Source organism: Mus musculus, chromosome 2, assembly GCF_000001635.26.
Source record: "Mus musculus strain C57BL/6J chromosome 2, GRCm38.p6 C57BL/6J".
Taxonomy (NCBI): domain Eukaryota; kingdom Metazoa; phylum Chordata; class Mammalia; order Rodentia; family Muridae; genus Mus; species Mus musculus.
Genome location: NC_000068.7, coordinates 156,594,281 through 156,822,089, shown reverse-complemented (window position 1 = coordinate 156,822,089; position 227,809 = coordinate 156,594,281). Strand labels below are relative to the sequence as shown.

The following is a 227,809-nucleotide window of genomic DNA, read 5'->3' as shown; positions in this document are numbered from 1 at the left end:
CAAGTGGAATCCCAGACACTGAAACAAGCAGCTATAACATTGAAATTGCCTTGGAGACTCAAAGATGTTAAAGATGCCAGAGCTATGGGGTACATGCTGAGGAAAGCTGCTAATAGGGTGTGGAACCAGCCCAGGAGAAATCAGTTTGTTGAGGTCAACAGAAATGAAAAAGGAGTGGAGATCTGAAGACTGCTTTGACATCATCCATGGAGATGCAGAGTTTGGAGTTTGCCCAACTGGTTTCCTGCCTTGCTTTGGCGATTATAGTTAATTAGTTGGATGAATCTCCGAAGAGACCTTGAACTTTGGACTTTTAACATTGTTGAGACTGCTATAGACTATGAGGACTTTGAAAGTTGGACTAAATACATTTTGCACTATGCTATGTTTAAGTATGGCCCCCATAGACTCATTTTTTTAAAAAGATTTATTTATTTGTTATATGTATGTACTCTGTAGCTGTCTTCAGACACACCAGAAGAGGGCATCAGATCTCGTTACGGATGGTTGTGAGCCACCATGTGGTTGCTGGGATTTGAACTCTGGACCTTTGGGAGAGCAGTCGGGTACTCTTGCCCACTGAGCCATCTCACCAGCCCTAGACTCATTTTTTTGAACAAGTCTATGAGGTCCAGGGAGTGGAATGTGATGGTTTGTATATTCTCAGACCAGGGAGTGGCACCATCTAGAGGTGTGGCCTGGTTGGATTAGGTGTATCACTGTGGGTGTGGGCTTAAGATCCACTCATTTATTGTTATTCCTGAATGCCCCTAGCCCCTGTTGGGGAGAGATCTCCTTGCACGGATCCATTTTCTCCCTGAGAGACCACAGGTCAAGGGCCGGTAGGGAGAGCCCATCCAGGTGTTGACCATGAAATTAGAAGATGAATATCAATTATTTGAAGACGAGAGTCAAGAGGTTAAAAGATAAGGACTGGTGGTTGCAGAATTACCCACAGGCATGGGCAGAAACTGCAAGCATGGGGAGGGCCAAAAATTGGCTCCCTGTCCATGTAGACCTAAAAGCCCAATCCAACCCATTAACAGTCCTGCAGTATTCTATTTGTAAGGAGGCTCGAGATGGGATCTGACCCCACAACCCTGTCTCAAAAACAACAACAAACAAACAAAACAAAACAAAAAGAACTCCCTCACTATCTTTGACGAGGCTCTCCATCCAGATCTGGCCACATTTCGGGCAGCCAACCCCCAGGTAACTCTATTACAGTATGGAGACAACCTACTTTCGGCCCCTTCTAGCAGAGAATTGTGCTTAGAAGTAACAAAACGCCTTCTCACTGAACTAGGAGAACTGAACTACATGCCTTGACCAAGAAGGCCCTAATCTGCAGACAGCAGGTTAATTACCTGGGGTATGTGCTTAAAGAGGGAAAGAGGTGGCTGTCGGAGGCTAGAAAAGAGACTCTGTTCCACATACCGCCACCCACTTCTCAAAAGCAAGTCAGAGTTCTTGGGCACAACAGGTTTCTGCCACCTGTGGATACCTAGATTTGCTGAAATAGTGACTCGATTGTATCCACTTACCAAAAATAAACAGCCCTTTGTCTGAGGAGAAAAAGAACAACGGGTCTTTAATGCCATCAAGACAGCCCTCATGTCAGCCCCTGCCCTGGGTCTTCCAGATGTGACCAAGCCCTTCTACTTGTTTGTGGCATAGCAAAGGGGGTTTTGACCCAGAAGCTGAGACCATGGAAAAGGCCAGTGGAGTGCCATACCTGTCAAAAAAAATTAGACCCAGTGGCAGCAGGGTGGCCCGCCTGCCTGCATATCATGGCTGAGGTGGCTGTGTTGGTCAAAGACGTAAACAAATTAACCATGGGACAGGACCTGGTTTCTGCTCCACACGCTCTAGAGAGTGTGGTTCACAAGCCACCCAACCAGTGGCTCACCAGTGCACATATGACCCACTACCAGACTCTGCTGCTTAACTCTGACAGAATCACGTTCACACCCCCATGGGCCTGAACCCGGCCACCCTGCTCCCAGATCCTGACCTTGAGCCACCTATCCATAACTGTCAGCAAGTGCATGCTGAAGCACATGGCTGACGCAAAGATTTGTCTGATCAGCCCCTGTCAGATGTGGAGGCTACTTGGTTCACTGATGGGAGCAGTTTCTTGAAAGGAGGAAAGCGGAGAGCGGGGGCTGCCTTTGTAGACGGGCAACAAACCGTGTGGGCACAGGCTCTACCTGAAGGAACCTCTGCCCAAAAGGCTGAGCTCATCGCCCTCACCAAGGCCCTTGAACTGGGGGAAGGCAAGAAGATCAATCAACATCTATATGGACAGCAGGTATGCCTTCGCCACAGCACATGTTCATGGTGCCATCTGCCAGCAGCGAGGGCTGCTAACTTCTGGAGGAAAAGAATTCAATCACAAGTCTAATATTCTTGCTAAAAACCCTGCAAGAGCAAGCAAAAGTAAGTATCATACATTGTCCAGGCCACCAGAGGGGTGACTCCTCTGTAGCCAGAGGAAATAGCCTGGCAGACCAAGAGGCCAGGGCAGTAGCCTCGAGAGGTGCCCCAGTGATGGTGGTCTGAGACCCAAGACGACCAGGACCGAAGCTCCGGTATTCTGCCGAAGATCTGGTGATCATCTCGAAAGATCCCAACAACCACTTTGATCGGGAAAGGGAACTCTGGTATGTGCCATCAGGAAAAAGGATTCTACCACAAGAACAAGCACGGACAATGATGAGACAAATGCATCAATGGACTCATCTGGGGGTAAGCAAGCTAACTCAATCTGCCTTGAGACCTAAGTATTACATTCCAGGGCTGAAACACCTGGTGGAACAAATCATTCACAGCTGTGTGCCCTGTCAGAAGGTGAACGCTTGCAGAAATAAGGCTGACCCCAGTAAGAGACTCTGAGGCGATAAGCCAGCAGCCTACTGGGAAGGAGGCTTCACCAAGGTAAAACCAGGCAAGTATGGCTACAAATATCTTCTAGTCTTTATAGACACCTTCTCAGGATGGGTAGAAGCCTTCCCTACCAAGCAAGAGACTGCCACAGTGGTCATTAAGAAGATTCTAGAAGAAATTTTCCCCCGATTTGGAGTACCCAAGGTAATCGGATCTGACAATGGCCCTGCCTTCATTGCCAAGGTAAGCCAGGGAGTGACCAGGTACCTAGAGGTCGATTGGAAACTTCACTGTATTTACAGACCTCAAAGCTCAGGGCAGGTAGAGAGGATGAACAGAACTCTAAAAGAGACCTTGACTAAATTGACCATTGATTGCTAATCCTGATGTTGCTTTTGACTTTTGGTCCCTGTATTCTAAACTGCTTGCTAGCTTTTACTAGGGAATGCATAAGCACGGTTCAGATTATGATACTGAGACAACAGGATCAAGAATTGAACCAGAGTGAACTATGATTTCAAGATTGAAATAGTCACAAGAAAAAGGGGGTAATGTAAGACCCTAAGAAAACATAAAATGGCCACTAGACAAGTCTTACCAGAAATAAGACCTTGACGACTTTCCAAAGAAGGGTTATGACACCCCCTTCCCAGAATGTCCTGAATGTGCCAGAAAAACAGGAAGGCCCTAAGCACAGAGCAGGGTATGTCAGGTGCAGACAATGCAGTTTCTCCTCTAGAGATGAGGTGGACCTCACCCCATCTAAGACGACCAATGCTGAGAAAGGTCACCGTGGACTACCAGTGAGCTTTTACCAACTCTTGCTGTTACCAAAGTATGTCCCCCCAAACTGTATAAAAGATGTGTGCTTAGAATGTTTGGAGTCAGCCGGGTGTGGTGGCGCATGCCTTTGATCCCAGCACTCAGGAGGCAGAGGCAGGTGGATTTCTGAGTTCAAGGCCATACTGGTCTACAGAGTGAATTCCAGGACAGCCAGGACTACACAGAGAAATCCTGTCTTGAAAAAAACAAAACAAACAAACAAACAAAAAAACGTGTTTGGGAGTCACCTCTGCCCTGATTGCAGGATGACCCCAGTGCGCTGGATCAATAAACCTCTTGCTTGTTACATCGATCTCCGTCTCTGTGTTTCTGTGAGGAGGACATCCTGGATGTACGGCTCTTCGAGTCTTACGACCCAAGGAGTGTCCTCATCCAAAGCGTGTGTACATAGATGTTAAGGGGGTGGAAAGCCACTGATTGTCAATGGTGGTGACAGACTCTCTCCCATGAACCCAGTGACCTTTGAATTGTAAGGACACTGGTGATCCAAGTGTCTGTAAAGGCCTTGGGAGAAGGTGGTAGTTTCTTTCTTCCTTCCTTCCTTTCTTCCTTCCTTTCTTTCTTCTTTCTTTCTTCCTTCCTTCCTTCCTTCCTTCCTTCCTTTCTTTCTTTCTTTCTTTCTTTCTTTCTTTCTTTCTTTCTTTCTTTCTTAAACCAGAACATTATTTTATGACTGAAATCCTCAAGATGAATTGGGATGTTGCAAGTGGCTGCCCTGTTGGCCGATGCTCCATCACAGAATCCGAGTCTGAATCTGAGACAGACAAATCTAGGTTCCTGACCACCCAGTCCCAGTAGTGTTTGGTCTCTTAGCCAGTTATACTTTCTTTTGGCCTTGGTAGGGCATTTGCATTCATCACAGGTCGACTTCTGAAGGTAGTAGGCCTTAGAGACACAGAGATAGCACCGAGGTATGTCTTAGTGTGATGCCTTACAAAGGATAATGTTCCCTTTGCTTCTGAGGGAGAGGCCAAAGAGACGGAAAAAGAAGAGAGTGGTATGATTTTCTGTCTCGGAAGTTTTCACTGTAACTATGTCACATCATTATCCTGGCCTGCTGGGATTCCTCTCTGGGTGTTCCTTTCTGTCTGGGGGCTTTTAGCCCCGGTCATTTTTGCTGATCTAGCCAAAGGTTGAGTTAGAAACGTGTTTAGCTGGGATCATTGTGGAATCTGCAGTTACTTTCATAGACAGTTCAGAAATGACTGTCCTAACTATGTGACAAGCTGTTCTGGTGGAGTTTCAGGAATAGAGTAAGAGTATACCATACCAAGGGACTATAAAAGAAGATTTTTTTCTAAAGATTTATTTATTTTATGAATGTGAGTACACTGTAGTTGTCTCCAGACACACCAGAAGAGGGCATCGGCTCTCAATGCAGATGTTTGTGAGCCATCATGTGGTTGCTGAGAATTGAACTAGGAGAAGTTCTCATTCTTGGCTGTGCCTCTCTTGTTGAAGCAAAGACCAGCAAAGACGAGAGACTAAGAAGCTTTGAGCTGTGCAAGCAAGTCAGGCCTCACCTCTGTCACTGCCCATTTAGTACTGTTTATACTCCCACCAAACATCAGGTATCCCCCACGGGTCTTCCCTCAGCACGTGAGTCTGTCTCAGCTGACATCACTCTGCTGATCAGCCCGAGTCCATGGAAGTGCACACACCACCAGAAGTTTTCTCTCTCTGGAGTCCCGACAAATGTTGCTCAGCAATGTACGTAAGGTAGACTGGTGCATGCGTGTCATTAGGGAAGAATCCTTCCTCATGGGTCCTTTCACATGCTCACATTAGTGAAACATCCTTTCGCCTGTGTCTGCTTGAGGAAAACACCCCTTCGTGTGTCTGCCCCAGCAAAACACCACCCAACACAACTGACTTTCCAAAGAACCCTTAAGTTTCCATTCAGACAGGTTCTAAGTTGTTCAGGCTGGCCTGGCCCTTTTTCTGTAGCCTGGGCAGTCTTCTTGCTGATCTTTCTGACTGTTGGATTAGTGAGTGTTTGTTTGGTGAAACAGGTTTCATTGTGTAGCCTGGCTGTCCTGGAACTCAGAAGCCCACATAACTCTACCTCCTAAGTGTTGGTATTAAGTGCCTGTGCCGCCACCCCTGGCAGGTGTGCATTAACCCTTTCATCATGAATGTCTCTACAAAGTGAGGAACAATGGAATTTTCAGTGAGACCTCTCAGTGGGTAAAGACACCTACCTGCCTAGCCTGACAGTTTGATCTCAGGGCCCACATGGTGGAAGGAAGAATTGTTTTCTGACCTCTGCAGGTGCCTCATGACCCTAATACAACATATGCACACACATAATAAAAATACATTAAAAAATATGTAAATGGAGACTGGCTTTCAGGCCCAAGCTCCTGTCTGCCCTGACTGCTCAGCCTCTGCGGTGTTCACTGAGGTCTTGCTCCAATGCCTTCACTCTCAGCCCTACTAGGCTCCCTCCCCCAACCTAAGGGGTGCCCTCCTGTCCTGGCTCTCCACATTTACTTCTGTACTGTGGGCTAACCCCCTCCTTTTCAGGAGACCATTCCCTTGTCACATTGGGCTTTGGGGCTGCTTGCTCCTAGTGTCCTCTCAGGTCCCATTCTTACCACATTTTGCTAACTCTGGCCTCAGAAGAATGAGAGAAATTTGTTCTGCAGGAACTGCGCGTTCTCTCCTCTCTCTACCTTCTCCATCCTGGTGTCCTACCTCTGGGAAGCCAGTCTTAGTCTGAAGGTATTTGGGCCCCTCCCTCTCCTTGTCCAGGCCCCTCCTCCTCTCCTTGCTCAGGCTCCTGCCGCCCTACAACAGACACAAATTGCACTCTGCCCCCTGAATAACCATTTAAGGTTTTTGTCAATGTTGTTCCTTTGGGCCCCCAAGGTTCAGGCTCTAGTGTCTTCCTTGGCTATGCTCTTAGTAATTTAAGGGGGCACTCAGGGGAGTAACTTAAGACATGGGTTGGTTGCAGCAGTGGGGTGGGTAGGAAAGATCCCTCTGGCTATCCCACGTGGGGTCCTTTTGGTTTTCGTGTTTTGTGTTTTTATTGCTTTTCAAAAGGTCAGTTTGAAAGTATGCTCACACCATCTTCCTGCACAGTTCCCATGCAGGGGGCTTTGCCTGTCTGCTGTGGTGGGGTGACAGAATGGCATTTCTTGGTCGTCTGGATTATTTGAGGGAGTAGACTCCTTGAAGTCAGACTGAATGCTGAGTGAGCCTTCCTTCAGGCTCGGGGAAGGTTTCAGCCGGTTAGTGGTGGAGCCAGTTCCTCAAGTCTTTGTCCCAGGCTTTACCTGGGCTCTGGTGGACCCTGAGGATGTAAACCTCGGGTCCTTTCCTTCCCACCCAGCTCAGTTTCCCAGCCAGGAAGTGGGAATAACAATGCTGTTTCCTCCCAAGGCTGTCCTGACAGATAATTTGCTTCTCCTGTGAACTCAGGGGGAAAATACAGGGGTCGGGATGAAGCCCAGTTGGTGGAGTGCTTGCCTGGCCTAAGTGGGTTCCCCAAACAAACAAGGCATAGTGGTCCATACTTGGAATCTTAGAATGTTGGAGGTGGGCGCAGGAAGATGAGATGTTTGACATCCCCAGCCACATGAGACCTGTTTTTAAAAATCATTTGGATAAAATAAAAAGAAGGCTTAGGTCATACCCCATTGAACGTTGGCAGACAGTCAGGGAAAGTTACAGGGAAAAGCTCCACTGGTCACATTTTACAGCTTCCTGCAGTGACTGCAGTCATGTTTTACAGAGCACTGTGTGCGTGCCTCAGACGGAAGCATGCCCTTCTGCAGTAAGTCACTCTGACAGCAGAGAGCCGGTTCTTTTGTATGGAATGGCAGGAAGCCCCATAGACAGATGTGTCGGTTTTTTCAGTAAATGGCAAAGCGTAAGCCCACACAAGCATTTGTCTGTCAGTGCTCCCAGAAGCCCTGGTCAGAAGAAACCCCAGGGTGTAAGCAACCCAAGTAGTTACTCCCCTCGAGGGGCAGACGGTGTGTTCTGTGCATACAGGAGAGAAAATATCCTGCAAATGTGTGCAGTGTCATGGGTGATTAAATACAGGCCAGACGAAAGAAGCTGGTGACAAAATACTAATTATATGACCGTCCCAAATAAAACTCCAGAAAAAAAAAAAAGCAAAGAAATCTGAAAATGCAGATCAGTGGTTGTGTGCGTTGAAGAGTTTAACTAAAAAGGACATAAAAAACTTGTCATTGTGCAATACTGGTGGGAAATCTCGTTGTTTAAGGACAGGCACTGCCAGCTCAGGACACTGAGGCAGGAATGTTGGTTACATAATGAAACCTTGCCTCAAAAAGCAAGCAACCAAAGAAAAACAAGCAGGAGCTAAAGATGTAGGCGTTAGTAGTTTTGAAGAACTATTCTACTCATAGTATAAAACACCAGTAATCCAGTAAAGTTTAGCTGCTGGAGGGAGGAGGAGCCAGTTAGGGTCCTCTTCACAAATTTCCAAACAAAAGAAAACCACTCAGCTTCTCCAGGACAAAGACAAAGTGATGACAAAGAGATGTCTGTCAGCTGTGAGTGACTGGGAACTCGGGGTGTCACAGTTACAGGACACTCTTGGCTTGCCGGCTAATGAGTTTGTGTTCTTCTCCCAGGTGGAGACATCATACAGATTTGCATCTCATTTAAGGTACCTTGTGCCTCATAGTTGACTTTAACTCTGTTGAACACCCCCTCTGGTATTCCTAGACTTAGTTTAGTCTATTAGACTATTTACTTAGTTTGAGACAAGGTCTCACTATATAGACCAGGCTGCTGTTGCCCTCACAGAATTGCCTGTCTCTGCCCTGAGAGAACTGGGATCAAAGGCCTCCTGTGCCATCACTCCCCGCTGCATTGTGTTGTTATGTTTTTTTTGTTTTGTTTTTGTTTTGTTTTTAATTTATGTGTACTTGTATGCTTGTATGACATGGGTGTGTTGGTACCTGAAGGGGCCACAAGAGAGTATTGGATTCCTTGGAGCTGGAATTCTAGGCACATAGGAGCCTTGTGATGCAGACACTGGCAATAAAACCCAGTTCCTCTGCGAGAGCAGAGAGCAGCCGGCACTCCTAACTTCTGAGCCAGCTCTCCATCCCTGAAGGCCAGTTTTGACCTTGAATTTTGTTTTTCCCCCCAAAGATAGATAGGGAGGGGAGGCAGAGAGAGAGAGAGAGAGAGAAAGAGAGAGAGAGAGAGAGAGCGAGAGAGAGAGAATGTGTGAGTGCCTACATGGCATGTATGTGGGCATGTGTGTGAGGGTACTTAAGTAAACTGCTATGTAGGAGCTGGGAATTGAACCCATGTCCTCTGGAAGAGTAGCCAGTGCTGTTGATCACTGAGCCGTCTGTCTATTGTCTAATCTCAGCGTGTTTCCTCCTTAAAGGTAAAGAACACTTACTATGTTTCCATAGTCTGTGCTTAGAGCAAGAGCCTGCTGGAAGGTCTTGGTCAGGGTGGTGTCATGGCTGGAGGAACTTGACAACCAGTTACCTGACGTTTCTTGTGGTAGGTGTGAGGCTTGGCTGGGGAATACCAGGAATCCTGCTCAGGGGGCTTTGTTCATCCTCTTGTGTGCTTCAGATACCCTAGTTTTTCTATCTGCAGATTTTTTTTTTTTTAAAGATTTATTTATTATATGTAAGTACACTGTCTTCAGACACACCAGAAGAGGGCATCAGATCTCGTTACGGATGGTTGTGAGCCACCATGTGGTTGCTGGGATTTGAACTCTGGACCTTTGGAAGAGCAGTCAGGTGCTCTTACCCACTGAGCCATCTTACCAGCCCCTATCTGCAGATTTTAAAGGAAGACTGATATTGGTGGTTCACATAAAGCCCAGGATGTTAGGGGTGAAAGCTCTGGTTCCAATTGGGTACCAGCCCCAGGACAGCATTCAGACCTCAAGACCAGAGCCCACCTAAAGAGTCAGATGTGCACACATCTGGAATCCTACTACTCCTGTGGTGAGACAGCAGAACTGCTCAGACGCTTATGAGATAGCTGGCCTGTATACTTTGTGAAGTGAGGAGTTAAAAAAAAAAAAAAGGAGATCCCACCTCAACAAGGTGGAAAGTGGGAACTGCCTTTAATCCCAGCACTCAGGAGGCAGAGACGACAACTCTGAGAGTTCTGGCCTTGCCTGGTCCATATAGCAGGTTCAGGCCCATCAGGACTACACAGTAAGATTGACTCAAAAACAAAACAAAACACGGTGGTGGTGGTGGTGGTGGTGGTGGTGGTGGTGGGGAGATCTCTCAGGAGGTGAGAGTGCTGGTTTGGCTGCTCTTCCAGGGACCCAGATTATATTCTCAGCACCCACGTGGTGGCTCACAACCTATAGCTATTTCAAGGGGTCTGAAGCTCCCATCTGGCCTCCTCAATTACCATGCACCCATGGGGTACACAGTCATAGAGACAGGCAAAGCACCTACACACACACAGTAATAAAAAACAACAAAGATTAAAAAAAAAAAAAAAAGAAGTAAGAAAACTCCTTAGGGAAAACATTAAGCCTTGCAGTTCCAGCCCTGGCTTCCAGGGTTCAGGAATTCACACTGCATACCCCAGGGTTTTCCATGTCCAGTATCCGACTTCCTTTTGAGTCAGCACTGCTTGCTGCTTGCAGCTTGTCCTGCAACACTGCTCACTCCCGGCCAGTATTGCCTTCCTGGGCTCCCGTTGCATCTTTAGCTGCACTCATACTTTGCTCTCTTTGTGGCCGCTGGCAGTAATTGGGCCATCTTGGAGCACAGCCTCGCTGTCCTCTGTGTACCCAGGTAGCTGACTAAGCTTGGGGACAGGACTCCTGCCACCTGTGTAAGTGCCCCTGGGCAGAGGTCTTTCTTCTCAAGGGACAGTCAAATGTGCTTCCTCTTTGCATGGCTTTGAGCCTGCCTTGATTGGGCTTTTGCCAGTTCCTGAGATGCCCTCAAGGCATCCTTTTCTCATTTTTATTAGCATTTATTAATTGTACAAAGTAATGGGTCTCATTATGACATTTTATACATGTGTATAATAGTCTGTGGTCATCTTCCATCCCTTATTATCATATTCTGGTCCCCCAAGGCATCTTTTCTATTGCCTTGGTGCAAAGCACTTGACTTTTTTTTTTTTTTTTTAATGGCAGGGTTTCTCTGTGTATCCCTGGCTGTCTTGGAACTCACTCTGAAGACCATGCTAGCCTCAAACTCAGAGATCCACCAGTTTCTGCCTACTGAGTGCTAGGATTAAAGGTGCGTGCCACCACGGCCCAACATACGTGATCTCTTTTTACAATAAAATATGTATTATTACTTTATTAGTATGAGTGTTTTGCTTGTGTGTATGTCTGTGTACTACAGTTCTGCCTGGTGCCTGTGGAGGCCAGAAGAGAGCACTGGAGTCTCTCTTCACTGAAGTGAAGTCACTGAAGTGGTTGTGAGCTGGGGATTGGACTTGAGTCCTCTGGAGAGCAGCCAGTGCTCTTAGCTGGAACCATCTCTTCAAACTTGGCTTCCTTGTAACACTCCACCATCAGTCAGTCCTTGCCCCAACTTACACAGGTGTTTCTGACTAAATGACGTGTGTGTGTGTGTGTGTGTGTGTGTGTGTGTGTGTGCGCGCGCGCGCGCGCACCTGTTCTGCTCTTTTTGTTCCTTTTTTTTTTTTATGTATATGAGTACACCATTACTCTCTGTAGGCACACCAGGAGAGGGCATCAGATCCCATTACAGATGGTTGTGAGCCACCATGTTGTTGCTGGGAATTGAAGTCAGGACCTCTGGAAGAGCAGTCGGTGCTCTTAACCGCTGAGCCATCTCTCTAGCTCCTTTGTTCCTTATTCTTACTGTAGACCTGGGTGACAACAGCTAACAGTGCTGCTACAGCCAGAATGCTGGGTTGACTTGAAATATTCATCAGATTCAGCCCCTTACCTTCGAACTCAGCCTCCTACAAAGTCTCAGCGCGGGGACAAATGTCGGACGCCTGCAGCATTGTCTGGCTTCCCTGGCTCTCCACTTCAGCTTTCTCACGTTCTCACCTCAAATCTGTTCGGAAGGTTTCTGGCCCACGTGATCAGATCTTCGAGTAGTGTGTTTGCTGCGTCTTAACGTCTGTCATTCTGTTAGTTACACTTGGTGTCACTTTGCCAAAGTACTTGACGTGAACAGCTCAGGAAGGGAAAGACGCGTTTATGTACAGGATGCCGCAGATCTCAATTCATAGGCCCCAGCTCTGATTCCCCAGCGCCTTGGGGAAAAGGAACTGGTACGTGAGGGTGGGGGCGGGGGGGGGGGGGCATGTGGCAGACTCTCACCTCCTGTCAGACTCTGGGCCAGGAGAATTTCTGATGGGATGCTAGGAGCCCTTGCTAAACGAACTGGGTAGGGGTCCTGGTTAGAAGGAGGGCCAAGTGGAGGCCTCAGACGCCATTCTCAAGCATCTGGGCTGAGTGGGGAAGTTTGGTCAGGCACAAGGGCCTTGGGAGGAAGCCTGACTTCCTCCCTCAACCTCTGCAGATGCCATCTTCTCCCAGAACCCTCAGTGGTTATTGGGTTCTTGAGGGTTCCTTCGGCCTGTGGCCACTGGGGCCTTAGATAGCATCCTGGCTTTTTAGATAGACCACAAGTTCTGAAGAGGAAGCAACATCCCAGCTGGGAATTCTGGGACCTAGGTCTCCAGTTTATGCAGTGTCCTTGGGTGGCCCCTAGTGGCAAGATATGGTAACACTTTGTGTTTTTGAGGCAGGGTCTCATGTAGCCCTGGCTGTCTTTGAACTCTTTCTTGCTCCTCTCAGGTACTGGGATTAAAGGTGTCTTCCTCCACGTCCTGCTTAGCTGAATTGAATGCGTCTCCATTCGCCAGCAAATCCAGTATGTACTTGTGCACCAGATGTCTTAATTAGGTTTTACTGCTGTGAACAGACACCATGACCAAGGCAACTCTTATAAGGACAACATTTAATTGGGACTGCCTTATAGGTTCAGAGGTTCAGTCCAGTATCATCATGGTGGGAATATGGCAGCATCCAGACAGGTGGAGGCAGAGCTGAGAGTTCTACATCTTCATCTGAAGGCAGCTAGTGGAAGATTGACTTCTAGGAAGCTAGGACAAGGGTCTTAAAGCCCAAGCCCACAGTGACACACTTACTCCAACAAGGCCACACCTCTAAATAGTGCCACTCCCTGGGCTAAGCACATACAAACCATCACAGCAGGTTTTGTCGATACCTTTACTTTTTTTTTAATTACTTTATTTTAAATTAAGTGCGCATGTGTGGGTCTGTGCACATGCTGCCAGTGCCTTTGGAGGGTAGAGGAGGCAGCTGCTCCTGGGGCTGGAGTTAGAGGAATTGTGAGTGGCTCAATGTGTATGGGAGATGGGACTCGGATTCTGGTCTCTTCATTCTGGTCCTCTTCAATAGTAGTGTGTTCTCTCAACTGTTGAGCCATCTCTCCAGCCTTCTGATGCATTGCCTTTTATTTATTTTATTTTAATGGGTATGGATGGCTTGTCTGCTTGCACATCTATGCCCCACATGTGTGCCTGCTGCCTCAGAGGCCACAAAGAGGGCATCAGATTTCCCTGGAACTGGAGTTGCAGACAGTCATCAGTGCTACAAATTGAGCTCAGCTCCCGGAGGCACAGCCAGTGCTCTGACCGCTGAACCATCTCTCCAGCCCTGATACATTTACTGTGGATGCAAGCCCTAGATGGATATTCTTTCATGATTGCTTGCTTTGTTTATTTTTGGAGGTGAGGGTCTCACTTTGTAGCCCCAATCTGCCTGCCTCTACCCACTGAGTGCTGGGACCAAAGGTGTGCACCGCGCAGGCCCCGTGCGATGGCTGTTCCTGCCATCAACTTGATGTAACCGGAAAGAATACACCTCAGCTGAGGAAATGGCTCAATCATATGGGTCTGGGCAGACCTGTATGGCATTTTCTTGACGCTTGACTGACGCAGGAGGGTCTAGCCCGGTGTGAGTGTAAGCATGGAATAAGCATGCGTTCCTCCATGGCCTCTGCTTGGGTTCCTGCTCCAGGCTCCTACCTCAGCTTGCCTCTGTGACTGACTGCAACCTGTAAGTCAGATGATGACTCTCCTCTTCCCAAGTTTGCTTTGGTTAGTGTTTTATCCCAGCTCCAGAAAGCACACGAGGACATCTTGGTACTTTGCCTTTACTCCATGAGGTTTATCAGGATTTGCTTTCAACTGTATGCATGTGCATGTCCATGTATACATGTGTGTGTATACACACACACATACATATACACATATACATTTATACACACACATACACATATACATATATACACACACACACGTATATATATATATCTCCATATATACATATATATGGAGAGAAAGAGAGAGAGAGAGAGACTTATTTTGAGATGTGTACTGGATCTCATTGTGTAGCACAGGCTGGCATCCGTTGCTGGGATTACTGTTGTACCCGACCATGCCCAGCTTAATCTCCTAGATTGGATGCAGCTTCGCAGCTTCGGTGGTTTAGAATTATCTGAATTGGGGGCTGGAGAGATGGCTCAGAGGTTAAGAACACTGACTGCTCCTCCAGAGGTCCTGAGTTCAATTCCCAGCAACTACATGGTGGCTCACAACCATCTGTAATGGGATCCAAAGCCCTCTTCTGGTGTGTCTGAGGACAGCTACAGTGTACTCATATACCTAAAATAAATAATTCAAAAAAATAAAAAGAATTGTCTGAATTGAATTAAGCAAACTAATTTCTCTTATAAACCTATGGTCAACACTTTATAAACCCATTTAGTTTTGTTGTGTTTTGAGACAGAGCCTTTTTTTTTAAAGATTTATTTACTATTATACATAAGTACGCTGTAGCTGTCTTCAGAGATACCAGAAGAGGGCATCAGATCTTATTATGGGTGGTTTCGAGCCACCACATGGCTGCTGGGATTTGAATTCAGGTCCTCTGGAAAAAGCAGTCAGTGCTCTTACCCACCAAGCCATCTCGCCAGCCGGCCGAGACAGAGTCTTAACGATTGGCCTAGAACTCAAAGAGACCCACCTGCCTTTGCCTCCTGGGTGCTGGGGTTGAATGTGCACCACCACAGCCGGCTCCTCTCAGTATTGATAACAACTGTTCGAGGTACAGGGTGATATCTTGGGTTTATAGATGAAAGCTGAGCCTCACAAAGGCTAACTAACTTGCCCAAGACCAGTGGAGTGGCTCCGTGGTGGAGCACTTGCCCAGCATGCCCCAGGCCAGGGTGTTGATTGGCCAGTTAAGTTCTGTTAATGGTGGTGTTCCTCTGGCTTCAGGGTTCCATGTGACATCAGGAGGCACCTCGTGTGTTTGTGTAAGACGGCGAGGGTGGACCTGAGTGAAGGAACTGAGCTAGGTTCCTTTTGTCTTTTTCTTGCTTCTTGTTTCAGGACAGGGGATCAGAGAGGTGAGTGCTCTCTCTGGTGCTGAGTTGTACTCTGTGCTGGGTGATGTCCTCTCAGAACTCCCTACGTGCCTGTCCTTTCTTGTGCACTTACTGTGTGCAAGGCTGTCCCTAGGGGATTTAGACAGGACCAAGTTGGTTTTAGTTCTCTCTCTTTTTCTTCAAGGTCTGATTATTTATTTGTTCATTTTTGACTGGATTCAGACTTAGAAGTAGAAACTCTCAGCTCAGACAACCTATATCTCTTGGTCACCTGTTCCTGGCACTTTTCTTAAAAAATTTTCATTAGGTTTATTCACTTTCTTTTATGTAAATGTTTTGGCTGCGTGTACCAAGTGTGTGTCTGTCTGGTGCCTATGGAGGTCAGAAGAGGGCACTGGATCTCTGAACTGGTATTACAGATAAATGGTCTTGACCCACTATGTGGGTGCTGGGTATTAAACCTGGGTCCTCGGCAGGAGCAGCTGCCGTTCCTCAGTGTTGGGCATGTCCCCACTGCCCTGGCATTCTTCTTTGACATCCTTGATTTTCTTGGCCAAATTTAGCATCCTCAACAGCTTCCTCATTTTTTTAGTGTGGCGTTTCTTCAGAGCAATGCATTCACATTTGTGTCACAGGATGCATGGAATAACAAGACAGTGAATCTTGTGTGCTTCAGTCCTGCTTCTGATCTTCCTTAAAGGCTCTATGACAACATTGGCAGACATTATCTCTTTTAGAGAGATAGAGACGTTTGCTGATTCCTTTAGCTCTTTTACTCGCCAGCCACGGAGGACGGGAGCATGCCAGCCCAGGACTGTCCCACTCCCCTTTCTTCACAATAACTAAGTTGAGAATGCTCAGACTGGCACCCACAGTGCACCTATGAATAGGCTTGCACCTCCTCTCTCCAATTTCTCTGGTCCATAACAAGAATGCCCCTAACCCAACAGCAGGCATCCTGTACCGTGGGTCAAGATGCCTTGCTCATGGGAAATCCTTGTTTCTTGTCTCTGTCACTTTATTTTAATGTGTAAATGGGAGCACGTCAGCTTCACACTCTTCACCCAGAGCTCTGCCAGCTACTTCTGAGGCTGTGGCTGTGTGCATCTAAGAGAAAGTACAAGTTTGTGTTCATCGTCCACGCCCAGTGTTTCCCATGGCCAGTGGCTGGGAAGGAGATATTTAGCTTCGTCTCAGCACCATGAAAAAGAGCTCAGGTTAAAAAAAGAATAAAATAAAGACGGTGCCTGATGTGTTGCAGGCCAGCTTTGAACTTGCTACAGCTAAGGATGACCTTGGAGTCCTGATTCTTCTTCCTCCCATGGTCCATCATTATGTTCTTGGTTTTATAATCAGGGAGTCTTTCTCTGTGGTTCTTTTCCAGTTCAGAGGCCTCTTGTCTTTTTATCAGTATTGTTGGGAGCAGGATATTCAATTGCCTGTGTTAGCCTGTGGAGTCCAGATAGGTAAATCCCAGCGGGTGATGCTGCTGCTGCTGCTGCTGCTGCTGGTTTTGGAAATGGTCTCATGAAGCTCAGGTTGGTTCCCAGTTTCCAATGTACCTAATGACCTTGACCTGTCTCCGTCTCTGAAGTGCTGAGGAAGGGGGTTTTGAGCAAGTGAGGGGCCTCAGGACTTGGTCAGCTCACATCCAAGTACATATGGGCTTCCCGGGAGCCAGGCTGACCTGTCTCAGCAATGACACATGCCATTTTGGTGGCTTTCGGAGTTTGATTATTTCAAAGGTTTCCAGAGAACTTTTTTGTTGTGTTTACTTAGATTCTTGGTGTTCCTGATGTGTTTTAGACAGAATGTGGGATGGTGAGATGAAACCAGAGTCAAAGGGGTTGACGGCATCCTTACATGACATGCGGGAGCTAGGACGCATCCTGAGTGCTGACAGCTGCATCATCTGCTTGGCAGAGTCTCAGAAAACGACAGGGTACACCTGGGAAAGCATGGTTCTTCGATGGTTTTTAAAATTTGATTTTATTTTATTGAGATAGGGTGTCACTACATAGTCCCTAGCTGGCCCAGAACTTGTGAGCAGTCCTCCTGTCTCTGTCTCCCTAGGCGTTACGTGGATTCCAGCCGCTGATTCTGCTTCCTTCCGCAGTTGGGTGTAAAGCTGCTAAGTTACTTAAGTGCCTAGCTACTGTTCAGTCTCTCTTCCCATTGGCTACTGTCCAGTCTCTCTCTCTTCCCATTGGCTACTGTGCAGTCTCTCTCTCTCTCTCTCTCTCTCTCCCCATTGGCTACTGTCCAGTTTCTCTTCCCATTGGCTACTGTGCAGCCTCTCTCTCTCTTCCTATTGGCTACTGTCCAGTCTCTCTTCCCATTGGCTACTGTGCAGCCTCTCTCTCTCTTCCTATTGGCTACTGTCCAGTCTCTCTTCCCATTGGCTACTGTCCAGTCTCTCTCTCTTCCCATTGCTCAGCAAAGATGATTCCTTTCCTCTCCGTCTTTGACAGTGTTTAGTTCTGTCTCTTGCTTTAAGTTTGGCAATGTGACAGTATAGTGGCTTTTTACCACCCTTCCAACCCTCAAATACCAGTCAGGTTGAACATATGTTAGCATATTGAGTTTGGGATCCATCACAAAATAACACAAAGATTTAACTTACAACTAGATTGTCAATTGGCCTTTTCCCTCATCTCCTCCCAATTCGAAATGTCTGACTTCCTCTTCTCTCTACATTTTTTAAAGAAAGGGTCTTACATAGTCCAGACTTGCTTTTGTTGTATGAGAAAAAAAGTTTCCTGGCAACACGAAATATCTACTCACCCCAGATGGGGAACCCACAACAGACCAAAGTATGATATCACCAAAGTCCAACACAGTGATCCTGTGAGTTTAACTGGGGTTACTTGCAAGAGTATGTGTGAGGGGAAAGACAGGAGCAGAAATGACTCAAAGACAGCTGCAGGATCAAGGCCTACCCCAGCATGGGTGACAGCTCATGAAAGCTGGGACCCGGGAGCACACTGCACAGCCTGCAGGCAGCTCAGCAGGGCAGAGAGTGTCCCTTCCACGTGGCTCAGATGGTCTAACCCTCTTCTGAGCAGCTCACATGGCTCCTCTTTGTTTCAGGTATCTGGTCTCAGAATCTTCTTGACAGCTTGGTGTCTAAGATCCTTCTGTGTTGCTTATCTTTCTTAAAGGGACTCTCAGCTTCTGTTGCTTACTCTGGCAAGAAGGGGTATAACTGGACTCTCATGGACCTACTGGGTATGTAAATAAAGATAGAAAAACATTTGTATATTTTAAAAGCTTAGGCCTTTAGCTTGAGCTACCCCTCAGCTCCTCTAACCCCACCAATTCTGCCTCCATCCTGTCATGTGGTCAGGTCTGTCTCTCTGCTCATGTTCACATCTGTCCACCTCTGCGTCTGCTGGCTGAATCCTTTACTTCTGATTCCTCTCCCAACATCCCTTTCTCTTTACCAGAGAAGTCCCACCTTCCACTTGCTGCTTAGCTATTCGCCGTCTGCTATTTATTAAAGCCTATCAGAGAATGCCTTAGGCAGGTGAGAAGGACAGAGACATACCTTCGCACAGTATACCCCAATCTCTCCCCCGTTTAGTCCCCAAAATGGCTTTTTCTCTTAACATCAACAACTATATACAGTAAGAACAATTATGAACACTATCGGGTAAGAACGACACTCACCGCGTTCAGTCCGTTTGTATGTGCCAGTCTTGGAGAAAACCCTTCATTACCTTCCTATCTTGGTGAGTCCAAAGCTTTGCACTGACTAAATCACTTTCGGTCACCGTTCAAGCCTTCACATCCTCTGACTCCTACAGCCTGCATTTTTAATCTCTAATAAGGAAAACTATAAGACTATAACTCTCTAGCCTTCAACCTCATCTGAGACCCAAGAAGGACAAATGTTACCTGAGTGAACAGGAAGTGCAGAGCAAGCAGCTCCCAAAGCTGTAGACATGACAGACTGCTGGCTGCCTGGACAGTCCAGTCACCCAAGGTTCCTTCATATTGTTGGGGCATCCATCTTCGGACATCAAGCCAATAAGATCTGATAGATTCATCCGTGACTTTTGAAGGATTAGCCTACCTTGTCTCACCGAAGTTGGACAATCAACTTCTCTGTGTCCTGTGTGTCCACGGTTTGGACAGCATGCTGTCAGTAACTGAGATGAGAGGCATTTGTTCATTTGTTTGTTTGTTTGCTTGCTTTCCCAATGGCATCTTTGCCACAGTGGAGGCAAACTCCAGGTGCAGGTTCTTCAAAGCCCATCATAATCGTTAGAGTAGAATGGGTGCTGCCAGGAACTTGTATGTCTCTGTCAGAAAAGTCCTTTATTATTAAAATATCTTAAATGCCATGTTCTGCAGATCTCTGAAGTGTTTTGAAGACCATCTGCCTACCTAAAGTATATCTCAGTAGATAAACATTGCTTGTTTCTAGCTATTCACTTTATATAGAGACTAAATAAAGCTTGTTTCTGTAATTAACTTAACTAGTGCCTAACATGACTACAATTAAGATTATTTATAGGTGACCAACTATAGTCTCCCCTCCCCCAGCCTGAAACCTGCTTGCTCAGGGGTGGAGCTTCCCACTCAATCGTTCTGCCACGCCCACTGCTGGAACGTGCAGCTTTGCTGTTTGGAGCCATACACGTGGTCACCCTGCTACTGGACTCCGAGATTATTTGGCGGGAATTGGGCCCCCTTCCCCTGCTTTATAATTGCGTGCAAAACAGTAAAATTGAGCTTTGATCAGAATGCCTGTCTTAGCTGCATTTCTTTCTCTCGTCGCCTAGCCCCTCTTCTCTTCCAGGTTTCCAAAATGCCTTTCCAGGCTAGAACCCAGGCTGTGATCTGCTGGCCAGACACAACAACCAACTACTAACTTTTATTTCTTAATTATCCTAATCAGTTTATAATAGCAGCATTCAAAGGGACTAGAAGTTTGTATCAAATTTATAGATGAATTGCATATGAACAATACCTTAAACAAGAGTTGAGAAATATATACACTATGTTTTGGCAAATATAACCTTACGTTTCTGTCAACATACAAAAATCCATACCAATGTAAAATATTTGATACTTCATGTTGCTTTCTAGCCTAAAAGTAGATTCAATAGTCTACTTTTCTTTTCCCTATATCCATATATTCCCCTCATTTCTTTTTGTCTCACTTTCTCCTCCTTCCCCCTAACACTGGATAAGAGAGAAAGAAAGATAGGGGAAGAAAGAGATTCCCTGAGTCTAACATCCCTGACCACGACCATTAGTAACTTGTAACCAACCCCTAAACAACAGCGAACATCCATAACCCAACCAATGACCAAAATCCCTCACCCCTCCTCTCAGAAATGGGGCATCATTTTCTTAAGATTGCTTCCAGGGCTGGAGAGATGGCTCAGTGGTTAAGAACACTGATTGCTCTTTCAGAGGTCCTGAGTTCAATTCCCAGCAACCACATGATGGCTCACAACCATCTGTAATAGGATCTTATGCCTTCTTCTGGTATGTCTGAAGACAGCTACATTATACTCATATACAATAAATATATATATAGAATATTGCTTCCTGCAATGGCATCATTGGAGCATCCTAAAAAAATTGGGACATTGGTGAAGTCCTGGGAGAGCCGGCTGTTTCACTTGTCCAGGCTCTGTGGGATAGGAAAGTGCAGGGCTTAACTGCAGTCCTGGCTGGAACAGTCTGTGAGGCTGGACCATCTGTGCTGGCTGCTTTGAAACTGTCCTAGATGCAGATTTTTGAGGAAACGGACTGAGGCAGTCTGTGAGGCTGGATCACCACGGACCACTTGCTTTGTCCTCACTGGTGCCTCGTCTTTTTCCTCTAAAAACACAAACTTTTAAAGGTAGATTACATGTATGCATTAACACAAATTTTGAATGTGTAGTGTGCACAAATCAGGTAAACATGAGTCTCTGCTGTGCTTGAGTAGGTGAAAGGCATCAAACGTTCTAATTCCGTTTGGACTGCATAACCAAACTGTAATGTAAATCTTCATCCATGTCATGTGAAAGGATGGTGTGTAATAATAAGCCCTGAGGACTAGGGAGCCAACAAGATTTATCGGCTTCTGTAGACATTCCTGTCTCTGAGCTGTTCCTATGTAAGGGTATCGGCATTTGTGTCAGCTGCTGATTGGCTAGTTTTGGGTCAACTTGACACAGCTGGAGTTATCACAGAGAAAGGAGCTTCAGTTGAGGAAATGCCTCCACAAGTTCCAGCTGTAAGGCATTTTCTCAATTAGTGATCAAGGGGGGAAGGCCCCTTGTGGGTGGGACCATCTCTGGGCTGGTAGTCTTGGGTTCTATAAAAGAAAAGGCTGAGCAAGCCAGTGGAAGCAAGCCAGTAAGGAACATCCCTCCATGGCCTCTGCATCAGCTCCTGTTTCCTGACCTGCTTGAGTTCCAGTCCTGACTTCCTTCAGTGATGAACAGCAGTATGGAAGTGTAAGCTGAATAAACCCTTTCCTCCCCAACTGCTTCTTGGTCATGATGTTTTGTGCAGGAATAGAAACCCTGACTAAGACAGCTGCTATGTTGTTCCTCTGGGTCTCTCCTTCCATGTTTACAGCCAAGGTTTTCAGGAGGCCTTCCCTTAACTTAGAAGGAATCCATAACTTTCCACTTCCTGTTGAAACAAGAGCAAATCCTCTCTCCAGAGCATTCCCTGACTTCCATTCTGAAGTTAACACATCCTTATAATATATGGGCTAATTTCATTCTGCAGTCCTTTCTAAAATCCAATGTTTTTCAGCAGCTGTGCTACCTGTCTCATTGGCATTTAAAAAATGTAAAGTCAGTGAGGCATTATTTAATCTATCTCTGGGAAATCTCATACCCTTCTTCTGTTTTATGAGCATTTCCTTTCAAGTATGGTGAGATCTTTTAGACTCTTCTGTATGTTGAGCCTCTAGGTGCCTTGGATCAAGTGGCTGTAACTTTTTAAAATGTAAGGGCCATTGCTCTACCTAAATAGGCTGGTAAGTTAACCATTTTAGTGTAGGGCAGTTGGTACACTATCAGCAGTGGCCCTCCTCATAGATTTGGATTGCCAACCTGTGCTGTGTCTGCTTACAGACAGCTTGAGCAGTCTGCTGCTATCTTTCATAACATTTCTCAGTACCTTTGTCGGGAGCATCTCCTATTTTCTGTGAAGTTGGAGGAATGCTGATCTGTGCTTCCCACTGTTGCAGTAGATCTCATTCCCATATGCTCATGACTGTATCTGCCACACATGGCTTTAATCTTCCTGTCTGACCTAGTGGTTATATGCATTTCATACATTTTGGACTTTGTTTTACCTGAGACAATGTTCCAATCCCTAGAAGGTCTGTAGATACTTTTGAAGTGGCCCGGCTGGATTCCTGGAATCTTATGAAATTGTTGTTACATCTGCTCTTGTATCCACTAAGCCTTCAATCTCAATTCCATCCGACTGTCATTTCAACTTTCATCTCTTATCATTTAAGGCAGCTTGCCAGAATATCTGTTATATTCAGAATCTCATATTCTATTAGTAAGTACTACTTTTTCTCTGGTAAATGCTGTATCTAAGTTTTGAGCAGCGCTGTTTGTCCTGCCGGGCTTTAACTTTTCTAGTCACATTCCAGAGCTGTTTTTCCTTGTCTGACAGGAAACAAATGATTCGTGCTGTTTTCTGATAGGCCCTAAGCAAGGCTCTGTAGTCAGTTGTCCAACAGTAAGGGATTGCCTCAAATGTCTCTGGATGATCTACGTTCATAAGCCCTGGGTCCACTCCTTCCACATCTATATGTCACAGGGAACTTTCTCCCCTGGATTATCATTAGGGAAGAATTTATCCTCAGAACTGTGTATCTGCAGTCCTTGAGGAAATGGACTGATCTTTCACCGCTACAGCAATGAATATTTTTTTTTTTGAGTTTTCCAATCATTTCACATTTTTTTGTCCAACTTCAGCCGAATCGTAAGCATTAGACTCAGTACCCCCAGTACTTTAATCTGTTCGTTAGTAGGTGCAGATCTGGTCCTAAAAGGTCTAATAGCCATTTTGCATTCAGCATTAGCATTCCCAAAGAGAAAGATTTGGTTAAAAATTCCCTAGCATCTGTATCTGATATTGTTCTATTTAGAGCTGAAGTTAATCTTTGTAAAAAAGCAGTGAAAGATTTAATTGAACCCTGGGCTATCTTTGTAAATGATTTATGTCAGGGTTCATGCTTGATATCCAAGGTGGGTGCAGCGTTGGATGAAAGCCAAAAGCTGATGACTTCTGGCTACCTAGTTCTCTCTTGCAATTCTGAGGCCAAAAGCTAATAGCTTCTGGCAATTAACTCTCTCTGACTATTATGGGGGCCAGAGCTGATGGCTCCTGGAAATTTGACTTCCTTCTACTCTCCTAAGGCCAAATGCTGATGGCTTCTGGAAACAGAAAAAAAAAAAAAAAAGAGTTAAAATCAAACATAATTGAGGTATAGAATTGTAAACTCTTTAAGTTAGGCTAGATCATAGAGTACTTTATCTAAATTGATACATATGATGAACTGGATGTTATAAGTGTTACCTTATAATTTGCATAATTGTTATAATTATGTTCAATTAATATCTGAGAGAAAAGAGCCTTTTTAATTGGACAAAAGAGGGGGGAGTGTAGTGGGTTTAGCCTAAGGCTGCTTGTATTTTAATGTTAATTTGGGTCCCCAAAATTGTTTGCATGAGATAGCCTGCACCTAAGACACTGAGGGACCCTGCCTCCAGTTAATTCCGATTGGTGAATAAAGATGCCAGCAGCCAATAGCAAGGGAGAAGCAGCGACATAGGTGGGATTTAGGATTCCTGGGCTTGGGACTGGGAGGAGGAGGAAGGAGAAGGGAGCTCCATGATTCCCTCTATACTTTACAACCAGAGATGCGATAATTGTAAAAGACTCAGCCAGGCAGTTGCCTGGCTTCCTTTGCCGAGGACACGGTGATAAAAGTTCAGAAAGAACTCACCAATCTTCACCAAGGACACCCGAAAGAGAAGAACTCCTCCCAGCTCCTCCCAACTCCTCTCACCCTCCTCCCAATTCCTCAGCTAGCTGTTAAAAGCCCCCTACTGTCACCACTCAGGGTCGAACTCCCCTGTCCTGTGTGGTGCAGGAGTTCATCCTCAGCTAGCTGATAATAAAACCTCTTGCAGTTTGCATCAGGTGTGGTTTTCTCTTGAGTCATTGGGGTGCTGGCCAGCTCATCCCGGGACTTGAGTGGAGGCCCAGCTTCGGGGGTCTTACACAATCAGTGGAACACTGGCAGTGTATCCATAATTTTTAAGTTTCTTTTGCAATATTAGAGCATAACCATAACTTTGGAAAGCAAAACCCAATTTTTAACAGTATAAACAATCTATTCTCTTTGAAAACCAATACCAAAAGCATTAACTTTCACGTTACAAAGTTTTTGGCTGCCAGTTCTTATATATCAATGTATGACAGTATAACATTTTTTTTTGTAAATGTGTTTTGTTTTGTTATTTTATTTATATGAGCACACTCTAGCTGTCTTCAGACACACCAGAAGAGGGCATCAGATCCCACTGTAAATGATTGTGAGCCACCATGTGGTTGCTGGGAATTGAACTCAGGACCTCTGGAAGAGCAGTCAGTGCTCTTAACCGCTGAGCCATCTCTCCAGCTGACAGTCTAACTTTTAATACCTCATCAGAGAGATATTGTTTTAAATCTTATCCCTTCTAAGTCTAGTTTCTAGGATAAGAAGTACATAAAATATGATCCCAATTTAGAAGTATCTTTGGAGAACTGTTTTCCTGGGTTGGCTCATGCCACATGTTTTCTAGAATGACTCCAACCCTGAGTTACCAGTTTTAAGCTAATTTTCTGTTACCAATGTTACAATTTTTTAATAATACCCAATAACTTATAAGCCAATACTCTATAACCAAGACATGCAGAACATATTATTTATACCGTTAAAACCAGTCAGAAACAGAAATGAAGTAGCTACACATATCTTCTATATTTATACCAAACAAAATTTTCTTGCTCTCTCTAGCTGTAATAAATAAATAAATAAATAAATAAGGCACCTTGTTACTTGCTGAACCCAATAAGCACAATTACAGAGAATTTTTAAAAAGAAACAACTATCAGCTCATTTACCATAGAACTTGAGAAGCTGCTGGATACTTTAAGAGCAGTTTTTCTCCAGCTATGCTTGACTCCCAGCTACAGTGCAGGGTAACTAACTTATCAGCTTCTGCTGTGCAAATTGAGACTGCCTTTTTAACTAAATTAAGAGATGGATAGCCAACAGATAAAGTTTTAACAATTTTTTTAAAAATTCTGAACATGAAAATAGAACAACAGTCATTCAAACAATGAAACAAAAGCAGACATAAATTGACACGTGGACGGATTGGTGCACCAAAGACAGCCAATACACAGAGAGGGAAGAGAACGATGTAACCATCGCGAAGGTTGTCTCCAGTAGGAGCCAGAGAGGAAACAGGATGTCTGATTTCCTCCTGTTCCGAGGAGAGCTCTGAAATGCATTTTCCTTTTCTTTTGCTAACTCGTCCCAGACAGGACAACTGCTTTTCTGAAACCTATTCTCTCTTGCTTTCTCTTCTCATATGTATATTTACCATTCCTACTTCTGAGAACTATGCACAGCTAAGTTACTTACTTGAGCTAAGAATTTTTCTAACATTTTTTTTTTTGTTGTTGTTATTTGGTATTTTTTTCTTTCTTGATATCTCTCTGTAGACCAGGCTGACCTCGAACTCAGAGATCCACCTGCCTCTGCCTCCCAAGTGCTGGGATTAAAGGCATGCGCCACCACTGCCTGGCTCTCTCTCATTTTTTAAAACCCTGCTCCTCTCACCTGATGCAGATCTTGGCTGCAGACAAATGCCTGTATGTAATTCCCCTGTCCCAGTGCACTGTCATACCCCTAGGTGAATTCAGCATTGGGTCCACACTGACTCAGTCTAGTTTGTAACCCTTTTGCACCTCCACCAACAGCCTCCAAAAGATGAAATTTATGGCTAGCGATAGTATCAATCAATGCTGTATGTTACTTAATGTGTGTCTGTTGAGCTCTACCAAAGACAGCGTTCCTAAGGTGATTCCCCCCTGCCCTGTCTTCAGACCCCAAATTGGGCACCACCTGCAGTTGTCCAGCAGCCATAGAGAACTTGGTTCACCTGAAAGGGAGGCTGGGAATGAAAAAGGATGGGCAGGCAAGAAGTATGAAGTCAAGACAAAGACTTTTGATCAAGGCTCAAAGTTTAATTTTTAGTTGTTTGTTTATATAAGCAAACCCTACAGACTCATCCTTTGTTTTAGCCTGATTGAGTTGTAAAGCAAACTCAGCTGGTGGTCAACTCCTCAAAGCTCTGGTGGGGAAATGCAAATATGGCAAGGCCAGGCTCTGATTCCCACCAGGTTGTAAAACCATTGGGGTTTGTTTAGACTATTCAAGGCTAGGGGAAGGGCTCAATAGAGCCTCACCTGCTCCCAGGTGCTGAACCCCAAGGTTTTCCACCTCTTGTACCTGGTAGACAAAAATCCATGAAATGCTCTGCTGGTTTTTGCTTGAGTCCCAAAAGCAGAACAATAGACCCTTCCATGGTGAGCTTAATTCCTCTTATAGTGCAAAGCCATTTTTGTTCAAAGTTGTTAGGCAGCCTTTGTATCTGTACAGGAGGCAAAATGTGTACTCCTTCATCTTGTAGGGCATCAGAGGCTATTGGGAACATCTCTAGAAACATTTCCCTGTCTAGAAACTTCTCCCTCATCATAAAGGGTGGCCTTCCTACTGCAGGAATTCCTCCAATGCTGTGATCACTCTTTATTAAGTCTATTAGATCTTTCTATGACCCAGCCAGCCCCCCATGATTAAAACAGAATCCTAAGGATTTATTTAATCATCACAATTATTGGCTAACTATTCCTAACCTATTTTTCTTTTCTTTCTTTTTTTTCTTTAAGATTTATTTATTTTATGTATATGAGCATGCTGTAGCTGTCTTCAGACACACCAGAAGAGGGCATCAAATCCTATTACAGGGTGGTTGTGAGTCACCATGTGGTTGCTGGGAATTGAACTCAGGACCTCTGGAAGAACAGTCCGTTCTCTTAACCACTGAGCCATCTCTTCACCTCAATCTATTTTTCTATAAGGTAGACTAGCTAATTCCCAGCTGGGATCTCCAGTTACTTATTGTTTGAGTCTTGCTCAGGCTGTCTTTTTAGCTCCATCAGCCTGTCCTTAGAATGCATTTCTCCTGGCCACCTGGCCACATGCTCATGGTCACTCTCCTCTCATGGCGGCCTCCTTTTCTTTCCATCTTCCTTCTCCTCCTCCCTTCTCTTCTCTCTCCTCATGGTCCCTTCCTAAGACTCCTAGCCTGGTAACTGAAATCCCAACTACCTCTAGTCTCCCAAGTAATTGGTTGTAGCCATTTATATTTAACCAATAGTTTTAAATTGGGGTACAAGCTTTGTACAGCTTCATTTGGTATGTGAGAATGTGCTTGTCAGGGGGCAACCAGATCTTAGGGTTCAGAATTTAGCATTTGAATACATAACTACAGACCAACCTCCAATATTTTCTTCTTCTTTTTTTTCCTAGAGAAGTTTTTTTTCCTCTTACAATCATGACATACAATAAGAACAAATATGAAACAGTTATTAAAAAACTATTAGGTAGGAGTTATAGTCATGATGTCCAGTCCGTTTATTTTTGGCTATTTTGGATAAAGTACTCTACCACATGTCCTATTTTGGTGAGTTCAGAGTTCTGTACTGCCAGGCAGTGGTGGTGCACGCCTTTAATCCCAGCACTTGGGAGGCAGAGGCAGGTGGATTTCTGAGTTTCAAGGCCAGCCTGGTCTACAGAGTGAGTTCCAGGATAGCCAGGGCTACACAGAGAAACCCTGTCTCGAAAAACCAAACCAAACCAAACCAAACCAAACCAACCAACAAACAAAAGAGTTCTGTACCTAAATCATTTTTTATCATAACCTGTATTACCATCCTAAAATATTTGCTTAGACCTAAAACATCTTCTCAGATCCTGAATAAATTAAGCTTAATTGCTAGATTATAACTGTCTAGTCTTAAATCCCACCAGAGACTTGAGAAGGAATAAGTATTAACTGAGTATGCAGGAAGTGAAGGTGAGCAACTTCTAAAACTATGGAAATGACAGAGGAGCTGTTTGCCTGGACGCCCCCAGATTGGGCATCCACCTGGCCCAGTACATCTGACACTTTTTTTTTTTGTGAAGCAGGAATTATGAAAGGCTAGCCTACCTTGTCCTTGCAAAGCTTGGCAGTTGACTTTCCTGCTTTCATGTTTGTCCTTTTTGGACAGCATTCTGTCTGTAGTTGAAGCTAGGGCAGTTTTTGCCCCGTGGTTGGTTGCCACATTTGAAGCAAACTCCACAAGGAGCTTCTTCAATGTCTCATCCTCTTCTTTGAAGTAGAAATGGGGGTGCTGCCAGGAGCAGACCTGTCTCTGTCCAAAAAAAGGCTTAAGTTGATAAAACATCTTTAAATGCCATATTCTGTAATTTTCTGAGCTTTTTGAAGACCATCTATTTATCCATAGCATATCTCAGTAGACAAATTTTGTTTGTTTTTAGCGATTTACTATCTCTTCAACCTAGAAAGCATATTTTATGATAAACTGGTCTAGTATCTAAAATGACCATGAGTTTGGTTGTCTGACTATTAACTTTCATTTTTAAATTATCCTAAGAAGTTTGAATAGCAGCATTACATGGGACTAGAGTTTTATATTACATTATTAAGAATCATCTAGACATAATAAATCAAGTAAGAGTTGAAAGCATGCAATATATAATATTATAACAAAAATAAACTTAATTTTTGTATCCCTAGACAAAGGACTATATCATTGTAACATTATTATGTAACCTTAATATGCATCAACATGCAAAGATTTGTATCAATATAAGATTATTGGCTATAAAATGTTCCTTGGTTTAAGAGTAGATTCAATAATCTACTTTTTCCTATCATTCCTATAATATTTATATTTTCAACCCCTTTTCAATCCCTGTCCTCCTACATAAGAAAGAAAGAAGGATAAAAGAAGAGAAGAAAAATCCAAATCTAATCCTATACCTTGTTTTTTTTTTTTTTTTTTCCTGGTTAAGATGATTTAATAACTTGTATCTAGGGATGGTGAGATGGCTCAGCGGTTAAAGGCACTGATTGCTCTTCCAGAGGTCCTGAGTTCAATTCCCAGCAACCATCTGGTGGCTCACAAGCATCCATAATGGGATCTAATGCCCTCTTCTGGTGTGTCTGAAGACAGCTACACTAGTATTTTACTAGTATAAATAAAATAAATATTTTTTTAAAAATAGCTTGTATCTAACCCCTTTATAACAACAAGCATCCATCACTCATGACTAAAACCTACCCACCCCACCTTAAGGGAATGGGGCATCACTCTCTTAAAATTGCTTTCTGCTGATTTGGGGTGAGGTATTTATTTTGGAGAGGGGCAAGAAGATTGGGAAAATAGTCTTAAGTTAGCATTTGTTGTCCTAGTCTCTATGGTATGTTCTTACTGTGTGTCATTTATTATTGTTCTTGATTATAACAGCCTGAAAGGCTGGACCAAGTGAGCTAGCTGTTTTGAAGTTGTCCCGGGAGCAAGTTTTTTGAGGAAACAGCATTGAGGTAGTTTGAGGCTGGGATCTGGCAGGGTACTGGAACAATATGCCCCCGCATCTCAGTATCCCCTGAGGGTGGCTCTTGTTAGGGTTGTTTATCACCTTGAAGGTTTGAAGTAAATTATTTAGCTCCTAAGTAGTCAAACCAATTGTAGGCCATAGTCAGTTAATATCTCTCAGTAATTTTTGAAAATTATTTAGAGTTCTTAATTGGTTTCTCCTGATTTATACCTTTTGTGGTCAAATTTCCTGCAGACTTACCTTATATCTTAGGTAATTAATAGAATATCCTCTTTGTATTTTTTTTAGGAGCAACTTGAAATTCCCAATAAGGCAAAAAATAATTTTTTTCTTCCTGAAACACTCTTTCTAAGGTATCTTCATTGTAATCAGCCAGCTGAATGTCATCCATATAGACATAAATTATGACTTGGGGGACTTGCTTATGAATTATTACCAATGGTTGTTGTACAAAGTATTAGCATAAGGTAGGACTGTTCCTTGTTCCCTGTGGCAAGACTTTCATTGGTACCTTTTGGTTGGCATTGAGTGGTTAAATGTGGGCATAGTGAAAGCAAATCCTTTTCTTGTTTTTTAAAAGGAATTGTGAAAAGGCAATCTTTTAAATCAATCACTATGCTAGGCTATTCCTTAGGTAACAAGAAAGGCAATGGGGTTCTAGGCTGTAAAGAGCTCATTGGCTAAGTGATTTTGTTAATTGCCCTCAGATCTGTCAACATCTTCCATTTGTCGGATTTCTTTTTCATGACAAATACAGGAGAGTTCCAAGGGCTGGTGGACTCCTCTGTGTGTTGAGCCTTCAGCTGCTCTTGGGTAGCTATTCTAGTACCTATAATTTTTCCTTTGTTGTAGATCATTGCTCAGTGCAAACAGTCAATCACCTTAGTGGTAAGGCTGTTGGTATTTTGTCAGCAGTGGCTCCTACAAGTAAAGTTGAAGAGCCAGTCTTCATTGTACCTGTGTATGGACAGTCTGTAACTGTCTTTGATAACATTAAAAAAAATTTTTTTTAAAGATTTATTTATTATTATATCTAAGTACACTATTGCTGTCTTCAGACACTCCAGAAGAGGGCATCAGATCTCATTACAGATGGTTGTGAGCCACCATGTGGTTGCTGGGATTTGAACTCAAGACCTTTGGAAGAGCAGTTGATGCTCTTAACCACTGAGCCATCTCGCCAGCCCCCCCAAAATTTTTTTTTTTTTTTTTTTGGTTTTTTGAGACAGGGTTTCTCTGTATAGCCCTGGCTGTCCTGGAACTCATTTTTTAGACCAGGCTGGCCTCGAACTCAGAAATCCGCCTGCCTCTGCTTCCCAAGTGCTGGGATTAAAGGCCTGTGCCACCATGCCTAGCTTAAAGATGTTTTTAATCAGGCTTTTATCACCTATTTTATGGCTTGTTTCTGATACTGGAGGGATGCTGATTGGTGTTTTCCATTGATATAACAGATCTCTTCCCTATAAGTTTATGGCTATATCAGACATGTATTGCTTTAATTTTCCTATTTGACCTTCTAGCCCTATGCATTCAAACCATATACTTTGTTTTATCTGGGATAAAGTTCCAACTCCTCTAAATTGAGTATCTACTGCTTGAAGAGACCAATCTGGAGGCCAATATTTTGTTGAATATAGTTACATCAGCTCCAATATCTACCATTCCTTCAATTTATATATTATTTATAAATACCTTTAGTTTTGACCTCTGATCATCTATAGAAGTTTGCCAAAGTATTCATTTTGTGGCTCCTTCTTTTTTTTTGTTTGTTTGGTTTTTTTTGTTTGTTTGTTTCAGTTATAGAAGTTGCTCTGGCTCTTTGCCCCATCTACTTCGAGGATGAAGACCATTCTCAGCAATCAGACTGTTGACAATCAGACTGTGGACATTCCCGAGAATGTCGAAATCACTCTGAAGGGGTGCACAGTCATTGTGAAGGGCCCCAGGGGGACCCTGCAGAGGGACTTCAATCACATCAACATGGAGCTGAGTCTTCTTGGGAAGAAAAAGAAAAGGCTCCGGGTTGACAAATGGTGGGGTAACAGAAAGGAACTGGCCACCGTCAGGACCATCTGCAGTCATGTTCAGAACATGATCAAGGGTGCCACACTGGGCTTCCAATACAAGATGCGGTCTGTGTACACTCACTTCCCCATTAATGTCATTATTCAGGAGAATGGCTCTTTGGTTGAAATCCGAAATTTCTTGAGTGAAAAATCCATCCGTAGGGTTCGGATGAGGACAGGTGTTGCTTGTTCTGTCTCTCAAGCCCAGAAGGATGAGTTAATTCTTGAAGGAAATGACATTGAACTTGTTTCAAATTCAGCTGCCCTGATTCAGCAAGCCACAACAGTTAAAAACAAGTACATCAGGAAGTTTCTGGACGGCATCTATGTGTCTGAGAAGGGAACCGTGCAGCAGGCTGACAAGTGAGGAGGCCTCGGTTTCCTGGCTCCAGAAATGAGATCCTGATCACAAGAACAATTTGGACTCTTTTGGGAGAATAAAAGACTTATATATTGAAAAAGAAAAAAAAAAGAAAAAGAAGTTGCTCTGACCTTGAAATCTGGGTTTTTAATGTCTCTTTTTTAGAGTGTTGGGGATTGGAGTTGTGCAAATAATGGGGACAGGACCACCAAAGTAGGAAGTAAACGAGAAGCTACTTTACTCACCTCAGGAAGAAGCTCTTCTAGCTGGCTAGGGATGCAGCCGGCCTCAGCAGCTGAAACTGTGGCCTTCTACAAGCAGATGTTCAGGGGATAATTAGGAAGGAATTCATAAATTGAGGGTTTGTCCTTGAGTAATGGCTCAAACTCTGAGTGTCCCAGAAGCTCCTGTAATCTTATTTAGCCAAGGTGTGTTGCTGTGCGGATTTGGTAGATCAGAGACTTGGCCAGATCAGTTGTACCTCCATCCATCTTTTAATCTGTGTATTTGGTGAAGAGGCAAAGTCCTTATTATCTTGGGGAGACTATTCTGGCATCTCAGGCAGTGTAGGTCCTGGCATTGTTATCAGTAAGTTGGTAACAGCTAGGGATCCTCCTTGGCCACTTGGTCTGCTTTTTGTTTTTTTTATTGCCCTGGGCTTCATAGGAATTCTCCTTTTGGTGCCCTGGGCAGTGGATGGACTTCTCTGAGGTCCTGTGCTGGACAATAGTCATTAGTTCTTGGCTTCTTAACGGGCAGCAGGGGAATATTCCAAGGTAACTGACCTGGGACCAGGATCCCATGTCCCCTCACTGGGTTAAGTGTTTTATGATGCCCTTTTTGGCCTCTGGTGTCAGTGGATGATGTTTGACCTAATTGGATAAGGCTGTGGCCCTAAGGGAGACCAAAACTGGAGGCTGTTAGGTGGCCAGTTCAGATGGCTTAATCTCTACCCATTCACTTGGAATAGTTTTAGTTCTGTCAACAGGGGAAATTACCCTGTGGCTGTTTTAGAGAACAAAAAGCCTATATTTTCCCTCTAAGTCTAGGCTCAGGTCACAGACTTTGGGCCTTGGGAGATTGGCATCCCCTTCCCGGTGAAGTGGGTCTGAGCTTTCATTTTGCTCAACAAGTCTCTCCCCAAAAGGGGGTAAGGGCAATCCAGGATTACCACGAAGGAATGAGACTCTTCCTTGGTCCCTAAGTCTATACAGTCTGTTTGGAGGTCCAAGGACACAAGGCTATTTTGGTGGTCCCTTGGACCCAGGTTTCTTTTCCTGATAGAGGCCCTGAAATGGTGGGCCTTGGTATCCACCAAGAAATCAACTGACTATTCCTCCACTTGTTGGGTTACCCAAGTAGGGGCTCTGAGCCCCGTTCCCTTCAGTTATCCAAATTTGCTAGTTCAAGGACCCTTCAACAGTTCTTAGATTCTCTTTGTTCTCAGGACATTCCCCTTTCCAGTGGCCTATTTCTCTATGGTATGCACATTGATCCTTTTTGAGGCAGGAAGGGGTGTGCTCTGAGTATTCATTATTTCCCCGTTCATTAGCCAGTCAGGTTAGTTGGCAGTTTCTGGACTCAGGACCACTATGTCTTTCTGTGGCTAGCAGCACCTTGGTTAAACCCTGGGTTTGCTTATCTTTAGGTGTTTCTCTGTTATTATAAATGTTTGTGGCTATAGCCACTAACTTATATAGGTTTTTAATCTTCAAATCAGTCGAACTGTGGAGAATTTTTATTGTTGTTTTTTTTGTGTGTGTGTCTGGGGCTGTCTGGTTGATGGAAGCCATGTTGACTGCCATCTGATTCTCGGGTGCTTTGGGGTCCAATAGAGTGTAGGTACAGTGGTTGCTCAAGAGTTAGGGTTAGCCTGGTGACTCAGTCTGTTCCTGCAATGCCTGACTTAGACAGATTTGGGGGCCATCTAGTGGCCACTCGAGATACCATCCCCCCCCCAAATAATAATTGGGCTCAATAGATCTTTATCATCTTGTGGGAAAACTGCTCATTAAAGACAAAGTCTACCATTGACCAGATAACCTCCTGAGGCTAATGGAAGACCCCCTTTGTCAGCAGAGTTTCGCCTTCTCTGACCTTGTCTGGGGAGTTCTAAGCCCCCACACCTGAGGAGTGTCATGTAGTTTCAATTAACAGGGTCGATTGCCTTCCCTGGACAAAACCTGCCCAGACAGCACCTGAGATCCCTGAAATGCTTTCCCATGCTAATGAGGCAGTCCAGGTTCTCTAAGGCCCCAGCCAATGTCACTTGCCCATCCTGGATGTCCCTACCTTCAGTCCCCCAAAACTTTAGAAGCCTTTAATCATCCTAAGCAAAGTTGATCTCCCTCCTGACAAGCAGTCCTGGTGTGGTCATTCACTGTTTGTATTCACAGGGCTTCTGACCGTCTTCTTCAACATCTCTGCTCACATGATCCACAAGAGCTGGGAGCCTCACAGCTTCACCCTACCCTCATCCACATTGTAGTCCCATCCTTTTCTGGGCCAGGAGAAGGGGAAGATTTCATAGATGAGTGTTCATTATCCATAGGGTGATCGTCTTACCCCAGGGACCGGTTTCCATCATCCCCACCAGATCCTGTCCCTCTCCTCAGTACTGAAAAGATCCTGAAGGAGCTGTTGACAGTCATCCCAAGTGGGTTGGTGAGAGAAGAAAACAGCAAGAAGAGCAACAAGAGCTTGAGGGATTGTATTAGTTAGGGTTTTACTGCTGTGAACAGACACCACGACCAAGGCAACACTTATAAGGACAACATATAACTGGGGCTGGCTCACAGAAGTTCAGAAGTTCAGTCCATTATCATCATGGCAGGAGCATGGCAGCATCCAGGCAGACATGGTGCAATGCTACATCCACTCCAGTAGTGACATGCATTACAGGCCTGAAAGCCTGGAAGCAGTCCTGAGGCAGGGAGTTTCAAGGAAACTTTGCCTCCTGGAACTTTGGCATTCCCATAGCCTGCATACTCAAAACCTGTCCCCATGTTAGTCTGGTGTTTGGATCCATGTGCTCTCTTTCAGTATTGTTTTATTATAAGTGCCTTTAAGGATTGATTTTGACCTATAGCTAAGCCTCCACCAGTGTTCCAATGGTTCCTAGGAAATCCTTGAAGCTGACCCTGAGCTTGGAATTCAGAAGAAAGTTACCTACTCAGTAACATTCAAATTTGCTTCTAGTAGAGACAGTGAAACTAATTAGGCATTACAAAGGACAGAGCTAGAAAAGCTCAGGGCTAGTCTGCATAGTAATTACTTAGGACAATAGTGAGTCACACCCAAACACAGGAATACACAATGGCCTAGGAAATAGGTGGGTTGTAGTATGAAAGTGTTAGTAGAAGGGAATTCCCCTGGTGCAGGTTTTTTCACTAGGCCCAGAGGAATAGCATAATCAGGTATTTACTAAAGAACTCCTGGTAGGTTTAGCAATAGACTAGCATTGCATCAGAACATTCACCTAGCTCCTGTGTTTAGCTGATCTTTTAAATTAAGGGTTGTTCCTATTCTCAGTGGTAAACACGGCCTGGCTCCCGACATCTTTTTATGTATGTATTCCTTTTTTGTTTTGTGTCAATGTAACTTGGCGGATGTGTTCGCCTGGTTTTCTTGTTTTTCTTCTGTATTAAAAGTCTGGTGTTCGTTTGGACAAAATACATTCAGATTCAGCACTCCCCCTTGAGTCTGCATCTGTCTGTCAATTCTCGCAGACCCTTGTTCACCTACAACCAGAAACCTGTTCCCCACAGATAGGAGACTCAATAGAGGTTAGTCTGTGGCAGTGTAGGAGGAGCTGAGAGTTCTACATCTTCATCCAAAGTCAGACAGGAGAAGACTGGCTCTCAGGCTGCTGCTAGGAGGAGGATCTTAAAGCTCACACCCAAAAATAACACACTTCCAAGGCCACACCTCCTAATAGTGCCACTCCCTGAGCCAAGCATTTATAAACCATCACAGGTATGAGGCAGGCTTGGCCCAAAAGGAGAAGGGTGAGAAGGTGAGAGGAGGAGGAAGAAGAGGAAGAGGATGAAGAGAAAGAAGAGGAGGAGTTACTCTGTGATGGAGTGGAGGGCTGGGGAGGAGAGGTAGGAGTGGAGGGAGAGGTGGAGGATTCAGGTGAATTAATGGGAGTTGGAAGTCTTACCCATCTTTGAGATCAGGGGTTGTAGGGAGTGAGGTGGTCTTCCAATTCAGGATCTGCAATGGGGGTAAACACAGGAGGGGTGGTAAATCAGCTAGATTCCCTTCCTGATTCTTTTGACTGAATGAGAATTGTAGTCTCATTTCCTGAAGGGGGGGATAAGAGATTTTTAACAAGGAAGCAGGTGTCAGTTAGTTAATGCCAAGCCACAGATGTAGGGGACCTGATCTGGGTGACCAGGATGGTTGAAAACAGCATCTTTAATCTTGATGAGTCTAAGTTCAAAGGACCACTCAGGAGGCCAGCTGAACCAGAAGGTTGGCCTTTTCAGTGAACAAAAAGTTTTGAGCTGTCCTGACTCAACATGGGTGGCTGAGGCAGCATCTTTAAAGTCCCAGAAATGAGAAGAACAGGTTCCAGATGGGTCTGAGGGTATGAAGAAGCTTGACACATCTTTAGAACTAGCTCAGTAGTTATGACAACAAAGAGACTGACAGTGGATGCAACAAGAACACACACACAAACAAACACACACACACAAACTCCGCCACAAATGAGAATCAGTGGCCCCAGAAGGGAGAGCACTGAGCATCAGTTAACTAGGAGTTGGTGGGCATGCACCAATCCCAAAGGGTTTCAAAGGAGCAACCTGACAGCCACAGGAAGGGATGAAGCATCCCTCGGACCCTTCTGGCTCTGAGATCAACAGTGCATCCACCTATTTATTCTCCATTGGGCCCTAGTTTGTCAGGACACCATAAAATGAAACCAAAGAGAAACTTATTGATTAGTCAGGACCAAAAAAAAAAAAAAAAGTTGCCAGAGACTTGGGGTTTCTCATCTTCAAATTGCGTGTTTCTAGGCTAATGCCAATGACCAAAATGTTGGAGTCACAGGGTGCACAAATAATGAGGACAGGACTACCGGAGTCAGAAATAAACTAAAAGCACCTTTATTCACAGAGGGAAACACTTCTAGCCAGGTAGGGTCCTGGCCAGACTCGGGAGCTGATCATAGCTCCAAGGGGAAGAAGCTTGCTCCTTTTAAAGCATAAAACCCTAAGCAGATGTTCAGGGGATGGTAAAGAAGTCGGCTAATTGGGGTTCAGTCCTTGAGTAATGTCTGTCCCAGCAGGCCAGGTGTTTTTGCTGTAACTGAAAAGAATGTTGGCATGCAGTAAAAGGGGGGTGGTGGACCAGTGTTTGGAGTTACTCTGTCCTCCGGGCTCTTCAGCAACGACGGCCTTGTTCTGAGGCCAAAATCTGAGGCTTCTAAGTGAGTAGCAGATAGGACATTTTCGGTTTACATCCTCCTGTCTCCTTTCTGGAAAGCCAAGCTGATTTGTTGGCTGAAATGGCCCTCCAGAATCAACGTGGCTTGAATCTATTGTTTTTAAGATAAGGAGGGCTCTGGACAGCCCTGGGGGAGGAATGTTTTTATACTCAGGGGTTGTTAGGGACTCTCTCTCCAAAGTTGAAGAGAATCTCTTACAGAGGAAATGGAATAGGGTGACTGATCAAAACTGGTGTATGTTTCTTTTCAACTGGTTCCCATGGCTGCCCACTCTCGTCATTGGCCTGATGGAGTCTGTAGTTCTGTTTCTCCTGGTTACACTTTGAGCCCCTTGCATGATCAACTCCATGTTTGTTCAAGACAGAATCAATGCTATCAAACTTCCAGTTTTGAGGGCATAATACAAGGAATGGACAGGAGGTGTAACATCAAAGAAACATAAAGACGGGAGAATGTAAGCACACAGTTCTGAGTCCAGCTATCTCAGGGTCTGCTTCTTCCCAGGGTCAAACTAAGCTCCCATTCCCAGGCCCAGGAATCAATTCTTATCCTGTTTTTCTTTGTTCATCTGTTAACCAGTAAATTATAAAAGAGCATAAAGAAAGAAGTTGCCTGTTATCTAAAGTCAGGCACCCACGTCCTACGTGTATGTGACTAGTTGCCTGTCCCGACCTAACTGACTATGGGCCGATTGCCCATTCCTTTGTTCTCTTATCTTTTTGAGTTTTGGACCACATGTCCAGGATGAGGCCCGACTCCCAAAGCTCTTAGTCAAGGACCTTGAAGCCAGGCGGCCCAGATAAGGCCTAATCACCAGTGTTTACTCCCCTCCTATGACTTGCCAGCCCAGAGTCCGGGCAAAACCACAATGAAAACTCCCTTGCTCAACCCCCATATCAAAAATATGATATAGACAATACTATAGCCTACCTGCCCCCCTCAGATCCCGAGCTAGCCTCCTCCCCGAGCACTCAGAGAATAAAGCTTCTACTTTTAAGTTCTTGTCTTTGAAGTGAGTTTTCTCAGCTTTTCCCCAAACCCAACAACAACAGAAATTGGGTGTGCGTCTAATTCTTAAACTCCTGTCATGGTGAGAAGGGAGACAAACAGGTGGCTGGAAGCACTGGGGCCAGCTAGCCTGGGCTGTACTGGGGCCAGCTAGCCTGGGCTACACAGTGCAGCACAGAACTGAGAGGCCCCAGTGCTTTAACAAGATGGAAGGTGAGCACCCATTCTGAAAAGCTGTCTTCTGCCTTCCACATGTGTGCCATAGTGTGTGACACACACACACACACACACACACACACACACACACACACACACACACGAAGTCTTAAAAGAAGATCGGCTGAGTCTGGGGCTGCACGTTGGTAGAGTTCTTGTCTGGCATGCACAATGCCTTGGCTTCCATCCCCAGCATTCTGTAAACCAGACTCAGTAGCCCATGCTGATTCGCCCAGCACGTGGGAGGCAAAGGGCTTTACTTTGCAGTCTAAGCTGATCTCGAACTTGCGATGATCCTTCTGCCTGGGCCTGTGGCATGCAGGGACTGTAGGTATAAGCCACCATGCCTTGCTCCCTGCTGTCATTACACTGATGACACTGAAAGCAGGCCTTTGGTGCTTAGATGGCTTAGCAAGAGGATGTGGTGTCCAGAGAACAGGCCAAGGGCCACTCAGCTCTGCAGGTAGGGCTGGGATTGGGTCTGGAACACTATTTGGGGCTGGTTTGCACCTTACCTGACCTGGTCCCATCCAGAGTAGACACCAAGAACTTGTGGGGCTCATTTTGGAACGGAGAGTGTGTGTATCTGGCTGCTTGCTACATAGGATGTAGTTGAGTGTAGCCTCCAGGCTGGGTTGGTACCCCCTCCCCACGATACACCCACCCCCAATGCTGTATGTGCTATGGCTTTCCTCTCAGGGATCACTTTGGATCCAGAATCTGTCCCCGACCTCTGCCAGGGTCAGATGAGACATGTGAGGCCCCTTTCTCTACCCATAGACTATCAGGAGAGCCCAGGCAGTCCCCACCCTTTTGTAGGAAACATTGTCAATGACCCCATTATTCAAATGTGGTTAGCCTAGCCCAGCCTGCCTACTGGAATAGAGTGTCTGTGTGTATGTTCACACATTCACGTGTGTGAGAGTGTGTGTGTGTGTGTGTGTGTGTGTGTTGTGATGGAGGGTGAACCAGATTGTGCCTACAGTCTTCTGGCTGCCCAGAGCTGGATTGGATAAGGGGAACAGCTGGATTGCTGATCAGTGAGCTACTGGACCCCTACTTCTTCATTGTTCTTAGAGTCTCCCTTAATGTTAAGCGCCCCCTAGTGAAGTGACCTAGAAATCAGGCTTTAGTCCTGAGGCTTGTGACCTTGACCTCTGACACACACCCACCACCATCCCCCAGATTAAAGCCTGTTGTATGGGGTTTGGTGAACCCAAGGGTCTTCCGATTCTGTCCTCTTTCCCCAGAGGCCTGTGTCCCTTCCATTTGCTGATCTGGTCTCAGTAGAGCACAAAGCCAGCACCCAAACTGGGGGCCTCTGAAGCTTCAGTACTGCACATCTGGGAGACGCCCCAGTGCTTCCCCTGGACAATGGCATGGTGCATCAGGGCAGTCACTGGGACGGGAGGAGAGTAAGACAGGGTGGGACACTGTCTGCCCCCCTCCCTGCCCCTCATCACAGACACATAGACCAGAGATGGTGTTCAGCCTTGTATTAAGAGACTGTCCCTCAGGCAGCTTCCCTTCCCTCAATGCATTCTGGGGGTGCTGAGACAACTCCACAAGCCTAAGAGCAGACTGTCATCCTCTGAAGGGACATGGTGAATGGGTGTGTACCTTTGTGGGGATGCTGGGAATTAGTGTCCGACACCAGAACACGGGTGCTTCCTTCCTCAGGCCAGCCCGGGAATGGGAGGGCATGGCTGAGTGCTATCTTCAGTGGCTTTACCTTGGTGCTTGCTGGCCCCACCCTCGGCTCACCTCCCCACTGTGGTCCCTCCTTGTAGGGTCAGAGATCCCTTCTAGTTAGTGCCTGGGCCCATTGTAGAGCACCTGCCTCACCCTGTGGGTCTTACGGTTCAGTTCCGGCCCTGGGAGCTGGGACCCTAATTCGTCACGGGGAGGGTAGAGTGTATGTGTTGGGGAGGTAGGTGACTGGGATGGGGTCTAGGCACTGGGGCAGCTAAGAACAGCTTAGTCGTCCTTGTCCTTGGCGCCGTGTTTGAGGATGCGAGTGAACTCCACGTAGTTGAAGTTGCCCTTCTTATCAATGGGTGCCTCGCGGTACATCTCGTCCACCTCCTCATCCGTGAATCGGTCGCCCATGGTGGTGAGCAGCTCCCTCAGGTGGTCCTCGTGGATGAAGCCTGAGGCACGGCACGACTGGGTTAATGACTGCAGGCTCTGGCCACGCCCACCCACCCTCCCAGCCCTTGGAAACCTCACAGTGGGCGGGGCTAGAAGATCCTCAGGGCTCCCGAGGGAAGAGTTTACAGAAGTTTACAGAGCGTCTGTGGAGACTGTGACACTATGAGGGGGGAAATTATCTGTGACAGAAGCTGGGGTAGAAATGGCAAGATGTGGTTTGATCTCTGGAAGGTTTAAGCAGTGTGTCCTGGGCACTGGGAAGTTGGGGACAGTGATGTCTGGCCCAGCCCCTTTCCTTATAGCCCAGTTCCCCCTACCTAGCCCAGGTCTCCCGTGTACACTGACCTGAGGCCTCCTCATCAAAGCAGGCAAAGGCATTGCGGATCACATCCTCGGGGTCTGTGCCGTTCAGCTTCTCCCCAAACATTGTGAGGAACATGGTGAAGTTGATGGGCCCTGGCGCCTCGTTCATCATGCCCTCCAGATACTCGTCTGTGGGGTTCTTCCCTGTGGTGGGTGGACATTGCGGTTGCTGTCCCCAACTTGGGTGACTCCTTCCCAGTGACGTTTGTAGACTGGGAAGCAGGTGCCAGGCAGCCAATTTCCTGCTTTCTGGGCATCCAGCTCCTATCCCCGCCTGCTTTTGAGGTATGAGGGCATGCCACAAGTTCCTGGCTCCTCCACCATTATGGTGTAAGATCAGCTGCCCCATGTGCCGGGTCACCTGGCGTACCCCCTACCTCCCTTGTGCCAACAGCAGCCTTATTCTTTTCTCACAGGCCAGGAACTGCCGCACAGAGAGGTAGGGCAGCTTATCCAAGGTCACACAGCAAGGGAGGAGCAGGGGTCAGTAGCTAAACTTAGGTAGTCTAACTTAGGGTACCAGATTCCAGAAACGTTTCAGAAGTGCCTACATCAGTGAGCTTTGGTGACATAGAGGCTTGGATTTAAGTCCTGGTCCTGTGGCTCAGCTTCCCATGTTTTTAGAGGAACAGTTACCGTGACAGTAAGCCACTGTTCTAATGGTCTCACTGCAGTCATTGGCACAGCCCTGGGATGCTGCAGTCTGCTAGGTTCAGATCCCATCTATGCTCAGGGCTGCTGTGCCTCCTCGGGCAGATTGTTTGTTCTTTCTGAGTCTTTGCCTGCCACCCCCAAGAGGGGGCTGCATGGAGAATTAGGGTGATGGCTGTAGAGATTACTACTATCTTATCTTATCTTATCTTACTATCTATCTATTTCTTCTATCATGCAGTACATCATGACCACAGTTTCCTCTCCCCCCCACTCCTCCCAGTTCCCTCCTCCAACCTCCCCTCTATGAACCCACCATACACAGGCAAGTGTTTTTCTGGCTACCTAGTTAGACTCAGCCAGTCTAAATACAAGGTGTGGCCTGACCAACGGGGGGGTGGGGGGGAGCTTATGACTGTGTGTCTTTTGAGCCTCAGACCCCTTGCTTTGTTTTTATAAGATGCCCAGAGGAGTTCTTAGCCCATGAGGACCAGCCCTTTGTCCCCTGACACAGTCTTTCTCTTCCGGGATGCTGAGAGGGTCCAGATTGGAGTGCTGGGCTTTCTTCTGGGGAGAGAGAGGCCCCAAGAAAGCCTGGCCAGTAGCTGGAGGGATAGCACCCCCTTTTCTAATCTGTGCTGCTGGCCTCCCACCAGACCTGTGGTCACAGGCAGTCCAGTAGGCATGGAACGATGCCAGGGACTGACAGGGATGGCCAAGCCCAATGGTGTGGCAGCAGTACTAGACTGATCTTATCTGTCATCCCGCCCTGATCCTCTGGCCTCAGGGAAGGCTATGCCAGGAACTGCTGCTGAGGGTGGCTGGCTCTGGCCGGCACATGGGGAGAGGTGCACTCTGGAGGCCTCAGAGTACCCGTCTGAACATTGGCAACTTGGACTTGATCCGTAAGACCCTAACCTTGGAGGTGTCATTGGGGGTATAGAGGAGTGAGTGCTCTGGCCTCCCTTCTAAGCCTCAGTTTTCCCATCCGTACAAACTCAAAATGCTGGCACATTTCTTTAAGATTTACCACACAATCCAATGCACAGATCTGACTTTCCCCGGGAAGTCAGGCTGTCTAGGTTCAAATCCTGAGCTGGTCCTTCTCCTTGCCTCAGTCTTCCTCTCTGTTAAGTGGGCAGACCCGGAGCAGTATAACCTGCCGTGGAGCACTAAGACTCTCATTTCACAGGAAGTGCCCTGTCAGTGCTGAGCACTTCCCTCCCTGAGCACCCGTCCCACTCACCCAGAGAGGCCAGCATGTCGTGCAGGTCCTCCTTATCAATGAAGCCATCTCGGTTCTGATCAATCATGTTGAAGGCCTCCTTAAACTCCTGGATCTGGGACTGGTCAAACATGGCGAAGACATTGGACGTAGCCCTCTGGGGCCTCTTCTTGGTGGTCTTGGCCTTGGCTCTCTTGCTCGACATCTTGCCTTTGGGTGTTGGGGGTTTCCCTACAGGGAGGGGCGGGGGATGATGATGGACAGGGATCATCCCTGCCTTCCCCTGAGGTCTAAAGTTAGGTCTCAGCTTGCTCTTCAGGGCATCCCACAGGTTTGGGCCCCCAGCCACCCAGTTCTTTCTGAGCACAGCCTGTGGGCTGTGATCCTGAGTGCTTCATCTATCTGTCTTCCTCTGGGAAGGGGGGCAACAGAGTAGCCTGCCACAGGAATCAGTTAATTTAGTATCTAGAGAGGCCCTGGAGTGGTGCTGAGCCTAGAAACAATTCATTTTGCTTTGAGTGGGTAAAATAGGATTGGCTTGGTGCCAACCATTAAAGTGCTTTGTCTACTTTATTTCTTCATAGCAATGTGCCCATCTCAATGGCGGGAAGATAGGGCTCTCCTAGGAGGGGTCGGACCCCCCAGCTCTGTACTCTGATAATACCCTCCCCCATCCCTCCCCATCCCTCTCACTCTATGCCCCTGCACCCCTCCCCCATCCCTCTCACTCTATGTCCCTGCACCCCTCCCCCATCCCTCCCCATCCCTCTCACTCCATGCCCCTTCACCCCTCCCCCATCCCTCCCCATCCCTCTCACTCCATGCCCCTTCACCCCTCCCCCATCCCTCCCCACCCCTCTCACTCCATGCCCCTGCACCCCCTATCTCCCCCATCTTCTGCACAGTCTGTGGAACACAGCTGCTCTCCTCAGGGAGCCTGACTGGTCCCTTGTGGTTTCATCCTGTGCCCTCTGTCACTTCCTGTACATCGAAGCTCCCTCAAGTTGAAACTACAGTCCATTTAGACCTGGTGTTTTGGCTTCGGCCGGTCTCTCCCATCCCATTCAAACTCAGACCTTCAGTCGCCTCCTTAAAACCCCTCTCCACATCCCGAGAGTAAACCTCGATGCCCCAGCCTGGCATGAAAGGACCCAGTGTGCTCTCCCAGCTCCTGACTGATCCACTTTGTCTCCTCCTTGACCTCTAGCATTCCACAGCTGTTCCAGGACTTCCTTCCAGCCCCCCCCTTCTGTAGCTGTCCTCAGGCTGAGCTCTAGAGTCCCAGGGGTGCTGTTCTCCACCCTTATCTTGATAACAAACACTTGCGGACTCCCTCATCCTTCACCACTAGGGCAGCCCACAGCAGCAGGCTAGTAGAGGATTCTTCAGTGAAAGGTTTATGAGCTCCACTGTACAGATGGGAAAACTGAGGCCAGGGAAAGAATTCAACCTGATCCCATCATAACTTGTGGGGAAATACATCTCAAAACTTCTGTCTGCTTCCCCTCAGCTAGTCCAGGCCCCAGCACGTCTTCTTCTCTGCCCTGTGCTCTGTAGACCTTGGCCCAGGGCCTATGTCCTTCCTCCTCTATCCCTGCCTCTAATACCCTCTGGGCTGGGGTCATGGTCAGCTCCAGCAAGTCCCAGGGCCACATCTACCTGCAGTCTTGAGACTCTAGCTGTATAAAACCCAGTGAGCCCCACAGCATGCACCAGGCTTTGGGGTTCCTTTGTGTAGTGCTGGGTGGGAATTGGTAAGAACCGGGGGCAGAAATGTTGTCCCTGGAAGCTGTCCCCCATCTCCTGTGGCCCAGGCTGAGATGGCCATCAGCTAGCTTTCTTCCTTTTCCTTTCTTTCTTTCTTTCTTTCTTTCTTTCTTTCTTTCTTTCTTTCTTTCTTTCTTTTCTTTCTTCCTTCCTTCCTTCCTTCCTTCCTTCCTTCCTTCCTTCCTTTCTTTCTTTCTTTCTTTCTTTCTTTCTTTCTTTCCTGTCTGTCTGTCTGTCTGTCTGTTTTGTTTTGTTTTTCTTGTTTTTTCGAGACAGGGTTTCTCTGTATAGCCCTGGCTGTCCTGGAGCTCACTTTGTAGACCAGGCTGGCCTCGAACTCAGAAATCCACCTGCCTCTGCCTCCTGAGTGCTGGGATTAAAGGCGTGCGCCACCATACCCGGCTCTGTTTTGGTTTTTTGAGTCAGGGTTTCTCTGTGTAGCCCTGGTTGTCCTGGAACTCACTCTGTAGACCAGGCTAGCCTCGAACTCAGAAATCCACCTGCCTCTGCCTCCCAAGTGCTGGGATTAAAGGCGTGCACCATCACTGCCCGGTTTGGCCATCAGCTTTCTTAGCCCATCCTGTCTGCAGACCTCTAGGGCAGGCCCAGCTAGGCTCCCCTAGTGTATCCCTGCCCTCTCTACATCCCTGAGAGGCATCCCCCCCACACACACACACACAAAGGGAAGTGAATACCTGTGAGAGGGTTGGGAGCCAGGACACCACGCTAGGCTGGGGCCAGTGGGTGGCAGGTTTGGCTCTTGAAGGGCCAGGCACTTTCTAGACTTGGTTGAGTGACTTAAATTAGGAATAAGCTGTGTCCTTAACTCTGAAGCCATATGCTCCCCTCTCTGGGGTCCTAGACACCAAGGATCAGACAGCTGGAACTTGGCGCGGTCATGGCTAGACCATCCCTCCCTCCTCATTACTAGTCTCCATAGCTGGCTGTGCCAGATACCCTGCTTTCCAACCGGCTCATCAAGCAACCAGGGCGGCTGGAGGGTTGTGAAGAAGCCAAGACCCCCTCATCCCACCGTTCTCTAGTGCACACAGCACTGGAGATAAGGAAGGCATGAGGTGGTTACCATCCCTCCTGGGGTAGGGTTTGCAAAACTGGGTGTGAGCGCTGTGCTTCCGTAGGGCTCAATTTCCTCTGCCACACACAGTTTCTTGGGTCAGGGATGCCCTCAACCCCCTCACTGGCATCTCTACAGGCAGGTAGCCTGGAGTTTCCAGGCTTGGTGTGTTAGGCTCTTTAGCAAAAGGACACTCTGGATCCTTGTTTCCTTGCCCAAAGACCAGTTTTCCGGGGCGCAGAACCACCAGTTGCTCAGTCCCAGGCCAGGGTCCCCTTTAGGACCCAAGCAAGGCAGTAGCCCCAGCCCACACCACTAAGCATGCCACAGCCCTCAGAAGGCCGGGTGAGGTTCAGCCTGACCACCTACTGTAGCTGCCCGGGTGCTGAGTGGGCTCCCACCTGCTGCAGAGAAGAAAAGTCCTCGGCGCTGTTGCGGTGCTTCGAGAGTTGGCTGGCAGCAGCTCCGACCGATGCTCGATGCTCGGAGCTCTGGGGGCGGAGCCGGGGCTGGAGGGTCCGCAGGCCGCCCGGCCTTACAAGGCAGAAGAATGCGCGGGGGTGGGGTGGGGGCGGGGCTGAGGCAGCCAGCCCGGCCTTATTAGGCCTCTGCTTGCAGGCTGAGAAGCTGGGGTGCCCCTGGAATAGCCCCCCTCGACGCAGCCTTTCTCTGGGTCGGCCCAGGCTGGGGCATGGAAGCAGATTGAGGTGTCAAGACTGGCAAGAAGGGCGGAGCCTTCAGCGTTTCCCAGCTCTCCGACCCCCTCTTGTCCCAGAGGCCCCTGCTGTGTCTGGTGGAAGGCTGGCTTTCACCCGGCCAAGTATGGTCCTTTTTTTTCAGGGAGACTCAATCCTCACAACAGCGGCCATCACTCTTTCCCTAGGGCTTTCTGGCATTCAGTTACTTTGTAAATAGCTGCCTGGCTCCGCAATGGGGCAGGCAACTGATCCATCTGCCTAGGGAGCCCTGGGAGCCTGAAACCGCCTACATCCCGGGACAGTTCTGAGCTCGGCTGAAAAGGAGTTAAGGGTGATGCTGGGAAATGGAGCCAGATTGAGAGGAGATGGAGCCAGATGCGGTGGTTCATGCCAGTAATCTCGGCATTTGAGAAGCTGAGGCAGCAGGATTGCCAACATCGAGTATAGTGTAGGTTCCAGGTCAGTCTGAGCTATGGAGCAAGGTTGTCTAAATAAATAGAAGGTAACAGTTTTTATCTGTCCTGGCAACATTAGAGGTAACAGTTGAAACACTTCCGGAACTAGAATTTGGGGAGTAGTTTAGCTTAGCGTAGAGGTCAGAAGTCACAAAGGAAAAGTAATGGATGTCAGTGCAGGAGATTTAGAGAGCGTATGGCACGCTCAAGGACAGGAGAGCAGACAGTAAGTGGGGGAGATGCTGGTTGGGCTTATGGGGCAGTGGGAAACTGGGCGACAAGGGGAGGGGTTCTGGAAACACTTCAGTGCTTCAGCCAATAGGACTTGAAAACGGACCAGACTGGAATGAGAAGAAAGTTGGCTCCAAGAATTCAATTCTTTTAAAAATTCTATTTATTCGTGATGAGAGTTGGTGTGGAAGTCAGTGGACTGTTGCAGGCCTGCCTGGCCACATACGAACAGCAAGTGCCATTACCAAGGAGCCTCTCTCACGCCCCAGCTCAGGATTTCAGTGGGGCAGCTGGAGAGAGTGCTGCCATTTTCTTAGTTGGGCAGCGTGGGCGTAGGCGGAGCAGATTTGGGAGAGATCCATTTTGTCTTGGATTTATTCATTTTTGGAAACTTTCTTTTGAGATAATTTCAAGCATACTAAGGTTCTAAGACTCGTATAGAAAACTGACTTCCTTGAGAGTCTCCAGTTGACCTTTGGCTCCTCACTCTTCCCTGTGGGAATATGCACATTGCCCAACACTTGATAGTGAATAAGATTTTAGTATATCCTAAAAGGAGGACTCTTTTACATATTGATAGTATATTATCAAAATCATAAGATTTAACATTGATTTAGGCTTTTAATTTATGACCTATATTCCAATTGTGCCAGATGTCTCAGTAATATCCTGTATGGAAATTTGTTCTGGTCCAGGTTGTGTGTGATGGGTGAGGTGCAGGTGCCATGGGCATCATTCTATGGAGCTTGAAGATGATGTCATGTAGCTGGAGGGTGATGTCATGGAGCTGGAGAATGTTGCCATGGAGCTGGAAGATGTTGTCATGGAGCTGGTTGTGGTGGATTGAATATGCTTGCTCAGGGAGTAGCACTATTAGGAGGTGTGGTCTTGTTGGAGTAGGTGTGGCCTTGTTAGAGGAAGTGTGTCACTGTGGGGGTGGGTTTTGAGACCCTCATCCTAGCTGCCTGGAAGCCAGTCTTCTGTCTGCCTTTGGATGAAGTTGTAGAACTCTCAATTCTTCCAGCACCATGGCTGCTTCCTGTCATGATGATAAAGGACTGAACCTCAGAACCAGTAAGCCAGGGCCAATGAAATGTTATCCTTTAGCAGAGCAGTAGTGGCACACGCCTTTAATCCCAGCACTCGGGAGGCAGAGGCAGGTAAATTTCTTTTTTTTTCTTTCTTTATTTTTATTTTTATTTTTATTTTTGCAGGTGGATTTCTGAGTTCGAGGCCAGCCTGGTCTACAAAGTGAGTTCCAGGACAGCCGGGGCTACACAGAGAAACCCTATCTTGAAAAACAAAAAAACAAAACAAAAAAATAAATGTTATCCTTTTTAACAGTTGCTGGTCATAGTGTCTTTTTACAGAAATGGAAACTCAAAGACACTGGTCCTCTCTATCTTTATAAGAGCTCTGCTGATAGAACTTGTCACCAGGCCTTTGGCATAAACCCCATTACCCACTGACTCGTCTCACCAGTTGTATAACTTTCCAAGTTTTTTGTTTTAAGTTTATTTACTTTTGCGTGTGTGTATATGTGTGTGTAATGCATATTATAATGATACACACATATACACATATATACATATATTTTTTGAGATGGTCTCATGTAACACAGGCTAATCTCAGACACTGTGCCCTGAGGATGCCCTTGGACTTTTGATCTTGCACTTCTGCATCCCAAGTGCTAAGAATCAACCTATGGCCTCCTACTTGCTAGGCAAACACTCTTACCCAGTGAGCTGCATCTTTAACTTCTTTTACAGATAGATAGACAGACAGACAGACAGACAGACAGACAGACTTGGAATTGGTCCCAGGGACCTACAAAGGTCCTTAAAGCAAGTGTTGAGCTGAATATGATGGCATATGTTTTCTAATCCCAGCACTTGGGAGGTAGAGGGAGGAATTCAAGGCCAGCCTGGTCTACATAGTGACCTCTAGGCTAGCAAGGCCTCCAGAATGAGGTCCTGTCTGACAAAAAGACAAGGGCTGTCCCATGGAATACCCGTATGTCCATTTCCTTACCCTTTAAGGCTGAATATGCCATATTTGCTTACCCACCTCTGGATGGACGTTTAGGTAGTCTTCCTGTTTTGGTTACTGTGCTCAAGCTGGGGGCATAGCTCAGTGATAAAGCGCCTACCTACTTAGCGTGCATGAGGCCTCGCATTGCAAAAGGAAAAGGAAATGAATGAAAGATGCTGCCTTTAAATTTTGTTTAAATTTATTTTACGTGCATGGGTATTTCATCTGCATGTCTGTGTATGGACTGCCTGGTGCCAGAGAGGCTAGTGAATCCACCAGGACTGGAGTTCCAGATGGTTGTGAGCTGTCCTGTGCGTGCCCTGTGGGATTGCAAGGTCTCAGGCAGCTAAAGGTGGACTTGACTTTGATATGAGGCTGAGGATACTCTCTAATTTCTAACCATACTACCTCTGTGTTTGAGTGCTAGGACGACAGGCACGTGCCACCAGTCCTGGTTTCATGATGTGTTTGGGACTGAACCCAGAGCCTTGGGCATGCTAGGCAGGTGCTGTGCCAACCGAACTTCATCTCCCAATGCTGCTTTTTGTTGATTTATTTGCTTATTTGTTTGTTTTTGAGAGAGGGCTTCAACTATGTAGTCCACAGCTGGCCTCAAACTTACAGAGATCTGCCTGCCTCTGCCTCTCGAGTGCTGGGCGAGACATGCTTCACCACACCTGGCTAGTTGCTTTGCTTTAGATACAGGGTCTCCTATGTAGCTGGAGCTGGCTTTGAACTTACAAGCTTTCTGAGTACTTAAGTGACAGGCATGGACCACTATGCCTGGCAATAATGCTACTTAAAACATGGCTGCTCAAATAATCTCAAGTCCCACTTTCAGTTAGTTTGAGTACATGCCCGGAAGTGGAATTGCTGGGTCATAGTGTAAGTTTTTTAATTAAATAGTTTTTCCTTTTACTGAAAATGGACTTTTTGCCCTTGTATAATAATATATCCTGAGTATGGTTTCTCCTCCCTCTACCCGCCCCAATTCCTCCTCCTCCTCCTCTTCCCTCCCATGTGGGTCCCTTCCCTTTCTGTTTCTCCTTAGAAAACAAACAGGCATGGACATGAGGGAGAGGAGAGGAGGGGGAGGGGCTGGGAGGAGAGCAGCGGTGGGGTGGGGCGGGGGAACGATGCTCTGGATATAATATGTGAGAGAAGAATAAATAAAAAATTACCCTTTCTTAGAAATGGGTACAAAACACCCATAGAAGGAGTTACAGAGACAAAATTTGGAGCTGTGACGAAAGGATGGACCATCTAGTGACTGCCATATGCAGGGATCCATCCCATAATCAGCTTCCAAATGCTGACACCATTGCATACACTAGCAAGATTTCGCTGAAAGGACCCAGTTATAGCTCTCTCTTGTGAGACTATGCCGGGGCCTAGCAAACACAGAAGTGGATGATCACAGTCAGCTATTGGATGTGTCACACGGCCCCTAATGGAGGAGCTAGAGAAATTACCCAAGGAGTTATAGAGAACTGCAACCCTATAGGTGGAACAACAATATGAACTAACCAGTACCCGGGAGCTCTTGTCTTTAGCTGCATATGTATCAAAAGATGGCCTAGTCGGCCATCACTGCAAAGAGAGGCCCATTGGACTTGCAAACTTTATATGCCCCAGTACAGGGGAACGCCAGGGCCAAAAAGGGGGAGTGGGTGGGTAGGGGATTGGGGGGGTGGGTGGATATGGGGGACCTTTGGGATAGCATTGAAAATGTAAATGAGGAAAATACCTTAAAAAAAATAACAAGTACTCTTCTGAGTGATAATAAAATATAACAAAAGAAAACATAATAATAATAATAATAATACCGAACACCCTGGAGTTGGACAAGACATACAGAAGGAACAGGGCCCAAGAGAAGGCCCAAGAGTCAGAGATCCGCTCATTCCTGCACTCAGGAATTCCATGAAACCTCTCGACTGGAAGCTAGATAGCCGGCAGAGGACCTGGTGCAGACCTGTGCTTGCTGCCTCCCTCTGAGTTCATATGAGCTTTGAGCATGCTGATCTGCAGGGCCTTGTGTCCTCCACACCCTCTGGCCTTTCTGCTCTTGAAGTCTCTTTTCCACAGGGTTCCCAGGGCCCTGAGGGGAGGGATTTGAGGGAGACCTCCTGTTTGGGGCTGAGTGTTTCAAGGCGTGTTCCACTCTGCCTAATGCCTGGCTGTGGGTCTCTGTGTCTGTTCCCATGTGCTGCAGGAGGAAGCTTCCCGGATGCTGGCTGACCAAGGCACCGGTGGATCCATGAGTATAGCAGAATCACCAGGAGTCATTTTCTTGCTACATGGTTTTTGGGTTTTTGTTTTTGTTTTTGTTTTTGTTTTTTTGTCTTAGTGTTTTTTGTTGTTATTGTTTCCCAGAACAGTGGTAGTTGGTGTCTCTCTAGATCCCTTGCCTATCTAGTCTCATGTTTTGGGCCACCGAAGCAGTGAGAGCTATAGGTTCCATCTAAATGGATTGGGCCTTAAGTCAAGTCAGATATTGGTTGGTGTACTGGCTAGTTTTGTGTCAACTTGACACAGGCTGGAGTTATCACAGAGAAAGGAGCTTCAGTTGGGGAAATGCCTCCACGAGATCCAACTGTAAGGCATTTTCTCAATTAGTGATCAAGGGGGAAAGGCCCCTTGTGGGTGGGACCATCTCTGGGCTGGTAGAATTGGGTTCTATAAGAGAGCAGGCTGAGCAAGCCAGGGGAAGCAAGCCAGTAAAGAACATCTCTCCATGGCCTCTGCATCCGCTCCTGCTTCCTGACCTGCTTGAGTTCCAGTCCTGACTTCCTTGGTGATGAACAGCAGTATGGAAGTGTAAGCTGAATAAACCCTTTCCTCCCCAACGCTTCGTGGTCATGATGTTTGTGCAGGAATAGAAACCCTGACTAAGACAGTTGGTTACTCTCATCGACTTTGCCCTAGCGTATCTTGCAGGCAGGAAACCATTGTAGTTCACAAGATTTGAGCTTGGCTTGGTGTTTACGTTTCTCCTTTGGCAGCGCGCCAAATACCTTCCTGTACCAAAGACCCTGGGACGTAGGGGTCGAAGGCTTCAGTTTGACTTCTCCTTGTTCAGTGCGCTGTATAGGTGTTGTATTCAGCAATGGAGGCTCTGTCGGCGTGTGGAGAACAACCTATAGTTTTGGCAACAGCCTGATTGGGTTAGGGACTCCCATGAGACCCCTTTGGCCAACAAATCAATTAGATGTACCTGATCCCAGAACTGGAAGCTTCATTCGGTAACGACATATGGGGACTCTGCCTCCCCATTATTTGGCAATTTCATTTTTTAAAAAATCTTTATTTATTTTATGTTGTGAGTACACTGTCACTGTCTTGAGACACATCGGAAGAGGGCATCGGATCCCATTACAGATGATTGTGAGCTACCATGTGGTTGCTGGGATTTGAACTCAGGACCTTTGAAAGAGCAGTCAGTGCTCTTACCCGCTGACCCATCTCTCCAGCCCTGCCAGTTGAATTTTAAGTAGCTTCTGTTCTTTCCACCTCTCAAGAGGGCCTTAATGTCAGCTGTCTCTCCCTGTATCCCTCCCTCGCCCTCCTCTCCCCTTCGCACTTGGTCCTCCCATCCCAGTCCCCTCATGCGGCCATAACTACCTGTTCTATTTTCCTTTGTAATTAGATCTATCTGAACTCCCTAGTCCCTTACTCTACACCTCACTTCTGGGTTCTACAGATTGGAGCTTGATTATCATTGAATTAACAGCTTAATATCCACATCTCTGTAGCCTGCACAATACTTCTTATACAGATATTGGGACTTTTCTTCAGGACAACCAATTCTTCAACTTTCTTTTTTCTTTCTTTAAAAGATTTATTTATTTGTTTGTTTATGTATGTATGTATGTATGTATGTATGTATGTATGTATGTATGTATATGAGTACACCATTGCTCTCTTCAGACACACCAGAAGAGGGCATCAGATCTTGTTACAGATGGTTGTGAAGCCACCATGTGATTGCTGGGAATTGAACTCAGGACCTTCAGAAGAGCAGTTGGTGCTCTTAACCACTGAGCCATCTCTCCAGCCAATTCTTTGATTTTTTTTTTTTAGCTTTTTTTTTTTTTTTTTTTTTTTTTTTTTTAAGACAGGGTTTCTCTGTGCAGTCCTGGCTGTCCCGGAACTCACTTTGTAGACCAGGCTGGCCTCAAACTCAGAAATCCGCCTGCTTTTGCCTCCCAAGTGCTGGGATTAAAGGCATGTACCACCACCGCCCGGCCTTTCCTTGCCTTTCTTGACAGCACATGAGATGCTGGGATTTAGCTCCTTAAACCTGTGTGACTGCCCACGTGCCACTGATCAGTTGTGAATATTAGGTCCTGCATTATCTTCTCATCTTTCCAACCATGTTACAAATCAGGGGTTCCTTAAAACATTTCCTTAGATTATTAATTTGCTAGAGTGTCTCACAGAATTTAGGGAACACACCCAAACACTTTGCACCATTCTGTGCATGATATTGTGTGTGTGTGTGGTTCATGTGCCATGGTGTGTGTGCGTAGGTCAGAGGGAGGACAACTTTCTTTCATCCCCTTGGTTTTGGGGCTTGATTTCAGGTCATCTGGCTTGTGCTGAAAGCCCCTTTACCTATTGAGTAATCTTATGTGTGTGTGTGTGTGCATGTGTATGAGAGTGTGTTTGTGTGTATATATGGTTGTGCGCAAGTGTGTGCACACAGGTACCACCACACATATGCAGAGATCAGAGAGCATGATTCTTAGAAATTGTTTCTCTCTTTCTGAGGATCAAGCTCAGGACAGTAAAATTTGTATGTCAAATGCACCCTCCCACCCCTGCTGACATATCCTGCCGGCCAGCACCACCACGGCAGGATGTTGTGCCTCTCAGTGCATCTGGTCAGAAATGCCAAATAGATGCTGCACATACATGCACATGCGTGTGCACACTTGCACACATGGCTGCCTAGTTAAGGCAATGCCTGCCTGGTGTTGTGGTGTTCAGGGAAAGATACGGGCTGTAGATTTAGATATATAGCTGCTTCTAGTCAAAAGGCAGCCGAGGGAACCTATTCTCTGCTGGCACATTAGAGAAAACTGGTGTTGGCTGGAACCGATCCAGAGAGGCTGAAGCCAGGGGGCAGGGTTCTGTGTGGCAGTGTCCCTGTTCTGCTAGAGCAGGTCCTGCTGGAAGCTTTGCACCTTACCTGGCACTCAAGACATTCCCAGCCCAGCATGCCTGAACAGCAGCGTGGGCCTTTGTCTCTGCTGCCTGAGCCCTTCACAGCCTCTGGAGCCTCCTACTTGTCCTTCAAAGCCCGGAATGAAAGTTGCCATCTCTGTAAATACCTGCCTCTTCTCCCCATGTTGGTTATTTAGGAAGTAGCTCTTTGGGGTGGGGACTTGAACCCAGGGCCTTTTGCATACTAGGCAAAATGTTCTCCTGTTGAAAGTATATTCTCTGCCTCATTTTCATTTTTTGAGACAGGTCTCACTGTGTTGCCTGGACTGGCTTCAAACTCCTGAACCCAAGCGGTTCATCTTCCCCAGCTCCCAAGTGGCTGGAGCTGTGCCTAGTATCTCTTACCCACATCCTGGCAGCTCTGGAGACGACACCCCTCGACTAGCACATGCTAGACAAGTGCTTTACCACTGAGCCCTTCAGTGCTTGGGGCTCTGCTCCATGCTAGGTGCTGAGTCACTGGGGAGAGACTGACTCTCTCCCTCCAGAGCCCCCATCTCCTCGGTAGAGGCAGGAAGGCACATCTAATGACACGCAAGTCATCATACCAGTGGTGGCAATGGAAAGCAAGTCTTAGTGCACACACATGGAGCACAGGTTGGCACCAGCCCAACCTGGACTAAGTGCAGGGGAAGTCTTGCCCCGGGCTTTGCCATCCACCTTGGGGGCAGAGGGAGAAAGAGATGCAGGGTACAGTGGGAGAGCCTTGATGCTCTGTGCAAGGGCCAGGAAGGTACAGGGCAGAATGCAGGGACTCTCATTAGTGATGCAACTGAAAGGAGCCTGTTACCTCCTGTCAGTAACTAGAGAGCATCCTTTCTCCTGTAGGCAGAGGGCAGGCTGCCAAGGGCCCAAGTTCCCTCGCCTGTATAGCGGCAGGTTCAGTGGGGCTGGAGTTACTCGAGATCCATGTACGCTTCCCAGTCCACTGTCCTGGTTGTTGGTCTGTCTTTTACTATTCTTACAGGTGTGGGCTCTGCATGGCCTCCAGTAACAACTGCTTTCCTGTCCTGAGGACCCCCTGCTGCACATGACAGAACCTGGCCCTTGCTCTTTGCTCTTAAGTTATTCAGTGAGAACTCTGCAAAACTCTGAGGACTTATAACCCTGGTGGAGCTTGAGGTTCTAAAAGGAAAATATGGGCTCCCTATTGTCAGATCTGTAACTCTTAGTGGTTCTGAGGACTCTAAGGTGCTTAGCCTGTTCTCCTGGGTCTCCCTGCACACTCCTTTCCATAGCTTCCAGGAAGGACCCTTCTTGGCTGTCTCTGAATCACAGAAGCCCAGACTCCTTCTCAGCTTCTTCAGCAGGCCTGCTGTCAGTCTGAGATGTGTCAACCGCTTTCTGACGGGACAGGCTCAAAGGAGGTGGACTATCATCTAAGTACTATTCTTGTCCAGACTGTTTGCTTTAAATCTAGCCAGGGAGGAGTGGGGTGTGGAAGCACCTGCTTGCCATGCCAACATTCGGGAGGCAGGCTCACATTACAGGTCGAGACTGGGCTACGTAATACATCTCATAAAACAAAACCAAGAAACCTTCTGTAAGCTGCTCGGGCACTTTAAAATGATCACTGTCACAAAGAAGAACACAAGGAAGCCTGGGCACCCGTTGTAGTCTTCAGACTAGAAACTTGGTCTAAAAGTCACGAGTGCCCCTAACCAGATGTAACGGACCAGGGGAAGTCATGGGGAACAAGGCTTGAGCTACTACCTGTAGGATGTTGGGTATTTTAGGCTCCAAATGTCTGGATAAAGGAGTGTTGCCTGGAACATTTGTTTTTTTGAGGGTGTTGTGGCCAGGCAGAAACCGTCCTTGTTCTTAGGAGGTGCAGGATAGATTTGGGAAGCGTCCCTTTAGCATGGCACTAGGCTATCTAGGTGTAGAGACCCACGTTCCACACAAGACGCCCATCCTTTTGGCTTGTAATTCCAAGAACCTTCCCAGGCCAGATCAAGACTCTCCCATGCCAAGTTCCTCTCCTTCCAAGTCCCTGAGGCCCATGAGGGTAGTTAGGCCTCTATCTGACCTCCATTCCTCATGTCTGGCTTGCCCTCGCCAGCATTCACTTATACCTTTGAATGGCCGGTTAAGTGCTAGATGCAGAAACAATCTTAATCTGACAAAACAGGAAGCCACTTGCCCTTCAAGTGGGTGAAGGACAGCACTGTTACACAGGCCCGGGATGGCTGCTGCTGCTCAGCCTCCCTGACAGAGGCATGCTGGGATCCAAGCACAGGGCTCTATTTACAGCTGGGATTTCATAAGGGGTCCAGCTGGGGCCAAACTCCTGAAAAGCTGGGTCCCTGGGCCTGGGGTCACCCGTATCCTGACTGGGATGAGCCAGGGGAGGCATACATATGTGGTTCCAGGGCCTGGCCCAAGACCTTTTAAATACAACGTTCTGACTCCACTGGGTGGCATCTTCCTTGCTTCCTGGCTGTCATTCAGTAGCAGGCCTCTTCCACCTGGGTTGGACTCTCTGCAGCTCCTCCCCTTCTTCCACAGACTTACGGCCCTGTCACTGAGACTAATCCACACCACACTGGCTTCCCCCATGCAGCTCTCTCACAGCAGGTCATATTCCCTAAGGCACTGGATCCCTAGGCTGGTGAGGGGGCAGTTGCTGGGGGTCATGGGGCCCTGCCTGCCATGTACAGAGGCCAGGCCTTTGAATGAACGATCTGCTCTCTTTCTTCTGAGATGGTCCCTATGAAGTATGCTGTTCTGATGCCTGGTGGACTGAATGCCACATAGATGCTTCCTCGATTTACTGCCCAGGCTCACAGACCAGGGAGCCTTCCGGGAGGTGGGGTCTAGCTGGGTTTCCTGGGATCGTCTGCTGCCATCCTCCTTACCCAGTCCAGCCCACCACAGTGCAATAACACCATGAGGCCTCGTTACACGTTACCTCATTTATTCTCACAACATGCCTGTGAGGTAGGGAGGGGCAGGGACTGTCCCCATTTTACAGAGGAGGAAGTTGAGGCACACAGAGGTCAAGTGACTTGCCCAAGGTCACAGAGGGGGCGGCCAAGCTGGAACAGGCCCCCAGAGCAGGCCTTTGCTTCACCTGGGGGAAAACCCTGCAGCATGCGCCAGACAAGAGAATGTCCCCAATGCCCTCAAATCATATGCACAGTATAGAACAGCCCGATACGCCAAACTGCTGGGTCCGGCCCCCTCCAGGCGGCCTGACCCAGCCCTGCCCTCCCGTCCTGCTCTGCGGGCCCAGGCCTTTGCAGCTCAGGGCTCAGAACACCTTGGGGATGGGAGTGGGGGACAGGAGAGGATTGGGATGAAAAATCACAACAGAATGAAAAACTCAAGAGGCTGGGCTGACGGGCTAGGGGGACAACCAAAAACGGGACTGCTTACACACAAGGTATATTTTTACACACACTTGTACACACACCTAGATATAGTACATGTAAAAATATATGCTATTCACACACCCGCCTCCTGCAGGGACCCCGAGAGCCGGCGGCGCTGGTGGGCTTTGGGTGAGCAGATGGGCGTTAATTAAATATACACTCTAAGGTCTATGTGCATATGTACACAAACGTACAGAAGCCGCCACCTGCCCCTGGGGGACTGGATAAAGGTGCGGCCAAGGACAGCCAACCCCCTGGAAGCCACTTGGGAGTCCTACATTTTCTTTTGCTGAAGAGGAGGCTGGAGCATGGTAGCCGTGGTTTCCCCACGTGCCCCAAGGACCAGTACTTTCCTATCTGCTCAGAGGCCAGGCCAGTCCAGCCCGACACTGCCTAGGCTGGCGTGTGGCAGCGGAGGGAGGGCGGACCAGCTGTGTGTGAGCACTTAGTGGGGAGGTTGGGGTGGGTGGGTGCTGCCCTTCTCTCTGTCCTCTGGGTCCTCAGCCCCAAAGGGTGTGAACCAGAAAGCCACAATGGTGACCCCTGTGAGTTCTGCAGGAAAACAGAAAAGCTGTGGGCTGTAGGGGAGGGAGGGACATGGCAGGGGCCCAAGGTTGCCTTGGACTGTTGTCGTCGTCTTGTAAACAAGCTAGTTCTCGGCAGACAGAGCAAGTAAAAAGACCGCAATCTGGAGGCTGGGCCGCGGCTGCCCAAGTCGTCATCTGGTCCGCCATGGCAGCCCAAGGGGAAAAGGTTCTAGAGTGTGGTTTTTAATTTTTTTTAATTTTTTTTTTTTTGAGTCAAGTCTTCATAACCTAAAGCTCGGAGGGACCCAGAAAAGCCACATTGTGAGCCCTTGTGTGTGTCAATTGGAAAGTTGGCTCAGGGTCTCTAGAGATAATAACCATACTGAAGGGTGAGAAACGCTGTTCCATTTGCATTGAGTTTTTAATGATTTCAAATTGAGTGCTTTCTCCTTCACGGCCTTAGAGCCTGGTCTGGGCCTCGGGGACATAAATCTCGATGCTGTCCGCACTCTCTGTGGCCGAGTTCTGCCGCACAGACGCTGCTCGCTTGGCGGCCAGGAGTCTCTTTCTGGCCTCCTGACGCTGCTTGTCCCCCGCGTCTGAGGCCTTGTCGCGGCTCACTGCCGCCTTGGATTTGGCTGGCTTCTTCGGGACTGGAGGGGGTGGCTTCTTCTCTTCCTTTATTGAGACAGTGAGGAGGGAACAGAAATAAACTAAAGGTGCCACGTTTTGTGCGGCACTGCCCCTTCCTTACGCAGGCAGCTGGCACCGCCCCACCCCGAGTCTCCACAACAGACTGGCACAAGCAACACACACTAGAATCGGAAAGCCACAGAAGCAATGAGAGTGGGGGTAGCAAAGGACGTAGGAGCAGAAAGCAAGCTCAGGCTCAGAACGTTCTAGAAGTCGATGGACAACCCCAGCTGTCCCCACCCTTGCCTGAGTCTCCCAGCCAGAGCAGTGACTTCAACTGATGGCTTCTATCTCGTATTTCACATGCTGTCTTTGCAGGAGAACTCACCAGGGCCACAGTCCGACACGGCAGGCCCCTGGGCTCCGCTGCTCTACAGGAGGCCACCCACCCAAGCCTCACAGAAGCACAGGTGCCACAGGGAGGCGGAACTGGGGCCAGACCCCAGTGCCCCTGACAGCAAGGCCCCAGAAGAAGGGCCATTCTGCGTCTTCCACCAGCACTGGTGACCCTTTCACTAGACATGCAGAGCACAAGGTCATGCTTTAGGGATAGCCTCCACTACACAGCGAGCAGCATGCTGGACAGGTGCCAGGCATGGACCCCGCAAGGTGATGGACGTGAGCCCCAGCTCAAAGACGGCACAGGGAGAAGGAGCCAAGCAGCACTGACCGATGTGGGCAGCGTTATTGCCGACCAGGAATTTGTCCCTGGACTTCCCCTCCGCACTGCTCCATGCTCACCTTCCTCTTCTCGGGGGTCTCCACCAGCTGCCAGCTGTTGGCCTTGAGGTGGTAGAGCTCATCGAACTTCATGCTGATGTCCTCAATGGACAGCTGCAGCAGGTCCCAGAACCCTGCCAGGTCCTGGGCTGTCGGACGGGGGTTGGCATCAGGGTTCTGTGGGGCAGATGGGGGTCAGTGGGGCAGCAGGGCAGGAGGCCGGCCTCTCTCCTTCACTGCACACATGGGCCTCTGGCTCTGAGCAGGGCCTTGCTTCCTTTCTGTGGCCAGGATCTGTGAGTGAAGCCAGCTCTGGCCATGCCAGTGCCTCTGACCGGGCCCAGTTTTATCATGAGTAGGCCTTGCAATGCAGGTGACTGTGGCCGTTGTTAGGTTTGCTATCACAGGATGGTGGCAAGGAGTCCTTGGTCCTCGTGTAGGGAAGAGGCCCACTCTTTACCAATGTTTTTTAGTGAGGTAGGGAGAAGGCAAACTACACCCTGCCAGGCCAGCTGGGATCCCAGACCCTGCTGTCTCCCTCTCAAGGCCTGGAGACTCTCTTTCCACTGGGCTCACCCTTGGGAACTCATGCTCCCAATTTGTTGGAGAGGACTCTTCTCCCAGGACATTCTGTCTAAGACTTGGCGACTGGCCCAGGGGCAGGTAGACTCTAGAGTGGGCAAGGGAGAAGACAGCCATCTGGCACAGTAGTGGTGTTTCCTTAGGTCTTACTGTAGGAGCCTCTTGGATATAGACTGGACTAAATATATGAGTAAGCCAGGACCAACTGACATAATAATCATATATTTTATACCAGGTTCAATGATCTGCAAGACTGCCCCAGCCCTTCCTGTATGGAGAATGGTGTGCAATGCCACCATCTTTACAGTGCCATGAGGGGGCAGCACCTCCTCTGTGTAGATGTCAGAAGCTACAAGGGGCTCCCTGAGCTCAGGTGAGCGGCCAAGGACTGGCTGGGCCCCTGTGGAGGAGGAAGAGTCACTCACCAAGTTCTGCTCACAGAGGCCGCGGAACTGCTGGAATTTCTGGGACATCAGGAGCTGGGCGCTGCCCACAGCACTGAGAACTTTCCCTAAGACTGAGAGAGAGAGGCAGAGGAAGAGGCTCAGCACACGTACGTGGTGGTGCTGGACAGATGCCAGCATGGACCTGGTCAGGGTGGGACTGGGTTCATAGACGTGTGTGTGTGTGTGTGTGTGTGTGTGTGTGTGTGTGTATGTGTGTGTTACTAAAACGTGGGCTGTGCTGAGGTGGAGGGGAATTGGAGGTCAGGTATACATGTCTCTCTATGTGTGTGACACACACACAAGCTAGTGAGTTTATTTGCATATTAACCCATTATTAAAGAAGACAAACAGAAGAGGGCAGTGCTGGTCATCCTGGGCTATGTAAGACCTTGTCTTCTAAAAAGTCAGAAGCAAGTGGGGCATGGTGGCTCACACCATTAATTCCAGCATTGGAAGGCAGAGACAGGTGGTTAGTTTATCAGCTGTAGCTGGAATCTTATCCCAATTTCTAAGGAAATGTATGGCAGTAAATTAGAAGCAGGGAAGAAACGTAAATTATCATGGACTCAAGAAGAGACAGAGAGGGACAGTTCAGACTGCCAGTGAGTAAACACTTGTCACATAGATGTCTGATAAGTTCCGTCTCTGGAACCTGTGTAAAGACAAGGAGAGCGGACTCCACCAAGTGTCCTCTGACCTCCATGTCCTCCCCCATCATACACATGAATACTAATAAAAACATTTTAAATACTTTTTAGGAAGCAAGAGATAGATAGAAGAGAAAGAAGCTAGCCTGTGGGAGTTGGGGGGGGGGTGCACAGCAACACTGTTAAAACAAATGAATGAATCAGAAGTTAAAAATCTCCCAGCAAAGGAACCTCGCTGGATCTGTGTGGGGTGAAAGTTCCTCAGAGAAGAGCCCACTAACTCACCCTGTGGGGTTCTCAGTTTAAGGAGCAGACGGTACGGGTCCTGATTTTTCATGCTGCTTGGGAGATTAAATAGCTAGGATTTACTTCTAGAGCCTGGCTGCTGGACTCACCCTGCCAAGGTCAGGAGACCTCCTTAACATGTGACTATTTAATACAATGTAAACAAAACCGCACAGCAAAGTATCCAAACCAACCTCGTACCCATGAAGCGCCTGGTCCCGGACTGAGAGTAGACAGACTTGTTTGAAAGTCACAGCAGAAATCAGCAAAAAGCAACACAATGAGTCAGGAAGTGAGCACTGATGCTAGACAATCAAGCTTGAAGCCAGCTGTGCGGTAACTCATACCTGTAAGGCCAGCCTGGGCTTCTGTATAAGACACTCAGTAAAACAAGGCCAAAACCCTGTGGCTTGATGGAAAGTCACTAGGCAGTGACAGATGTTGTAGATCCCAAATGAAGGTGGCAAACTTGAGTTTTCCAAACTGGAACAAGTGTTCTATTTGCCTTTTATTTCAGATAGAAAAGGATGGTGGCTGGAGCACCAGGTGAATGGTGTGGGGACTGTCAACTGTGTTGTTACATGCTGACATGGCTGCCCATGTTACCCCGCAGTGGCCTTCAACCCCCCCCCCCCCCCCCACACACACACACCACTTCTCACTGACCTGGGACAAAGTTTGGCTTTCATAAAGACCTTACAAGAGCTCACCAAGGAATAATGGATCTTACTGAGATGCACAAAGAGGAATCAACATAGGAGCTGTGCCCAAACACACAAACATTTACCAGAAAACCCAAGTCAAGGGGTCTGGGATGTTGTCAGGGGTGGGTGGAGCGCCTGTCTAGCACACAGGGAGGAAGAACACCAAGGGCAAAGTAACTGGGTAGGGTGGCAGTGCTGGAAATCCCAGCACTTGGGAGCTGGAAGATCATGAGTTCAAAGACATCCTTGGTTACATGAGACCCTGTCTCAAAGCAAACAAACCCACAGTAAAACAAGAAGCCACCATGTGGGTGCTAGGAAGTGACCAGGTCCTGTGGTAGAACAGTCAGTGCTCTCAACAACCAAGCACCTCGCTAGTCCGTAGCTGTGATGCTACTTGGGAGACTGAGGTTTCTTTTGGGGATGATTAGAATCCTGCATATCACATAGCGATGGCAATGTTGTGAATCCATAAGCCAAGGCTCCACGGACTTTGTATCATAAAGGGTGAGCTTTGTAGTGTCTAGTATCTCAGGGTTGCAAATACGGCCCAGTGGTGCTGTGAGCTAACAAGCGTAAGATCCTGGGTTCAATTATCAGACGCCTCTGTTAGGTCATGTTATAAATAACAGAGTAGAAAACTAGAAGAAAAAAAACAAAAACAAAAGTCAACCAAAACCTGCTTACCAGCAGTGCAGACAAAGGTGCACACCGCTGAGCAGCCAGGGCAGTGAGCACTGCTGGGTCTGAATAACTATGGCTTTTATATGTGGCCCAGGCTGCTCTTAAGCCCCTTTAGCCTCTACCTCCAAAATCTAGGACTACGGGTGTGCATCACGACCTTCCTCAGGGGCCAGCGAGGTGCTTGGAGAGACATCTGCTCCCCAAGCCTGACGGCCTGAGCTTCATCCCCAGCACCAACTCTGGCAAATCATACCCATGGCACACATGGCCCACACAGACCTTAAAATGAGGAAAGAAAACCCAAGTGAAGAGTAGTGTATAGCGCTAGGGAGGCTGGGTTCAAGGCTAGCCTTAGTGACACAGTAAAATCCTGTGTCAGAAAACAATTGAGACAAAACCCCACACATGTGCTTCTAATACAAACTTCACAATCAGGCCAAATGAAGTGACACGCACATTCCTTAGGGATGCATGTCACAGATATGTAGTAGAAATACTAAGAGCAACAGTGCAAACTCTAACAGCGCGGCCTGCTGTGGCAGAAAGCAGTCTAAAGCTGGACTTCAAACTGATCAGGGGGAAGGAACTCAAGAACACATATGGTAATGGGACTACACTTCCGTAAATCAACCCAGGCACAGTGTGTGCGGATTAAAGGGACAATCAGATCAGGGGAGGACTATAAGACATTACACAGACACAAAGATATTTGTGTGTGTATACACACACATGCATAGCAACACTGAAAACAAAATGCAATACTCCAGCAACACCAAATACACAGCCTGACAAAAACAGCCACCCAGGAGGCACCACCAGGAGTGTTAGGGATCTATAGGATTCCAGCTTCAAGATTCAGCAAAGGTGGGCCCAGGGCAGATGTGCAATCCAAGCTAAGGGAGAGGCTGAGACAGGAGGATCGCAAGCTCAAGATCTGCCTGGGCTCAGACCTGGTCTCCAGACTTAAAAGGCCAGTGGCACATGCCTTTCTTTAATCCTAGCATCTGAGACAGGCGGGAGGATCTCTGTTGAGTCTCTGACTCAAAAACTAAGGACGTAAGGGTAAACCCCATGGCAGTTTCTCTTCACTTACATTCACAAGGCCTGATTCAAGCCTCCCAAGTACAAAAAGTAAAATAAGAAAAGTGGGCTGACAAGATGGCAGGTCAAGTGTATGCTGTCTAAGATCAACTCCACTATGTCCTCTGACCTCTGCTCCTTCAACACACACACAGGGAAGTCAGGATCTTAAGAGGATGTGCTGGGACAAACACTTTATGGACAGCTGTGAGTCAGAAACACTCCAAGGTTTACAGCATTACACTGAATACATCACAGGGCAGCTCTGGATTCACAGGTGCCGTCAGCATGGGTTCCACAGCCAGCGTCTCTGGGCAGTGCTTGGAGAAGCTGGTCTTCCACTCTCACTCACTCCGTGGGCGTGTCAGCACCCACGCCTCACTCAGGGCTTGACGGGCATGTTCCCACCTGCCACTTCTCTCCCAGATGCAGCCTGCTTCTCTCCATGCAGAGCTGTGTGCTGTTGGGCAGCCTTCTGCACCAGCACAATGGCGCTTCGGACTGCCATTCACTGCTGCACGACTTCCCCTTCTCTGACAGGGGTGTCTGGGACAGCATGTACTTGCCTGTGATGCCCTCAGCCTAGATCCCTTCCCTCTGTTCCTCAACAGAGTTGAGTTGGTGGTCTCCCATTACTGGTGTGTGTATGTGTGTCTCTCTGTCTGTCTGTCTGTCTGTCTGTCTGTCTGTCTGTCTCTGTCTCTCTCCAATCAGATTGCTCTGTCTCTGCCCCTCCCCTGCTGTTATCCCTTCACCAAAAAGCTCTTCAAGTTCATGTAAAACTCATGTTAGCCTTACTGTCAACGGACCACAGATAGACCTCACACCACTCTCTGAAACTTTATGGCTACCATGGCTTCAAATTGATGGTAATCATGTAGTGACTGACAGAGCTTGTTCCTGCATTAAACAAATAATACAAATAGAATGAATGGTTTTGAGACAAGGTCTCATTACATGGCCCAAGCTGGCATTGACTCACTCCAGACCCGTCTGCCTCAGCCTCCTAGGTGATAGGATCACAGGGATATGCCATGTCCAGCCTGACAACAGCACATTAGTCCAACTGATTCCTTTTGTAAGTGTAACATTTTAAAACGTATGCATGTGTGCCTGAGTGTTAGCTGTGTACACGTGTAATCAGGAGCCTGTAGAAATCAGGAGAGGCATCAGATCCTTTGGAACTGGAGTTATAGATGTGTGCTGGGAACCTAACCTGGGTCCTGGGACTGGAGAGACAACTCAGCAATGAAGTGCAGTGGCTGCTCTTGCAGAGGACCTGAGTCGGTTCCCAGCACCTATATGGTGGCTCACAACTGTCTGTAACTTCAGTTCCAGGGGATAGAGTAGTCTCTTTCTGACCTGAACAAGGACCTGGAACACAGATGGTACAGGTGCAGACATACAGGCAAAACATCTATGCACACAGAATAAGTTGAGAATAAATAGTGCTGCTGTTAGAGGTGTCTCAATCTCATGGCATAGTCTGTCCCACTGAACTCTCTGCCATCTTCTTACTGCTGGGGTCATTTTCATCCCAATGTTAATTTTTTTTTTATCAAATTAACATATATCCATAGTTTATAAAATGTGGAAGCACAAACAGTACATAAATTAGACTTCATCAAAATTAAAATTGTTGTTCAAAGAATACCATTAAGAAAATGATAACCCAGCCGGGCGGTGGTGGCACACGCCTTTAATCCCAGCACTTGGGAGGCAGAGGCAGGCAGATTTCTGAGTTCGAGGCCAGCCTGGTGTATAAAGTGAGTTCAAGGACAGTCAGGGCTACACAGAGAAACCCTGTCTCAAAAAAAACCAACCAACCAACCAAACAAACAAACAAAAAAAAAAAAAACAAAAAAAGAAAAAAAGAAAATGATAACCCCTCAGAAGGGGTGGGAATACCTATGAATTTTATATAACAACAGATTGGGAAAAGATCTTTACCAATCCTACATCTGATAAAGGGCTAATTAATATCCAGTATATACAAAGAACTCAAGAAGTTAGACTCCAGAGAACCAAATAACCCTATTTAAAAAATGGGGTAAAGAGCTAAACAAAGAATCTTCAACTGAGGAATATCGAATGGCTGAGAAGCACTTAAAGAAATACCAGGGAAATGCAAATCAAAACAACACTGAGATTCTACCTCACATGTCAGAATGGCAAAAAAAAAAAAAACAAAAAAAAAAAAACCCAAAAACAAAAAAAAACCACACCAATTCAGGTGACAGCAGATGCTTGTGAGAATGTGGAGAAAGAGGAACACTCCTCCATTGCTGGTGGGATTGTAAGTTGGTACAACTACTTCGGAAATCAGTCTGGCAGTTCCTCAGAAAATTGGACATAGTACTACCCGAGGACCCAGCTATGCCACTCGTGGGCTTATACCCAGAAGATGCAAGCTGGAAAGAACCCAGATGTCCTTCAACAGAGAAATGAATATAGAAAATGTGGTATATTTACACAATGGAGTACTACTCAGCTATTAAAAACGATGAATTCATGAAATTCCTAGGCAAATGGATGGAACTAGAAAATATCATCCTGAGTGAGGTAACCCAATCACAAAAGACCACACATGGTATGAATTCACTGATAAGTGGATATTAGCCCAAAAGCTCCAAATACTCAAGATAACAATTTGCAGACCACATGAAGCTCAAGAAGAAGGAAGACCAAAGTGTGGGTGCTTCTATCCTTCTTAGAAAGGAAAACAAAATACTCACAGAAGCAAATATGGAGATTAAGTGTTGAGCAGAGACTGGAGGCCACCCAGAGACTGTCCCACCTGGGGATTCATCCCATATACAGTCACCAAACCCAGACACTATTGTGGATGCCAGGAAGTGCTTGCTGACAGGAGCCAGATATAGCTATCTCCTGAGAGGCCCTGCCAGAGCCTTACAAATACAGAGGTGGATGCTCGCAGCCAACCATAGGACTGAGTGGGGGGTTCCCAGTAGAGGAGTTAGAGAAAGGACTGAAGGAGCTGCAGGGGTTTGCAACCCCATAGGATGAACAACAACATCAACCAACCAGAGCTCCCAGGGACTAAGCCATCAACCAAGGAGTACACATGGAGGAACCCATGGCTCCAGCTGCATATGTAGCAGAGGATGGCCTTGCCATGCATCAATGGGAGGAGATGTCCTTGGTCCTATGAAGTCTCAGTGTAGGGGAATTGAGGGTGGGGAGGTGGGAGTGGTTGGGTGAGTGGAGGAACACCATCATAGAAGCAGGGGGAGGGAGGATGGGATAGGGGGTTTCCCGGAGAGGGGGCATGGGGAAAGGGGAGAAATAAATAAGTAAAAATGAAAATGAAAATTAAACAAATAAAAAGAAAATGATAACCCTCAGGAGGGGTGGGAATACCTGTGAGCTGTGCACATAGCAAAGGTTTAGTGCCTGGGACCTTTACAACTCCTCATCCCCTTTCCAACCTGACACAGGTTAGTGTTATCTGAGAAGAAGGAACCAGAACTAAAATTACATCAACAAGACTGGCCCATAGGCAAGCCTGTGGGGCATTTTCTTGATGTAATGACTGATGTGGGGAGGGCCAGGCCAGGCCTTTGTGGGTGGTACCACACCTGGGCAAAAGGCCCTGGGTATGTAAGAAAGCAGGCTGTGCATGCTATAAGCACATTCCTCAGTGGTCTGTGCTTCCAGGTCTCTACCTTGAATTCTTGCCCTGACTTTCTCAGTGATGGAATGGGAGTGGCCAGAGCACGCTGAAATAAACCCTCTCCTCCCTAGGCTGCCTTTGGTTATGGAGTTTTATCACAGTAATGTCTAAATAAGACAACTAAGGATCTCTGTAAAAATGGGCAAATGGATCCAGGAGTGATGGTGCATATCTTTAAACCTAACACTCAAGATGAGAATATAACACCAGCCTGGGCCACGATCAGATCCTGTCTCAAAATGGAATCAGTGAGCTGGTGAGCTGGTTCTGTTGAAGGTGCTTTTCTTCCTAGGCTGATGACCTGAGGTCAGTCCCCAGGTGGGAGGTGAACCTGCTCCTTCAGGTTGTCTTCTGGCACATGTCCCCTCCTCTGCATGAAGTAATGGAGGGAAGGGACACCCAACATCAACCTCTGACCTCAGTGTGTGTACACAGGGTATATGCATCTATCTGCAGTGCCACACACACACACACACACACACACAAAGAGGTGAGCTTTATGTTAAATATTTTGCCACAATAAAATTACGAAAAGGGGCTGGAGAGATGGCTCAGTGGTTAAGAGCACTGACTGTTTGTCCAAGGGATCCTGAGTTCAATTCCCAGCAACCACATGGTGGCTCACAACCATCTGTAATGAGATCTGATGCCCTCTTCTGGTGTGTCTGAAGACAGCTACAGCATATTCATACACACACAGACACACACAGACACACACACACTCACACACACACACACACACACACACAAATAAAATTTTAAAAAATTACGAAAAAAAAGGCTAAGTAGGGAAAAGAAGTCAGCAGTTCTACTCATAGGGATATAGTAAAAAGAACTGAAAATAAATATTCAAAATCTTACATACAAATATTAATAGCGATATTATTCAAAATAGATTTCATTATGTTATTACAGAAGGACTCTGGCACTTGTAATATTTCTTCATCTTTGATATTGCCAACACACCTATTACAAACAGTGAGACGTTTGTTGTTTTTATTGGTGTGTTATTTTCATCCATGCAGTGTGTATGTTAGGGGTGCGGAGCAACTGCTCTACTACTGAGCTGCCCATCACCCCAGCCACTTCCCTTTTCTTTAAATTTCTCGACGGAATTAAATGCTGCTGCTGCTGTCGCCAGGTCACAAGAGCAGCCACTCTTGCTCTCACCACCAAAGTGTCACTTTTAAATAGGAAGAGACAACTAAAGCTCCTGGACACTCCAGGAAAGCTCTAACCCTACAGAGAAACAGGAAAGGAACCCTCATGGCTATGCAGGAACAGTCTGAAAAGATGTGTGACAGACGGAGATGACAGCAGCAGGACACAGATCCTGAAGCCTGTCTCCAGTGTCTGCCATGCAGCGCTGGCTCTGGCAGAAGCACAGTGTGCAGCGCCTGGTGGGACATGTCATGTGAGCATACAAAGCCTATGCCTTGGTCAGACTCTGCACAGCAGAGAGACCCGTGGCCCATGCTGAAGAGCAGAGGAGAACAGCAGCACTCCTTCCTAGAAGAGCCAGGCCCACCCAGAGCAGGGCTGGAAGATGTCTCTCACTGCTGCTCTCCTCTAGCTTCTCAGAAGTCAGGAGATGTCATCTCGTATCTCTTGGCCTTTGGAGTGCAATGTGGTGTATTCACTAATATGTTGTATAGTTAAAATAATAATGTCTTTCTATTGGAATAAATAAACGCTCAAGCCAGTTGTGGTGTACACCTTGAATAACAGCGCCTGGAAGGCAGAGGCAGGCAGATCTACACTAAGTTTCAGGCAAATTAAAAAGTATTGGTGAGGGCTGGAGAGATGGCTCAGGGGTTAAGAGCACTGACTGCTCTTCCAGAGGTCCTGAGTTCAAATCTCAGCAACCACAGGGTGGCTCACAACCATCTGTAATGAGATCCGATGCCCTCTTCTGGAGTGTCTGAAGACAGCTACAGTGTACTTAAATATAACAAAGAAATAAATCTTTAAAAAAAGGATTGGGAGGGGCTGGTGAGATGGCTCAGTGAGTAAGAGCACCCGCCTGCTCTTCCGAAGGTCTGGAGTTCAAATCCCAGCAACCACATGGTGGCTCACAACCATCTGTAACAGGATCTGACGCCCTCTTCTGGAGTGTCTGAAGACGGCTACAATGTACTTACATATAATAAATAAATAAATCTTTAAAAAAAAAAAAAAAAAAAAAAAAAAAAAAAAAAGGATTGGGGAGGCCAAGCAAGAGAAGAGGGCCCCAAGTTCCAGCCACACTATACAGTGGTACTCTGTCTAAATAATTGAGAAAGGTGGGAACGAGAAGGCCTTTCAAAGTATATAGCTGATTCTCAAAACATTGAGCAAATCCATTGTTCACTGCAACGCTAGTTCTAACAGCCCGGCGGTTAGGACAGAAATGACCAGCGCGCTGTCCGGTAAGTAAGACAGGCACACTCGGGAACATGGAACATCACCCAGCAGCACAAAGGAATGGTACACACACACACACACACACACACACACACACACACACACACACACACGATACTATGCAGTATGCAGACAGAGGAAAGGCAAAGTTATGACGGTGCTTTCCTGGAGTCCCAGACTTAGGAGACTAAAGAGAACTTAAGTTTGAGGCCAGCCTTGGCTTCATAATGAGTTCAAAGACAGCTTGGGCTACAAAGCAAGACCTTAAGGGTAGGTAAGAAAAGATGAGAGATCAACCCAGCCAAGTCATGTGAAAGGAATTTCAAAAAACAAAAACAAAAAAAACAAATGTAAGTGAGAAGTTAGTGGTGGTAGTATTATGCTTTGTGTGAGACATGGTCGCACTCTGCAACCCAGGCTAAGTCACAACACCCATGAGTCCCCTGCCTGTGCCTCAGGAGCCGGGATTTATAGACATACTGCTAACAAGTTTCACCAGACGCAGTCAAGTGCCTAAAGTTTTCCAGAATAAAATCCAAGGACAGAGAAGCAGAATGGCTTCGAACTGCTCATCACCAGGAAGCACCCACCACACCGCAGAGCCCTAGGTCAGAGATGGTGATCTCGGACAGCACACTTTCCTCTGCATTGTCCCTTGCACGCCAATGTGTAGGTAGTTACATATGTAAATGCAATTATGAGTTTCAACTTTATGCCTAAATTGTGAGGTCTGAAAGGCATGCTAACTATCCAAAAAGTTCTCTCAGGATAAAGAGAAAAGTGAGTCGAAGATCAAGCAGCCAGCAGGTGAAGTGTCCAGTGGGAAAGGGCCCAGAGCAGTGTCTGAGGAAGAAAGGACAAGGTTTACAGGTGGAAACAGATCCAGAGAGCATGGCCAGGCCCAAGCAAGACAAGGGAACCAGGAAAGATAGGAAGCCCGAAGAAATTAATACTTAGTGACTTAACTCTGAAGAAGAAAGGGAAAGCCATCACACTGCACTGAAGAAGTATGCAGGTGAATACAGAACAGACCACTGGTGTGGCCACAGGAGCACTGGTCGGCATGGCCACGGGAGCACTGGTCGGCACGGCCACGGGAGCACTGGTTGGCTGCCTTCTGTCAGACACTTGGTGCTTTCTGATCTCTGCCACTGGTCTGATTTTTTTTTTTAAATACGTCATAATTAAATCTATTAGGTAGAAACCTCAAGAGTTCCCTGCCCCAAGGTGGGTGTAACATCAAAGCAGGGAAGAGGCTCAGAGGACAGTGAAAACTGACTCTTCCAACACCCTGTAAGTCATCAAAGGTGTCCTCAGAATACATTATCAGGGCCACTGGGATACAAGTCTATCCTACCCGCACCCTGAGGCCTGTCCTTCCTGAACCTTCAGTGGAAGAGGAACCACCTGAGAAGCGGAGCTCTAGTAGAATGTGGTCAGCACAGGGTGATAGCCTCAAGGTTCCCAGCCTCTGGCTGCAGGCCGTGACTCAGGCTCCCTGCACAACATCTGTCCCTTTCCCTGGCCCCTTTGTCTTGGTAGTGCGCAAAGATAAACCCAGGGCTCCTGTGTGCAGGCAGTCCTGGCCGGGCCTAGCTTCTTAGCTTCCTTTTTGTTACGTATCTAGAGTACTGACGGAAACTAGGTAGAAAAGCAGAACTCTTCTCGCCATTTACAGTTCTCTCCTGTGGGGCCATGTCAGATGCCTGTACTTAGGGAACACAAGCACTCAATGAGGAGCTGGGCAGGTATAATTAGGGTGGCAGGTCTGTGTCCAGCACTTCGTCAGGGCCTTTCCACTAATTACCACTCAGTCCTCACAAGGTTCTTATGCGGGCAGAGATGAAGATCAAAAGCAGGTGACTGAGCTGGGATCGTGTGTGAGCAAGCCCACAGCCTGACAACAGGGAGCTACTATCATAATGCTCATCTGGGAAGAGGTCTGGCTAGGCAGACGGAAAGAATGAACACTGAGAGGCAAGCTCACAAAGTGAGTGTAAGAACAGGGCCTATGATCCTCCCCGAGAGGCTCCAGACACACCCAGGGGATCACCCTTGTGACACCCACCTTCTTCAGAGAGGTTGTTCTCTTTGGTCTCCTTGTCCATCTGGCAGCACCAGCCTTCCAGTCTCTCCGTTTCTGCCTGAAGGAGCTTCAGGAACCAGTAGCCATCCCTGCGGCAGGCCCCTGGCTGAGCGGGCTCTGCTGGGGAGCTGGAGGAAGTCTCCAGCCAAGGGTCGGGTGGGGGCAGCGAAGACGCCTCCAGGGCAGGGTCGCTGTTGTCTCCATAGGAGAGGTTGCGCTTGATCTGGGCAATCTTGGGGGCCTGTCGGGGGCCAGCATCAATGCTGATGGAATTGGGGTGTGAGGTACAGTCTGGGAGACTCCTCTCAGATGACTTACAACTGGAGTCGTTGGCATCCTGGGTATCAGAGTCAGTGTCCCGACGGGAGGACATGCTGTGAGAGGGGGCACTGCTTCTGTTGGGGGAGGATGGGGACAGGAAGGAATGAGTCACTAAGAGGGCCAGAAACCAGCAGCCACCTGACCCGGACACACGGGGAGACAGAGAAACGGATGCATCATCTGCTCACCATGCGCCTGAAGCGGGTCCCACAGCCCCCGCTCATTCTCTGCTCAGCCCTTGCCCACCCTGCCCATGCCCACACGCGCGCACACACACACACACACAAGGACAAGGTCATAAGGTTGTCTGTTTACTGCAGTGGGGCCAGGAAGACCACCAGTATCAGGGAGCAGGGGCCACAGCCCAGCCCAGCCCAGCCTCGTTCCCCTTGGGGTGACTGGTCTCAGAGCAAGCGCTCATGTGTCCACCCACCTGCCCCGCCCAGCCCCCACACCTGAGCCACCACCCACACCCACACCCGGCTTGGTTATTAGAAATCCAGCAAGGAGAAGTGGGTTAGGGAGAGCAGGAGAGGTGAGGGCGGAGGGAGGGAGAGGAGAGGGGAGTAGCAGCCACCACACCTCTGTCCAACTTACCGCCAGTCGTCCTCTACCTGAATCCCGATGGACTGGAATTTGGTAGCGGGACTGGGCTCCTCTTTTGGCACTGGCTGAATGCAGTCAACCTTATTGAAGGACAACGACAGCCACGGCACGGAGACAAAGACAAGAATAAAAACAAACACCACACTTGCTGCTGAAATTCACATTAGTGGGACGACGCAAACAGACATGTGGACAGACGGACACGAGGCATGCAGACACTGCACGTAGGCCCAAGTAGGGCCAGGTTAAGCCGGGCACTGCTCATTCGCGAGGAGGCGGGAGGGGATGGAGATGACTGGCTTTCCCTACTCTGAGGAGGGCGCCATCACATCGATCGCTTTTGGTCCGTTGTCCTCCGAGAGGTGGGAACCGCTCCTTCTAGTCCTCTCCTTTACACGATCAGAGAGAAAAAAGGACGACGGGAGAGAACACACACAAAGCCACAGCCGTTATCTGGTGTAGTTGAAGCCGAGGGCTGTCTGGAGGCAAAGATCATTCCCCTAACCCTGTAGTGCAGCCTGAAAGGGGAACAGCGGCACCTGTAGTGAGTGCCAGCCACAGACAGCAATTCTCAGACCCAGAACCCAGAGCCAGCAATGCTATGGGATCCTGCCCCTGGACCTGTCACACTTGCTTTGTAAAGGGGAGCAAATATGGCAGCAGCCATTCCCCGGACCCAACCACAGGGCAGCCAGCTTAAACCCACCCATCATGGTCCCAGCACAGGGGGGAGCTCACATCTGATCTGGGCCTTGAGGTGTCAGGGTGAGAAGAAATGACAGCCTCAGGAGCTGGGATTCTGGGGCAGGGGTCATGGAAGCTTTCTGCTTGGGACAGGAATAAAATCACATTTCCTCCAAGGAGCTATGACGAGGCATGGAGCAGGGTGAAGCCAGGCACTCAGAAGGCACTAAGCCAGAACCCTCTCCCCAGGGCCATGCTCTGAGTAAAAGAACCAAAGCTGGCCCTGACTGACTCGCAGGCCTACTAGGAAGGGAAGAGAATCTGGTTTGGCCAAAAGGAGATGGCCTTCCCAAAGACATGGCAGCGAGGATCCTATGTCTGTAAGAATCCCACCTAGAAAGGCTGTAGGGGCCAAGTGCTAGGCACTCATTAAGAAACTCAGCTAGAGAGAGCCAGAGGAGAATCTGTCCAACTTCCTTCCTGTACACGGAGGACAGACGACCAGAGCCATCTCTGACAAGGCCCTGCCTGGATCCCTGCTCTCCTCCCTGTCGTTATAGTGTTTTGTCATTGCTCTGCTGCTGGAGAGAGGCAATGGATTTCCTGCAGCCCGACACAATGCACCGCACCCTCCGGATTCTCCCCTACCCTTTCTCTGGTTTGGAAGTGCTCCACCACCCCGGACCCCTGCCCTCACCTTTGTCCACTACAGCTGCCTCCTACTGCAGCCTGGAGGTCCAGCCGCGCGCATAGCAGAGGACTTTCTGGGTTTAGACCAATTCTTGAAAACTGTGAGGCTGAGCCCAAGTTTGTCTCCCTCAGCTATCAGAGAACAGACACCTAGCACTGGGAGCTGGAGGGAGTGGAGGAGAAGCCGGGCACCACAGAGATAAATACGCACTGGGCTTTAGCTTCGTGATGGGATGTGGGACTTGGGGCTGTGGGACCTTTTCTATGAAGGGAGGCATAGACTTGCCATCACACTCTGTTAGCCATGGGTCTGGTGCTTCAAGTGACCTACCTGTCCCCAAGGCCTGAGTGGGCTCTGGGTCAAGTTCCCCTTGAAAACCCCATGGCTCAAGGGCCCTGGTCCCAGGCTTCTAGCCCATCAGCGTCTATGCTCCACGATGCTCCCGCTGCCAAGCGGGGCCATGGTTTCCGTACCGAGCTGACCTTGGATTAGAGAACTGTTAAGCCAGCCCCACCTCCCATGAGTTGTCTGGTAGGGCAAAGGATGGAGTGGACAGACAGACAGTAGACAGCAAACAGTGTACAGGAGCTTGCTGGCTGAGTGTAACTACATTCACTGGGACAACCCACTGGAGGATGTCCAGCTATGGACCTGCAGCATGGGTGCTGGACACACGAGTGTGGCTGCAGGAGAATTTGGTTTAGCCACTTGGGGCAGATGCACCAGAATAGACAGACAAAAACATCTCTTCCCGGGAGACCTAGTGGGCCTCCACTAGATGTAATTACACGCAGGCCGGTGCACAGAGTAGACAGAAGACAGTGCAAAAGGGACCCCTACTTGTATTCCTATCGATGACAGTTTCCTTTTGGGGATGGCCTCGGAATGGGACTCAGAGCTCGTCAGTGTCCCTTGTTCACTCTTCAGAGCTGCATGCTTAGGGGGTGGCTCCGGAGCTTCAGGGCCTGGGGTAATTCCACCCCGTGTCACACTGGGTGGCCGGGTACTGCTGTCCAGGCTGTCTGATGAGTTGCTCAAGCCCGACTGGCTCGTCACTTCGCTCTTGTGGTCTTGACTGTCCAGGTAGGTATCCTGAGCAGACTCAGTACTGCTCTGGACGGTGACTGAGATGAACGGTTTCGATGTGGTTCGTGGAGGGACCGGTGGTGGGGTCTTCTTATATGCCACTAGGCATGATGAACCTGTAGATCGGTGAGAGAGCAAAGTGAAGGTGATGCCTCTAACCCTTCAAGGCCTCTCCTGGGCTGCAGCCCTGCCTGACCTCAGCTAGAGGACTATGAAGCAAGAGAACGAGAGTCATACACAGTAATGACCAGTACAGGCACACAGGTCCCGTCCACCCTTGACAAGGCCCGATGTGCTGAGGAGGCCGAGTTAATTACAGATGCTCTCTACAAGGGTGTGGCAAAGCCTGGCCAATGTCAGGAGGAGGCAGTAACAAGAGGAAGAACTTATTGTGGCCTCCCCATGGTCACTCTGCGACCCCTTGGGTCCTATAGCTTTTTACCCTTTTCTTCTTCCTTCTCTCCCCATTTCCTCTGTGTGGACATCCTGCTCCATCCGGCCAACACAATACACTCTTTGCCGTTTTCCACCCATACTCCTCCTACAAAAGACCCCCACCAGCCTGCTGTCCACGACTCCACCAGGCCTGGTCCTTCTCTCTGTGTCTGCTAAGTTTCAGGGAAACAGGCACTGCCACAGCTCTGAGTCACCTGGGCCACACGCAGGAGGACATACATCAGCACAGCGAGTACTTGCTTCTCAGGCTGCACTGTCTGGAAGCAGCAGTTCTCCTAGCAGCGCTGGATCTGAACAAGGACCCTTTCTCAGTCCTGTCTAAGTGTCCTCTCCTATGACGGCCCAGCAAAGCAAGTCCCTCCCCAGGTCTGGGGTGCCCTCTCCTACAGAGACCCAAGCAAGCTCCGACCTGCCAGCGGGAGCTACTACTCGTCATAGGGATGGTACCCACTCAGTGACAGTCCACAAGACAAGGCCCAGTGCCACAGAGGCTGGACAAGGGACATAGCAGAAAGTTCCCTATCTGCTAGTAGAGAGCATCATTACACAACCTGATGGAATGGCTATGAGAAAGTGACATAGTCAGACCACCTTGCAAAAGGATTGACATTGTCTTAAAAAACTAAACATGCAATTATCATAGAACCCAGCAAGAATAATCAGGCAGGTAGCACAGAGACAAACATGCATGTACAGGCAACTCTATCTGCAAAACCGGAGACTGAAATCAAGAAGCTGAGTGGCTGAATGGAGGCACACCTCTACTGTGCAGTGCTACTAGGGAGTGAGAAGAAATGAACGGAGCCACGTGATGACTTGAAAGACTCTCAGGTCATTGTGTCTACTGGGTAAAGCAATTCCCCAGACAGTGAATGAGCCTATTGATATTACATTCTTGAAATGACTGGATTGTTAGAAATGAAAACAGAGCAGTAACCGCCAGGGCTGAGGGTTTGCTTGGGGAGAAGATGAATAGGGAAGGCAGTAAAACAAAAGGGACCTACCGATGAGGTGATGGGACTGCTCTGTGACCATGGCACCATTAGAGGGACTTGCATATAAGAAATCTGCACTTGGGGCTGGAGAGATGGCTCAGCGGTTAAGAGCACTGACTGCCCTTCCAGAGGTCCTGAGTTCAATTCCCAGCAACCACATGGTGGCTCACAACCATCTGTAATGGGATCTGATGCCCTCTTCTGGAGTGTCTGAAGACAGCTACGGTATACTCATATGTAAAATAAATAAATCTGGAGGAGGAGGAGGAGGGGCAGCATGCACTCGCTGACCACACACAAGCATGGCACACAAACAGGGCAGTCCGAATGAGACAGTGGCTTGTGTCTCTGCCAGCATCCCACTGTGATGCTCTTTTACAGTTTGTTAAGATTCCTGGAAACTGGGCAATACAGATTACCTTCTGTGTCAGTTCTTGCCCTGCATATAAACTTGCAACCAAATAAGTCAAACCTGATGACGAGTGATACAGCAGAGGCTGTCAAAGGTCAGTGGCCAGCCTGTGCGGTGGAGGTGATGGGCCTGGGGGTTTCCAGCCAGGAGTTCTCACTCTTACTCCCAAACTTCAGGCCTTTGGAGGAAACAGGGCTTCCTCACACGCACCCATGCAGTCTTTGTCACTAAGTTAAGGGAGAACACTGAGGATGTGGAAGACAGACACATCTCTGGGCTCGAGAAAAGACTATAGGAGGTGGTGAGGGCTCAAGTCATAAAAAAAAAAAAAAAAAAAAAGACCTTCCGATCTCTTCTGCCCTCCCCAGGGTACAAGAAAGGGCAGGCCTTGTTACACAGGCTGAAAGACTAAAGCTGGGTCATACTTGGATACTTGGAGCTGTGCTTAGCAGCTCTGTGGTGCTGTCAGGAGGATGTATCAACCATACCTACTTTACAGATGGGTACATGCAGCTCAGAAAGGCTAGAGTGTGCCTAGAGTTATCAGTGCTCAGTGGCAACCACATTTGCTGGACTGCACCGTGCACTTTCCTGCTTCCCTCCCAGGCCCTGGGGCCCTCCCAGCTGGGCGCAGCTGCAGGTGTTTGAGGCCCCTCTGCTGGGATCTGAGGCCAGAGGCAGATGCACTCCCAAGCCCAGATCCTACTGCTAGGGTGGGAAGGCTCTAGACTGGCGGCAGATACACCTGGCTTTGGGGGCAGGAGTTAGCTTTCTGGGTTTTCCAATGCCCTCATCTATTCAGAGCTTTGATCTGGCAACTGCATACCATTTTCACCAGCCCCTGGCAAATTCAAAGAGCTTCCATCCACACACACTCTCTGGACAGTGTGACTGAGGGTTAAGATCCCTGCTTGGATCTCTACTACTTACATGAAATTATCTTAGTCTGGTAAGGGTCCTGAAGCCAGAGGCAGCATGAACTAGACAAGCGCAAGTTCAAACCTGCTCTGCAGAAAATGATGACATAGGCTGTATCACATAAGCCAGGCTCTGCGTGGTCAGAGCATGGGATTCCTACTAGCATGGAGGAAAGAGGGAGCTAGGCCAGGTCTGTAATCCCCAGATACTCGGTCTGTGACCAGCATGGGGAGAGGGGATTCCACACAAGATGAATACACAGGACAATTAGTAAAGCCAGTACCCCCAGAGCCCAGCAGACAGGGCTGACTTACGGAAGGTTCTGGGAATGGGAATGTCTAGCCTAAAGGAAGCAGGTTTCAGTGGGGATAGGCTGAGGACTGGCACAATGAAGGCAGCTCTGATTTGCTCAAAATGGTAGGAAAGAATCTGCCTCTTAAGGGGTGAGAGCAAGTCAGAACCAGACAAGGTCCTTGTTCTCATCTGTGTGATGGGGCAGATACTGGCTAAGTAATTACAAAGACGTGGTTTCTCCCAGGAGACAAGGTGACTACCATGGCCAGGGTCAGGTTCTGGCTGAAGTACACAGAGGCCTGATCCTGGCCTTAAGAGGGACAATGAATGTCTGGGAGGCTGGCGGAAGGCAGAAAGGACTGAACAGACAGACAACAGGAAGAGGAAGCTTATCTTGGATTCTTTGTCTCTGGAATACAGGTCACAGCTAAATCCAGGCTAAGACTAGCAGGGAGAATCTGGGGCTCCCTAGAGGGAAGGTAAACCTCTGCTGGGCTCTGACCTGACCTTTGCTGCTGCTAGCACCTCACTGGCCACTCCTCCCACCTCAGCTCCTTCCTCTTGTCACCTAGAAACCTGCATTAGAGCACCTTTCCCACCCATAAGGATTCACTTGTCACTTGCAACAGGCAGAGGCAGTAGTGGGGACTTGGTTTTGGCACAGGCTCAGGATAACGAGTCAAGAATTGAAGGCTGCCAATAAACAACTGGTGAGTGAGAAAATGAGCCTCGTTACTGCTGTCCAAAACCTTCAGTTTCCAGAAATCAACATCGTTTGTTTAGGTGCAGTGTATGTACCAGTAATCCCAGAGCCTGCTTCAGTTCAGAGACTCCACAAGTTTCACGGCAGCCTGCTGACACAGTGAGTTCCAGGCCAGTCAGGCTCAGAGTGACACCCTCTCTCTCTGTGGGTACCAGCACGTGCCATGTAAGCATGAAGATCGAATTCAAATCCCCAGCATCCCCATAAAAGCGGGGTGTGCCTATATACTCCTGTTAACTGCAGTGCTGAGGGAGGGAAGAGACAGGAGGATTGAAGGGGCTCACTGACTGAGCCCCCCTACCCAGATCGGCAGTGTGGCACAGTGGGTAAAGGTGCTTACAGCTAATATCTGAGAATTCAATCCCAGGGACCCATGTGGTGGGAGAGAACTAACTCCACAGGCTGCCCTGACTTCCACACGTACATTCCAGTGTGTGTGCACACTAGTAAGTAAGAAACTTAAAGAACAAAAGCAAGGCAGTTTAGCAGCCTGAGAAACCCCACTTTCATAGAAGCAAGGAGAAGAACAGGACAGGATGCCCGATGCCTTCCTCTGCTCTCTACACCTACACACACCCACCACACACACCGAGTTGACTCAACACATTAGCATTAGGTTCTAAGCACCTCCCTGGTTCAGGGCCCATTTTGGTCCACACTAACCTTTCTCTTCAGCTCCCACTCTTCCCACTGCCGCCTCCTCCAAACACAGCACACGTTCCAGTGCTGTTACAAACGTGCTGATTCCGGGTGGAACCTGCCCCTATCCTCCCTCGTACTTGCTGTCCTTGTCCTATCAGCTCCTGTTCTCTCTCCGCCCTCTGCACCGCACCTGGAGCACTCAGGGCTGGAGTTGTGTCCGAGAGTAATCACCATGGTGCTTGTGCGCTGGTGGTCCACTGCCTTGCCTAGATGCGGGGGGCAGAGGGCACCGGTTGTCAAGTCAACTTCAGAGGGAAGCCAACAGCCTGAACACCTACCATGGTAGAACTGAGCAGTGGAGTTCTGCTTTCTTGGGACTGACAGTAGCCTCCCTGCCCTTGGAGACGCTGTAGGCGCCATGGGGTATAGCACCTGTGTCTAACAGCTAACCCTTGGTCCATTACTGGAAAGTTCTGGCTTTCCCTGAGGAGGCTGGGTGTAAGCACTCCTTCATGTAACTGCTCCCGCTAAGCCTGTACACAATTCCAAAGACCTTGAGAGAAGAGTCTGCTAAACCACAGCATAATGACTCATCCGTACACCAAACACATGCTTGCCCACCCACCCACCACTTAGCCATGCAGGCCCCTCATGCCAAGGCAAAAGCCTATTCGCAACACAGTATCGATGTAGGTACAGCTTGGTGGTGCCTGCCTATGACTTACCATATGGGAAGTAGAGGCAAGAGGAACTACATAGGAAGTTCAAAATCAGCTGGGGTTACAATGAGACTCTCAAAAAACCACAACATTAAAAGATTTTTCTCTACTATCAGATCAGATGAATGTCTCTACACTATTCTTTTTAAAAATCCAAGCGTCCACATTAGCTAAACAGAGAATCAGATACTCAGTGGTGGCCGGGACTCTACCTCCTAAGGCTCTGGAGGCCACGGTGGCCCCTAGAAGCTAGCTCCTACAAGTGCCTTTGCTTGGAAGCTGGGCTAGGTGATCCCAAGGCCATTGCTGTCCTCTGGCTGCTGACTCTTGGGGCTTGGTGGGGATAGGGGAAAGGGCCCAGACATATCAAGGACTGGATGCCAAGAGTCACAGACAGGAAGGAAACCTCACAGAAATGTAGGAGGGACCGTCCAGCTTCAGGTTCCACCTGAATAGACAGGCCTGGCCTCAGACAAACTTCCCTTATCCCCCTTCATGGTGCTGCTAGGCCTGAAGATCTCATTCCCTCTTCCACTCAACAAGAAGCTGCCAAACCCAAGCTAGGCAGGGACACTCCTCTCTGTACTATGACCGATGCCACCACTCAATCCTGGGTTTCTCTTCCCTTCCTATCTCCACCTCAGCAGTGGGGAAGCCAGGGAAGAACTGTATGCAGCAAAGCTAAGTTCAGTGACAGAGTGGCCTCTCAGAGCCACTATCCTGAGACAGTGGCTGTGTGGCAGCACCACCTCCCTTGAGTATCTCAAGCCAGCAACACTGGACTGGCAACACCTTTCATGCCAACACTCCCAAGGTGATACCCACTGTAGATTAGGGAGGAGCCAAGGCATGACATGAGATGCTCGTCAGTCACATGGTGCCCAAAAGGGCTGTTCCCATAGTGGAGTGTTCTCAAGTGCTTGTCCCACCTCTGTCTTCTCTTCGTCCACAGCCACCTCACCTCCATCATCCACACAGTGCTGCTCCTTGGACATTTGCCTCCTGTTCTGCACTTCCTGTCCCCCTTCCATCCCGGCCCCGAAAGACTCCAACTCATGCCGCACTGTGAGACCTTTCTACCTCAGAGGTCTAACCTACCCAGTCCCACTCAGGCACTCCAGTATCTGCACCTGCTTTGGGCCTCAATGTCCACAGAAGCCATCAGGTTGCAAAGGTGTCACACAGGCAAAAGCTACAAATCTCAAGAAGCTGGTTCTGTCCGGCAATGAGGGTAACTGAGGCCATGTTTAACAAGAGCTCCAGTTGTCAGCTGACCTTCATGTTCAAGGATTCCCATCAACGCTTAATCAACTCTAACTACAAGCCCTGGAAGCTTTTTACGGTCATTCTGACATATGTATCTAAAGCTCACACTCCCAACACAGGCAGATAAAGGCGACACTGCCTTCTCAAACTGGCTCTCATCAAGTCAGCAGTGCCCTCTTGTGCTCTTTACTGCTTCTCCAGTTTCTTGGTTTGCTGGAGATGTGTTTAATGGATCCCAAGTGTCCTGCATAAGAGCCACCCAATGTCCATGGGAAAACTGTGTTAGATACACACCAGTCACACGAGTCATGCGGCTCTTGGCCATGAGTTCAAAATTAATAAACCAATTCTGTATTAAACAAGAGAATCTTTTGGTGGAAACACACATGAAATAAGATTGTGTACTATCTGGCTGGGAGATATGACAAGAGGAACTCTATATTCCCATGAGTCAGGGTTTGCTATTCAATGATCCTGAGAACATAATTACCATGAGCTATAAGAATTGCTTCTGGGGCTGGTGAGATGGCTCAGTGGGTAAGAGCACCCGACTGCTCTTCCGAAGGTCAGGAGTTCAAATCCCAGCAACCACATGGTGGCTCACAACCATCTGTAACGAGATCTGACTCCCTCTTCTGGAGTGTCTGAGGACAGCTACAGTGTACTTACATATAATAAATAAATAAATCTTAAAAAAAAAAAAAGAATTGCTTCTGCTATGTGGTAGTTGACTGAATCCTCAAACCACAACATAAGACAGGGCATGTTTATTATTGCCCTATTTCACAGAGGGATATACACAGAAAGTGCAGAGCCAGGAGTACCATCCCTTACACTCTACACCATTCTGTGAGGGTCATATAGAGGCCACAGCTCTGACCACCCACAAAAGGGGTGTGATACTCAATGCTCTGAAGAGGAGCTAAGGTAATGACATGGGTGCTCTCCACCACTCATGGGATGAAACCTGGCTTTCCTAACAAACAGAGTGGGCCTACCCCCTGGGAGACAGACCAGGTTCCTTCTGAAAGACACAGGCTTTGGATGGAAGCAAAGCACCACAGGGCAAGGCACGACAAGACAGACGCTGAGCAGGGCAGCTTGGCAAAATATTAGGTGGTGAAGAACTAGGAGAGAGGCCAAGAAAATATAGAGGATAGCCTCCTCTCTGCAAGGGACATCCACTTCCAGGGCACATGGGAACTGCCTGGCTGTCCACAGCTTCCCTCGTGACATCCCCCAGGGCTGGGATGAAGTCAGAGGACTTTACAGCACCTCAGACTACTATCTCAATAGCCCCAGTGCACTTGGCAGCACCACAGGGAAGTCCAAGGCCATCTTAGGTGGCGTGAGCTCCCGAGGAATCTGAATCCTCCCTCCCTCCCATCAGCCTTGCCCTCCCAGAGAAGTCAGCCTACCCACTCTAGAAGCCTGGGGACTTCCCTTCCCCCGCCAGCAAAAACCACTGTCCTGCCGGGCAGTGGTGGCGCACGCCTTTATTCCCAGCATTTGGGAGGCAGACAGAGGCAGGCGGATTTCTGAGTTCGAGGCCAGCCTGGTCTACAGTGAGTTCCAGGACAGCCAGGGCTACACAGAGAAACCCTGTCTCGAAAAAAACTAACAAAAAAACCCCCAAAAAACAAACAAAAAAAAAACATTTTCCTTCTAGGATAAAAGCTCACCTTCTGAGCCCTGCTTCTCTCCCACCACTTACCCAAGTTCTCACCTCCTGCTCTACCCTTGGCCTGTTCATCTCACTCACTCCCAGCCCTTGACCAGGAACTCCCAGCCCTTGACCAGGAACTCCCAGCCCTTGACCAGGGACTCCCAGCAAGTTGTCTTCCAAACCCATTTCCTCCACAGCACTTCCCAGGCAGCACTTCACTCTTGCTCTATCTTTCAGCTCCCCTCAGAGCACGCACTAGCACAGTGACTGCTCTGTGCACCAGGGTATGTTCATCACTGCCCCTTCAGCAGTCCTAAAGCAAGAGCTCTAGTTCCCAAGCTGTAGTAATTAACCATAAATGTCCTACTGTGTACCAAAGCTAGAAACACAAGAAACAGATACCAGTGAGACAGTTACGAGAAATATGTCAACCTTGCTGCTAATTTCCCAGGAGTCCCACTTACAAAGTACTACTTGAAAAGAGTCTCAGAAAACTACCTCACTTGTAGAGTGCTGATGTCAAACTTTGGTGACAGGTCACAAAACCTAGGCTTTTCTTAAACTGTCACAGGCTCTGAAGCCAGTGTGCAAAGACAGACACTGCCAGGCCCTATACACCTCGACTGCTGGGTTCTCTGCATCCTTCTGAATGACCAAGTGCATCCCAGAATAGATGCGGTGTTACCGGGCTCATTCACGGTGCCTGGAGTGACAGGTGGTGTATGAGTAACAGAGCCAGAACCCCGGGCAGCTGGGGGAGGCGAGAGGAATGCAGGGCTGAATGGGCAACACCAGAGTTCACTCCAGGTCAGCAGACAGCACCCAGACAGCCTGGGGATGGAAGAGGAGAGGCCCTCCTCAGAGCCTGCATGGTGAACCTGGCCTTGGAATCCCAAGTGATACAGTTACAGAAGAAAACAGCCACATCTCAGCCTTCACTGCCAAAGGAAGGCCCAGACCGGGGAAAGCTGGAGGTGAGCAGGGAAAGGTACTGACTTCCAAACCTGGTAACTTGAGTTCAATCCCCAGAGTCCAGCTTGTAAGAGGAGAGAACTCCAGGAAGTAATTTGCATAACTCTCTCTCTCTCTCACACACACACACACAATTAAAAGAAAAAGTCATAGTAGCTTCATGTAATGGCTCACACCTGCAATCCCAACATTGGCGAGTCCTGCTGACACTTCTGCTGTGGCCCTGTAGGCCCAGGGACACACGGAGCAGAATCTGAGAGAGGTGCTGTGGAGGGCAGGAGACAGAGGTGAAGGAGCATGTACTGCTTACATGTCTCTCTCTGATGCCCAGAGGGCACACAGTATAAGGTCCCTCACCAGCATAGGAGTCTGTCAGAGAAGAGATGGTATTTCCCCTACCCCTCATGAGGTCTATTCCACCATACAGGGTCATAAGTCAAAACTGCCTGGATGTCAGTTATCCCTGGCCAGGCCCAGTTTACTGTGGAAGATAAATGGTAACTGGGGAACTGTCACTCAAATGCCTCCAGGGGCCCACCCAGCTCTCAGGCCCTGGCTTTCTAGAAATTCTTCTGGCCAAAGGCCAGAGATTTGGCCTGGGGCAGAGGTGAAAGGAGGGTCACATTCTCTGAGGGGCCAGGCTGAGGGTTCAGTCCCTGTCCATGTGCCCAGACATCCACAGCCCACACAGCATGATTGGCACTGTTCTTTGGCATGCCTTCACCTCTCTCCAACATGTCATTTTTGCCAAATCACAATAGTTATGCCTTCAGGTCCTTGGGCAATGCCCTTCTCTGGTGAGGACATTCTCAGAGTTCTCTTAGTCTCCCCAGGTTTCACCCAGGCTCCAATCTGGGCCAGCATCCCTGTCTGGGTGATGACAGGTCTTAGCTGCTTGTAGATGGTCCCTGTGGTTTGCATTCCTCTGGCTCCGTCCCAGACCCCAGGCCCAGAAACACAGGGAAAGCAGAATCTGAGAGAAGTGCATGGTGGGCAGACGGAGGTGCAGGAACAAGTGTCACCTCCACAGTGTTCCCTCACAAATGTCATAGCCTCCCTTGCCCGAGCTCCCTTCCCAGCACCTCTGAAATCACAGCATGGTGACATTTGGGAAGGTAGCTTTCAAAAAATACAGTGTGAAACCCTTAAACTAAATCTCATAATCTGACCCAAGACGGTTTTTACCATTTTCCTTTTATATTGCTAAGGAAACCGAGGCTCAGAGAGGTTGAAGAATTTGTTCAGCATTACACAGTAAATCATATTCTATCTGCTAAGTACAAGGCCCATGGTGTTTGTTTTACAAGACCCAACTTCACGGCATCTGGTCTCATTAGTAGTAAACACACCAGCTTGTCGGCAAAACTGACACATCCCACGGGGTCTAGGTAAGTTTGCCCTCCCCTCGACAGCGAGCTGTTGGCAGAGTGCTTTCACACCCAAGCCGCACCCCAGGGACACGGAGAGAAGGCAGAGGTACCTGGACAGCTTCTACCCGTCTAGGAGGCTCTGCCAGCACTGTCCCTAGGCTTCTGGCTGTCCTGCTGGACTCTCCTACTCTCACAAAGAGACCTGTGACATCACTTGCCTCTTGAACAGTCCCTTCCCCTCCTAGGACTGCCACCTATGTGGAAAAACAGGAGAATGCCCAAATTGGGGATGGCCTAAGTCCCACTGGACATGCTACATGGTGTTTTCATGTGTCAAGAAGGACCCAAAAGCTGTGTCCCTGCACAGTGAGAAGGCCAAGACTGATGCTGCCTGTCTTGGGTCCAATACGAAGAACAACTTCCAAGCATAGGACCTGCCGTCCCTTGAGATGATGATCACTGTGGAAATAATTTCAGATCTACTCCATGACAGTGTCATCGTCCTTGATCTCCTACAGAACCTGTACCCTGCACCCTATCCTCCATCTAACAGCAGATGGAGCTCCGAAGGCAGTAGTTCACAAGCAGTAAAATAGTAAAACAGCTCATTGCTCCTAAGCCCAGGTTTTAAAAAATTGGCCAATAAAAAAAATGCTGGAAAGACAATTCACAGAGCATGCATGGCTGGGTTTCAGCCAAATTTGCAGTTGTATGGTACAAGACTTAGGCAAGTCATGTCATCTTACTTCTTAGTCTCCACCACTTCCATAAAGTAGAAACCAGGAGCCCTGATTACTTTGCATGTAACACATCTGGACACTGAGTTAAATTCTTAAGGATGAAAAGAGAAATCCACTATCTTGTCTCAGTAATTCTGGGAAGTACTGCACCTTCCCAAAGGAAGCCTTGACTAAGATAAAGGGACAGACATGGCTCAGATCCTACTTGCAAGTGACTAAGTGAAGAGTCCCTAACTCCTGATTCTACTTCCACAAGGGGTGGGGTTTGCTGGGCTTCCCATGGACTCTGGGGAGGGCACTCTCACAGGAGAGCAGCAGTCCTTTACCAGTACTGCTGGAGCTCAGCCACACACACAAATAGCTCTGCAGGATACAAGAAGATTTAGTCACCATCATGGGAGCTAATTATTCACAGACTATCTCCCCCAGTGCCCACTTTTCAAATATCTCCATCTTAAAATGGGCTCCTGGATGAGGCACCTAGTTTGGTCAGAGCAGACAAGATGGCAGGGCAGTGGGCTAGGGCAGCAGGAGTGGTTCGCATGCAGTTTCACTTTGGGATGATGAAGCGCTCTGGAGATAGACGTAGGAAGGAGTGTGGAACAATAAAGATACTTAATGTCCTTGGGCTAGGCAGTCAGTTTAATAATTTCTGAGGAATGGGCTAATGGGCAAAACACTGAGGGGTTCGTTCCCAACACCAGCACACTCAGCAGTTACCACATCCACCCCACATCCAAAAGTCAGAGAAATACAGATTTAAAGCTCTAGGCCTGAGTCTGTAATTCAGCTTATTACTTTCATCCTTCCTCTGTTGACTTTTGGGATGGAGGTCTTATTCAGTCCCCCAGCCACCGCCTCCCCGGTGCTGGGCTGAGAGGGATGAATGTCCTCACACATATCTCCACCTGCGTGAGATGCGTTATACACAGGTGTTGGTATGTAATATGCAGTATGCCTCTCTTTCCAGAAATTTAGCAAACAGAAAAATGAATTCAAATAGGAGATAAAGCTTGGAGGTGCACAGGGGTAGTGATGTTTCTATTAGTGTCATGGGACTCTCAGAAGCAGCTAGACAGCAACGTGTATAGAGAGTAAAACAAAACTTCAAAACAGATCTACTTGTGATACAGGAAACAGAAAAAAGTTATCCTGACTACCTCACTTCTGTAACACAATTGCTTTTTAAATAGGCATTTCTTTGTGTGTGGCCATGCCAGGGGAGGTCAGAAACCAACTCTCTGGAGTTAGCTGTCCTTCACTTTTAAGGGGGGTCAAGGAATCAAACCCAGGCCATAAAGCTGGACAGCCCCTTACCCACCGAGCCAGCTTGCCAGCCCCCATAGTTATTCTTTTACCTAAACACTTAATATATTCATTTGGGGATGGCAACTTTGCCAGGAAAAAAAGAAAGGAAGGGAGGAGGGAGGAAGGGAGAGAAGGAGGGAGGAAGGAAGGGAAGGAGGAAAGAAGAAAAGCAGAAGCAAGAAACATTTTGTTTCTTAAACAAAAGCAGTGTGGTTAGACAGAAAGTGCAATGAATCAGGCCTTCAACTCCTGACTGAGCTGTGTGATTTTGAGCAAGCCACATCTGTCCCTTCATCAAGGAAAGCAGCTCCTGCCTCCCTCAGCAATAGGACACTGTAACGTGTGCAGTGCATTAAAGAAAGTTAGCAATCACTCGGGACTACTGAAGAAATGTTAGTGACTGATGAAAAACAGTACGTGAATTTGTCATTTTTTTTTTAAAGGTAGGGTCTCAGTGTGTAACTGTGACTAGCCTAGGGCTTACTATGTAAATCATATTGGCCTTGAACTTGAAAGCTTCTTGCCCCTCTGGCCCCTTTGGAACACAATTCCACTCCTGGGCTAGAAGTTCTCAGACTTACTGTAAAATAAGATAACCCGACTGTTCATTATTGTACTAGTAACACTTCAAAAAAGGTGCACACCCCAGGGCTAACCAGGGTTACTCGCCCATCGAAATGTACCCAGACCTTCTGGAAATTAGCAAATACAGGCCCCAGGGTCTGAATTGGGGCTGCTCCCCATCTGCTCTACTTCCAGTGATGTCCTCCAAGCCTCCCAAGTAGGTCCCTCTCTGCACTTGTCAGTCTCCATCTGCCTCTTCACACAATCACATGGTATCTTGTCTATCTGTTACCTGCTTGGACAGAGTCTCCAAGCTGGAAGTCAGCTGGTTCTTTGTCTCCCCTGCCTCTCTGCTCAGCCTCTGGTACGTAGTACATGACTGTCTGCAAAGTGGAGTGAAGGAAAGAAAGGTTCGGGAGGGGGAGCCAAGGGCTGGCTGACTGACCTCCTCTTGGACTGCTCCCACTCTATCACATGCGCTCTCTGCCCTGAGGAGGCTGTTGGGTAAACTGTAGTTTAATCCTGTTTCTACTGGGTGCTGTCAGACAAGCCCCACCCCTTATCCCTCCTGCCTTGGCACAGGTGGCAGACAACTCCTGACTGTGACCACACCCCTGTGCAGAGCAAGAGCCACGTCATGGAGCGTGGGAAGCTTGGGAAAGCAGAAGGTTCCAGGAGAGTCTGGAACTTCCAATCTGCTTCCAACATATGCATAACAGGCTCTCAGTCACAGCTCACAGAAAACGGCTGTGGAGACAAGGCCCTGCTCTCAATGCCAGGAAAATACCTGTGCAGGGCAGATCTCTCCAGCTCAGCCAATCCTGACCTCTGGAAAGGCTGCCCTTGCCTCTCTCAAAAATCCTGTTTACTTGAGTCTACCAGTTGTGGGGGAACTAAAGGCCTTCTCCTTGAGACCTTTAGATCTCCAACAGAGCCTTGTACTAGTAAACAGGCAGCTAATGGTTGCCCTCTAAATAGCCCACAGTCCAGTTACACCTCTGGGGATTGGGTAGGGTAGGGTGGGGAATGGAGTCAGAGTGCTTTGAGTCTTTCCCCCAGGTAACAGTATAGCCTCTGCACTGGGCCTCCTTCTTAAAGGCCTCTCTTATCTTCAGGGTGAGGCTAAGCAGGTCATAGGAACCACTATACTTCTATACCTGAGAACTCTAGGTGACAGGAACTACTCTGCACTGCAGGTCTGTGTGAACCTAGGGGGTATGGGCTCATCACTGTGCCACTTTTCTATGGTACAGGGGTGTAGCATGGTGATGTGCACTATCAGTGTAGCCCTTCAGAGGGCTTCGTAACGCCTCTGCTCTGCTCAGCAGCTATCCTTAGGGAGTAGCGTTCACTCCAGAAACCTGAGTGTTAAGATATTCTTGCTACAAGCCAGGCGTGGTGGCTCATGCCTTTAATCCCAGCACTCAGGAGGCAGAGGCAGGCGGATTTCTGAGTTCGAGGCCAGCCTGGTCTACAAAGTGAGTGCCAGGACAGCCAGGGCTACACAGAGAAACCCTGTCTCAAAAAAAAAAAAAAAAAAAAGATATTCTTGCTACTTTCCAGAAACCTAAATCCATACCACTGTCCAACAGAGATGGAAGGGCCCACCCCTGCAGAGAAACAGACAGACACCCTGAGCACTTTCTGAGCAGGGGAGATCTAGCCCGAAGCCGAAGCTACCTATCACCCCAAGACTTAAAGAGGTGAGAAGCCACATGCAGATGAACTGAACAGAGCAAAGGGGCTCTCAGGCAAGCTCAGAACTCAGAAGAAACCGCTTCAAGGCAGAGGCCGGTGCTTGGTCTTACCTTTGGGAACGTGAGCAGCTCTGTGAAAGCTGAATTCGGAGGCCCTGGTTTCTTTCACAGACCCAGTTCTGTTCAGCCCAGCCCCGGAAGAATGGGGTGTTTAAAAGGCAGTAGCTTTCCACCTGGGGGGCCTGATGCTGGGACCACACCCGGCTGAACCGACTTCACCAGGGAACCCGTCCTACTGGCCCACTCCCAGACTGCCTAGCCAGGGCGCCACCATCTACTGCCTCGCGCCTCTCCCCACTGGGCCCCACCCACGAACCAGCCCTCTGGAACACGGGTGGGTGGGACCCTTCAGGGATGAGGTGCACCATACCATTCTAGTGAGGTCTGTGGGTCTCCCAGATACCTCCCCAATCAGGCAGGGTTTGAAGCGGCTGCTTCCTGATTTGATGTTTGGGTTTTAAACCCAAAGTGAAACTAAAAAGAACAAGGGAAAGCCCTCCGCTTCCGTCCCTTAAGGGTATAAGATTCTCCAGGTCTGTCTTCCTATCAAATGTGCCAGAAGCTCTACTTCCTCAGATTTGGGGGGGTGGGGCGCAGATTTGGGTAGAGGTGGGGATGGGGTTGAAAAGGAGCTGCAGAGATGACCTATCTGGGGACCCACCTCAGAGGTGGCACAAAGACAGCCTTGTGGTCTCCCTGACTACCTCTCCCTCAACTGTTATCTGAGCTCCTTTGTTCCACTGTACAGTGGAGATCCCAGCAACCTGGGGCAGAATAGATCCAGGAAGCTCTGCATAATCTGGCCCTGTAGCACGGAAGGAAAACACCAGTTCGGGCTGCTCTGAAGCGGTTGGATGGTAGGCTGACCAGCCGTTTGCTGAGCCTGATTGCAGCCCAACCAGGGCTAGCCCCTACTTCAGACCCTCTGACGTCCCCAAAGGCTGGGACTGCTGCACTCTCAGCCATTTTACTGTATTCCCTACTGGCTGTTTTTCCAGATCTTCCCAGTGACCAGGGAGCATGTGAAAAGCAGACACTCAGAGGGGGTAGGGGCGTGGGTACAGTGACCAAGACTGCAAGGGGAAGTGTCCAAAGGAGCTTATGTGCCCTGATGTTGCCAAGCAAGTAGAGGACACAGGAAGACACAAGATTTCTGGTGGGCAAGGGAAAAACTTCTTCCTGGGACCAATGTGACAAACACGTTCCCAAGGAACCCATAACAGAGACCTCCCTCCCTCCCTCCCTCCCTCCCTCCCTCCCTCCCTCCCTCCGTCCCTCCCTCCCTCCAATATTGGTTCTAGCCCTTTGCTGCCCCGCCTCCTAGTTCCTTCATTGTTTCCTTCCTTCTGGCCTAGTGATAGGCAACTCCTTGGGTGAGGACAGCTGAGTGACACTGCCAATTTCTTCCTCTCTCTGGGCTGAACTCCACGGTAAAACTGTGCAGGCCTAGAAGAGTGGAGGTTAGCTGTTTTGCAACATGGTCTCATTATATAACCCTGGCTGTCCTAGAACTCACTATGTAGACCAGGCTGGCCTCCAGAAATCTACCTGCCTCTGCTTCCTGAGTGCTAGGATTAAAGGTATGCACCACTACAGCAAGAGTGGTTTCTTAAAAAACAAAAAAGAAAGAAAAGGAAAGAAAAAGAATGTGTACCGAGTGGAGTACTTTACAAATGTGAACACTGCTAGCCAGGTGTGGTGGTGTATACTTGTAATTTGAGTGCTTGAAAGCCTAACATGGAAGGGTTAAGAGTTCAAGGGCTAGCCTGAGCTGCATTTAGCAAGATTTTATCTACCCCCCCCCAAAAAAAAAGAAAGAAAGAAAAAAATGTGTGTTTACAATGAAAAAGATGGCAATTTGGAAATATCTGGGGAAAAAAAATGTAAGTGTTTAGACTCTCAGAAACAGCTACTTGACTTTTAGGAAGTTTCTATAGTTATAACTGCATGTAGTTACTCGGGGCTCTGGCGTGTGATGGGGTGGTGAGAGAAGTGTGTATCAAGGTAGACTTCAAGAACAAATTTGGCCTGGAGGAACAGGAAGGCTCTGGGAGGGCTCTGGATGCTGAACTTGTGGAGCTAGAAGAGGGCTCCACCCAGGAGGGGTTGGGGAAATGAAGTCTGGCCTGCCAGAGACAGCAGGGCTGTTTCACTCACCATGTGTTTGTTCCTCTCCCCCCAGGGTTGGTCTCTACACATGGGAACTGAGGGGGTGGGCTATAGTGCCTCCTGGACTTGGTACCCTAGGACCAGCCTTTATCTCATCTCATTTAATATTAAAGGAGGCAGGAAGGGTCCCCAGCTCTGCACATGGCCACAGGGCTCCACACCTGTGCAGACTGTAATCAAATATTTGGAGGTTAAAGAAAAGTTAGATCAAGAACTTAGGGAGAGCACTCGGTCTTTGGGTGACTTCCCTCTAATGAGCACTAGCAGATGGCCTTCTGGGAGACACCCTTCCTCACTGTCCCATTAATAATTTAGAAAACCTTTTATCTTTTATTTTCTTTTTTGAAGATTAGTTTGCAGAAACTCGCACCTTGACTGGCTTTACTTTAATGTTGCAGGCTCAGGGTTCACAGGCTGCAACTCTGGATCCCTCGGTTCAAGTCAGAGGGGTCTTCAGTGACAGAGCCTAGGGCAGCAGTTCCGAGGTGGGTCCTGCTGTATTCTGATGCTGCCATACTCCAGAATTTAAGTCTCCGAGGAAGCTCTGCCTGCCAGTGCATCTCTGGGGCCGGCTCACTGCCACACACAGGAACACTCGATAGAAACTTGCTGAATAAATAAATGAGCAGCTCAGAGTCACCTTGGTCAAGTCACTTTCTGTGACTGAGCCTCAGTGTCCTCCTCTGGAATAAACAGATACAACTGTAGGCTCCATAGGGTCACATAAGGGTCTACTGGGGTAGCATAGGGTCATGTAAGGGTCTAATGGGGTAACAGTAGATAAGAGTTTTGCAAAGCAGAACAGGCTAGACAAATGTTAAAGATCCAGAAGCAATGTGTATCACAGAAAGTGGAATGAGCACACATGAGCTCTGAAAGTTTTTGTGACAGCACCTGACAAATGGCAATCTAGTAAACTATGACACCTCAAAGGGTCAGCACAGTCTAAGTGATGTTTCTCAGGCTGTCTCTATCTCAGAGAACTGTGAAAAACCTCTTTAAACAACCTCTGTTAAGATTCTGGGAACGGGGCCTAGCAAACACAGAAGTGGATGCTCACAGTCACCTATTGGATGGATTACAGGGCCCCCAATGGAGGAACTAGAGAAAGTACCCAAGGAGCTAAAGGGAACTGCAACCCTATAGGTGGAACAACAATATGAACTAACCAGTATCCCGGAGCTCTTGTCTCTAGCTGCATATGTATCAAAAGATGGCCTAGTCGGCCATCACTGGAAAGAGAGGCCCATTGGACTTGCAAACTTTATATACCCCAGTACAGGGGAACGCCAGGGTCAAAAAGGGGGAGTGGGTGGGTAGGGGGGTCGGGGGGTGGGTATGGGGGACTTTTGGGATAGCATTGGAAATGCTATCTGGCGGTTCTGTGTGAGTACCTTATGACTACTCTCTTCCTAGCTTCGGAGTGGCTGACTCCTCTGGCTAGGATTTCCAAGGGGCTCAGACATGGAACACACATGTAGCAGAGCTCTGGAGGCTTCTAAATGGTATAAGGATACTCTCTGACTTTAAGGAGATCTAAGCCAGTACCCAACCCTGACATTAAGGAATGGCAGAAAGCAGTTATATGGCAATTCTTTTCTTTTGTTAAATAAAAGGTTTCGCTCTGGCTGACCTGGAAGTTTCTCTGCAAAGCAAGCTGGTCTTTCACAAAACTGAGCTCTGTGACTACTGTGCCCCTTGTTCAAGGGGCAAGAAGCTCAGATCCTTTGGCCCCTTAAGGCACAGATTTCCTTTCTAAGCAGCAGGGCTGAACTGTGGGAAGAGCCAAAGCTTGAAGTCTGCCAAGCTTGAGTTGGAGCCACACTTCCCTTATCTGTAGGACGGGGTTTGATAAGTCCACCTGCCTCTGGCTTGCTGCACAGATTTCATGAGGCTGTCTTTGGAGGTGCTGGCTCAGAGCCTGCCTGAAGCAGGTGCACAAGGAGCATGCTCAGAGCAGCATTTCCTTCTCTAAATCCCAAGCACAGGAACTGAAGTCTCTGCTCAGCTCTCCTCCGGAGCACAGCCTCTGTTATCCTATCCACGGGCCCCACCTAACCTCTCCCAAGGGCCTCTTCCTGGGTACAGCAGAGCCTCCTCCCTGCCGTCATTTTTACCCATTCCTAGTTGATTCCTAGCCCGAATCAACATCTTGAAAGGATCCCCCAGTTGTGTTATCCCAGTCTCCTGGCTCTGTACCACCCAGGACTCCTCGAGGCAGCTGTACTCACTGATGTTCAATGCTACCTACAACTGCCTGGTCCCTCTCAGACTTTCCAGTCAGAGCCCTGAGGCGTCAGCAGATCCAGCAAGCACACTCAGCTTTCCAAATTAACTTCCAACCCCACCCCTCTGCCTTGAGCAAGTCATTCTCTAGAATGCCAGCCCCACCCTCTGCCCCCTCAAAGAGCTCTCGTTGCTCTGGCTTGCACTCACTTCTTCCTCCTCAGACAATGCCTCTCCTCAGCGGCACTTAATTACAGACTGTCACACAGTCGCTCATAATTGTAGGCCTTGTCTCTCATCAGAACCCAAGCTCCCAGGAGCAGAGGACTTGTCTGTCTCTTCTTCCCCTTTCACGCCACGGGAGCCAGCCCAGGCTGAGAGGGCAGGCCCCTGGAAAAGAAGGGTTTCCCAACACCCAAGTCAGCTCCCAGCTCATCCCAGTCAAACCACTTGGGAGCACTTTGCTCATCCTCAAACGAGGCAAGCCATCGAAGGGGTGAAAGAGGTCTGGGGGAGATTAAGCCATGGCTCTGTCAGCCTTGTTCTGGGATCCTAGTCTTTCTTACTCCCCAAGCTTGCTTCTTTACTAAGTTACAACAAACAGCTGTCTTTTAGCTCTAGATTCAGTTTTATTGCCTTTAAAGCAGCCTTGGCTTCCAGAGATGGATGGGGAGGAAAGCAGTGACTTTTGGCCCAGGTCGAGTGAGGGAAGACAGCCTCAGCCAGCACTGGGAGACCTGGGGGCAGCAATGGGAACCTGACTGGCCTTCACACTGCACACCTCTCTCTCATCAAGTTGCTGCTGACTGGAGTCCACTGTTGCTCAGGCGTTCCACCCCACAGCCATTAGCCTAGCCTGGCCTGCCCTGATAGTGCCTGCTGCTAAGGAGGGCTCAGCTGGGAAAGGTGACATGCTGCTACAAATAACCAGGCTTGCCCAAAACAAGGCTGACAGTAGTATATCACTTCTCAAGGGAGCGCCCAACATAGGCAGGCATTTCCATCCTACTCTGGCAGGAAGAAAACCAAAGCACAGAAAACGGTCCAGGATCAGACAATAGGAATAAGTAGTCTATCACTAAGTGTGGGCTTTTCTCAGAGTGCTGCCAACAGGCTTTCAGCTTCAGACTCCTTGACAGGTCTCACTCCTGCCCCAGACCTGACAAAAGAGGATCTTTGGGGACTGAACTCAGGAAACTGAATCTGTAAATATGAAGAATCAATATGAGGAAGCACAGAAGGTGAAGTGACCAGCTAGTCACACTTTAGGCAAGTTTATGAACCTAGAGCTGAGCTTACAGATGGGGCCAGCACTTCATGGACAGTGGCATTTGCCAGTGTAGACAACCTCAGGGAGTAGCGGTTTGTACCACAGAGGGGACAGCAAGACACATGTATCGGCTTAACTAGGCAGGAGCTTCTCGTGTGGAGCTCTGGGGAGTGGCGATTCAGAGACACCACTGCAACCTTCTGCCAAGAGCCAGGAGACAGTTTCCCAAGTCCACCGGAGCTTCTGGGAGGAAAACATTTGGGCATGTGGCATCTCCATCAGGCAGTGGCCCTCAGGGAGTGTCTGGTTGCTACTCTGGATGAAAAGCCAGGGAAGGTGATGACTCAAGTTCCCGCCCCACCTCAAGCCTTTAAATGTGAGATGAGCTCAGAGGCTGGGGAAATGTCAAACAAACCCAACCAGAACAGGTGCCAGAACAGGCACTGAGTGACAGGCTACCAGGCAGAAGCCGCAACCTTTGAAGTAATGCTGTGGGCAAAGGAAGCAGAGGCCTGAGGATGCCCAGACACTGCCATGCTGCCAGACCCAGAGTAGGTGCATGTCCCTCTGCAGGCCCCTGCATCTTACAGTTAACTGAAATCGGAAGAACCTCAATGGCTTCTGACTGTTGTGAGGTGCAATGGTCAGGAAAATGATGGTGAATTACTTGATGCCCCCAAAGGCCCTGGAGACACCACTTCTATTACTACTGCTTACATACAGTTGGGGTACATTCCTACATCTCATTACTTGAACCCCAACCACAAGGGTGAGGGAAGAGGCTGGCGCTGTCTTGTTCCCACAAAGAAAAATCTGACCAGATATTATGAGGAGGGAAAAGCTCACATTTATTAAGGGCCTACTGTGTACAGGTTTTTATTTATATGTACATAATCTTATTTAATTGTCTCCACAATCCTATGGTATAAATGATTTTTCAGAGTCCAGATGAGGAAAGCACAGGCATTGAATGACAAGACTGATCAGAACCAAGTATGAATAGCTTTAAAACCCACAATATTCTGCACCTGTATACAAGCCTGATCATGTCTGGTATGCTGACTCAGCTCAAATACTGTCTCTTCCTGGAAGCCTTCCCAGCCCACACAGGCCCTCTCCCATAAAAGCCCCCAGCTGTCCTGAGTATACAGCTGACAGCACTCAGCACATTACTGCTCCTTACTCTGATCAGGCATACTTTTAAATGGTAGGGCACAGGAATGCACAGGTGGCCCGAGAATCTCAAATGTCAGCTACAAAGACCCAAGACATAGATATATTCAACACCCCCATTCTTCAGAGGGAAAAGCAGAGCTCCACCAGGAGACCAGCTGTCTGAAGTCACATGGCAGTTGAGCACCAGAACTGGGGACAAAACCTTGGCATTTTGCCTTGCAACTTAAAAAATAAAAAGACTATTTTTTTTTTTTAAAGAATCAGTCCTAGGATAAGACTTTTTATTCCAATTTAAGTTAGAAAGATGACAATAAAGGGACAGTCACTGCCTGAGATATAGGGACTAGAGTCCTGACTCCTCCACTTCTGGGTCAGGTAACAAGCCCTTTTACCTTCCCAATGCAGTCTCCATGGATTGTGCCTATCACAAGGCACACACAGAGACTGATTTTACACACCAGGGGCAGGTAGTACCAGCAAGGCAGTGACTTAAGACATGGCCATGAGACAGGCCCTCCTGGCTCTTCTTTTTTTTTTTTTTCTTTTATATATATAAAAAAAGATTTATTTATTTTATGTATATGAGTACACTGTAGCTGTACTGATGGTTGTGAGCCTTAACGTGGTTGCTGGGAACAAGGCTCTTCTTTTTTTCTTTTATACATAAAAAAAGATTTATTTAATGTATATGAGTACACTGTAGCTGTACTGATGGTTGTGAGCCTTAATGTGGTTGCTGGGAACAAAGGTTGCCCACTCCGGTCGGTCCCACTCACTCTGGCCTAAAGATTTATTCATTATTAAATCTAAGTACACTGTAGCTGTCTTCAGACACACCAGAAGAGGGCGTCAGATCTCATTAAGGATGGTTGTGAGCCACCATGTGGTTTCTGGGATTTGAACTCAGGACCTTCAGAAGAGCAGTCAGTGCTCTTAACGGCTGAGCCATTTCTCCAGCCCCCTCCTGGCTTTTCTTGACTTTCACCTTAACTGTAAGATGCAGGGACTATGATATCTAGTCTCACTCCCTGTTCCAAAGTTCTAGAACATCCTAGAGCCCTTGATAGCAGACCCCAGCTCTCAGCAGAACCTTTCAACTAGGACCTTTGTGCTCCACGCAGAGAAAAGCAGCCGTGGCTCACCACATGCTGGCTGACTTTGTTTTCAGGCACCACTAGCAGGGTCCAACCTTAAATAATAAATGGCACACAGAAAATTCAAACGTTCCCCAGCACAAGCACCTCTCTGGGCATACCAACTTATTTTCACACACCGAGGAGAAGCAAGATGGCACTGGGGATTCTGGAGAGGTGGGCACACTTCTTAACCAGATGGGAGTGGACGAGTCCTGGGCACCTGCTCTGTACCCTCTCAGGGAAGCTTTCTCTCTGGGACTCTCAAAAGGCAGGTTGACAGTTTACAAAGCATATGCCTCACTTGATCTTCATGACACCCCTTGGTACCACTACCCCCATTCACCATCCCTTTTACAGATGGAACACCTGAGACTTAAGTGCAAGGGTCACAGGCAAAGTCAAACTTTTTAGAGCTGGTCTAATCAAGATTTCAGAGTCTAAGACAGCCAGATACAATAATCAAGAGTATCATTGTAAGGGCGATTCCTCTCCGATTCATCCTGGTCTCAGTAAGACCAAGTTTTACAGACCTCTGTTCACCTGCCCACTCAGGGTAGCTTGAAAAGTTCTGACCACAACCATATAGCCCAGCTGTCTAAGAAGCCACACCCCCTGCAAAATTTCATTACTCAAGTTGGCAAGAACGCAGCCCCCACCCCCAGCTGGGTCTAAATAAACGCCCAAGTGATATCACATCCTGCTGTCGGCTCCAAAATAGCCCAGGCCTGCCCACAAGCGATCACAAAGTGCCAGGCCATGCAGGGCCAAACCAGCAGGGATACCCAGCCCAGGGCGCACTCCACACACTTAAGCAACTCAAGCAGAAGCCTCAGGGCAGGAAGGCCCTTTCCCCCCAACCCCCTCGCCAGACAGCCTGGCCCCACCATCCTTGTTCCCCTGGTCCAGAGGCCCCACAGCCTCATTACCCCAGCGCCAGCCCCTGCCCCAGCGCCAACCCCATGGAGCCTCTGCCGCGGCCAGCCTGCGGGATGACTCCGCCCGGCCCGACCCGGACACCCCACCACTCACATTGCTTCAAGAGCTCCAGACACAAAGCCATGAGGGCCGGATGGGGGTCAGAGACCCAGAGACCCGGCAGAGACAGAAAAGGGAGAGGGAGTGACAAGGAGCAGAGAAAAGGGGCGACAGGGGATCGGGCAGAGAAGCAAAGGAGCAAGAGCCCCGGGCAGAGAAGGCTGAGGCAGGCGTTAGAGACAGCAATGAGACCACCGACACAGACGCGTGAAAGAAGCAGGGAGAGCAAGGGGGGTGGGGGGGACCGGGTCCAGAGAAGTGGGACGCTCGGAGAACAAGGAGAGACAGTGACAGCGACAGCGGACAAATCCAGGAAAGGCAGAGGTTCTTAAGTTAGGGAGCTGGGGAGACACTGGGGGTTCAAGGAGACCACTAAGGGATGTAAAAGGTTCTGATAGCTATGGGAGGCTCCGGAGAAGTGGGAAACCCTCCGGGAAATGCGGACTAGGTGGAGATAACCCCCAGGAAATCAGGGGCACATGCATCAAGAAGGACCCTCAAGATGTGTGGTAAGCTCAGGAAAGGCCTGGGGGAGTGGAGTGTGTTCTGAAGGAGAGGCCCCAAAAGATCTAGGGAGTCCAGAAGAATGGGGGTGCCAGAACCCGTGGCTGTAAGAGAGGAGAGGAGCGCTGGGAGAGGGGACCCGAGATCCTGGAGCGAGGGAGGGGCCGAGAGCGCGAGAGCAGAGACAAAGAGACAGCGAGCTAGGGAGAGACAAAGCGGGCTCAGCGGAGACACGGGCCCGAGGGCCAGTGGCCCGACAGAAGGACGGAAGCGCGGGCGAGCGGGCGGACGGACAGACGGACAGACGGGAAGACGGGGCAGGGCAGGGCCGGGCGGAGGCGGCGCCCGTCTCCTCGCGGGGCCGCGGCTGCTCCGGGTGGCGCTGGGCGGGCCCCGGGCGTCCGGGCTGAGGAGGCGGCGGCGGCGGCGGCGACGACGTGGGTCGGACAGACGGACGGAGTGACGGATGGACTGGCGGCAGCTGCGGCCAGCGGCGGGCACTCACCCTCCTCCCTCACGCGGCCCGGCCCGAGGCTCCGGTTTTGTACGCCCGAGAGGCGGGGCCTCCGGGTTAAAGCCCCGCGCCGGCCCCGCCCCTCGCGTCAGCCGCGCGCGCGTCGCCCGGGATTCCGGGGCCGCCAGGGGGCGCGCGCAAGCGGGACACAGCGCAAGCGCGCACGCGTACCGCGCGGCCCACGCCCTGGCCGGCCGGTCTTGAAAGGGAGTGCGCGCCCGCGCCAACTCGCGCATGCCCGAGTGAGGGGCTCCGCCCTCTCGAACCGCCCCGCCAAACCGGTTCCAGCTGGAACGCAATGCGTGGTCTGTACGGGAGTTGGAGTGGCCGTCCGTCCCTGCGGGCTCACCCTGGTGGCGACGCCTCGCTGTAGGTAGGGAAACTGAGGCTGAGGAGAGAGCCCACCGTGGGCTTTCTGTCCCGCACGCGGGTCCTAGCTACTCAGCCGCGCAGTTTCTAGTTGCCTCTTTGCCTCATCCCTTGCTGTGCTCCCAAGGGTCCTAAGGACGGGTTCAGTATCCCACTTGTGTGACCTTAGGTTAGATGCTTAACCTTTCTGTGCCTCTGTAAAATGTGACAACCGAGTGAGCCCCCTCCCCGCCCACAGACTGACAGTCCATTTACAGAAGGTTCTGCCAAGCACAGATCTTTGCTGCCTGGCAAGCCCGCTGGTTGCCTGCTTTCTGTACTGGGATCTGACAGAGGACTGTGGGAAATGAAGAAGGTAACACTGTTTCCAGTCTACCTTTTGCATTAAGACACAATAATGGCAAAAGCAACAAACTTACTTGATGCCAGCACTGTGCTAAGCACTCTAAAAGCAGGAGTTGGCTACACCATGCTATTCAGTTTCATTTGCTTTAGGTGAAAATACAAAGTAAATTCTTGAATGGCTATGACACCTCATGTGTTGCTGTGTCCTTTCGATTCAGTAACACTTCTTGCATAACCTTGGGCAAGTCCCCCTTTCTCTTTGGGATTCCCCAGTGCTGAGTATCCCCTGGAGAGAAACCAGGCAGAGACAGAATTTTCACCAGCAAGTCTTTGACCCTTTGATCCAGCTCACTCTCTTGAACAGAAGAACTAACTCACTGGCAGCTTCAATTTGGACTTCACCAAGTCTGAGACCTTGGTCCTAGAGGAATGTCAGCACCCTTCTCTGTTGGTCACCCCCCTCCCAGCCCCCCGCCTCAGGTCCTGTAAGGTGTGTATGGGGACGATTTTGTGACTGACTGAGTCCTTGCCCAAGTCAGGCTAGCATAGAGGAGCAGTTGGCTGACCCAGGCCTGAGGTGTAACACTGGCACATAGGCCTCAGACCCTCCTGCATGAGCCTGGGCTTCTAGGAGAGGGTAAAGGGTCCTTTCCAGATAGACTGGCAGCTGGTTTCCCCTTTGGGTCACCATTTTGGTAAATCCCTTGAAAACTTGAAGCCGGGCGTGGTGGTGCACGCCTTTAATCCCAGCACTTGGGAGGCAGAGGTAGGCGGATTTCTGAGTTCGAGGCCAGCCTGGTCTACAGAGTGAGTGCCAGGACAGCCAGGACTATACAGAGAAACCCTGTCTCGAAAAACCAAAAAAAAAAAAAAAAAAAGAAAGAAAGAAAGAAGGAAAGAAAGAAAAGAAAATTTGAACAGTGAAAAGCTGTGCATTCCTGCTTTTGTGTGTCAACTTGACACAAGCTAGAGTCATCAGAGAGGAAGGAGCCTCAGGTGAGGAAATGCCTCCATGAGATCCAGCTATAAGGCATTTCCCCAATTAGTGATCAGTCGGGGAGGGCCCAGTTCATGGTGGTCCTGGGTTCTATAAGAAAGCAGGCTGAGCAAACCAGGGGAAGCCAGCCAGTAAGCAGCAAGGTCCATGGCCTCTGCACCAGCTCCTGCCTCCGGGTTCCAGCCCTGCTCGAGTTCCTGTCCTGACTTCCTCCAATGATGGTCTGTGATCTGGAAGCCAAATAAACCCTTTCCTCCCACACTTGCTTTTTGGTCATGGTGTTGTCGTCACAGCAACAGAAACCCTCACTAGGACAATCTGGGACGGGGACATGGCGGAATGTAAGGAGGAAGCCTGCCTTGTGCCCAGTGCTCTGAGCAGAGGTGCCTGTTTCAGCAGTAGGAAATGCTGGCAGTTGTCCAAGAAAGGCCTCCTGAATCCTACTCCCTCTGACCCTATGGCCCGGAGAGGACCAGTGTCCCCTGCCTGACCAGTATGACAGCCTCTAATCATCTTGTTCCCACTGCCAGATGATTCTCTGTTCTTTGTCAAGTCCTTGTGTGGCTTCCTTCCTAACCCCACAGGACAATGAAGAACCCAAGGCTCTGAGAAACATCTCCTTGACCTATTTTCTGAATAACCTTGACTGTGACACTTCCTCTAGGCTGTAGTGGCTTTGTGAACCATCCCACCCGCTGCTGTGATTGTGTGTGTGTGTGTGTGTGTGTGTGTGTGTGTGTGTGTGTGTGACTAGGTTAAGTCAGGAATGGCAGGTATGTGTAATTCTGGCCATAGCAGACATCACTAATTGGCAGTGATGCACTTACTCTACTTTAACTTAGATTAAATCTCAAACCTTAGCTTCAGGGGTAAGAAATGACACTCAAATTACAGGATGTTTGCCCCGACACTCTGGGGATTGGATGGGCTGAGCTGACAGGAATCTGCAGTGTGATAACCAGAGATTAGGGTGGACCAGGTTTGGGAGACCAGAACAAGGGATTTTGTCAGACTCCCTTCCTGTGTGTGTGCGTGCAGGGAAAGGAATGAAAGAAACCAGATGAGTTCTAAGGGATGAGAAAAAGGACAAAAAGAGGGGGAAAGCAGCCTGTGACTTGGATGGTCACAGATAAAGACCATTGGTCACAACCAAGATCTAGATAACCAATATGAGGCCCAGGGAGGGACACGTACCTCTTCAGTGCCACAACAGCACTGAAGAAAGTACCCTGGGCCTCTGAGCAGGAGCTGGAATGTTTTCTGGACTGGAACTTGTCCAACTCAGCCTGGAGCTTCCAATATGGGTGGAGAATGACCCTAAGTGTATGTATCTGTGTGTGTGTGTGTGTGTGTGTGTACACGCGCACACACAAGCTCTTGTGTGACCATATCACAATTGAAGATATAGAGAATGTAATTGGTAGGACCAGGGTGCCACACAGTAGTTCCCCCCACCCCCACGCCACTTGCTGAGGTCCCTGTGTGATATCTCAGCTTCTGAATCTGTGTGGTGTGATTCAGAGGGAGTGGGAGAGACACAGAAGGGAGGAGGGGAAAGCCCAAAACTGGGGAAAGGAAGAGAGACAGAGGGCTTTGGGAGAAACAGAAGGCGATGATTGGAGTGGGGGAGCTGAGGGAAGAGACGGCAGGGAGCCTTGTCACTGTTTTTGCTTCCTCTCAGGAGCATAAAGAAAGGAGAGGCAGGATGAGAGGCAGACCAAAGGGTCATATCCCGGCCCTCGTGCCCCCTCCCAGGTGTCCTCTGGCTGGGGAGGGGCGTGTACAAGTGGCAGCTGAGCCACCGCTGACCCGCCTGCCAGTCACCTGCCAGAGCTATTTCTGGAATGTGGAAACTGGGTCAGAAAGGAGGAGGGAGGAAGGCAGTGCTCACAACGGAGCTGGGAAGCTTCGAGTAGTGGGTGGGCAGCTACATGCCCCGCCCCCGCCGTGTCAGAGCAGTTGGTTCTGCTAGGTGCCCACTGCCTTAGGAGCTCCCCTGCACCCCCATCTTCACACCTGCCTGCATCTGGTCTGTGAGCACATGCGCTCCTTGGAGAAACAAAGAGCTCCATGCCTCTCTGCAACTCGGGTTCTGAGTAGGGAGACTGGCTGTGTTGGTGTGTGCCTGCGTAGAGGTGGGTGATTATAAGCAGAACTTCCATGTATGGTTGTACAAGTTTTACACAGATTAAGGATGCGCTCGTATGTGGAGTGCTATTCACAATATAGACATGATGAAATTATGTAATTGCTATGACTCCCCCGCCACCCCCCCCACCCCCCCACCCCACCCCCGGCAGATAGAAAGCAAAGGACCTTATTCTAATAGAAACTGTATCCTGGTGACTTTTCAGCAGATGGTGGCAGAGTGTCATAAGGGGCAGTGTCCTTTTCTTAACTCGGCACAAAAGTACTACATGGACCAGCTGCAGCTCTGGCCAGAAGCCTGGCGATCTGGTGGCTCCGGCTCTCCTAGGTGGCAGGTGAGTGTGCCTGCTGAGCCTGAGAGGAGCAGATATGTGGGGTCACTGTGGGGACCTGCGCTGTTTCTAAGGCATGCTTTCTTCACAGGTGTCTGGGTGTGAGCTTTGATGGAGACACACAGGCATGTGCTTGGTGTGCAGGGGCGTGTTGAGTTAGGTATGCACATGTATATAGGAGAGTATCAGTGTACATCTGTCTTCACATCTTTGGGAGTGTGACACACTTACCCGTGTGTGCACATACACATGTGGATGGGTGTGTCTAAGTTGGGTATCATTTTCGGTCTGTACCTTACTTTTGAGAAACTCACCAATTTGGCTTGGCTGGCCGACTGGTTATGGATCCACTGTTTTTGCCCCCTCAGAGATAGGATTACAGCCTGTGATGGTTTAAATGAGAATGGTCCCCGGAGGCTTATATATTTGTATATTTAGTCCCTAGCTATTGGGCTTTTGAGAAGGATTAGAAGAATTAGGAGGCGTGGCCTTAATAAGGAGGAAGTGTGTCATTGGGGTGGACTTTGAGGTTTCAAAAGTGCATGCCAGACCCAGTGTCTGTCTCCCTGTCTCTGTCTCTATGTCTATCTCTGTCTCTCTTTGTCTCTGTCTCTCCTCCCCCCCCCCCGCCCACTTCCTTAGGATCAAGATGTAAAACTCTCAACTACTTCTGCCACACCATGCCTACCTGCCTGCTGCCACGCTCCCCACCATGATGATCTTGGACTAAGCCTCTGAAACTAAGCCAGCCTCCAGTTCCATGCTTTCCTTTATAAGAGTCACCTTGAGCCAGGTGGGGCCAGTGCTGCACGCCTTTATTCCTAGCACTCAGAGGCAAAGGCAGGTGGACCTCTGTGAGTTTTGAGGCCAAGATGGTTTATAGAGCTAGTTTCAGGACAACCAGGACTACACAAAGAAACCCTGTCTCACCCTCCACCCCCATCAAATAGAGTCAAGTTAGTCATGGTGTCTCTTCATAGCAATAGAACACCAAGAAGGTATATTAATTAGCACACCTGGACCCCTCCCCCTCAACCTCATGATACTAAACCAATGGAGCCATCCTTCCAAAGCCGTTTTCACACTATAGACAGGTCTTTCCGTCTGACTGTGCACGAGCGACTAGGCAGGTATGAGATGCTGTTGCTCAATACGTTCCTGACTGCATTTGTTTGTGCAAAAGCCCCCAAACAGTCTCATGGAAGCCCTATATCCTTACATTTAGTAGCAAATGCTGGTTCATCCAGAATGTGCAGTGTGTGTGTGTGCGTGTTCTGTAATTGCCTAAATTATTACTTTATTGAAGCAAAGTGGGAATTTCTTTCTTTAAAAATGAAGGGGCTGGTATGGGCTCGTCACATAAAAGAGCTTGCCATTGCAAGTCTGGTGGCCTGAGTTGGATCCCTGGAACCCACATGAAGGTGGAGGGAAGGGCTGGAGAGATGGCTCAGCACCCGAGAGGCAGAGGTAGGCAGAGCTCTGTGAGTTCCAGGCGAGTTTAGGCTACATAGTGGTACCCTCTGGGAAAGGAAAAAAAAGTGGGAGCAACCTCCATGCACGGGCCAGTGTTTGCATGTTCATAAACACACACATGCACATACATGCACATAGTAAAGAGAGGTATGTAATGCAAATTGAAGCAGAAATAGATTATAGGTAGATGATCAGTCGATAGATACTGAGGTTGAGATCGAATCAGTGACCTCAGCTCTCAGTTCTTTGTATTCATGCCCCTTGCTATGTCTCACTAAATCTCTGTGGCATCAGCTTTGGACTAGTGACTTGCTTTATCAACTGTTATTATTATTTTTGTTTTGTTTTGTTTGTTATTTTTGCAGATGGGAAACCAAGAGACTTGAGACAAAATGAGGTTGTCCTCCCATCCTTCTGCCACCTCCATGGGGAAAACATGGCCTGGCTGGGACACTGGCTCCTGAACAGCTTTTGGGCCCAGGGTATAGGACACAGTGGGCAAAGGCGGCTGATCGGCAAGCTCATACCTAAGTGTTTGCTGTTGTCCCCCACTGAGATGGTACACAATGTAGAGTGTGACTGCGTAACGACCAAGAGATATCACGTTGGCCCCAGGACCAAGCAGGGAGAGAAAGGATGAGCAAACTCTTAGAGGAGGATTGGAAAAGGAGCCTGGATTCTGCGTGGGTCAGGACTCCCAAGGAAATCCACCTAGAGTGACTTCCCGTGTGCAGATAGACTTGGGCAAGGCCTGCCTCCTTTGGATAAGAGCTTAAAGAGAAAATGCAAAAGAAACAGCCAACCTGTCAGGGACACTCAGGGGAAATAGGAAGGGCCCAGAAATGGCTGAGTTGGAAAATAAATCTGTCAGTTTTAGTCTCGAGCCAGTAGATCATTTTCAAATGAAGATATAGTCTAAGATAAAGATCAAAACAAAGTCGTTGCCTGTTAAATACCACACAGACTGGGGCTTAGGCCTTTAATCTCAGCACTTGGGAGGCAGAAGCAGGCTTATCTCTGTGAGTTTAAGGCCAACCTGCTCTGCATAGGGTCGCAGGCTAGCCAGGGCTACATAGGGAGATCCTATCTGACGGACAGACGGAAGGGAGGGAGGGAGGGAGGGAGGGAGGAAGGAAGGAAGGAAGGAAGGAAGGAAGGAAGGAAGGAAGGAAGGAAGGAAGGAAGGAAGAGGGGGTGGGTGGAGAGATGGCTCAGTGGTTAAGAGCTCTGACTGCTCTTCCAGAGGTCTTGAGTTGAATTCCCAGCACCCACATGATGGCTCACAACCATCTGAAATGGGATCTGATACTCTCTTCTAGTGTCTGAAGACAGCTATGATGTACTCTTATACATAAAATAAGAGATTTATATCTTTTTTTTTTTAAAGGAAGAAAGGAAAGAAGAAAGACAAAAGAAAAACAAAAGCATTTGCTATTCTTGCAGAGGGTGGGGTTTGGCTCACAACTGCCTGTAAGTCCAGTTCTAGGGGATCCACCCCCCTCTCCTGTCACTGTGGTCACCTGCATATGGGTAGTGCATATACAGAAAAGCAGGTACACACGCATACACATAAACAAAAACGACTCAGGTGGTCCAAGGAGCAGTCGGAAAGCTCAATGGTGTGCTCCCGCAGCAGCCCAGCATGCCCAGTATAGGAACAGTGAAGTAAAGGGGGTGGGACTCAAAGTGACTGTGCATGTGACCTTGGCACAAAGAACTACATGAAATTAAATTGAATAATGAAATAAAACGTGTTTGAGCTAGGTCAGTCAGCTTCTGCTAAAGAAGATGAATCTAGCGTTCCTAGGAAGGAAGCAGGCAAGGTCCGAGGTTCGTTTCTCAGGAAATCTCGAGGACTTGTCTCCTATCTCACAGCCGCTTAGGGGGATCTTGGGTAGCTTAGCATTCCCTGTGAGCGAGGCATGAATACATGTGTGGGATGCAGCAGGTTGAATGATTACCACCGATCTCCAGCCGTCTTGTGTACACGCCTTGTGCCACAGGGATACAGTCTCCCCTGCAAGAGTGGGAGAGCCCTCGTCCTTGACTGCGAGCTCAGTCATCCGACTTGCCTTCCCCAGTGGGACATTTGCTTATGTGGGGCCATGACTGTGCTTGTCCTGTTAGTTAGGCCCGCTCTCTTGCCTTCTGCCATCCTCATGAGGGGAAACTTATCCTGGTTAGACTATTTATCTCCGGAGGACCTCTGGTCCCAGGAGAAGCATGAGGCTGACAAACTTGGGGATGTCCATTGCTGTGCTAGGTTTGCAGTGCAGTGTTATTGAAGCAAGAGCTACGGCACGGAGGGACCGCCTGGTCCTGGGTTCTGAGATGAGCAGCTGTGGGTCTATGCACTCATGAGTAATGGGGTTGAAGAAGTCGAGGGTTCATTTGCAGGGAATTTCTGTGGATGTCACGTGGCCTTCTAAGCCCATCTCAATAGCACAGGGGAGGCAGAGGCAGACAAATCTCAGTTTGACGCCAGCCTGGTCTACAGAGCAAGTTCCAGGACAGCCAGAACTACATAGAGAAACCCTGTCTCAGAAAACAACCCCCACCCCCTGCCACCCAAAAGAGACCTCCTCAGGGGCGTGAGAATATGGAGAAGGCGATTGTTACCCGAGATGCCCATTGGTGTGACAGAGCTCTGGGACAGCCTGACAGAGCTCTCTGGATTTGGAAGCCACCAAATGGTAGTCTCCACCCCAGCCTGGAGACTTCTAAATAGAGTAGCTGGTTAGCCTACATGACCACAGGCCTAGAAGGAAGGCACTAGCCAAGCAGAACGGCCTCCAAGAGGCAACTGTGTTGCTTTACAATCAGGTTAAAAAGGCCCACAGGGTAGGGGTGGGGCTGCACATGCTACCCAGCAAAAAGGCTGAGCGAGGACCACCAGATGGAGAAGCCGAGGGGAGCAGGAAGCTTACTGCTCACACTAGGACAACAGGTACCAGGAAGCCCCTTCCCGACGGGATAAGGAACCAGACTGTGGCTTCAGTTGTTCAGTGTCCCAAGACCAGTAGAACCAGAAACAACCGTGAACAAGACCCAGAGAAAAACCAACCAGGACACCTAGCTCCTTACCAGGGTTTTCCAGCCACGCAGGCTCCTGGTGCAGCAGTATGAGATTGCGGCAGACTAGTCTAAGATTAGACTAGACTGGACTCCTAACATCTAAAAGCGAGGCTATTCCTTCAGGTATGAAAGGCGCCAGAGTTTAGGGGTCTGCCCTGGGATCCCAACTAGGGGTGGGATGGGAAGTCTGTAGAGAGTATGGATAGATAAGTGGGACCGCCATTTCCGCTCTGTTCCCTAAGGGACCAGTTCATTTAATCAATGTTGGTCGCCTGTGTACAACATCTGTGGGACTCAGTTTCACTTAGTGACATCTAATACCAGCAGCCATCTCTTCTTACACAGCCCAACCCCGTTGCCCTTGACTGGCATGGAGGATCAGGGTAGAGGCTATGAAGCAGCCATAACAGTAGTACCTGTCACGCCCTAGCAGATGGTGTTTACTTAGGGTCTGTACATGGTGAGAATGTTACAGGTAAGTTTCCTGCATAGTCCGGCAACCCCAGGACTCTCTAAAGGACCGGAAGAGCAGACCCAGTGCACTCTCAACCAGCCCACTCTTGTACTGTGGCCCCCGGTCTGACTTTCTTGTTTTGCCTGGCTTGTGCACACAGTATGGCTCCTTCCTCTGCCCACACAGGGGTCAACTTTAGAGAATTCAGAACAATGTGAGGACACGAAGGCCACCCCTGACTGAACATGAGAAACAAACTCACCCCATCGGGAAAGCTGGGAGCAGGTTTAACCCCTCGTTACACTATTTTTGCCTTCCCTGAAGGTTCCTGCCTTCCCTATAGGTTTGTCTACACTGCTAACCCCAAGTGGGTTAGTAAGCCCTGCCTATCAGCAGGAGGCTGCTCTAAGCAGGAAGCAGCTAGGGATCTCTGGGTTCCCACCCTCTCCATCGCTGCCCACTGGACGTTCTGGTTCTGCTAGCTGTTTAGCCTCACCATTTTTAGCTGTTAGTCTGTGGTAACCTACGGGTTCTTCCCCAGCATCTCTCTAGGCTGCCCACCGGTGTTCCCCTCATGGACAGTACGAATGGAACAGAACCCAACCTCCTGCACGTAGTACTCACTTGGAAGCGTGCGACTGTTGCTGAGGCTGCCAGTGCTGGGCGGTGGGGAGAGGGACTGCAGGGAGACACTGTCCTCCTCTTGCGAGCAGCCTGCCTGGATGGCTCGCAGGTAGCTGTGGCTGCGTGAGCGGAAGTAGCTGGGCAGCGGCAAGTCGAGTGCCTCTGCGGTTGTAGACTCGGCCTCACTGCAGGCCGACTCGCAGGCTGCCTCGTACTGGTCGCTCAGATCTGCCTCCCGGACCTGTCCAGACAGAGGCGGGCATCAGAGGCCGGCTTTGCCAGTCTTTGCTGGTCTAACTCAGCTGCGGGGCTAGAGGCTTTTCTTGGCTGGCCCTTTAGCCTATCTCTCCTCCTCTCACCTCACTCAGGGTACAAATGGGCTCTTAAGGATTAAACAGCCCTCTCACCTCCGTGGGTTTGCGGTTTTCCATCTACAATGAGAAAAATGCTGGAATATGACAGGACATTTTAACAATATTAAATATTACCCTGTTGTCTGTACTAATGTACTGAAGTCAGCAGGAAACAAGCTGACCCATTGGTAATGCCTGCCCTGCTGGGTGACAGGAGGAGGGTTTATTAGATGTGATGGATATTTACCATTTAATAAGTTTTATAAGCCAAAACAAAAACAAAACAACAGACACAAAACAAACCCTGGAGGGACAGTAGGAGGAAGATAGTTGACAAGGGAACCCAGTGAGGAAGGGTCAGAACCAACACCCCAAATACATAAGGAATAGTGACCCAGTGGACGCCGTGGTGTGGGAATAGTGACCCAGTGGACGCCGTGGTGTGGGAATAGTGACCCAGTGGACGCCGTGGTGTGGGAATAGTGACCCAGTGGACGCCGTGGTGTGGGAATAGTGACCCAGTGGACGCCGTGGTGTGGGAATAGTGACCCAGTGGACGCCGTGGTGTGGGAATAGTGACCCAGTGGATGCCGTGGTGTGGGAATAGTGACCCAGTGGACGCCGTGGTGTGGGAATAGTGACCCAGTGGACGCCGTGGTGTGGGAATAGTGGCCCAGTGGACGCCGTGGTGTGGGAATAGTGACCCAGTGGACGCCGTGGTGTGGGAATAGTGGCCCAGTGGACGCCGTGGTGTGGGAATAGTGACCCAGTGGACGCCGTGGTGTGGGAATAGTGACCCAGGGGACGCCGTGGTGTGGGAATAGTGACCCAGTGGACGCTGTGGTGTGGGAATAGTGACCCAGTGGATGCTGTGGTGTGGGAATAGTGACCCAGTGGATGCTGTGGTGTGGGAATAGTGACCCAGTGGATGCTGTGGTATGGGAATAGTGAGGTCTGGAGAGGAGGCAGAGGCTAGATATGAGCGGAGGCAATAGCTTGGTAGATGGTGGTACTGGGGATAATCCATAACTACCAGGGCAATAGGGAGAGCGGTTGTAGGTATATTTGCCATCTCAAATTACACAGTTGCTAAGCATCTCTCCAGGGACCACCATCCAGGATCCTGCAGACAGGAAGCCAGAGGTGTGACACAGAGCAGCCTCGCCACACATACACCCTGAAGATTCTGGTAGGTCTTACTGATTGCCATTTCAGGCTACGTTGGCAGCTAGGGACCATGCGGCAGAAGCCAAAGGGTCAGCTGGCCACTAGGTAGAAGCCTGGGGGTGGGGGTGGGGGTGGGGTCGCTGAGCTAGAGGGAGTGGCACAGCAGACTGAAGGTCCTGTGGAATGACAATGGATCTGGGTCGGCTCTAACCGGGCAGCATGGCCTCGACAGCCCTGGGCTGGCTTAAGTATGCCTTTCCTTGTCTGCATTAGATGGAACAGCCTGGGTGACAAACAGCCTGGGTGTATCCTTTAGGCTAAATGCCTAGATGGTTTCTCACACAGTTGAGAAGGTGTTTGGAAAGGTTTGAGCCTGTGCTGCCATGGTAGCTATGAGACACACATGACCATGCCATTTAGGTTTAAATCAACTAGAATTGAATAAAGTTTGGTAGACATACTAGTCATATTTCACTGGGTCAAAAGCCACATGGGCAGGCATGGGTTGTAGACCATTAGCTATCACTGCAGGGAGTTCCACTGGACAATCTGTTAAGATAAAAATCAGGCCACATAGCATACCCAAAATACATCTACAGAGGACATTAAAGCATAATGTTACCTTTGAAAGCTGAAAACTAAGGAATTTTTGAGTCTCTGTGACTGCCCAGGGCAACAAGGTCTTGCTTTGGGTCCGCACCATAGGAACAGAGCTCTGAAGCAGACCGCCCAGGTTTCAACTGTGGGCCCATTGTCTCCCTTACAGTATGAATGTGGGCAAATCATCTACTCTGTGCCTCAGTTTTCCATCTATAAAATGGGGCTGATAACAGTATTAATTTCAAAGTGCCATCAAAACTAAATGAGGGCTGGGTATAGTTGCCCATCTCGGAGCTTGGGATGTAGAGGCAGGGGGATCAGGATCTTAAGGCTGCATAGGAAGGTTAAGGCCAGTCTGGGATATGAGACCCTGTCTCCAAACAAAACCAAGATCACACAAGTGAACTCATCACCTGGTCACAACGGAGTCCAGGAAAGACTCACTGGTCACACACACCTGATAATGCAGGAAGCTGTGTGCAATGAACAAGTACTTATAAATGTTTGTGCAGACACCTCCCAAACTGATAGGAGGTGTCAGGTAGTCCGTGTGCGTCTCCCTGAGGGCTTCCTATGCACAGGTGCTTCTGTGCTTGTTAATGTCAACATGTTTCCATACACCCATGGGAGCTGCAGGATAGAGATCTGCCTGGCCTACAGGGCACTCCTTACAGAGTAAACGCACCGTTCTGCAACATGGGGAGGGGCACAGCAATACCATGGTGGGAATTAGGAGACAGCCAGCACTAGCTTTGCCACCCTGTGTTCTGTGCCTTGGGAGACATGCCCACCCCTGACCAAGATGAAAGGCTGGGTTCTGGGTACATTTCTGTTGAGGTTTGGTCTGTTGCTGTGTATTGTAACCCCCCAGTAACTGTCGAAGCCAAAGAAAATAACCATGGTCTGAGTCTCATTCATTCCTAAGCTAGACAGGGGATGTGATGGTTTGAGTATGCTTGGTCCAGGGGGTGGCACTATTTGGAGGGGTAGTCTTGTTGGAGGAAGTGTGTCACTGTGGGCATGGGCTTTAAGACCCTCCTCCTAATCATGTGGGAGCCAGTCTTCTCTTTGCAGCCTTCAGATGAAGATGTAGACTCTCAGCTCCTCCTATACCATGCCTGCCTGGATGCTGCCATGATCCTGCCTGGATGATGGACTGAACCTCTGAATCTGTAAGCCAGCCCCAATTAAATGTTGTCTGTATGAGTTGCCTTGGTCATGGTGTCTGTTCACAGCAGTAAAACCCTAACTGAGATCGGGGGGGGGGGGTAAGTTTAAATTGGGTCAACTGCACATTTCCTGCCCCTTTTCTGGCCTTGGAGCTGAGAGGCGAGGGCCCACTCCAGGCACGGGTGTCCAGAAGAAGTATAATTCAGACAGACACAGAGACAGCCACAGCCACACTGGCATCACACTACCAACTTTTATAGAGTTAAAAGCTTCCATATTCACGCCAACACCCCACATCCTTAAAGGGTCACTGGGACTCTGGAAAGAGGAAAACCCAGGGACCTGAACCTGTTAGAGAATGTCTCCAAGCCTCTAACCTGTCTAAACAGAAGCCTTCCTGGTCTCACGCAGGGAGAGAGAGGCAGAGGGTGGGTGGGTGGTTCCTCAGGGAGACAGTCCATCACCATTCTCACTGCAAACCAGCTTGGGTGCGACAGACCAACCAGTTCCCCTGGCCTGACTCGGGGAGGCAGGAGACCTCATGGTTCTCCTCCACTGCCCTGCTTCTGCTCCACTGCCCTGCAGCGACTTCTTGTCCATCCACAGAGCCTCACTGTGCTTTCCAGTTGTAAGAACAAAGTAAGACACAGTGAAGCGATAGCTCAGGTCAGGACATGATGATGTCACCTCACCTCCATCCTCACGCGGGGATGGGGGTGGGCTGCTGGCTAACACAGCTCTGCTTGGACTGAACCCAGGCTGAGTACCTGGACCCCTCCTCTGAAGGCTTAGGACCCAGCCCTGTACTCTGGTTTGGGGATCAACACTGGCGAACATACTGACCTGTTGATCATGGCCAAACAACTGGGGGATCAGGGAAGCCTGTCCAAAAACCTGTAGGAGAGAGAGGGTGCAGTTTACAGGAGGGCCAGGCCTAGTGCAGGCTACTCAGGATGCTTCCTTACCCTGGATGGATTCTGTTTTGAAGGAGTTTTGCCTGGCTTCCTCAGGGACGGAAGCTCCTTCCAGGGCTGGCGGTATGGAGGACATGTCCTCTGCACCCTTCCTGACACACGGGTGCTTTGCCTACTTCTTTTCTCTTGGGCTGGCAGCCCAGTCAGAAACACAGGTCAGAGACGGTACCCAGGACCACCTTTTCCTGGACAGTAGGCAACTTTAGGGTCACCTATGGCAGCTTGAGACAGTCAACCTTTTAGGGGTAAAATTTTGGGGAAAGGAACCCTGGATTAGATGGGAACTTGGGCTGGAAAAGGAACAGTGGGTGAAGTCTGTGGGGGGACCCCCAACACGGCAGATTCCAGATGCCTTTCTGTATAAGGGCAAAGACATTCTGGGTACCTGGGGCAGGCAGGGATGGAGATAGAGTATGTGAAGGACAGCTATGGAGATGGAGGCACACAGAAGACCTGTGGAAAATGTAGTGAACAAGGGGAGAAAAGGGCAGAGAGGGAGCGAGGGAAGAAGGGAGGGTGGGAGAGAGAGAGACAGACAGAGAGAGAGAGAGAGACAGAGAGAGAAAAGAAGGAGGAGGAGGAGGAAGAGGAGGAAGGGAGGGAAGGAGACAGAGACACTGACTGACTGACTGACTGACTGACTGACTGACTGGAGGGGACAGACACAGTAAGACAGGAGAGAGCTGGTGAGATGGGTGAGCCTACACATGACACGTCTACTGAGAAAACACCTAATGAGCCTCTGCCTGCCCAGATGATGAACCTACAGGGAGCACGAGTGTGTAGGGAAACCCTGGCCTCAGGAGGAAGCATGGCACAGGCATCAGTGAGCTAATCTGATTCCAGGGACCAGGGAGTGGTAGGTTAACGGGGGCCTGGGAGCAGCATCAGGGACTGCTGTATGCAGGGTGACCAGGAAACGCCTCTCAGAGGGAACATCTGAGACGTGGAGGCAGCAGCTGAACAGAGCTCTGGACAGACAGCGATGCACCGCACCGATCCCTCTGTCCCCCCCAGTCACCCTCACCTGGCTGATACAGCTGGAGTCATTGAGGCTGTCACTGATGGGGTTGTAGTCGTCTTCCCAGCTGGGGCACTTGGAAGGCAGCAGCATGTCCACTGAATCCAAGCGGTCCAAACTCCTGGCAGGGAAAGGGGTAGACAGGGCTCAGCCTGGGAACCGAGGCCAGGATGGAGAAGACTGTCCAAGACTATTCAACTGCTGAGGGCAAGTGGAAGCGCTGCCAGCCTGGGCAAGGTGGGGGGCTCCAAGCAAAGGGAGAACTTCCACCTTTGGGAGACCTAATAAAATAAATCAGTGGCAGACAGCCTTCGCCTGTCATGCCCACTGTGGCCTCAAGGTGGCAGCATATGCTTGCATTTGCCTGTTTTAAACTGGAGGCCATGCAACCTAGTCAGCCGCTTACAAAACTGAAAATCAGAGGTAATTCCAGAGACTAGACAGAGGTGGGTTGAGGCCAATAGCCTTGGTATTTACTGGAAAATGCCCGAAGGTCCTCAGGGGCCACTGTGACATCCAGATACGGACCTGCTGCTTGCCCTGAGGACCTAGTTTCTCAGTCTTTCTCATATTACCTACCCCTGGACCTCCCCAGCCTTATTCTAGGTCAGTTTGGGCTCCTGATATAGGGCTTGGATTAGCCTCCAGCTTTCTGTAGAGTGCCTAGCGAGTCACCACCTCTTGCTCCCACTTCATGGTCCTTATTTACGGAATGGGGGTGACACATTGCTAGCCCTCGGGTAAGGACTTCAGGCTGCAGATGCAGGCCAAGCACAGTAGCCAGCAAGGCCAGGGTCAACGGACAGCAATCATTACCATTACTCTCACCTGTCATGAAGGGTAACGGACCCTGGGGCAACTCACCTATGCACATGGCTCCTGCGGCAGAATTTAGCTAAACCAGTTCCCCAAATTACCACTATGAGCAGGGCTTAACTGTAAGTGGGCTGTTTGGGAGACAAGTTGTTAGCAGGCAGGGCTAACCTAAGCATGAGAAAACTCTTATAGGGGGATAGTCACTAGGACTTGCATGAGAGCCGAGAAACAGGGTCCATCAGCAGGCCAGGGTTCTGCTAGGGTGGCCAAAGTGAAGGAAGGCGAGGCTCCCGAGACACAGGGCATGCAGTGTGAGGCTCACCTAAGGGACACAGCTGATCTAAGGTTAGGACTGCAAGTTCTGAGACCTTCCTCGGGTGGAAATACTGTCAGGACAGGCTCCCATTAAGTTAAAGTGGTGGCTTTTACAGGGTTCAACTCAAGGGGCGTGACGTACACGAAGGGGTGGGGCTCTAGCGGGGCTGTCATTCTAGACTGGAACTCACCGTCGAGGGTTGCTCTGCTCTCCCAGGGACTGCTGCGTAGCCCTCAGGTAGCTCTGACGCCGCGCTGCAGTCTTGGGTGAAGGTTTGGGGCTACCACCCCCAGACTCATCACTGTCTTCATCGCCCATGGCCTTGATATAGCTGCCACTGCGCATGCGCCGGCACGGGATGGGCCCCTCAGCGGTGCTATCCATGTCTCGAGGGGATAGCAGCGTGGTGCTCCACTCTCCCCCTCCGCCGGGCACCTGGAATATCCGAAGACAGGGATTCAGATGGGACCTAGCAGCCAGCCAGGTTTCCAGCCAGTCACTCAGAGAATAGAGTCTCGCAGACCCCTCCATTTTCACTTTGAGCCTTCTCTGCTGGCTTTTTGTCCTTGATCACCCAGCATCAGCAAGCCCTGGGCCAGGAAGATTACCTGAGTTCTAGAGGCCTCTTTGTCACAGCTTGAGTGCCTGGCCTTACCCAAGTCCATTTCCTTTCAAGCTGGGTTCGTTCCAGCCAAACTCCCCACTCCTGTGATCACTGTGGTTTCTCTGCAGCTACACTTACCCGGCACTCCTTGTGCCCCATCTCCTCTCATGACACTCCAGGGGATGGAACAGGAGCCCATAGTGAGAGGGTTCCAAAGGAAAGAACTCTCCCACAAACAGACCCCAAGATCTGGAACCTGAGCCTGGATCTACAATGGCCATTAGAGGTCCCTGGATGGGGATCAGAGACCCCCCCTAGTACATCAACGTGTTGCCCCAGAATCCACGATCTTTGTTCTAGACCCATCCGTGACAGAGGGGAGTGCTGTGCACAGCTGGTCATCCTGTTCCAAGTGGCTCTTCCACGTCTGTCACTGTCAGCTGCTCTGGGGTAGTAGGATGTGCAGTCTACACTCCCGTCTCTCGACTCACTCTTGGATACATGGTCACGTTGGGCACATCGTGGCATTTACATGCTTCAGAAGCTGGACCCATGTCCTGTGTGCATCTCAGCACACTGGAGCAGGCACACGCCTGGCCTGCTCTCCCATGCTCTTCAGCAGGCACTCCCAGCATGCTTCACACCTTCTCAAGGACACACTAGGGGCCTCATCATACCCTTCCAACAGAGATGACCCACGTGGAATGCCCCTGCGCCGCCACTGCGCCTGGGCACTAACACTACGTCATAAGACTGCCACCACACAGGGGGAAGCTGCTCTCTTCCCAAAGAATGCAGGTCTGCAGGTTTCTGGGCACACAAGCCCTCCATCGGGGATTCAAGCACATACTCCCTGATCAGTATGACGGGATGGTACCACACCCTTCTTGTACCTTTGATACTTGTGGCTACCTCCTGTTGAGGACCTACTCCTCAAACTCAGCCTTCCCTCACACCCCAGCCGACCAGCTAGTCACCAGGACCTATGACTTCTCCCTCCCAGGTCACCAGCTGGTCCATCCCTCAGCGAAGGGGACCCTGAGCATCTCTGCTCAGACCTTGTGGCCAGCCCACTGCTCACTCTATTCAGCAGGCAGCACAAGCCCCCAGAGCCCAGAGTCCTCTCCTGGTGTCTGGAAAGCATTTCCTACATCAGACCCAGCCACACTGAGTGGAGAGAGTGCAGGCCACACACTTCCCTTAAATGTCTAAACTAAGGTAGCAAACAGGCAGCCACAAAACCGCTCAATAGATTTAAAAGGTGGCCTCAATTTCAATTTCCTGCTACTGCAAAAACATGCTCTTCCCCCACGGTGTCACTGTCCCTGGCATTTTATATAGAAGGACAAGAATGTGAGCTTTGTGGCACCTTGGAGTTCATCTTTTCATAATGCATCTGATGTGATTTCTGCACACCAGCCAGGCCCATGCTTGCACACACTGTGGACAAAGTGCTCACTACTTACAAGAGCAACCCCTTCCATGTGTGACCTGTTCCTGTCGTTTCTACCACTGGGCTCCATCTACCCCCCCCCCCTGCCGCCATGGAGAACCCTGCCCTACCTCACTGTGCAGCGGCAATGCTGAAGCCAAGCCTTCAGCTACTCTTGGGTAGCAAAGCTTTACCTTATGAATTCCTCAGGACAAGCCTCCCTCTACCCCCATATACCAGGCCTTGGGACTGGTGGCCTCACACTGACCCCCCGTCTGTTCCTGGCCTGCAAGACTGTGGTGTGCTTATTTCTAGCCGTGGTGACTTCAGTACCCATGTGTCCATCTACCCTTTCTGAGCACTTCCTCCCCGCCAGACCCTGTCCTGGGCATTGGGTGGACATATGGCTGTATCCGCTGTGGTCTGAGTCCTTGAAGAGAATCCAGTCTCATGGGAGTGGCAGGAAGATGACCATTAGAATGTCATGTGTTGGTCCAGTGAGGGGTAGGGATGGCATAGCTTCTAGATCTGTCATCTAAAGGGCAGGGACATAGTTCAGTCTCTCTGGGACTGGGTTCCTGGGGGCCTAATTAATACACCTGCTGATAACATTGTGAGGACAGATATCCTCTTACTAACAGGCCCCCGACCTCTGATTCCACAGTTGAGCAAAGTAACGTTCAACATAAAGCCATCTCACCAGTGAATCTGTGCTCCAGCTGGGACTCCAAACCATAGCCACCCTGTCCTGCCCTCACCCTGCCTACCCCACCCCCACCCTGCCTATCCCACCCCCACCCTGCCTGCCCCACCCTCACCCACCTGCCCCACCCCCACCCTGTCTGCCCCCCCCTGCCTACCCTCCCGCCCCGCCTATCCCCCCCACTGTTTGCCCCCCCTCACCTGCCCCATCCCCACCCTGCCTACCCCTCCCTCACCCTGCCTACCCCACCTATCCCACCCCCACCCTGTCTGCCCCACCCTCACCCTTACCTGCCCCATCCCCACCCTGCCTACCCCACCCTCACCCTACTTGCCCCATCCCCACCCTGCCTGCCCCACTCCCACCCTGTCTGCCCCATCCTCACCCTACCTGCCCCACCCCGACACTGCCTGCCCCACCATCACCCCTACCTGCAGGTAATGGTAGGCCAAACCCTGGTGGCAGGATTTGGACTTGAGCAGGCTCTTATCCAAAGTGGCTGAGGTCTTCTGGCAGACCTCATGGGCATGACTGAGGGTCAGAGTGGACCAGGAACCACGTTTGACATAGTTGGTGTCGGTGCCCACTCCAAGGCTGGGACAGGTAGCAGGGGGAGCAGGCGGGGGCGGCGGGGCAGTCAGCTCGGTGGTAGTGTTCTTGGTGGTTTTGAGCATGTGCCCACTGATGGTGTTGTAGGCGTGCATGAAGTAGCGGGGCTGGGTGCGTTCTTGCTGGCGGCCCAGAGTCATCAGCCCCGAGGCAGGGCCACTGCGGAAGGCACCACCCTCACCGTCCAAGTTGTCATCTGAACTCCACCAGCCTGAGATGTTGGAGCGGCTTCGCCGTTTGGGCTCCCCAGCCTTGGCCCGTTCCTTGCTTTTGGCCCTCCGGCCTTTTCCGTCCTCCAGGCCACCTTTCTTGCTGCCATTGCCACCCACCTTGCCCGCGGTGCCCTCCATGGAGGGTGCCTTAGTGAAGAAGAGACGCTGGACAGAGTGGACCAGGTGGCGAATGCGGCCTGGACTCTCACCCCTGGCCTTGGCCTCCCCCCGGGGGAACTGGAGGGTGCTGAAGCCATCTCGGTGGATAGGCAGTTGTTTCTCAAACTGGTCCAGGAGGTTGGCGGGCAGCCGATTGATCTTAGTGGCTTGGGCGTGGCTGGGGAATGGGCTTTCCTCGGGCACCTCAAAGTGGGAGTTGTAGTGGATTCGGGGGAAGGTGCTGCTTGGTGGGGGCAGCTGGTTGTTGAGTGGGAAGAGCCCATCCCCCGGCAGTGTGTTTTGCCCGGGGAAGCGGGCTTCCCGGGCAAAGGCCTCGGTGGGCGACAGCAGGTAGGGGTTTCGGTCAGGTCCAGCAAAGAGGGGCTCGTGAGGTGGGTCCAGGCTGTCGGAGAGGTGGCGGGGGCGGCTGTCACCGAGGCCTTTCATGATCCTGGCCCGTGGGGCGGGGGCCTTTGCCCTACTGGGGCACTGGGGTCACCTGTCCCAGGCAGCAGCTGTCCTAGGGAGAAAAGACAATGAGTGGTCAGCTGGTTAACAGGACTGGACTGGAGGGCGGGGAACAGGAAGCATGCTGAGAACTGGCTTAAGGCAGGGAGTCTGCCCTTGCCATCATGGGGCCAAGGACAAGAGCAGATGTTGAGGTCTGTGCCCTCCCATCACGGTCCTCTGCGTGACTGCTGCTGTGCATGCGCCAGCACTGGACAGGGGTCCCCTGCTGGAGGGGACAGCAGAGCCATGGTTCTCTGTCCACTGTCTCTGAGCATATGGTCAAAGCTACAGAGGTAGCCAGCCAAGCGTTCAGCATTGGTGTGGCTCAATGGACAGGTATTCATGGGGACCCTGAAAGTCACGTTCTGACTCCGAGTTCCTGGACTCCTCGTGCAGTGGACAGTGGACAGGGAGCTGCCTACTTCCATGTTCTTCCTATCCCGACTGTCTCACTATGAGATGCCATATGCATGCACACCCATCCAAAGCTTTGTGCACCCTGACCCTAACGGCTACCCCTGAGGCCTATGGAGGAGCCAGAGAGACTTCCAAAGTGCAGGGCTGGTCAGGAACTACCTTACCTGTGGCCAAAGACAGTGTTGTCCAGATCTACTTTAGCAGAGAGACCTTCACGCCTCTGTAAACTCTTTGTCTAATGACTGTGATCCCTGGGCTGGGTGCTGGGGCCACGGACATTAAAGATCCTGACAAGCCCACAGGACATCTTTGCCTTCTAGGGTGATACAGTGGTGGCCTGGGACAGAGTACTCAGGGTCAAGGGAGGCCGAGCCTTAGAACAAGGGGGGACAAGACAAAGCCTCACAAGAGAGCAGCCAATGGATGGAGTCACTGTGACTCCCTTTGCCCATCTGTAAAATGGGACAGCTGGTCTAGCAGATTTCTAGGACTAGCCTGAAAGCACCAATCCTTAACTTAGCCTCACTCCTCTTCGTTCCTGAGTCTCTTCTTGGCCGTACCATGGAGACCAACCAGGTTTCTAAGCCCCATGTCCTGCTCAAAGGAGCCTCAAGGCTTGATCTGGGGGTACCCTTGATCTGGGGCTATCCCTGAAGCCAACTATGGTGGGATCCTGATCACACCCAAGTCCTTTGCTGACATGGTGGAGCTAAGGAGAGGATTATGGCAAAACTGGGGCGGGGGGGGACGGGACCTGATCCCGAGGTTCTTGTTGGACGGAAGAACTAACAGAGTCAGTGGAAACAGAGGTCACCCCCATGCTCAAGCGTGAACAGGGGAGAGCACCTCTAGAAGTCAGAATGCCAGACTGTAGCCCAGGTTGGCCTCAGACTCACTATCCTCCTATCCTGAGCTCTTGAGTGCTGGGACCGCAAGCACCCGACACCACCACGCCTGGCTTTGGAGTGGGGCTTTGACCTGCATTTCCCTCATACATAATCATGCTCAGCCTCCTGTCACCGTGGCTCTTGGCCATTCCTACATTTGTCTTTGTCTACTGAAACCCTCTGGCTACTTTCTCACTGAGCTGTTTGTTATTCTAGTTGTGTTCCGCACCTTAAGCCCTGATCAGATATGGCTTGTGTGCCACCCTCCGCTCTGTCCCCGAACAGTTGGCTTGGTTTTTGTTTTCTGTTTTTGTTTTTTTGAGACCTATTCATTTTCATTTTACATATATGTGAGTTTTTGTCTGCATGTTCATCTGTTGTACCATGTGCATGCCTTGTGCGCAGGGAGGCCAGAAGAACGCATTAGAGCCGCAGGAACTGGAGCTACAAGTACTTGGGAGCCACCAAGTAGGTGCTAGGAATCGAACTCGGGTCTTCTATTAGAACAGCCAATGCTATTTTATTTTATTTTATTTTATTTGGGACAGGGTTTTTCTATGTAGCCCTGGCTTTGAACTCACAGAGATCCCTTCTACTTCCACCTCCCAAGTGCCGGAATTAAAGGCATGCGCCACCACCGCCAGACTGTAGCCAGTGCTCTTTACCACCAAACCATCTCCCCCGTTAACTCCCCTCCCCTGGGATTTTGATAAGAGCCGACCATGCCTTGTTAGCACTGGTTAGGCCTTCAGCCACCAGCACTGTGGCTCATTAGTGTCATGACCTGGCAGAGGGCAGGGCAGGTTTTCCCCACCCAAGCTAAGGAATGAGGAGCCCTCCTATCCCAGGCTCTCGAGTGCTGGGATAACAAGCACGCAGCCCCACGCCTGGCTTCGCACTGTGGCCACAGTGTGTTGTGGTGGCCCCAGGTCCTTCCGCACTGACATCTCCGGCTCCAGCTGCCAAGATCACCAGCTGCTGACAGTTCACAGCCAAATTCCCGCTACAAACTGCTCTAAGTCAGACAGAAACACTTGCAGACCTCCACTCTGTCCCCAGGGGCAACCTGCAGCGAACAACTGGTTGCCATTATGATGCCCTTGTCCCTGTCCCAGACACCCCCACAGGGCGTCTTGCTCACAGCTCCCTGTGGGATCAGCAGAGCCTCTGCTGGGACTGTCCTAAGCTCCAGTCCCTCTCTCAACCTGGTTCTGTGTGCTGGCTTCTTCCAGAGTCAACCTAGACACTCCCCCAGAAAACCTCGGTATGCACATCCTCACCGTTGGGCCCAAATCAGTTTCCTGTGAACCCTGAAATAAACTCTGTGCTAGCGTGTCTCTGAGGAGTGCCACCATACCTTGGGGCACTGGCATCGACTAAATCGGCTCCCTGAGCCAGTTTCCTCTTCAGCAGAATCAAAATGAAGAGTACTTTGTGAGATTTTGATGAGGGCTAGCTGTGTTTCCATATCAAGCATCAGCCCCCCTCCCCCTCCCTCTCTTCCCCCACCCCTCCCTCGGGGACAGGCCAAGCCTTGTGGTCTAGGATGCGCCCAGTACAGCAGAGTGTTGGCATACAGCTGGATATAGATTCAAATCCTGCGTCTGCTTTTCCTTTCTGTGACCTCAAATTGGTTTCCTGTCTCTTAGACAGCAGGGGTTTGAGCAAGGATGGTCTATCTGCTCACAGCAAGCCACTCAGGGCTCCAGCGGCATGCCGCATGCTGGTCCCTCAGGAGCCCGGCACCCAGGGGTGGCAGAGTTTCAGTGTAGGGAGTTTTAAAATAGGCACCATGGCCTCGCAGGGGAGGCAGCTGGCTGCCGTGTGCCGCCTTTCTCAATGAGCTATACTTAGGCCCATCCGGGTGTCCATAATTGCCTCTCATTAATATAAGCCTCATTGCCTTCACAGAAACTCAGAGGAGGGAGATACTGCTGCCTTGGGGAGCCCTCTGGGCTCTGTGGTGCTTCTGTGGCTTCAGCCACCACCCACTGCCAGCTACCAGCCACCAACCACAGGACAGGCCCTCCCTACCCTGCCACGCCTCATCTTGGAGCTCGTGAGCACTAAGTCGGGAAGAAGCCAGGGACAGAACCCGATTCCCCAAGAAGCCAAGCTTGCTCGACTCCATCAGTCCTCTAGTCCGGAATGCTCTCTAGATCCCCGTCCCTGCTGAGCTCAGGCTCTCGGTCAGACAAGCCACACCCACACTGACCATCTTCACCATCTTCAGCGGTTCTCTACTCTGCCCATCGAGACCTTCCTTCCTTCAGTCTCCTGTATAAAAAGGATGTATCTGCAGCTCTTAGAAAAGCTGCCTCTAAGGTTGCATTAAGACAGGGAGAGGCCTAACAAGGATAGTCCTACTCAGTGCTGAGTCTCCACGGTAAGGCAGAGAGAGAAGTGGGGTGCACAGCGGGGCTGTGAACTGAATGACAAGAGGCTAGGAGCGAGTGGGGCTGAAAAGCCAAGCACTCCGCACGCTCACCACAGGCCATGGGGCACACAGTCCCCGGCTAGCTCTCTGAGGGGTGATGTGTGGAAGGGAAGATGGGTTCTTCGGGCCGCCCGGGCCTTGATGCTGTTGGAGGTCTCTGGACACCCTCCTTCCTCCTCTTCTGTTGCCACCCCCCAGCCCCCACCCCGAGTCCAGGGACGGAGTGAACGCCACCTCTCTACACGCGCTGTCACTGTTGATGTCCTGGCACACAACGCTACCTACACCTGACACTTCTACACTCAGGTTCCCTACCCAGTGTGCCCCTCAAACTCCAGACTCACCTAACTGCCTCCTTGGTAACTCACTCCTCATGCCTGATAGAGCCCCCCATCTGTTCCTCCCACCAGCTCAAGTCAGAAAGCAGGGCACGCTGCTCTCTGCTCCTTCCAGTGGGCTCAATAGCAACAGTCGTGTCTTCACCACGTCCTCCGACTCCTGTCTCTCAACCTCCACAGCCCTGCCTGGGGCTACCCCACACAGGCAAATCCTGCCCTTAGAACAACAACAAAAACAAAGCAAAACCAGTTAACTGTCATTTGTTATTTATCTTTACTTTATGTGCCTGTGTATTGTGTGCATGCCTGGTACCTGTGGAGGTGAGATAAGGACACAGGATTCCCTGAAACTGGAGTTCACAGACAGTTGTGAGCTTCTAAATGGATGCTGGGAATTGAACCCCGATCCTCTGGAAGAGCAGCCAGTGCTTTTAACTGCTGAGTCATCTCTCCATTTTTGTTTTTGTTTTTCAAAGCCAACGTTTCCTATACAGTCTGGGCTGACCTTAAACTCACAGCACTTTTACCTCAGCCTCTCCAGCACTGGAATGAGAGGCACGAGCCAGCCAGGCATGCTTTAGGCCTTCCCGAGACTCCCTCGGGCCCTGGATGGAACACCAGCTTTCTCTGATGGTTGGCCTCATTTCTGCCTTCACCAAGGGTCTTCATTCTGGTAACTTTATTTCCTCCCCCTTGTTCTGCCTGGTCCTGCCTGAAATGCTCTCTCTGCCTATGGCTTACAGGATTCTGGCTTCCTTTAGGCCCAGATCATCAAGCTAACCTCTACACCCCCAGGGCATCTCCACACACCACCTGGAGCTCTCTCTGCTGTGCCACCAGATACACAGTTCCTGTACTGGGACACCAAGTAGCACTGTCCTTTCTGGGTTCCTAGCCCTCTGCCTAGAGCCGGGAGACAACTAGGAAGAGGGCGTGAGGTGAAGGAGTGACTGTCAGGAAGTCTTGGGGGACCATGAAAGAAATCAGGAAGCCATGCTGAAGCAGTGGAGAATGCCCGCTGTCTCCTCAATGCTGTGTAGCGGACTTCTTCAGCCCCTGACACCACTTCTCTGGTCAAACATACCAGGATAGCTCCACTTCCTGTCATATTCTCCTGGGTGTCACCTACAGAGTATTGTGGCAGTGGCTCTGTCTGTCCTCTTACACCAAGTTGGGAAAGGCAAGGCTGCATCTCTTTCGCCTTCTTTGGAGAGTTGGCTGGCTGCTGAGTCCTGAGTCAGTCTGAGGAACTGAGACCTGCCAAGGCGACATGATATAGCTCGCTGAGGGAGCCAGGCAAGAGCCAGGCTACCAGGCTGCTCCTGACCCCTCAGAATCTGTGTGCCAACATACAGGTTTTCTGTGGTCGCACACACGCTTATGTTAGAAGAGGAAATGCAGCTCTCGTGGCTGAAGTCCCAAAAGCTGGGAGAACAGTGGGGCTCGGTACCTGCATTTGCTACTGCCTACCAAACTGGGACCCAGACTCCAACTCCCCTCTGACAGCTATGTGTGATCCAGAGGAGTGCCAGGTCCCACTTGCTTCCTGCAGAGTCCGTGTCCATAGCAACTGTTTGAAAAGCGTGACATTCAATCAACCAGTTGTTTGGTGGACAAGATTGCAGACTGCTGGGATGCATGGCTCACACTGGCTCCACAGCAGGCCCTGGCCTCTCTGAGATAGTCACAGAGGGACCCCTGGGCCTTCTTGGGAGTGAGCTCTGTCCAGCTGCCCGGGATCTGGATACTGAGTTCCTGGGTAAGACGTTTGATACCAGCAGAGCCGTGGGATGACCGAATCCCATTTAACTTTGCCTGGCCTCAGGTGGGATGTTAGAGGTCATGGGGCTATGCCCAGCCTCCATCTCTTCATCAATAACTAAAAGACAGGAAATAGCAGTAAGAACCGGACATCTCTAAATACATGGAACACAGGCACAGAGGGGCAACGTCAGACATCCTTGGAAAAATTCAAGGTAGAATTCCTTTCCTGGGTTTTCTAACTGGATTTCAGGTCTTTTCTTGATCTCTGACATAACTGCAGCCTCCTCGTGAAGACTCAACCACTGGAATCCCATGAGTTACTCCCCTGGTACCTGTTCACTGTGGCCACAGGACCTTTGTCCGTACAGGTCCAGCCAATTCCCTCCCAGCTCTTCCCATATCTGGCTGCTTATACTGCTGCACGTTTCTGTTCAAGCATCACCTTCTCCCCGACTGACAGCCCGTCCTCTCTCCACGCCTTTCATGGTTTCCTCTAAACCCCACCCCACCCGACCCCACCCCACCCCACCCCAGGTCCCCTGGTTATTCTTCAGAGCTGCTTACATTTTCAGAGTCTTTCTCTTATGCTACAGAAGGGAAGGGAGCACTCGTGTGCCTTTCCCATGTTGTCTCTGGTGCTGTGCACAGCGAGCCCGGGTAGGACAGGAGACAGAGAAAGCAGCTAAGAAAGCACAAGGAAGCCGGGCGTGGTGGCGCAGCACTTGGGAGGCAGAGGCAGGCGGATTTCTGAGTTCGAGGAGAGGTCTGGAGAGAGCTGGGAGAGAGCCCTGGGGTGAGTGTTCCTCAGCCTTTTGGAAGGGCAGGGGTCGAAGGGCAGCTCAGGGGTCACTGGGAGACAGCTCTTAGGGTAAGCAGGGGCTTATCATCTTCCTTTGCCATCAGGGCCTGGCTGGACCTGTCACCTCTGAGTGGCCACAGTGAAGAAGTTATTTGCTGAGCTTGTGGAGGCCATGGTGGCACTGGTGCCGGTTCGCTTGCTGAGCACTGAACGCAGGTCACCTTCCCTACCTTACTTCTCTCTGTTTGACAATGGAGGGAATGACCTCAGCAATGAGGGACCTGTGTGGGCCAAGTGGGGGGAGGGGGTACAGCTAAGGCTAAAGGTGGGCTAGAACAGGTTTGGGCACATTCCTACTGAGGCATGGGTCTCCCCCTCTGCCACAGCACCCAGCCACACACAGTCCTCTTACCTACAAGCGGTGGGCTCTGGCAACATGACAGAGTGTTATTATTCTCCTGCCATCCAAAGAGAGAAAGTCCTGATACTTAGCCACGGTGGGCACAGAGCCTGAGGAAAGTCAGGCACGTGACACAGAAGATTCGCAGAGCAGAGCAAGCATGGAGAACAAAAGGCAGCTTTGTGCTTGCCTGGGGCTGGGAGAGGGCGCTGGGGAGTGACACTTTAATCATGGGGGGGGGGGTGTGAGGTTGGTAGGGGCACAGGAGAAGCCCTGGGAAGGAGGTGTTGATGGTTGGTCTGCGGTTGGCGACGCACTCCATGACATCCAACTGCAGCTTGAAAATGACTGGCCTGGTGCACAAGCAGCCTGAGATGCTGGGGCTGGAAATCTGTGTCTGCCTGGGCTGCATCTAAGTTCAAAGGCAACCTGAGCAACTTGGTGAAACCCTGTCTTAAAACAAGGAAGAGGAAGGCTATAGGGATGGGTGGGGCTGGGGCTGGGGAGATGACTTGATGGTTACAAGTTTCAAGCACTTGCTCTGCAATCATGGGGACCAGAGTTCAGATCCCAGCACCCATGTAACAAGATCGGCATCTTAGAAATGCATAAAACTCCAACTCCAAAGGATTTAACATTCTCTTTTAACCTCCCCAGGCACACACACACACACACACACACACACACACACACACAGAGGTGGAGGTGGGGGCTTGGGTGGTACATTGTATGTGTATCCTAGCTCAGCTTAAAAATATATCTCTCTGGGGATGGAGAGATGGCTCAGCAGTTAAAAGCACTGGCTGCTCTTCCAGAGGACCCAGATTCAATTCCTAGCACCCATGTGGCAGGTTACAACTGTCTGTAACTCCAGTTCCAGGGGGTCTGACACCCTCACACAGACATGCATGCAAGGCTAACATCAATGTACATAAAATGGAAAAAAAATCCATTTATTTAAACAACACCTCAGGAAGAATATGAATGCACAGCACCCTGTAAAGTGTCTGTGGGTGTCTCGTAGAGAGGCGCCGGGTGGCTAAAGGAAACCCCAAAGTTCCGTGGGTCAGTGCTTCTGTGGCTTTGTCTCCTGCCTTTACTTCCTCCTGCATGCCCACAGCCTTTACCATGCACAGCTGGATTCCCACACAGCCCTTTGAGGTCTGTCTCCAGAGTGAGAATCAGGCACAAAAAAAAAAAAAAGATATTTACAAGGCCGCACAAGGCAGGGCTAAGATTTGAACCCAGGCACTCCCCAGCCCACTCTTCATGCTGCCCCTCAGGTTTCTAATTTGCCACCATTTCCCAAAGCCTCTGGTTGGTGCCACGCTCAGGGGACACTATCTCTAACTGCCTGTTCAGCAGGCAAGACGTCACCAGGTTGGCCTGAGGGGTTTGGAGAAGGTGGCACAGGGGGCCTGCTGACCTGCCCTTTGGCTGAGAGCTCTGGCTAAGAGTAGGCAGACCCTGGAGGCTCGTTTCACTCTGCCCTCTGCTGAGGGCGCATCCTGGAAGGTCAGGCTGGCAAACAGCACAACAGAATGGTCAGAACGCAGCCACCGCCAGCACATTTAATTCAATTCCTCCAGCCTTTATGGGGCCTGCTCTGACTCACACAGTCGCTCAAGCCTGTGGTCAAGTCCGAGAGGCAGAAATACACACAGCAATTAGAAAACACATAAACACACATCCCAGGGAGTGTCAAAGCTGGGGCGCAGCCCAGGGTGGGGAGAGATTAGTAGTTACTGGGGCGATGAAAGGGCTCCCTAGAGGAGAGCGCATGCCAGCCAGCCAGGTCTCTGAGGGTCAGTAACATCCAATGTGTATGTGTGTCTGTCTGTCTGTGTACATGTATGCAAATGCTATTCAGCTATATATGTGTGGAGGCCAGCAGTCAAGCTCATGTACGTACCTTAGGTACCGCTCACTTGGTTTTTCTTTCTTTCTTTCTTTCTTTTTTTTTTTTGAGACAGTGTTTCCCATGGACTTGGACCTCACCAAGCACACTAAGCTGGCTCAGCAGCAAGCCCCAGGGATCTATTTGGTCTCTGTCTCCCCGGTGCTGTGATGATAGGTGTGATGATAGGCCTTTTATATGGGCATTGAGGACCAACACACACACACACACACACACACACACACACACACACACTCACACATCTCCCAATCTGATGACCACAGCATAACAGGCACTGAGCCACAAATGTCTAGCTGAACTGCTCTGAAAGTCCAGGACCACAGAAACCACGAGGTAACAAACATTTACTGAATTGGGGGAGGGGGGACAAAGCAATAGATAATCACTGCCTATTTCGGAAAAAGTGTTGATGGGTGGGCGGGCTCAGTACTTCCCTAGCAGTTGCCCCCCCTCCTTGCAACTCAAGCTCTCTGGAGCCCCAGCTTGGCCCTCTGGGGTCACAGAGAACATGGGTTCCCTCCGTCCTGGGCCAGCTACAGCAGAATTGCATCCTGCTGTGGTCTGAGTGTGTCTGTCCTCCAATATCCACTGGAATGTAATGGCCATTGTGATGCTATTGAGAGTAGGTCCTAAGGCTGGACCACCTTTGTGTGAACTCACTTGCTTGCCCTTGCTTGCCCTTGCTCCCTCCTCCTCCCTTCACATTAGCCCTCAAACTCGATCCACTAGTTTAGGTCCTTACCAGGGGTTGCCCTTTGACCCTGAACTTCTTATCTCCTCAGAACAGTGAGCCAACACACTTCTACTTGTTAGAAATGACTTAGACTGGAGTCTGTAAAGGGCTTGCCATGCACAAAGCCCTCCCAGCACTGGAAGTGTGTGGCCCAGCAAGGTGGTGTACACCTTTCACCCCAGCATTCAGGAAGCAGAGACAGGCAGATCTCTGTGAGTTCCTCTGGTCTACAAAGCTAGTTCCAGGACAGCCAGGGCTTGTTACACAGAGAAAGCCTGTCTCGAAAAACTACAACAACAAAAGCAAACAAAAGTAAAACAAAGCGTCGCTATCCCAAGTCTCCCAAAGCGAAGGCAGGAGGCCCTCAGAGTCGTGGCCAACGTCTGTTTCACAGTAAGACCCTGTTTCAAAGGCTGGGGAGAGATCTTGGTGGTAGAGCGCTTGCCTAGCCCTGGCTTCTATACCCAGCACAGAAGAAGAAAACAATCGCCCAGGAACACCTCTGGCTCCTTCTTGGAGCTGTACAACCCTGAGCAGAGCTATCTTCCTAATCCTTCACCGTCCTGTGCTCCCTCCTCAGGCTACTCCGAGCTTCTGCAGGACAGGGCACTCAGTCAGCAGGATGTAAATGAGTTACTGTGTGATGATCCATCCCTGTTACATAGGCCCTCCAGTCACCGGACACATTGGCCCATGTGACAGATCTGCATAGGTTCCATTTTACAGAAGGGGAAACTGAGCCCACAGAGGTGATGGGGCTTGCCTTCGCGTTCATTTTGCAGCTGGGCATAGTTTCTCAGTCTGTAGGACTTTGGTGTAGCAGAAACCCTCACTGTGGCCTTGACTCCAGTCATGCTGAGCTTCCTTGTTCTTTGAGCTCATAAGCACTTTGCTACCTCAGGACCTTTGCATGTGCAGAGCCAGGTTCTTAGGATACTTTGCCCAATTCATAGGCTGGTACAAGCACCACCACTTTGGGGGTACAGAGGCCATTGACCCTGTACCTGCATGGAAGTTCCCTTCTCTTCCCCACATAGCACAGCTCACCTATGTCTGATGTGGTCTTTGTGTCCATTCCTATTCCCATACCTTCTGGGCTATGAGCCCTGAAAGTACGTTTGGATTGTTCTGTACAAGGCTGTGTCCTCAACACCAGTGCCATGCTCAGTGTGGCACAAAGGAGCATGGACTTCCCTGTTCAGCCCAGGTCATGGGGGTGGGGGGACCAGGATGGGAGCTATAGTGATATCTGGGAGGCAAAGAGACTGCCTGAGGACCCACTAGCCTAAGGGGTGCAAACTGGACTACCCCTCCTCTATGGGGACATGTGGCCCCACCTGTTAGGGAGGTGCTGGCTGCCGCTCGCTAGTCTTGCTCCAGCTGCTGACATAGAATGAAATATTCATCCAAGGCCGGAGATTCGCAGAGTATGTTTAAGATGGATCGCATTCGCATGTGCCTATGAAATCTAATTGGATTCATCGTAGGGCATTTGGTTTCTCGGAACAGACACATCATTTTCTCAAGCGTGCAGCCTCTGCCACCCAGGCCTGAGAGGGTGCTGGCTGTGCCCGCACCTATCGCCTATCTGCCAGGCTGGGCGGGGCTGGCTGTGAGAAGAACCTGCCAGGCCTGGCCGACACCCTGGAGGTTAGTCAAGGTAGCTGACTCCGATTCCCCAATAAAGCAGCTCCCTCCCTCCCTCTCTTCCTCCCCCCCCCCCATAATGATGCTGTTCCCCCTTTTCATTCCATCCCCACAGGTCCAACCCTCTGCTTCTCCTTCAGTCTCATGCCTCCCCCCAAGACAAGTCTTCCGATGGGTGCAGATTTTGAGTTCTGCCTCCCACTTTTCATTTGAACAGAGGAGGCAGGTCACAGTAGCTCTCAATCCCCCAAAAAACTGTCTTGTAGGAGCCTCCCTGCAATGTCCCTTTTACACTGACATGCAACTCCTAGTACCGCCTGCGCCGCCAGAATAATAGTGTCTGGCAGCGGCGGCAGCACGAATCCACTTGGCCCCAGCACCTGGAGCCGTGGAGCCCGTGGTAAATTCACTTAACCTCTTGGTGTCTAAGTCCTCACCTATGAACGGCGGGTGATCAGAACACCAACCGCCTAAAGCTTTTGAGGGGACTCATGAATCAAGCCAGAAGGCACAGCGGGGGGCCTGGACTACAGCCAGAGCTTAGCGCTTCTATCTGGCATTAGCATATTAGCCTTAGCTAATCAAAGCTCCTGTCACACCTTTCTTTGTGGCCTGGTTGGGGGCGTGCTTTCTAATAAACACAACTTCTCTGACCCTCAGATTTTCTGCACCTCAGCCAGAAAAAGATGTGTTCTGTTTCCGTTTTACTCTACCGTCATATCTACTTTGACTGTGCAGCTCCTTCTGGGCGGAACGCCCCTCCCAACTTTCCTTCCTGGCTAACATTTACATCTCTGAAAATCACCTCCTGCAGGAGGCCTTCCCTGATTACACAGACTTACCAGCTCCTGACACTTGCCCCCTACTCCCTGAGATGGACTTCTTCCTCAGGCAGCTGCTTCCACGGCCCCTGGATCTTCTCCTGACAGAAGTGTCATTGCATCTTAAGAACACAGAAACTGCTTGATCCCAAAGGAGCAGAGAGGTGTCCTTTTTCAAACAAGTATGGGACATTTATGAAAACTGGCCACATTTTTGAACTATGAAGCAAGTCTCAATAAATACCAAAGACACAACCAACCCAAGCTGGTTGTCTTCATCAGGAGTTCAAGGCCAGCCTGGTCTGCTTAGTAAACTCCAGGCCAGCCAGAGCTACACAGTGTTGGCAATCTGAGTTCAATCCCCAGAACCCACTAGAGAGGAGAAAACTGACTTGCTAACGTTGTCTTCTGACCTCCACATATGTGCTGGGTGTGTGCCCTGCACACATACAAACACACAAAATTTAAAAACCTACAAAAATCAAAAGTAACTCATAGGTCAGGGAATAAGCCAAATAGGGAAAAAAAAATCTTTTAGGCATGAACAATAATGAAAACATGAGCGTTTGTGGGACACGGCTCACATGAACCCAAAGAGCGAGCCACAGCTCAGTGCTGACATTAAGGGGGAAAGTCCTCCAGGCCTCCAGGCCTTCTCCAGATCTATGTCGCTGCAACTAAGAGATTCCTAGAAAGCATGGACCCAGGGCCACCAGCTCCCCTTGAACCACAACCCCAGAGAGGACGGGAGGAGACAGAACACCCTTCTCCAGTAATTCTTGACCCAAATCAGTCTTCCCCTGAGAACAAAGTAGCCTGGCCAGTCCTGCTGCTCTCTGGGTCTGTGTGCTCAGAGGAGGCTTATGTGAGCTGTGCCATCTAAGAGAGCACTGCCACCCCATGCCAGGAAGCTGGCCCATGCTCTACTCCACGGGTGCTGGGATGAGCAATCACACCTGGATGGACAGAGGAATGGCCATCTTTAGTCTCACACAGCAGAGAACTTAGCTAAGGTCTGACTTCAAAGCAGTTTGGATCAGGTTCTGAAAGCATAAATGCAGACAAAGGTCCCTAAGAAGGAGGTGGGTTCCCTTGCCTCGTGGCAGCCTGTGTCTCCAAGATCCGCCACTCAAGAGCTTGTTAGAAAATGTAGCTCGTGGTTTCACCCAGCTTAGATGTGTGGTCAGTTGGGGTGACTTCCCAGGTGTTCAGGGAAGCCAACTTGGAAGTGCCTTAGCTCCTGCCTGCATCCTCTACCCAGAACCTCTTTCATCTTGTGGGCAGCAGTTCCCAGGATATGATACCATCCCAGTAGGGCTCCTGATAGCACAGTGTTTGCAGGTGGTGACCCTCAGGTGGCAGTGGGTACTGGCCTTGGAGGCTGACCTGCTCAGCTGCGGAGACCCTGTGCCTCTGGAAGCCTGCAGTCCCTCTCCAGAAGATGGCAATACTGCCCACTCCACCCAAGTCACAGCACTGAGGGAACACAAGGACGATGGCACTCACCCGTGCTGTGCTTCTGATGGACAGTGGCTGTGACAGGGAAGACAGCTGGTTAGTGCCCTGGGTGCCAAATATCTGCCAAAGCTGTGTACTCACTCAGCTGTTTATCTACTAGTAAGTCACTGGGCGTCTCCTCTGGGCATAGTGAAAGAGAAGTGAGGAAAGGCTTTCAGGAAGTGTCTCTGGATAGGAGTGAGAGGTGTGTCTCTGAAACCCATGGTGAAGAGCATTCCCGGTAGGGAAGTAACTAGAACAGAAGCAAGCATGCTCTGTGCGTGCGTGCGTGCGTGCGTGCGTGCACGCGTGAATGGCCAGTACAGCTGAGCAGTGGAAGAAGGGGAGGACATAGAGATTCGGAGGCCACCATAACCCCCAGCAAAGCATCTTTATCTTTTCTCGGTGAGGGAATCACAACCCAACCCAGGCAGCTGCCCACCAGCACCCACTCTTTCCACATGGCCTCAAGAAGCACTGCTGGAACCTGGAACCGACTCTGAATGAGAAGGTGTGTCTGGGGAGAGGCCCCCAACCCTGAGATTGTAGAAGCCTGAAGCCCGGGCATGTGGGAGTCGAGGCAGGTCGGATCTGGGTCATGGAGGAGCGGGTTGGGGAGGCAGAAGGGTGGCAGAGGCAGCCACCTGGGGCTGGGTGGGCGGGGGCGGCCTCTCCATGGAGACAGCGTTTTAAAGGATCACTGGAATTACTCACGGAGGCCCGTGCACGCACGTGCGTGTGCCCAGAGCCATGTGCGTGCATGCACACACACACATACACACCCAGAGCCCAGGCAAGCCTGGAGGAGCTCACAAGCCACTTAAGGACTGACGTCATCCCTCAGCAGGGCTGAGGACATGAAGTCCATCTCAGGAAGTAGGGGGCAGGCATCTGGAGCCCCAGCAGGCTACAACTTCAGAGACCACAAGGCAGAGGCATAGAATAGTACCTCTCTTTCCTGTGCTTGGCCTAGTAGGGACCCTAAGAACTGAGGCCCGTGATCTCAGGGGTACCCAGCCAGTTTCTTTTTTTTTTTCCCTTGAGACAGGGTTTCTCTGGATAGCCCTGGCTGTCCTGGAACTCACTTTGTAGACCAGGCTGGCCTCGAACTCAGAAATCCACCTGTCTCTGCCTCCCAAGTACTGGGATTAAAGGCGTGCGCCACCACGCCCGGCCCCAGCCAGTTTCTTAAGGAAAAAGATCTTAAACATAGCTACACAGATGGATGAGGCTGGTGGCAGGAGCCAGAGCCTTGGAAAAAGATGGGGGCCAAGAAGGATGAAAAGTCACACAAAGCCATCTGTAGGAGTTATATTTGAACTGACGGCATCTCATGGGTGAGGAGAAATGGACAGGATGGGGATACACGTGAAGGGGGGGTTCTAGGCAGACAGCACAGTATATGCAAAGGGCCTGAGGCTGGGAAAGGACTCAAGGGTTCAGAGAATGAAAAAGAAAGCGAGTGTGGTGTGAAGTAGAGAGTTGGGCCGCCTGAGGTAGACTTCCCTACAGATACAGCAGAGGCTGTGGCTGGAGGAAGACAAATCCCCGGGTTTGCTCCCAGATGCCTCAGGGTTTTCTCAGAGTTCGAATATGCTCTCGTTGTGTGACACTGGGTTGGTCATGTCCCTGTCTGAGCCTCTGTCCTCCCCTGGACAATGGCAGCCCAATCTGTTTAATGCCAGGACAAGGTGTATGAAATGCACGTGGTAACCGCAGGATACACAGAGCCTCCTGCCTCAATTTCTCACACTGCTTATCTGTTTGGAAGGGTTGTGGTCCCATCTTCAGGCTGGGTTGGGGGCAAGTTCAGTCTCTAGAGAATCAGGGTTACGCATGGTTTTGCCCCAGCTGGCTCTCCATCCCATGGTCTCCAGAAGGGTTGGACTCCAGTCAAACAGCATCTCCTTTACTTTGTCCTCAGCCCAAATATTGGTTTCCTGACTCAACAGCCCAAGAAGGGAACCAGCCCCAGGCCATGAGACAAAGGGGAGAATCCAGGGTCCTCCGGCCCCCTCCGTCTCTCAGCCAGATACCCATTCAGTCCTGACACACCTCGTCTGCTCTAAATCAATCATCCATTCTTTCCCAACAACTCTCAGTTCTGTGGTCTCTCTCCATCCTTACCCCTAAGTTCTGAACCAAAATTAACAACTCCTGATGCAGAAGCCATTAAGCCCAGGTCATCCTAAGTACCTTCCATAGCCTCAGCCCACCTGCCCTCCCTGTCCCTCCCTGGACTTGCTGAGCCAGTTATCTGTCTGTCTGTCTGCCTCAGGACCTTTGCACTGGTTGTTTCCCCCACCCCCACCCCCTAGCAGGCACAATGTGCTGCATCACATGGCTGCATCCCTGTTTCATTCAGGGGTTCTCCCAAATGCCGCCTCTTCTTAACCAAGTCTCCCTGGTACCCTCCAGGTCTAGGCAGGTGCCACCCAAACCCGTGTCTCCCTACTTCATTTTCTTCAGAGCAGTCACTCATTGTTTATATCTTGGTCTATATCTTCCATTAGACTATGTGATAGGAGGAATCCTGACAGAAAGACAACGCATGGCCTGCTCCTCCCAGCATGTCCTTCCTGGTAGCCCCTGTCACTTGAGCTAGGCTCTGGTGTTTCCTGTCCCTTCCATTGTTCTGACGGCTCTTTCTCTGGTCTATCAGCTAGGCTGGACATTCCCGACCTGATTGTTGAATCTGGCCTGCTGCTTTGTTCCTATCCTCATTGCCTCTGGCCTCAACCTAGCGCTGTCATCTTCCAGGAGGCTGGCACCGACCCCACCCTCCCATGCATCCCATCTAGCCCCACCTCCAAACCCAGCCCCGTAAGCTGACCACAGGCTGTGGTCCGAGAGTGAGGGTCCCCCAGGGACGGGACTCAGAGCTTCTGGAGTTTCACTGCACTGAAGCCCCCAGCCTTGGATCCCACACAGGAGTCCCACCTGAGGGTAAGCTATCCCCTTTCCCCAGACAGGTGTCTCCTCCAGCCCTGGCCAACCTCAGACTGCATCCTCTACCCAAGCATGGGCATGGCTGTGATTATGTAGCCTTAGAGCCTCTTTGTAGCAACCCACAGGACAGACAAGGCTGGAAATCCCCAACAATTTGCCCAAGGTCACAGCAAAGAAGAAACAGGGGAGCTCTGTAGGCATGATGGTGTGAGCCTTTAGGTCCAGCCGTTGGGACCCGTGGATCTCAGAGCTGGAAGCCAGCTTGCTATACATAGTTCCAGGCAAGTGAGAGCCATGGAGAAAGATCCTGGAAGGGGGGTGGGGGAGGAAGAAAGGAAACTCAAGCCCTACTCTAAAGTCATGGACTGACATCCCTTGATAGCAGGGACAGTCGGGCTGTCCTTCCTCCTCAGCAGAACCTGGTGCACAGTGCTCAGCAGCAAACATTCCAAAGGGAAGCATTTTGATGTCAGGGCAGAAAATACAGGGAGAAAGATGTTGGCATGATCAGAGAACAACCCCAAGAGACAAGGATCTGTTGAAACAGGGAAGGCAGGAACATAAGTAGAGGCAAGGGGGGGGGTTGCCCATAGAATGTGAGGGGGCTTTGCCCTGGAGGAGGGCAGTCTGCTTTAACTCAGAATTCCAGATAATTCAAACAGTGCCCGTCAAACACAGGGACCAGCAGTCCAGGGCTCTTCCTCCAACGACACTGGTTGCGCTGGGTACACGGGTACACATACCACCAGAGTAGCCCTCCCTCCCGCCTACTGCTTCCTACCCACAGCGCTGCAGATTGCGGGGGAGGGCTCCGCTCCACGTGCAGGACAAAGCAGCCAGCACTCAGAGACCACGGTGAGTCACCCTCAAGTTCCCAGGCTGCCCCTGCCACTCAGCTAGGGTTCTGGCTGCCTGAAACAGCTTTGTGAGTCGGAGCAGGTATCAGAGAGGGGGCGGTGCCCATGTGCAGGAGCTGTGACTTCAGTGGATGACAGGTGTACTGTGATGAGGGCCCTCTGTGGCAGATGTGGTTTGAAGTTCTAGGGTTCAGAGGGATGAAACCAGTGGCTCTGAACCAGGTCCCTGAGGCTGGCTTTATCAAGAAGGACACAGATTTTATAAATATCACAGCCCTTGACTTGATCACATGGCTCGGGAATTAGATAGAAGGCCAATTAGGAGAAAGAGGCTTGGCCACTGCTGGCAGCCAGTGAGGGGATATAGAGGAGTTCACAGTCAGGGCAGGTGGGCCGATGGCTTTGTCTCTCATCCATGGCCACTAATGATCCCTGGCCCCTGAGGCCAAAGCCAGAATATGGGGTCATGTCTTATATAAAAACCCTCAGGCACGACTGAAGGCGGGGACCAGTGGCTAGGGGTCGAGCAAGAAAAAAAGATGGGGCAGAGTGGAGGTGCTGAAGAGATGGCTCAGTGGTTAAGAGCGCTTGCTGCTCTTGCTGAGGACCCGGGGCCTAGGGCCCACATGGTGGCTCCCAACCATCCGTCACTCTGGTTGCAGAGGACATGACACCCTCTCCTGAGCTCAGTGGACACGAGGCATGGACAGTGCCCATGCATACATATACGCAAAACATACATACACAAATCATACATATAAGTAAATGAAAATGAAGGATGGAAGGGAAGGAGGGAGGGAGGGACGGAGGGAGGGACGGAGGGAGGGACGGAAGGAGGGGAGAAGGGAGGGAGGGAGGGAGGGAGGAAGGAAGGAAGGAAGGAAGGAAGGAAGGAAGGAAGGAAGGCAGGCAGGCAGGCAGGCAGGCAGGGAGGGAGGGAGGGAGGGAGGGAGGCAGGCAGGCTAGATGGATGGATATATATGGATCAGGGCTCAGGCTAGAGCCAGGGTCAAGGTTCAACCTGGTGAGAGGAGCCACAGCTCAGTCTGGAGCTGAAGTCAGGGCTCAGCGAGAAAAGGGACTGAGGCCTGGTCTGGCTTTGGCGTGGCATGTGGAGGACTTCCTTCCTGTTGTGCTGGTCTCCCTCCCTCAGGGACTGGCCAGTACTCTTTGGGATCCAGACTGCTCTTCCTAGGGTGGGAGCTGGGAGCATGACTTTAGGGAGACTAGAGGGGAGAGCAGAGAGGAGGGCTGCTATTCTAGGCCCCAGTAAATCACAGTGTGGGAGTTAAATATAGGGGGACACCACGTGGCAGGCCGTAGGTGGTTAATGACCCTGCAGGAAGCGAGTCAGAGCCCAGAGCAAGAGTGTGGCAGGGGGCGGGAGGACGAGAGACAAGGCGGCGGTGTGCCCTTGATCCCGAGGGCTCCTGCCCCTCTGCGACTTCAGGGTCATCCCTGTCTTCACTGAACCTCGACTGCCCCATCTCAGGATGTACATACAGCTCAGCGAGGATCTCTAAGCTCCCCTCATCTGCACCAGGAGAGGACTGGCCGATGCTCTTTCTCCAGACTGGGCCCACTGGAGAGCTCATTACCTGACCTACCACCATCATGGGTGGAAGACCCCTCCCCGGACAAGAACTGCCCTCCATAGGCCTTTCCCCGGCTGCACACAGATGTGGTCCCAAGTGTCTCTCCCATCAGACTGGGAGACTAAGTGTTTGGGCTCCATCACTCACCCGCTGTCCTTGCCTTCGGGGATCCAGGAGCTATGGCTCCTCTGAAGCTCAGACCTTCTGGGGCTATGCTGTCGCAGCCGCACTTCGAGTACGGCTGCTCTGTGACAGCTCTGAGGACACAGCCCAGCTACACAACCTGAACAATCAGCTGTTGTGTTTTCCTCTCAAGGGCACTGAGCACTGAGCTATGTGTGTCTCCCCGTTTCCTTGTCTAGGAGCTCGGGAGCTCTGAGTGAGCCTCGCGTCAGCAAAGCACAGCCTTGGGCTGTCACACTTCTGCCCTCACTCGCTCTTTCCCCGTCTCTTCCTGTTTATCCTTCTAATTCAAACGAGGGAACTTTCTAGAAGGAGAGGAAGAAAAGGAATAAAGAAACAAATCTTTCACTGCTAAAATGCTAACTGCTGAAGTTATGTCAGGGCAATCGGCTTTACCTCAGGGCCCGGCATCACCAGCTCCTAGCTTCCCTAGATGTATACACCTGCTGAGCCAAAGAACACAGAGAGGTTAGTTGGGTTTTCCAGAGTCACACAGCTAAGAAGCCTGAACGAGAATCTGAAGCAGCTGTATCTAACTCCAGCTCAGACAATGCCAAGCTGCCTGCCACTGCAGCCGAGGCTTTGATGGACATCAGAGGGAGTTAGGATGACAGAGTTTGAAAGTCTAGAAAGAAAAGGGGAGAAGTGAGGCCGGCGTCTGCCCCTGACAGCAATGAAGGGCAGGTCAAGGAGGAAGGACTGGTGCTTTTCGGGCTTCCAGATTCAGGAGGAAGTGGGTCACAGGAAGTGGAGGTCACAGGAGGAAGTGGATGACCTCCATTTAGCATCAGCCCGCATTTCCTCCCATTGGGAAGGGCTGCATGTATCTGAGGCTCTTGACAGACAGACAGAACATAGGGCAGAAGGAACAGGCAAGAAATGGGGCTCAGCCTGGAGGACACCAAACTACAATGGGCAGAATTGTGCTGTCCTCGCCCAAGGTGGGCTGTCCCCTTGGCTTCCCTGGAAACGCCCAGGAGGGGTGCCAATAACATGGAACACTACGGACAGGTTCAGGGAGGATCAAGAATTGCTCTGCCCACCTGCCAGTGTGTCCCTGTTGAAACTGTGAGACTTAGCACAGATTCCACACAGGACTGGATTAGATGAAGAGCTCAATGAGACAGCAGCACTCCCGAAAATCCATCCATAAACACGCAGCACTGGAGTGTACAACAGAGATGATACTCCGTGAGAGCACGAGGGGCTAACTATTCAATAAACACTGCCGGGACCACAGGCCAGCCCAAGGAAGAGGAAGTCAGATCCCACTCCACACCACATGCAACGACAGAAGACAGATCTAAAAACGGGCTCAGAGACACAGCTCAGTTGGCACAGTCCCTGCCAAGCATGAATGATACCCTGAGCTCTGGCTCCAGCATGGAATAAACTGGGCGTGACGGTGCACGTGTGTAACCCCAGCACCGCAAAGTGGGATCAGGCGCATGGAGATCCAAGGTCATCCCCACTACAAGAGTTAAGGCCGGCATAGGCTACATGATACTCTCTCACAGAATACAGCAAAGCAGACGGCAAAGCAAAACAGCCCCCAGGGACACAAACATAAAACACAAAAAGGAAGCAGAAGCCGCATATCGCTAGGAAGGGACATGCAGTGACCTTGGAGGACAGGAAGTGACCTCAGGAGGAGAAAGCCTCTTAAACAAGATGCAGAGGAGAAAAGTCAACAAAAGGGAAGGGCTCCACACTACTCCACCAGCACATCACACAAAGTTCAATGACAAGTGATGGGGGGGGGGAGCAGGCAGGGAACACCTGTGACAAATGCTAAGATGTGTGTTCATTCAAACCTCTTTTCCAAATTAACAGGAAGAAGAGATGTGACCCATTTAAAAAAAAAAAACCAAAAACAAAAGCAAAAACCCCAAACAACAACAAAACAAAGCAGGCAAGGAGCGTGAGCAGGCGTTCTGCAGAAGTCGTCTGATGACCACTCAACGCCTAATGAGGCATTCGACTTCTCTAATGGCTGACGATGCTAATGAAGAGGAGGTATTTTTCTCCCAACAGATTGGCAAAATTAAGGAGTGTTAAATCAACTGATGGAGAGGAGCTAGGATGTGGGAACTCGGATGTATCACTCACAGGAGTGCAAGGCGGCGTGGTTACCTTGTGGGGCCATTCGGCAGTGTTTATGAACACAGAATTCCCTACTCCCAAAGCATAGCACACACCGCAAGGATCCCAGTGGAGTCAGACTGCCCACCAGAAGGGCGAGCGAGGCGTAAACAGCCAGGGAGCGCTGCCCTTCCAGAAGAGCCCCTGCTTCAGCTGCCCTTCCACTCGGTAGATGGGAACAGTGCAATATGGTGAAATGCAAAGATAACTAATTGATTATGATTGATGCATCCTTGAGCTAGCCAGTCTTGGGCTCAGGAGAGTTCCACGCAGACCACGTGGTTTTCCTCTCTTCCTCCCTGTCTACTTTCTTTCCTTCTGCTGGTCTGTGCTGATGACTCCTGGGAGTGCAGGCAAGGCCCCAGGCTCTATCCTTAACCTGAACAGCACTCCACCCTGAGTCTGGCCCCACACTGAACCTTCCATTAGACCACAAGCCATGTCCTCTCCCAGGGCCGTGCTGCGAACTGCACAGCCAATGGAGGCTCTCACTGTGGATGAAGCAGTTTGGTCCCATAAGTGTCCTCAGTCTTGGGGAACAAGGCTGCCTGCTGTGCTAAGCCTACGCCATCCTTCTCCACCCATTCTCTCCCATTCTCTCTTATTCCACCATCTTTTCCCCTTTTCTTCCTCCCCTTGATATAGCACTAGGCCTTGGGGCCAGAGTCAGGTGTCAGAGGAGGGGATAGCCATTCCTTGGGGTCCAGGAGCTAAGCCAGGGAGTTGGACCTTCTAAGTCATGGGTAAGAGCAGGCAGCTACTTCCACTCAGGACAACCAATGGCTGCCAAGGGCACCAGCTACGGTCATGACCAGGGCCTCAGATGGCCACAACAGGCCCTTGGAGACAGGATGGCCAAGGACAGCCTAATTAGGCTTGACAGCAGCCCACGAGGCTTATTAAGCTTGGAGCCATCGGGGGAACTGAGGAGGCAGGGCAGCCAAAGCTGGCTCGGCCACTGGTCCCCACAGGGACACTTGGCTCTGTGGCTCAGGTCAGCCTGCTCAAAGAGAACCCTGTTAGCTAAGGATGCCAAGTAGCTCCCAGGCCAAAGCTACCAGTCTGTCTGGGAGGAGGAAGTGGTGGCTTGGGGCAGCTATCTTGGGTCTTCATCTGCTTCTCATTCTGACTGTGTCACCTTAGAGGTTTGGTTTTTCTGCTAGCCCTTCCCCATCCACGGTTTCTTCTGACCCGTACACCGTCCTGGGGGCCAGGGATAAGTATGCATCTGCTCTGCCGGAGGTAAGGAAAGAGGACGAGAGAGGACAAGTGACTTGTCTGAGGCCACACGGTTGAGGCGGATCCAGGATTTGAACCATAGGCTCTTTGACACCTCGTTTGTGGCACTACTAATTTCTTTTCTTATCTTGATGGAGCGTAGGTATTGTGAGGAGACCGGCTGTAAGGGGAGAAATGGTACAGGAAGCCAGAGTCAGCCTAGCCGAGCAGGTCACACCCCTCCTTTGATCTGCATTGGGTTGTACCCAGGATCCTTTCTGATCCTGATATTTTGGCTTGTGGCTTTCTGTCACAAGGGCTTCCTAACACCTTCTAGCTACGGAACCTGAGGGAAGCCCCTCACCTCTGCTTCTATGTCTGTGGAAGGGAGCCAGGCACTTTGCCTTAGGGTAGGTATAAAGGAGAGGGCCCTGGATGCTTACGCACCTGGAACAGGGCCCAACACATAGAAATATCCCTAACCCCGCTCCATAAGACTCTACCAGCAACTTCCCTAGTACAGTCAGGGGAACTGAGACTAGAGATAGGGTCTATGGGTCCCTTTGGTTTCTTTAAGCTTCTGTCCCCTCACCTCTGAAGTGAGAATGCCAGCAGCCCTCCCCTGCAGGCTGAAGTTTAGAAGTGAGCGGCATATTACATAAGAAGCTCCTGTGGGGCTCATGAAGACGGAGGAGCCACGAGCACCATCCAAACCCAGTTCTCAGGTTTTGTTCAGTGCCAGGGTCAAAAAGCTGACCTCACAGCTGGGCCCTCAGAAAACCATACTCTGAAAGGATTCTTTAAAAATTCCTGAAGACAGAATCAGGGACAGCACTCACTCCCACCCCTCCTGCCAAAAAAGAAAAAAAAAAAAACTCCAGGGCAGGACGAATCCTCTCTTCAGGACCACGGACAACTCCCCCCGCATGGTCAGCACCCAGGACAAGGCAGAGGGCGTGGCTCTCCACAGAGCCCTGGGTTGAGGTCAAAAATGTCAAAATCTAGTCACCCAAAGCCACCGATCTCTCCAACTGGTCACTGGAGTCACGGTTAGGAAGGCCTCAGAGGAAGAGCTAATTTTCTTTCTTCAAGCCTGCCTCCCAGCCTGTTTTCTGTTTTGTTTTTGTCCTGCCTTTGGTTAGCTTTTGGGTCCCACGTAGCCCAGGCTCCTTTAAACTGGCCATATACCCAATGTAGGGTGTTGGGAGTGCAAACATGTACCAACATGTCTGGCCTCCAGGCTGCTTTGCTTTGACATAGCTCAGAAAGGCCTCTGGGGAGCACTTGACTGAGGACCCTCATCCCCAGGCCAAGAGAAGAGGTCCCTTGGGCTGGAAAGATGGCTCAGCAGGTAAGAGCACTGACTGCTCTTCCGAAGGTCCTGAGTTCAAATCCCAGCAACCACATGGTAGCTCACAACCATCTGTAATGAGATCTGATGCTCTCTTCTGGTGTGTCTGAAGACAGCTACCATGTACTTACATATAATAAATAAATCTTAAAAAAATAAAAAATAAAAAAGAGAAGAGGTCAATGATATGCCCTCTTTTTACACACCTGACCTCACTGAGCTCTTGGCTCTATTCCTTCAGGCACGAAGAAATTTGTCTGAGCCTCCAGCCCCCCGGTCATCACACCAGCGAAGCCTTCTTGAGCTGGCTCCTCAGCCATCTGATGAGTAGTTATCTCTGTCCTGAGCACCCTTTGGGCATCGAAGGCAAACACTCTCTGTGTAGCCCAGGATATCCTCAGACTTGCTCTTATCCTGCAATGGACACCCAGACTTTGGTATGATGTGGAAGTGGAGATCATCTGCTGATTAACTCACCTGTCTCTCCCACATACACTGTGAGCGCCAAAGGTGCTCACTGTCCTGTTGTGGCTTACGGTTCTGTCAGAAACACCGTTCGGGGGGCTGGATGAATGCATGCATGCATGGCAGCTCAGAGGCAAGCCTGCTCTCCCAAGAGAGAGTTATTGTCCCTGGTGCCTAGGCGGCTGTGAACATTAGTACCTCAGGGGGTCTCTGAGGAACACTCCAAAGTGGCTCTCGCCAGTTTTCCTGCTAGCCATTCTCCCCTCTCTCTAACTGGAGCTAGACAATGTTAGAAATGCCCATGGCATTAGTTTCCCTTGCAGGTAGGATGGGCATACAGATATGTTCAGATAGTGGCTAGGCAGGGTCGGGGCTGGAAATATAGGCCCAAGCCCTCCTGGAAGGGGCTTCCAGGAAGGCTATTGTTTTTCTGCTAAAGAAGGCTCAAAAAGCAGTAACCTCAGAAAAACATTTCTCCCCCCTAGAATTCAGACAACCAGTGCAGAGGTGGAACAACAACTTTGTAGCCATGAGAAGGAAAGACACAGCCCAAGCATGGCGGAGGCCTGGACTTCTGGTCACATGACTTGCTGCACTGTCCCAGATTGGCTTGTCTGGATAGTCCCTCCCATCTCCCCTTCCTCCCTCCCCTCTCCTTCCTTCCATTCTTTCCATTCTTTTCCTGCTTTCTGTAGTTCAGGGGATCAAACACAGGGCCTTCGCCAGAGTAGGCAAATGCTTTATTGCTAAGCTGCATCTCTAGCCTTTGAGTTGTTGTTGTCTGGACACAGGGCCTCCCAGTGCAGTTTAGAGTGGCCTTGAACTTGCCACAATTTTGAGGCTGGCCTCAATCAAATTCACAATTGTTCAGCTTTCACCTTCAAAGTGCTAGTCTTACAGATGTGTGCCACCACGCCCGGCTCCATCTGGATTCTTGTCACAACCTCCTGGGTGTTTATATAAATCCTGTTTGTTTTCTTCTTTTCCATGTGACCAAGTGCAGTTTCTAAGAAGCTCAGCCGAAGTTCAGAGAGGTCACATGATTTTCCCCAAAGTGACAAGGCAAGTGAAAGATTTGTCAGTGGCCAGTTTGTGAAATCTGTGCTCAGGAGCTCCCTGCCTACTGCCACCACAGCCTGTGGTCCTAGCAGGGTAGATGTGTCTCCTCACCCACAGCTCCTGCCTTTCCTCTGAGCCTTCCTGGCCCTGGCTCCGTGTCCGCTGCTGTCTCCTTTGCATACCTCACCTCTCCAGAGCTTACCTGCCCAAGCGTCAGGGTTCTGCTCAGACCCTGACCTCCGCTCCTCTCTCTACTCCACGGTCCACTACTGGCCACTTCTACAATTTCCCTGCAGATTCTCACCTCTCCTGCAGAAAGCATCTTGGCTGGCCCTCAACTGCCTTTCAGACTGATCTAGTATTCAAGCCCCCAGGGTCAGGTTCTTGTTCTCTTTTACTCTTGTGACCCCACTCTGCTTCTGTCCTTTGGCCCTACCCCATTCTCCAGGCTACAGAGAGGCCCCCTGACAGTTTGCCTCAAGTGGATGCCCACCCCCAGGAGACTGCCATTCCTACCAGACCCTGGCTGCATCCAGGCAGCTGAGGCTAGCGATTCTGATGGATGATATGTGGAGCTTCCTGAGGGCAGGAGGCCTCCCTATCCTCCCAGCCAGGTCTGGCATGAGGCCCAGCATGGAGCTCCACTGGGAGGCGCTGAATGAAGCTTGGGACTGCTGCCTACGTCTTCCTACCACCCACTTTCTACTCCAGCCAGCCAGAACTACTCACACTTCCGCAGAGCTTCCTACTGTGGCTGCCACTTGGTCTCCCCAGACTAGGACTCCAGGTAGGCCTGGCCTTCCCCTTCCAGTTCCAAGTGGCAGAACCAAGTGATAAGTGTCCCAGACCCAACAGGGTAAGAGACACCAGGCTGGGGGCGTGGGGGTGCATATACACACATGTGTGGTATGGTCATGTGGCACTTCTAGCTCTCTGTTCTTGTGCACACATTGCTGTGACTGGGTCCCTTATCAAAGTGTGAACCCCCTTAGGCCTGCCCACACAGCCACAGCTACAGGGAAGAAGGGAAGCTGATGGTCTCTCCTGAGTCACTAGTCTCTGCCTGCAATGACGGTGACGGCAAGGAGCCATATTTGTGGAGCCCTCTGCACGCAGCATGTGCCAAGCACTCCCCACCCCCAACCCCCACAGCTTTTTCACCAGACAGATCTACCATTGCCCCATTTTACAGATGAACTAAAAGAGTCTCAGAGAAATGGCACCATCTCTGGGAGATGACACAGACAGGAAGTGTCTAGAGCTCTGATCTCTCTAATTCTGACTGTCATCTGCCAAGGTGAGCTGAGCCACACCCAGGTGGCCTGTGGTGTGTGATAGAGAAGTCTCTACTGCCTTCCTGCTACCTCTGAGGAAAAGCTGGAAGCCAACATATCCTGGCCCTCTAGGCACTCTCCTGGGAAGGGTTGAGCTGGGCAGACTTACCCTAATCTGCAACCCCACAGAGGATGAGAGGCCCAGAAGTCTCAGAGTGAACAGAAGTCGGCAAGCCTGGGCTCCAATTCCCCAGCAAGACTCAAGATTTTCCCAACAGCCTGGGCCAAATTTATCTGCCAATCCTCCAAAGAGCTGGTTCCAGCGTCTGTCTGGAAATGTCAGCCCGTGTGGTTGGAGGAACGCGAGGAGAGTTTTCCCCTAAATAGCAGGAAGCATATGGGAGCGGATGGCGCCCGACGCCCCAACCTGCCAGTTCTTGCTCAAGTAGAGCTAAAAGGGGCCCAGAAGGGTCTGGAATTCCTACCACCTCCCAGGGAGGGGGAGCTGGAGATGAGACAGCAGCAACACACGGGGCAGAAAGTGGGTCCTGAGAGTAGTGAGCAAGAGTCTGTGACAAGGACCCCAAAGGCTCCTATCAGCCACAGCAAGTCACCATGCATAGAGCACTGGCCACATCTGTGGGACTTAGGTGGTCTCATCTGAACTTTGCAACCAACTCTGAGATGGGATCCTATTATCCCCATATCACAGATGAGAAAATTGAGGTTTGGAGCAAGCACATGAAACCTAGGCTGGGAAGGACTTCCCACATCCTTAGCTGAGTCTCGGTACTCTACAAACTTGCTTCCAGGTTGACGGTTCAACTGTTGCTGGAATATTCCCAGGGGCAGGGAGCTCACTACCACCCCACTTACTCCATCTGCAAAGAGCTCTTTACATCCCAAAGGTTTCCCTGGCCTAAGTCAGAGTCTCCTTCCTTGGAGCTCTTTCTGTCAGTACCAGAGACAGGCTCCCAGGCCCCTTCCTGCCACCCACTGTGTCCTTACACACTTGCCCACTGAGAGCTGGCTCACCTACCTACCTCTGCCTTGACTATGGTAAATAAGCGAGAGGCCCCAGTCCTAGGGGACTTACTGGGGGTGAGATCTCCAGTCTCAGCTGACCTCTCTGGCCCCTCCTCCCTTCCTCTGCAGCTAACCATTCAGCTGGGGGTTGGTGAAGCCTTGGCACAGCTGCTCTGCCAGGTTCATCCCAGTGACACTTTTCTTCCTAAAGAACTACACTCACCCTCAGGACTTTGCTCAAAGAGACAAGATCAATTGCTTTGGCCATGGAGATTTCCAAGCAAGCATGTCCTCCCTCTGATCTCTCATGTCTGTTTGTCATTACTGACGGAGGGAGACACTGCTCTCCTTAGCTGAGGTGGGCCTTGCCTGGGTGAGACACGAGGCATGGCTGTTCTGTCATCTTTGTACCTGGCGTCTGACACGTGCTGGGTGATCATCAACGTACTGTGTGAGAACTCGTGAGTGAGCGGAGGCTACGGGGCATGGTGGAAACTACAGATGATTTGACCAGAAACAAAGTAGTCGCACAATGTTTAATCAATGAGGATTTAAAAGGGGATCTGAGATGGTCTGGGACTGTTGGGAGTTTGCAGAACAACATTATAAAGGCTGAGTAGAGCAGGTGGCCAGGCTCCACCTAAGGGGGTGGGAGTGGGTAGAAAGGAAGGCAAGAGGGCACAGAGGTGGGAGAGGATGGGTCATGTCCCGCCTCTGATTCTAACTTGCCTTGTGCTGCTGCCCTGTGACTCTCTGAACTTCCATATCCTCGTTTGTAAAGTGCCAAGGGAATATGGGGAACTGGCAGCGTCAGCAGATGTGTGTCTCAGGATCTAAACAGTATGACCTGGTTGGAGTCACATTCTCTCTTCTGTCCTTCATTCAGACACCTAGCAGGGGCCATGGATACTGAGTTCCATCAACTTGAAGCCTTGACCTGGAAGGGCAGGCCTCCACCTCTCCTCTGGCCAGATATTTAGGGGACAGCTCCCAGGTCTTGTCAAGATTTTGGACTTGGTCCTATGACACGGTTTTCTAGCCCATCGTGGAGGAACAAGGAGTGAGCTCCCCATCTCTAAAGGTATGCAAACCATGGCGAAGCATCTTGGTACTTGTGTCCCTGATAGTGATAAATACAGGATTCCTTGACAGGCCTTCGGGTCCCTTCTCTCCTTTTCCACTTGTGGTCTTGACCAACTGAGCCCCCAGCTTAAGGCAGAAAAAGTGCTGCGCCCTTCTCCGCCCTTCTCTCACAGCGTCCTTCCAAGGAGCATGAAATACAAACTCCTACTCAGCATTCAAGGCCCCTGTGGTCTGGCCCTGAAGCTTCTTATCTGAAGGTGTGTACCCAGCACCTGCCCCTGGACCTTTGACATGTGGCTTCTACCCACCCCCCCATCCCACCCCCACGGTGCTCATCCAGCACTCTGGCTGGTGCTTTGACCATCACCTCCTCTAGGAAGTCTTCCTTGCTTCCAAGCTGGCTTTTGTGTTTCCTCTGCCCCCTGTGCATAGTCTCTTAGTTCCTCTCAATTCTAGACAAATCTTCTGTGGGCTCCCAGTCCCCTCCCAAAACCAGGTCTGACGTCTTTGAGAGAGGCAGCTCCTGAATGACTCTGGGGCCCCAAAGCTTCCTATGTCCTAACTCACAGTGTAAGGCGGCCTGATCGGCTCTGACACTGAGGTCGGGTCGTCGGGTTCAGGACTCTATGGGCTGCTGCCTTGTTTTGTCTGATTATAAACATTGCATGTCAGGCTAAGAGGAGTGCCAAGAGGAGTGCCGCAGACCTGCAACCCCAGCACTTAAGAAGCTGAGACAAGTGCCAGATATCATGGCACAGATTGTAATCCCAGCACTTTGGAGGCAATGGCAGGTGGATGTCAGTGAGTTTGAGGCTAGCATGGTCTACATAGTGAGTTCTAAGACAGCCTGGGCTACATAGTGAGATACTGTCTCAAAACAACAAAGATGGATGGATGGATGGACGGATGGACAGACAGACAGACAAGCTGAAACAGAAAGTTTATGAACTTGAAACCAGTTTGATCTACAGTGAGATCCCATCTCAAAAATCCCAAAACCAACAACAAAGTCACACGTCTTGGGGGATTCAGATATTCCCAAAAGAGAACTGTGCTGTTCTGACCACACTGGCCACCTAGGCTACGGCCTACCATTGACTTGGAGGCATCAGCCCCCTACTCCTAGGAGGCAATGCATAGGTCGAGGCTGCTAATCGGAGTACAGAGCACCTCCTTAACAGCAGCAGTTGACTGAGGAGTGGCCACATCCGCGAGTCAAGTCTTGGTTCTGGGAATTGGGTTGAGCTGCCTGGGAAGAAGTGGCTTTGATTCCTCCGATGGGCAACTTGTCACTTACACAGGGCATCTCTGTGAGAGCTGAAGCCACACAGAGGATCCACTGTTGTTCAGTCAGGTCCTGGTGACACTGTCTGAGCCTCTGGATCCAGGGGGGCCTGGATTTCACAGTTGTGAGTCACCCCTCCCCCTACAAGGCAGGTATGGGTTTCTGTCACTTGTACTACAGGGATCCGGAATGAAATAAGTAAAAATTAAATTAGAGCCCACCCCTTGCTTCACATCAGAGGATGTCACCATGAATGACTTAGTGACCATCTCTCCAGACCCAGACATGTCCCTGACCAGGGGAATGAATATACATATTTTTTTTCTACTGAAAAATCAGTGGCTATCTAAGTCCCTTCTCGCCTAGCATTCAGATAAGACTCCAAAGCTAAGGATCTTTCAACAATGCACCATTTAAAAACTTTTTTTTTTCCAGAACAGGGTCTCACTATGTAGCCCTGGCTGTTCCAACTATGTAGACTAGGCTGGCCTCAAACTTACTATGTAAACCAGGCTAATCTCAAACTTACTATATAGACCAGGTTGGCCTTGGTCTTGAACAGAGACCAATGTACCATTTTAAAAACTATATCTGTTTATTGATTTGTGTGTGCTGTGTGTGTGTGTGTGTGTGTGTGTGTGTGTAAGAGGACAATTTTTAGTAGTCAGCTATCTCCACCTACCACATGGATCCTACGGCTTGAATCTAGGTGGTCAGTAGTCTTGGTGGAAAGTGCCTTTGCCCACTTAGCCATCTTGACAGCCCCCATGCTTAACCTCCTATTTTTTACATCTTCTATTTTTCCCTCAACAACCTGCCTCGGACACGTTTCCATGTCAACAAGGACAGATCTACAGTGCTGTCTCCACAGCACAGAGAATGCCGTCAGCCACTGGATGGAATTTATTTAACCATCTCTCACAGACAGATAATTGGGTAGTTTCTAATTTATCACCATCATCAAGGGCAGCGCGGTGAGGCTGCTGGGGAAATAAGTGCCCGTGTCTGCATGTGTCGGATTATTCATGACGGAGAGCCCCGAGCCTCGGAAAGTTTGGCTTCCTCAGCTAGAGTCTCTCCACTTGGGATTTAAGGTTCTGAGCGTCCAGAAGGCACAGCCTGTCTTTCCAGGCAGGGTTAGTGGAGGCTCCAGGGCCAACATGTCCCTAACAGCAGCCTCTCTGGGGACAGTGTTGACTGGTGGGGGAGGTTAGTAGGTCAAGGGGAGTGGCTGAGGTTTGGGGTGGGGGGTGCTGATCTGGGGTTTTGTTGGTCCTGTGCACAGAGCCATGCTGTCCTCCTTGGGTGTCATCTCCGTGACTAAGGAAAGAGGCGACCTGCGGAGGCTGGTAGATGCAGTGGCTGAGGGATGCAGTGGCTGGGGGATGCACAGGCTGGCGGGTGCAGTGGCTGGGGGATGCAGTGTTACACAGTGGCACTGAACACCCGCGGTATCTCCCTGGTGTGATTCTACCTCTGTCCAGGTCAACATTCTCTGATGCTTTCTCTCTCTTTGTTTTGCGCTCCCAGAGAAGGCAAGTGACTTGCCCAAGGTCACACAGCCAAGAAGGAATAGAAATGAGGCACAGCCCAATCTGATTTCCCAACCCCTTAGGTCTGCATGCACCAGGGAAGCTCTGGGAACAGCTCTGTAAACTCACAAGTCTGATGAAAATGGCCTCATGTTACCCATGCTGGCTTATAACCTCTTTTTTTTTTTTTTTTTTTTTTTTTTTAAACTCCACACTATGAAGTTCTTTCTGCAACAGTAAATTTAGATCCCGGCCCCATTTCTAACAGCCGCAGCAGGCGCCACTGTACAGCTGCAGCAAACAGATTTAACTAGTCCCCTAGAGAAGGACAAGTGGCTTGTTCCCAATTGCCCTGCTACTACCAGCAACACTACCCAGCGCACTGATGTGTGTCCTGTTGGCAGTCCTGTGTCATAGTGTGGCCCTGGGCTGTTAATCCACTGCACTTCACTGGTCCCAACTCCTCTCCCTCTGTTTATGTGGGTGGTTGTGTAACATCAGTCCTTCCCCAAGCTTGGACGCTCTGGGAGGAGTATAAACGTGTCTGACTGCTCTCAATAAACCTCCTGGGAATGTATGGATGCCTCTGGGGCTGGTGCCCAGAGAGAAGACTGGGCTGCCAGCTTCAGGCCTCGGAAAGACTTCAGGCCTCGGAAAGACTTCTGCAGGCCATGCTCTAGGGCTGTCCCCAGCACTGGCTGGCACATTGCTCTCCCTGAGTGTGGTTGGTCCTAGCCACGAGCAGCTCAAGCTCTGCCCGGGACCTCAGCACCAGGTCCAGCCTGTTTATCATTCCCAGGAGTAGGTTGCTGTCACTTCACCAACAGAGACTGTGGAGTCTTACCCTAGTCTCTTCTCCAGACTTCAGGCCCATCAGGTGCCCAGCTAATTCCATAGGACCGTTCTGCGCTTGACGAGATGATAGGTTCAATATATAGTAGGCCTGCAGGAAGTGAGTTTGGAGTGGTGGTTCTCAACCTGTGGGTTGAAATCCCTCTTAGGGGGTGGGGGTCACATATCATATAACCTGTCTATTATATTTACATTATGATTTGTAACAGTAACAAAATTACAGTTATGCCATAGCAGTGCAATAGTTTTATGGCTGGGGTCATCACAACATGTGGACCTGTATTAAAGGGTCGCAGCATTAGTAAGGCTGAGAAGCACTGGGCTAGAGACCTGCTTCCTCTGCATGACCTCTTTTTACTTTGAATGAGCTCCGAGTCCTCTGCTGCCCCTCCCCAGCTGTCCCTTTGCAATGCCTTGCTCCTGTGTGGAGCATTTGTTAAGTGAGCCAATGCCCCACACTGGCCCTTGTCAGGGTCCTAGCCCTCATAGCTGCCCATGCCATGATACTTGCTTAGCTTCTCACACCTCAAACACGCAAGAGGCATGACAGACGCAGCAGAGTCAGACAGAGGGCTCCTGACCTTCTGGCTGGCATAGCTCCTAAGCCCCTCGCTGTGCTGGAGGCTTGAGTTCCTGTCTGGTTTCTCGCCTTACCTCTAAGCATATGTCAAAGAGCTTTGCCTTGTAAGCCTGGCTTGCCCCTTCCCTACAAGGAGTAAAATAAAATCTGTGAAGATTTGATGCAATGAAAAAAAAAAAAAAAAGCTAAATGGCAGGCTGGGGTGGTAGTGCGCCTGCCCACCACATATACGCTTCTGGATTCCATCTAGAAAAATTAAATAAATAAGCCAGGTAGGATGATGGCGCATGACTGTAATCCCAGCACCTGGGAGGCAGAGGCAAGAGGATCTTTTGAGTTTCAGGCTGGTCTGGTTTACATAGTGTGTACTAGGTCAGGCTGAAGTATATATAAAGAGATCCTGCCTCAAATAAGTAAATAAATAAAATACATACATATATACATACATACATATGTATGTACATACGTACGTATGTACAACAGGAAACTTCTTAGTAAGGAGCCTGATAATTAATAAATAAATGGTAGCTGTTATTGTTAGAGCTGGATTTTATTTTGGGGGGGTGTCATTTACTGTGACATACACTACTACCACGAGGAACATTCACAAGACAAAAAGTCCAGTGTGCTAAGTGACCAGTAGCCAAGGCTGTGCCCCACCCCCCAGGCCAGCAAACAGAGCTCTGCTGCCCTACAGGCCCCTGCATCTCCCAGCTCACAGGTCCTCTCTGACACAGTGGATTTTTTTTCCCCAGGCTTTCGTGATGCTGTTACTATTGTCAGTAAGTGAACAAGACTCAATCAATCTATTGATCAGTGCTTGTGGCTGGCTCCCCTGACCTCAATTCCCTGGGGACCCTGTCCTCCCAGCCGCCTCTGCCCAGGCACAGAGGCTCCCTCAGAGCTTCCCAGTTCCTTAAATAACCAGCTTGTTAGCAAAATCGCAACAGTAACACCTCCCTCGCGCCACCCCGGCCTCCATCTTTCCACGTGATCCTGACGGCTGCTCCCTGCCAGTGCCAAGGAATCCCTTCTCCGTCACTGGGCCACACACAAGGGGGCTGTGAGCGATGGCAGCTGTGCCTCCAGATCTGCCCTAGGGCGGAGGAGGCCTCAGAGCAGTGCTCATCAGCAGGAGAGGCTAAGCCCTCTGTGAGCCTTGGGGAGTTGAAATGAGATGCGGAATCGTGCCAGGCATTCACCAAATGCCAGACACGTAGTAACTGCTCAAGAAATACCCACTGCCTCACAGGCTGGCCCTGAGACTCACATGCTGTCCTCAGGGAGACCCCAGCCTGCCTTGGGCAAACCCAGCATGTTTGCTGAAGCCCCCCCCCCCCGCCCCCCTGCTATCAGACCACCATGTCCTCATCGATTCTGTGGTGATAGCTTCTCAGCCAAACGCAACAGGTGTCTCTGGTTGCCACAGCAGACCCCGGGGCCAGGCCGGGGGAACCGGGTTGGGGGTGGGTAGTAATTAATGGGGGCCCTTTCACAGTTACTAACAATAAGGCTGGCACCGCACAAGTGTGCAGCGTGTAGTTCTCAAAGACATCCATTATTGACAGTGAACTTCTCGGGTTTTTATATTATCCTCGATATTTGCATATTATGCATATTTACCAGTCTTTTCGTTCTTATGAGCATCTCATCAAGGAAGCTGGCAGCTGTTGGCAGGTGGTAGAGTTGGAAGCAAAGGGGTTGGCACCATGCTGAGGGATACTAGAGCAGCTCCCTGGGACCCCAGAAGGCTGATGAGTTCCTGGGTCCTCATGAGGGATTCCCACATCTTCCACCCTTTTCCATGACTCTGGGAAACGGAGGGCACTCAAGAAGGCAGACCTTCAACCCAGACTGAACCGTGTCTGGGGGACCCTTGGGTTACCTCACGTGTGAACTAGACATGTCACACCAACAGAACCTTGGGGTAGGGGAGACTGTGTGAGAACAGGGAGATAAATGAGCCAGGCGCTGTGGTTGGCACCATGTGGGCCTGAGGTGGCTGTCCCTGCTCTGTGGGAAGGATGACGGAGGAACCAGGCTTTGTGAAGATAGTGTGGGTGTGGAAGGACAGTCAGAGATAAGGCTGAGCCTGGCACCTCATTGTGTGAGTTTAGGCAGGTGGAGCAGGAGGAGTAAGAACGTGTTCTTGTGGGCCCCGTCACGCCACAGCCGGCAGCAAGCTCCCTCCTCCTCCCAAGCCTGTGCTGGGCACCTGCCCCAGCCCTGGGTGTGGCATTTGGAATGTACAGTGCTGGGTTTGCCGACGTCCATCCTCAGCAAGGGCTTTCCCCCACTGGGGCAGTGCCCTGGGAAACAGGCATCTCACCAGGCCCACCTCCAGAGCTGTCGGGAGGATGGGGGTATACCCAGCTGGTTAAACTGTAATTGTGCCCAGACAGGATCACTCTTGTAGAGGTCCCTCTGCCAGCTTGTGGGTGCTGGCAGTGGGAGGGCTGGGCATTTCCCAAAACAGGCAAGCACAGTGGAAGGTGAGATGCTCAGGCCTGTGGCTATACTTACCAAGGAGCCACGTGCACAGGGAGAAAGGTAGCCGGGAAGTCTGCTGCAGATGACACCTCAGAAGCGGGAGTGGGACTGAGGACTGCCACACACATCCCTCCAGCACTCCATCAGAGGTCTGGGTTGGGCCCTGGTCACACAGGGGGGTCACCAGGCTCCAAGCAGAAGGCAGGCGGCACCCGTGTCTGCAGACACAAGAGGAACATTGATTAGCCAGAGATGAGTGCCACACCTTGAGACCTTCAAACTAGCCCCAGGGAGGGGGCAAGTCGGCATAGTTGTCATAGAAACCCAAGTGTTTGTGCAACGCTGTATTTTCCAGAGAACCCTGGCACCCCCAGCTCATGGGAGGCCTACGTTGTTTTTAGAGGTAGATTTGCATGTCATGTATATTTACAATGCCTTTCCCACCACCCACAGAATCCCTGCAGCAGCCAGCAGTGGGGGAAGCTGCAGTTCCCCAGCCCTTCCTCAGCTTGCTCCTCCCTCTTGCCCCTCCCTCTTTTCCACTTCAGGAGGGAAGTCGAGAGAGGAGCCAAAGTCACACAACTGGGAGTTCAGATCTCAGCCTGGCCTCTCATTCATTTCAGATAATGGATAGGTGGTTCCCTCTTTCTGAGTCTCAGTTTCTCTTCTTGTTAAGAATACTCTTCTAGAACCTGCTAGGAGGTCTGAGAAGATGATGCAGGAAGGATGCTGGCAGAAGGTACTGCCTTGGGGAACACCCTGGGAGGTGTTCCCTTCCTGTCCCTGCATCCTGAGTGACTCCCTGGGAGAGCAGAGGGATGCCCGGCATCTCCAGTCCCTTGCCTGAGCAGTGTCTGTTCCCCGAGCCACTCTGCCTGGTCAATGGGAAGTAGACTCTCTGCTGCACACCTACCCAGAAGGCAGCTAGCTGACCCAGAGGCCTCAGAGGATCCCCCTCTGCCCTCCCATCCTACAGGCCACAAAACTGAGACTGAGAAACCAAGGCATCATTGGCATGAGGGTCAGAATCTGAGCAGCTAGGCTAGGGTGTGAACTTAGCCCCTTCACAAAGTCCTGGGAAGAGACACAGGGACCAGTTCACCGCAGGAAGAAGCAGGAAAGGGTGCGCTGAGTTGGGAGGCTCACCGGCTTCATCTGTTATCCCAGGCCTGAGGATACTCTCCCACACTGTCCCCCGAGGTCTCACACTGTCCCCCGGGGTCTGCCCAGAAACGGTACCTCCCACACACCAGCTTCCACACTGTCATGTGTGCAACAGACTTTCCTTCCTTTTCAAAGTAAGAAATTGAGGCACACAGGATGGCAGGGCAGGAGGAAGACTCCTGATGTGGGTGTCCCCAAACCTCCTCAGCCCTGGCACGCCTTTGATCTCTGCTCCCAGGCAGCAGCTTTAACCCTGACCTCTGGTTCTAGGACAACGCAGCCCATCTCCCTGAGGAAGCGTGTCCCCCGTCAAGAAAAACACGCAGGACCAGCAAAGGCTCTGGTAGTAGGAAAGATGGCATGGGACTCATTTTCAGTGGATGGACACACACTCAGACGTGTGCCTGGAAGACCTCTGTGTGCATCGTGGGGTGTAGAAATCCACCACACACTCAGTGCGACAGCTTGGGAAGATGCCGTTCCTACCAACTTATCACTTGGAGCCAAATTCACCCGGCATATGGCTGAAGGGAGAGGCAACAGCAGAGGCAAGCATCCTGACTTGGAGGGCTCTAAGGCCCCTTGAAGTCCCCAAGTTCGCCTGCTGAGGGAAGGCTGTAAGTCCCCCACCACTCATTTTCTCTTCTCTAAGGTGGGTAGTAGGCCCTCGGCCCCTGCTGGTGTAACACTATTTAAGTCTTGGGCTTTCAACACAGACCATCTACATACAATGCAAAGATAAGGAAGTCCCATACAACAGGCCTCATCCTATCCAGTGCTGCAGACACAGACTGTCGCAGGTGGCTTTGACTTTGTAGAGATAGAAAGTAGAGTCAAGTCCAGTGGAGGCTGCCAAGGGCTCTGGCAGGGTGAGAGCTGAGGGGCAGGAGGGAGCAGTTTATGGGGCAATAAAGAGGTTCTGAAATGGACTGTGGTGATAGACACAGCCCTCTGGATATGAGCTAAAAGCCACCTAATAGGACACTTTCATGAGCGAATCACAGGGCACGTGAGTTACGACTCACTTGGTAACTCTGTTAAAGCCATCCTGAGCCTCTGAAAATAACACCACAGAACTTCCTGGTGGCCATCTGTAATCTGGGAGCCTCTGTCTCAGAGGTCTATGTGCTTCTGGAAAGCCACCCGACTCCTAACTGGTTGGGTTCCCACTGGCCCCAGGACCTCTCGGGTGTCTCCTTCCCACTGCTGAACACACTGTCTGACCCAGGCTTCATGTCTAGTTTCACTAATGCTGTTCCTTCTGACTGGGATGCCACCAGATTAGAGCACGCTCACCTCACCCATAGGTACGGCGTTCAGTGTGGCACTTTGCATCTAGTAGGCCCTTTACTAACTGAATGTTAAATGAGAATTACAAACCCTAGTGTGCAGAGTTGGTTCCAGATTGGGGCTGCACGCCCTTCTAACCATGTGATCCTGAGGAGGTCACCTAACTACAGCGAATCTCAATCCCTACCCCGGAGGGAGGGAGCCAGGGATTAGCAGGCATAATGGCAGTGAGCTCTTGATTAAGCATTCCTCCGGAGCTGTTTCCACATAAGCCCATTTTTCCAGCCACCGCTGCCCAAACTCTGGGTTCATTCATGACACCTCTCCCTTCTCATATTCAGGTTAAGTCACTGCTCTGGGCCCGCAGCCATGTGACAATAAGCTGTACTGCCACACACACAGTAACTTCCAGCCCTTACCTGGATTCTCCATGCTGGCCCTGGTCCTCTATTATTATTATTATTATTATTATTATTATTATTATTTAATTCTTTCTCCCAGACACAGAAACCAGAGAGCTGTCAGAGGAGAACTCAAGTCGGATCTTACCTCTCCTCAGCTCTAACATCTCCAGGGTCTCACTTCACCTCAAGTAAGAGCACAGGACCCCGGGCTGATGAGATGGCTCAGTGGGTAAGAGCACCCGACTGCTCTTCCAAAGGTCCAGAGTTCAAATCCCAGCAACCACATGGTGGCTCACAACCATCCGTAACAAGATCTGACTCCCTCTTCTGGTGTGTCTGAAGACAGCTACAGTGTACTTACATATAATAATAAATAAAAATTAAAAAAAAAAAAAAGGTAAAAAAGAGCACAGGACCCTTCGGCACCACAGGCAGCCCTGCGTCACCTTGATGGAAGCACCCACTCCCCTCTGCTCCCTCTGTGCCAGCCCACTGGCCTTCGCTCTTGTTAGACACACCAGGTATGCGCTTGCCTCAAGGCCTTTGCTCTTCCTTTGCCCTGCACGTTGGAGGCCCAGACGTCCTCAAGCCTTCTTCTCTCGCCTCCTTCACACCTTTCTGGCACCGACTGCTTGACTGGGTGAGTGAGCCAGGCGTCCCCACACACTGCTCAATGGCAGGCAGTAGAGCCCCACAGTGAGAAGTGTTAACCAAACAGGTTCTTGGTTGCTGGGTGGCCCTGGGCAACCTTCTTCATATTTTTTTGTTTTGCTTTGACACAAGGTCTCGCTGTGTAACTCTGACTGGCCTGGAACTTGCCATGTAGACCAGTTTGGCCTCGAACTCAAAAAGATCAGATTGTCTCTGCCTCCCTAGTGTTAACAGTGCTGAAAGGTGCGGCCTGCTCGGTCTTCTGGGCAAATTTCTTAACTTCTGTGTGTCCAGTTGCTGATATCTAAGATAGAGGTGACTCGAAGACCCCACCCAGGCACAGCAGAATAAAGGATGCTGTTATTCTCTGGCCGTTCCCCTGAACATCCTTAGTATCTAAGCTTTATCACCCAGGCTGTGGCTTGCCATTCTCTGCAGTGTCATTACCCAAGGGGCCTCGCAGCTTATTGGCCCCTCCTACAAGATGCCCTGCCCCCATCCCAAGTCAGAGATCTCTGAGTTCTCTCTGGGTCCCACACCCAGTGCAGCTGGCTTTTGGAGCTGATCCACAAAGGTTAACTATTAGCAATTATTTCCAAGGGTAAGTAGATATTTACTGACCCCCTGACAGGCTCTGGGTTTCCCCCTGCTCCCCTCTCACAATCGTGGCATTTCTCTCCAGCCGACCTTACCCCTCAGAGGTCCTACAGCAACTGTGGGCTGCCCAGCTTCCATCTCACATCCTGTGACCAGCCCTGGCCCCGGCCCCAGCCCCGGCCCCTAACCCCTTCTGCCATTCTTTAACCTCATCACCTGTTCCTGGGCTAGCACCAAGTGGCCAGGGTTTCTTCTGCCCCTTCTCGTGGTGTCTCATCTTCTACATAAAAACTCCACCCATGCTTTGAAGACACAGCCCCATCCCTAAAGCCATCCTGCTGGTCCAGCACCTCTGCTCCAAGCACTACTCCCTCCTGTGGCCCCACTCCCTCCCACACCCAATTCTGTGGAAGGATCCTTTTAAGATCTGAGTGGAATGAGGCTCATGCCACAGCTAGAAGGTCAAGTCCTCTGCAACTCCAGGTCAGAGGGAGAAGGGCCTTCAGACAGGACTTGGCCAGCCTGCCCAGAGCTGTTGGCCTTCCCATCCCAGGCAGTTAAAGTACTGTTTGTTGTCCAAAAATTCAATTTGCAAAACAGACTTACATGGGAGCTTTCAGCTCAATAAACTTGAAATGGGAACGTGGTTTCTAAAAGCAGCCTAGATAGCTCCTCCTGTCCCAGGCTCTCCTCTGCTGGCCTGGCTCCCTCTGTCCCAGGCCTTCTCCCTCAAGGCCAAGGCCTTCTGGCCTGCACAGCTTAGTGCAATAACACGAACACTGACCTCCCAAATCCCTCCTCACCCCAAAGCCTAGGTTCCTCAGCCTGTTCCATCAAGCCCCTCTCCCCGCTGCCTCCTAGCCTCGCCTCAGGCTCCTCGGGACACATCCAAACACCCAAACGTGCCCCACCCCCTCCTTGCTGTCTACTTCTCCCCATGATGTCACCGGAGTCCCTGAAGCAGAAACATAGGCACCATCCCAACTCCTTCCCGCCCATTCCTTCACAAAGTCTGCTTCCCGCCTCTGGTCCAAGACTCCCAGACTACCACCTCTTCTGTTTCTACTACGTATCTCCCTCAGAGCATTGGAACACAAGCCATTGGGCCAGCGCTCATCACCAAACTACCTGCCCCTAGTCTACTGGTCCATCCCAGCTGTCACTAGATACGCATAGCCCACCTACAAAGCCACCATTATAACGAAAGCCTCCTTCATGGGCCATTACGGTATGAAAACTAACACAGACCCCATCCTTTGTCTCACGATTCTTACTCAAGAGCGGGACTGTGAGAAAGGAAACCTGTGTAGCCACAGGGCTGAACAGGCACAGACATAAAGAAGGAGGCCTGTGGTACAGGGTGGCGGTGGAACCTGACCAGGCAGAGGGCAGGACGGAAGGGTCCACCATGGCGGACTCCAAAGGTACCCAGAGGACCGAGTGAGACATGGGGACTTCTCAAGCATGAGCTCTGGAGGCACACACCCTGTGGTCAGATCCAGCTCCACCTGGTAGCCACTGATGGTGTTCACCTCTGTGAAATGGGAATATCTCTTACTCGGGTCTGATGTGGGAGTCACAGCCCATGTCCCAGCACAGTGGCTGCTCTGGCCTCCTCCCCTTCCAAGGGAGACATCCAGAAACACTCCCCCCCCTAGTAAAGACCCCAAATTTCAGAGAGCACTGATCACACGCTTAGTCCTGTGCACGCGTCTGTGATAAAGCTTCACTTAGAGGTAGGCAGAGCAGAAATTAAAAACAATAACTAATAATAAAGCAGAATTATAACAATGCACTATAATAAAAGATATGCAAATGCACTCTCTCCCTCTCTCAAAATATCTTAGTGCACTGAAGGTCTTGACAGTCTCAGCGCACAAGCAGCGTGGCTAGGATGGTGGCTGAAGAACTGTGAACACCCACCAGGCAGCTGGCAGCCAGCGGGACGTTTTGCCCAGAGGAGGCGCCACTGAGCCTTAGCTGCTAACTCCACATTCAGTGGCAGGTGGGGCTTGGTTGTGTCTGTGTAGGATGCAGCGAACTGGCTAGAGCCCAGGATGAGGAAGAGAAGGCAGCATCGGTTCTAAGCTCTGTCCAATCCTTCCTTGCCTCCTGCCCTGAGCCAGTCTTACCTGCTGGCCATAGTTCCAGCCCCATGTCCAATAGCTGTGAGAACCAACCATCACTCCTGATTTGGAGAAGCAGAAGCAGTTGTTCCGAGCTGGAAATGGGAGCTGGAGCCAGGTCAGGAGGCTCCCCTCTGAGGGTCTGACCTGGACACCTGTCACTTCTCGCAGCTGCAGAACAAGGCCTGTCAGCAGCCACAGCAGATCTTGACCCGTTTTACTGCTCCTGAGGCCCCTGCTTCTTCTCTACAGTGCTGAAGGATACAGGTCACGCATTCTACAGCGGGGGGGCACTGGGTGGCCTCAGGGTTTACATGGCAAGTGAATGCCTGGGCAGGAGCTAACTCCCATGAGTCACACTTGGGCTCAAGGATTCTCCCCCAGAGTTAGAAGTATCCCTTGTGATCAAATTCCACATCCCTTGGATGCACAATTTCCAAGTGTGAAGGACGTTGGATGCAACAGAACTACTCTGACGCAGGCTGTCCACACAGGACCACGGCACGCTGGCCTTGCAGAACCAAATCTATAAAGTCTGACAACAGTACACGGCTTGTCCCGACTCTCCTGCTGGCTCAGGACTGGGTGATCTTTGGCACCACAGCCTCAGACCCCATTTTCAGGACGCTCACAGTGCACTAAACACACTGTCACCTTGCTAGAAAGTCGCATCATGAACCACTGGCTGGCTTTCAAACCCAAGGCTAAGCCACACCCTCTTCTTAGCCCAAGGTCACTCAAGAAACAGCTGGCAGCCTCCTATCCTAGGCCAGGTGTGGACGAGAGCCAGCTTGTCTTTGTTCTCACAGAACAGTGTGGTGGTGGTGGGGTGCGCCTTACACTGGTGTTTAAGACAAGTGTGGGGTCTGGAGGGGCCAAGGCAGGCTGCAGGGAGCAGGACCACTGTGCAGTGCCGTGGCCCTTCATACCTAGCACTCTGATGCATTCTCATCCGGTTTTTGCCTCATGGCCACCCCACCCCTGCGAAGCCTCCTCCAAGTCCTCAGGGCTTTGGCGCAAATACAGAGAACACAGTGCCCTGCACACAAACATTTGGGCTCCTACTCCGAACGTGGCCCCAAACTGGGCCACAATGAGGACAAGATGAGTCAGGCAGGCAGTGTCCCTGGAACACCCAATCCTATGGGGGTGGTGGATACGTAAACAGACATCGCAGTCCACAGTGATGGGTAGTAGACCAGAGCTGTGGGACTAGCAGCCAGCATAGGGGTGGGACTGGGCCCAGGAAGAGCCACAGGAAGGCACTGGGCAGGCAGGTGAGAAACAAGCAGGAAGAAGGTATGCCACATTTGGGATCCTTCTACAAAGTGGGGAGCTAGCCTGTAGACTCCAGGGAAGGAGGGGAACAGGCATGGAAAAACAGGCAGGGGACTCAATGATCTAGAAGGTCCTGTCATGCCAAGCCTTCAGAGACTGGCCTTTTCCCTGTAGGCAGTGGGGACCCAAGCACTTGGTGGGTTTCCTGTGGAAAATAAGCAACTCATGGCTCAGCAGGACAGACTGGAGGTGGTGATGAGAATAGGGAGGATGGAATGAAGGTGCTCTATCTAGGGTCTGAGTCAGGAGACACTGGTCTCTAGAGGCCAGTCAAAGGGCTTGGTGGAGTGACTGCAATGAGCAACGTTCTGAGTCCCCTGGACTCCAGCTCTCAGGCATGGAGCTGTATACTTGCTGGAAGCAGGAGGATCAGAAGTTTAAGGTGATTCTCAGCCTCCCCTCAAAATCAAGGCCCCCTGGGATACTCGAGACTCTGTTTCAAAAACAAAAACAGCTGGGTGATGGTGTCAAATGCAGGGTAGGGGGAAAAATCTCTTGAGTTTGAAGCCAGCCTTGTCTACAGAGTGAGTTCCAGGACAGCCAATGCTACATAGTGAAACAATGTCTCAAAGAAATAAGGAAATAGAAAAAACAATAACAATAACAATAACAACAACAACAACAAAAACTAGGAAGATGACTTATAGTTTAGTCAGTAAAAGGCCATGTAAAAGCTGGGCACTGCAGTGTATGTCTGTAACCTCAGAGCTGTGTGTGTGTGTGTGTGTGTGTGTGTGTGTGTGTGTATCAGAGACTGACACATCAGAGACAGAGACATAGACAGAGGGGGTGTGGTCTGTGTATAGGCACTGGAGTTCACCGGGGAGCTAGTCTAGCCAGTCAGTGATTGAAGGAGACACCTCACTTACATCAAGCCCTGGCCTTCACACATTTCTGTACACACGTGCACACACACATGCACACGCACACACACTCACACTTTAAAAAGACTACAGAAACCACTCAGATTCCAGTTGTAGTGGCCCATAGGGCAAGGATGCGATAGGGAGCAGCCTCTAGCCCTTGATTCTGATGAGAAGGGGGCAAGAGTCATGGAGCCTTTGACTTTCAGCTATAACACAGTCCAACGAACCCTTCTTTAGGGGCCAGTGGCAAACATCCCAGGCTTGCAGGACAAGCAGCTCTCTGTCCATGGCAGACACAGATCTCCTCTTCCACCGCTCAGCTGTGCCATGGCTGGCGTCCCCTGTGACCAGAGAAGCACGGGTCAACGGCACTGCCCATCTTAGCCTCACACTAAAAACGTTCGAGTTCTCCACCCAGGATGGAATGGGATAGTACAGAGCACAGCACTTAAGAGGGATAAGATCCAGTGTGCTCAAAAAGTAGAGATGAAGGCCAAAACTTTCAGCTGAGTGCCAGAAGCTAGACACCAGATTATATCTCGCTCCATGCTTCTATTTATATGACCTTTCGAGAAAAGGCACAATTACAGAGACAGGAAGAAACCAATGGCCTGGAGCAGAGTGGGGATCGGCTGCCATGGGCAACTGTGCTGCAAGGTGTGCATCTGTGAAATCTCAGGAGGAGTACTTAGACAGCCAGCCTGTTGGCCGCACTTTTTGGAGTACCCAGGGAAGGGTGCCTCCAGGGCGCCCTCCAGAGGGTGATGCCATCATGTCCAGGCCAGGGAAGTACCAGGCAGGCCTGTGAGCCAACATGGAAGTCACTAAGGACACACTAAGAAGGTAGGATACTGAATGGAAGATCTCCAGGCAGAGTCCAGGGACTGGACTGGAGGCCTGGGGCCTTGGGGATCCAGAGAGGTTGGTGTCTCCCCTGGGAGCGGCTGGCTCAGCTGCTGGCCAGCACAGAGCTCTGCCCTCCCCAGCCTGCTGCTGGCTTCACACATTGCTCTTCACAACTGTCAAGGGTCAGTAGGGTAAGCATCTCCTGAGGTGGCCCTTCTGGATGCCACTCTATTGCCAGGTGGCCTTAGTTATGTCTGTAGAGACCTCATGGTCACAGGATAAGAAGTCAGCTAGCACAGGATGGCCCTCTCCCTACATCTGTGAGGAAGAAACTCATATGTGGTGCAGAAGCACATTTCCATCTTCCTTAAGCTATTACTTACTTGGGAGCCTGTCACTTGGAGGCAGAGACTCACAGCTTTTCCATGAAAATCTCCACTTCACATTCTGACCATGAAGCCTATTCCAGAGAAGACCACATCTGACTTTTTCTCCACAGCTCCCAGGGCCAGCACTTACCGTGGGCTAAGTGCTCACCACACACATGCTGAATACATGCAAATGAACAGGAGAATACAGATCCTATTGGCCATGCTCAGTACCCCTGCCCTGTCTGGTCCATACTCTCATGCCTGCTCTGCAGACTGCAGAGTTCATCTTCCTTTCCCCGCTATAGCCGCTCTCTCACCCAGCACCACCGGGGAGCTTCATGTAGTGAGCAGGCCAGGGCCTTGCCTCTTCTAGCAGCCTTGGTCTTGGGCTGGGGGCGGACGGGGGCAGGCAGTATTGCCCACAGGCTGCTCAGTTCTCCCAAGCGCTTGTCCCAACATTCCCGAGTGCTACCCACACATCTGGCTGCTACACGGAGCCCAGTGAGAACAAGAAAGGGTGGCCTAGACCTGCTCAGGGAGGACTTAAGAGAAGAAGAAAGGCTGGGGCAAAGGTCCACACACATCGTGGTTTCAGGGCTGGGGTGTCCTCTCAGGGTTCCCTGATGATAGCCTATTTCTCCCCCAGAGTCTCCAGCAGCAGCATCAAAGATCCCATTAGAAGAAGCCTCGTTGCATCCCATAATCAACCTGCCTTTGCCCACTGCGGGATTCATTTCAGTGAAACAGACTTCAAGGTCAGAGTATGACTCAGTTTCTATAGCAGAGAGGTGGGTGGCTAGGGACTGGGGCTGGCAGGCATGAGCTGGGGTCAGGGTGGGGTCTAGAGGTCTGGAACTCCTTGAGCTACGCCAGGGAAGCAAGCAAGAAAACAAAGGGGCTTGTGTAAGACTCAGCACTGCAGATGAGCCACCTCCTCTGCAGCTCCTCAGCCCACTCCACACTCCAGGCACAACCTGTTTCTCCTGCCTGCACCATGCCGTGGGCTCTGCTCCTCCATCCACAGCACCATCTGCCAATCTCAGCTGTGAACATCCTCCTCACTCTGCATGCCCTCCGTGGGATGCCACGGCCTGCCAGAGGCCTTCCCTACGGCTCTGCTTGGGTCAGGGTGCTGGTGCCAAGCTACTGGTGCCTGCCCACTGAGGACTGTGCAGAGCTGCCTCATCAACCCACCAGGCCTGGGGATGCAAGCAGCTCTTCCTGAGCCTCCCAGGCAGCTGTCCTGGTCTCCCCATTATCCAATGTGGGGTCACAGCCCTGCACATATCTTGAGCTCTGCCCAGAGAATGCCAATGCAGGATAAATTGCAAGGCAGGCCCTCGGCCATACAGGCGGGGAGCAAACATCTGCAGAATGAAGAACGGAACAGACTGGGAAGCTGTCCTGAGCGCCTGGAGAAAGCTCCTATAGTTGCCTGGAAGGTGATTCTGCTGTTCACTGGTGCAGCTATTCACACACATTTGCCAAGGTGCTGACAACAGGTGACGCTAACTGCTGCTGACATGGGTGCTCCCACCACGGGTGCTCCCACCACCGGTGCTCCCACCAGCAAAGCTCAGGCCTGTCCTGTCTAAGCCCATTCTCCTACTCACCCTGTCCTGGCTTCTCCTATTTCACAGACAAGCAGCCAAGTCTCATAGCTGGAGAGTGCAGGGCTCGGTCTCAACCCAGTCCAACTATATCCATATCTTCAAGATGTACTGTGACCATGAGCCTTGTCCTGGACCTCAGTGCCTACCCACGGTGGATAGAGTGGGTGTCCTGAGACAAACCCCATACACTCGTCACACATCCAGCCAGGAGAAAGCCAGGTTCTTCCAGAATCAGGTTTCCAGGCGGCTAGTGCAGGTCCCTAAGGCTGCTCACCTCACGTTAACACTTCCATCTACCTAATGGAGCGCTAAGGTCAGCCTTGCCTTACTGGAGAGGCAATTCAAGAACCTAGCCTTCCCTTCCCTGTGGCCTTGATTTCCCTATTTGTAGAGCGACTGGGAGCAGAGTCAATCCCATCAGATCCAACACTGGGGCTTCCCAAGGCCACATGAGCCTGGGGTTTGGGAGTGCTTTCCTGCACTCCACGGTGATCTCCATGGTGATGCTAAAGGCCTAGAGAGGGGCTGGCAGTGTCTGGGCCTGGAGGTGGCTCCAGGAGGAGCTCCGAAGGGGGCTCACTATGCCCAGTAAACTCTATGCCAGGGCAAAGTGGCCCTTTGGCTTTGGGGCCACTCCCAGAGCCTGCTGTCTCCATCACAGGGCAGGTAAGGACCAGCAGTTAAACAGCGCAATCGTCTGGCCGCTGGCCATGGTGCTGAAACCACGCACATCTAAGAGCAGGCTCTGCCCTGCGGCCGGCCTGGCCTGTCAGCTGGGGAGGAGGAAGGCTGAATGATGCAGAGGGGCATAGAGGAAAGCATGGTTGACTGTGAGATGATCTTGCACAAGGTCATCCGTTGGGGGCTCAGTGCCCTCAAAATGGGAACACAGAGGCAGTCTCAACAGATAGAGACGCCCAGGGTGCTAGCTCTCACTGTGAGGTGGGTAGCTGTCCAGCGTTGGGAAGGTGACACGAACAGGGTACTGACTCTTTTGTCCCCCAAGGGTTTGTCTATCCCTGGGAAATAATGTTCACGTAAAGATAAAGCTAGCTACGCAAGGTCACACAGCTGAAGTAAAGAGCAGGAATCAACCCAGTTAACCTTCAAAATCATCAAATCTATCCCCTCTCCATTGTATCTTGCTGGAGAGTTCAAGTTAGAAAGGGCCCGACTTACCACGATTCATCCAGAAAGCTTCCCAGAATAGGCCTCTTCAATCCACTCCAAGCCCTGCTCCCTGGCACTGTGAGCAAGAATCCCCACCTATGCTGCTGGAGACACAGGCTGGCAGCTCTCTTCATGAGATTCTCTCTACCCTGCTGGAAGGTCCTCTGTCAAGGCAGACATGAACGGCCCAGAGACAGCACATACCAGTTGTGGGCCAAGGGCTGGTGGCCACATGGTCCCTGTTAGTGCCCTTGCCAGAAGGCATCTGAGGACCAGCAGAGCGGAGCACATTTGGGCCCCTGCAGACCCAGGTATGCTCCTGGTCTGATCCTGTCCCTGGTTTCTGAACAGTGGAGTATATGCTCACACACATGCATATGGTTCAGATCCACGAGACTGAGAGGTGGGGACTCCTGGCAACCCCAAGCATCCAATTCTCACCTAGAGGATCTGAAAGGGATGAGACCTGGGGAGGCGATTGAAGTGGGTGGGACCTAAAGTCAGCTCCTTCCCAGCCGAGTGGCCATGAGTGACAGGAGGGCATCTGACTCATGTGATATAACTTTTATAAAACAGGACTCCTGCCCTGTGTGAGGAGCATGGCAGCATAGGACTGGGCCATTTCAATCAGTGCTGCCCAGTGGAAGCCCGAAAGTGGCTTCAATACGGAACGCCACTCTAGATCCCAGCCCTCACGGTTGTGCTCTCTCCTACCACACCCAAGCCACAGAGGATATCCGCAACTGCTCTCTCCAGAATACATTTCCCCAAGTGCATCCCCCAATTCATTCTCCAGAGTGGGCAGGATGGGTCTGCGTGAACTGGAGAGGGGCTGCTGCCTCCCTCCCAAGAAGGAGATCTAAACTTCTGACAGAGTCAGGAGGCTCTTCAGGGTTCTTCTCTCCACCCTTGCTCAATTCCTAGCACCATGTCCCTCATGCTCTCTCAACACCTCACCGCCACCTGCCTCCCCACTCTCCCTTCTCTGAATAGGCCAGTTGAGGTAAGCCCCTGGTGCCGCCACCACAGGCTCACTTTTCCCAGCCCTCACACAACTGGCCCCTCATCCCTTGGTTTCACCTGTGTCACCCGCCAAAGAGGCTTTCCCTGGCCTCCTGGAGTCTAAGCCACATACTAGCTCTGGCTTAGGTCTCTACAGTCAGCCAGGGGAGAAAACACCCCTGCCAGTCATTGAGACAACTGTGCCTATGAGGCTATAAACACTGTCACAAGTCCCTCTGCCACAGGGTCCTAGGCTTGCCACCTGACCGCTGTGACAGAGATGACAGTCGGCTGCTGCCATCCAGGCCCCACCCAGCGCTGACCCACTTTTAGAGCTTCTCTGAGATCAGATGGCTACTCCCCGAGGGACCCAATCCCATAGATCATAGCTGATTCCGCTGAGGGGGAGGGGGCAGGGCTGGCTGCTGGCGCCCATGTACTCTGTGGCCATTAATCAACATCACTAGAGTGGAAGATGTCACAGTGCCTTTGGTGGGAGCTGGGCCTGGCCTCAAAGGCTTGGGAAGCTGCTGGGTTGAGGCCTCCAGCCTCTTTTCCTGGACAGGTTCCTAGCCTGACACCGGGTCTGTGCCTCGCATCCCCCCCGGATGTGCCCATTCCTTCCCCCCTGCAGACATACCGCACAGTGTCTCCCAGTATACAGCCACACCGCACGCCACTCTATCAAAGAAGAAACTGAGGCCCAGAGAGGAGCCACTTGCTCAAAACACAGCAAGACTGTGGGGCCCCTGGCCCAAAGGCTTCTGACCTCTGCCTTCTTGGTGAGGAGACCCCACTTCAGGCAGAGGGCAGGGAGCACTCCTGAGCCCAGGAGCACTCTCCTGGCTGCCTGGTGGGTGTTCCCACCCACTCCCTGGACCTCAGAGGTCTTTCCCAGTCAGACTCCTAGGAAAGTTGCCCTCTTGGCCCTGATGCTCTGACACAAACGCTATGTCTCTGCCTGCTCTCCATGAAAGAAACTAGAAGACCGGATGGGAGGTGTCTACAGGGAGCTGAGCCTGTATTGCCAGCTGATGGAAGGTGGGCTGCCATGGTGCCCACTGAGTTCTGAGAACAACGTACCCGTAGCTCCGGGAAACACTGGGAGGTCAGTGGAGGAGGATGGGGAAGGGCCTCAGTGGCTCTCAGAAATGTGTTTTCCCATCTCTGCCAACCTAGTATTTACTAAGTGCCTATTGTATGCACCAGAGTAGACTACCCGGAGTACAGGCTCTGCCTCAGATCATACCCACCTCCTCCTGCAGGAACAGAGTAACCTTTGAGTTAAGGGCCCTCTCGGGATTATTTCCTCATAACCAACCTATGAGCAGAGGGAAGGGTACCACACTCAAAGGGTGACAGTGGGGTCAGAGTCCTGTGCAATAGGGCCACCATGCCTGCACACAATGTGTTCCTGACAAGAGCCAGGGCTGGTCAATCATTGAGACACACAACTCTGAGCTCCTAGCCTGGGGTAGACAAAGCTGGTAAAAGGATCATGTTGTGATTTGTGTCCCAAGGGCCTGGGACAGAGGAAACCCCAGGTCACACAAGATTCCTCTGATAGGGACAAGGGGTGAGGAGCTTGAAGGATAAGAACTGGCAGCAGAGTCTGCTGAGGAGGGATGGCTGAGCAATAGCCCTGTGACTGGGCACGCCGTGAGAAGTGTCAAGGACCTGATACCTGCAGCCAGGAAACAGTGAACTGGGCCTCAAACTCCTGTCTCTTCGTCAGGTTAAAGGCAGTTCTCTCTCTTCAGCAGAAGGCAGCGGTGAAGCTGGCTGTCTACTCTGGGGGCAGGGAGGGTTGTAGGGAGGTGAGAGGTGCTCAAGACCCAACCTGCTGGAAACTGACCTTGGCTGTCATCTCTTCCCCTCATCCCCTGGAGCTGACTCAATACCACCAGTGGTGCCTGACTCACCCCTTCAGTGACAGCCACTTATGCCACCCCCTCCGCCTCCCAGTCCCAGTAACAGAGCTCTTCGGCTCACACCCAACCCCTTTCTCGCCAGCCTCCAGACAGCCACCAAGGGGCCTGGACTCCCAGAAGTCTGGGTCCCTCTTGAGAGGCTAGAGGGAGGGTCCCTTCTGAGAAGCAACCCCTCCTCTTTCTACTCAGCCCTGTCCCAGCGGCTCACTTTTGGATAGCCAAGGCGCAAGCCAGCCAGCAGTGAGCCCTGGCCTAGGCCGCTTGCTGTGCGTCCTGGGACACGGGTATGGCAGCTTATAAGCCTCCAGTGGCTTTTTCCATAAGCCATCCTGTTCCCACCACCCAGGCTCCGGGGATGGTGAATCACACAGCCCCTATACCCTGGGAACAGCCACGTGAGGTGAATCACAAGACAGAGCTGGGTAGCCCTGGCCCAGATCTCGAGTGTGTGTGGGGATGCTCCAGGGATACCCCATTTTCATCCTGTCCTCACTTCCCGAGGCAGGGGCAGCATGCACAGGCTTGTGAGTAGCACAGATTTGTGGGTAACCAGAAGGGAGGGGGTGACATCAGGGCCCCCATTTGAGGATGTTTCCTGGAGAATGTTGGCAACTTGGTCTCCCAGTGTTTGGAGGGGGGTATACTCACAATGGCAGTCAACCCACAAATAAGTTAAATGGGACAGCCTTGGCTATTCCTGATTCTTGCCTCCCTTCCTCCCTCTGCCTCCTCCACTCAGCCTGCAATCCACATCTTTCACGGATCTGGGACACTAGTTTCTCAGGGCTGTGGACAGAGGCGAAAGCCATTTCTGGGGATCCAGCTCTCTCGGGTACCACACGGTTCCGAACTGCTGATGTGTCCAACTGGAGCTGGTGCTCGTCGCGCCCTGTCTGCTAACCCAGCGGCCAGACAGAGCGCATCAAAACCGCACACCTCAAGCCCCTGCGCAGCTCTCTGAGGCGGTCGGCAGAACCTCCAGAGGCTGCAGAGTCCCCACCCTTTCAGCACAATCCTCCCTCCTCGGGCTCCCCTACGAAGAGTGTGGTCCTGCCACACACAAGACATTCCCTGTGCCTCTTTACCATGCTATCGCCCTGCCCGGGATGGGCTCCCCGCCTTTACACCTGGGCGGCTGTTACCCGCTTTCCAGAGATAAGCTCAAATGTCACTTTCCAAGGATAAGCCCCCCCACCTCTGCCTAAGCGTGGGTCCTCTGTTTGCCTGGTTCCATTTAATTATTTGACAGCACCACCTGGGCTGGTGGAGGGCAGAGGCCAGACTGCCGGGGCCTTGCACACAGCTGACACTCAGTATATAATGTTTACTAAATGAATGACTGGTGGCTTCTCACTATCCTTCTAGCAGCTTCCAGATGGGCCTCCCTGCCACCCCCTGTTACTCATGGCTGGGTCCCCGCCAGCACCCAGCTCTCCACAGACAAGGCTCCCCACACATGTCCAGCTCCAGTGTGTCACACAGCCTGAAGAGCTTCCTTCACAGCCCCCGCCCCATCCCACAGCATCCTGGACAGCCAGGGTCCCTGAGGTTCAGGGACAGAAGCTGATGGTCCTACACCTCTTCGGACCACCAAGACCCCAACCCTGTTCTCCCCTCCCTCCCCATCCCCTCTCAAGGCCTCAGCATCCTCTTTGGACAGGCCAAGTATCATTCTGTCTTGATATAATGGTGAAAATAAAGGAAGAAAGAACAGGAATCCATTGAGGGGAATCACAACATCCCGTAAAGCCTAGCCCAGGTGGCAGGCAACAGCCATCCTGAGCCTTCTTCACCAGGAGAGGTAGCAGGGCCTAGGGACCCCTCCCCAGTAACACATGCTAAGTCTGAGTTTAAAACATCTTGAGAGGGGCTCCCCTGCTAACATACAGTTCCTAGAGCTGCTATATCCTGGAACCCAAGTGCCCAGCATGGTGGGGGCAAAGACCCAAGTGGAGGGACCCATTTTGGCTGTTGTCACTTTGGAGCTGCCTCCTTTTTTTTTTTTTTTTTTTTTGGTTTTTCAAGACAGGGTTTCTCTGTGTAGCCCTGGCTGTCCTGGAACTCGCTCTGTAGACCAGGCTGGCCTCGAACTCAGAAATCCACCTGCCTCTGCCTCCCAAGTTTACCTGATCCTCTGTCCTTCCTCCTGAGCTTCTTGGTAACCCGCTCCAGCAATCCCTGCCCCCACCACAGCTTCCCTCCTCTGCAGTGTGGCCACAGGGTGGTCATGCCATTTGAAGGTCTTTCTGGATGGGTCGGTGCTATTTGAAGGTCTTTCTGGATGGGTCGGTGCTGCCAGGAACCTCTGTCATCTCAGACTCTGCCTCAGGGTTAGATCAAGTCTTGCCTCCAGGGGTCTAGTGAGTCAGCCTGGGGTTCAGTCTGCGCTTTCTCTCTTGCACGAGTAACTAACTTAGTGCTAAGCATTAGCTTCTAGCTTGTGAAATGGATTGGGTGTCCCCCGTCAGCCTCTCTAGCCCCTAGAGTGAATCTTTCTCCTCCAACCCCCAGAAATGTATGCATGTGTAGATGAGAGGGGGAGGGCAGAGCTAGAGACAATCTTGGCTGTCATCCTCAGGAATGCCACCCACCTCCTTTGAGAGTCTTCTACTGGCCTAGAACTCACCAATTAGGCAAGACTAGTTGTCCAGTAAGCATCAGGGATCCTCCTGTCTACACATTTCCAGCACTTGGGTAACGAGTATGTACCACTACACCCACCATCTTTAAGTGGGTTCTGGGGAATCAAACTCGGGTTCTTGTACTTAGAAGGCAAGCTCTTACCAACTGAGCCATCTTTCCGATTCCTCTTTCTCCCTTTTCTCTCTGAGTTTAGAAGCTCCCAGTAGCTGTGCTACCAGGAGAAGACAAGAGTGTGCTCAGAGACAGATACTGGGTGCAATAGGGGGCCCATGCAAGGCTGCTGCGCTCGGGGGTCCCCAGGGAGAACAGAAGTGTTGCTGCTACAGCAGCAGCAGTAAGGAGGGGCAGGCAAGGCTGGCTTTTGTGGGACACAAAGCATTGGTGACCTTACGGAACATTGGGAGCCAGAGCAACTGGGCAGGGTGATGGGGGACCTCCCTTGAAGAGGATCCCTTTGTTCTCCTTCCCCAAGGACAATGGGATCAAACTCTATTCTAATCCTACCCACATGCCACATGCTAGAAGTCACTTGTCCCCAGACACTAGCATAGTAGACGCTATTCTACTTATTGCAGAAAAAAAAAAAGCAGAATACACATGAGTGACATTTGAACGCTATGAGGGGAGATCCCAGTGGGTGTGGAGGACAGTGAGTCCAGGGCAGAGGGACAAGCCAGTGCAAATATCCTGGAAGGTGGAAGCTTCTAGAACGGAGAGTTAAGAGTTGTCAGTTGGGTGACCTTGGTGGCCAGAAAGTTGTCTGCATTAACATTCAATGGGCATAGAAAGACATCTATGAGGGCTGGAAGGACAGAAAAAGAATGTGGCAGCAGGAGTACCGTGAAGCTCAGGGAGACACACACAAGTTGTTCTATAGATACAGAGGGAACTCAGGGTCTTAAGTCTTAAGTATTAAAGTCTTAAAACACTTGGTTCCCTAGAGGAGGCGAACGGCCTTGGCCATAGGACAGGAGCTGCTCTTCCACACAAGAGCTTGCAGAGGGGGTACCCCCTTTTCTCCCACATTCCCTCTGATCTCATCTGTCAGATCCTGTAAGCCTTGAGGTTTTTTGATTTTTTGTTTTGTTTTGTTTTGGTCCCACCCCAAATCAGCCAGTTTCTCAGGTCCTATGAAGGAATTTACTTCATCTGGGAAAGCAGGTCCTGGAAAGAATCTGGGAAGGCTTCCCAGAGGAGGCAGCTCAAAGGTGGGGAGGAAGGGATCCTATGTGCTCTGGGCTAGAAGAAGAGGGAAGCCGGCAGCAGCAGCAGCAGCAGCCATGATAAAGCAGCAACTATTCACAGAGCACTGCTGCCAGGCGGGGTCACACCAGCAAGCCTGCCTGTGTGCACTTGGGTGTTCAGCCTGGATCAGGTATTCAAGCTATCTCCTTGCTGTTCTTAATGGTCCTAGGAGGCCCGAGCAAACTGAGATGGCAGCCACCAAGCCACCTGTCCTACGGCCCAGCTCTCAAGCCCCAGGGCCACGGCTTCCACAAGACAGAGCACCCAGAACCAGCCAAGGCTCAGATCATCTGTTCTGGAAAGATTTGGCTGCCCAGAGAGAAGTACTGAGGGCCCCATCTCAGCCTCCCTCCACAGGCATAGGACCTCAGCTCAGAAGCCCTCAAGTTCCGTAAGGGGTGAGACAAGGCTTGGCAAGGCTTCTTCCCACCCACCCCAGGGGCTCAGGCACAGCTCCAACCTACAGCTTTAATTAAAAGGCCTTTTCAAACCATTAACAGCAATAATAATAAAACTCTAAATAGGACCCATAAAGCAGCAGACTCCGGAGAATTAAAATGGGTACCTGGCCGATCCGAAACCCCCAGGGGGCAACTGGCTCTGAGGGAGCTGTGATTTTCACCCCCAGTGGACCTGTCAGTCCCAGACACTGGCAGGAGAGTCAGGGGGAGAGCTGGGGTCTCCTCAGCAGGTGGACTCTGGATGCTGGCGTCTCCAGCCCCCAGTCCATCTCACTAACCAACACCACCTCCTCCCCCAGAGCTCAGTGGACCTCCTGCCTGCCTCCACCCGGTCCTGATTCTGATTTAGGTCACCCTTACCACCCCTAAAAATAGCTCCCCCTTAGTGGAGTCTCCATGTGCACCTGGGCCCTTGTAAACTGTGCTTCCCAGCAGGCTTCTGGTGCAAAACAGACCCCACCAGCTTGGTCCTCAGGGCCTCCAGCATGCCACCTCCCCCCATGCCCTTTAAGTAAGCCCAGCTCAGGGCCTTTGCACAAAAGAGCGCAGAAAAGACCTGCACGGCCCACAGTCAGGCACAATCACTCACCCTCAAAACCTCTGAGAAGTCCCGCCCGTCCTCAAGGCTGGAAGCCCCAAAGGCCCTTCCCACTGCTGTAGTAACTTCTGGCAGTCCTATCTGCTTGCCCTCTGACCCCGCAGGAGCCTGTGAGGGCAGGAACTGTCTGACTTATGCGCAGCTAGCCTCAGTGCCTAGCACGGAGCCTGACACACAGTAACTAACTGCTCAAGCAGTGTTTGCTGAAGCACTCAGCGGGCACAATCTCCCTGTCGCCCCTCCCCACATAGTCATGGCTCCCAGATGTTTAGCTGCCCATGGGTAGAGGACGTGGCATCATCTTTCAGGGATCCTGGGTTTGCTGCTGCTGACACCACAGTGGCAGGTCCCCAAAGGTAGATCCCAGGAGCCTCAACTCCACAGTGTGGGGGCAGCAGAAGCCTGTCCCTAGCACTTTGTATCTAAGTTGTCTTCTATCCAGCAAACACCCGTGCATACTCAGCCCAGAGCTAAGTGCACAGGACACAGACCTGGGGGTGTGGGGCTGACCTGTAGAGGACATCCAGGTCAAAAGGGGGACCAGGCAGGAACTGGCCAGGAGAAAGGGTTATACTAAGGCCTAGTACACAGTAAGGGGTGGGGCTGCTGCTATAAGGAGAGGGGTAAGGGTGCGCCTGAAAGAAGACAGACAGACAGCACAGGGCCATGTACATAGTCAGCACAAAGGACGTAGCTGGGCAGAAGAGAGGAGGCTCCCACAGTGTGGTGGCTGGATGTGGGTATAAAGCATACTCACCCCCAGACCCGGAGGCAACAGTTTGCAGAACAGGGTTTGTTGCTCTTCTTTATTTATTCTTTATTTTTATCTTAGTGCACTGCTGTTTTGCTTTCATGTATCTATGTGAGGGTGTCGGGTGCCCAAGTTACAGGCAGGTGTGAGCCGCCATGTGGATGCTGGGAATTGAACCTGGGTCCTCTGGAAGAGCTGCTAGTGCTCCTGACCACTGAGCCATCTCTCCAGCCCCATTGTTCTTTAGAGATTCAAACAAAATGTGGCTGGGCAGTGGAGCACTTATCTAGCATCCCTGAGCAGCTCAGCTCCGGCTCCACCCCTCCCTTGGCCCTTTATTAACTTCTTGGCCTGAAAAGCTCCAGGCATCCAGGAGACAGGCACTACACTTGTGAGCCAGGAGAGCTAGCTGCCTCAGTGTCCAGGTGACCCTAGCATGTCCGTGCTTCATGTCCCCACCTTCATCCTCCACTGCCCCCCACCCCAGATGGGATCAGACAGAACTCACCTTCCCCAACTGACCAGGCAGAACAGATGTTAAGTCCTTACAGCCAGAAGTAAAGTCATTCTCTTACTAATGGGGCGGGGTTCCAGCCAGACCACAGTTTCTGCCTCCCAGGAGGGCAGGGGTGGGGGTGGGGGGTAGGGCGGTGGGAGGGAGAGGGTGGGGATTTGCTTCTGGAGGTAAAGAACCAACCCTGTCTGGGGCTGCTTCTTTGAAGCCTGGTGAATATGTATGGCAGCAGGCAGGCAGCTTTGAGATGCTAACAAGCTGCCTTAGCTGGAGAAATTGGGGTCACCAGCTTTGGGGACCCTACTGAGGAGCGGCTGGAGCAGAGAGGAGGTGCTAGAGAGACCAGAATTACTAGAGACCCAGTGACTCAGCTCTGACCTCCTCGAGACACCTTTCTCTCCCAGCCTTTTCTCACCTTAACATTCACACCAGACGGACAATGCAATGTAGCAAGTTTCAGCTGGACTTGGGAAAAAGAGACACTTGATACATGCATGCTCCTGCTCAGGGCCAAGAGGCTAGGGTTGGCCACCCATCTCAACCTGCCTTGCCCACTGGCTTGTACCCTCTGTGCTACTGTTTCCAGGTATAGAACAGAGGGAGTTCCTGTACAACCCGCACAGAGCCATGGACAACGAAGAAACGGTCCTCGTCCTCGCTCCAGCTGAGCCCTAAGTGGGTGAGCCAGGCTGGGTGGTAGCGCCTCTGCCTCACACATGTACAACCTGGGTTCCATCCTTGGCACAGCAAGAAAGAGAAAGGGAGTGTGTGAGTTGGATGGATGAGGGTAGGTAGGCTGGAGGGGGTGGGGCTGCAGCTGTCCTGGGGAGCACCTTGGGGAGCCGCCCACTTCTGGGAGAAGGTAAGGCTTGAAGGCTGGGAGGAGGAACTCCATCAAACCAGTCTGACTTCAGCACTTACACTGGGAGGGGCCAGCAACTTGTGGACCCATCTTATCCAGGTGAAGTCACAGGAAAGTAAATGTGCTAACGTTACCACAGGCTCCCGAGTTTCCAAAGCTGCCTATTCTACTCTCCATGGCCTGATCCTTAATTCCCTGGGCTCCATCTTCCTTAACACCTGTGTCAGTTTGAAAGAGAATGGCGCCTCCAGGTTCATAGTTTTGAATACCAGGTTCCCATTTGGTGAATTGTTTGGGAAGGATGAGGGAGGCGTGGCCTTGCTGGAGGAGGCGTGCCACTAGCTTTGAAGTTCCAAAAGATCCAACCCGGAATTCTCTCTGACTCTGGCTTGCAGATCAAGATGTGAGTTCTCAGCTGTTCCTGCCCCCAAGCCTTTGTTCTGCCACCATGGTCTCTAACCCTCTAAAACCGCAAGCTCAATTAAGGTTTTCTTTATTAACTTCCTTTGGTCATGGTGTTTTGTCATAGCAATAGAACAATAATAAAGACAGCACCCCTGAAAATGTCAGGCAGAATCAGGCCATGCCCCCTGTCCCCCAGGGCCTCTGCATTCACTGCTCTGCCTGAACTCTGCTCTAGGCCGATCTAGTCCAAGTCTTTGTTTTGTTTTTTGAGACAGGGTTTCTCTGTGCAGCCCTGGCTGTCCTGAAACTCACTCTGTAGACCAGGCTGGTCTCGAACTTAGAGATCTGTCTGCCTCTGCCTCCTGAGTGCTGGGATTAAAGGCGTGCGCCACCACAGCCTAGTTGTAGTCCAGGTCTTTAAAAGCTGGCTCCTAGGCCAACTCTTCAGGCTTTGGCTCAAATGCCATCCCTTCTCCCTGGAAGATCCTCCTAACCTGCTGCTCTCTGCTTCAGCATTTATTTTGGCCACAACTGCCCCCCCCCCCCCGTGTGTGTGTGTGTGTGTGTGTGTGTGTGTGTGTGTGTGTGTGTGTATGTGTGTGTGTGTGTGTGTGTGTGTGTGTGTGTGTGTGTGTGTGTGTGTGTGTAGGGGTCCTGGTACAGGCAGAAGTCAGAGGCTGACACTGGTGTCTTCCTCAGTAGTTCTTGACCTAGTTTTTTGGAGACAGGGTCTCTAGGGGAACCTAGAGCTCATAGATTTGCCTAGGCTACCTAGTCAACCAATCCCAGGGATTGCTGGACTCTACCCCTGCAGTTCTGGAGTTCCCAGTACAACACTGTGTTTAGCATTTCAATGGATGCTGGGGACCCAACCCCGGTCCTCTATCCAGCAAGCCCTTTCCCTAGCCCTTATTTTTTGTTACTTCCTTTCTCAGAGCTCCCTAAGGACAGAGCAACATCTACTCCAGGGTATACAGCAGGTATCCAGCGAGCAGGAGAGCAGTGTTTATGCTTCTTTTTCTGAAACCATCGTCACATTGATATGGGGACCTGGGCTGACAAGCAAACCCCCTTCCCCGGCCCCTCTCCCCACGGACACGCAGGCAGGGGACCTGCAGCCCAAGTGCCCCCTGCCTGGCTCCCAATGCTGCCCAGACTATGCATCTAATCACAACTCTGGAGCAGAGTGCTGTGTGGGCCCTGTCCCTCTTTGGCCTTCAGGGTGCAAGGAGGCGAAGGCTTTGAGGAAGCTGGGGGACCAAGCTGCTGGCTAGTTCCAACCTGAAGCCTAACGGCATGGCTCAGCCACAGGGGCATGGAAGGGACACTGGTCAGTGCTGGCACTGGATACCAGTCAGGAGGCAGACATGGTCGTCCTCAGAGGTAAGAGGGGGATCCTGGGGCCGCAGAGCTGGACTGCCGGCCTGTGGGCCTCAGCTCTCTCTGCTGTGCTTTCTCACCCACATGCCGCCCCTTACAACAACTTGGATTAGTCTTAACGCAATAATGGGTGATGACAGAAAGGTCATATAATACCAGTGACGATAACTGTCTATGAAGACAGTAAGTCAAGCCTGTCACCTGTGAGGTAGGTCCACCATATGGCTCTTTTACAGGTAAGGAACAGAGGCACTGGCTGAGGTCGCAGTGAACACCAAGCTCTGACTCCAGACACCACACACTCCACTGGCCTCCATTCATACTCTATAGTAGTCCCTCCATGTCTGTGAGTGGGGTGGAGGGGGCGGGGCACGACCTCCAGCCCTTTGCCATGAAGCCTCATGACCTGGTCCATCAGGTGCCTCAGCCTCTCTAATGACGAGTGCTAGAGGAGAAACACACACCTTAACTGTCGCAGGCTTTTTCAGGTCCTTAGACACAGGGTCTCATGATAGCCCAGGCTGACCTAAAACTAACTCTGGAGCCTAAGCTAGCCTAAGTGATCCTCAGACCACCGCCTCTCAGGTGTTGAGATTACAAGCATATGCCACCACACCTAGCTCTCAGCATGTTTTTCCTTTATTAAAAAAAAACAATATATACTTAAAGAAGAAGCCAGAAAGGCCCTTGAAAAATGAAATTATTCTCCCAGGGGCAAGCACTTTTTATATCCTGGTGTAAGTCCTTTTGGACTTTTTTAATTTTCCGCTCAAGATCATCATGAGGACACCCACTTTTATATATGCCTGAGCATCTGGCCTACAACACCCTGCGTCATACTTAACCCCCACTACAAGCAGGTGACACATTAAAGTCCCCAGTTAACAGACACAGGACAGGTTCAGACAGAAAAGGCAGCTAGTCCCCGGTTATTCCACAGAACAAAGCTAACGACGCCACCAAGTTCCAACTTACGGTCATTTGTTCCAGTGGTCGGAACTGTCCTCCTCCACGTCCCTGGAGCTGGAACTGTCACCCAACCCAACGCAGTTTTAAGCTTTAAGATAAATAGAACAAACAAAAGCCAGGGGTGGGGGTGGTCTCAGGCAGGCCTCTTTCCCCTTCTTGCATGTGCTGGGGGCCATGCTGTCTGTGCACTTTAGCAAGAGCATGGTTGCTCCTTCCAAGGGCACCTGCTTCATCCCCTGTGTGGCTTTTGCCTCCTTGAATCTGTGACTCAACCTGTCAGGGGCCAATGTCCTGCCAGCTGGAGGCCCTGCTCTCGTGTCTCAGGACAGGAGGTACCTAGGAGACACTGAGTGACCAAGTTAAATGACCCACCTAGCCACCTGACACCTTGGCCACTCGGCCGCTGTGCATTCGGGCTTAGAAACAAGTCATAGCTAGACACAGAACGCCCTGGAATGCAGGTATCCACAGACCTACCTGAGAGACAGAGAAACCCCATCAGGAAGTGTCTCCACCGAGCTTTCGGTCTTCATACTGTCTCCCTATCCCCGAACTACATTTAATTAATGTGTAAAGTTGTAGTTCTAAACCCTCAAATTCAAGGAATTACATATTCATATAAGAAATATGAAGAAAACGATACAGGATAAGCCATAATCCACTTGCTCAAATCCAGCGACCAAGAAAACCTTGAACGTGGCCAGAAAAAGAAGCTTTGCGCCATCGAGGAGCAAAGAGAGAGAGATGGCAGAGTCCTGTCACTCAGCGCTAGTAAGACAGCCCTGGGACAAGGTCTAAGAGAACAGAGAGAAAGCGCTGCCAATTTAGACTTCTCTGAAAACAACACCAACAAATAGAGCAAAATAGTGGCTTTTTTAGGCAGAAAAATAGAAACACATCGTCGTAAGCAAACTCACACCGTAAGACACGTTAAAACCCTTCATGCTAAAGGGTAGAGGGTGGAGAAAACATGGCTCTCTGTAAGAAGAACAGAAAAGGCTGGGCGTAGCAGTCCTGTGAGGTACTATTGAATGTTACTATTCTTGTCACTTAAGCCTTTTTCAAAGTCAAGTGATAATTTAGACAAAACTATTAAACATAGCCAGCACTGTGGCCCATGCCCACAATTCCAGCCCTCAGAGAGCAGCAATAGCTGTAATTCTGGGCCAGCCGGGAATCTGCTACAGGAGTCTCCTAAATGCCAAAACAATAGTAATAGTAACATCAGCAACAACATTAATATAGTGTGATGATACTACCCATAAAAGTAAAATGCACAACAAAACAACACACGGTCAAGAGAGGAAAGGAGGAACATCAGTCAATATTCTCCAGGCTGTGAAGTAGGCCATGACATTGAAAATGTATACTACACATCACTTAGCAACCACTAACAGTAATATCTAATCACAAACAGATAAGCAGAACGGTGAAAGTATAGTTAAAGCTAAAGAAGGCAGAGATTAGAAAATACATCAGAGACTTATACCTTATCACCAATCACATTAAACATAAATTGTCTAACTGTCCCAAGTAAAAGGCAGAGAGTCTCAGATTCAAGTTTTGCTTTTGTTTTAAAAATACAACTATATGCTGCATATAAGAAATGTAACCGAGCGTGGTGAAACACACCTGTTACCCCGGCACTCAGGAACCTGAGGCAGGAGGATTGAGAGTTCACGGCCAGCCTAGACTACACAGTGTGATACCTGTTTCAAAAGGAAAAAAAAGAAAGAAGAAACACATTTCAATTATAAAACAACAAAGATAGGCCCAAAGAGATGGCTCAGCAGGTAAAGGCTCCTGTCACTATCTCTGACCAAACCTGAGTTCAATTCCTTGGTCCCACATGGGAGAAGAGCCAACTCCCACAGTTTGTCCTCTAACCATTAAAGTATGTAGTGACATGCACATGTGCATACACAGACACACACATGTGCATGCACACACACACATGTACACATGTGTATACACAAGTGCACACACAGACACAAGTACATGCACACACATATGTGCAAATAGAGGTACACGTACATGCACATGCACACACACACACACACACAAATGTAAGAACAATTTTAAGAGAATAGGTTTATTTTTAAAACTACAAATTAAGCCAGGTGTGGTGGTGCATGCCTTTAATCCCAGCACTTGGGAGGCAGAGGCAGGCAGATTTCTGAGTTTGAGGCTAGCCTGGTCTACAAAGTGAGTTCCAGGACAGCCAGGACTACACCGAGAAACCCTGTCTCGAAAAAACCAAATACATACATACATACATACATACATACATACATACATACATACAATAAAAACTACAAATTAATCCAGGTGTGGTGGCACATATACCCTTAATCTCAGCACTCAGGAGGCAGAGGCAGGTGGATCACTGTGAGTTTGAGGCTAGCCTGGCCTACAGAGTGAGTTCTAGGACAGCCAAAGCTATGTAGTAAGACTCTGTCTCAGGAAACAAACAACAACAATAAAAAGTTAAAAGGGAGGCTGGAGAGATGGCTCAGTGGTTAAGAGCACCGACTGCTCTTCCAGAGGTCCTGAGTTCAATTCCCAGCAATCACATGGTGGCTCACAACCATCTGTAATGGGATCTGATGCCCTCTTCTGGTGTTTCTGAAGAGAGCAATGTTGTACTCATATACATAAAATAATAAATAAATCTTTTAAAAATAAGTTAAAAGGGTGGAAAAACACAAACCATATCAACACTGCCAGTTACAGTTATATCAGGAAAAGTGTACTTCAGGGATAAAGTCCTTCTGCAATGAGAAATAGGTCAATTCACGAAGAAGAATATTCCCAAATATTTACACATTTAAGTGAAACTTCAAAATACCCAAAGCCAAATGTGCTTGGGGCCTGGAGAGGCAGCTCAGTGCGTAAGAGCACCCACTGTGTGTGCATAAGGACCTGAGAGCACCCACTGTGTGAGTGTGAGGACCTGAGTTCCAAACTCGTACAACAAAAATGTTTCTTTTAGCCACAAGACAGTGTATAACCCTGGGAAGTGGAGACAGGAGGATCACTGGGACTTGCTGGCTGCTAGGCTAGTGCCATGTTCAGTGAGAGATCTTGTCTCAAGGGAATAAATACGCTGTCCAGTGTCCTACACACACACACACACACAAACACACACACACACACACACACACAGGAGGAAGCGGGGAGGGGCTTGAGATGTAAGGAGAAGGAGACAAACAAATCCCCAATTAGGGTTGCAAATTTCTCCATCTTTCTTGCAGTAATTAATAAAGTGATCGGACAGAAAATAAAGAAGGGCACGGAAGACTTTAACCGAGTTCTCAACTACCTTGGCCTAAGTGATATTCCTAGAACACTCTGTTCACTAACAGCAGACTGCAAATTCTTTTCGTGGAACATTTGCAGAAATAGGCCATATTCTGTGCTATTAAACAAGTCTTAATATATTTTTAAAGATTCAAGTCACACAATACACCATCTGATCATAGCAGAATTAAACTAAAAGCTACTCCAGAAAGATCCCTGGAAATTCTCAAATCTTTGGGGAGTAAATACGACACTGCCAAGTCACTTCAGGGGACAAACAGGAAACCAGAAGGGAAATGCCAAGTTACTTGAATCGAATAAAAACGAAAACACAGGTCGCAAGGGTGGGACAGGGCCGGTGGCTCAGTGGTTATGACTGTTGTTCTTGCAACACCAGTGCTTGGTTCCCAGCAGCCTCAGCACATTGCTCACGACCGTCCATAACTGCAGCTCCTCACACAGAAAACACATGTGCACACATAATTTAAAAATATGGTTTTCTGTGTGTGGAATGTCTAAGCAGTACTTAGGGGAAGCGTTATAGCACAAAATGCCCAAGTGAATGAAAATAAAACCATTTAAAAATCATCAACTCTAGCTGCCCCCTTCAAAAATTAGGGGAAAAAAAAACAAATTAAATTTGAACTAAGTAAAAGAAAGGAAATAACTGACATCAGAATTGTAATCAATAAAAGAGAAAATATAAAAGCGATCGAGAAAAATCAGCAGCAAAAGATAGTCCTTCCCAAAGATCAATAAAATTCATTAAAACATACCCAGACTGATGGGGAAAATTACAAATGAGAAAGAGAAAGAGATTAAACACAAATTGCCAATACCAGGAGTGAGGCAGGCGACATCCTACAAACTCTACAGATATTAAGAGCATAATAAAGCTGAAGGCTTACTGCCGAGCTATAGTGACCGAGAGCATGCTGCTGTCGGTAAGACGATCAATGCAATAAAACCGAGAGACTAGAAGAAGACAACAAACCTCACATTTATGATTAATCAATTTTCAAAGAAGGTGCCAAGGCCACTCAATGGGAGAGAGGTCTTTTCGAAAACGTACCAGCACAGCTTATTATTCACATGCACAACGACGAAGTTGAACCCCTGATCCACACCATGGGCAAAACAGTAACTCAATCGAACACTCTTGCCTCCTAATGGCTTCCATCAAATGGTCTTTCACAGTAATAAGGAAAGTGAGGAACACATGTGACATGCAAATCCATCTCTCACTAGCTCTCTGTGGTTTTGACAGAGTCTTGTTCTGGAGTCTTGATTGATTTGAAACTCACTATATAGACCAAGCTGGCCTCAAACTTACAACGGTCCTCCTGCCTCTGCCTACCCAATGCTTGGATTACAAGCGTGCATTATTATTCTCAGCTAATGCAAATTCTCTCGATACACGTTAAATGTGGTAACTCCCCACTCCACCTCCAACTCCCACCGTGCTGCTGCTCCCCACTACAGCAGGGGAGGACACCCTGTATTCAATCCTCAGAACGCACATCGTGGGAGGGGAAAGTCAGCTCTCAGAATCTGTCCACTGACCTCCACACATGTGCACATACCCACTGGAAACAAATGTAGTATTCTTTTATTTAACAAGGGCTGGGGAGGTGGGTGACTCCAGACTACAGAGCCATTCAAGCATCTGTGACCCTAGCACTCCTGCAAGTCTCAGGAGGTGAAGACAGGGGAGTCTTAGGAAAGTCATGGGTCCCCACAGGGCAGAGAAGAAGTCCTCTTTCAAGTCAGGGGTAAAATTGAGGACCCACACCTAAGGCAGCCCTCTGACCTCCACATGCCCCTGCATTGCGCGCGCACGTGTGCACACACACACACACACACACACACACATCTCACACACACCAAAGATAATGACAGCAAAGTAATATTATAAACAACTCTATACTGATACATTTCAAAAGGAATGAGCAGAATACATTTCTCTTTTTCCCCCTTTTTTATTGTTATTGTTTCTTTGTTTGAGACAGAGTCTCTGCATAGTCCTGGTTGTCCTGGAACTCACTGTGGACCAGGCTGTCCTCAAAGTCACAGAGACTCACCTGCCTCTGACTTCCAAATGCTGGGATTGCAGGCGTGAGCCACCCACAGCTGGATACATTTCTTGAAAAATACCACAACCAAAGCTCCTGTAAGCCAATAGACTGAGTAACCCTATATTTGTTAAGGATACAATCATTTGTATATTTAGGGGAAAATTTTTCGGACTGAGTTCATTCTATGGCACACGGGTATTCTGCTGTCTAGAGTCACAGTCATGCATATTTTTAAAGGCCAGGAAGGACATGGAATGCTCACCCATGATCTGTGTGTAAGGAGACACTTGTCCTGACCTGAATGCCGCACAGTGTACACACAGTGAAACTTCACATGATACTTCATACATAGGAACAATCTTAGGGGTCAACTGAAATATTTGAATTTTAAAAATGAAAGAAGCATTGGCACTAGGAAAAGGCAGCATATAAACAAACAAACAAACCAAAACACAAAAAGCCTCCTCCACAACGAGACTTCATAGCTCATTCAGTGTCAACTGCTGGAAGAGATACTACTTTTTTCTAAATGATTAAAGAGGAGCTAGAGAAAAGTTCTGTCATCAGGAGCACTGACTGCTCTCAAAGAGGACCCAGGCTCACTTCCCAGCGCACACACACAGCAGCTCACAACTGACTCTAACTTCATCTCTGGGGGACCCAACGCCTTGTTTTTTTATCTCTATGTGCACTGCTGCACACACATGATGCACAGACATACATGCAGGCAAGAAACACCCATACACATAAACTAAAAATAAATAAATCTTAAAAAGAAAGATTAAAAAGAAGGCAACACTTCATCTCATCTAATGGTGCCCCAATACTCAAACCGGATAAACCAACACAATCCATGGAAATTAAGATCAACGTCCTCTGTCTGCCGACAGTGACATGAGAAAGCCGAGAGTCTCCTTCCCAGCCACCACACACTCATCCAAGTGGACAACGAATGCAGATTCATTTTCTCTGAGAAAGCCACAGAAGTGGCTGCTTGAGCTCTGGGTGAAGAACAGAAGGGCTGTATGGTTCAGTCAGTGCATGGGGTGGGGGGCAAACAAGAATTTCCCATAAGCAAGGAGTCTTGGCCAACAAGACTATAAGCCTGCTGTTGGGTAAGGGGCATTCTTGTTATAGACAAGAGGAACTGGAGAGAGGAAGCAAGCACAAGTCCGTTCATAGATGCCGTGTGGAAGCCAATTTGAGTGTTCTCAACTTAGTTATTGTGAAGAAAGGGGAGAAGGACATTAATGGACTGACAGACACTGCTGGGCCTCCGTGGCTAACAGAATCCAGAATCTTTTCAATCTCTCTAAAGAAGATATGTCTGCTATTACTGTCAGAAAGCCCTTAAAGATGTGAGAAGCCCAGGACTGAAGCACACCAGGCTCAGCATCTCGCTACTCCACGTGTCCTGAGGCACCAACGTGAACGTATTGCACTGAAGAAACAATGCGCACTATGGAAAAAAAAAAAAAAAAAAAACGAGGAGGCTGCAGAATATGCTAAACTTTTGGCCAAGAGAATGAAGGAAGCTAAAGAAAAGCAACAGGAACAGATTGCCAGGAGACGTAGGCTGTCCTCGATGAGAGCTTCTACTTCTAAGTCCAGTCGAAAGTAAGTCTTTAAGAGTAACAAATAAATGATCAGACCTGGAATCTACAAAAATAAAAAAAGTAAAAATAGAGCAACATCTTCAATAAGCAGGGATGCCAAAGTTCCAAAGTTTCAGCAAACCCAACTCAACTGTTTACTGAAAGAGTAGGATCCTGACCAAAGGAGAGTCGTGTGAAGACTGCAGGCTGGATTCCACGCCTGAGGGTCAATCAATGAAAGATATGGTCTGACCCCAAGAGAAAAACCATACGACCATCTCAATAGACATGGGAAATGCCTTCAGCAAGCTCCAACAGGACCCACAAGGTAGAGCATCTTCCCAAACCCGGAAGAGAACAGCTCCACACAGGAAAGAACCTACCAAGCTAGTGTGGGTGCCTTTGCCTGTAACCCCAGCACTCCGGAGGATGAAAGGGGAGGGATCAGTAGGAATTTGAGGCTATGCTGGACGACAGAATGAGATCCCATCTCATAAAACCAAAACAACAACAAACATACAGAGTTCTGCTTTATTTATTTATTCATTGAGACAGGGTTTCTCTGCGTAGCCCTGACTGTCTTGGATTCACTCTGTAGACCAGGCTGGGCTTGAACTCATAGAGAACTGCCTGCCTCTCCCTTCCAAGTGAGAGGTATGTACCACCACCACCCAGCTGTTTATTTTTAAAGACAGATCCTTACTATGTAGCCCTGGTTAGAACTCACTTGTAGACCAGGCTGGCCTCAAATTTGCTAGAATGCTGGGAACTATTTATTATTTCTTAAATTTTATGTGTATGCACATTTTGCTTGCATGTATGTCTGCTCACCATGCATGTACCTAGAACCAGAAGCATCCCTGAAGAGGACATCAGATCCTCTCTGGAAATGGAGTTATAGACAGCTGTGAGCCACCACGTGGGGGCTGGGAACCCAGGCCCTCCACAAGAACATACGTGTTCTTAACCAGTAAACCACCACTCCAGCCCAGAGAAAACATTTTAAAGAGTATCTGTCAAAACCCGGCCACCCTCCTAATGGATGGTAAAGAGTGGGCTCTTCCTCTAAGACAGGAAACAGCTTTCCTGCTCAGAACGCTTTGAAAGGTCTAGCCAGAGCAATCAAGCAAGGAAATGAACGAAAAGACATTCAGAGCTGGAAGACAGAGGCTTGCAAATGACATGTTCACCCTTAGAGGAAGGGTAATGGACTACACACACATACACACACACACACACACACACACACAGACACACACACAAGCTACAAAGGCCAGTGACCTCATCAGTATAGGAAGACACAAGTGCAGAACTCAAACACTTACTTTGCTGCTATACTGGCTGTGAACTGTCTAAAATAAACAACTCTAACTGCCACCTACCTAGAGTCACATCAAAAATGGGGAGAAGCAGAGCAGACGAATGAGCTGCCAAACAATGGAAAACCAAAACGCATGAAGTTACAAAGCAAACGGCCTGGGTTTGACCCCTCCCCACTGACTAAGTAAGTGAAATAAAATCTGAATAAAATATGTGAGATATTGCTCACTGGTTAAAAATTGCAATTTGGGTTAGACAGATAGGGCAGGGGTTTACAGCAATCATGGACTGGGGTTCAGTTCCCAGCACCTGCACGGCAGCCCGCAACTGTCCGTAAGTTCAGTTCGGGGGTTCAATTCCCTCTTCTGGCTTCTGAGGACACCAGGCACACATGCAACGCACAGAATAACACGCAGACCAAACATTCATACGCATAAAATAAAAATAAATCTTAAAAAAATACTCAGAATTGTTTAGATGCTCATCCTCTTCAACTAGATCCGAAGAGACAAGTCAACCCCAACCATAATCTCAGCAGAGACTTTTGCAGAAACTGAAAAAAACTAATTCTCAAACTCACAAGTGAATGCAAAAGACATACAAGAGTCAAAGCAACCCTGGCAACGAACAGCGAAGTTGGAGGGCCCGACATCCAAACAGTGCAAAACCACTGAAGACAGAAGACAGACCAATGGGACAGAAGAGAGGCCAGAGATAGACTCATGTGAATAGTCGTGGTTGTTCTTCTTCAGTCAAGGTCTTATGAAGCCCAGCCTGGCCTCAGACTTGCTATGTAGCTGAAGATGAACTTGACCTTTTATTTCTTTCTTTTTGGTTTCTCTTCATAATGACCCTGGCTGTCCTCACTTTGTAGACCAGGCTGGTCTCAAACTCGAGATCTGTCTGCCTCTACCTCTTGACTGCTGTTTGACTGCTGGGGTTAAAGGTGTGTGCCACCACACCCAGCTGACCTTGAACATATTTTGAAAAAAAAAAAAAAATGTGTTTGTATGTGAGCACATGTGTGCACTTGCCTGTGTCAGCCACAAGAGGTCATCAGATCTCCTGGAGCAAGAGTTACAGGCAGTTGTGAGCCAACATAGGTGTAGCATGCTAAACTTTGGGTTCTCTGCAAGAATAGCAAACTCTCTCAACTCAACTGGTAAGCCAGCTCTGGAGCCCAGGACTACCAACTTCTGATCCTCCTGCCTCCACCTCCTGAGTGTTGGGATTAGTCTTGCACAACTATGACTGGTTTATGTAGTACCTGGAGATCCAACTTAGGGCTTCATGCAGGCTAGGCAAGTCTTCTGCAAACAGAAGGACATTTCCAGCTGTAAACAACTGATTTTTAAATTAGTCTCTGTCTCTGTCTCTTTCCTCCAACTATTTATTTTGTTAGTATTTGTTTTGCTGTGAATTTAACCAAAAGCCTGGTACCTCAACCCTGCCCATCTCGGTTAGATCATTAACCCCTGGGTAACTGACCTTCCACAAAAGAACACAGTGGAGCCAGGAGAGTTCACAGAGGATGCAGTGGAACATCTTAAACAATAACAAGAACCATTTGTTTACCCATCTTATGTAGGCACACTGTGTACCAGAGTGCACGGGTGGGAGTCGGTTCTCTCCTTACACCACGTGCGTCCCATGCGTCCCAGGATTGAGCTCAGGTGGTCAGGCTGGGAGGCTCCTCTGCCCTCTGAGCCATCTCACCATCCCCAGGAGACCTTTCAAACACTAGACTGAAGGTATATTTCTATGTAACACAAGAAACTTCAATAAACTTACACGTTACACAGAACAGTTAAAATACGGACTGCAGTTAATGAATCTAGAACTCTAAAACTGGACTGGAGCTCAGCGGTTAAGAGCACTGGCTGCTCTTCCAGAAGACCTGATTTCTGTTCCCAGCACCCACATGGTGGCCCATAACCATCTTTAACTCAATCCCAGAGGATCTGATGCCCTCTCTGGCCTCTGGGTTTCAGGCATACATACAGTGCACGGACATACATGCAGACAAAATACCCATATGCTTAAAGGAAACTGATTTAAAATTTAATAAAGATTCTAAAACATCACAAACACAGCCAACCAACCAACCAACCAACCAAAAATCCTGTAGAGGACCCCATGATAATCTTGGGTTAGACAAAGATTCTTAGGTGTGACACTTGACACAATTTGTCAGAGAGGATGGATTGATAAGTCGGGCTCCACAGAAATGAAAACCAACTCCTTGAAGACACTCTACCAGAAATGATCAGACAGGTCACAAACTGGGAAAAACAGGGTGTTCACATGCCTTTTATAGGACTTGTATTCAGAATATAAAAAAGAGCACTCAGGTCTCCATAAGAAGAAATCAAAGAGAAGAGATTTAAACTGAGAAGACACTTAGTGCATTAAAAAATGTTCCATGCTACTGGTCCTTAAGGAACTGAGAGCTGACGCTGTGGTGAGGTGCTGAGAATTGACGAGGTACTGCACCCACGGAACGGAATGCCTAACGCAAGAAGGCTCAGCACATCAACCTAACCCAGTGCTGGGGGGTGGGGTGGGGGTGCGGGACTGGAACGAAAATGGCAACCTTACTCTAGAAAAACTTGGTAGTTTCTTAAAAAGCTAGCACATACCTGACATCTTGTCTAGCCACTTTTCTCAGCATCTTCCTAAGAGAACTGAAGCAGTTTCATAGGAAGACTTAGATATAATTGTCCATAAGAAGTTTGAAATCATCTCACACTGGAAACACACTCAGATGCCCATCAATAAGTAACTGATGTCACACCCACACAATGGCTACAAAGAAGGACTACAAAGATGGCCGCTGCTGCTGCTGCGATGTGAGTAAGGCTCCAGTCAGGAACCTCAAGAGAAAGTTGGCTGACAGAGAATAACAGTGTGTCAGTCCACTTCTACAGAAAGCCAGGAAATGCAAACAGATCCTTGCTTGGGGGAGGGGGGAACAGGTGGGAAAAGATGGGCAAAGGGGGGGGGGGGGAGGGGAAGACCACACAGGAACAGGCAGACTTTGGTTGTCCGTAGGTATCTCTGTGTATGGTTTATTATACATCAATTATATCTCAATATAAACTTTTTTTTAAAAAGAGAGATAAATCAGATAAATCAAGGCTACACTTAGGAATAAAGATTAAACTGGCATACCTTCATGGGCTCTTTTAATTTAAAGGTTCTAAAATTGTCTTGAAATTTTAAGACTCATCTGTTCACACATCCATAATCGTTTATTTCCAGAATGCAGCAAGCCTCATGCCGCCGTTCGGAGATAACTATACTGAGAGGCTGACACGCAGCGGAGTGATGCCTTTCTAAATCACGTCTGCTCGGACGTGACGCGCAGAGCGCAGAGCCCAGAGCCCACGACTTTGTCGCTTTATCAATCTCCAGGTCTGTTCCCAAACAACAGCTCCTACTCCATCACCAGGATTAAATCGCCTCCCCCTGGAGGCGCTAAAAGCCATGCTTAGTAAGAGGGATGTGTTTCTACAGCAGACAGCAGGAGGGAACAAGAGTGAGAGGAAAGAGAAAAATCTTGGGCAGGTAAGATGGCTCAACAAGTAAAGGGGCTTGCCAGCAAGCCTGACGACATGAGTTCGATTCCCATAGTAGACAGAATCTATTTCTGTGAGCTGTCCTCTGATCCCCCTCATGAATGCTGTGGCATGTGCACACACATACAGATACACACAATAAAACCAAATAAATGTAGTGTTTAAATCAATTTAAAAAGAAAAATCTCCATAGGGGTGGGCCCATAGGAATCCTGTGCCCCAAGTCATACCATGCACTGCTAGTGAGTTTTGGTTTTGTCTTTTTCCTTTTTTATTATTTCTAACATTTTATCTGTCTTTAAATAAACAATATTTTACATAAGAGCTGAGCAGAAAGCACAGGTTTCACACCCTGGCATCTCTGACAGTCACCCCCACCTCCACCCCGTTCTGACAGTCGCTCCCATTCAGAACACCCTGAGCCAGCACAGTAGCTGTCACAGCTGACCAGCCCACCTTCACACACAGTCCTTGGCATTGGCCACACCCTCTGAGCTGCACATCCCCTGGGTTTTAACATGAGTTTAGCAGCATGGACCCCCCCCCCCACTAAAATATCATTCAGAATATAGTCTCATTGCCCTCACCCCAAAATACCTGAGCATCCACCCACCCTTTTTCTCCCATCTCCCCACCCCTAGCAACCACAACCACTAAGTTTAGTAATTATTGTGCTACAGGCTATCCCGCCACCTCACCCCACACCCCTTTTCCAGTTTGGTAGCTTGGTTTCTTGGTTTTTATTGTTGTTGGTTTTTGAGGGGTTTTTTTTTTGGTGTTTTGGTTTGTTTTTTAACTACCAAATAATATTCCATTATGTAGATATACCACAGTTTGTTTATCCATTGACCTACTGGAGGGCACTTTTTACAATCATTGCTTTATTATTAATGTTTATTTTATTGTTTTCTTTTAAATTTTTATTCTTTTATCAGTCAGTGCACTGAATTAATTAATTTATTAAAACTTTATTTACTTAGAGGGTGTCTGTGGCTGAGGGAAGAGCCGTGGCATTGGTGAGAACATGGGGGTGCTGAAGTGCAGGGCGCTATCAGCACATTCTTCGGAAGACTGTAGCCAGACCTACCAAAGCTGGGCGTGCTCATCTGCGATGGGGAAGCCCAGCCCTGGCTGGACACTCGCCATAAACAACTCTGCACTTTACTAAAAGGCATTTGGAGGAAAGTTCAAAGTTGTCCACAGTCAACTCCTGGAGGTAACCCAACAGCCTGTCAACAGCAGTGGACACGAAGCGGAGACGCCCACTCAGTGTGGTATCTGTTCATTACACAGCAGTCAGGAGACTTCCTGACAGAAGATGAGGAAAGGCAGCCAGGCAGAAGGAACATTTCCCTTGAAAGGACTAGAGAGAATCCTGGGTGCTTAGAGGGTAGGGCTTCTTCAAGAGCTGGGGGTGTGTCTCACCGCATAGGACACAGGGGATCAGTACAAACAAGACACAGACTACCTCAACTCACAGATTCCAGTGAGTCTGACTGGAAAACAGCATCCACATGGGGCCAAAGGCCGGTACAGAAAAACTGAACTAATGTGGCCCCATTTTATATAAAATCACTCACACGCCTGCACTTCACCCACAAAGAACGCCAATATCACCTGCCACACCATCTGTGAGCACCCGCTGCGAGGCCCAGCGCCACCCCCAAGCACTTCCTCCCTCCATAATGGTCTCCCAAATGGAGACTGCTGGCTGAGATCTCCACACAGAGAGGCAGGGGACTGAGGAAACTTGTCGGAAGTCAGGTAGTAAGTACGGAGCCCTCATGTGAACCCCCAAGCCCAGACGACAGTCCCCAAGGCTGCACACCCACCCAGCCTGACCACCTTCCTCTCTATTTTCTGCCAACAGGGACCCGCCCTCCCCCCCCCCCCGCTTCTATTTTCATATTTGAGGCCCCTTTGTAGGAGTGTTCATCTTGATTCTTTGTGAGTAACTCTTCATCCTTTGGGACTCAGAGCAAGGGTTACCCCCCCCAACACTCCTCATCTCTGTGACCCCAGACTGAACCCTCAGCTCCAGCTGCCTCCCAACTTGAGCCTCCTCATGACTTTGCTTACTTTTTTGAGTTCCCCAAGGGCCAACCTGGGTCCACGGACCCTGCCCACCACAGAGCCTGGCACAGGATGGGTGACTCAAGAATAAGTATACCTGCCAGGCAGAGTGACATAGAGACATCTAGAAGGTGGTGGGAGGGTGGTGGTGAGGAGAGCAGAGTGGGTACACTATCTCCATCCATCTTCAGCATCTCTCTGGTAGCCGGGTAGAATTCTGAGTCTCAGCTCTTCCCTGTTGTCCCACCCCTCACGCTCTCCACACTACCTTAAGGCCCAGTGGATGGTATATTAATAACCGGGAGGGAGAAGGTCACCCAGCTCGCAAGCGCCGAGCCGTCCTTGACTTGGGCAGGCACAGCTGAAAGGCGCTGAGGAGGGGGAGCACGTGCATGCTATTTCTGATTCCCAGCTGGCTAGCCCGGCCCCGTGCATCTGCTGTGGAAGCCCGGGCAGCCTGGAGAGCAGCCGGGGGAAGCAGTGACCCTCACTCGGCCACGCTTGCACCTGACCCGGCCATAGCCATGCTGGGGACACCCGCAGCTCCTCGTGGCCAGGTGAGGTAACCCAGCCCCTTGGCCTAGCATTTGGGGCTCAAAACGACCCAATCTGCCTGCCTTCTGGTTCTCTGCTTCTATAAGCAGCCCGGTCCTCCCTCTACTGTGGGTCTTCAGCCAGGAGGGCTGATGTCCTCTCAGCCAGGAGCGCTAATGTCTCCTGGTGTTGACTCACTCAGCTTAACTGCCAGGATTCAGCACAGAATATTGCTTTAGAATATTGGCTCAGGTCATCGCCACATCCCAGTGCCCCTTGTAGGTAGTCCCTGTATTTCAACAGGTGTGCTGGGTTAGAAGTCTGCCAGCCTTCTCCTAACCCAAGATATGATCAGCTTGGATGCCTTCACCTTCAGGTCTCTAGCACTGGGTCTACAGTAGCCATGAACCTTCACAAGCAAGAGAGTGCTTGAGTTCTGAGAAGGGACATCGGCCCCAGGAGCTCAGAGGTGGCGTGCTGGCGGGAAGCAAGTAGTTGGATTTGTGTGTGACCTAAATAGGATGGGTCAGGGTGATGATGCCTCAGGGGACAGGGAGAAAGAAGGAGATGCCCCCTTAGCAGAGGACCCCCTCCCAGTCCACCTCACATTGCTATCACTTGTGGTTCCACACACACACACACACCCCGAGCGAGCAGTCAACAGCCTCGCTAACAGCTCAGGAGGGGCCGGGATACTGTACCAGGTGTGGCTGCTCACAGCCCTGCCTCCCCAGTGACAAGCACAGTTGACACAGAATCTGTACAGTGGCCTAAATACATCTGCTCCCCAAAGCAGGGTGCCCAGATGGAGTAGGGGACTTCTGACAGATCAGATCTGGGTGCCCAGAGAGATGGACCACCTGCCCACCACTTACAGCTGCATCTCCTGGCAGAGGGAAGTGCCCCCGGGGCCCAAGGTCAGGGCTGGACCGGACAGAGACCCTCCAAGCAAAGGCTCACAGCCTACCCTCCCGCCCAAGGCTGCCACCCGGAATGTGGGCCATGTAGAAACCAGGCCAGCCAAAAAAAGAGGGTTCCAAGGAGAGAAGGACTCCAGTAGGGCCCCAGAGAGGCCTGGGGGCGGGGGTGGGTGAGGTACAGGCATTCTGGTTCTTAGGCTTCCTAGGACCCTGGCGGTTCCAGGAATTCACTTTTACTTCCTGAAGCCCTTACAGAGACCGTACACTGTACCCCGCTCCACTGAGTGCTGCATTTTGTCAGGAATCTTGTGGTCTGACCCTGGCTCATTTTCACCATCTCTCTTGGTGCTGGAATTCTACAGTGTGCTTACCTCTTGGTCATCTTTCTTCAGTCTGGTCTCTCAGAGAGGTCCAGGTCCTTCTGTAAGAACCGGTGCTTAGCAGCCATTTCTTGGGTGCCCACTCTGCACCAGGCTCCATCCTAGACACCTCCTCGGTCATCTGAGACCCCCCACCTCATGCCCGAATCAAGCCTTCAAGGCAGGCAGTGCTCCTGACACTTTTCTGAGTACAAAAGGAGAAACTGAGGCTGAGGTTGTTCCTGTTACCTGATTAAAGTCACTTGGGCTCGCCTAACTCTCACCCCCCAGACCCTCATTATCACCTCACTTCCTTAGGGTCCACAGACTTGAATGGCTATTTCCAGGAGGCCTCGCCCACAGTTCTTGGGGCTGGGCACCTATCCGCTTTCATTCCTTTTTGCTTTCTCTTTTTAAAACAAAACAAACAAACAAACAAAACCCTATTCATGAAAACAGCCAGGCAGAAATGGCCTGCTGTAGACCTACTGAAGGTGCCCACAGTCTCCACAGCAAGCCTCCATGTCCTGATCCACTCCCAGCCTGGGTGGGGCAGTGCTAGGTTCTGAGGCTAGATGGGCTCAGCTCCAGCCATACCAGCAGCTGCTAAGTGACCTCAGGAATGCCTTTTCTCTTTGCCCTGTGTCCCTGACTGGGGGGGGGGGGGGGCGGTGTGCTGTTCTCCCCTGCCCTGAGTCATTCAAGAGACAATGGCACACTTGGACCCAGGCGCCACCCCCACCTCTTGACCTGGCCAAGTTGGTCTCCACTGAGTCCCTCAGATGGCTCCTGGAGATGTCCTGGGTAGGAGGACACCTGTGTAACTTAGCTTTCAGCCACCAGCTGCAGAATCTTGTTCCATAGCTATAGATAGCAAATGAAGAAAAGAATATATAGATGGATGGATGGATGGATGGATGGATGGATGGGGAATCAGCTCCCCAAGGGGGCACTGGATAGGAGAAGACAGGTCCTACTTCCAGGACCCCTGCTCCACCACAGGAATACTGTTGCCCACTTCATTGCTCCTGAGTTGATCCTTGTAATGGTGGACAGACAGATACACAGACAGATCTGATCCTCAGAGACTACTGTGCACCAGCACCAAGCTACAGGTGCCCTGTGTCCATCTTCAAATGGTCCTCACTGTCACCCTTTAGGGCTGAAGATGAATGCCCACCTGGCCTATAACCATTCTTGGCGCAATCCTTGCTATAAGTGGGACTCTGCCTCAGAGAGCATATCACAGCTACAGGAACAGATAGGCCACACACAGGACTCAAAGGACAGGAGCAAGAAATGAGGCCCGGTGTGGAAGCACAACCCTGTAATACCGGATGCAGGAGGCAAGAGGACCTCGGGCTCCAGGCCAACCTGAGTTAAAGAGCAAGTTCGAGGCCAGGCTGGACTACATGACAAGACACTAACTCAAGGAATCAAGAAAAAGAAGAGAAAGGGGAGAAGAAACGTATTTTGCGCCTAGAAAAAAACCGTGAGACTCTGGCTTCTCCTAGGTTGGAAAGAAAACTGACCTCTAGGCCAGCTTGACAGAGACCAGCCCACTGTGACAGATGAGGAACTGGTCTTCAGAAAGGATGCTGTCCCCAAGGCAGAGTGAAGAACACACAGGGTTACACAGGACACACTGGCACGGACAGCTGTGTGGCACCGGCCTCATTGTGCTGTACCCACAAATGCAACCACCCTCCACCTCTCCCCTGCAGCTACAGCGGCATGCACTGCTAGGCTCCACAGTGCCCGGGCACCACTCCTGACTGGGTGTCTGCTGGTGCTGAGACTGCTGCCATCAGACTGGAAGGGCTCCTGCATGCCCAAAGACTCCCCACCATAGTCTCCACCTCTGTGGGGTGCAGGGACACATGAGGACTGACAGGGTACAGACTAAGGGGACAGTAGAGGCAGGCACGGGGAGACCTGCCCTTTTGTGGAGCTGCAGGAGAATAGTGGCTGCAAGAGCCAGGTGACAGAGCATGCCAACTGTCATATTGAGGGCTGTGGGCCCACCGTGGTGGAAGCAACTGAGTGTGGTCCCCCATCAAACACATTACCTGAGCGTAAGGTATGGAAGCAGACCCAATGAAAGTCTCTACAGAGTATTTTGACCGCCGTGGGCTGCAGGAGGAGCCCAGGTTCCTCTTTGAACCCCAGGCCTGCCATTAGGGATCCAGAGAGAAGCTGTCTGTCAACCTTTGGGAATAGCTTTACCATTTATCAAGCCCAGCATTGTAAATGCTTCCTGGAAACTTTGGGTCCCCTGTGGGTCCTGGTGACAGCTCTCAGGCTGCCCATGGCTTGTGCCCCTACCCTGGCCAGTATCGGCAGAGGGAGTGCAGACTGGGTCAGCAGAGGTTGGCCAGCGTTGGTCTTGGCCCCAGCAGGTGGGCAGGCAGCCAACATTCCATGCCAGTGCCGGGAAACCTGGCAGTTGCTGGCCAGGGGAGCACTGTGGGTCCGCCCTGCTCAGGAGTCATCTGTGGCTCCCTGGTTCCTTTCATTGAGAAGCAAGTACCTGGGAGAGGCTGGGAGTCTGGGGAGGGGCCTGTTATACCCCAGATGCACACAGAAGCTGGAGAGAGTCCCTGCGGCACCTTAAAAGACCCACTCAAATGTCCTGGAGCAGACATAGAGGTGGACAAGGGCTCCACCAGGGACAGCCATGGTAGACTATACCAGTTCACATCCCCCCCCCCCCCCAGCTCCCTAGTCCTACCTAGCTGGCTTCACTTCTCTGTACCTCTCTTCTTCACATGCCTGCAGTCTTCTGTAGCCAGTAAGAACACGTGGCCAGCCTGACTCTAACTCATACCAAGTCCCTGCTTGCTCTCTCTAGCCTGTCACCTTGGATTCCACGCTGCTCCTACCTCAGGGCTCTGGAGCAGCCTTCCCAGCCTCAGGTACTTCCTGGGGACAGTCCACCCTGATGCCCAGCACTAACCATGGTGTTCTGCGCGGCAGCGCGCCTGTCACTGCCTTCAGTTTACATTCACCTGGAAGGTTATGTAATGACTGCAGGCCTCCCAAGAGGATCATGGCTCCATGGGGCAGGGCCCAGCCACTTGTTCGCTGTGTATGCCCAGCACGGAGCAGGCACTTGACATGTGTTTTTTTTCTGAATGAATACTCAGGAATAGGAAAGGGAAGTAGGGAAGGTAAGCCCCAAGGGATGACAATGTCTACATATCTCTTTCCCCGTGTCAGAATGATTCAACAATACACAAAAGGCCTGGCCAGAGTCCGGGTAGAGTGTCTCTCATACACACCAGACACACATACCTCCCCCACATGCCGGCACACTTTCTCCCAAGGTCACAAATACCTATGGCCCACATATACCATGCGGATACCTCCACACACACCTTGCATACCCCACACCACATAGCTCTCCACTCCCCCACCCCCGACACTATACACACATACTACATGTTTCCTTCCACTTTTCTCTCTCTCTCTCTCTCTCTCTCTCTCTCTCTCTCTCTCTCTCACACACACACACACACACACACACACACACACACCACATAAACAAATACACTTTCCAACATACCACACAGACGCACATCACATACACAGATCACACCCATCTCCCCATACGCCACACACATACATGCCATCCATCCGTACTACATTCACCTCCTCACATATCTTACGCATGTCACATATATCTACACACACACACACACACACACACACACACACACGTACATACATACCATCACATGCCACAGACACATACATTCAAACATGTCACACATACCTCTCCATGCATCACACAGCATATATGTCCCACACATACCTCTAATATACACACACAAGCACACATGCAGGCACGTACTACACATACAAGCACACTGTACACATGACATCCAACAGGGGCAGCCAGGGCAACTGTAGCTCCCCATCACACTGCACTCTCTCAGAGTGCCTGAGGGCCAGCTGAATCCCACATACAGTCAAAAATAGTCCAGGTCCAGGGCTGAACAGGGCCTCTGGAACCACCCAGAGCTGCCTGCCCCCGCCATTCCCACACAGTCCCTGGGAGATCTCACACGAGCCCAGTCCTCTAGGAATCCCTCACAGCCTTCAAGCGGCAAGTCCCTGAGAAAGCAAGGTGTGACATGCTGACACCTCCTAACTTGTGACCACAGCAGGGCCTCATGGGGCCTGGAGATAGGTGCGCTCCAGAAACTGAGACCAGAGAATACACAAAAGCTCGGTCACCAGTGGCCTCTGGCTGGGGCCCTGGCTTCCTGCCTGGACTGACGGGTGCCTGTGCCTGGATTCAAATCCTGCCCCATCACCTGCTGGCTCAATGCCCCTCCCCTCAAGCCCCAGTTTCCTCGGTCACAAACAGGGATGGGCACAGCACCCCACACCCTCATTGTGGATTTTACACATAGAAAACACTGGTGGCAGAGGGCCCGGAAGCCATCTCTACCCAAGGCAGGTTGCATCCAGACAAATGGCCTCCAGAGGGGTCATTACAATGCTGCAGAACCCAGAACCCAGAACCCAGAGCCCAGGCCCCACACAATTCATGCTACTGGGCAAAGGAGGACACTGGAGCCTGGGGACCAACAAGGCTGTGGCGCTCAGAGCTTCCAGAGAGCTCTAGCTTCCAGATCTAGCAGAGCTAAGGATGCTGGGCTTGGCAACAGCTGGGGGAGGCAGGCAGTCAGGCAGGCAGCTGGGATGCCCCGGGGGGGGGGGGAAGAAACTTTCCCTGTTTTGAGCAAACCTGATCCCCGTTTCCAAGCTGAGCTCGGCAGTCTGGCCGCGTCACTATCCCGGCACCCAGTCAGCCTGCAGTAGGTGGGAGTAAAAGCTTCCTCCCCTCTGGCAGGGGTTTGGGGACAGAGGGTAGTGGAGAAGACAGGCAATTGTCGGGGCGAGAACACAACACCAGACTCCTGAGATCTCCTGGAGGGAAGTCCAGCTCAGTTCACCCCGGCAGTTCCAGAGAGCTGAACTGGCAGAGACTCGGACGGCGCCCCCACCCCACAAAAGCGATGGAGACCATGGAGCTCAGAGAGGCGCAGGCCCTAAGGCAGGGACCACAGCAACAGAGCATCATGCAGTCCATCACCTCCGGACAAATGTCAAGACCCACCAGGGGCCTGTCACTACACAGAGACAAATGCCTAAGCCCGGAAGCCAACGGCTCAATACCCCAAGACCAGAACTTGGGGTATATGGTGTCCCAGTGCCTCCCAGTCAGGATGGTTTCCTAATCCTGCAATGCTGGGTACACAGTAGGCACTCAATTATGCACCAGCGGGTCTTGCTCCATGCACATGCTAGGGTTTCAATCCCAGTTCTGTACCATCAGATGCACTCTGACCCCTGTAGAGCACCAAATGTCCCTCTGACCATGTGTGATGCCATTCTTGGAGATGCTGCTCTGTTTCAGAGGGGGGGGAGCTTGCTTCTTAACCCAAAGATCCTGGGGACCAAGTGCCTTGTTTGCTCCCCGGGGTGGGCTGGCAGTGGTGGTCACTTCTTACCACCCATATAACCTCACATCTATAGGACGTCTTAAGGGCGGGTCACAGCCTCCGTTAGTAACCACCATGTAACAGGGGGGTGGGAGTGGGGGCAGCGCAGGAAGGGACAGCAAAGCTCAGACCAGGCCTATCACAGGGCTGAGACACTTGAATTCCAGGGATGCCTTAGGCTGTTTACTTCTACCAAGTGGGGACCCATCGCCAGTGGATACAGTCAGGTTCCCCGAAACGAGCCTACTGCAGTTGATCCCATAAACTTCATACCCATCACATGCTGGTGAACAAGCGGGAACACTTCAGGATCCCCAGAGGATGGGGCTAACGTGAGACTCTAAACTCTCGCTAACTTAGATCCAAATCCTGGTACCAGGATTTTGACATCTATGTGGCTTTGATCCAATTACTTAAAAGTTCTCTGTGTCCAATGTTCTTATCTGTAAAATGGGGCCAATAAAAATGGGATGTAGTAGAGGCTGAAGCAGATATAGGAGGCTTGGAGTCAGTATTACTAAGTAGCAGACCCTGAACCACACGCTCAGTTCTGGGAGATGGTCAATGATGCTTTATCAAGCAGAGAGTTGATTTTTTTGTTTTGTTTTGTTTTTTTAACTGTCAGCTGCTGATAACGGCTGTTATTATTATTATTATCATCATTGTCAACATTAGCAGGAATCCCCAAGCCTGGTTTTGCAACCAGCCCTAGTGAGGGGTGTAGCAAAATTCTCCAAACAAAATGTGCTTCCATTCATTTTGGGCTTTTGAAAAGGCCACGTCAGACGGCTCGGTGGGGAGGAGGCGGCATTGCGAAACCCAGCAGAGAAGGATCCAGGCTGCTTCTCGCTCAGGAAGTGATGTGCCATCTACTCCAGAGAAGCCCTGGCACAATGGCTATCCCTAGGGCGCAGTGACGGGGTTACTGGTCCACTCTTCAGCCTCTGAGTGGCCGTGGGCAGCTCCTGCACCTCAGTTTCCCCACCAGGCAGACACACTAAGGTATTTCCTCGTCATTCCTGCCAAGGGGAGGGCTAGAAAGTGCGGAAATTGAATGTGACCTGCAAGCTGCAGGGTGCTGAGCGCACCCCAAAGGCTCCAATCTTGGCCTGAGGTTGTTGCCAGGGGACTACTGAGTAGGTGGGTACAGAGAATCAACAACAACTGCTCCCCAGACCACATATACAAAACAGGTAGTCATGTGCAGCTAAGAGCCCAACAAAAGAGTCCAGTGGACTGAGCGAGCATACATTTGTCTCTGTGTCCCCACCATAGGAAGCCCTGCAGGGGATTAGCCATTTACTTAATGTGCCCAGTCAGGGTTCAGTTAAGAGTGATGTCTCTACCTGAGCCAGCCCACTTCACCTCTCTAATGGCAGGATCACCCATCAGGAGAAACTGCTGGCCCCTCTCAGTCTGTGGACCACAACCCTGGACCTGTACACACACAGTCCTTCAAACTTACTAGAGCAGACCAAGCCTGATCCTGCGCCCCAAAGTGCGCACAGAAGCAGCTCATCTTCACGACCAGTGTCCCCGAGGACCACTCAGGAGGCCACCTCTCTGATTAAGACGCAGGCTGCCTTCCTGGCTTTATGAATGCCTGTGGGGTCCTTGGCCGGCAGTGTCCTGCTCCTTCATGCTCAATTCACTCACATCCCTGAGGCCCCCCAAGCCCAGAGCAGCACATGTTCTTGGGGACAGGTTTCCAGCACCCGGCAGCACGGGTCCCCAGGACAGGAAGAGCAGCAGGTCACGTACCAGATCTCCTCTGATTTGATTCTCTGCACCACCCCCGCCCCCCAGCACTAAGCACTGAGTGGAGCAGGAAACACTAGTGGCCCAAAGAAGGAATGGCAGGCAAGAAACTAGTAGCTAGCAGACTCCCCACTCCCATAAATGCAACAAGAGGTAGCTAGGTAGGCAACTGATCTGAACCCACGAAGTGATGCAGAAACAGGTACCCAACCACGGGGCCACAGGAATGCCCAAAGATGCTGGACCTACCCACGGACACACTGGGATTTTAGAGGCCACAGACCTATAACTTCCACAAGTCTGCCAAGTGCCTCTGGGTGTACAGAGCCAGCTGGAGCCAGAGGAACCCATAAGGACAGTCATGTGGGCAACTGGACCTGACCAAGTATCCTCTGTGCCCATCCTCCACTTGGAATGCCCCAGTTCACACTCACCCATTCATTCAAACCAAAAATAAATAAATAAATAAATAATAAATAAACAAGAGCAAGTTCCCTCAGCCAGTCAAGACCCGTCCTCAGCACAAGGAGGCTAATGGGAAGGTGTGTCGCCGCCCCTCCCATGTCAGTCACAGCACAGAGGTCTTGGGGCTGTGGAGATGTTGACAGGGACACAGTGGCCTGGGCACGGAGGAGGCTTTTTTCCAAAGGCAATGTTCAGGATGAGGCCAGGCTGATGAGTTAAGTAGGTGATGTGGGTGGGGACTTGGGGGAGGGGGTATGGGCAGAGGACCCAGTATGCTCAAAGACCCTGAGGCTAAATGCAACCTGAACACAGTCCAGGAACTGAAAGCAGGCCAGGGAGACCAGAGCCAAAGTGAGAGAAGATGGGGAGCAAGATGCAGCTGAGAGGTAGCTGCTGCGGGGAGGGGGCTGGGCTTCAGGCTGGGAACTATGGACCAACTATATGCTTTCCAAAAACAGAAAATCAGAATTAAAATTTTTTCATTCCCATTTCGGAATGTTTAAATGAAAATATACTAAAGTCCACTGGAGTTCGGGAACGCTATTTTTAAAATTTATTTTATTTTATTTTTCAAATCAATGAGTACTCATCAATTACAGTTGTAGGGGAGGGGCGAGACCCTGCTCTCTGCTGGGTAAAGGGCAGCGGACAATATCCCTCAGTGTGTAGGTACGCTGGCATTTATGAAGCCAGATGCCTGTGAGCCACAAAATCCTAACAAGATGCCAGTGGGTGCCCCGATACACTAGATACGTCACTGAGTCCTCTGAAAGCTCCCAAGTACACGTTCCACCCTCAGCCCCTGAGTGCTGCGCAGCCTTCCTTCAAAACAGCAAGTTCGGCTGCCAAGCAGCCGTGCGCCGGCCCGGGGCACAGCCCTCAAACCTGCAGCTCATCTCTGGCTGACACCAGCAGGATAGTCCTGGGTACCGGGTTCTGTAAGTCAGTCATCAGGCCCTGCCTACCCCACACTTTCTCTTGACTCGGGGCCCTGCCCACCTACCTCTCCAGTGCCCAGCCTAGCTCCACCTGGCCTAAATGGACGAGGGCTTCGCGGACACCACTCACAGGCACACCGGGCATTGCCCAGCTTCCGGAGAACCCACACACTCTATCCCACCCCAACCCCAATACAGACACAGGCACACACGCCTGCCCCACGTGCACAGACAGCATCGTCAGAAGCTACTGGGAACATACTCGGAGCTTGTTGAGCAGTCGCTGAAGCCCAGCTGAGGGGGAGGATGGCCCCCCAACCCGAGCCTCGGCTATCAGCCCGGAAGCCAGCTCTGCGGCCCCACCCAGTCCCGCTGTCCTTAACAGTCTGGCTCAGGCCCCTCGGACCACCCTTGGCCCAGGCAGCCCACAGTTTTCTATACCAGAGGAAGGGGAGAGAGGTAGCCACCTGAGGGAAGAATTCCACAGACTCCTCCAACAGGCATTCTGACATGGTCCTGTCTGGTGAAGCCACAGAGGCAGAGGGACCGGACCCTCCCCCACCGCACAGGAGGTGCCAAGAGTAGAGGCGGGGCAGTCCAGCCTCCTTAGGGCTGGGGACTGCAGCCCCCTCCCCCTCTGCATTTTCTACTTCCAAGCAGGTGGAGGTGCTGGGACATTCCCCCCCCCCCCATCAGCACAGTCCTCCAAGCGTAAGGTTCCCCATCCTTTGGGTATCTCCGCCACAACTGGCCTTCACCCACCCACCTACCCACCACCCTTCCCCCATTTCATTTTCCCCCACAACATCAACAGTCGGTGACAGCCCTTTCCGCAACACAGGCAGCATAGAAGAACGCGAGAAAGGAGATGGATGAAGGGCTGGATGGGGAATCCGACAAGGCAAGCTCTGCCCAAGGAGGCCCAGGGACCATCACTTGCCCAGGTAGCACATGTCCCCTCCCAGCAGGCCCTGCACATCTGGACCCAGCTGGCCTCCGCAGCCACCTGGTCTATCCTCCACCCGCTCTGTACGCGAACCCCCGTTCCCGCGGGGCGCCGCACGTGGGGGCCTCCCGTGGCCATGTGAGCGGCCCCCCCACAGCCCAGGTGCCAGGGTCGCTCGGCCCCTCCCGGGCAGACGAGCGCTCCGGGGGCGATGCGGCGCGGGGTCGCCCGCCCCCTCCCCGGATGCCCGGTCCCGGGGAGATCCCGGGAAGGGAGTACGAGCGTGCGGCAGGCTGAAGGCAAGGAAGCCCCGGCCGCCCGGACACGCGGCTGGGAGGGGGCTGCCGCTGCCAGCCGCCTGCGGATGGAGGGCCGGGAACCGCTCCTGCGCCCCGGCCAGGGAAGGGCCGACAGCATCGGAGGGGCCGGCCCGCGTCGGTCCCCAGGCCCGGGCGCCACTGCCCGTCAGAGGATCCGGGAGACCCCGTCGCTGAGCGCATCTGTCCCGGGGTCTGCCCGCGGCTGGGGGCTGCCCCCGATCTAGCCTCGGAGGAGGGTCTTGACGCGTGCCACCCCCGCGCGCTCACCTGCGCCCTGCGCTCGACCGCCTCGGTCCACTCGGCCTCTGCGCTGCGCCCGCTCCGCTCGCTCGCTCGTTCCGCTCGCTCTAAGCTTCGCTCGCCTAGGCCCCGGCCCCGGCCCCGGCCCGCGGGCGCCCCATGCCTCTCCTCCGGCCGGCGCGGCGCCCCAGATGCGGCTGCGGGAGGAGGAGCCGCGCGGCCCCGGCTCCCCGAGAGCGGCGGGGAGGGGGCGGGGGGCGGGGAGACGCGCGCGGGGGAGGGGGCCGCGCGGCTGCGCCCAAAACCAGGCGCGGATCAGGCCGGGGGCCCGGGGCTGCGGGGGACCGCGGGGGCCGCTCGGGGCCCGGCGCGCCACCCCCGCCGCCCGCCCGGGGAAGGGAAGGGGAGGGGAGGGGCACCGCGGCTGCGGACGCTGGGTGTGTAGCGGAAAGAGCGCTTGGGAATCTGCGACCGATCGTCCAGAGAGGGCAGACTACCGGAGCGAGGTTACACAGCGCTGGCCGCGGTGGCGCGCGAACTTGGAAACCTGGGTTATTGAGTGGGTCGGCAGGAAGGTGTTTTGGCTGCGTTCACTGTGGGGTAGGAAAACTGAGGCACGGGAAAGATGCGGCTGGTCTGGGTCTCGCTGCGGGAGTCAGGCTTCTTCTCACCCCTCTTTCTCCCGTTAGGGTTCTTGCCTCTAGGATCGGGTGCCCCCTCCCGGTGACCCGCTTCCTGGAGAACCCTTGTTTTGGGCAGCAGTACCTGGCTGGCTAACGCATCTCTGGAATTCGTGGCCGGGCACCTGTCCTCCCTCTCACGGGGGCTCTGTGATCACGGACCATAGTCCGTGCTTCTCCCTGAGCTCGTTTTTCTACCCGCACAATCGGGACCACATAAGCATCTACCTCCTTAAGAAACCGAAGAGATAAAGAATAGAGGTAAGCTCTTCGTACTGGATCATGGCATTCAATAGGTGTCAAATGGATGTGCCTCCTCCCCTGGCTCCCACACAGCTGTCCCTGGAGAATACTAGGTATGCAACTGAGGCTCCTCCAGGCCTCTTTCTTCTCTTCCACTGCCTGCCCACCCTCCTCACATCTCTACCCCACTATTCTAGTCCTAGCCTCTCCTCTTGCCTGAGCCTGCAATGCCCTCCCACCATCTCTCAGTGACAAACTCCTACTCATCCCTCAAGACCCAGAGCAATTTCATGTACCAGCTTCTCACACTACTGGCCCACCCATGCCTCCCTTCAAAAAAAAAAAAAAAAAAAAAAAAAAAAAACAACCAACCTTCCCTTTCTCCCAGGGTTTGTGCTGTTTGGACTCCCACCAACTACAGCTACTGGCCCAGAGGAGATCTGCCATGACCCATGCTGCAGGAATTGGCTTCCTGGCTAAGATAGGCAGAGGAAAGGTCAGTTTGGAGTCCTAGAGGAGGGTGAAGGGCAGGAGAGGAGGGACTGTAGGTTCAGGCAGCTGTCACTGGAGAGGAACAAGGTCCCTTCCCTTGGGTAGCTAAGAAGACCTCTATGGATTCGGAAGCCTCTGGCAGGGCTGAACAGTGGCCTTGCACTGTGTAGCTGGCTAAAATGAGCAGGTGTCGACCGGCCTCAGAAAAGGGTTTCAGGGCCTTGTTCACCGAGGCTTTACAGCAGCACTGACTATAAGTGAAAAGCTGATCACAGTCTAAACAGCCGTTTGTCTGGAGCCGGGTAAAACAGTGACCACAGAAGGCTGTCCCCATGCCACAAGCCTCAAACATCTGTTAGGACGGGTCACAGAGCCACACTTGGCTTGTGAGGACTCAGAGATGGATTTCATGACTTGTGAGCTTCACCTGAATTCAATATGATCTTTAAAATAATAATAACATTAACAATAATAATAATAATAATATGTAATTGGATTTTTAAAAAAGCAAGTTGCAGCTGGAAGAATCGGACACATAGTTGGAAAACAGACAACATAAGGCTATGCATTATTTGGGGACACTGGCATATGTAATATAAGAATACACACAGGAGTGATGAATAGCAGATTTTGACAAGTAGTGGCCCCGAGGACAGGTGATGGGAGTGTGGTAGAGGCTTCAGTGTCCCTGAAACAGTGTGCAGTCTCAAGTGCCTGTTGTGCTGTTATCTAGACATTTGTAAACCAGATACATTTATATTGTGATAATACTTCTTGTTACAAGTCAGGCAGTGTCTAGGAAGGGAACAGGGAGTGGATGCGATACTGGTTCTTGAGCAGGGTTGTGGCGTGGACAGTGACTGGGAGAGACAGGAAAGGCCAGAGAGGCTGCTGGGGCTGTGCAGGGAAGAGGTGGGAAGGGGAAGACTGGAAAGAGGAGAGAGACTGAGAGAAAGAAACCACAGGCATGCTTGCAGAGGTAGGGGTCACAAGCCCACATGGCCACAGACAGGGCCTGCACAGGGCGTGAGTTCGAGTTACAGGGGTCTGCTACCCTCTGCACCAGCAAACTGTCACCCTAAAAAAGATGTCCCTATGAGGCCATGTCTTCTGGTTTTGCTGAGAGAAGCTAGCAATTCGGACATTTTAATTCATCTTTAGTTAATATACAAAATAATGGGCTCATGATGACATTAAACATTATCTCTCTGTACCTCCCCTCCTCCACCCCTCCCCTTGCCAGCCTCCTACTTCCTCTCCTTTCTGCTTTCATGTCACATACATATAATGTGCATATATTTAAATGTAGATTCTGCGTATTTGAGAAAACACACACTGTTTGTCTCCTCGAGGCTGCTCTATTTTCTCACCACAATAATCCCCGGGTCCATCCATTTCCCTGCAAAGAACATGATTTCACTGTCCTTGTGACTGAATGAAACTCTACTGTGTATATGCCACCATCACACACACACACATACACATATATATGCATACATACATATATACATTATATATGCATACATACACACACATAATTTAGACTGTTTGAAAATGTAAACATTTCCTTTAAATGATAAAAAGTGAGTTAGAACATATTTACTACTGTGGGATTGAGCCATGCAGGACTCTCCAAGTTCCTTGGTTTAGGCGGGGCTCCCAGGCAGGAAATGAAGGGACAATGACACCGAATTTTCCTTTCTGTGAGGTTAAAGAGCAGAAGTCTAGGCAGGCTTCCTGAAGGAGGTGACAAGGAGTGACACAGGGAGATGCCTCCAGCTGAGAAAACAGAAAACACAAAGTCAGTGTTGGGCTAGGTGAGAGAAAGCATCAGGAGGTTCACAAAGGGTAAACATGTGGTAGGCATGATGCCTGTGCTTCTTAGCTACTGGGGTCGTGAATCAAGGCCATGACCATTTGTCACTGTATGCCCACAGACCGGCAAAAATGACTAGGACAATCGCAAAAGTTAGCGAAGATGAAGCTCAGAGGCAGCCCTGACATCCTATTGGAAGGAGGGGGAGCTAGACCACCCACAGGATCCACCAATCTCACTGCTGCTCCACATACAGCATCCCTTCAGTTCCCAAGCAGGCCCCCTCAGCAGGACCCTGGAGTCTGAATGCCTACTAAGTTCCTAAGGAAGCTACCCTGTAGGTCCCCACGCTACAGTGAGTGGAGGTGGGAGATGCCCAGGAAGGTGCACAGAGACCTTTTGCAATGCAGAAGACCTGAAGGCAGTCCAATTAGCAACCGCAGGGAGGGTAAATCAATGAACAAGTGAACAGTGATATAGACGCCGCGGCCGTAGAACAACGGGATCAGGATCACACCCAACATAAACAGATTCCAATCAACAGTCACTGGACAAAAGCCCGCACAAGGTGGTAGCTGTGAGCATACAGTAACAAGCAGGAGCAAAGGCATGTCATCTTGATACTCATACATACAGTGACACTGAGAATGAGGTGGACCAGGGAGAAGCTCACTTAATACGGTGTGTTCATTCTAAACCTATGCCCGCACCAATGCTGAAGGGCACCGTGGAGGCAGGGTTGTTAGCTCCGAGTGTCTGAGATACTAAAAAAAAAAGGGGGGGGGGGAGGAGGAGAGGGCTGGGGAAGCCCAGTTGGTAAAGCGCCTGCTGTCTGAGCATCAGGACATCAGCTCGGGTCTCCAGAATCCATGTAAAAAGTGGGAGAGGGGAGCAAGGATGGGGGATCCCAGAAGCTTGTTGGCTGGCCAGCCTAGCCAAGTTGATGAGCTTTAGGTCCAGGGAGAGACCTTGTCTCAAGAAAGGAACATGGAGACTGACTAAGGAAAGACCTCTGGCCAGACACACATTCATAGGCATATGCACTAGCACCCACATGTGCATGAGCACTCCACACACAAACCACATATCTCCTGTCTCTCTCTTTCCCTCCCTCCTGCCCTCCTCCCCCCTCAATACAACATCAACAACAATGACAACAGGACCCCGGGGAGAACGCTCAGATGAAGAGCTTGCCACATGAATTGAGGACTGGAGTTCTGATGCCCAGAACTCATGCAAACCAGGTGAGGTGCTGTGAGTCTGTAATCCTGGCACTCCACAGCCAGATGGGAGGTGAAGACAGGGGGCTTAGGCACCAGCTAGTCCTTCGATCGCAGACGGTGACGAGAGAGCCTGTCTCAAGCAAGCAGACGCTGAGGGCAAATACGTCGAGTTTATAATTAAAACACTTAAAATGGAAATTCATTTATATAATAAATGACTAAGTTTAAATCTGATATTTATTTGTGTATGTGTGCATGCGTGCGTGTGTATCCAAGAAGCTAGAAGAGGATGTTACGTGCCCTGGAGCTAAAGTCACAGGTTCTAAGTACCCAGCATGGATGCTAGGAACTGAACTCTAGTCTTCTGGAAGAGTCACAAGCGCTTGCAACCATCACTCTAGACTCAGAATGTATTATCAAGAGAGACAGAGCGGGAGCTGGAGAGATGGCTTGGGTTCAAGTCTCAGCCTCAACATGGCAGCTCACAACCATCTCTGTAACCCCAGTTCCTGAGGATCTGATGCCCTCTCCTGATGTCCATGGGCACCAGGCACTCACGTGGTGCACAGACACAAATGTTAACAAAACATTCATACACATGAAATGAAGTTTTAAAGACATTTTATGGAGATAGAAGGAGGGGGAAGAGCCGAGGAGGGTGGCTCTCATCTGTCATCCCAGGGCTAGAGAAGCTGGGGTAGGAGAGGCAGGGCAATTCAAGGATAGCCTGGGCTACACTGTACATCCCAGGATAGCCTAGATTATAGTATGAAATCTTTCTAAGAAAAAAAGCAAAGTAGCAAGGGCAGATAGATATGTGTTTAGGAGAGGATTGTTCAATCCCAGCATAGTCTGGTAACATGAATAATCAGGGTTCTGTGGGCAAGAGATGCAGTAATTACAACACCGGAACACTTGTCTGACCCATCCCAAAGACCAGAAGGGATACCAATGTGGTAGAGAAGAGGCTCTGGTACTCTGACGCTCCAGGATCGCCCCGGCACCTGCCATCAAACTTTCCAGTTCCCACTACACAGGAGCCAGAGCTGTGGGGTTCAGAAAGGACCCTGACGGAGGATAGAATGCCTGAACCAGATTGGAAATATTCCTAGCAGAGAGCTCACTTGGCAGCGGCTAACTTCAGTGGTGGTCTTCCTAGATATAACAAGGCCCATTTTACCCGGATGGGTCAAGACAGTCCTGGAGAATGCTTGGTTGCAGCCCCACAGGAGTGCAGGGCGGGGCCAGCTATGCAGGCACATTAGAAGAGAGAGGTTTCCACAGCATCCTGGGTCTCAGGTTCCTGCAGGGCATCTCCTGACAGCCCTCCCATTCCAGGCTCCCCTTCCAACCCATCCTTATGTCCACTCCCAAGAAAGTGTTCTGGGCACATCTCAGGCATCCCTGTTCAGAATACATCGAGGATAGAACTTTGGAGCCCTGGGTCAGCAGCTTTGACTCTCTAGCTTCCCTAACCCGGTCCTGGTGACATCTCAAAGTAAATACAACTCAACTAATATGAATACGAGCTGCACGTCTGGATTGGGTAGATCTACCACTACACTACTCTATTCCTCAGCTATGAGATCCCTTACAACATGCGGTTTCTCCAGGCCACGTTGTTTCTGCTCCATTTTCCTTTCACCTCCTCCTCCGTAGTCTTTTCTTCTTCCCCTCTCCTTCTCCCTAAAAGTTTTTAGCCCACCTTCTCTTTCACTGCCCAATCACCAGCTCTAGCTTTTATTTTACAAGTTAAAATGGGGAGAAGGTTCACAAGAAGTCACTGGAGTCCCTAGGAAGCCCCTCTTGGGAAAAACAGAATTAACGTCAAAATCCAAACCGCACCAGGGCAATCCACAACATCTCACGACTCAGGTCTAGACTCGAGCTTCTCTCTGAGACTCTTGCTTCTTTACTGCCTCTCCCATCACATCCTTGCCTTTCAAGGCTCAGCCTCAGCATCACCCACTCAGAGGTGATCTGTTTCACTGGAAAATACAATAAAGATACACTTGTCGGGAACACTGTAGCAAACACTGACCCTGAACTCCAGCTGCATCTGTGGTGGACAGCTTCTGACCATGACCCTTAGGTGCCCACATTGCTGCCCTTCTCTGCCTACCCGTGGAGGTTGGAGTCATCCAGTGAGAATCCAAGATAGCTGGAGTGCAGGGTAAGGTCAACACCCCCAGAACTGAAGCCCCAGCCACCAGTCTTTGGGAGCAACGGTTCTGGGATGTCCTTCACTATTTCTCAGAAGGTGTAGGATAGAGGCCAGTAGCCCACCGTGGTCCTCTACTCCCTAGGGTACGTTTTATTAACTTCCTCTCCTGCATGCTCTCATCCTCTTCAGTTCCTCGGGCTGCCTCCATCACCTCCCAGATAACTACCTACACTCAAGGGCTTTGTTAGAGGTCTGCTTTTGGGGACCCAGACTGACAAACATCCATGAGTTTGGAAGTAACTCCTTCAGACTCAGTATTACCTCAAGCTTTTGTCAAATGGAAGTGCTTGTCAGACTTGGTACCCACCACGACCGGACCTCTGTGTCTGTGTAACTCCATGCAAGGGGGAAATTCTTCTTAAATTTTATTTATTTATTTATTTATTTATTTATTTATTTATTTATTTATTTATTTATGTGTGTGTGTGTGTATGTCAGTGTGTGTCAGTGTGTGTACCACAATGTGTGTACATATGAGTGTGTGTGCTGTAGCATGTATATGGAGGTCAGAGGATAGCTTGCAGGAATCATTTCTCTCTTGCTACCGAATGGGTTCTGATGATGGAAGTCGGGTCATCAGGCCTTGTGGCAGGCCCTTTACCAGCTCTTCTCCATCAACTGCCTACAAACAGGAGATTCTAAAACTGTGAGGGAAATTTCTCCTAGCATGGGGACAACAGGGACTGTCCTCTTCTTATCCCTCACCTCACCAGTATTCCCAACTATTTCTAGATCCCTCTGCTTGGTTTTGCCCTGGCTTCTCTGTGAGAAAGGTGTGTGGGCTGAGTGAACAGACCTGGGTTCCAATCCTGCCTATGGCACAACTGGCTACAATGTAACCAACCTTATCCTGGCTATAGCACAACTGGCTACAATGTAACCAACCTCCTCACTGGGCCTTTGTTTCCGTGGAAAGTAGACAGAAGCAAAGAGACTGGCATGGCAGGGCCAGTGACTTACTCATACAACAGAGGCCCTTGGTAAACTAACTGCAAAGTGGTTTTTGAGGCTGAGTTATGGCTGTCCCCGGGGCTGGCACCAGGCCTGGCTTGGAGGAGGTGCCTGCAAAATGTTAGGAGAACAAACTGAAGCCAGGAGGGGAAGTCCCCAGTGCTCCCTGTCTTTATTCAGCCACTCACGCATCCTTTTCATGGATACCCATTGAGTCTATGCCTCGGGTGCGGTGGCCTTTGGAGACTAGAGAGAACACAGCTGTCTCAGAGGGATGCCAACCCATCCTCCACAGCGTGGAAGCCCTGGTCTGCAGAGATGAAGGATGGAACCTAAGGCAAAAGAGGAGGGCAGGGAGGACTCTCCATCCTGAGGGCATGTGCAGAGACTGGTGCACATGAGTCAGATCATGGAGATAAAGAGCCACGTAGGTCAGCAGGGGACAAATCATGACAGATTCTATGTCCTTGCAAGGAGTAGGGGCCTCTGCTGAAGGTGATGGGGTCTAGAGAGGCTGAGGCTGAGGCTGGGAGAGAGATGTTTGCCTTTTGTGTATGGTCTTCAGAACTCATTCTGTTTCTCCATACTTGAGTTTCCTCATCGGTATAAACGGGATAAGAAAATCCCACAAGAAGGATGCTCTGAGGAGGACATCCAAGGAGGAAGGAACCCGTGGGTGTGAGAGGAAAGAATGAGCCAGTGGGTGAAAGAGCTTCTGCTCAGCACAGGAACACCTGCTGTCCTGAGCTCAGGACTCAAGCCTCAATCCAACCTGTTTCCTGTCCCATCCCTGGCCACTGGGCCTCCAGGTCACTCAGAGGCCACAGGGCTAAAGGCTGGCATGTCTTCAGGGCCACCGGGGGGTGGGGGAGGCAAACACACGGACAAGGCCACACATTGTTCTTTGGGTTGCTGAAAACATTTTCTGCCTCTGCTCTCTGATACAGATGTGCCTCCAGGTCCTGCCCTGAAGCTTTCTGGGATGGGAGTTGGAGGGAGGCAACCTGGGTCTCCTTGCCTCCTCCAGGGGCCAGCACAGCCTGCCTCTGCCTCCCCAAGGCCCAAGCCACCATCTGCTCCCACCCAAGGCCTCGGCTCTTTTCTTAAAATAATTCCTACTGTTTCCTTGGAGACATCTCTCTCACAGAAGAAAGGGAACATGGGAGGAGAGAGGGAAGCAGCAGGAGAGGTTGAGTCCTGTACTCTGAGCACCTACTGTGTGCCAGCCTGGCCTTTATGCACTTTTTGAGCTAGGGGCCAGACCACCTAACAGTTGGAGCAAGCCTTGAAGCCCTGCAGTCCCCGTCCCCATACCAAGACACATGGATCTGTAGGATTCAAAGGCAGAGACATGTTTGGGTCTATGAAGACCATTCTCACCCCAAATCCTAATGTCCTGACCAGGATATGAGCAGCCTCCCCAGCTCCTTCCTTTCCTTGGTGCAATTCCAAACGTCTCCGTGGGCCAGATTGTATGTAAGACCCAGACCAGCAGCAATGGGAGAAGTTTAAAAGTCTCAGTTTAAAATAAGACTAAGTTGCCTCGGGCTGCAGATACATTAACAGCTCAGTTGGTAGAGTGTTTGCCTTGCATTCATGAAACTCTGGGTTCAAATCCAAGCACCATATAAACTAGGAACAGTAGAACACACCCAAAATCCCAGGACTAAGGAGGTGAGGCCAAAGGATCAGTGAGTTCGAGTCTAGCCTGGCCTACCTGAGACCCTGTCTTGGGGAGGGGTGGGATGTCACCTGCCTTGAGCAGTCACATGGTGGGGAGTGGGGAGCGTGAGGGCCTATTGATTTCCCATGAGCAGTAAGAAAGACCCCAGACAGTCATTTCAGCTGCTTCTCCCAAGGCCCCTGCTGGATTCACAAACTCATTTTCCAAGTAAAAAACTGAGGTCCAAAAAAGTGACTTCGCACATAAAGTAGCCGAGGCTGGAGTCTGTCTCAGGCAGAGACAGACTCTGTCTCCAATGGGCAGAGAGCACTTGTTTGAATTGCCATTCCCAGACCAACACAGAACCTTGCTGGGGGTGGGTGGGTATGTGGGAAGCCATTGGCCCTCCCATGGCAAGGGAGAAGTAAAAGGGAGAGAGACGTGCCACAGGCCCTCTCCAGCCCCAACACTCTCAAGCTAGCCCTAAAGCCATTGTCACCAGGGTAACACACAGACATCTACAGAGGGACATCTAGCTCCCACCTGCTTGCGCAGGCACCCTGTGAGCCCCTTTCAAAGTGCCTCACAACCCTAACCTGTGTGTCCTTTCTGGGGGCCCTGGTTGGTGCCACTGCTCTACATCTTGGATTAGGAGGCAGATAAGCCTAGGAGACCGAGTCAGCTGACAAAGATTTCTGTAGTCACACCCACGTGGGTGTGTCTGTGCGCGTTGGGTTAATGCTTCCGTCTGCTCTTTCATATTGGAGGGCTACAGGATACACTCAGCACGACAGGTCTTTCTGCTGGGTCTGGAGCAGGCAGGGAGACAAGGAAAGAGTTGCTGACAGGGGCTGGCATGGGCCAGAGGTTGTCCCCGTGCATCTCCACAGACAGTGGCAGAGGACCCGGGCTGTAGTTTTGCTCTGGGAAGACCCTCAGCTGCAGGCTAAGGGCTCGGCCTTCATCTCAGAAGCAGAGCTGAGCCAGTCTGAGGCTCAGAACAGTCAGGGTGCGAGCAGGTGCTGCTTTGCCAGGAGTACGAGGCTTGGAGAAGGAGACCCTGTTGAGAATGTGAGGCCATAGAGATGGGGAGGGCTACCGAGAGGGGTAAGGCTGTGGGAAGCGGGCCACGGAGCAGGGGTGAGGCTCAGGGTGATGTGAGGAAGCTAGAATTCCACCTTTAAGGCCAAGGCTTTTCTTCTGGTCCCAAGGAGTCTCCTCATGATCCAGAGCCCTTAAGACAATGCCAGGAAAATGCACAGTGAGGGAGCGGCTAGGCCGGAGAGACAATGACTGAAGGCAAGGAGTGGACAGGATTACTGATGGAGAGCCAGGAGTCAGCCTGGAAAATCACTGAACTCTTTAAGGAATGGCAAGCTTAGTCGGGCATGATGACCCACGCATGCTTTAATTCCAGCACTGGGGAGGCAGAGGCAGGCAGATCTCGGAGTTCGAGGTCAACCTGGTCTACAGAGCAAGTTCCTGAACAGCCAGGGCTACACAGAGAACCTCGTCTCAAAAACAAACAAACAAGTAGAGGCGCTGGGGGCTAATCAGGCAGAATGTCTTGAGAAGGCAATATCTAAGGAAAAGAGTAAAAAAGGACCCAGTAGTGCTGACATTCCTGTAATCCTTGCTTGGGGAATCAAGGCAAGAGGATCAAGATCAGCTACGAAGCCAATTCAAGACCAGCTTGGACTCCACGCAAAGACCAAACCCAAAATCCAGCCAAGCTCGACCAAAATGAAAATGAAACACAAAGTTCAAGAACAAAGGGGATGAAGGGCATCCCCGCTCCCCGCCCCCCCCCAGGTTGGAGTGGAAACATTCCAGACAGAGGGCGTGGTCTATGCAAAAAGTCAAAGGTGGGAAACACACACACACACACACAGAGAGAGAGAGAGAGAGAGAGAGCTAGATTAAAAAACAACAACAAACTCTAGAGGTCGAAAGAGATGACTGGGTTAAAAGCACTGACTGTTCCTTCAGAAGACCTGTGTGGTTTAGATCCCAGCACCCACACTGTACATTGCTCACAGCTACCTGCAACTCCAGCTCCAGATCTGACCCCCTCCTCTGGCCTCCTTGGTACCTGCACTCTTGTGGACACACAAACAGTTAAAAATAAAATAAACTGAATTTTCTTTTGTCTTCTCTTTCCTTTTAGTTTTGTTTCTTCTTTTCTTTTCTTTTCTTTTCTTTTCTTTTCTTTTCTTTTCTTCCCTTTCCTTTCCGTTCCTTTTCTTTTCTTTTCTCTTCTTTTCTTTTCAAGACAAGGTCTCACTGTGTAGATCTGGCTTCCCTGAAACTTATTATGTAGACCAGGCTGGACTTGAACTCTGATCTGCTTGCCTCTGCCAAACAAGTACTGGGATTAAACACCTGCACCACTAACACTATGCCCAGCTAAAATAAATCTTCGAAAAATGTTTCAAGATTATACAGAAAGAATTTAAACTACCATGCATGCCAGAAACAAAGAAGGAACCTGAGCCCCCAAAGAAGTGCCACGCTGAGGCTGAGAACATTATGCTGGGGAGAGGGGGTTGGATGGCTACGGCCCCCACAGATTCATGTGTTTGCATGCTTGGCTCATAGGGAGTGGCGTTATTAGGAGGCGAGGCCTTGTTAGAGGAAGTATGTCACCATGGAGGCAGGCTTTGAGGTCCCATATGCTCAAGCCACGTCCAGTGTGGCACACAGTCTCCTGCTGCTGCCTGCAGATCAAGATATAGAGCTGTTGGCATCTCCTGCACACTGCCAGGCTTTCCACCATGATGAGAATAGACTAAACCTCTGAAACTGTAAACCAGCCCCAGCTAAATGTTTTCCTTTGTAAGAGTTGCTGCGGTCATGGTGTCTCTTCACAGCGATCAGACCCTGACTAAAGCATGGGGTAACACCAAGTCTGTGAAATACGGACTCGAGAACAGTATGACGTTGCCAAAGGGTAGATGCTCAGAGCAACTCATGCCACCCAGAGCCAGATCTATCTGTCTCAGGCTTGGGCTTAAGTGAGATTAAAGAAAAATATCTCCCAAGAAGCTGGGAACTGGCCCCTACCTAGTCAAGTTCATGACTTGAGTTTTAAGAATTGATTTGGTGCCGGGCAGTGGTGGCGCACACCTTTAATCCCAGCACTTGGGAGCAGGCGGATTTCTGAGTTCGAGGCCAGCCTGGTCTACAGAGTGAGTTCCAGGACAGCCAGGGCTACACAGAGAAACCCTGTCTCGAAAAACCAAAAAAAAAAAAAAAAAAAAAAAAAGGAAAGAATTAGTTTCAAAATATTTAAACTGAAACCAGGTGCAGTGGTACACACCTTTAACCCAAATACTCAAGAGGCAGAGACTGGTGGATGGTTCACTGTGAGTTCTAGGCCAGCTAGGGCTACACAAAGAGACCATTGTCTTAAAACAAAACCAATAACATTCAAACTAAAGATTACAAGTTAAAGTGAAAATAAAATACAACTTGAGCATCTACAGTTGGTTCTGGAAGCTAAGCATGGTGGTGCAATGCCTATAATCTGAGCTCTCAGGAGGCACAAAGTTGAGGCTGGCCTGACCTGCGAAGTGGGTTCCAGGCTAACCATGGCTACACAGTGAGACCCCGTCTCGCATCCCCAAAAGTTGGTTCTGGAGAACAGAGCAGAGGGGAGAGAAGGAGAAGAGCACAAGTTCAAAGGTAAGTCCTAGCCCTGATGAGTGACAAAAGGCCACCAGTACAGCTGCTCCAGGTGTTTAAATGATAGTGAGAAGATATCAGAAAGCATCGTTATGGCAGAAATTTAATGATTCAGTTGATACAGACAATCCCTTAAAAAGCATGACATACTAGAATGGATTTAAAAAGAAATTTAAATATTGACTAGCTCTAACATCTAGTAAAGAAATTAAATTTGTGACTTAAAAACCTTGTGAAGGGGGCTAGCGAGATGGCTCGGGCTAAGAGCACTGACTGCTCTTCCGAAGGCCCTGAGTTCAAATCCCAGCAACCACATGGTGGCTCACAACCGTAATGAGACTTGACGCCCTCTTTTGGTGCATCTGAAGATAGCTTATGTATAATAATAAATAAATCTTTGGGCCAGAGCAAGCAGGGCCAACTGGAGCGAGCAGAGGTCCTAAAATTCAATTCCTAACAACCACATGAAGGCTTACAACCATCTGTACAGCTACAGTGTACTCACATGCATAAAATAAAATAAAATAAATCTTAAAAACAAACAAAACAAAACAACAACAACAACAAAAAAAAAAAACACTCATGAAGAAAGCACTAAGACCAGGAAGCCTGCCTGGCAAATCTCCCCAGACCTCAGAGAATAGAGTGTATCAACCCCACAAATTCCTCTGGAGATGCTGGGCGGTGATGGCCACGCCTTTAATCCCAGCACTTGGGAGGCAGAGGCAGGCGAATTTCTGAGGCCTTTGCCCACTGATCCATCTCACCATCCCAGATTTGCCATTTTAACAGAATGGCCTAAAAATGGTTTCAAGAGATGTAGGAATTTTTTTAGATTTATTTATTATTATATGTAAGTACACTGTAGCTGTCTTCAGACACACCAGAAGAGGTTGTCAGATCTCATTACGGACAGTTGTGAGCCACCATGTGGTTGCTGGGATTTAAACTCAGGACCTTTGGAAGAGCAGTCAGTGCTCTTACCTGCTGAGCCATCTCTCTCCAGCCCAGGAATTTTTATTTGGTAAAATCAACCCCTATTAATAGTTCAAAAATGGTTAGCACACTAGGAATTTTATGAAGAGCACATATGAAACCCTACAACCCACACCACACTTATCAGCAGGAAGTAGAATGCTTCTCCCTCTAGATTAATAGTCTACCACCACTATATTAGTTCAGTGTCCTTTTATAGTCAATGAAATAAGGCAAGAAAAATGTGCAAACTGGAACAGAAGATATAAAAATACAAATTTTTAGCTGGGTGTGGTGGCGCATGCCTTTAATCCCAGCACTTGGGAGGCAGAGGCAGGCGGATTTCTGAGTTCGAGGCCAGCATGGTCTACAAAGTAAGCTCCAGGACAGCCAAGGCTACACAGAGAAACCCTGTCTCAAAAAACCAAAAACCAAAAACCAAGTTTCACAGGTGACATTGCACCTGTGGGAAAAGCTTAAAGAACATATCAAATACTAGCAATAAAAACATGAACTGAGGGGCTGGGGAGATGGCGAGAAGACGAAGCACTTGTCGTGCTAGCATAGGACCAGAGTTTGAATCCTCAGAAGCTATGGAGAGTCAGATGCAGATTTGGTGTATATCTGTAACTCTGGGATGCCTGTGGCGAGAACTGGTAGCAGAGACAAGGAGTCCCCAGGAGCTCCTGGGCCAGCCCGCCTGGCCTGGCATCGGTGAACAGTGAGAGACCCTGTTGAGGGTCTCAACATGCAAGGTTGTCCTCTGATCGCCACACGTGTACCATGGTACTTATGTGCCCACACTCACACATGACTATTCACCCACAGAGACATGCACATACACATGAGACATATATCACACATACAGCATATACACATACAAAATATTAAGTGAGTTTAGGAGAGAGACGGCTTGATTTTTTTTTAAAGATCACATTCATTTATTTATTGTGTATAGGCTCCTGGGGTGGAGGGGGGCACCATGGGCATGCGGCAGTCAGAAGACAGTTTGAGGGAGTTGGTTTTCTCTTTTCCCCACATGAGTGCCAAGGGTCAAACTCAGTCATCAGGCTTGGGGGCAAGTGGCTTTACTCACTGAGTCATCTTACTATTTCCCTTATTTGTGTGGTACGGATCTCACTCTGTAGACTAAGCTGGCTTTGAACTCACAGAGCTCCACCTGCCTCTGCCTCCCAAGTGCTGGGATTAAAGGCTGGTGCACGACTCCAGCCCGTCTGGATGTTTTTAAATAGACCAAAGATCTTAAGACTCACCTCAGCAAAAACACACAGACATCAGGCCGTAGGTACGTGAGCACTGCTCTGCGTCTTATTTGTTCAGTGCCTGCAAATCAACATGACAGTGTCATCTACCTCTACAGACACATCTATTAGAATGACAGAAATCAAGAACACTGCTGTCAGATGCTGCCCGGGATGTGAGGCCACAGGAACACACACGGCTGATGGGAAAAATAAGTGGTAAGTCATGTTGGGACGTCTCACAAAACCGAACACAGCCTTCCCATGTAACTGGGCAACTGTTCCTTTGGTGCTCATCCCCAAGGAATAAGAACACGGCCATATAGAAAGCTGTACACGAATGTTTACTTCAGATCTATCCGTGACTGCCAAAACTGGGAAGCAAACAAGATGTTCTTCAAAGCGGGAATGAGTAAGAAAGCTGTGGACCAGCCAACCCGAGGAATAGTATTCAATGCTAAAAAGGAAATGATCTATCTAGCCATGAAGAACAGACCAGGGAAGTCTGCACTGTATATAATTAAGTGAAACAGGCCATCTGTCTTAGTTAGGGTTTTATTGCTATGAAGAGCCACCATGACCACGGCAATTCTTACAAAGGAAAACAATTGGGGCTGGCTTACAGCTTCAGTCATGGTGGCGTGGAGGCAGGCATGGGGTTGGGAGTTCTTGATCCACAGGCAGCAGAAGTGACTGTAGGCCACACTGGACATAGCTTGAGCATAGGAGAGCTCAAAGCCGCCTCCCTCACAGTGACACAGCCACTTCAAAAAGGTCATACTTCCTAATAGTGCCACTCCCTGTGGGTTAAGGATTCAAACAGGAGTCTGTGGGGGGCATTCCTCTTCACCATCCCAGAAGGCTTAGGGTGGAATGTTTCTAACCATGTGGCAATCTGTAAAATCATAAAGACAGTAACAAGATCAGTGGTTGCCTGAGGTTGGCAGAGAAGGAAGAGATGAAGTGGACAATTGCAGAGTATTTTTAGGGCAGTGAAAATTCTCCATTTGGTGGTATAGTGGAGGATGTAGGTCATTACGAATCAGGTTCGGAGAACGTGCTGTTCCCATAGTGAAATGCGTGTCAACAGTGGATTCCGGGGGTCAACCGGTGTCCCTGATTGTAACAAGTGTTGCTCTCTATACTGGAAGAACAGAACATTGGAAACACTGTATCTTTGGCTCAACTTCTCTGTGAACCTAAAGAGCTCTAAAACAAAGCAAAGCAAAACAAAACACAGCAAGTTCTAGGCTGTGGCTGCAGCTCAGTCCCTAGGAGCAGGCCAGTCCCTGAGCTCCATGCCTAGCATCAGACACACACATACACACACACACACACTCACACACACACACACACACACAGATATATATATACAAAAGTCTCTTAAAAAGAAGCAAACATACAATCACCATACAACACAGCATTTGAGGCTAGCCTGGCCTATATAGCCAGAAAATGCCTCCTGTTTGTAATTCCAGCATTTGGGAGGCTGAGGCAGGAGAATTGCCACAAGTTCAAGGTCAGCTTGGGCTACATTATCAGACCCTGACTCAAAAAAAAAAAAAAAAAAAGCTAAGCAAGATGAAAAAGAAATACTATTTGGCAATTAAAAAGGAACAAACACAGGTACACACAGCACCATGAATTTGACTCTCAAGGGAATTTATGCCAACTTCAAAAAGGCCAATGCCCAAAAGCCACATGTTATATACAAGTTATATGTTCCCACCTATGCAGCATTTTTGAAATGGCAGTGTCATAGAAGTGGAGGAGAGACTGGTAATGGCTGGCAGGGCTTGGGATGGGGGTGGGGCGTTATGGATAAAGGGAGGAAGTGTGCACGCAACCTGTGTGCAAACTAGTACACATTAAGCTGGAGTAATCCGCATGAGGCCAGGAGATCCCATCTCTGCCACCATCCCAAGTGATGTCAGGCTGCGGGCGTGCAGGGCATTAGGGAGCCAGTTGGTAAAGAAAACATGGCAGCACTGTCTTTTTCCTTCTGGCTCCTATCGCCTCGAGATGACATTTAAAGCACGAACACACATACACACTGCACAGCAGGGGCTAGGGGGATGGGTCAGAGGGTAAAGTGCCTACCGCATAAGCACAAGGACCTGAGTATGGATCTGCATCACCCGCATGCAGAGCCAGGCATGACAGCACACGCCTCGAATACCAGTGCTGGAAGGCAGAGAGACAGGCTCACCGGCCAGACGGTCCAGCAGTCAGTGGCCTCCAGGTTCAGTGAGAGACCCTGTCTCAAGGAACGAGAAGACGAGCAATGGAGGTGAGCCCGTAACAGACCCGTGGCCTCTACACACTCGGCACAAGCGTGTGCGTCGGCAAACACATGTGCATCGCACATGTACATTTGCACACAGGGAAACAATTACAGTAAGCAAATGAGTGAAGTCCCAGTCCAAAAATGGAGCAGTCGATCGGGGTGCAGAAGAGAGTCCCAAACCAGACCCACAACCTGGCTAAAGAGGTTATTCTGAAACAGGAGTGCCGGGTAAGAGCTACCAAAACTAGATATCCCTACGGAAAATGAAATCTTGACGACTACTACACACAAAAAAGTGATTCATTGTAAACATAGTTCTAGATATAAAAACCAAGGCATTGAAAGTTCTAGAAGCCAGGCACTGTGACCTGATAGGCTTGGATGAGCAACGTGGAAAGAGGGAGCCACCATGGCTCTGGTCATGTGGTTTTAGACCACTGTAAACTTCCTCTGCACAACCCCTGCTGGCTTCCTAGAGACATGGACACAGGGTCACAGGGTCCCAGTTATGAGGAAGCTCCCATCATCAGCAGGAGAGGGACCTGAAACCCCATTTCTTCAATCCCCTCAGTTTGCATCTTGTCGGTGACGCCCCTTCCTTCAGCCTCCTTTAACCCTCAACTTGTTTTGTTTTTAAGTCAGGGTCTCGCATACCCCAGATTGACCTCACTAGAGAGCTGAGGCTGACCTTTAACCTCTTATACTCATGCCTCTGCCCCCCCAGTACGGGGCTCACAGGTGGGCATCACAGTCGTTTCTTTCCTATGTTTGGATCTGAAAGTCTGGCTATGGATTCCTAGAACTTGAAAGGATCTTGGAGACCATTTAGTTCAAAAATCATTATCACCGCTTCCTGCTGAAGCCTGACAGGATTTTCCAAGTTACCCTGAATCTGCCGGGTGGACAAGTGGCTGACGCAGGCCCACGATCCTTCTCCTGAAGCTCGAAGAACCCACGGCCCCTGTAGACAGAAGGTTCTTTTGCAGTTAATTGGTGGTTGACTCATTTGTGGGCAAAAATCTGACCTCAGTGGATAGGAAGCCGTTTTATGCCAATTAGTGTGAATATTTACGTGTTTTGCTGCAGAAATATCAATTAGTTTCATTAGAGACTCTGCCCCAGACGCAGTGGTGTCCTGGGGACACACACACCCCCGATCCAGATTCACAGGAGCCTCTTGTTAAATGTTTGCAGATGCCGTAAGCTGTTCAGTTAGTGGCTCGACACTGGCTGCGGTTGGAGTTTCAGCTCTGGAATGAGGCAATGCCTCACGGCAGACCTTCTAATTGCCAGAGAAGCACACCATGGCGAAGCTGGAGGAGCCATGGATGGGAAGAGGAACCACGTTACTTTTCCAGAGGAGTCCATGTAATCTTAAATTCATGGAATAGGGGAGGGGACAGACGTAAACACACATCAAATTGGTCAGCATCGCCGACCTACGTAAAAAACAGTTCTGTGTCATTAATTATCAGAAAATACAAATCACAACCATTAAAGACACATGAGAATAGCAAGAATTAAAGCCTGGTTATGCCAAGTGCTGTGAGGACTCTGAGCCCTTGAAAATTCTCAGGAATTCGGCACGGCCACCTGACTAATATTGGCGACACCAGCCCATTTCTACGGACTCCCATTTCCAGGTGAGTTCCTGGATATTCACCCAAGCAAAAGAAGTTCCGTGTTGACAGAAAGTGTTTGCCACTATTACCTGGAAGCTTTATCTGCAGTAGTGACAAACTAGAAATTACCCAAATGTCCATTAACAGGAGACCATAGGAACGACCTGTGGTATGCAGAAAAGAGGGGGCCAAATTATCCCTTAGCAGTCTCAGGTCAGTCTCACAGACAGAATTCTGGGAATTCTAGGATGGGAAGAGGAACCACGTTACTTTTTCAGAGGATTCCAAGTAAATTCATGGGATAGGGGAGGGGACAGACGTAAGGAATGCTAGGTGGTGACCGAGAGATACCTCAGTGGGTCCAGTGCTTATTGTCAAGGATGACAGACCGAGTCCTCATTCCCACCACCATGAGCGGCTTGGGGGGGGGAGTGTCTGTAACGCCCACCAGCCCACCTACATCAATGAGCTCCAAGCTCAGGG

At 50.2% G+C, this 227,809-nt stretch overlaps 2 protein-coding genes, 4 long non-coding RNA genes and 2 pseudogenes across 36 annotated transcripts, besides 1 other annotated feature; 6 read left to right on the top strand and 2 right to left on the bottom strand.

Annotated features, from left to right (window-relative positions):
* Positions 5,947–8,889: an enhancer, noted in NCBI's record as "VISTA enhancer mm1377". NCBI's record gives its function as "enhancer in: somite[3/5]" and the evidence as "EXISTENCE:transgenic organism evidence [ECO:0001131][PMID:17130149]".
* Positions 31,651–32,374, top strand: Gm14231 (predicted gene 14231; annotated as a pseudogene).
* On the bottom strand, positions 40,433–46,682 carry Myl9 (myosin, light polypeptide 9, regulatory). 2 transcript variants are annotated; one of them, NM_172118.1, is made up of 4 exons: positions 46,584–46,626; positions 43,362–43,571; positions 41,447–41,608; positions 40,433–41,100 (listed from the first exon to the last, which is right to left on the bottom strand). In NM_172118.1, exons 2-4 carry the CDS (start codon positions 43,543–43,545, stop codon positions 40,928–40,930), a joined length of 519 nt encoding a protein of 172 aa, NP_742116.1. In that variant the 5' UTR covers positions 43,546–43,571; positions 46,584–46,626; the 3' UTR covers positions 40,433–40,927. The 2 variants fall into 2 exon arrangements, with proteins under 2 accessions (NP_742116.1, XP_006500516.1); XM_006500453.4 differs by having other exon boundaries at positions 40,453–41,100; positions 46,552–46,682.
* Positions 46,683–57,726: 11,044 nt separating this feature from the next.
* Positions 57,727–208,457, bottom strand: Dlgap4 (DLG associated protein 4). Of its 30 annotated transcripts, none has more exons than XR_003952548.1 (14): positions 208,232–208,457; positions 157,107–157,291; positions 120,416–121,484; positions 117,436–117,680; positions 116,120–116,234; positions 114,962–115,012; positions 110,829–111,069; positions 75,894–76,255; positions 73,988–74,067; positions 73,670–73,758; positions 72,734–73,146; positions 61,148–61,239; positions 60,091–60,317; positions 57,727–59,405 (listed from the first exon to the last, which is right to left on the bottom strand). XR_003952548.1 is itself a non-coding variant. In XM_017317840.2 (13 exons), exons 3-12 carry the CDS (start codon positions 121,409–121,411, stop codon positions 60,105–60,107), a joined length of 2,808 nt encoding a protein of 935 aa, XP_017173329.1. In that variant the 5' UTR covers positions 121,412–121,484; positions 157,107–157,291; positions 208,232–208,450; the 3' UTR covers positions 57,727–59,405; positions 60,091–60,104. The 30 variants fall into 30 exon arrangements, 26 of the variants coding, with proteins under 26 accessions (XP_017173329.1, XP_006499404.1, XP_006499403.1 ...); XR_003952547.1 differs by having other exon boundaries at positions 60,162–60,317; XM_017317840.2 differs by lacking the exon at positions 73,670–73,758 and having other exon boundaries at positions 208,232–208,450.
* Positions 101,181–107,551, top strand: 4930405A21Rik (RIKEN cDNA 4930405A21 gene). The gene is made up of 4 exons (NR_040505.1): positions 101,181–101,384; positions 105,077–105,205; positions 105,845–105,995; positions 107,041–107,551. It is a non-coding gene; the product is annotated as an RIKEN cDNA 4930405A21 gene (long non-coding RNA).
* Gm34111 lies at positions 114,089–125,813 on the top strand. The gene is made up of 2 exons (XR_375168.1): positions 114,089–114,120; positions 124,690–125,813. It is a non-coding gene; the product is annotated as a predicted gene, 34111 (long non-coding RNA).
* On the top strand, positions 168,946–179,357 carry Gm52566. The gene is made up of 3 exons (XR_003954081.1): positions 168,946–169,005; positions 176,500–176,728; positions 179,241–179,357. It is a non-coding gene; the product is annotated as a predicted gene, 52566 (long non-coding RNA).
* Positions 188,546–189,254, top strand: Gm14172 (predicted gene 14172; annotated as a pseudogene).
* Positions 208,458–208,667: 210 nt separating the features above from the next.
* Gm14169 (predicted gene 14169) lies at positions 208,668–212,892 on the top strand. Its single transcript, NR_040372.1, has 4 exons — positions 208,668–208,804; positions 208,894–209,145; positions 209,516–209,623; positions 210,863–212,892. It is a non-coding gene; the product is annotated as a predicted gene 14169 (long non-coding RNA).
* Positions 212,893–227,809: the final 14,917 nt, after the last annotated feature.

Coding starts and splice junctions, on each gene's coding strand:
- Myl9 (XM_006500453.4), bottom strand. CDS start 43,545: ATGTCGAGCAAGAGAGCCAAGGCCAAGACCACCAAGAAGAGGCCCCAG. Junction 41,609..43,361: donor CGACATGCTGGCCTCTCTGG/GTGAGTGGGACG, acceptor CACCCACCACAG/GGAAGAACCCCACAGACGAG. Junction 41,101..41,446: donor CTTTGATGAGGAGGCCTCAG/GTCAGTGTACAC, acceptor GCCGTGCCTCAG/GCTTCATCCACGAGGACCAC.
- Dlgap4 (XM_006499340.4), bottom strand. CDS start 121,411: ATGAAAGGCCTCGGTGACAGCCGCCCCCGCCACCTCTCCGACAGCCTG. Junction 116,235..117,435: donor GAGCAGAGCAACCCTCGACG/GTGAGTTCCAGT, acceptor TTTCCCTGCCAG/GAGTTTGGACCGCTTGGATT. Junction 76,256..110,828: donor CAACAGTCGCACGCTTCCAA/GTGAGTACTACG, acceptor ACCGATCTACAG/GTTCATCATGCCTAGTGGCA.